Raw genomic sequence first — 288,358 nt, 5'->3', positions numbered from 1 at the left:
ATCCCTTTGATACAGCCTGAAGACACTTTGACGGAGTGTTATTGCTAATTAAATGGGCCTCAGTGTCTATAGTAAAGTTTATTGCTTTCATAAAAGCAGAAAGGGTACAAGCAAGGTGGAAACAACCCCGTTAATGAAGAATCAAACCGAAGAAGATGAAAAGACGGGAAATGTACAAATCCTTGTTTCTTGGGCATCATGGATCCCCCTCCCCCCCATACCTCAAAAGTAACTTTGAAAGGGAACTCATACCAATTGTAACACATATAAACCTTTGAATCAGCTTCATTGAAGATGCATAAGAAAGTATTGATCACTTTTTTGCTGGCAGAATCAACCGAAAAAATGCAGAACCCAGCTCTTCTCCCAACAACAAACGCACAAAGGATTTTATGTACCACTTGGGGCTTTGCATAAATGTTCCATGTTCATGAAGGATAGAGGGCCAATTTGCACAAAGTTTCTGCCTCATTAAATGAGAGACTGTAGTCCCATTCTGGCATTCAATTTCTGTGTTAAATCAACACAGGAGTGTAAGGGATGTTAGCACCCTCACTGCCATCTGCTCTGCTGCTCTTCATGAATTGGAGCAACCCAGAACTCTGGAAAATCAGGATTCTAAAATTTATGGGCAAATAGAAAAGGCTCCTCACTTTAGGAATTATTTCTCCCCCACCCACCCCTTTGCTTTCCTGATCTAACACAGAAGCAGAAACCATTTGCGTTACCTTCAGTAAGGTTTCAGACTATAAATTTAATTTCACCAAATTGGAATGGATGTGTCTCAGTTTGGATAGGTGTACAAAGGAAAAACAACAACAAACAAGTGATTCCATGTACAGTGGTGCCTTGGTTTACGAACTTAATCCGTTCTTAAACCAAAGCATTCTTAAACCAAGGTGTGCTTTCCCATAGCAGTGGGGGACTCAATTTACACTCAACAGTAAGCGGAACATGTTCTTCTTCCAAGGCAATGTTCACAAACCAAAACACCTACTTCCAAGCTTGCAGCATTCTTCATCCAAGTTGTCCATAAACTAAGCCGTTCTTAAACCAAGGTAAAGGTAAAGGGACCCCTGACTGTTAGGTCCAGTAGCGGACGACTCTGGGGTTCCAGCGCTCATGTCACTTTACTGGCCAAGGGAGCCGGCGTAGAGCTTCCGGGTCATGTGGCCAGCATGACTAAGCCGCTTCTGGTGAACCAGAGCAGCACACGGAAACACCATTTACCTTCCCGCCAGAGTGGTACCTATTTATCTACTTGCACTTTGACATGCTTTTGGACTGCTAGGTTGGCAGGAGCAGGGACCGAGCAACTGGAGCTCACCCCATCGTGGGGATTCAAATCGCTGACCTAGGCTCTGTGGTTTAACCCACAGTGCCACCCGCGTCCCTTAAACCAAGGTACCACTGTATAATTAAATCCTTGGGAAGAAGGATCATGCAGAAATTGAAATATATTTTCTGGAAATAACTGACAATTTATGAGGGAGGGAGATTATTTAAGTCAACTGGCAGATTTGAAAATGTGTTAGCTCGGGGGAAATGCCTACTCTGTAGATTTATTTTCGTTTGATATTTGATACCCCCAAAATCTAAACTGTATTTGTAGGTTGATGTAAGGCAATAAATGCTGGTAGGCATCATATATTTGGGATTTGCCCCAAAATAAGAACATTTGGACACTCATAAAAAGAGAAATGGGAATCACATCAGGATAGGAATTACCAGCAGTTCCATTAGCCGGGTTATGTAAAAGATTTAGTTTCATTGGAGGGCAAGGAAATGGTGACACATCTTTTAACAGCCGCTCACATAATGATTTGTGCAACTTAAAAAAAATGCAAGGACTCTGACATTAGAAAATTAGATCCTACAGGTCTGGGAAGTAAAGTGAACGCACATAATTAGATCAAGAGAAGGTAGACAACCTAATACTCTTTTTATTGAAAATTGAGTGTTTTTCATTATGTATTGGTGTAATAAAATACCAAAAAAATGCTGAGACGTATCAATTTTGGGGGGAAATGTAATTGTAACGCCATTACATATTAATGTAACTTGGAACAAATATTGTTATGAAGAGATATATATCTATAATGAAAAAGAAGTAGAAAGTCTGAATAGGGCTTGTGCAAATCAAATTTACGCACATCTGAACCTATGTATGGTGTTCCGGACTCACACAATGTCTTATACCGTATGGGGCCGAATATAAGCTGCACCCAAAAATTCGGGGGCGGGGAGGAGACGATGCCTGAATATAAGCCGCTCACTTAAAATTGTGTCTTATGCTGGTGCTGGTGGTCCTAGGAGCTACGTGCTGCCATGGCGCCCACCATCTTGCCTCACCAGAAGTCCCCAAAAAGCCAATTTTTGTAAGGTCGTGAATTTAAGCCACATTTTAACTTTTCACAGTTGGAATTTGGAAAAAAAAATGCAGCTTATATTCAGGCCGATACGGTATATATGGGAGAAAGGAGATTTCACATCCTTGCCATGCACCAGCTAAGCTGGATGAATGTGTGAATTGCCCCTTTAATTATCATTCATTATTTTTGTACCTCGAGGGGCAGGCCGGGTCTCCCTGTTATATACCTGCTGGGATTGACAAGGCATATGACCCTCAACTAAATCTCATAGCTCTCCTGACGAGTGATTTGGTCTGCAGCCACAGTGTGGAAATAAAGGAGGAGATTGCCCACCAGATACCAGGCACTATACTATTTAAATTAGGCTCCAGTATTTTTGTTACAATCCCCTTCTCAATTAAGTAATCAATTTTAATCTAGAATTTAAATTCTCAATACTTTCTTATTTGTTAATTCAATCAAGTAAACTACTGCTCTCACTTCATTACAAACAGTATTTCTACCTGCAACACACTTGAGCAAACCTTCTCCTCTTGCTTTCACAGATATTTTGTTGCCATTTACAACTGTAGCTGCCTCTGATTAGTTATCATTTAACTCTTGGGGGGGGGGAATTGGCATCAGACGTCATGTGCATGGAAGCTGCCAAATCAATTAAGCAACTAGAAGGGTTACTGTTAATAGAACCAGTTTTCCTATAACTTGATATCGCTGGATAGTTCTGATGAACTGCAAAAGCATTTTTAGTTTGCTTTCTGTTGCCACCCTGGAACTTTACTGTATTAGTGCCGCTTCATTTTGTACGATTCCTTGCAAATGAAGGAAAACAACTTTTCTGCTTGTATATGTTGATAATATAATTTTGGTTACTGAGAAAAACAAGATTGTACAAAAACAAGACTGGGTGCAGGCCTGTCCAGGACATAGGCGTCCTGTGACAAAGGTGACCTTTGTGCTTGCTTGCGTAATAGCTGTTGGGAACTTCAAGGTCTCTGCTCTCCCGTCTTATGGTCTTTATATTAGACCTGGAGACTCCAATAGAGAGCATTCCATGTCAAGAAGGAGGGCAAGTGGGCACCCTATCAAATGACAGCACAGGAGCTACACGGAGCAGGGCCTTTTCACAGGTGGTGCCCATTGTATGGCTCACTCTTTCCAGACCTGCTCTCTTTTGGCCTGTGTTTTGGAGCTTTATAATTTAGGAATACTTTGGAAGAACTGGTTGACAAGTCTTATCAGTCGCTGATGTATGAGCGGATTTTATTTGCTGCTCTTCTGTGCTTCTGGTGCACCAGGGTTTACACCAGCATAATAGAGTTGGCCAGGATGCCAGAAGGGATACAATTTACAAGCTTTCTCCATTATCTGCACAGCAGGGAGTGTTCGGTCAACAGTGCAAAGGCTGATCTGAAGCGTTTTCTGCTGGTTACCTGCTTTCAGCAATAGAGGTCGCTGTTTGGTAGTACCTGATTGGTTAGCTGTCAGATTCTAGAGCTCCCTATTGGTGGCTCTTAGGTAATTCACAAAATACAGAGTCCATTAATAAAACACAGTGTTCATTCATATAGCAGTAACATAAATTTCCATTGCTACATATTGAGTGTGTATTTCAGCAGTTGAACGTACAGGTTTATGGCCATGCTGTAGTGTAGTGCTTATGCAACTGTGAATAAAAGGTGGCTGGGCTCATTGTCTCAGAGTCTGTACTTTGAACAGTGACACCAGGGACCTAGAAGGCGCAGGGCATGTCAGTCCAACCCCTGCAACTGAAGCAATTTGGCCAAATTGGGCCCCGCAGGCCACTCCGAAAGGGGCCCCCCGCACCAGGGTAATCTAGATGGATTTTATTTATATCTATATGAAAGAAAGAAAGAAAGAAAGAAAGAAAGAAAGAAAGAAAGAAAGAAAGAAAGAATTATTTTGGTCACAGACCAGTTCCAGCTCACATACAGTATCAAGGAAATCATAAAACATGATAGGAATACATTTGAGTGTGCAATTTGGTATAACATGGACAATACAGATATAACAGCAGTTAAAAAGATAAAAGTTAAGTCTTAATCACTAAAATGTAACCAAAAATTGTCATTTAAAACTCTAAACATTATGGTAGCATGGCTTGTTCTCTAGGTTTTATGGCAATCTATAAGATTTTGCATACTTTGGCTGTGAACTGGGGCCTTACATTAAAAAAACCCAAAATTGGGCATCACTGGCTAGCCCTGAGTCTCATAGTCGCTGGGCCTGAGTTGCCCTGCCCTTGCATGAAGTTCTTGGGTTTGCAGTTTTGGGAGAGGGGAGACTGTGGCACTGGGGAGAATGCAGGCTGGCGAGGCCCCCTAGATTTAGAGGCCCAAGTTGTCCTGCCCTTGCATGAAGTATTGGGTTTGCAATTTTGGGAGAGGGGAGGTTGCCTGCTGGGAAGTGGGCCGACTGGCGAGGTCCCCTTGATTTAGAGACCCTAGGCTTCAGCCTACTTAAAGGTAAAGGTAAAGGGACCCCTGACCATTAGGTCCAGTTGTGGCTGACTCTGGGGTTGCGGCGCTCATCTTGCTTTACTGGCTGAGGGAGCTGGCGTACAGCTTCTGGGTCATGTGGACAGCATGACTAAGCCGCTTCTTGCAAACCAGAGCAGTGCACTGAAACACCATTTACCTTCCAGTCAGAGCGGTACCTATTTATCTACTTACACTTTGATGTGCTTTCGAACTGCTAGGTTGGCAGGAGCAGGGACCAAGCAACGGGAGCTCACCCCGTTGCGGGGATTCAAACCTCCGACCTTCTGATCAGCAAGTCCTAGGCTCTGTGGTTTAACCCACAGCGCCACCCGCGTCCCTTCAGCCTACTTAGCGTATACATAAATCTGGCACTGGGTACCGCTGTGACAGGAAAGTAAACAGCATTTCTTTGTGCTCTGGTTTCCATCACGGTGTTCTGTTGCACCAATAGCAGTTTAGTCATGCTGGCCACATGACCTGGAAAGCTGTCTGTGGACAAACACCAGCTCCCTTGGCCTCAAAGCAAGATGAGTGCCGCAACCCCATAGTTGCAGATAGATTGATAAATAGACAGACAGACAGACAGACAGACAGACAGATGATAGAGATAGATAGATGATAGATAGATGATAGATAGATGATAGATAGATAGATACATAGATAGATAGATGATAGATAGATAGATAGATAGATAGATAGATAGATAGATAGATGATAGATAGATAGATGATAGATAGATAGATAGATAGATAGATAGATAGATAGATGATAGATAGATAGATAGATGATAGATAGATAGATAGATAGATAGATAGATGATAGATAGATAGATGATAGATAGATAGATAGATAGATAGATAGATAGATAGATAGATAGATAGATGATAGATAGATAATAGATAGATAGATAGATAGATGATAGATAGATAGATGATAGATAGATAGATAGATGATAGATAGATAGATAGATAGATAGATGATAGATAGATCATAGATAGATAGATGATAGATAGATAGATATAGATAGATAGATAGATAGATAGATAGATATAGATAGATAGATAGATAGATAGATATAGATAGATATAGATAGATAGATAGATAGATAGATAGATAGATAGATAGATGATAGATAGATAGATATAGATAGATAGATAGATGACAGAGATATGAGCTGTTTCTTTAGAGATGCTTTGCAGCTTTTAAAAAGAGGGGAGGGGAGCTGGAGATAATGCACCAGTTTTTCAGCAAGCCATCTGATAATTTCACTCATATGGTCCACAGCTTTGCTGCTGGCTGCAAAACACATCTTGGAAGCATCACTTTCAGGCAGCAGTTGGCCAGCGTGGTGCTGGAGTGAGGAGGAAAAAACCCTCTCTTTTTTGCCACTAGTTAATTGAGCTACTCTGCTCTGGCTACACTTTCTGCTTCTCTCCCTGGCAAAATTATTAACGCTTCAAGGTCCTTGCAATGTTTCCAGGAGGAAGAGACGGGTATGGAAGGCAGAGAGTGTGCACTAAGAGCTGGGAATATATAAGTGAGCAAACGGGAGCTCTCAGAGCTGGCTCTGTGCACTCCACCTGGACAAATGTCACCTCTCCCTCCCTTTATTTTCATATTGTGGGTGTAATATTTAAGACCGGAGCTGCTGACAGGGTGTGACAGATTTGCCGCTGCAACCCTGTCCGCGGCTAAGGCCTTCTGAATTTATGGAGGCAATACGACTGAAAAATGCACTTGTAGCTTGATGTGGATTACTGTCTTATGAGGAGTGGGGCCATATATTTTGCCTATGACTCTGGAATATGATTGTAAACAAATTCTAGTTATAGATGGGTTTCCCTTGTCAGGGGATTTGTATTGCTTCTAGTACAGAGGCTGGTATCGATCAAGCTCTCTCTTGTCAGAAGTGGAAGGTCTGAGGGGTACAGGAAAACAGAGGAAGATAAATGGGGAACATGTCACAAGTCCTGAATTACAGCAACCAAAGTCTGATTGAACTTGCTTTCCTAAATGCTGAAGGCACCACTGTCAGAAGTCATTAGTCTTAGACCCCTGGCAATTCAGACCTATTTTGTAGAATATCAGAAACAGTAGCTTCCACAGACTTCAATATGTGGAGGGGAAATTCATACGTCTCTCCATGGAAAGGATGTGTGATTTCCCCTCTTTAACCCAGAAGGATCATTTGTGCTTCGACTTTTATTGTTCCTCATCAATTTATGTATGATTCTGAAGGCTGTTAAGCTATGGATTTCACATTGCTCTAGAAATGGACCCATCTGTCAATTCTCTCAGTTTATCAATTTTCCAATCTTAGGTGGAATCTACACACATATTTAAAAAACGCTGTGAAAATGCTTTTTTAAAAAAAGACGTTTTGAAAAATACAGTTACAGATGGGTAGCCGTGTTGGTCTGCCATAGTCAAAATAAAAAAAATTCCTTCCTGTAGCACCTTAAAGACCAACTAAGTTAGTTCTTGGTATAAGCTTTCGTGTGCATGCACACTTCTTCAGATACACAGTGTGTATCTGAAGAAGTGTGCATGCACACGAAAGCTTATACCAAGAACTAACTTAGTTGGTCTTTAAGGTGCTACAGGAAGGAATTTTTTTTATTTTGAAAAATACAATTAAATTTCCATAGCTCACCATCACCATCTAGTGTCACATTTGTATATTGCGCTTTGCAACACACTTAAAACGTTTTATTTGCATCAGTATAGCTGAGTCCTTAGTTTCAGATCACTGCATTTCCAGGTCTGTTTGTTTGCTTGCTTGCGAAAAAAGAAGGCTACATGAAAATCCAACTGCATTTTACTGTGCATTTGGATTGTGTGTTTGCATGTATGGGTGGATGCATTAGAGGTGCGGGGGTAGAATAGGACGGATGATATTGGCTGAGAAGTAAGTATTGTAACTGTAGATGTAAGAAAAATTGGGTGTGCTATATACGTTTTAGTGCATTGGGCAATGAATATTGTGAGTCAGGCTATGCCTCATCAGCAGGTTAGCTGAAGAGAGAAGGGATACAGGACTCTTAAGATGTTTTCAAAATGTGCTTTCAGGGGGCGTTATTGCTTTATATGGCATTGCATTTTATTTTTGCTACTGTTTGTTATAGAGACATATTTTATTTGTTCTTTTGTATACTGCTTAGTACAAAGGAGTATCTCAATATATGAAATAAACACATTTTTGTATGCAATTTACCCATCCTTGCAGGCTGTTTCTCCTAGCACAATGCGTTTCTGTATGTTAGGGTTGTCATATTTCAAAAAGTATTTCAAAAGAATATTTCAAAATGTTTTGTTTTTTTTGCAAAGTTGTTGAGCTGGGGGGGCAAAGTGGTTGCAAAATCCCCCCAAAAAATGAACTTCTTGAGCTATTTTAGGAAATTCACAAAAATAAAATAAAATCAACTCTTCTTAGATATTCTCCAAAACGCCCGGGATTTCCCAGACATTTTTACCAATTTCTGGAAATTACGCACAGAATTTCCTATGGACGAATCCCAGATATGTCCAGGAAGCATATGGCAGCCCTACTGTATGTTATTTACACTTTCTCCTCGTAAAGTGGTACCTCGGGTTACAGGTGCCAGTGAGACCCAGCATGGTGTATAGTGGTTAAGAGCGGTGGACTCGTAATCTGGTGAACCGGGTTCGCTTCCCTGCTCCCCCACATGCAGCTGCTGGGTGACCTTGGGCTAGTCACACTTCTCTGAAGTCTCTCAGCCCCACTCACCTCACAGAGTGTTTGTTGTGGGGGAGGAAGGGAAAGGAGAATGTTAGCCGCTTTGAGACTCCTGAAGGGGAGTGAAAGGCGGGATATCAAATCCAAACTCCTCCTCTTCCTCCTCCTCCTCTTCTTCTTCTTCTTCTTCTTCAGGTTACAGACGCTTCAGGTTACAGACTCCGCTAACCCAGAAATAGTACCTCGGCTTAGAACTTTGCTTCAGGATGAGAACAGAAATTGCATGGCAGCAGCAGCCTGGCAGCGGGAGGCCTCATCAGCTAAAGTGGTACCTCAGGTTAAGAACAGTTTCAGGTTAAGAACGGACCTCCAAAACGAATTAAGTTCTTGACCTGAGGTACCACTGTATATACAGTGGTACCTTGTGTTACATACGCTTCAGGTTACATACGCTTCAGGTTACAGACTCTCCTAACCCAGAAATAGTGCTTCAGGTTAAGAACATGCTTCAGGTTGAGAACAGAAATCGTGCTCCGGCAGCACGGCGGCAGTGGGAGGCCCCATTAGCTAAAGTGGTGCTTCAGGTTAAGTACAGATCTCCGGAACGAATTAAGTACTTAACCCGAGATACCACTGTACATGTTTCTAGCTTTTTTTGGCTGGACAACTGCATTGAAAAAGTTGGAGAAGCTCCAATTTTGAAGTATAGTTGTGAATAGGTCATGTATTGTTTCAGGATGTGCAAACTGGATCCATACATGCACCAAGCCTGGCCCATCCAAGCTCAGGCTGTGAGCTGGTGCTTCTCCTAAAGACCCCTTGAGAACATCCCTCCTTCTATTTAGATTCTACCCAATGCCATTTTTGCCCTAGTTGTGAAGATGCCCAACAATCACCTGACAACCCTGATCTACCACCGGCATCAGAGACAGTGTATCGCCTATGCTTAGGAACAACAGTGGGGATTGGCTGTTGCCCCCCAGCATTTCATAGACCAACCAAGGTGAAAACTGGATCCTGCGTTAGATAGGGCATTGGTGGTTAATATCAAGGACTATCAAAAAGACCGGCAGAAAGGAATTGAGAGACAATTAAGTGCCTCGGACTTGAGATCTCCAGGCTGATAATAAATTAAGACTGATGGATACAATTGGGGGCTGAAACTGGGAAGGGGGGTGGAATTTGGGAATCCAAAGGGTTTATAATCACAATATACTTCATTTCGATTTTGTTTGTTATTGATATGTAAATTGAGAAATCCGTGGAAGGGAATTTTGGTCGACCTTAGAGAAAAAATGCTTCAAGAATAGGAACCGATGAATAAGGAGGTTTAAAAGTCAAATGGTTTGCAGCAGTAATGTTTAAGTTAAAAGAAAAGAAAGGGCAAAAACTAAATGAAATTAAGGGAGAGGACTTGCTGAATAAATAATTGGAAATTGGAATACAGAAGGGGGAGGTAGGAGGAGGTCAGCGAACTAAGGTATAAGAAAATAAGGGATTGAAATTATACTTGTTTTCTGTTTGTGTTTTGTTTGTGTGTATATATAATCTTTGAAAATCTCAATAAATATCTATTTAAAAAAACAAACAGATAGGGCATTGGTCTGCGCAGCAGAGCTCGTCTTCTGCTCCTAAGGGACCGGAAATTTCAAAGTTGAAACTTCATTCCATTTTGGTACTTCTCCAAGTTGCCATATTCTAAGAAAGTAAGAAATGTAGTATCACACTTTCTGCCGAAGGGACTCTCCTAGGATAAAGTTCAGAGTAAATGTGTTACAGCAACAGATGAATTATAGAAAGCGAAGAATGCTTGCAAAATTTATACATTTGTGCCCAAAATAAATGCCTGCTTTCCATCTATATTGGTTTGTGGGGAATGTAAGAGAGAATTTTAATTCTCATCATTCAGCCTGCTTGGATCATAATTTAATAAGAGTATCAGCAGTCATGTTCTGTAAAAGACAGTTTCTGGAATCTCAGCACTGCGGCGGATATGGAATTGCTGAGTTAACTGTGTTTCCCGATAAAGGCAAAAACTCATTGACAAACAACAGGATTTGCGTAATTGTAGTACTGGCAGTGCTTTGTTATCATCAGCCTAAGCTCTTTTTAATTATTTGCATAATGTTTTTAATTGCCACTGTTGCCTTTGTGCATATTGGCTTTCATTATTAATGTCACACAACTGCATTTCGGGTTTTTTGCTGGGTGTTTTTGGTGCAGGGTAGCATTTTAATTTGGTCAAGAAGCTAGAAAAAAAAAGTTACTATTTTGCTATTTGAGGCGGGGCTCCGCAAAATTAATACAACCATCTTTACAGGGCTGTTCACACATTACATTCAATAGGTGTACGGTCTGCATACCCGTGTACACAATACTTGTACTCATGTCCAGTTACTCACATTCTACATGCGACAAGTGTATGGTCTGCCTCAGAGCTGTCAACCTTCCCTTTTTTTGCAGGAAATTCCCTTATTCCAGCACCGTTTCCCGCTGCTTCCCACTGCTATCCCGGATTGTCAGATATCCCGTAGACTGTCCCCAGGACAAGTGAGGCTGCTGATCCCTTATTTTCAGATCTGAAAGTTGACAGCTATGGTCTGCCTACCTGTGAACATAATAGTTAAATTGTACAAATCAACAAGCGTACACTTGTATATTAGTAGAGGCAGTCTTTACTTGCATGCCAAGGACCTGTGACCCACAGTTCCCTAGTGGATAAATAAACACAGAGACAAGTAGATTTTGGTTTATGGGTTCGAATAGACCACAACTTTATTGGTTACAGATGTGAGCCGTTTGGCTTAGGCATTGAGTGAAGCCAGACTATATCTCGACTCCCGCCCATCTGCAGGGAGTCCAACTAAGGGTAAACCACCAATAGGGAGAGCCCTATGACTTACATCAAATAGGGGCAGCCCCGAGGGGTCCCCATTGGGGTCATGGCATGGCCCTAGCCCACATCTGGGCATTGGATAGAATGCGCACCCCCGGTTCCCTTTAACAGGAAACCCTTAATGAAGAGGAGCAGGCGGAGGCTGCAAACTCCCCTCTATCCAAACAATGGCTTACCCAATGCCTAACTTCACAAAGTTGTGACGATTGCTACAAAGCAGGGGGAAACCAAATGGCTGGTGCCAATTTGCCAAGTGGAAAAATCCCTGCCCTGCCCCAAAATATGGCAGCCGACATTTGTCCATGGCAAGGTTGTGTCGTAGCAAAGCATAAAAAGAGGGCAGGTGGGTGGGAGATCATACGATGAGCGCGAGAGGACGGTCTCATGGCCACGCCACAGTTTAAATTTCCCATGGTTGTGCCACCCGCTGGCACTGGTTGGACAGCAGGGCCCGCCCCATGGCAAAGCCCTCTCCGGTGCCAGCAACACAACCTAACAGTGACAAGGAGGGCATCAGTCTCCGCCCCCAGCCAGATGACTGTGGGACCTGGGGTCTGGCCGCAATGTCACCCACCAAAAATGGTAAGCGGACTTCTGTTTAATGTAATGTGTCAGCAAGCCTTACAAGGGGGCATTGCCTGTGAGTAGTATTTGTTTATTGAAAGCACTGGCACATCACTTTTTAAACAATTGTTCACAAAGTGGTTTATAGGATGAAAGACAAGCAGCAATGCAATAAAAGCAACTTTCATCGGCATCAGAATGCCACCCTTGTTTTCTGACATTTTTCACGGTTTGTTGTGGGCGTATTATCCTGTTTAAGAAGCAATGCACATAGGTTTCATGTAACTTCAGATTTCTTAATTGGTTAGGGTTAGGGTCACATGATCAACCCCAAAAGCTTTGCAAACACTAAACAAGATCCACTCCTTGGCTGGATCTACACTGACCTGTTTAATATTATTTCCCCCATTAGAACAGTATTAGATATGTCATTCTAAAATTTCACAGGGCATACTTGTAAATTAAAACTTTTTCACCTTGGTTTTTTTCGACAAATGGACGGTATACCTGGCCACACTATTTTCCCAAGTGCTGTTTCTCTCCTTCCTGCTGGTCACTCGTTGCTCTTCTCCGCCCTCTGCTGTCACATTTCCCTCCCTCCGTGTCCTTTATTATCTGCCCCTCAAATACAATTGGAGGGGGGTCAGAGTTTGAATGCAGTTAAAAGAAGGTAAAACACTACATAGGGATATGAGCAGTGTTTCACTGATGTTGTTGTTGTTGTTTAGTAGTTTAGTCGTGTCCGACTCTTCGTGACCCCATGGACCAGAGCACGCCAGGCACTTCTGTCTTCCACTGCCTCCCGCAGTTTGGTCAAACTCATGCTGGTAGCTTCGAGAACACTGTCCAACCATCTCGTCCTCTCTCGTCCCCTTCTCCTTGTGCCCCCCATCTTTCCCAACATCAGGGTCTTTTCCAGGGAGTCTTCTCTTCTCATGAGGTGGCCAAAGTATTGGAGCCTCAGCTTCAGGATCTGTCCTTCCAGTGAGCACTCAGGGCTGATTTCCTTAAGAATGGATAGGTTTGATCTTCTTGCAGTCCATGGGACTCTCAAGAGTCTCCTCCAGCACCAGAATTCAAAAGCATCAATTCTTCAGCGATCAGCCTTCTTTATGGTCCAGCTCTCACTTCCATACATCACTACTGGGAAAACCATAGCTTTAACTATACGAACCTTTGTTGACAAGGTGATGTCTCTGCTTTTTAGGATGCTGTCTAGGTTTGTCATTGCTTTTCTCCCAAGAAGCAGGCGTCTTTTAATTTCATGACTGCTGTCACCATATAGCACCGATTTCACCAATATAGCAGCATAAAACAAAAACGAAGTGATAAAAAAGACAAGGTGATAACGCATTATGAACGTAAAAAGTAGTATGTCATAAGTCCATCTGTGTTATCAAATCCATTCCTTAACCCTTCCTTTACATTAAAAACCACGAGTGTAGATCCATCCCTTTGTCCAGCCTTGTTTTCTATAATCAGTGGCTTTCAAAATCAGTGGCTTTCAAAAATTGCATGGAGCGAAACTGGCTTTTCAGTTTTCAGAGGGCCATAAAAATTGGGGCACATCCTCTGTGCAGCCACAGCATCACTTTTGGAAACTTACACATGTAACATAATCTTCCCCTTAAGCATCACTGTGAAAGGTTATCGCTTATGCTGTTTCTTTTATGCTCTGCAAATAATTACTTAATGCTAGATGTTGCTGTGTGAGACTTGCTGGAGGAGAACGTGATAGAGATCGTTTATCACTCCCGCCAATAGCCCAAATATTTTCCCAGCAGACGATAAAACAGAAGTATATGGCTTGTAATGCAGGTAGTGGTTTATGCGAATAATTTAAAGAATGGCAGTGCCTTTCAAACCGCTGAGATCAATCACCTGGAACGGGAGGCATTTTTTTATGATTTTAATAATCCTCATTTGGAAGCAGCCTATAAAAAAAACCCAGAGGCGGACAAACACAGAATTTCATTGTCAATCTTTCTGCTGAATTTTAACACGGCCTGGCTCTGAGCTCATTTATTTTTAAGGCACTTCCCACAACCCAGCACATACCCATATGCTCTCCCAAGCATAGAGATGTCCGCTTGGACCAAGCTGGGAAAATCTTCTGCACAGGGAATGAAGATATCCTGAGAAAGCATCACTAGGTAGAAGATAGATGCTTTCAGTTCTGGCTCCAGCGATCGCCTCTTAGATGCAGTAAGCCAGAGGTGTGTCAAGACCCCGAGGCCTCCCCCTTATGTTGAATAATAACACCTGGACACAGTATTTTCGGTTAATGGGCAAATAAAGGCCGCAACTTTATTGGTTACAGAATGTGAGTGGTATTGGCTTAGGCACTGGAATTGAACCGACAATATCTGATTCCTGTCTGCCATGCAGGTAGTCCAGTAATGGTCAACCACCAATAGGGAGGAGCCCTGTTGATGTACATCAACAAAGAGCTACCCCAGGGTCTCTGTTGGGATCATGGCATGACCCTAGCCCCTACCCAGGCTTCAGACAAGATCCACACCCCCAGATCCCTTTAATGGAATACTCTTAAAGTGTAAGGGCAGATGATGGCCACAACCTCTCCTTCCCAGAACCAGGTTTTACCAATGCCTAACCGCCAAACCTTACAAAATTTGTGACGATTGCTACAAGGTAGGCGAAAACCAAATGGCCGGTGTCAATTTGCCAAGTGGAAAAATTCCAACCAGGCCTCTTCAACAGGCGACCAACTGAGGTCCATAGCAAGGTCAAGGTGTTGAACGCATGAAAAGAGGGCGGGAGGGCGGGAGATCCAATGAAGTGGGAACCAGAAGGGAGATCCCCCCCCCCGCTGCCGCACAGCTCCTTAAATGTGTCAAGCCATCACAACTGCAGCTAGAATTTTGTTAGCTAAGAATTGGAAAACACAAGAAGTCCCAACAGTGGAGGAATGGCAGATGAGGATGATGGACTTTTCGGAGCTAGCTGACCTGACTGGAAGAGTCCACGACCAGAAGGAGGAGGAGTACCAGGAAGAGTGGATGAAATTCAAAGACTATTTAGTTAAATATGCTAAGATAACTTAATTGGAAAACTCGCAAATACCAGATAGGCTTAGGATTTAAATATGTGATGTTAGAAAATAATATGTTTAAAGTTAAAATGAAAAGGAAGAAAGATGTTAAGTGAGTAAGTAAATTTTATGAGAAAATTGGTTTTGGAGAACTGTTACAATGATATACAATGAAACTCAGCCAGGGGGATTTGAGGAAGTCATTTAACAATGTCACTTAGATTGGATTAAGTACAGTTAAGATCTATGTTTGTTTGTTTGTTTAAAATTCTGGAAAATCAATAAAAAAAATTGGGGGGGATTAAATGTGCTAAGCCATGCTCCCCGGTCAGCCGGATTGGCTGGCTGGGGGCCATGATGCGGCTGGGGACTCCCCCATGATGCGGGGGCTTAGCCCCACCCACTCTGTGAGTGGGAGACCACATGGCCTGCCTGCAACACCGTCCCACAAGGAGGTGGAGTGACTTTAGCCAACAAGGTGCTCTCTAGGGATCAACATGGCCAGTGGACATGGATGGAGAAAGTTGGGAATCCAACAACATCTAGAAGGCCTCGCATTCTCCCCCAGACATCAACTGCACCTTTGAAATCCCGGTAATGTCCGGGAACATCCAGACGTATGGCAGCCTGTGTCGTTTGCCCTCCTAGGTGGGTCATAAGAAAAGGGTTAAATGAGTGTGAGGTGATTGGCCAGTGGGAACCCAAGGGGAGGAGTTAGAGTTAGAGTTGGAGTTGTGTGGAAGTCAGTTGGGAGTTGGAGAAGGAAGAGGGAGGATAAGTCTGTGGGTTGGTCGAGTTGTGTTGTGAGAGAGTGTGAGAAACTGATAGGAGGAGTCAGATAGACAGTCAGGATAATCAGTTAGCAGTTATTAGGAAGGTATAAGCCGGTATAGAAACTAAGATTAAGAAACTGACAAGAAAAATTATCTGAAACCATAAACATGTTAAAGCTATTAAAATAAACTTGCTTATTTGATTTAATGTTAACAGCTGTCTGGACTCTGTGTATACCCGAGAGAAATGGGTTGGTGGCAGCCGGAAAGCAATCACAGTGGTGGCACAGGGATCAATAGACCGTCAAACGTCTGGGGACCCTCTGTGATCGCTACACAGCCCTAACAAAACCAGGCTGCACGCTGTCTCAGGTGGCTGCCACAGTCTGCCTAATAGTAGAGCCACCCCTGGAGCAAATGAAAGTACATAAAGCACAATTGCACCGATACTCTTGGTGCTTCTAAATGTGGGTGCCACATTTAGCCACACCCCAAGCAACCCAAGCATCCAGACCTCTTGATTCCAAATAACATTCTGCAACCTGGTCAATGGATCTTCTTTCCCAAGCTCCAAATGACGAATGTGGTATTCTGGAAATGTCTGGGAAATTCTGGACATATGGCAACCCCATTGTGTTTTTTTTTGGGGGGGGGCATTGCATGGTTGGTTGTCTTTAATTGACTGCAGTGATAGTTGTTGCATGGGGTCAAGTGTTGGGTTAAGTTAGCCATATTGATGTGTGTGCTTTCGTGGGTTCATGTTGTTCTGTGCATTAGGTAGGGACCTGAGTTTAAAGTTAAGTATTTTCTGTCTGGGTGAGCAGAAGGGGTCTCTGGCTATCTAAGCCTGGTAGGTTCACCCCATTTGATCTGTGTCGTGGGGAGAACCATTTAATGCAGGATCAACGCCTAGGCTCGCAAAAGTATTGTGCCCTGTAACAAAATAAAATTTCATTTCAAAAGTACCTCAACCTTACTGAGATCCTCTGGATGAGCACAGAGTTGTCGCAGGTTCCCCTTCGCCTCTTGCTGCTGGTAAACAAAAATGCTACCACAAGCAGTTCATACAAGACCTCTGTTGGGATAATGGGACAGAATTAATAAATAACACCCCCCCCTAAATAGCGGCCATATTACTCGGCATCCTTCCTAAGTGAGGGTGTCAAAGGTGGAAACAGGAAGTATGAGGCAGTTGGGCTTCCTGTCTCCACCTCCTTGTCTCCAAATATCTGAAGCCACCACCAGGAAGGTCATTTTATTCAATCTGCCTCATTTGCTTTCAGACTTATGCCATCCATCTCTTTCCTTGCTTTGACACTTGTGATTTGATACATAACAAAGATATTCCTGCAGTCTTTTTAATGAACCAAGCTCTTTGAAATGGTATTGGGAAGGTTCGTAGCAATTATTCCATCTTGGTATGAATATGACCAGCAGTCACACTGACTAAATCATTCTTTAGCACTCTCATAAACTATTAAATTTTATTTGTACTGCCTGTTTGTATTAAGAATATCATGGAGTTGGAAACGAGGAGGAAGCAAAGGTTAAGTTTCATAATGTTTTCTTTCTGAAGTGGCAGAGCTTTCGTACAGCATGCAGCTTTCCTCGTGATAAAATGTTAATCGGAACAGTTGCCCAACATCTTCTAAATATCTGAACTGACAAAATATTGGGCACATTCTTGTGCAGGGCTTTCACTGACAATATTCCTTAGGTGAACCCCACCCAAGGACTCGCCATTAGGGATGAGTGAATCTGTCAATTACCGTTTATCTCAGTTTCTCATTTTCCCAATCTTAAATTCATTGTCTACATTTCCACATTTGTTTGTGTGTTTGTTTCTTTGTTTAATTTTCACTTTTCCCTCTCATTCAATTTAGGCTCTTAGTATCCTCCTCTTGCCTTCAACACAGTTGGGAACATCATTTGCCCCAACTGAGTCTAGTTTCATGTTCTGATTACGGTAATGCAATACAGATGGACTTGCCTTTGAGCTCAAGACTTGAGATACTTTGTGTCATCTTATAGGGATAGGGATGGGATCACTTTTGGTTCTCTCAGTTTTGTTTTGTTTTTAATAAAAAAAAATCTTAAATTCAGTTCTCCACATTTCCAGAATTGTTTGCAGGTTTTTTTCTAGTACCCATGATTTTTCATGAGTGTTTTAATGCTAATTTCTCCCAAAAGACATATGCCTTTTCGTATGCAGTTTTGTATGCAATTGCAATTTTGTATGCAATCTTGCCTAATATAGTCAAACCTCAGTTTCCGAACGTCTCAGGTGCTGAATGTTTCAGAAGCCGAACGCTGAAACCCCGGAAGTGAATGCTTCCATTTTTTAACATGCCTTGGAAGTCGAATGGCTTCCGAGGCCTATTTCTTAATTTTCCCCATTGAACTTGCTGACAACCCTTTGATCCTCGGTTTTTGAACTTTTTGGAAGTTGAATGGACTTCTGGAATGGATTACGTTAAAAAACCGAGGTTCCACTGTATACTTTTTTTTTTTACAAAGCAGTTTCTCCAGATGTAACACATTTTTGCGGGTTATTTTCACTAAAATGTGCTTTTCTAGACACACTTTACCCTAGTGTGTGCATTTTTGTATGCAATACTTGGCACCAGTGTTTTCCACTTCCTGCCATATGTATTACTGTCTCCCTGTTGGGCAGAAGTCATGGGTGGTGTCTAAGGTACAAGTCTTACTATTGGTCCTTTTAGCTCTCAGCTGTTAACCCTGACCATCAATGGCTCTCCAAGGTTTCAGGAGATGCCTGGGATTGTACCTGGCTCCTTTTTCCTGAAAAGCATGCACTCCTACTACTGAGCCACAGCCCTTCCCCAGTTCTTCTTTTATAACATAGTTGTGTGATCAGATCCCTTTTTCTCCCCGGCTGTTCACTTTCTCGCAGCCCTTATCTTTCCTTCAGAAGCTTTGTTGACGAGGGAATTGGCCTGACGTTCTTTACCTCTGGGTTATATTCCGAGGAAGAAGGGTCATTCCATTACTGCAATTCATCTTTCTATCTTTACTCACTACGGCCTGTGATAGCAGAAAGGGTGGGGAGCTTTGACAGAAGAGTCAGTTGTAATAAAAGCCACAAAGGTAGGATGCTTTCTGTACGCCACACAGAGAGACCCCCACAACAAGGTGCTGTTGATTCACACTCCCCTCGGGAAATAGGTGACTTGTAAACAGTTCCCCTCTCTCTTTTCAAGAGAGATAAATCAGGAGAGCGAGCAAAACGAGGAGCGCCGAATGAGGAAGAGCGGGATGTGATCAGAACTTCATTTCCGCTCAAATCGCTTTTCACGTAATGCAGCGACCTTGCCACATTTCGTTAGCTGTCCCGAGACCAGAACAAACCTTCTAGAAATGTACTTTGCTGGCAAAAGTTCTCAAGAGCCTTTCTGAAGAAGAAAGTTTCCTTTGAGTGAATTCTTTTTTCCTCTTGAAAATATTGTAGCAGTGCAACAATATGTTGCAGGGGGGAATCGTGCTATACCATATTTTTCGTTCTATAAGACACACCAGAACATAAGTGTGGTGTGGTGGAGTCTCCTTCTTTGGAGGTCTTTAAGCAGAGGCTTGACAACCATATGTCAGGAGTGCTCTGATGGTGTTTCCTGCTTGGCAGGGGGTTGGACTTGATGGCCCTTGTGGTCTCTTCCAACTCTATGATTCTATGATTTTATGATTCTATAAGACGCACCTAGTTTTTGGAGGAGGAAAACAAGAAAAAAAATATTCTGAATCCCAGAAGCCAGAACAGCAAGAGGGATCTGGCTTCTGGGATAGCAGGAAGGGGCTGCACGCGGCTAAGGCAGAAGCCAGGACAGCAAGCGGGATCTCTGCGCGGTGATCCCTCTTGCTGTCCTAGCTTATGGGATAGCCACGCGCAGCCTCTCCCGGGCAGCGGTAGGAAGGCTCCCCCAAGAGCCGTGCTCCCTTTAAAGAGCATACGGAGCGTGTGTGTGGTTCTTGGGGGCTTTTCCCCGAGGAGGTAAAAGGGAGCACTGAGCAGAGCCTCCCGCCTGCATTCGCTCCATAAGACGCACATACATTTCTTCTTACTTTTCAGGAGGGGGAAAGTGCATCTTATAGAGCGAAAAATACTGTACTTTCATAGCAGGGTGGGGAAACTTTTTCAGCCTGAGATGCCACTGGACATCTGTGGGTCACTTGCCAGAGGTAATATTGGACAGTGGAACAAATGTGAAATTTACCTTTGAACAGTAGGATACCTTATATCTCCCATGCAAGCAAGAGTTCAAGGATGTAGTCCGGGGGGGGGGGGGCTCCTGGAGGATGCAAAGCAAGGGAGTGAGGGATGTAGCCATGGGAAGAATCTTGAGGGGTGGATATAAGACTGAAGGGCTGGTTTAGAACTTGTTTGCCTTGCTTATCCAGAAACATAAACCTGAATGGGACCTCTATGATTGTTTCAGCCACCTCCATTGTTTCTGCCCTCCCATTGCACTTAGGCAAAATTCGCTACACATAAACCACTTTGCTAAATTATTTGTAGACTAGTGGAAACTGGTAAAACCTGCCAATCTTGATTCAAGAAGAGTCTTGGACTCTCTGAGAATTGTCGGAGGAAAACGTTGCAAAATATCGATAACAGCTAGTCATGCAGTTTCCCAGCAATGTCAGCATGAAACCCACAGCCATCTAGCTCTGGGTTTCCCAAACCTGGGTCCCCAGCTGTTTTTGAACTACGATTCCCATCCTCCCTGACCACTGGTCCTGCTAGCTACAGATGATGGGAGTTGTAGTCCCAAAACAACTAGAGACCCACGTTTGGGGGACCCTGGTCTAGATGATCAAGGCTGCAATCTTATGCACTTTTTATCCTGCTGACGTCAGTGGGGGTTTCCGATATGGAGAGTGGTTTTACTGTTGGAAGTAAACCTTTTTCATGAAGGTACAGTGGTACCTCGGGTTAAGAACTTAATTCATTCTGGAAGTCTGTTCTTAACCTGAAACTGTTCTTAACCTGAAGCACCACTTTAGCTAATGGGGCCTCCTGCTGCCGCTGCACTGCCGCTGCACGGTTTCTGTTCTCATCCTGAAGCAAAGTTCTTAAACTATTTCTGGGTTAGTGGAGTCTGTAACCTGAAGCGTATGTAACCTGAAGCGTATGTAACCACTGTAGTCACCAAAAGAGGCATAGGCCATATCTGTCTGCTGTTTAGTGTGATGCCTGCAAGGACTAGACATTCTAGGGCAGTGGTTTTCAAACAGTCTGCCTTGGCAGCCTGGGGTGCCTTGAATGATGGTCAGGGGTGCCGTGGGCAACCCTGGCCTCTGTCCCTCTTTCCTTCCCTCCTTCCTCTGATGCCCTCTTGCATCACTGCCTCCCAAAGGCTTGCACAGCTGTTTATTGCAGCAGCCCTGGCTATAAGCTCCATAGGTGAACGGTGTCTCTGGGGTTGACCAGGAGGTGCTTCCCAGGCTCCCATGGGGCAGTGTGGGGCACCTCTCTTTGGGGCAGGGGGGCAACTCAGATACCAGGGGTGGCAGCTGCAAATGCCCAGAGGACTCCCAAGGAGAGGGGAGAGGAAAGGAGGCTGAGGGAACCCTCCACAAAGGAGAGTGTTCAAAAAAGGGTGAGAGATTGCCAGCTCTGCAGGAAAGGGGTGACGTAACTGGGCTCCTGAGCCCCACAGTGGTGCTGCAGAAAGAATGCAGTTGGTCAAGGGAGCCATGGATTCGAAAAGGTTGAAAACCTCTGTTCTAGGGGAGAAAGTGGGAGAAGTCTTAGTGGGTCAAACTGCAGCTTGAGGTGAGGCCAATGTCACCCTGTTTTGTTTTAAATACAAGGCTATGACTGGATCAATCTGGTTTTGCACTGGTTTATAAAAACGAACACATGCCGGGATCCGCAGGACTACTTTAAGACTGCAGAAGGATTTGGGCATGCCCAGCAAATCTTTGGTCTTTTGCTGTGTGAATGCTATTCTCGCTATTCTCACAACATATTCTCACTTTTAATGGTCAAAGGCCTGGAAACGATGCCTTATGAGGAACAGCTAAGGGAACTGGGCATGTTTAGCCTGGAGAAGAGGAGGTTAAGGGGTGATATGATAGCCATGTTCAAATATATAAAAGGATGTCATATAGATGAGGGAGAAAGGTTGTTTTCTGCTGCTCCAGAGAAGCGGACACGGAGCAATGGATCCAAACTACAAGAAAGAAGATTCCACCTACCGGTAAACATTAGGAAGAACTTCCTGACAGTAAGAGCTGTTCGACAGTGGAATTTGCTGCCAAGGAGTGTGGTGGAGTCTCCTACTTTGGAGGTCTTTAAGCAGAGGCTTGACAACCATATGTCAGGAGTGCTCTGATGGTGTTTCCTGCTTGGCAGGGGGTTGGACTCGATGGCCCTTGTGGTCTCTTCCAACTCTATGATTCTATGATTCTATAATGGTGGCTTCCCATGGGATATTAGTAAGGGGCTGCTGTTTGAGAATTGCATTCTCATAGTCCCCCGCAAGAATGCAGAACTAGTTCCATAGATCTTTGGATTTCAGTTATAATACTTACTAGAAAAGTTTTATTGGTTTTATTGTAAAATCTGTTCAGCTGCAAACTTGTACTTGAGCTCCACCTTTAGGACATTTGAGAGAGAGAGTCAGTCAACCATTTACCTAATGTTTGATTGAAACAAGGGCATTTTAATGGAACTTTGAGCCTCTGGTTACAATTCTCATTTACCTGTTTGGATAACCTGGCTGTTTACCACAGAAATAATCCAATCTTCCTCTACATAGACTTGCCATAAGGCAGACTGGGCTACACACCAGTTGTGATAGGAACCCATTGAAATGCAGTTTCTAAATGGCTTTAAAGGTTGGCTAATGTATTTCTAAAATCTTAATGGTTTGGTTGTAAAATAACACTGGCATACAGAAATCATTCTGCAGATATGCCCCTGCTGTTCCTGAATGAATATGAAACTCTAAATCAAATTCATTCTCTCTCTCTCTCTCTCTCTCTCACACACACACACAGAGAGAGAGAGAGAGAGAGACAGACAGACAGACAGACAGACATATATGCACACTTCATTTAGAGTTTCCGGTGAAGATTGGAGTGCTCTATGTATTGAGAAACCCCAAAAGCAATTACTGCTGTATCATTTTTTTCCAGCAAAAAATATGAGATTTCCAACTGCTACAGTCTCGACTTCTAGCTGCTACAGTCTTTGAGAGATAATGGGTTCACTGCCTAAAGAACACTTTCTGTGAAAGTGAGGGGGAAAATAATTTGCAGGAATGCTTTTTTTGCTGAGAGTGATTGAAAAGTGTTTCCAAACTCCATTGTTGACTCGAACTGCCGTTTCCAAAGAACCATGTAAAATATTGAAACTTGAAATTATATTGGTTCAGATAAGAGACAACACCTGGAGAAGCGAAAATCTGCCCCCACCAAAGAAATGATCAAGTCATTTGCCTGAGGAAGAATACCTGTATATGCATAGAATTTCACTTTGCTGCCATTCCTCCACAGCTTTAAGAAATTTTGCTAGCTTTTCTCAAAACTCTTTTACCGTTCCCTCAGAATTCTTCAGATGAAAGCAGAAACTGCATCTGGCATCTGGCAGCAACTTCAGGTAATTTTGTTGTTGTTGCTTAGTCGTTTAGTCGTGTCCGACTCTTCGTGACCCCATGGACCAGAACACGCCAGGCACTCCTGTCTTCCACTGCCTCCCGCAGTTTGGTCAAACCCATGCTGGTAGCTTCAAGAACACTGTCCAACCGTCTCGTCCTCTGTCGTCCCCTTCTCCTTGTGCCCTCAATCTTTCCCAACATCAGGGTCTTTTCCAGGGAGTCTTCTCTTCTCATAAGGTGGCCAAAGTATTGGAGCCTCAGCTTCAGGATCTGTCCTTCCAGTGAGCACTCAGGGTTGATTTCCTTAAGAATGGATAGGTTTGATCTTCTTGCAGTCCATGGGACTCTCAAGAGTCTCCTCCAGCACCATAATTCAAAAGCATCAATTCTTCAGCCCTATATGGATGTAAGCACTCATACATCAAATCTGCATGTGAGTTGAGTGTGACCATTTTGTCTGTATAGGGCCTTCAACATGGGATTTTTCTAAGACCAATGGTTCTCATCATTGGCCAGCATGTGTCAAGCTGTATGCCTGCCTGCCTGCCTGCCTGAGGACAAAACTCCATATTACAGCAGGAGAAAAGGAGATGGTCTTTTCATTATGCTTTAGGTTTCAGCCAATGCAGCAGCATACCAAGTATGAAAGCCCCATAGGAATCTAGTTTCCCCAGCATCTAGAGCAGCCATATGTCCGGATTTTCCCAGACAAGGCAAGTCAACCAAAAAAATCACATTTTTGTAACAATTTTTGAGAAGAAGAAGAAGAAGAGTAGTTTGGATTTGATATCCCGCTTTATCACTACCCGAAGGTGTCTCAAAGCGGCTAATAACCTCCTTTCCCTTCCTCCCCCACAACAAACACTCTGTGAGGTGAGTGGAGCTGAGAGACTTCAGAGAAGTGTGATTGGCCCAAGGTCACCCAGCAGCTGCAAGCAGAGGATCCCAGAACCGTCCGTACGGCGCTGCAGCAGCGCCACTGGCAACCCGCTATGTACAGCGTGTGTGCGGTGTTGCTACGTACGGCACATGCGTCGTAATGACACCACACATGCGCCCTATGTAGCGACGCCCCAACCCGGGTGTCACAACGCCTTCGTTCACCCCTGGATGGCTGGGGTATTGTATTGTATTGTATTGTATCGTATCGTATCGTATTCTATTGAATAAGCCGTTCCTGTCTTCATCAGAGAAATGTTGGAGGGTATGCTATCCAAAACATAATGAGTCTCTGGCTAGGGGTTAAGGAAAGCATTGCTTTCTGCTCTGCCCTGTATCCCCTGCAGGGAACACACTGATAAGTCAGCACCCAGCAGGACTGAACCCATAGGGAAGACATTGCCAAAGCAGCACCCAGCAAGATTTAATCCACCAGCTGATGAGTGGAGAGTTCAGTCCTGCAAGCTAACAAGCTCTGCTTCATCCCAGATGGGGAACGCACGAATGAAGCAGACCCCAGCAGAATTGGATCCCGCCCATCACTTGACATGGGCAAGGTTTGGGGAAAACGGCCTAGTAAACTAACTTGGACTCCTTGGTGAGCTAAGCTTTCCCAGAGGACCATTATTGGCCTGTAGGCTGGAGGTCTCCCCTGCTTTTGAGCATGCATCTCATTTGAAAGCAATGCAATGAGCATGGGCGTGCCTACTGTCGCATATCCAGATGTGAAGGTCATGCTGGATGTACCTCGACGTTCTGACCCAACTCATCAACTGCATACAACTGGATTTTGCTAGCCCTGAAAATGGAAAGTGAGGGAGGTCCCTAGCGAGGAGGATCAGCAACTTGAGATGTTAGAATATGCAGAATTAGCGGGTCTCACAAGTAGAATAAGGGAGCAAGAAGAACAGGTATTTAAGGAAGAGTGGGATTTTTGTGGTTGTCCTTATCAAAAACAATTGTGTGCAGTTGAAAACTCTGGCAGTATTAAAGTGAATTCAACAGTATAATAAATACCAAAGTGATGTAAGATAGGAGAATAGAATTACCGTAGGTGCATATATCAAAATATGCAGGAATGGTTGGGAAAGTCCAATGAACCTTGGAAGGGGAGGGGGAATTTAATAAGTGTATGGTATAATGCAAGAGGTTTCACCTGTAACGTAAAATATGAAAATTTAATAAAAATTATAAATAAATGAATAAACAACTGGATCAGATAGGGAATTTAAGTCCAGTTGCTTCAGAAGTGGGTATACATTACTTTTCCTTTCCAACACTGCCCCCTGCCACATCCCCACTGCAAATTGCATCGCCAGGGATGCAAAAAATAATAATAACCAAAAAGGCTTCTTTTGCTAGAGGTGAAAACATGCTGTGAAATTCTTCCATCTCATTTTGTCTTGGCAGCTTGAAGAAGCTGAACACATCTCATATAAACAGATACGACTGTACACTTAGCATGCCTTTTTTCCTACCTTCTGTCAGATTTTTACTGTTTCATATATTGATCCCTGAAAACATCCACAATGCCTGTCTAGAGCAATTTGCGTCATACGCTTAATACAATTATACTGACTTGAGAGAGCTTCCGAGTTCTCTTTAAGCAGGACAGCAGAGGCCTCTGCTAGCTGTTCCAAGCCAAGCCAAGCCTGCCTGGTGGGTGGCTAAAATATTCAGATACTGCAAACCTTCACGTATACTGGGCCAAGGCTGTTTAGGGCTTTAAAGGTCAGCACCAACACTCTGAATTGTGCTTGGAAATGTACAAATAACCAGTGAAGATCCTTTAGGAGCTGTGTTATATGGTCCCAGCGTCCATTTAAGGGTGTCTTGGGGAGGAATGGTCAAAGTCGTGCATGTTTTGTACTTTCTTAAAAATCTCACAAAGCTACAAGTACATGGTTCCTTCATCCCACATGTGCAGCCATTTCAGTGCCCTCTCCACCCAACGAGATCTTCAAAATCAGCACAGCACAGTTCCCATAAGTGTAAGAGTCACAGCATTTAATTAGCAGGCACTGATGGAAGTAGTAGTAACAGCTTTTGTAACCTGTGCTTCCTTCTGTGTTACAAATGAAATCTATTTTTACCCATTCAGCAAGTGTTACAAGTTCTTAATGTCATTTGAGGGCTCATGAAACGAAGTTCAGCCAGGTCACTTCTTCATCACATCAGACTGTAATTGACTTCTGATTAGCATTTTGCCTGCCCTTTCAAGCTCCTGAGAATAAGATCAGGGTGGTGAAGTTTAATTGAGAGGTCTTTGTTGTTCAAAGTTTTGGACAATGAGAAGGTTGGCGCACATTTTGCAAAACGTGTCCCAGCGCAGATTTAGGATGGTGTTATCACTTGGTTCCATCATCCGCCGTTCTTTCAAGGTGATTTGGTGAAGTCAGTGGACTTTATATGAATGAAAAAAGGGAGCTGTGCTGGCACATAAGAAAAAATCCCAAATCCATATTAGGGTGATATCTTTATGAACATTATGGAGAGGAAACAAGGCAAAAAGATGCACCTCAGTGTATCTTATTATTAAGGTAAAAAAAAAGATAAAGGACCCCTGGACAGTTAAGTCCAGTCAAAGGTGACTATGGGGTTGCCGTGCTCATCTTGCTTTCAGGCCAAGGGAGCCAGCGTTTGACCACAGACAGCTTTCTGGGTCATGTGGCCAGCATGACTAAACCGCTTCTGGTGCAATGGAACACCATGACGGAAACAAGAGCGCACAGAAACACCATTTACCTTCCCTTTGCAGCCGTACCTATTTATCTACTTGCACTGGTGTGCTTTCGAACTGCTAGGTTGGCAGGAGCTGGGACAGAGCAACGGGAGTTCACTCCGGCACAGGGATTCGAACCGCCAACCTTCTGATCGGCAAGCCCAAGAGGCTCAGTGGTTTAGACCACGGCGCCACCCACGTCCCTCCCATCTTGTTATTAGCATAGGCTGACTCAGTAATGTGAAATACTACACCAAATCGCCCCAATTTATTCAGTGTATTGAGTTGTTGCATACCCTTAGCAAATAGGACAATGTTACTGTCTTCTGCTTCCATCTAGCTGGGTGACCTAAAGGCACTGCCCTAATACAAACGTTGGAATCTTTGCTTATATTATTAACCAAGCCTTCACTAAAAGGAAGAAAGATTTTGGCCAAAATGAGGGAGAGAAGGGGATTGTAAAGCCTTCCTGCCAGCCAATGACATGCTTTTACATTGACTGCAGGCTCCGTGTCATCTCTTTGCAGAAGGATACAGTCCCGATAAAACAGGCAGGCACAGCTGATGCAACGAGGCACATGGAAGAAATTCTTCCATCTAAGGTGAATTTTTTTTTTAAAATTTTAAAAACCTTTATTTTATTCCAACATCTAAGAGCACATATACATTATCAATAAAACAAAACAAAACAAGAAAAGAAGAGAAAAAGAAAAAAGAGTTATACAAAACCGAAATCAAACTCCAAACTATTTGAATACAAAATCATTGTACAAATCTGTTACATTATTTGACTTCCCACCACCACGACGTGAGCTATACCTCAGCAATATGTACAGCAGTGTCTTTTGCTAATCATCGTTTTTTACCTCGCGGTTTTTATATTATACCTACTGTGATTTTGGTGTTCCCTAATATCGTCTCCATGTATGAAAAGAATTTGTTCCAATCATTAATAAATTTGGTGTTTTTCTGATGCCTGATCTTCTTGTTGATATAGCAGAGTCCATTTGCACAACGGAATGATGAATAGTATGTGCCACATGCTTTAAGTCGCTTTATTTTCAGTTCATTGTAGAGAAATTACAAACATGCATCTTGCCTCTGCTGGAGCAGAGAAGCAACCGTCCTTCTCCTCGGACTAACGAAACACCGAGAGAACAGTGAAAAAACAGGAAACCAGTGTAACGTCACATCCAGCTTCCCATTCCCGTGGGAAAACCCAACAGTGCTCTGACTGTGGAATGTAAACATTGTCTTGTGACAAGCACTTTGCTGCACAGTGAAGAGAGCAGAAACCAACATCCTCCCCCTTTCTGTGAACATCACTGGGCAGCGTGTTCGTACAATATCAGTACAAACCCAACTTCTGTACATAGGTACAGTGTTGATCCCTTGATACAATCTTGGACAATACATCAGCAGGAATTTCATTACCTGGCATATAGGACACCGTTACGAGTCCCTTCTGAATATGTTCCCTAGCATGTTGCAACTTCAATTGCAAGTGCTTCGTGCTTTGCTTACAACCTTCCGAATTCAGCAAAGCCAAACATGCTTTGTTGTCCTGGTAAACCTGGATTGGACATTTGACAGGAATTTTCATGTCTTTGCACAATTGTAACAACCATTCACAATCCTTAAGTGAATAAGACAGTGCATTCAGTTCAGCTTCACAAGTACTTAAGCTAATTGTTGTTTGCTTCTTGCATAACCAATCAAATAGACCCTGATTGTACATGTAGCAAACTCCAGACGTACTTTTCCTGTCTGTAGTGTCACTTCCAAAACTTGCATCTGCAAAAATCTCAAGACCACCAGACTTCTGATTGTTAAATCTCAGTCTGTAATGCATAGTGCCTTTCAAATAGCGTGCTATGCGTTTCAGAGCTTTCCAATCCTTAACAGTAGGATTGTTAACTTGTCTGCTTAGCAAATTACAGCTAACAGCAATGTCAGGTCTTGAACATCTGGCAATGAAGTTTAGCTTGCCTAGCACACTTCTGTACAGTGTAGTGTCAGAAAATGCTTCTTCAGTGTCTTCTACCTGATAACCTGTTGTCATCGGTGTGTCTACAGGGTTAGCATCCATCAGGTTCAGTTTGCTTAACACATCAGCAATTTTCCGTGACTGGTGTACTAGAATGTTACCACTTTGATCTTTCTCTATTTCCAGAGATAGGTAGTTGTTTACCTCACCAAGATCTTTCATGTCAAAGTGCTCTTTCAGTTGAGCTAGGGCATTATTGTACATTGTGACATCTTTCCAAAAGAATAAAATATCATCAACATAAAACAAACAATACAGCTTCTTTTGCCCCTCCTCTTTGACAAACACACATGGATCAGCTTTCCCTTGCTTAAAACCTAGAGAAAACAATGCTTCAGTGAGTTTAGTGTGCCAACACCGTGCACTTTGTTTGAGACCATAAAGGGACTTTTTCAGAGCACAAACAAATCCCTGTTTTACCTGTACGCCATCAGGTGGAAGCATATAAAGTGATTCACCTAGAGATCCGTACAAAAATGCTGTATTCACATCATGGTGACTAATGTGTAGACTCTCCTCTGCAGCTAGCTTGAGCATAAGCCTTATGCTCTCATATCTCACCGTGGGTGAGTAGGTCTCGTGATAGTCTTCACCTGGTACCTGTGCAAAACCTCTGGCTACCAATCTGGCTTTGTGTCTGACTATCTTGCCATTCTGATCAGTCTTCGCTTTGAAGACCCATTTGCTTCCAAGCAGTTTCATTCCTGGAACTACTGGAACTAGCTCCCAAGTTTTGTTCTTTTCTAAGGAATCAAGCTCAGCCTTCATTGCATTTAACCAAGGCTCAGCTTCCTTAGAATCCAAATCCTGGATTTCTTGGAAACTTGAAGGTTCAAATACCTTCTTGGAGCTTTTAACAGCTGCTACTGCTGTCTTGGCATATTTATCAGCAAATCTCTTTGGAGGTCTGCCTTTTGTGGCTCTTTGTGACCTGCGAATTAGCCTTTGGTCTTCAACACTCTCCTCTTCCTTCTTGGGAGAAAATTGACCTATTGTGAACAATGGTTCCTCCAATTCCTGATCAGAGCTTTCAGAGGGTCGCATAGAGGCTTTCGCACTCTTGAAATCCTCTGACTTATCCGATTCAGTTTCAGACTCAGAATCAGAACCTTCATCAGTGGGTGTGGGTTGTTGTTGCTTATCCTCAGTCTCATCACTGTCATCAGGATAACATTGGAAAATTCCCACGTTCTCCCCCCACTTGGCATTGTACTCAACACTTCTTGTGAGCCTAATTGTCTTAGAGTCAGTCATCATTATTCTGTAAGAACCTTTCTGATAACCTAGAAAGATACCATGCAATCCACGTTTGCCTAATTTGGAGCTTTGTGGTGAGTGAATCCACATGTCAGAACCAAAAATTTTCATGTGTTTGATGTATGGTTTCTTGCCAAACATCTTCTCATAGGGGGTACAACCAATCGCTGAAGACAACCTGCGATTGTAACTGTAAAGGAAACATGAGAGAGCTTCAGCCCAATAACTCTCTGGAAGATTGGCATCATGCAGCAAGGTTTTTAACCCTTGAAGCAATGTTTGATTTGCCCTTTCGCAAAGTCCATTCTGCCATGGCGAGCGAGGACTGGACAAATCGTGTTGAATTCCTTTCTCAGTCAGAAAAGCTTCAAACTGCTGAGAAGTGAATTCCCCTCCGCGATCTGTGAAAAGAATTTTTATCTTCTTACCATGCACATTTTCCAACCAAGCACAGAATTCCTTGAACCTTGGAAAAGCCTCTGATTTCTGCTTGAGATTGTACACGTAAATATACCTGGAAAATGCATCAATGAGAACCATGAAGAACCTATTGCCACCCAAAGAGGGCGATAGTGGACCAACTAAATCAGCATGAACAATCTGGTATGGTTCTGTAGCTTGCCTACTAGACACCTTACCTTTCGCAGCCATTTTCATCTTGTTTGCTGCGCATGCCTTGCACTTCATGTGGTACCTGCAGGGTTTAATAGTCATACCTTCAACCAAAGTAGGCATTTTAGATACTGCCTCAAAATGCAAATGACCAAATTTCCTGTGAAAATCATGAATACATCCTGCATGCAAACTTTTGTTAGAACCTGCAATGCAACAAGTCTCATTCTGCACAACATCATCATAATACAAAACAAACAAACGATCAACACATTCAGCATGCAATACATAATCGTCTTTCTTTGTGATGGTGCATTTCTTGTTCTTGAAGGAAACGTCAATGTTCCGTTCATTCAGCTGCATCACACTGAGAAGATTGTGTGTGGCATCTGGAACGTAAAGTACATCATGTATCTCTAAGTCCAAACTGTGAAGAACAACAGTTCCGTAGCCTTGACTGGGGATCGTGTGGTCATCCGCCTGGTGAATCGCACCTTCCTGCGGTGTAAAAGACACGAACAGTCTCTTATCGTTGCACATGTGGTGGGTAGCTGCTGAATCAACAACGAAGAAAGATCTAGACGTCTTATGGACCTTTGCAACCTTTGGAGTGAAGCGTGAGACCATTGCCTTGTGCTGCGTTGTCCTGGAGACCGGACCTTTGCCTTTGCTTTGGCCTTTTCCACGCGATGAGCTTCCGCTGCGCTGCTCTGTCTTGGCCCTGGGATATTTGCATTCCCTCTTCATATGGCCTAGACGTCCACACGAGTAGCATTTCACTGCCTTCAAAGCTTTGGCGCCCTCTGGTGGTTCCACTGCACTCTGGGATGACGTCTGTGAAGACTCCCCCTTTCCCATGCAGCTAGCACCCCGGCGATCTGCTTCATTCTGGATCACGGCAGTAACATAGGCTACTGTGAGTTGAGCAGTTGGTTGAACAGCAATCTGAGTGGCAACGGACTCCCAACTTGGTCCCAAAGAATGTAGTATCATGAAGGAATACACAGCCTCTGGAAAGTTGAGTCCTCTCTGTTGTAACTCATGTCTCAGATTTTGCATCTCCATCAGATGTTTACGCACATCTCCACCTTCAGCAAGAGCCATATCATGCAGCTTTGCATAATAGTACATTGAGGAACCAGCCTCTGTCCTCAAGTGAGCCTCTCTTAAAGAGTTCCAAATTTCTCTGGCTGTGGTCTTTCCACGCAACAGACAGAGCTCTTCTGGGGATACTATCAACGTAAGCGTTCCCCGTGCTTTGGAATCCTTAGCATTCCATTCAGCTGTAATTGGAGCTGGGGGGTTGTCTGTAATAACATTAAACAGACCTTCTTTCCGCAGAATTGCCTCTGCATATAACACCCACTCTGTGTAATTATTCTTATTGAGCTTAGGAATCCCAAAATCATTAACCAGCTTTGCGTTTGCCATTTTCTGCTGCTTAAAACAAGCTGCGTCACAGTCCTGCAGCTTCAGCCAAAAGCACTTGTAAAAGTACTTTCGATTTCCCCAGCCATCCAAGCCTGTTAGCTTGTGCCTCTAGAGCCTTTATCGAGGCAAAACGGCTTTAAAAGTTCAAAGTCCAGCCATAAAACCATAAACTAGGAGCTGGCAGGCTGCTCCGGGAGCATGAGCACATACCTTCATCAATCAAACTTGACGCGCAGAGCAGATAACGCGATCCGTTCCTCTGTACCTCTGCCGGCATTCCGACTCGAACGCTGGAGTCTTTGATCCTCTGTTTGACTTACGTCTTTCTGGGCCCGGAACCAAAATGTTGATATAGCAGAGTCCATTTGCACAACGGAATGATGAATAGTATGTGCCACATGCTTTAAGTCGCTTTATTTTCAGTTCATTGTAGAGAAATTACAAACATGCATCTTGCCTCTGCTGGAGCAGAGAAGCAACCGTCCTTCTCCTCGGACTAACGAAACACCGAGAGAACAGTGAAAAAACAGGAAACCAGTGTAACGTCACATCCAGCTTCCCATTCCCGTGGGAAAACCCAACAGTGCTCTGACTGTGGAATGTAAACATTGTCTTGTGACAAGCACTTTGCTGCACAGTGAAGAGAGCAGAAACCAACACTTCTGTGTCATCATTGCTAAGTCAATATATTCAATTAACTTGGTTTGCCAATCCCTGATTGTTGGGATGTTGGGTTTTTTCCAATTCTGCGCTAGCAGTATCCTAGCGGCTACTGTTGCATACTGAAATAGAGTTTGGTCGTCCTTCTTGATCTCGTTCCCCACCATTCCCAAAAGGAATGCCTCAGGTTTTTTAGGGAAGGTGTACTTTAGAATCTTTTTTAGTTCATCATAAACGGAGCCCCAAAACTTCTTCACTTCGTCGCAGGACCACCACATATGGAGAAAATCTCCCTCTTTCTTTTTACATTTCCAACAGGTCTTATCTCCGGTTCTATACATTTTAGCTAATTTTGTTGGGGTGATGTACCAGCGGTACATCATCTTTTCCATGTTTTCTCGGAGTCCGACACACGCTGAAAATTTCATGTCCTTATTCCATAGTTTTTTTTCCATTTTTCATAGTCTAGGGGATGTCCTAAGTCTATGGCCCACTTGATCATAACCTCTTTGACCTCCTCATCCATGGTGTCCCAATCTAGTAGTTGGTTGTACATTTTGGTTAAGAGTTTAGACTTCCCTTCTATTATTTCTAACTGGAACTTAGACTTGTTCTTACTCATTCCGGCTTTTTTATGCTCATTCCATAAGGAATTAATTTGGTGGAATTGTATCCACCCCGTTAGTTTATCTTTTAGCTCTTCGTAGGGTCTGATTTCCCATTCTTTATCGGATCTTCTCAGAAGATCAGCATATGTCCACCTTTTACCTTCCATGTTTAATTTCTTGATTACTAGAATGTCAATGGGTGACAGCCACCATGGGGTGTCTTTTTCTACCAGATTCTTACATCTATTCCATACCTCCAATAACGCCCCTCTTATGATGTGATTGGAGAATCCTTTGTGCACTCTCCCCTTATCATGCCATAGGTATGCATGCCACCCAAACGTAGCATCAAAGCCCTCCAAGTCCAGTAGGTCGGTATTGTCCAAAACTATCCATTCCTTAACCCAGCAGAGGCATGAGGCCTCGTAGTATAGTTGCAGATTCGGAACTGCGAACCCACCTCTATCTCTTCTGTCAGTGAGCAGCTTGTATTTGATTCTGGCCCTTTTACCCTGCCAGATAAATCTGGATAGGGTCCTCTGCCAGTCCTTGAACATTGTTGTGCCCCTGATTACTGGAATGTTTTGGAATAAGATCTAAGATCTAAGGTGAAATTAAAATGATATGACTACTTAGCCAAGAGAGGCGATGAATAAGAGATAACCTGACAGAGTTACAGTATATGAAATAACTAATAGCAGAAAATGAAGGTCACCTGGGGGTATTTATCCTCTCGTGCAGCACCAGATGAAAGGAAGTGAAAACTGGCATGAAGTATGGTGTTAAAACAAGACTGTGGGATCAAATGCCAACCACGGTTCTCCTCTCCCCCCCCCCCAAGGCCAAATGAAATGGACTTCCGCACTGAACCATCAGGTGACTTTCTATCTCAAGGTTTGTATATTAGGAGTTGGCAAACCTCAGTGGGGAAGAGTGAGTTAGGTGGGGGCATTCACCACCCCCAAAAGGCTCGTACCCTCCAGAACTTACTTCTGTACACCTTACTCCTTAGCTCCTATCAATAGGGAACTCTCAGTCTTTTTCCCCAACATGCAAGATGGCTGCCAGAGCATAGCCAGCATTCATAACCATCAGAGGCTATTCCATGTTTTAGGGGACCCTGGGCAAAGGTTCCTCTGCCCCTGAATGCCACATCAATTTTTATCCCCCTGCTGAATAGTAAAGAGGAAGGGAAAATTCAAGAGCATTTGTTTACTAGTTTTGGTGAACATGGAACTACTTATGTGGTACCGAGTTATAATTACAGTGATACCTTGGGTTACAGATGCTTCAGGTTACATACGCTTCAGGTTACAGACTCCACTAACCCATAAATAGTACCTCAGGTTAAGAACTTTGCTTCAGGATGAGAACAGAAATCGTGCTCCAGCAGCGCAGCAGCCGTGGGAGGCCCCATTAGCTAAAGTGGTGCTTCAAGTTAAGAGCAGTTTCAGGTTAAGAACGGACCTCCAGAACAAATTAAGTCCTTAACCTGAGGTACCACTGTATATGTGACTTAGGGTTGCCATATTTCAAAAAGTAAAAACCAGGGCACCCCGAAAGTTGTTGAGCTTTTCTTGAGAAGACACCAAAATTTTTGAATTAGGAAACGGCTGTTTTTCATACAAAGGTGTTTTTTGTAATACAGTGGTGCCTTGCAAGACGAAATTAATCCATTCCGCGAGTCTCTTCGTCTTGCGGTTTTTTCGTCTTGCGAAGCACGGCTATTAGTGGCTTAGCGGCTATTAACGGCTTAGCGGCTTTAAGAAAAAGGAAACAAACTCGCAAGAACTCGCAAGACGTTTCGTCTTGCGAAGCAAGCCCATAGGGAAATTCGTCTTGCGGAACGACTCAAAAAACGGAAAACTCTTTCGTCTTGCGAGGCATTCGTCTTACGAGGTACCACTGTAGGACTTCTATTCTAAAAGAGGGGGGAGTGGCGTTCTCTTAGGGTTGCTGTAGAAAAACCAGAACACCTTGAGAGAAAAATTGGAGACCACCCAAACTGTTGAGCTTTGTTTAGACAAACCCCAAGATTGTTGAGCGCTTTTTTTTTTAATGAAAATGCCAAAGAAACACAGTTTTTTGGTTGACTTCTCTATGATCCGCCTTTCGTGACCATGTCACTTCTGCCTTTGAAATCCTGGTGATGGACCTACAGCAGCCCTACGCCACTGAAAGAAAGACACAAGGTCCATAGAGGTGCTCTACAGTGGACACAGGTGGAGAAGATTGCCTACAATTTTCTGAACATCTGAAGACAATTTGGCATAAAAGTAATCCCTTTGGCCGTTTCTGCATTCTTGAAACTACTTGCCCCCCCCCACCAAGGATGTTGTTCAAGTTTTTTTTTTTAGTGTGGTTTTTTTTTAGCTAGTGGAACAGGTGAGGAAATGGATGAAAGCAAAGAAGAGGTGGGGTGAGATCCTTGCAGGGCAGATCAATACTTGCTTCCCACCTAAGGAGGCAGGAAAAGAGATCAAAATTGGTTTTGTACGGTGGGTAGAATTTAATTTTGAAGAGAGGCATAAACTCATGGGGGGGGGAATGACTTGTTTGTGAGGAGAACAGCTGCCAGAAACCAAGAAAACAGAGCAGGCAGAAGGGTTCCCAATAATAGCACTGCCTAATTATTTTTAATCACACATTTAGGATGAAATGCTGTACCCATCCACCTGGGACAAAGCGTTTCACCTCATTTTTCAAACTCCTGAGCCATGTTTTTGCTCAGTTTGTTGGCCCTCATACGTCCCATATCGTATCTGTGCTCAATTGTTCATTTAGGGATTGAGTAGATGCCTCTGGATTTGATGGAAATAAAAAAAAAAAAAACAGAGCTGGTTGCTGTCAGTACATTGATTTAGGCTATAAATTGCTCCTTATAGGGTTTTTTAAAAATGGAACATTTATCTTAACCAAATCACCTACTCTCCATCCCTTATTCTTCACCAGCGAGAAACGCAAGTTGTTTTGTATGCAACCGAAAGAGCAACAAATCCATTCTCATTTGTTTTGTCTGTTACAATGACATCTCAGGTTTACTTCACCAGACCTTTTGTTAATGGATGGTGGGGGGGCACAGATAAGATGCCACGACACATTCCCTGACCTGTTTGGTTAACTCCAGATGAGCTATTTTAATTATCTAATGGGCTTTGCAAAATCTGCTTGAAGTTCTGGTTGCATTGCAACACTTTAACTGTTGAACCCGCTGCCATTTACACTCAGCAAGGAGTGTCTTTCCTCACATCTTTGCTGCAACTTAGAATACCAGCTCAGCCAGAAAAGCCCATATGCAACACCTCATCCCCCTAGTTTTCAAAAAGAGAGCTGAATCAACAGAGAAGATGGGAGGGAGGGGAGAGAAAGAACATACTAAATTAGCCTTCGGCTTAGTGAGTATACTTCTGAGGGTAGTTCGTGAGTCTGCTTTTTTTGGGGGGGGTAATCCACTTTGGAGAGATTTGTCTCCTCAAAAGTGGGGTGTAAACAAGTGTAATAAATACATTTTAGGAACCTGGGAAGCTGCCATATAAAGTGGTACCTCTGGATACGAACGGGATCTGTTCGCATCCTGAAGCGAACGCAACCTGCATCTGCGCAAGCGCGGGTCGCAATTTGCCGCTTCTGTGCATGCGTGTGATGTCATTTTGACCGTCTGCGCATGCATGAGCGGTGAAACCCGGAAGTATCATGTTGCGTTACTTCTGGGTCGCCACAGAGTGCAACCTGAAAGTGATCAATCTGAAGCAACTTCAACCCAAGGTATGACTGTACAGTCGTACCTCAGCTCTCGAACGCCTTGGGAGTCAAACATTCTGGCTCCCAAACAACTGAAAACCAGAAGTGAGAGTTCCGGTTTTCGAACGTACTTTGGAAGCCAAGCGTCCGACGGGGCTTCTGAGGCTTCCTGCAGCCAATCAGAAGCCGTGTTTTGGTTTCCGAACATTTCAGAAGTCGAATGGACTTCCAGAATGGATTCCGCTCGACTTCCAAGGTACGACTGTACTGAGTCAAAACATTGCTCCATCTAGCTCAGTCTTGTCTGCAGTAACTGACAGTAGCTCACCAGGGTTACAGTCTCTCCAAGCCCTGGCTGGAGATGGCAAAGGTTGAAAACTAGGACCTCGTGCGTGACAAGCACATGTTCTGTCAGTGAGGTGCAGCCCTTTCCCTGAATACATCAGTTATAAAGAGCCTGAGGGTAAGATGTCCTGAGGGAGACCCCTTCCATGATTAAGGGTGATCATGTGTCCTAGTTTACATTCTACAATCCTCTATTTTTCCTGTTCAGGTCTGGTAGTATCTCTGGTGGGGGACATGTCCTTAGAGTTGCCATATTCCCCAAACTGAAAATCCAGACAAAGCTGTTGAGCTCTTTAGGGGAACATCTCCCCTCCCCCCAAAATAAGTTTGCGGACTTTGGGGGATTTTTAAATTTGTTTCTTAAAAAAAAAAATACCCCCTTGCCATATGTCTGGGTTTTCCCAGACATTTTGCCAATTTGGCAAAAATCCCGCCCGGACGCCAAAATGCTGTCTGATCCCAGACGTATGGCAACCCTATGTGTCATGCTCCTTCTGAGGTAGTTTGTCCACTTTTTGTTCCCACCCTGCACTCAGCTTTCGCCTGTGGCCTCTAGAAGCTGTCAGCATGAGACAGTGGCCACCCCCTTGGCAACGGCATAGATTGGCCAGCTAAACCAGGTGAGGGTAGCCGATGGGTCTCAAATCCTCGGTGAGTTAAGGACTTCCCCTGCGTGCGAAGACAGGCTCTGGCAGATTGAGTGGATGAGACCAATAGTGGGCCCAATGGTCAAGAAGGCAGTTTCTTCTCATACCGTAGAGGGAAGTGAGGGGCATACGGGGCTTGTCAACCTGGGAAGGTAGCTCATCTGGGAGAAGAAAAACACGGATCCTGTTAGGAGCATCCTACTCTCATGTAGGACCCTGGCAGAGACATATCCCCTACTGCCATGTTCTTTCCCTCCTGGCCTGTCGTTCGGGAGCTTCAAAACCTTTCTTCAGTCCTAACATTACAGCGACTGATACCAAGAAGCATCAGCACGCTTAGGGATCCTGCAGAGTATTCACGGTTTGTGTAACAGAACCAGTAGCACAGCATTTTGGCTAATCTACTTTTATTTACATATAATACACTCGGAGCATTCTGTCTTAGCTCCTTCCTCTTTCTCATCAGACAGCAAAGAGAGAAAGGAGAAAGGACAATAGTCCTATATTCCAGAACACAGTAACACAAAACATCTTGTCTCCGTCACTTCCCACACTGTGGAATGAAAACATACACCGTCATGAGACAGACAACTATCTCATGACTGCAGACACGGAGCAAGAATCCTAACAGATCCTAACCTTGCGCTGCCTTGTGGGATATCTTCATGAGAAGAAAAGGCTAAGGAGTACACAAGTCCCCTAAGACGGTTAGATGGTGCCTTTGTACGTCTCCTTCTGGCAACACCTGCAGCCAAGCTGGTGCCAAACATATTGCTCTGCTTTCTTTGGGCCACATCAACGAGGCTGAGAGCTGGGCCTCCAGATGACCTCCAGACATGCTACCCAGGCTTGCACCTCGGGGAGGTCACGCTGATGTTGCTAACGCAGCAGTTTGACTTCACCCCTGGAGGTGCACTCCATTGTCTCTCAAGACAGACAGATGCCAACAAAGTTATAAACTGCCCCGTTGTCTTTCGGCGAAGCGCTGTATATAAATTTAATGAATGAATAAATGAAATAAACCCAGTACAGCATTGGATTAGAGAGAGAAAAATATTCAGCTCTCTTCCCAATTTGACTCTCATCAATACAGTGTATTATTAACAGCTTAAAAAAATATTCCTACAAATCAAATTTGCTTGGCCACTGATCGTTTATATGCATGCTTCTTATGGACTTTCATCCAACATTTTACCATATGTTTCACCAGTTTCAATTTATAACTTACTACAGGGCAATTAAAAAGTTTGAGAAATTAGCATAAACTGCTACAATTCTTTAATCTGAAATATGTTTACACTTAATTCTTCCAGCACCGTATCGCCATCCAACCAATTCAGGATCTGCTTTGATGTGATAAACATCTCGACTATAGATTAAGCAGTGAGCATTTTTGAGTCTGCAATGTAATTACTGTTACATTCCTATAATTTCCTGTCTGACTGAACTATCTATAAGCATCAGTCAATAGCTAGGCTGCAGATGTCCTCCAATTTCATCCAGATATCCTATCTTCAGGTTTAATAAGCCTGTATTCTGAACAGTTTTTATCTCGTGGCCAAAGCCCTGTTGCCTTTAATATTAATATGTTCCTCCTGGTTGCCATCTCCTGGAGAGATTTTGGTTATCTGTGGCATCACTTTCATATGTGTAGGCCTCCAGCCTTTCTTTCTGCTTTGATAACCTTCTCACATTTATATATTACCAAAAAAAGAATCCTCAATTTTTTTCAGTTGGCCTTCTCTGGGATCAATTCCCCTCAGACTCCAAAGTATTCCTCCTCCTCCACCACCTTTTACCCAACTGACTTACAGCATTCTTCCTTTACAGCAGAGGTTTTTAACCTTTTAGAGTCCATGGCTCCCTTGACCAACTACAGTGATACCTCAGGTTACAAACACTTCGGGTTACAGAACCCAATAACCCGGAAGTAGTAGAGAGCCAGTGTGGTGTAGTGGTTAAGAGCGGTAGATTCGTAATCTGGTGAACCAGGTTTGCGTCTCCGCTCCTCCACATGCAGCTGCTGGGTGACCTTGGGCTAGTCACATTTCTCTGAAGTCTCTCAGCCCCACTTGTTGTGGGGGAGGAAGGGAAAGGAGAATGTTAGCCGCTTTGAGACTCCTTCGGGTAGTGATAAAGTGGGGTATCAAATCCAAACTCTTCTTCTTCTTCTTCTTCTACCTCAGGTTAAGAACTTTACCTCAGGATAAGAACAGAAATCGCACAGTGGCAGTACAGCGGCAGCAGGAGGCCCCATTAGCTAAAGTGGTGCTTCAGGTTAAGAACAGTTTCAGGTTAAGAACAGGCCTCTGGAACGAATTAAGTTTGTAACCAGAGGTACCACTGTATATTCTTTCTGCAACACCCCTGTGGAGCCCAGTTCTGTCACCCTTTGATAAGCTTCGCCTATCTAACTGGCAGCCTCACCCTTTTTCAAACACCGTCCCTTGTGGGATGTTCTCTCAGTCGCTTCTCCTCTCCCCTCTCCTTGGGAGTCCTCTGGGCAGCTGCTGCTGTGCCCCTGGTCTCTGAGCTGCCCCACCCCTGCCCCAAAGAGAGGTGCCAAAGAGACACTGCCCCATAGGGGCCTGGAAGGAAGCTGCCCCCAGCCTTAGCGGCCCAATGGAAACTGGCCAAAGGTGAATATGAGACAAACATATGTTGGAAATGTAAAGAAAAAGAAGGGACTTTTTACCATATGTGGTGGGAATGTAGAGAATTTCTTTATTTATTTTTTTAAAAGGAAATGATATATAATGAATTGAAAAGAATGTTTAAAATGACATTTGTAAAAAAAAAAAAAAAGCATTTTTGTTAGGGATTGTAGGACAAGACCTGCCAAGGAAAATAAAGAATTTATTCATGTATGCTACAACAGCGGCAAGAGTCTTGCTAGCACAAGGATGGAAGAATGAGGAAATCCCAACAAAAGAACAGTGGCAAGAAAAATTGATGAGTTATGCAGAGTTGGCTAAATAGACGTATAAACTGCGGGACAAGGATAAATGTGGCTTTAAGGAAGAATGGGAACTTTTTACAAATTATTTAAAAGGGCAACAAAATGAATTGGACTCCTTGGCAGGTTTTGACTAAACATACACAAATTTATTTGTTGATTATTTGATAGATAAGGTAAGGATATGTATAATTTTATAAGTTGCAGAGAACAATATGTGCAGAGAAATCAGAGAGAGGAGCTGAGGGAAGTCCTTGGTGGGGGGGAGGGAGGGATGAAGAGGGGGAGAAGGGGGGGAGAATGTATGTGATTACAGTGGTGCCCCGCAAGACGAATGCCTCGCAAGACGGAAAAACTCGCTAGACGAAAGAGTTTTCCGTTTTGGAGGTGCTTCGCAAAACAAATTTCCTATGGGCTTGCTTCGCAAGACGACAATGTCTTGCGAGTTCCTGCTGGTTTTTTTTCCTCCCCCCCTTTTTCTAAGCCGCTAAGCCACTTATCAGCTGATCCGATCAGCAGATAAGCTGCTAAAAGCCGCTAAAAGCCGTTAATAGCGCTAATCCGCTAATCCTTCAATGGGCTTTCTTCGCAAGACGAAAAAACCGCTAGACGAAGAGAATCACAGAACGGATTCTTTTCGTCTTGCGAGGCACCACTGTATATGGTTTGATAATTTGCCATGCCTGCATGGGGAAAGGCTCCCCTTCACCACCAGGCACTCAGCTCCCAGATGGGCCTTGCACACAGCATGCACAAGAAAGGCCAGGACAGTGCCTGCCTGCCTGCCTGCCTGCCTGCCTGCCTGCCTGCCTGCCTGGTCTCCCGTTTGTCTATCCATTCCCAACAGCAAGGGCTGGCGGACTGGCTGGCTGGGCTCCCACAGCCACTTGCTTGCTTCCTCCAAGGCCACCTCAGCCCCTAGAAGCCAGCATCCCCTGGCCAGTCCCAGAGGCACCAAAGAAAAAAACAAGCCTCTGAGAGGCAGAGATGCAAGAAAGCATCAGAGGAGGGAGGGAAGGAAAGAAAGACGGAAAGAGACCTGTGTTGCTGATGTTTGATCGCCTACAGTGTTCACAGCTTAAAGTGGCAGGGGGCATTTTGCAGGTGTTTGGCACAATTTTTGAGTGAATCGGAGGATGTCAGAATTTGGGCGAAAACCGCGGGTAAGGGCACCAAGGGCTCAGTTTTTGGCCTACCTGGAAACGGGGCGTATGCAGCGCAAAACATCACACCGTGCAATTTGCAGGTGTTTGGCGCTGTTCTCAAGTGACTTTGACAACGTCAGAATTTTGGTGAAAAACGTGACCCGTGAGTAATGCTGAGAAGGGGACGACAGAGGACGAGATGGTTGGACAGTGTTCTCGAAGCTACCAGCATGAGTTTGACCAAACTGCGGGAGGCAGTGGAAGACAGGAGTGCCTGGCGTGCTCTGGTCCATGGGGTCACGAAGAGTCGGACACGACTAAACAACTAAACAACAACAACAGTCTACCAGAATTGCACATAGGATTCTGTATCATACGAAATAATGCATCTTGTTTCGTTCTGTCGTTACATTACTTGTGGCATTCTAACACTTCCGGTGAAGCCTCCTCTCCCCTTTCCCTTATAAAATGAGGTTCTGTGCTTTACACTCAGCATGAAGGTCCATTTAAAATGGAATAGGTAGTTTTACTGCTGCTTTTTTGTGTTCTCAGGTGTCAAAGTTAGCCCCCCAGCTCTGCCCCACAGCAACATTCCCCTCCACGAATCCCTGCTTGGGCTTTCATTGACCATAAGCAATATCCCATGGAGCTAGGTGGAGAGAAATTGCATTCAAGGGCTCTAGCCTCTGTGCATGTACAGAGTTCATGATTCAGCGAATCTATTAGACCATTTAAAGAGTTGCATCCCCTGATTAAATTACCAAAGGGGAAAAAGCCATGATTAGCTTTTCTAACCAGGGACACAAGGAAGGGAAAGCTGTAGATTTAAGAAATTATTCTATTGCTGCGAATTGTCTTGGAGGCTCTTCAAAGAGCTAAGGCAGGATGGAAAAGTCTTAGAAATAAATAAAGCCTTATTCTCAATTAAAAAACCAAAAACCTCTTTTATTTGCAGCTGTGTAGCTGAGTCCTTATAAGGTGACTCTTTGCACCCTGACAGGCATAGAATCACCAGTATCACTCAGCAGCAGAAAAGGGGAGAATCTTAAATATCTTTAAATGAACTTTTTTTTAAGCCCTTGTAATTTTGAAAGCTGGCAGCAGAGGGCCATATAAGATAACTAATGTCATTGCCTATTAAACCACAGAACCATGCTGGACGTTAGAAGCAAACTATTCTGTATAGCACAATTATATGTAACAAAACCTTAATGGCACAAGAGGGAAGGGGGTAATTGACCCCTGCAAGGAATGGGCAAGCTTGTCCGTTCTGGTTTCTCTCAGTCTCTTATTTTTACAATCTTAAATTCAGGCCCCCACATTTCTGCAGCAGTTTGTGGTTTTGAGGTGTTTGCTTGTGAAAATAAAACAGCATTTTCGAGGTTGGTATTTTAGCATGCAGCTAAGTAACCATCATACCCATTTTATTAGGATCAGCTGACAGTCTGTGATAGTAAGCTGGCAAAGGTAAAAGGTAAAGGGACCCCTGACCATTAGGTCCAGTCATGGCCGACTCTGGGGTTGCGGCGCTCATCTCGCTTTATTGGCCGAGGCAGCTGGCGTACAACTTCCAGGTCATGTGGCCAGCATGACTAAGCTGCTTCTGGAGAACCAGAGCAGCGCACGGAAACGCCGTTTACCTTCCCGCCGAAGCGGTACCTACTTATCTACTTGCACTTTGACGTGCTTTCGAACTGCTAGGTTGGCAGGAGCTGGGACCGAGCAATGGGAGCTCACCCCGTCGTGGGGATTCGAACTGCCAACATTCTGATCGGCAAGTCCTAGGCTCTGTGGTTTAACCCACAGCACCACTCGCGTCCCCGTAAAAGGTTATCTATATGCTGGCCTTTGGCCGAGGAGACCTTTTCTCAGAAGGTCAAGCCAGCTCACTCAGTGGTCAGGGATGATGGCAGCAACCTATTTAACAGAAGAAGGAACACATTATTAGCTTTTGATTTTGGCAGATTAGGACTGCCACACATCCGGATTTCCCCAGACATTACTGGGATTTCAAAAGTGGAAGTCCAGGGGGAATTTTAGAAAGGCGACACTTTGTCCTAGATCTTAGGCAAGTCAATTGAAAAATCAGAAATATTGGGAAGGTGTTTTTTTGGCGTTTTTTTTTTTTTTAAGGTGAACAACTTTGGGGTTTGTTTGTTTTTAAAAGTGCATCAATTTTGGGGGTTTCCTAAAAGATGCTCAACCATTTTCAGGCGTTCCTAAATGAAGCTCGACAACTTTCTTTTGGGGTGTCCTGGTTTTCACTTTTTGAAATATGGCAACCCTAAGCTAGATGCCTCTGCTAAGGGAAGGAGAGGCTGAGCTTTGCTAATTACTTCTACGTGCTAAAGGCACCTTGCCGACCCCTGGAAATTTGTTCCAGAGTTTTGGGGACCCTCCTTTACAGCAGGGGGGATGCTGAGAGAAGCGGGGAGTGGTGACAATATCCTTCCTCTCCCTTACAGTAGCAGAGGCATCTTGCTGAATCAACAACTGTCCCTTAGAGGAGGAACGGAGACACTGGATTCCTCCCTGTGCTTCTACATAAGCAAACTGTAGAGAGGGCTCTGGCCCAAGCAGCCTACAGTCTGCAACTGATAAAAGGGAAGACAATGGATGAGGAGGAAGAAGTGTGATGCAAGGATAGCAAGGCCTAAATGCGAGCAAATGCAGTTACTCCTTACTAGGGTGGAATCTGCACACATATAAGAAACGCCGTGAAAAATGCTTTTTTAAAAAATGTTTTGAAAAATACATTGAATTTTGCGTAGCTCACTGTCGCCCTCTAGTGTCACATTTGTATATTGCACTTTACAACATATTTTGTTCTGTGACCTCCCGGTATAAGACAGTTTATAAATTAAAAACAAAAAAACGTTTTATTTGCAGCTGTATAGCTGAGTTTTTGGTTAGCGCTGTGATATGCTGGCAATTTAACAAATGTCAAAGGAAAGGTCACGTTTTCAGTAATATTACTTTCCTCTTCACTCCCATTTATCAACAGTAGAAGTACAAAATGTCAGCATGAATGAGCAAGGTTAGGGGTTGTGACCAACTAAGGCCTCCTCAGAGTAGACCCATTGAAATTAGGGGCTCTAAATTAGTTCTAAATTAATTGAAATCTATCCATTTCAATAAGGGACGGGGGTGGCCTAGGACCACAGAGCCTAGGACTTGCGGATCTGAAGGTCGGTGGTTCGAATCCCCGTGACGGGGTGAGCTCCCGTTGCTCGGTCCCTGCTCCTGCCAACCTAGCAGTTCAAAGGAACGTCAAAGTGCAAGTAGATAAATAGGTACCCCTCCGGCGGGAAGGTAAACGGCGTTTTCGTGCGCTGCTCTGGTTCGCCAGAAGCGGCTTAGTCATGCTGGCCACGTGACCCGGAAGCTCCCTTGGCTCCCTTGGCCAATAAAGCAAGATGAGCGCCGCAACCCCAGAGTCGGCCATGACTGGACCTAATGGTCAGGGGTCCCTTTACCTTTACCCATTTCAATGGCTTTATTCTTTTTTCTTTCTTTTTTTTTTAGCTTCTCTTTCAAATATAGCAATAAAGGAGAAACATTCCATCCAAAGTTTACATCCAGTTCTAATCTTTCCACTTTCAGACTTCCCTCAGTCTATCTGGAAATTTTCCTTATTATCACAATTATTCACATTTCTTCCATCTATATTGTTATTTTTTTAACATATTAGTCTTAACAATTATTATAATACAATATTTCTTTCCATTATTATCACAGAGCTTCTTGAAAACCTACAAACGTTAATTGTTCTTCACATATATTTTTAATATACTCTGTAAATGTATTCCAGTCCTCGGTAAATCTTTGGTCTCGCCGGTTCCGAATTCTCCCCGTTAGCTTATCTAATTCTGCGTACTCCATCAACTTCATTCTCCATTCTTCTTTCGTCTGGATTTCTTCCTGTTTCCATTTTTGTGCCACCAGAATTCTTGCTGCTGTTACTGCATATAAAAACAACTTCTCATCCTTCTTTTTTATATCATTTCTTAGTATTCCTAACAGAAAAGTTTCTGGTTTCTTAACAAAAGTATATTTCAACATTTTTTTCAGCGCATTATAAATCATTTCCCAGAAACCTTTCATTTTTTTACATTCCCACCACATATGATAGAATGTTCCTTCTTTCTCATGACATTTCCAACATTTATTACTAACTTTATGCATCTTTCCAAGTTTTACTGCTGTTACATACCATCTATATAACATTTTCATAACATCAATGGCTTTATTCTGTGTAGGACTAACATTGTACACAACGCAAGTTATTGTATTCAAGAACATTTGCAAGAGGAACTCTTCCACGAATGCCTTGCAAACACCCTCCCCCCCACCCAAAAAAAGGTGGTGGAATTGTGTGCATTCAGCTGAGGAATGAAAAAGGAAAACTGCAAGAAATACATTTTAAATGGACAAAACCTGAACAAGCAGAAAAGCCCTGTGATCTTGAGATATTTTCAGGCTCTCGTCATTTCAGCTAGGCATCTGGATCTTACACACAAACATACACAGAGAGTAAAATGTTTATTTTGATGATATATATTCTGGTCTCCAGCGGTCGTGCATTCCTGACAGATGAAAGAAAAGTATCGGGTAAATTCCTTTGCGTGAACATGCTGGGCAGAGTGAAGGGCAAAGGTACCATTTCAGATCTCAGCAGGGTTGGACGAGAGTCAATGGTTTGCTGTTGGATACAGTTCAAGATTCTATTTCTTTTCAAAGGAAGGACTGCTTCTTAGAAGCATTTGTTAACAAAGCTAATGCACAGGTCAAAAGGCCGCATGCGCTCTGCCCTTTTTAAAGCGAAGGAGTAGCTGCGTTTGTCACGCATCTCTAGCATACAGGCCATTTAAGAAGCTCCACTGGAGTGGAAGACATCCTTCTTGCAGAGAAGAAGGGATGTGGCGCAATGGCAAAGCACCTGGTAGTTTAGACCACAGCACCACCCGTGTCCCCTAGTCCTGTAATAAGGAGACTCATTTGCACTGCAACCCTACATATACCTAGCAGTAGGCCCCATAGTTAAAGCTATGGTTGTCCCAGTAGTGATGTATGGAAGTGAGAGCTGGACCATAAAGAAGGCTGATTGCTGAAGAATTGATGCTTTTGAATTATGGTGCTGGAGGAGATTCTTGAGAGTCCCATGGACTGCAAGAAGATCAAACCTATCCATTCTGAAGGAAATCAGCCCTGAGTGCTCACTGGAAGGACAGATCCTGAAGCTGAGGCTCCAATACTTTGGCCACCTTATGCAAAGAGAAGAATCCCTGGAAAAGACCCTGATGTTGGGAAAGATGGAGGGCACAAGGAGAAGGGGACAACAGAGGATGAGATGGTTGGATAGTGTTCTCGAAGCTACCAGCATGAGTTTGACCAAACTGCGGGAGGCAGTAGAAGACAGGAGTGCCTGGCGTGCTGTGGTCCATGGGGTCATGAAGAGTCGGACACGACTAAACAACTAAACAACAACTGGTCCCATAGAGCTCAGGAGGATTTATGTCCAAATAGACATGTTGAGGATTCCACTAAAAGTGATGCTACATATCTTTTTTTCTTTTTAAAAAATGTATTTAATTTTTTCAATACAAACAACCACCACAAAAAACACATGCAACAAAAACAACAATAACACTAATAACACAATTTAACAATTCAGATTTGAGTACTGATATACCTATAACTACACCTTTTTAACAATATTTCCCCACCTCTCCTCCCCCTACTTCCCACCACTGTCCGCCTTATCGCTTAAGTATTCTCTCCAGAGTTCCTCCTATTTATCCAATCTTAGTTTGCGTCGACATGCAATTCGTTCGTATGTAGCTGGTCTGTCCATATTGTCAATCCATGTGCTCAATGGAATCTTTTTGCGGCTCTTCCAATTCATCAAAACAAGTTTTTTTGCTTCCAATATGGCACGGTACATCCATTTTTTTGAACCCTTGTAATCTCCCACGTTTCCGGTATATAATTCAGAATTAAATTCAATTCCCCTAAATAACTTTTTTTAAATTATTACTCTTGATATATATATATATCCTCACCTCGCACCAAAATGATGCTACCTATCTTAGGAAAATCCAAATTTCAGTTTCTTGGGGGAAGGACATTCAGCACAAATGACTTGTTACTTTTCAACTTGCCTGTTTGGTTCTAAAACACCATGGCCCTGCTGTGTCACCTCTGTGTCACCACAGCCATCCAGTGCTTCAGTGGCACTGCAGGTTTATGCAGCTGGATGCCCCAAGTTACTTCATTTATCTTAGGGAAATCCACATAGGGAGCAAAGGGCCAGAACCAGAATAACCCCAGCTGGGTCCATCTGTGTGCTTTGCCTTTGTTTTCACCAAAGCCAGACTAAACGTCTTTCCTTCTGCAGTGTTGGATGGCAGGTTGAGAGGAGGTCCCTACCAGGACAGACTTTGCTCGTGTGCTCAATACATCGATTCCATAAAACATATTTTTTTGCACTGTGCAAAATATGAGCAAGCCAGTACCTTTCCCGGGAAAATCAGAGGCTCACTATGTCAGGTTCCTACTGGAAGACCGGACAAATGCTAGAACATTAGCAGTGGCAAAGTTTTTATCGGTGGTTGCAAGAACCAATGATCCCTACATTCTGAACAAAATGCTTGTTTCACCTGGAGGTAGGCTGTATGAATTGTGCATTGCTTTTGTAACGATTTGTTGGGTCTCTGAACCGTAATAAAGATTGTTGTTGTTGCCTTTGTTTTCAAAGACGTCTCCAGCATCCTTCCAAAAGCCTAAAACAGAGACACTGTTTTACCACTGAAAACTTCAGGCAAACACAAACGGTCTCTGGTAAACAGGGGCAGCCGGAATTCGGGGAATCTGGTAGCGGCAAGCAGCCCAAGTCTGAACATGTCTGCAGACACCGTGTTTCATGTGGGGTTGGACCGAGAGCCATTAACTCTTTGGGGAACCAAAGAGGGCATTTGTGAACCGAGCCTGAACTTAGTCAGACAGTCTGCGTTCAGTCTGTTTCTCATACGTTGGGAAGCGTCTTGTAGAGATAGCGTATTTGCGGGGGAGGGTTATCCTAAACGCAGCCGGTGGTCACTGTACTCTGAACAGGAAGCTCTGCTATTGCTTCATTGCAGCTGATCCTCTGGAATCCCAACGCCTCTGCGCTCCGGAGTCAAGAGGGGCAACCTCAGAGCACAGCAGTCACATCAGGCTGTTGCAGCTGTGCTAACAGCTCCAGCAGCGAGATCAGATTACATTTCTCCCCTTGTCTCTCTCTTTCTCTTTCTTTCTCTCTTTGCTTCCCCTCTGCCCCCAAGGCCTTACCTTCTGAAGCGGGAAGGGGAAGGAGCAGGCTGCAAAACTCACTCAGGAATTCTCCCTCTGAGGAAGCGTTTGGCATTGTGAGCTGCTTGGTGAGTAGCTGGTGAGATTCTGTCTATTTGAAGCTGTTTATTTCGCTAGATAAAGACCACCACCCTCCCAGGTGGGTTTCACATAGCTGGGGGTTGTTGTGAGGCATGTATCGGGTATGGAAATTGAAGACTGACAGCCTATTTGTGTTTACTTATGTCCATTGAACTCAGTGGGACTCAGTGGCGTAGCGTGGGTTGTCAGCACCCGGGGCAAGGCAAGTAATTTGCACCCCCTAACCCGTGGATTTTAGCACTCGAGCCAGGTAGGGGCAGAGAGCTGTGAGTGCGAGCGCCCCCCCCCCGATGTTGCGCCCGGTGTGGCCGGCCCCCCCTGCACCCCCCACGCTACACCACTGGTGGGACTTGCTTCTAAGTAGACATCTGCAGCTTTGTCGTGCATGTAAAAGGTAAAGGGTAAAGGGACCCCTGACCATTAGGTCTAGTCGTGGCCGACTCTGGGGTTGCGGCGCTCATCTCGCTTTACTGGCCGAGGGAGCCGGCGTTTGTCCGCAGACAGCTTCCAGGTCACGTGGCCAGCATGACTAAGCCGCTTCTGGCAAACCAGAGCAGCGCACGGAAATGCCGTTTACCTTCCTGCCTAAGTAGTACCTATTTATCTACTTGCACTTTGAGGTGCTTTCGAACTGCTAGGTTGGCAGGAGGTGGGACTGAGCAATGGGAGCTCACCCTCTCATGGGGATTTGAACCGCCGACCTTTTGATCGGCAAGTCCTAGGCTCTGTGGTTTAACCCACAGCGCCACCCTCATCCCGTCGTGCATGTACACCACAACAAAAAGACAGACTTAGCACTTGAGGAAAAGAAATTTTCCCATGATTTATACTTGGGCTCTTCATTTCCTTGGCTTGGCACAATCCAAAGCATATTCTACTTGGAAACAAGGCTTTCTGATTCATGTAAGTGTTCATCAGATTCCAGCCTTAATAAAAACCCAGCGCTATTATGAACCCCAGGAAAAGCAGCTGAAACATAATCAGGGGAGTTACTCTGCAACTACTTGCACACTTTAAAACAGGGGCAGCCAATGTGGGGTCCTCTAGATAAGTGTTTCCCAAACTTAGCCGTTTTTTGGACTACAACTCCCGTCATCCCAAGTTAGCAGGACCAGTTGTGAGGGATGATAGGAATTGTAGTCCAAAAGCAGCTGGAGTCCCAAGTCTGGGAAACCCTGCTCTAATTGATCCTGGACTGCACCTCCAATTTTCCCTGACCATTCTGGCTGGAGCTGATGGAAGTTGTAGTTAAACTACAACACATTGACTACTTGTACCTGAAAGCAATATGTACCAGAAAGGACTTGCCTGGGCTTCAAGAGAGGGAGCAGCCATGTATTATAATACCTTTTATGGACAACTTTATAAAGGCAAACTTTTAGAGCAGTGTTTCCCAACCTTAGATCTCCAGCTGTTTTGGGACTACAACTCCCATCATCATCCCTTGCTAGCAAGACCAATGGTCAGGGATGATGGGAATTGTAGTACAACAACAGCTGGAGACCCAAGCTTGGGAAACACTGTTTTAGAGCAAGAATGGGAATCTCTGGCTCTGCAGATGTACTTGTCCCATCAGTCCCAGTCAACTTAGTCAGAGATCAGGGATGATGGCATCTGTAGTCCCACAATGCCTGAATAGCCACACGGTCCGCATCCCTGATTTAGAGAGCAATGAGAATTGCTTGACATGCCCATTATATGCCTATGTAGGTCGACGGAGAAGTAAGTCCCACTGAGTTCAATGGGACTTACTCCCATGTAAACTTTCCATAGGTTTGTAGCCTTAGCTGGAGAGGCATTAGTGCATTTTAGCCTGTAAGCTTATATGTGCTTACTTGGGAGTAAATCACATTGAACTCTGGGAAGCTTTCTTCTGAGCAGACGTGCACATACACGATTGTACTGTTAGTACAGTCATCTATCAATGTCTATTCGATTTATACAACCAATGTCTTTCTTATAATGCTGTAAGTTTAGTTAGCAAAGAAACAGACGGTGCCTGATCTCTGAATGCTGCAACTCAGGAAACAAGATGCATTTCCCCCCCTTCATTATCTGAAAGCCACAAAGTGGCCTTGAACTGCCTTATTTCTCGGGAGGGAATTTAATGTACAGAACCACTCTCGCAAATACAGGCAAAGGTTAAAATCTGAAAACACCTTGTCCTGGGAAATTAGATTGTGATTCACCCTTCAATACGTTTCAATCGGACATGCCAGAGAATTTTCTCTCTCTTACACACACACACACACACACACACACACACACACACACAGCTTTTTTTCTGGGGCTACGCAGGGGTACACATACCCTTAAACATTTTGTGAATCTTTGTACTTTTGTCCATTTACTGAATTTATTTTTCTTGATTTGAACTATACAATGGTGATTTTCTTGAGTCAAAATGAGAGTACCCCTAAACATCTTTTTTAGGGGGGAAAGCTGTGTGTGTGTGTGTGTTTCTGTTTTACATTTCAAAATATTCATTTAGACAACCTTAAATCAATGACTTCCCTTCCTCTCTTTCTGTGGTTCATTTTGCACACCATGTTGTTGTTTAGTTGTTTAGCCATGTCCAACTCTTCGTGACCACATGGACCAGAGCACGCCAGGCACTCCTGTCTTCCACTGCCTCCCACAGTTTGGTCAAACTCATGCTGGTAGCTTCGAGAACACTATCCAACCATCTCGTCCTCTGTCATCCCCTTCTCCTTGTGCCCTCCATCTTTCCCAACATCAGGGTCTTTTCCAGGGAGTCTTCTCTTCTCATGAGGTGGCCAAAGTATTGGAGCCTCAGCTTCAGGATCTGTCCTTCCAGTGAGCACTCAGGGCTGATTTCCTTCAGAAGGGATAGGTTTGATCTTCTTGCAGTCCATGGGACTCTCAAGAGTCTCCTCCAGCACCATAATTCAAAAGCATCAATTCTTTGGTGATCAGCCTTCTTTAAGGTCCATTGCATACGATACATCCCTGCATATTTTACATGAACTAAACGATTCAGTATTCCGTTGTTACTTCCATCAAAACTTATTCACACTGCTGAATTTATCTTAATGTTACCAGTGTTTTTAAATGTACACAATTTTCACCCGTATATTCAGTAAATATTTTCCAGTCTTCTTTAAACGCACATTCTTCTTGTTCTCTTATTCTATATGTTCAATCTGCAAGTTGCGCCTATTGAGAACTTTCATGCAACTAAATACATCACACTAAAATGCGCGTGCAGAGAAATAGCAAACCCAGGATGACTTTGTGTAGCTCAGCATAAAAATTCGACCATGTGACATGTTCTTCTCAGTGTTATCTTAGGGCAAACCTAGACGAGACGGTGGAGGTCTGTAATCAGATTTCCCATCTCTAAATTTTGGAACAAAGGAAGCTGCCTTAGTTTGAGTCAGACTGTTGGTCCAACTAGCTGAATGCTGTCTACAGTGCAGATGTGTACCAGGGTTCCCTTGCACCCTTGGCCAAGGAGGTGCATTGGTGTCTCCAAAGCTGGGAGAGACTATAAACCAGAAATTCTAAAAGTTTGCTTTTGCTGGGGAGAGGCTGTGGCGGGCTGCTCTGATGGCCCCCTCCAGTGACCGGATTTCTTTTTTTATATATAAATTTATTTATTTGGTTTTTCACATTGAAATTTTACAGATATACCGGTAGATCAAACATAAATCGTTAAAACAAGATTCCAAGGAATCTCCTGGATTTCCATCCTCCCCTTTGTGTGTCCTAATTTAATCATTTCCTCCCCCATCTTTTTATGATAATCCAAACCCTTTACCTCTTCCATTATGTGCAGAATCAACCTTAAACTACAAGTGATATTCCAATCCTACTAACGATTTTAACTGTTTACAATGGTCTTTAAGAAAAGTTACAATTCCCCCCCCCCCATTCCTTATTAAAATTTTGGTCTTCCTGATTTCTGATTCTTCCGGTCATTTTAGCCATTTCGGCATAGTCCATCAACTTGATCTGGCATTCTTCTCTGGTAGGGCCAATAACATCTGGGCAGCCGTGGTCGCATACATAAATAGTCTTTTCTGCTCCCTTGGGATTTCGGCACCTAAAATTCCTTAAAAGAAGGCTTCAGGTTTTTTTTAGCAAAGGTTATTTTAAGCATTCCCCCCCAACTCATTATATATCATTTCCCAAAATCCTTTTACTACCTTACAATTCCACCACATATGATCAAATGTGCCTTCTTTTTCCTTACAATTCCAGCATATATTTGAGCATGTTTTATACATTTTTGTTAATTTACTAGGAATTAAGTACCATCGGTACATGATTTTCATATAATTTTCTTTCAACCTATAACATGCCGTGAAATTGAAATCCCAATTCCATAACTTCTCCCAACCAGTGACCAGATTTCTGCACCCAATGGAGCCTTTCCACCTTGCCCAGCCACGCAGAGCAGCGTCAGATCGGCCCAGGGATTGTGCAGGCTCCTAGCCACGTCAAGCTAGAGTGGAGAGATGTGATTTTTTGTGCCCCCCGTGGGCCTGCGCCCTTGGCGGGGGGCCAACCCGGACAACCCCTAGAAATTCATTCATTCATCATTCATCATTTTATTTGTATGCTGATTTCCATAGTTAAAACAATGATCAAGGCGGCTTACAACATGGCAAGATTTACATAATTACCAACATAACAAAAGTCATAAACAATACAGTGGTACCTCTGGTTGCGAAAGGGATCCGTTCTGGAGCCTCGTTCGCAACCTGAAAGGAACGCAACCCACGTCTGTGCATGCGCCGGTCGCAATTCGCCACTTCTGTGCATGCACGTGACATCATTTTGTGCATCTGCGCATGCGCGAACGGCGAAACCCAGAAGTAACCCTTTCCGGTACTTTCGGGTCGCCGCAGGACGCAACCTGAAAAGACGTAACCTGAACCGAGCGTAACATGAGGTATGACTGTAAATAAAACACATCAAAAAGTACCCAACCAAACGATTTCCACATAAATAATAATAATAATAATAATTATTATTATTATTATTATTATTATTATTATTATTATTATTATTTATACCCCGCCCTCCCCAGCCAAGGCCAGGCTCAGGGTGGCTAACAAGCAATAATAAAAAGAAGTTGAATGAATACAACTTAAAAACAAGATTAAAATACAACGTTAAAATATTGAAACAGTAAAATTTTAAAATGCAGCCTCATCACAGGAGAAAGGAAAAAAGAGAAAGAGGGGGAAGGAGTTAAATTGGCTCCAAGCCAAAGGCCAGGCAGAACAAATCTGTCTTACAGGCCCTGCAGAAAGAAATCAGATCCTGCAGGGCCCTGGTCTCATGAGGCAGAGCGCTCCACCAGGCCGGAGCCAGTGTTGAAAAGGCCCTGGCTCTGGTTGAGGCTAATCTAACTTCCTTAGGGTCCGGGACCTCTAGGGTGTTGCTATTTATGGACCTTAAGGTCCTCCATGGGGCATACCGGGAGAGGCAGTCCCGTAGATATGAGGGTCCTAGGCCATGAAGGGCTTTAAAGGTCAAAGCCAGCACCTTAAATCTGACCCTGTACTCCACCGGGAGCCAATGCAGCTGGAAAAGCACTGGGTGAATATGCTCCCATGGCAGAAACCCTGTGAAGAGCCTCGCTGCTGCATTCTGCACCCGCTGGGAGTTTCTGGGACAGCTTCAAGGGCAGCCCCGTGTAGAGCGAATTACAGTAGTCAAGCCTGGAGGTGACGGTCGCATGGATCACTGTGGCCAGGTCGGGGCGGGAAAGTCTAAAACTAAGAATACAGCATTAATATCAATCACAATTTAAAATGACATAGATAAAAAATAAAAGCATTTTTTTTTTAAATTGCCCAGCAGCAGCAGCAGCAGCACTCCTTTATGGAGCCTGTCAGGCCCTGCCCCAAGCCAGGTGGAGAGAAGCAGGGCAGGGCCTATCAGGCTCCCAGCAAGTCAGATATGACCCTGACCCTGAGTGGCAGCAGCTCTCTGGGTTTTCACTGCAATGAAAATGAAGGTGTTCAATATGATCTGGAAGGACAATAGAAATGATGTCGGCTAGATGTGTAATGGGAAGGTAGCACCTCCCGGACGGCACAGATTCCTACATCTCCTTCAGAAAGCAGTAATAGAATGGCGAGCTGGGTTTTGGTTAGTCTGGAATAATACGAAGACGTGCCTAAATCTAAATGACAAATGGCTGGCCTTGCTCTGTACCGGAAATAATTCATTACCGGGATGCATGACAATAACGATGCCAATAAGCATGACGGACCAGGGATTACGAAAAGGAAATAAGCCATAAGGAGCGGTCACACAATATGATTCAGTGCTCTGGTCATAAACCTAAAACAGAGCAAAAAGGTGAAGATAGGAGCTCTTTCCCCAACTATTTTCCCCAGCTACGAATATGCGAGACGTTCGTTTTAACGTGCGTGTGCAATGGGAGACAGAGGCTCTCCCATATCCCTTGCAAACCAGTTCTGTTTTTTAGAATCAGGGACTCGAATCCAGATAAAGTTTGGCTTGCTTACAAACCCTTGAAACACACAGCTTAATTGTAATCCAAAAGCTCTGAAAAGGGGAAACCATGGGACAGAAAGGGGAAGGTAACTTGGGTACTTCCCAATCCTGTCAGGCTGAGAATGTAGTTTGAGTGACTGGTTTCGTAGCTGGTCCCAGATGCCATGACCCTTCTGGCAGTTGCATTCAAAGTTCAAGTAGGTAATCTCTGGGTCTTCAGGACATAAGGCTGACTGTAGCAGCCTTCATAGCCAAAAACAACTCTCTCTTTTTCCCAGAATCTTTGTATACCTTCATATCAACCTCCAGTTTATCCATAATGTGATTGCCACATATTCCTTGTGGCCAGATCCTGTACTACAAAGGTGATGGTGACTATGGTAATTTATGGATTGTTGTTTTTACCTGCCTTTCACCACAAGGTCCCAGGGTGAGGGACATGGGTGGTGTGGCGGTCTAAACCACTGAGCCTCTTGGGCTTGCCGATCAGAAGGTCGGTGGTTCGAATCCCTGCAACGGGGTGAGCTCCCGTTGCTCTGTCCCAGCTCCTGGCAACCTAGCAGTTCGAAAGCACGCCAGTGCAAGTAGATAAATCAGTACCGCTGCGGCGGGAAGGTAAACAGCATTTCTGTGCGCTCTGGTTTCTGTCACGGTGTTCGGTTGTGCCAAAAGCGATTTAGTCATGCTAGCCACATGACCCAGAAAGCTGTCTGCAGAGAAACACCAGCTCACTCAACCTGAAGCAAGATGAGCGCCACACCCCATAGTCGCCTTTGACTGAACTTAACCACCCAGGGGTCCTTTACCCTTTTTTCACAACAATAAACCATATAATAATAACATATTAAATTCAGCATACCCTCCAACATCTCTCTGATTAAAATAGGGACGTCCTATTCCATAATAATAATAAGATCAATGATTTTCTTATTTATACCCTGCATATCTGACTGGTTTGCCCCAGCCACTCTGGGTAGCTTCCAACATATACGAAAACATAATAAGACTTTTTTTAAAAAAAAAAAAACTTCCTTGTACAGGGCTGTCTTCTAAAGTTACTTATCTCCTTGGCTTCGGTGTGTGTGTGTATGTCAAATAACTCGATACCCTCCAACAAATTAGGGTGTCCTAAGTAAAAGTGGGACATTCTGAGTTCAGATCAGAAACTGGGATGGTTTTTGCAAATCTGGGACTGTCCCTGGAAAATAGGGACACTTGGAGGGTCTGAATCAGTTAGAACAACTTTCCGTCGGAAGAGTAGGGTAGGATATATATATATATATTCTGCATTTGATGAAAACTATACAAGGAGGGTGCTGGATTCACTTCTGTGAGGAAGAAATTCGATAGCTTAAACCACACTGGAGTGCCACTGCCAGTCAGTGTTGGCAATATTGAACTAGATGGACGAGTGGACTAAATCGGTATAAGACAGCTTCATATGGGCATTTCTAGAGAGTATATGGAGCTTTAGGGCAGCAATATCTAAAGCCACTTCCAGCTCCAGGGCTTTCTTTGTTAAATTGGAACAATGTTCCCTGATGTAATTGCCAGCAGTATCCTCCTGCCAAGTATTTATTATTACACCATCTGTATGTGTTTTCCCTAACTCCTTTAGACTGGCCTTGTTTGTTTAAAAATTAATCTCTGGAGAGCAAAGAAATGCGCCAACACTTGTTTTCAGAATTCAGATATTAATTCTAAGTAGAAGCGGAAATCCCCCCCCTTCCAGTATGCTGCTAAACTTTTAAAGTCAATCTAAGTTCAGTATAATATTTAACCAGGGATGAACAACGCGGTCTGTTTCAAAACAAAGGCCTTATTCTCCCCTTGGTTACTCGCTCATGACTGTTTCAGACCTCAAGATGAAGGGAGACTTGTCTGGGTCATCACGGAAAAGCCCCACAGATTAACAGTCCCTTTAAACCACATCAAACATGATCGCTGTTTGCTCAAATCAGTTCACGCACCTTGAGCCCCATCATTTGTCAAGCGTATTGTACTCAGATGTAGAGTAGGATGCTGTGGTATAAACCACCAAGCCTCTTGGCATAGCTGTCAACCGTCCCTTATTTGGCGGGAAACTCCCTTATCGCAGCACCGTGTCCCGCTGCTTTCCCGGATTGATGATGTCCCTTAAATTTCCCGGGTTTCATGCTCGCCCGGCTCGGGAGGGAAGCAGTGGCTCGGGGTTCTCCACCTTGAGACAGCGAGAGAGCAAGAACGCATGAGCTGCCGCGCCTCCGTCTCTCCCTTTTCCCCCTCAGGGGCACGTTGTGAAAGATGGGTGGAGGCGGGCAGGAAGGCAGCCCCTCTCTTGCGAGGCTTCCCTCGCGCTGCCAGGGGAAGCCGGAGGCGGCAGTGGCGGTGGTGGCTGAGGGGGCAGCCTGAGGGAGGAGGAAGATGAGGGGATGGGGAGGGATGCAGAAGGGCGGCGCTTTAGTGGCTGCCGCAGCGCCGCAACCGCCTCATACTGGGCTCGCAGTCAGCGTGGGCAAGAGTCTCTCTCCCTCCCTCTCGGGTGGGGAACTCGTAAGCTAAGCAAAATCCCTTATTTTGGCTGCTGATCCCTTATTTTCGAGGCTGCTGGTCCCTTAATTTCAAATCTGTAAGTTGACAGCTATGCCTCTTGGGCTTGCCGATCAGAAGGTCGGTGGTTCGAATCCCCGTGACGGGGTGAGCTCCTGTTGCTCTGTCCCAGCTCCTGCCAACCTAGCAGTTCGAAAGCACGCCAGTGCAAGTAGATCAATAGCTACCGCTGTGGCAGGAAGGCAAACAGCATTTCCGTGCGCTCTGGTTTCCGCCACGGTGCCAGAAGCTGTTTAGTCATGCTGGCCACATGACCCGGAAAGCTGTCTGAGGTCAAACGAAGACTCCCTCGGCCTAAAAGTGAGATGAGCGCGGCAACTCCATAGTCACCTTGGACTGGTCGCCATCCAGGGGTCCTTTACCTTTTTACCTTTACTCAGATGTAGAGAAATAAAGCAACATAAATGCATGAGTGAAACTTTGCCACCTGTGAATTTAAGCCACCAGTGAATTTAAGACTCAACATTGTGCCCTGAATGCTGCTGGTCACTCGTGATGTTACCAAAAGTCATAAGTCAGGCATGTCCAAAGTCCATTTTGGGGGCCTAATCCAGGGCCTAATCCTTTCCTGGGTTAAAATCCTAAAAAAAAAACCTCAACAACTTCAACCCTAATAAAAGCTCAACAACTTTGGTCAGCCCTTTGATCAGCCCTCACGGCCCTTCACTTCATCAAATCTGGCCCTCTTTGAAAAAAGTTTGGACAGCACTGTCATAAGTGATCAGTTCAAAAGGTCAAATTTGCTTGGTTAAAAAACAATTGGATGTGTACCAAGCATTGATCCCTCTTTAACGAACTGCCATAATCTCCTAATTCAAAGCAAGACTGATGATGTTTTCATTTGTGGGCATGTGCATGACGATGTGGAAACCACTGACATCTCTGCATATACTCAGATGCTGATTCCTGTAACCCTTTCCTTGCTGAAGGTACAGTCACCATCCCAATTTCAGTGCCCAATCTGCCAACACTTAAGTGCACAAGTGGTTCTTTTCTTGCATTGCCCGTTGCTGCTGCCAGCAGTCACGGCTGTTTCCTTTGGCTCCTTTCCATCACAGTTAAAATAAAATAAAATGATTTCAGGATATAAACACAAGTAAATGTGAAGCCAGCCAATCAAAGCAAGGAGCACAGAGATGCATGACACTCTGACATGTGACACAGTGGCAGGATACCGATGGCATGCTCTGAAGTTGCACTTTTTAATATACATGCACGGAACTCAAATACACAGTGGTACCTCGGGTTAAGAACTTAATTCGTTCTGGAGGTCCATTCTTAACCTGAAACTGTTCTTAACCTGAGGTACCACTTTAGCTAATGGGGCCTCCTGCTGCCGCCACACAATTTCTATTCTCATCCTGAAGCAAAGTTCTTAACCCGAGGTACTATTTCTGGGTTAGTGGAGTCTGTAACCTGAAGCGTCTGTAACCCGAGGTACCACTGTAGTTCTGGGATGCAGGGGAAATGGCGAATCTTTGGCCAAGAGGATACTGTGGGTTTCCGTAAATAGCAAGGCAATTGCGATTTCTCGCGGGGAAAGTTCATCCATCCTTGCTTCTCAACGCATCTTCCACAGAGCTGGAAACAGGTATCTCTCCCACTAGGGAAACTGGAAATGGAGAAGCAGCAAGAGAATCCCAACGAAAAAAGAAGTGGAAGTTGGAATTGCAGGTGTTTGCTTCTCCAGGCCACGTCTGGAATGGAAATCATTCTGGGGAATAAGATTAGTATTCACTGTTATTGTTGCTTTCAGTCCTCCCGCAATATGCAACACATTATTTTTATTCTCCCATTTGCGTTGTGTTTCCTTTGCATTGAAACGAATGGAGTGGAATAGCACAATGACAACATGACTTACACAATTTAGATAATATGTAAATTATGTAGGGTACATAATTTCACTGTACCAGACAGTGAGGCACATAATGTAACTTTCGATAGCACAGTATTTATGGGCGTAGCCAGGATTTTTGTTGGGGGGCAGGCCTTTTGTTGGGGGGCAGTTTACTATGTATTTTTATTGATTTTTATGATGGGGGAGACGCTGCCCCTCCCTGCCCCCCCCTTGGCTATGCCCATGAGAGTATTGGTTTTTCATTATTTTCTTGAATTTATAGCCTGCCCTCCCTCCCTAAGGAGCCCAGGACAACAGACAGATACACGATTTAAAAACAAGAAGCATGCAAACACATTAATAAAGCAGCTAAAAGATTCTAAAACCAATAACAATGGGAAAACAGTTATACAGTGGTACCTCTGGATATGAAAGGGATCCATTCCGGAACCACGTTTGCATCCTGAAGTGAACGCAACCCACGTTTGCGCATGTGCGGGTCATGATTCGCCGCTTCTGCGCATGCGTGTGACGTCATTTTGACCATCTGCGCATGTGCGAGCAGCAAAACCCAGAAGTATATCATTACTTCTGGGTCGCCGCGGAGCGCAACCCGAAAGCACTCAACCTGAAGGAACTTCAACCCGAGGTATGACTGTACAGTGGTACCTAGGGTTACATATGCTTCAGGTTACAGACGCTTCAGGTTACAGACTCCGCTAACCCAGAATTAGTACCTCGGGTTAAGAACTTTACCTCAAGATGGGCACAGAAATCGCACAGCGGTGGCAGCGGGAGGCCCCATTAGCTAAAGTGGTACCTCAGGTTAAGAACAGTTTCAGGTTAAGTACGGACCTCCAGAACAAATTAAGTACTTAACCCGAGGTACCACTGTAATTAAAAACGTTCTTCCATCCTGGTTGAACTGCAGAGGAGCGGAAACGGCGCTGCGTGCGATGAATAAAGTGTGAAAAGCTGCCTTCCTACATCCCTAGGCAACAGATCACAGCAATACAGATACTACCTTGAAACACAAGCGCTATTATTCAAGACTTCCCCATTGTACTTTACAGAACTGAAGTAAGTGCAAAGGAGTGGTCAAAAGTGCATCCTTTGTGCTCTGATTCAAGAAGAAGAAGAAGATCCGCTGTTCTTTTAAGAGCTATTATCCCACCCTATTACAAAACATTGGGAGAAAAGCAATGACAAACCTAGACAGCATCTTAAAAAGCAGAGACATCACCTTGCCAACAAAGGTCTGTATAGTTAAAGCCATGGTTTTCCCAGTAGTGATGTATGGAAGTGAGAGCTGGACCATAAAGAAGGCTGATCGCCGAAGAATTGATGCTTTTGAATTATGGTGCTGGAGGAGACTCTTGAGAGTCCCATGGACTGCAAGAAGATCAAACCTCTCCATTCTGAAGGAAATCAGCCCTGAGTGCCCACTGGAAGGACAGATCCTGAAGCTGAGGCTCCAATACTTTGGCCACCTCATGAGAAGAGAAGACTCCCTGGAAAAGACCCTGATGTTGGGAAAGATGGAGGGCACAAGGAGAAGGGGACGACAGAGGACAAGATGGTTGGATAGCGTTCTTGAAGCTACGAACATGAATTTGACCAAACTGCAGGAGGCAGTGGAAGACAGGAGTGCCTGGCGTGCTCTGGTCCATGGGGTCACGAAGAGTCGGACATGACTAAACGACTAAACAACAACATTACAAAACAGGCTTGGTAGGGATGACACTGTTCACGATGCCAGCTGGTAATGTCTCAGCTCAGCATTCTGAGCTGCAATTTGTGTCCACTGACTCAAAAAAATGAAATAAAATAAATAAATCTGAACTAAAAGCAGAAGAACACTTTCGGCGTCTGTGTGGTGTATAGCTGTCCAACGAAAAGTTCTTCCTGAAGGAACTCATTGTACTGATGGCTTTTATTCTGATATTTGCTATGCTTATTGAGGCATTTTACAGCTTACCCTTCATCTCAAAGGATCCCAGGGTTGGAGACCAAAAAAAAAAAAAAAAAAAAAAGCCCCACAACACATAAAACACAGTAAAAAAAATCTAAAACCCTTTTAAACAGTAGGAACAACTAAAACCACAATGCAGGCTGTCTGCCAGCAACTGACTAATCTCCTCCTTCTTCTTTGGTGATCACTCGTAGCCAAGTAAAACAGTTTTAGCAGTAGATCCTTAAGTGACTGTGGAGGCCAATTCTGGATCCACACATCCTTCCACAGTGGGGACATAGGTTTGGTCTTGGTGAAGGTTTGCCAAGCGTGCCTTCCTCTTAGCATGCTTCTCCCTTTCATCCTAAGTTCAAGCATCTTCAAAGCCCATGACACCTTTGGTAAGCTGACTAATAAACCCCTCAAAATCTGTGGGGGGAAATGAGTAAGTCTTCACTTAAGTCAATTGCAGGAGGGCCGAGTGTTCTTTGAAGAGGAGGGCATTCCACATATGGAGTGCCATTACAGAGGCAACTCTGTCTTGGACAACCACATAATACACTTCCTCAACAGTAGGGTTGCCGTATTTCAAAAAGTAAAAACCAGGACATCCCGTTGTTGTTGAGCTTTTTTTTCAGAAAACCCCCAAAGTGCCACCTTTCAGAAATTCCCCAAGGATGTCAATTCTGCCTTTGAAATCCCAGGAAAATCTGAACGTATGGCAGCCCTATTCAACAGCAGTACGCTGAGGAGAGCTTTCTCAAAATATCTTGAGGCATGGATAGGATCAAATAGGAGTCTCCCTGCATTGACCTACTTCCATGCCACGTTCTACCTTGTTCTGAAGTATTCCCCCACTTTCTGTAGTATTTTTGTTTTTGGAGGAGATGGTTGCCTCCTTTCTTCTTCAACTAGTTCAGAATGCAGCAGCTAGACTGGTGACTGGGAGTGGCCACCAAGACCACATAACACCGGTCCTGGAAGACCTGCATTGGCTCCCAGTATGTTTCCGAGCACAATTCAAAGTGTTGGTGCTGACCTTTAAAGCCCAAAATGGCCTCAGCCCATTATACCGGAAGGAGCGTCTCCACCCCAATCGTTCTGCCTGGACACTGAGGTCCAGCACCGAGGGCCTTCTGGCAGTTCCCTCACTGTGAGAAGTGAGGTTACAGGGAACCATGCAGAGGGCCTTCTCGGTAGTGGCACCTGCCCTGTGGAATGCTCTCCTGTCAGATGTCAAGGAAATAAAGAACAATCTGGCTGTTAGAAAACATCTGAAGGCAGCCCTGTTTAGGGAAGTTTTTAATGTTTGATGTTTTATCATGTTTTTAATATTCTGTTGGGAGCCGCCCAGAGTGGCTGGGGAAACCCAGAGAGTTGGGTGGGGCATAATAAATAAATAAAATAAAATAATTGAGTCCCCAAAGAGTCAAAGGTGCTTATATGAAGGTAAGGCCAATGTAGGTAGTTTATATTAGAGGATTGGAGGGATGTTCATGCACAGGGCCTATAGGTACTAACCAGCCCCCTCCCCATTCCAAATATGCATTCATTCATCATACTTAGGTTGTTTCAGCCGGGCTTAGCTTTTCTTGTGATTGTGGACACAGGTTCTCCTACGTAAACTTTGCAAAAGCACAGTAATGACATTTTTTAGGATGATACACAATGACTACCCAAGCTATGTTTTTATTGCTTTTTTTCAAAAGAGGTGTGAAGGCAGAACAGGTCTAGCAAGGCTCTCTAAAAATGTAAGCTGTGTTTGCAGTAGCTTCAGCCTTTGCATGTGCAATTTCACCCTTTATCTCCCTTCTGTTTGCCCTTTCCCCGTATCCTTTGTGCCGCAGCCGCAGAAGTGACTCACTCAAAGTGACAGCGCAGGAAATGGAGCGGAGAGGGTTTGGGAGAGCGCGACTCAGTATCACCCTGTGACATTTGCTAAGGCTGTCCGTGGTTGGCTCATAATCCACAGGCTGCCTTCTCTTTTGCTTGCCATTCTGCCCAATAGGAAGCCCACAAAAAGCTAAAGAGGGGGTTAGGAAATGGCTTTAAAAGTCTAATTACTATGGAAATCAAACCCAAACAAAGTTGTCTGAAAGGAAAAAGTGCAGCACACCAGAGAAATGCTCCCTTTGCATGTAGCTAAGGAGACATCTAGATGCTGTTATGTATTTTTTTAAAAAGAAAACACTCCTGTGTTTCTTTTTTTGTACATCTTTTATACAAACAGAGATGCAAGAGCAATGCTATAAGAGTGCCAATCCGAACACAAAATTTGTTGACCTTTTTTTTTTTTTTTGCAAAGTTTCCGGCGGCCGAATCCCATATGTCTGGACATATGGCAACATTTCCTTTTTTATATAACAACAAATAACAATTCCACATCCAGATGAGATTATTCTGAATCTCCTGACCCCATCACTTCCATGGGTCGTAATGATAATATTTACAACTGCATATCAATATTTATCCGAATTTTTATCCTTCATAATTTCCGTTACTTTACAAGTGATCCTTCCATAATTTCCGTTACTTTACAAGTGGTTAAAATCCTGCTAATGTTTTGACCTGCTTGCAGTGGTCTCGTAAATAAATTATAAACCTTTCCCATTTGTTCTTTCCTTCTTGATTTCTGAGCTTCCCAGTTAGTTTTGGCATTTCGGCATAGTTCATCATCTGGGTTTGCCATACTTCTCTGGTCGGAGTTGATTCTTCCTTCCATCTTTGGGCTAATAGTATCCGTGCTGCTGTTGTCGCCTACATAAACAGTCTTTCCTGGTCCTTTGGGATCTCGGTACCTGTAATTCCCAGTAAGAAAGTTTCTGGTTGTGATTCAAGGACCCACCACCCGCTTGAGGATAAGAAAGACACATGGACACGGTATATTAGGTTAATGGGCTAAAAAAGGCCACAACTTTATTGATTACAGCATGTGAGAGGTATTGGCTTAGGCACTGGATAAAACAACAAAGCGTGACTCCACCCCTCAGAGAGGGGTGATACTATCAAGGTTTAACCACCAGTGGGAGGAGCCTGTTGATGCAAATACAACTGAAAGCTCCCCCTGATGTCACCGGGGGTCATGCCATGGCCCTAGCCACCAGCAAGGGCGTCAGACAGGATCCACGACCGCCGGATTCCTTTACCGGAATACCCATAAAATGGAGGGGCAGGCGATGGCCACCCCCTGCCCTCCAGCACACAACCATATTCCAATGCCTAACCTCCAATGCCCAAAAGTTGTGATGATTTGCTACAAGATAGGCAAAAAACCAAGTAGCCAGTGCCAATTTGCCAGTTGGATAAAAAATCCTACCAGGCCCCTTGGACAACCAAGGCGACCAACCACAGGTCCATAGCAATGTCAAGAACCAAGCAATGAACCAAGGGAGGGTGGGTGGGTGATTCGACTGGTTTTTAAACAAAAGTTACTTTAAACATTTTTTTCATTTCATTATATATCATCTCCCAGAATTTTTTAACTACAGTGGTACCTCGGGTTAAGAACTTAATTCGTTCCAGAGGTCTGTTCTTAACCTGAAACTGTTCTTAACCTGAAGCACCACTTTAGCTAATGGGGCCTCCTGCTGCCACCTCCCAATTTCTGTTCTTATCCTGAAGCAAAGTTCTTAACCTGAAGCACTATTTCTGGGTTAGCGGCGTGTGTAACTGTAGCACCCTGCTTGTGGTTAACGCTTAGCTGGAATGAAATATTCAACGCAGCAATAGAGAAATTAAAATAATAATTTATTTGTCAGACAAATAAATGAGAGGCACAGTGGTATATGGTTACCAAGCTCTGGCCCGGGCTCCTGCCATTATGGCCAGCACTTATATTCCCTCAGCCCAGGCCCCTTGCTCCTCCTTTGGCTGCCTCTGTCCAATCAGCCTGGTTGAATTTCCTATTGGCTGATTGCTATAACCAATCCTAAAAGATACACCCATATCCTCCTGTCCTTATATGGAACACAAAGAGCTATATATTGTTACATCTATAAATGACAAATAAGTAGTAATATATCTTACATGTGTCTCAACAAGGAATCTTAATTACCAGCTCACCTCTTGCCCTCCTTGCCCTATTGCCTTCTAAAACAAATGGTTAATCTTAAATTTTTATCTTAAACATATGTCAAGGATCTTAAGTTTCACATCAACATTGAAAGATCTCCTTCATTTGAAGGTTTCTAAACAAATGTCTGACAACTAATATATCAGGACTGCTTGGATGGCGTCTCTTGTCCGGCAGGGGGGCTAGACTGGTGGCTGACTTAATTTCAAAATACAACTCTTACAACTATATGAAATAAGAATCTAGCATTTCTTAAATCCTTTGCATAATTACATTTAAGCCAGCATATTTCATACATTATAGATAGCTTTTTAGAAGGATAAACTTCCTCAAAGTAAAAAGGAAGGAACAGTTTACAGCCTCAAAATAAAATAGGGGAAAAAAAGCCTCTTCCCCTGTTTACATTCCCCCCCCTTCTCCAGCCAGTTGCTTTTCCCATTAGCTCTTCCCAACATTTATTGCCCTCTAACTTTCTTAGTTTAAGAAAGAAACAGCTTTAAAAAGACTTCCCAAAAAATGCTTTCTTTCTGCCAGCTAGATGCTTCTCCATTTGGTCTTGGCCTTTTAACCTTAGAAAGAAGATCTGGCTCATTTTACTGGGAGGCACATTGGTATTATTTTACTATTTACCAACTATTAATTATGTTTATCTCTGCCTTTTTTTATCTTCTGTAACATGTAGGGTCAGTGTCCGTTCTCAGCCTGTAATTTCAGCTTTTACGACTTTGAGAATTGTTTTCTGCTATAAATCAAGGGGCCCCTTGTCTAGCAGGAAAACATTGCCATGGTTCTGTAAGCTGCTGGTCTTCTGCCTGGCATGAAACTTTTGAAAATCTTTAAGCTCTCTTTAATATACAAGCCCTGATCAAACATTAATAAAATGCAGGCTTATGCCTGATGCCTCATAACCTGACGCGTATGTAACCTGAAGCATATGTAACCCGAGGTATCACTGTACTTTATACGTCCACCACATATGATAAAAGGTACCTTCTTTTTCTTTACATTTCCAACGTATGGCAACATTTCCTCAGCATATCACCCCAAATGGGAATGAATGATAGCTGGGATTGACATTTGGCCAACCTAGAATTTACCTAGGTAAGCAGCAATTCTAGTGAAATACTATAGGGAGTTGCTTTATACTGAGTCAAGCCATCAGGCCATCTTGCTCAATATTACCTACTCAGACTGTCTGGCAGTTCCTGGCAGCCATGTTTTTTAAAGGGGACATGAGAACATCTCAACGCTCCATTACTAAGCATGTTTGTTTGCAAATTGCAATAGGGTGTGCTTCTGGGAAGAGGTGTTTGGGATTAAAGTTTATGACCATTCAGTCAACACACTAAATATTCCAGAAAGAGACTGCAGCTGCTTCAGAAACTGCAACTATTCTGCCTCAAGATAGACAGTTCGATTCCTTTCTACTTTTTGGACGTTTGACAGTATCAAATCCAGCTGGGAGGGGGGGGCGTGTCTAGAAATAAATGTTCCGGATCTGCCCCCTAACTACCCCCATGCCTCCCTCCCTTGCCCTCCTCTGCGCATCCCACGAGCCCTTTCCATTGTGTATATCTTTATTGTTTTAAAATAGATACATTCGTGTCAGGAAGGCAAACAAACCAACAAGCAAACATACAATCAAATAAACCAACCATAAATTGACAAACAGACAGTAGCAATATATGAAACAACACAATTCTTATAACTAACATTCTTTGTACTCCCAATGATGTGAATGATTGTAAAACAAGAAATTAAAAATGACTTCCAATTAGTCTCTCTGTACTTTATCTGTTGGGACGCGGATGGCACTGTGGGTTAAACTACAGAGCCTAGGACTTGCCGATCAGAAGGTCGGCGGTTCGAATCCCCGTGACGTGGTGAGCTCCTGTTGCTTGGTCCCTGCTCCTGCCAACCTTGCAGTTCGAAAGCACATCAAAGTGCAAGTAGATAAATAGATACTGTTCCAGCGGGAAGGTAAACGGCGTTTCTGTGCGCTGCTCTGGTTCACCGGAAGCGGCTTAGTCATGCTGGCCACATGACCCGGAAGCTGTATGCCAGCTCCCTCAGCCAATAAAGCGAGATGAGCACTGCAACCCCAGAGTCGGTCATGACTGGACCTAATGGTCAGGGGTCCCTTTACCTTTACTTTATCTGTTGGTTATCTTATACAGTGTTACCTCTGGTTACGTACTTAATTCGTTCTGGACGTTCGTTCTTAACCTGAAACTGTTCTTAACCTGAAGCACCACTTTAGCTAATGGGGCCTCCTGCTGCCGCTGTGCCACAGCTGCACGATTTCTGTTCTCATCCTGAAGCAAAGTTCTTAACCCAAGGTAATATTTCTGGGTTAGCGGAGTCTGTAACCTGAAGCGTATGTAATCTGAAGTGTATGTAACCCGAGGTACCACTGTATTCTTCTACACATTTCCATTCCTGTTTGAGATTTTGATTAGATTGCATTCTAATTGTTGTTGTCATTTTTGCTAATTCAATCATTTCAAAAAAATTATGTTGCCAGTCTTTCAATGTTGGTACTTCTTCTGATTTCCATTTTTTTGCAATCAGTAACCTTGCAGCGGCTGTTGCATATAAAAAGATTCTCTTCATGTCTTTGGGGGATGTCATTTGTTATAATTCCTAAAAGGAATGTTTCTAGCTTCTCACCAATTGTTGTTTTAAACATTTTTTTTCAGTCCTTCATGTATATTTACAAATAATAATAATAATTTTATCACATCCCCACCAGACATGATATAAGAATCCCTCTGATACCTTACATCTCCAACACAAATTCGATGTTAGTTTATAAATTTTAGCCAGTTTTACAGGAGAGGTCTGGGGTTGGGTCTCTGTGTCTGGAAACTTCTCACTTTTGTGTGGCTGGGATGTACTTCCGTCTTCAAAGGTAACATTCATATCCATTGCTCCTTCTACTTTCCCCTCTGAGCCCACCCACCAAAGGAAGGTTGTCCATGAGAGCCTGAAAAAAATGTTCTCCACCTTTGGCTCTACCAGATTCAGAACTACAGTAAGGGCAAGCTCTGCTTTTAAACCCAATTTTTGCAGAAATGTCTATATATTTTCAGGGGGAGAAATGCTTTGTTTTCATGCTTACTGGTGCTAATACAATTCCATGCACACACAAATAAGAGCCAATCAGATTCAGATTATGAGCAACAGCATTGCTGGTAATCACAATTTTAAAATGATCTGGCAAATTTTATTTTTTCAGTGCACAAAAAATAGTGTCACAAAGCCAGAAAGAACATTAACTATTCTTTTAATTGCAAGTGCAATAATGTTGAAATCCTAGGGACGAAGCACCATTGAACACAGTGGGATTTACATCAGAGTAAACATACATAGGATCTTTTTCCATGTCAGCAAAAGTTATTTGGAGAGATCAGAGCACCAAGTACATACTCAAAGCTTTCCACACAGAAGAATTGTAAGCACAGTTCAGTGAAAATGAAGAGACATTTTCTTTCAAGTTGGAGGTAATGTTTGTTATTGGAAAATTGAAAGTTTCATCAGATGTATTGAACGCAGATTGTAGCCCGAGCAGTCCTGTATTGCATAAGGGAAGAAGAAAAGTGAGAGCAATGTGTCTCTGGCATCCTCATCTCTCTGCCCCTGTGATGTAACAGTTTAGGAATCTGAGATACGGAAGGAGGGGGAAATGGAAGTTCTGTACCAACTTGTGTAATGTGAGGAGTTATAGACAGTAATTTCAGTGGAAACACTTCCTTCTCCCACTCACCTCCCTTCAAGGCATGCTTTTCAAGGGAACAAAAATATTGGGCAATTTCTTTGTGAAATCCTGTTCCCTGTAATTAGTGTTGGATCTATTCCATTAATATTGCACAAGTCATTCACTTTTTAAAAAAATTGTTGCTGCTTGCAAATGTTATTTCATTATACGTTTCTGTTTCTTAAGCTGTACGAGTAATGCTCTCTTCAATTATTCTGCTGGTTATTATCCAAAATCTCCTAGGGAGCAGTTTGGGTTTAACATATGCACTGCTAATATTAAAGAGTTGTTAATATTAACGGTGTTCCATTGGTGGAGAGTTTAATTCTGCTGCTAATTAGATACTTAGGAATACTTGCTCCCAGAATATTTCTTTTGAAACCAGAGCTGACTTAGTGAGATCCTGAAACTATAGAATAATAGAAGATAATGTTACATTCTAGGAGCTCAGTATGATTGGTGTCAAATGCTTCGACTGTAGCAATGTGGTCTAGATCAGTGTTTCCCAACCGGTGTTCCGCGGCACACAAGTGTGCCGTGAGCCGATGCCTGGTGTGCCGTGGGAGGGAGGCGGGCGACAAGAGGCGGGGCGGCGGCGAGGAGAGAGCTGGTCGCCCGCTCCTCTCGGCGGCGGGAAGTGGTGCCGCTGGGAGCTCCGGGAGGCGGCGGAGGGGGCGCCGTGGGCCGGGAAGCCCCTCTCCGTCGGGGCCGGCAGGCGGCTGCTGCTGCTGCTGCGGGTGCTGTACAGCCTGGTGCTGGCGATGCCTTCGGAGCCGCCTCCGCCTCCGCTGCTGCGCGGGAACTCCTTGAGCGAGCGGCTCAGCTGCTTGCCTTTGCTGCGGAAAACCTCGCGCTTGTAGGTGCCGCTGGCTTGCGGCGTCGGCGCCGCGCTCTTGGGCAGCGGCTGCAGCGTGCGCTCCGTCCTGCCGGGCTCGTTGGTGAAGTGGACGGGCCTCAGGAAGCAGATGTCGATGCTGGACTTGGACGAGGCCGGCGAGCACGCTTCAAAGGCGGGCAGGTTCCGCAGTGGCTCCACCTCCTCGTAAGGGGCGCCCCGGTACTCGAAGCCCTCGTAGTCCGGCGCGAAGCCGGAGCTGTCCTGCAGGAGGTCCGCCGCCGAGGCCCGCCGCCGGGGCCGCTCGCGGTTGCCGTCGGGGCCCGTCGAAGGAGGCGCGCTGCTGCTGCCGTACTCCAGGTCCGGGAGGGCGTGCAGGGAGGTGGCCACAGCTTTCAGGTCGTGCTCGCTGAGCTGAGAGGGCGCCAGGTCGTGCTCGGGCCGCCGCCCATCCGTTTCCCACTCGCAAGGGGAAGCGCCTTGCAGGCCGTCGAGGCCTTGCTGGGGGCTCGCTTTCATGTGGGACCTCGAGTGCCTTGGAAGGGAGACCAATCAGTGTCAGATTTAGGTATAAGCTAAACAAGCTATAGCTTACCATTACCTTCTATGCTGTTACTTTTTTTTTTTTTTTTACATAGGTAAATAGTGACCTTTCCCCATCTGGCATGGTGGTGTGCCTCGAGATTTTTTTCATGAAAAAAGTGTGCCTTTGCCCAAAAAAGGTTGGGAAACACTGGTCTAGATATTTGATCAAGTCATTTACTTTGTGATCAAGTCATTTACTTTATGACTAAAACCTCTTTGGAGAAATCGTGAGCAAATGAAAGTATGCAATAAAAGACATAGGTTTGCAGGAAGGCAGCCTAGTGTTGGACTTACTGTCAGACTTCCTCTCCCATCAACCATTGGCCATGTTGGCTCAGGCTGATGTGAGTTGGTGCTCAACTATCTGGGGAACCACATGTTAACCATGCCACCGACCTAGGACATTCATTGTATATCCATGTCCATGGCCTCCCACAAGGAGGTACTGGGGGCATGCATGTGCCAGACCCCATGTCAACAGGAACCCCAGATTCTTTCTTAAAATAAAAAAGGTAAGCTAAGCGGACATTTCTGAAGAAAGTTAGAGCACAAAAGTGAAGGCAACTTTACTGATTCAGCACTCTTAAAACCATAATAATAGAATCTTAGAATTGGAAGGGACCCTGAGGATCATCTAGTCCAACCCTGAGACAAACCATCTTGTAAAAAGCAAAAATAGCATTTGCTCTCTCAGAATACTTGTTGAAGAGTAACGGATACAGCAGCTTTGTTCAGGCAGGCTTAACGTAATAATCCAGTTACAAAGACATAGTTGGCTAGTTTAAAATGAAGTCTGATCTGTGGCTCAGACTTAGCATATGTTCTACATTGCTGGAATGAGATGAAAGAGCAAAAAGGGAAAAGGAAGAGCCCAGGCATTGGGTGAAGAAGCAATGGAGGAGGATTGGAAAAAATTTAAAGACTATTTGCAAAAGTTTTATAAATTATATGAACTATAAGAATTCGCACGAATTGGAAAGATTAGCTCCAGCAAAGAGGGCAGAAGACATTGAAATTAAATAAATAAATTAATGAAAGGATTAATGTTTAAAGGTTGGAAAAGCTATTATATTGGTTGTTTAAAGTAAATTGGCAATAAGTAATTTAAACTAAAACGTAAGTTTTGAAGGTAAAAAGAAATGCATGAAACAAGGTTATAATTTGCTGAAATTTTTATTGTTAAGAATGCATTGCGAGGGAGATGTGGGGAAGTCCGATAAATAGACTGGAACAAGCATGAAATAACCAATTTTTCTTTTCTTTTTTTTTTCTCTTCTTTCTGTAACTGATACTTTTCTGTATAAATTGATGAAAAATTTCTTATCTGGAAAAAAAACAATAAAAATATTTATATAAAAAAAGGAAGAGCCCAGGCAGGTGATTATATATTAGGGTTCCCCAAAGTGAAAATCCAGTCATTTCAGGAACCATTTTATTATATAGGGCTATGACCTCCCATTTCAGGAGGAGTGGGTGTCAGAGTTCTCTCTAGCAAACTTACAGGAAAACTCTGTGAGCTTCAACTCCTATCATGTGCCTATCTAGCAAACGTGCGTTGTTGGTTTGACTGCATTGTAAATACCCCACAAGTTCAATGTTGGTGGTGGGGGAGGTCCTCCATTGCAACTGAGGGCTAGGACAGGCTGGCTGTCACACACAGTTCTGCCCTCCAGCACCTCGTGCCTTCTGCCTGAGGCCTCGCTCTCCTCATTCTTAGGGCCAGCCAATCCGCACTTTGATCCAGCCATCTCCAAAGTAGCCAGATCTATAGCTCTTCTCTTGGAAGTCAAGAACAGGGCTGCTGTTTGAAGTGAATGGGCTCGCTGTCTGAGGTTGGGTTTTTTTGCATGTGTGTGCCTTGGGCTCGATTCAGAGAGTGAAATAGATGCTTTCCTTCTTGGCTGGAAGCTGTCTGAGTCCTTTACTGAACAACGAGGGAAGGCCTGCCAAGGAAGTGTGTGCTCTTGGCAATGTCAACACGTGCCCTAGTTTAAGAAATTGGATGGAAGGCAGCTACACTCACTTCAGCCGTGACTTCAGGATGGATGAGAGGGCAGTTGCTCAGGACACATGCCTCACTTGAGATTTAAATTTAAATCTTTGTAGCACGAGCTCAGCGGACCGGATGTGTTTGCATTTTTTCAGCACTCCCCGTGGCTTCTCAACAAACTGTGTGGTGACAATACCTGGAAAGGAGGGCAAGAAATAACCTCTGTATTGTTTTTGCCCCTTCCTCTCTTTAAGATAAAAATAAACACAGGGGAAGTGCCATTCCGATGACTTTGCATTGGCATCATTTCAGAGGCTCAGGCCTCGCTACTCACAGGGGTTTCTCCTGGGAAGGGTGCAGGAGGATAAAGGAAACAGCCCTGAAGTTCTGGCCACATGTACAACTATCACCCTGTTGGACAGAAGCCCTGGGTCTGTTGAAGGTGCCACGAGCTCCTGGTTCTCTGGGAACAAGTTACAGTGGTACCTCGGGTTACATACGCTTCAGGTTACATACGCTTCAGGTTACACACTCCGCTAACCCAGAAATAGTGCTTCAGGTTAAGAACTTTGCTTCAGGATAAGAATAGAAATCGAGCTCCGGTGGCGCAGCAGCAGCAGGAGGCCCCATTAGCTAAAGTGGTGCTTCAGGTTAAGAACAGTTTCAGGTTAAGTACGGACCTCCGGAATGAATTAAGTACTTAACCCGAGGTACCACTGTAGTTCCCCTGAGGCTAAGGTGGCAGACATGGAAAAAGTAAGGGAGGCAGAGACAGCGATGGATGAGGCCTTCAGGGACATTATAGCTGTGCCCCATTCCCACGATGACAACTCTCCTGATGTCAGAGAGAAGGCAGGTTTCAGGGAAGGAGAGTATCATTTTGAGGAAGGATGAAATTTAGAAAGCACTCATTCCTTGGAGGACATAGAGCTATCCTCTTACGCCTTTCTTTGATGAGAGCCAGTGTGGTGTAGTGGTTAAGAGCGGTAGACTCGTAATCTGGTGAACCGGGTTCGCTTCCCCGCTCCTCCAAATGCAGCTGCTGGGTGACCTTGGGCTAGTCACACTTCTCTGAAGTCTCTCAGCCCCACTCACCTCACAGAGTGTTTGTTGTGGGGGAGGAAGGGAAAGGAGAATGTTAGCCGCTTTGAGATTCCTTAAGGGGAGTGAAAGGTGGGATATCAAATCCAAACTCCTCCTCCTCCTCCTCCTCCTCCTCTTCTTCTTCTTCTTCTTCTTCTTCTTCTTCTTCTTCTTCTTCTTCTTCTTCTTTATCCTGGGGGGTGGGTCCAGGTTCCTCACCCCCGATTTGTCCTCATTGCTATACAGTGGTACCTCGGGTTACATACACTTCAGGTGACATACGCTTCAGGTTACAGACTCCGCTAACCCAGAAATAGCACCTCGGGTTAAGAATTTTGCTTCAGGATGCTTCAGAAATTGTGGTCAGGCGGCGCAGCGGCAGCAGGAGGCCCCATTAGCTAAAGTGGGGCTTCAGGTTAAGAACAGTTTCAGGTTAAGAACGGACCTCCGGAACGAATTAAGTACTTAACCCGAGGTACCACTGTACTAGGAGATAACTCTGGCTAAGCTGAGAGTCGATGGCTTGTCCAAGGCCATTAAAACAAAATGTGGTATTTCAAATCAAATTTGGGTTGCTATTGCATCACATTCTCCGGCATCATGTTTTCTTTTGCTTTATTCAGGAGAGGCGAGCAGAATGAGAGCAGATGTATTTCTAGCTGCCATCTTGTATCTTCTGTCCAGCAATGGGCCATGTCATGGGACTGCACCTTCAGTGGAGGAGGAAGAGGAATATGGAGAGGCTGTCGGTAAGAGATCTGACTACAGCGCATTGAAACAAAGCGCCCCTGTTTAGCTGAATAACATGGCACCGCGTTGGGCCAAGTTGCACATAAACTTTGTGGCTTTCTTCCATTTTCCCTCATATTTGAGCAGTCTGTTTGCAAGAGCAATTCTTTGCCCAGTGAGCATGTGAATAACTTGAAATAAAGACATACCTTGGTTTTCGAACAGCTTAGCTCTCAAACGTTTTGGCTCCCGAACGCCGCAAACCCGAAAGTGAATGTTCCAGTTTGCGAACTATTTTTGGAAGCCGGGTGTCCAAAGGGCTAACACAGCAGGAGCTTCCTGCAGCCAATTGGAAGCCATGCTTTGGTTTCCAAATGTTTTGGAAGTCAGACTTCTGGAACAAATTCCGTTTGACTTCTGACGTTTGACTGTACAAAAACCCATAACCTTGTTAATTTGAGCTAGGGACAGAGGAGAATTTTGCTTGGTCCACGTTTTCAAGTCAACTGACTAAATGCACACATCTTGGACTAATACACAGATCAGAACATCATTTGGATTGTGCACTTCTCTGAATTTTGCGATGGAACTATTGGCTCGTTAAAAAATGCACCCAAATGCTTAAACATATATTTAGAAATATGTAAAATGAGATACACACAGATCTTGCTATCCGGACACAATGCGTTCTCCAAGAATCATTTTTCTGGCAAGTATTCACATAGCGAGTTGATGATTTCCATTGATTCCTATGGGAACATTTCCAATGTATGGAATTCCAATGTCATGGAATTCGGACCCCAAAATGACCAAAACAAAAAAGCTCAGGAAAACCCTCTGAAATTTGCAAAAGGCAAACGGGGAAAGAAAAAATGCTCTCTTATTGTGTGATCTCTCCCCCTCCCTCCACCTTCCCATCAAAACACCCCAAAGTAGGACTTGTTAAAAGCTGCTTATTTGTTTACAGTACTACGCATAGGTCTGGCTGTTGGGATATCTGAATCTGCAGTGTGCGTAGCGAGGTTTGGGTGCTAATTCCTCGTGTTTGGATAAGTGAATTTTCATACAACAAGCGTTTGGATAGCAAGACCTGTGTGTGCATATTTTCTGTTAAAATTTAACAACATATATAAGTGTGAAATTTCTTACAGATTTTTTTAAAAAAGCACAAATTAACATAAAAATAAGATGGAACAGATTTTTGAATAAGCACATGTGAAGTTGACATGGAATGGCAATAGGTTGATTCCTCTGTCCCTAATCTGGACCAAATGAAAAAACAGCAAAAGATAGACAATTACTATGGGACGGCACTGAGGATAAAGCCCAAAGCCACAAAATATGCATGATGTGGTTTTTTTTCAAAAATTCCTGGGCGCACGTTATTTTGTGTGTTGCAAAGAGAGCACTGAGGTGCTAGATCATGTCCAGAAACCTTTGTCCCACCCCACCCCCGGCTGCATTTCCCAAAGGGAATGAGTCACAGCAGTCAAAATGCCTTTTTCTTGTAAATAGGAAGGCCTGTGAAGTATTAGCATCGCAGTTTGACAATTGGGCTCATCTAACAGGAAAAGCTTTCAGCAAAATATGCCTGGGTGGCTGGCAAGTTGTCACATCAAGCTGATGGAGGGGACAAAGAAGAAGGTCATCTTCTCTCTGTGTGACAAGCTGTTTTCCCTTGATAAAGTTCATCAGCAAAATGTATTTGGAAAAAGCCTCGCAATTACAGCTGTGCAGAATGCATATACATGGGAATAGCCCTTCCTATAAAAGAAGCAGCTCGCCGACAGAAGAACAGACCACAAAAAGACGTAGCAACTCGTACCCATTTGAAATCAATTGTTCCAATCTAAAGCCCATTGTACACAAATGGATGTGCAGAATTAAATTGCTGCCGCATTCTGGAAAGAGATTTGCTTTGGCTGGGTAGTTTTGCTTTATTAGACATTCTCAAAAGAGAGGGGTAGAGGAGATGCGAGGCTGCTTTTCTTGTGATAGCCACGTGTAAAGTCTACTTTTCAGCATTCTGTCATAAGCTCCAGTACAATGGACCCTCTATATTATATTTCATGAACTGTGCTGTGTATAGTCAGTGGACACGGGTGGCGCTGTGGTCTAAACCACTGCCGACCCAGTTCAGCTACTGATTGATTGAATGTGTGACTGCAGTACATTGTTTATTGCTTTCATTTTGTGGATCAATGGTCTCGTTAGATAGTAAAATTCATGTTAAATTGCTGTTTTGGGGGTTGTTTTTAAAAGACTGGAACAGATTAATCCATTTTGCATTACTTTCTATGGGAAAGTGTGCCTTGGTTTTGGAAAGCTTTGGTTTTGGAATGGACTTCCAGAATGGAGTAAGTTTGAGACCAAGGTACCACTGTAAATAAAAGAAGCAAAGGGCTCTATAAGCCTTCCAGAACTTGCAGCCCAAGAGGACCTCGTTTTGAGATGCAGCAACGTATCTTCATCTCTTATGTAGCAATCGCTATTTCTTCCATGCTTGCATTATTTCCAGTGTACTCGGTGTCATTCTAGGATGCAGTGAGCATGCTGAAAAGATAGCTCAACCCCCCCCCAAAAAAAGTCTGAGATTGCTTTTGCAATTCAGTGGAGGCTAAACCGCTGGTGGAATAGTTTATTTATAACATTCGTCTTTGTCAATTTGCACCCCTGGCGTAAGGCATGGTCTCTGTGGGACTTATTAGGACCAGCATCCTAGCTCTGCCTTATTTCCGCCAACATACATGCGTGATTTTCAGTTTCCATTCCTCAAAATTTACACACTTTCTGCCTAACTTCTCCCTGTGGATTCCAACAAATCTGAACCCACACATGCATAGCAGCCAACACTTCCATAGAAATAAAAGCCACGCGGGGCCATGAGAAACCGGCAAGAAACTGGGTGGCTCTCTAAATGTTGTTGTTGCTTTAAAAAATCTGTCCTGCCCCCCTGAGGACTGAGCTTAAAATGCTGTCTCATGAAGTCATCTGGGAATAAGTTTGCAGAACTTATTCTGCTTCTGTTAGTCATGGGGAAGCTCCCAGAGAAATAAGCTGCAAAGAGGAACAAAACATGGGCCATTTCAGGAATCACTGTGGACTCACTCACAGTGACCCCGGCCCCAGGGAACAAAGGCCTGGACAATTGCTTTCGTACAACTTAAAAATGAAGTAGATTGGTAATTTAGCCTTGAGAGTAGATGACATCAGCTGCCAATTATCCTATAATATTATACAATTCATTGGAAACAAGGCGGTGCAGCGGTCAATTTTAAAGTGCAAGAGTTCATGGTGACGACCTCCACAGACACGTCGCCAAGGATAGTCTACAGTCACGTCCCAAAGAGCAATCCAAAAATGCTATATACACACACCAGGCAAAGGGTCTTCTCGGCAGTGGTGCCCTCCCATCAGATGTCAGGGAGATAAAGAATCACTGGCGGAGGAAGAGGAATGTGGGGGGAGCGCACTGCCCCCAGCAGCGCGATCCCGGTGGGATGCCATAGCGGTTGTTCCCCTGCCTGCACTGGGCGCCACGCCCCTGCAGGCGGCATGCCACGCCCCCAGGACACACACCATGCCCCTGTGGGCGGCGTGGTGCCACACCCCCGGGACGCACGCCAGCCCTGACCCCACCTGCTCTCCTCCCCCTGGTGCCTGAGCATGAAACTCCGCCACTGTAAAGAATTACACAACGTTTAGAAAACATCCGAAGGCAGCCCTGTTTAGGGAAGTTTTTAGTGTCAGGCATTTTATTATTTTTTATATTTTGCTGGAAGCTGTCCAGATGGGCAGGGTATAAACAATAAAATTATGGTGATGAGTATGATGATTTATTGGGTTCCACACAGTCACAAAAACAAAAGAGCCGCAAAAACGCAAAATAAATAGGAATAACAGACAGATCTTAGCGCAACACTCAAAACAGAATTGTGGCACTTAAATCAGAAGTATGGTACTCAAATCGGAAGTGTAACACTCAAAACGGAGCACGTTCGACTTCCGAAAAAAGTTCGCAAACCGGAACACTTACTTCCGGGTTTGCAGTGTTTGGGTTCCATGTTGTTTGAGAACCAAGGCACCACTGTATTTATATTTGGTGGAATATTCTAATCAATGCGGTTGGCGTGTTAGTTTTTAAAAGAAAAGAAAGAAAATTGGCATCCATATCTAGTTTTTAAAAGAAAAGAAAGAAAATTGGCATCCATATCTAGCACCAGCTCAAAGGTATGTGAGGCTGGGTCTATGGCTTAGGGATAGGGCCATGAAGCTATTTACTGAGTAGTGGACAGCCTAGTTGGGTGGACGCCCTTAACCAGGCATAGGCAAACTCAGCCCTCCAGATGTTTTGGGACTACAACTCCCATCATCCCTGACCACTGGTCCTGCTAGCTAGGGAAGATGGGAGTTGTAGTCCCAGAACATCTGGAGGGCTGAGTTTGCCTGTGCCTGCACTTGCCTGACCTCCCAGCAAGGGTGTCACTGTTGTTTACTAGGAATGCAAGGGGAAGACAGCAGCCTGGTCAGTGTGGTGCAGACCCACCAGCAGAGCCAATGCAGTGCTCCTACAGGTATGTGTTTGCACCACACAACACACCCCACCATCTCAACTAGCTCCCCACCACCACTCCTGGTACCATACCCTCCATGTGTCCCTATTTCCCAGGGACAGTCCTGGAATTACAGAAGGCATGCGGTTTCTGATTTGATCCCGGAACGTCCCGGTTTGGCTTTTTCCTCCCTCCACATCTTAGAGAACAATTAAAAGGTTCGAGAGGCTCAGAGGGTGGCAACACGAGAACGGGGCCTTCTCTGCAGTGGCTCCCCGCCTGTGGAATACTCTCCCCAGGGAGGCTTGCCTGGTGCTATGGTTATAGATATTTAGATACTAGGCAAGAACTTTCCTTTGCAAGCAGGCCTTTGACTGAGTGACATCCAAGGCCCTTTTAAAATGTGCTGGGGAGGGGGGATTATTAAGTTGTTCTTGTTTTTATTTGTGTTATGTACAGTATTTTGTGTTTTTATGGTGTGATCTTACCTTGCGAACTGCCATAAGACCTGCGGGTATAGGGCAGTATAAAAAATTAAATATAATAATAATAATATGCAGTTTTGTAAAGTTCTTGCAGATTTTTTATTCGAAGGGTGCACTCACAGAACTCCGCCTTCACAAAACTGCAAAGGAACACACCACCCTGGGAAAAATTTGTAAGGTCTAAGAGCAGCTGCTTCCTTTGAAACTGCACCTAATCCCCAAATTCACGGGTGGTGCTGTGGGTTAAACCACAGAGCCTAGGACTTGCCGATCAGAAAGTCAGCGGTTCGAATCCGAGTGATGGGGTGAGCTCCCATTGTTTGGTCCCTGCTCCTGCCAACCTAGCAGTTCGAAAGGACGTCAAAGTGCAAGCAGATAAATAGGTACTGCTCCGGCGGGAAGGTAAACGGTGTTTCCGTGCGCTGCTCTGGTTCGCCAGAAGCGGCTTAGTCATGCTGGCCACATGACCCAGAAGCTGTACGCCGGCTCCCTCGGCCAATAAAGCGAGATGAGTCCCACAACCCCAGAGTCGGCCACGACTGGACCTAATGGTCAGGGGTGCCTTTACCCTTTACATTTAATCTCCAAATTGGCTTTTTAAAAACTTGGGCATGTATTAATTTGTGGCCTGTGGAACGCACTCCCACCAGATGTCAAAGAGAACAACAACTACCAGACTTTTAGAAGACATCTGAAGGCAGCCCTGTTTAGGGAAGCTTTTAATGTTTGATGTATCACAGTATTTTAATATTCTTTTGGAAGCCGCCCAGAGTGGCTGGGGAAACCCAGCCAGATGGGTGGGGTATAAATAATAAATTATTATTATTATTCTTACTAGGAAACTGCAAAAACTGTGGGTGGGTGTTGGCTTTAGATCTGCATGTTCCAGTGAGTCCGTTGAATTTATGACTCCCTTGTGTGTTATTTTCTGGGGGCGATGCTGCCCTCTGGAGAACATTTGGTGCTCATCGGCATTCAGGTACGACGTGGCACATTTAACATATTCGTAGTTCCCTGCAAGAAAAACAGGCATGCATTTAGAGCCCAAGCTGCCATTTGTATAATTTTTTATTTGTTAGATTTCTTACCTACCCTTAACCAGAAGGCTCCAGGGCAGGTTACGTCAATGAAATGGGCAATCTTGAAACAAAGAAAACGGTCGCAACTATACAACAGGGAAAGTGTAAAAACAAGTAAAAACAGGCTCAATATATAAAACAATTAGGTTTTTTTAAAAATTAAAAATTCAGTGTATAAAAACAATGCAAATGTTGAAAAACAATTCCACATATAAAAACAGTTAAAAATACTGGAATTGGTGTCACACTGTCTAATGCAGGGGTTGGCAACCTAAGGCCCATGGGCCACAAGCAGCCCATGGGGGTCATTTAACCGGCCCACGAGCCGCCCCCGAACCAAGCCGCCCACTCAGCAAGTCCCCACGCACTGCACTAAACCAGTGCAGCGCAGCTTGGAGACTTGCTTTTGCAGTACCGGAAATCGCATCTGCACATGCGCAGACGCCAGAAATCGCGGGCATGCATGCTCATGTGCACTTGCGATCTGGCCCACGGAGGGATCTCCACTGGAGTGAGCCGGCCCAGGCAAGGTAAACCTTGCCGACCCCTGATCTAATGTAATCCACAAATGCTGATCTATATTGCACTGTTTTGTGTAGCATGGCTTGAACACCCAGGTCTCTCTCTTACGTATCAGGTAAGGTAAAGGTAAAGGACCCCTGACCTTAGGTCTAGCCGTGACCGACTCTGGGGTTGCGGCGCTCATCTCGCTTTATTGGCTGAGGGAGCTGGCGTACAGCTTCCGGGTCATGTGGCCAGCATGACTAAGCCGCTTCTGGCGAACCAGAGCAGCGCACGGAAACGCCGTTTACCTTCCCGCCGGAGTGGTACCTATTTATCTACTTGCACTTTGACGTGCTTTCGAGCTGCTAGGTTGGCAGGAGCTGGGACCAAGCAACGGGAGCTCACCCCCTCACGGGGATTCGAACCGCCGACCTTCTGATCGGCAAGTCCTAGGTTCTGTGGTTTAACCCACAGCGCCACCCGCATCCCAATTCAAGAGATAGCCATGAATAAAAAGGCATGGCCAACCGGTACCAGATGCAGGGAAACACTTGCAGCCATGTCTGTAAAACATGTTTCCCAGTTGTCGGTGTTTATACTACATTTTTAAAGATTTGCCTTGAGAAAGTCTTTAAATCTATTTTGTTGACCACCAGCATTACGCTTTCCATTTTTAAGTTCTTAATAGAGTAGTTGCTTTGGAAGATGATCATCAGGCATCCGCACAACATGACCAGTCCAGCGAAGTTGATGTTGAAGAATCATTGCTTCGACACTGGTGATCTTTGCTTCTTCCAGTATGCTGGCATTAGTTTGCCTGCCTTCTCAAGTGATGTGTAAATTTTTTCAGAAACACCGTTGATGGAATCTTTTGAGGAGTTGGAAATGGTGTTTATAAGTGGATTGTGATATGCTGAGCTTTCCTTCACCTTCCTCCAGGTCCTGCTTGGCCCCCACTGAAACTGGGCATGTCCATCTGTGCCTTCAAAGCGGATGGCGGGCCCTGCAAAGCATTGCATGTCCGGTATCACTTTGACATCCAAACCCGCCAGTGTGAAATCTTTAACTATGGTGGATGCGAAGGCAATGAAAACAACTTTCTGACTGTAGAGGAGTGCCAGCTAAAGTGCATAGTACCAGGTCAGTACATCTCTTCCTCCATTTCTCTCTTTCTTTAGGTTAAATGCAGCACATTTTCCTCCCATCGGATCCTTATAGGAAATGTTAATTCACTTTATGAATTGGTGCCTGAGTTTGCTATTCTCCCTCTTCCCTCCCCTCTTCCTTTCCCCCCTAGATTTTAAGACGGTCTTTCTAAAACCGATTGCATGTTAGTGCTTCCAGGAGCCTTTTTGCTGAAGTGCAAATACTTTATATAAGTAAACAAATAACTGATACATCACTTCATGTCTGGGATGCGGGTGGCACTGTGGTCTAAACCACAGAGCCTAGGGCTTGCTGATCAGAAGGTTGGCGGTTCGAATCCCCGTGACAGGGTGAGCTCCCGTTGCTCGGTCCCTGCTCCTGCCCACCTAGCAGTTCGAAAGCATGTCAAGGTGCAAGTAGATAAATAGGTACCGCTCCGGTGGGAAGGTAAACGGCATTTCTGTGTGCTGCTCTGGTTCGCCAGAAGCGGCTTAGTCATGCTGGCCACATGACCTGGAAGCTTTCTGCAGACAAACGCCGGCTCCCTCGGCCTATAGCGCGAGATGAGCAGCACAACCCCAGAGTCGTCCGCGACTGGACCTAACGGTCAGGGGTACCTTTACACTTCATGTCTAGTATTGGAGGCAGCCAATGGGAGCAGCAGGTTTTCAAATGGCAGGACTGACTACCATGTTGTTTGCATCAGAGGGCATCAGAGGAGGGAGGGAAGGAAAGAGGGACAGAGGCCAGTGTCGTCCACGGCATCCCTGACCATCATTCAAGGCACGCTAGTGTTCCATGGCACAGTGGTTGAAAACCATTGGTCTAGACTCTAGAGGGTGACAACTGGATGTCAGCTTCCTCTTTAGAACTCAGCAGGGAAGCAAAATTAGTGACTCTGCCTCTTGCTGGCTCTGGCATAGCTAGCCATGTCCTCTGTCGCCACCTACTGTGGGCCTCCCTGCCTTTCACCCTACCAGTTCTAATGAGCACACTCATTAGACTCTTACATGCGTAGTTTTTAAACTTAATACTTTATCACTTGATGACTGAAAAAGTGAACTGCTCCCACTGAAATTGGTTCCCTTGGAAGTGACAACAGATTACCCTGAAGCCCTTACCCTGGTGTGGAATGGGACCATTTCACAAGTGTCGGTCATCACTGTGACAAGCATGTGGTGTGTGAACCAAACCCAGACATTGCAGTGCTCACACAAGTGAATCATTTCAAAGGCAAAACGTCAGCTGTGTTTGGAGCATCCTCTTAGCAAAAGAGGAAACGAGCAAAGCGAATGTGGTTATTATCAGGCCAACGGAAAGCTACGAGCTGCTTAAAGCATTTGGCTCAATTCTTGGATATGAAGAAAAGCGTGGGAAAGCCCATTAAAACATAGCATTATAGCACACTGTTTCTTAAACTGATGGATGGGACTGACAACTTGCCCCCTAATGTTCCACGAATGGGTACCATATTTGGTTCGTGAAGCATCCCACCCACTTTGACTAGCGCCATTATAGCAGGTTGCCCTTTTTGCCATCCATGTGTTCATGAAAGCTGCAACAAAGCAAATACACACATAAACACAAACACACACAGTACTGGTAACACTTGTAGGCAGGCAAATTCAAATTGTAGATTAGCTTTTGACAATCAGCCAGGAATTCATTGTGCATGGGTTAGGCTTGTGTGTTGGAACACTCCAGCTGGTCTCTGGATTCAGGTTTCAGCTGAAATATCACATCCCGTTACTGCTCTCATTCACTCCTCTTCTTGCATTAATCCCGACATGCCTAGTTGTCAACAGCTGTTGGTACTTCACGTGAGCCTTACTCCTGATCAAATGTCACCTCTGAAAAAATTAAGATGAAATGGCTGCACATAAGACAATATTCATGCTGGGGCAGATTTGATCGAATCTACTGTTAAATCAGTTAGATTGTTGTTGCAATCCTATGCCTAAAAAAAGGTAAAAGTAAAGGACCCTTGGATGGTTAAGTCCAGTCAAAGGCAATTGTGGGGTTGCAGCACTCATCTTGCTTCAAGGCGAGGGAGCCAGCATTTGTTCACAGACAGCTTTCCAGATCATGTGGCCAACATGACTAAACCGCTTCTGGTGCAGCGGGATACTGTGATGGAAACCAGACCACATGGAAACATCGTTTTCCTTCCCGCCGCAGCGATACCTATTTATGTACTTGCACAGGTGTGCTTTCGAACTGCTAGGTTGGCAGGAGCTGGGACAGAGAATGGGATCATGTGCAGCATTTCTAAAATAAAATATGGAATTTTGGTTAGATAAACACTCTGGAACCATGAGAAATGATTCAGTGCTATGGGGTATATCATTATGGGCAAAAATATATACTTTTCTTTAGTAAATGCTATTTTTCCCCCCCACGTCTACACTAAAACATTTTCTTTTGATTTCAGATGTGCCTGAGAAGAAAAAGAGATCAAAATCTCAGACAGGTAACTGAAAGAAATGTGTTCTATGTGTGTTACCTGTGTTTTGTTTCTTTTTAGCTACTGCTGATTTTAATCATCTTTTTGATACTTTAAAATACATCTTAGCTGTTTTTTTAATTGATGTTTTAGTTTTGTGATCCTCAGCAGCAGAAAATACATTGCCTGCTTGCTTTGCCCCTATTTGTCTCCCATGCCTTGCCAAAATGCTTAAATTGAGTTAGATCGTGCCCACTTTTGGTAAACTGCAGTAAGTCCTTCATTAATGGCTATATTGGATTATCTGACACTTTCTCCCCTCAAACAATCTCCATTCGCAGGAAAGCCTCCTTACTGCCTTCTGGAGAATGACCCCGGTATCTGCCGTGGATTAATTACTCGGTATTTCTTCAACAAAGAATCGATGAAGTGTGAGAAGTTCCAGTATGGTGGTTGCCTAGGAAACCAAAACAACTTTCATACTTTGAAAGAATGCCAAGATACCTGTGAGGACAACCGTAAGTGGCCTTGTCTTCTGGTACTGTATCTTATTATATCCCTTGGTGCCCATAGTAGATGGTATGATGGTTATACCATGTCAAGAAGGTCCAATCTCTACCTGAAACCGTGATGTCTGCCGTGCCTCTTTTCCCTTGAAGATGGATTTTGTTGTACTTACATCACACATTGTCCATCAGTTATCCTTTTCCTAAAGACTTCCCAGTCTATCTCTCTGTGGCATTCTATGCAAACACTGATCAGTTGCATATCCTGATCTTCCACCCAATTTTGTCTCAAGTCTTCCCATATTTGATATTATCTGCTGCTCATAGGTTTATTCTCACTTGATTTGATCGAATATTATACCTTCTAAAATATTCTCCCAAGCATTTCCACTCTTCTTTTAGCCTCATCTTTATTACTTCTTATTTTCATGGTCATAGATGCTAGTTCTGTATATTCTATCAATTTATTCTGCCATATTTATTTTGTAGGTACCTCTTTTGCTTTCCATTTTTTGGGGCGTCTCTTTTATGCCAACAGGCTTTTGCAATTGTTTAAAATATCTCTCAGAGTAGCCTGTGGCTTTAATGATCGCTCTGTATTGCTTTTAAACATTTGTATGTCACTGAGGTTGTGCAAGAGGGTGGCATACAAATACAGTTGTATCTTGGAAGTCAAACAGAATCCGTTCCGGAAGTCTATTCGACTTCCACAACATTTGGAAACCAAAGGGCGGCTTCTGATTGGCTGCAGGAGCCTCCTGCAGCCAATCGGAAGACGCGGAGGACATTCAGCTTCCGAAAATCATTCGAAAACGGAAAACTCACTTCCAGGCTTCGATCGTTCAGGGGCCAATTTGTCCAGGAACCAAGGCGTTTGAGATCCAAGGTACGACTGTACTTTATAAGTAAATAAATAAATAAATAAATAGGATTGCACTGCATTCAAATCAGTGGGACTTAAGTCACAACTAACTTGGCCAATTGATTTTAATGGTACCTAAGCTCAACAATAGTGATGTATGGAAGTGAGAGCTGGACCATAAAGAAGGCTGATCGCCGAAGAATTGATGCTTTTGAATTATGGTGCTGGAGGAGACTCTTGAGAGTCCCATGGACTGCAAGAAGATCAAACCTATCCACTCTTAAGGGAATCAGCCCTAAGTGCTCACTGGAAGGACAGATCCTGAAGCTGAGGCTCCAATACTTTGGCCACCTCATGAGAAGAGATTCCCTGGAAAAGACCCTGATGTTGGGAAAGATGGAGGGCACAAGGAGAAGGGGACGATAGAGGACGAGATGGTTGGACAGTGTTTTCGAAGCTAGCAACATGAGTTTGAGCAAACTGCGGGAGGCAGTGGAAGACAGGAGTGCCTGGCATGCTCTGGTCCATGGGGTCACGAAGAGTTGGACACGACTAAATGACTAAACAACAACAGCTATAACAAGCTCAACAAATTGGGGCTGCAATCCTTCCCCCGTTTACCTAAGAGTAAGCTCTTTCAACTCTGTGGCACTACCTTCCAAATAAACATGGTTAGAATTGCACTGTTACTCTGGATCCAGCCCATTGTTTCCTCTTAGTCTCAGGGCAAGTCGAAGAGGAAGAGGAAGTGATTTAATCCTCAATGAAGAAGTTGGGGGAAGAACTATAAGGTATCAGAATTCTGCACTGCTGGATTTCAAACAGGAATAAATCTTTTGTAAAATGTAACTGAAACATAAATCAGCCTAAAAGAGCAACTTGTGCTTAAATAAAATAGTGGGAAGATGGTTCCGAGTAATGCACTCTTATTATATGAGTTATATGTCAATCATTGTTCTCTCTACTAATTATGCACACTTCTTAAAAGCTTCTTTTATAATTGTTTCATCCCTTTTAGTTCGTTCTGCCAATTCATTGCAAATAACCGACATGCTGGTTAGCACAAGGAATAATACTACTCCAGTTGTAAAACAAGGTATGTATTCAAAGTTTAGCATTAAGTATGAATTATAGGGTTCTCTCATCAGTGTGAGATGAGATTCAAAGAGAATTCTCTATTGTTGTATTTGTCAGTTATGAGCATGGAAATGGGAATAAACTACCACTTTTGTCAAGTGTAAGTAAATGAACCTAAAATAGCAACTCATTTCCATGATACCTTTCTCTCCTGTACGGCACTGATATGCAAATATGTTTTGGTAAAACATACCGAAAAAGCTCAGGCTTGATGCGAATATATATGGTTGCATTAAGATTCTTTTTGGTGGAAGATGGTCAATGTGCAGGAGTACATGTGCATTTAAAAAAAATATTTTTTCTGTTTTTTAAAGATATTTTAACAAGAATACAAATCCAGTGTTACAATAAACATGAATATTTTGACTTCCTTCTGCTCCTTTTGAGGTTTCTTATATTACATATTTTAGCTTCTGACACTGCATTTTCTTCATTATTCCAATTATTAGTTAATCCTTGATTTCTCCTTGAATTTCGTTTTAACTGTTTGGTTTAAGTTAACCCTGCTAATCAACTTCTATGTGTACAATAACCTTTCAGATAATCCACACATTTCCCCCAGTCTCTGATAAAGTCTTTCTCCTCTTGGTTCCTTATAGCTCCTGTTAAGCTTTGCCATTTCAGCATAATTCAATAATTTAAGCATAATTCAATAATTTAAACTGCCACTCCTCCTTTGTTGATACACAATCTTCTTTCCATCTCTGAGCGTTAAGCATCCTGGTCTCTGTTGTAGCATAAAGGTAAAGGGACCCTTGACCATTAGGTCCAGTCGCGGCCGACTCTGGGGTTGCAGCGCTCATCTCGTTTTACTGGCCGAGGGAGCCGCCGTACAGCTTCCGGGTCATATGGCCAGCATGACTAAGCCGCTTCTGGCGAACCAGAGCAGTGCACGGAAATGCCGTTTACCTTCCCGCCAGAGTGTTACCTATTTATCTACTTGCACTTTGACATGCTTTTGAACTGCTAGGTGGGCAGGAGCTGGGACTGAACACTGGGAGCTCACCCCGTTCTGGGGATTCAAACCGCCGACCTTCTGATCGGCAAGTCCTAGGCTCTGTGATTGAACCCACAGCACCACCCGCGTCCCTGTTATCTGGGAGTAACCCCTGTAAATTCAGTAAGACTTAATTTGGAGTAGACATATATAAGTCTATTTTTAGTGTTGTTGTCATTTTGCTGTGGATTGCTGTGGATCTGCGCTGTCTGCCTCCCGGAATCGCAAGCAAGGAGAGTGCTTTTGCGCTGAGGTCCTGCTTGCTGCAACGGTGGCAGAGAGGGACCAGTGACAAAGGTCTACAGAAAGCCTCTCCCCTTGCCAAGCCCTGCTTTGCTGCGAGTCAGGAAGGAAGTTCCCCCATCCCAGGCTGGCACAGTGGCGAGGCTTGGCAAGCCCTCACAAAGCCCTATCTCCGCACTGGGCTGGCAGGGGGCAAGCTTTGGAAAGGGCTTCTCCTTAAGAAGTGCTTTCCAAAGCTCCCCCGCTTAGGGATACGCCCTCGTGGAGCCTCATGACACCCCCCTCCACCTCATTACAGTAGTGCAGACACACCAAGTCTATGGGGCTGAGGCCTCTACAGCCTTCTGATGTTCCCTGAAAGGGGGTTCAGGCCCCCCAATCATGAGGGGGTAGAGGAGGCCTGGTGGGATGTTGCCCCAATGCTGTGCGGCCCGACGGGATGTTGACCTGGGCCAAGCAGCATGGCATGGTGTCTGGTTGGCCTCTGCCATGCGCGCGCACAGCTCTGCAGTGTTGAGCGCAACTCGGCTCCCGAGCAGTGGCAGCAGGGAGCATTTTGATGCGAGCACTGAAACATCTCAGACCACCCCTGATCTTGGGTTTGGATTGCTCCCTCAGTAAGTACCGTATTTTTCGCTCTATAAGACACACCAGACCACAAGACGCACCTAGTTTTTGGAGGAGGTAAACAAGGAAAAAAATATTCTGAATCTCAGAAGCCAGAACAGCAAGAGGGATCACTGCGCAGTGAAAGCAGTGATCCCTCTTGCTGTTCTGGCTTCTGGGATAGCTCCGCAGCCTTCATTCACTCCATAAGACGCACACACATTTCCCCTTACTTTTTAAGAGGGAAAAAGTGAGTCTTATAGAGCAAAAAATACGGTACCTTGGCTCAATTCCTTTTTATCTTAGACCTTTGCTAGTTTCTCTTCTAAAAGCCATATTTTAAGGAGCAAGTACTCCTCCGTGAGTCTTCACTGTACTGGAGATTGAGGCTTGTCGTTTTTGTGATCCACAGTGGTGCGGAAGGCAGAAAGCAACAGCTGGGGAAAGACGAATCCCTTTCGCCATGTTTTCCTGCTGGCGGTGTGCACTTGCGCTCACATGTACTTCTGGGGACCGGCATGTAATGTGTGGATAGTGGTTAGAAAACAAGGAATGAACATGCAAGCCACACAATAAGATATCCTTGAAACATTTCGAGTGTGTACATGGAAACCGTTGCACTAGTTTATAAAAAAAATTTGCACCGTGGCTCCATTTGCCATAAACTCTGGAAACCACTCGAGCTGCAGTCAAACATCCCAATAACTGGAAGAAAGCCATTTGTGTTGGAAATAATTGAGTAGCATTATGATAGGGTTGCCATATTTCAAACAGTGAAAATCTGGACGGAAAAGTTGTTGAGCTGCTGCCAACGGCAGTATTCTGGACGTATGGCAACCCTACATTATGACAAATCAGTACTTTATTCTTTTATTTCCTTTTTTAAATAGAAAAGGAGCAATTTCTACCTCCGGTGTGTGGTTCAATGCCTCAACCTTAATTGTCTGCTTTACGATAGACATGTTTCGCTTCATCCTGTCTTTTGAAACACACATTCAAGAGGTAAAGGTAAAGGGACTCCTGACTAATAGGTCCAGTCGCGGCCGACTCTGGGGTTGCGGTGCTCATCTCGCTTTATTGGCCAAGGGAGCTTCCGGGTCATGTGGCCAGCATGACTAAGCCGCTTCTGGTGAACCGGAGCAGCACACAGAAATTCCGTTTACCTTCCCGCCGGAGCGGTACCTATTTATCTACTTGCACTTGACGTGCTTTCGAACTGCTATGTTGGCAGGAGCAGGGACCGAGCAATGGGAGCTCACCCCATCGTGGGGATTCGAACCGCTGACCTTCTGATCGGGAAGCCCTAGGCTCTGTGGTTTAACCCACAGCACCACCCGCGTCCCAATTCAAGAGATAGCCATGAGTAAAAAGGCATGGCCAACCGGTACCAGATGCAGGGAAACACTTGCAGCCATGTCTGTAAAACATGCTCATTCATATCCACAGTGAAAAACAGGTGGAAATCTGCATTTTATTTTATTTTTGCAAAAACCCTGGTAAAGGATTGTACATAATCAGAGTGCCCAGATCTCAGGAAAGAGTCGTTCCACTCTGGTCTGAATACTGCTTTTACAGCTTTATTAAGACTTTTTCATGATGCAATAAAAAGAAACAAACTATTCTAAAGAAAAAAGAGTTTAGAAAAAGAGAAGAAAAATAGCTGGAAGAAAGCAAAGTCTGCTCTCACGATATGTCCTAACTATTACCCCATGCGGACAAAGATGCAAATTCTCAGCTCTCACCTGGAAGTGCCCCTTTCTCCTCCCAGCCTCCAACCCTGGGAGATCTCCTCTTCCCTGCCTCTCACAAATGTCTTCTGCTAACTATCTGTCATCTCCATCGCAGGCAGCGTACTGCAGGCAGAGATGCAGGTGGCACTGTGGTCTAAACCACGGAGCCTCTTGGACCTGTCAATCGGAAGATCAGCGGTTCAAATCCCCGCGACAGAGTGAGCTCCCATTGCTCTATCCCAGCTCCTGCCAACCTAGCAGATCGAAAGCAAACCAGTGCAAGTAGATAAATAGGTGGCGGGAAGCTAAACGGCGTTTCTGTGTGCTCTGGCAATCGTCAAGGTGTTGCGTTGCGCCAGTAGCGGTTTAGTCCTGCTGGCCACATGACCCGGAAAGCTGTCTGTGGAGAAACGCTGGCTCCCTTGGCCTGAAAAGCGAGATGAGTGCTGCAACCCCATAGTCGCCTTTGACTGGACTTTACCATCTAGGAGTCCTTCACCTTTACTGCAGGCAGAGACATACCAGAATAGGAGGGCAACCAGGATCAATTGCAGCACATGAGTCAGCACACTACGCCACCCTCCTGGCTGCAGGGGTGCCAGGACAGAGCGGGCAGAGTGGCACCGAGTTTGCAGGAAGCCCCGGATTGGGGGTGGCAAGTGCAGATCTGTGTGAATGTGCGCCCCCTACTGCCAGGACTGTGCTTTGCTAGCCAATGGCCTGCCCCACCCCAGTATTATTTTTTTGCTGCGTTATGAACATGTGACAACAGATGGTGCTATAGGGCAGTCATACGGGTGGGGTACAAATTATAAAGTTGTTGTTGTTGTTGTTGTTGTTGTTGTTATTCTCAGTGCTTTTTTCTGGGGGGACACAGAGGGACACATATCCCTAAACATTTTGTGAATCTTAAGTTTGACCTCATTGAGGGCCAGTAGTTCAATATGAGTAGGAAAATGAGAGTATCCCCACTGATGATGATTATTTTTTATCTTATCTATCCCCAATGGGATTTTGCATTGAGAGCTCTTACAGTGTTTCTTTTTATTGCACAAAATGGAGGCCTGTAAGTAACACATGAGGCATGATGCTTATGGATATTGTCATGGCAACTGCACATTGTATAGTTATATGCACTCTTTCTGAGTTTGTCAAAGTCTGTAATAATAATAATAATAATAATAATAATAATAATAATAATAATAATAATAATAAATTTATTTATACCCCACCCATCTGGCTGGGCTTCCCCAACCACTCTGGGCGGCTTCCAAAAATATATTAAAACACTGTAATACATCAAACATTAAAAGCTTCCCGAAACAGGGCTGCCTTCAGATGTCTTCTAAAAGCCTGGTAGTTGTTGTTCTCTTTGACATCTGGTGGGAGGGCGTTCCACAGGGCGGGTGCCACTACCGAGAAGGCCCTCTGCCTGGTTCCCTGTAACTTGGCTTCTCGCAGTGAGGGAACCGCCAGAAGGCCCTTGGCGCTGGACCTCAGTGTCCGGGTAGAACGATGGGGGTGGAGACGCTCCTTCAGATATACTGGACCGAGGCCGTTCTTTTACACGAGACTGTGTAATTCTTTTATATCATATGAGATATAAAAATTCACAGCATATTATTCTTTGAAGGAGAACTACTTGCTAATGATTTACAACTGGTATTTAACTCCGAGTAGGCTTGCTAAGATGTATAAGGCTGAATCAGATAAGTGCTGGAGGTGCAATGAGGTTGAGGGAATGATTTTTCATATGTGGTGGGCCCTTGAAAGGGTAAAAGAGTATTAGGAAATAATCCATAATGAATTGAAAATAATAAATGTACTTTTCCAAAAAAAAAAAAAAAACCAGAGTCCTTTTTGTTGGGGATAATTCAGACAGAAATTCCCAGGTTTCAAAAAAATGTTATTTATGCATGCCACTGCAGTAGCCCATGTTTCGTTAGCCCCAGAATGGAAAACAAGTGAGGTCACAACGAAAGAAGAATGGCAACTTAAATTGATGGAATATGTGCAGCTTGCAGACTTAACATATACAATAAGAGAGCAATAAGAACATACGTTTAGAGAAGATTGGAAAATGTTTATTGAATATATGGGGTGAAATTGTGTACACTTGAAAACGTTGGCAGCATTAAGACAAATTCAACAGTGTAAATAAGTTTTGATGGATGTAATAATGGAATACTGAAGGGTTTAGTTTATTTAAAATATACAGGGATTTATGATATGTAAAACGAACCATGGAAAGAGAATAAGAGAAGTCATTGATATCTTACAATTGCTTAAATGAGTATTCAAAATTGCAAACACAAAATTTAATAAAAATTATATATACAGCGGTACTCCAGTTGCGGATGGGATCTGTTCCGGAGCTCCGGTCGGATCCTGAGGTTTCCACAACCAGAGGGACCACTTCTGTGCCTTCATGCAGCGCGGTAGAGCACTTCTGCGCATGCGCACATGGTGAAACACTTCCGGGTTTGCTGCTTTTGCAACCCGAAGTTTATGCCACCCAAGGTTAACGTAAGCCGAGGTGCTACTGTATATAAAAAGAAGAAGAATTGACCAAAGCACAGGACTGTTAGAATTCGTGTGTCAAATTTAATTTAATGAACCCCATTTGTTGTGACTTGTTTGTTAGTGCAAAACATTGCCTTGGTTTTTATCTACTTCCTTCAATTCAGTTTCTTACGTGATTTTTAAAATATTTACCTCCATATAAGTATGCATGCTTTGTTTCTCTGCATTTTAATTTTTATAAATAGCAAATGTTAAAGGTCCTAGGCTTTTAATCATATGATATAAATATGGTTTCTCATATTGTATAATCCAAAGCCTATGACTTTTAACATTTTGCAGTGTTGTGGCACCTTGTAGACCCCTAAAGTATTGGCATTTAAGCAGCTGCTTAACACTCACCTGTTTACCCAGAGGCGATCTAGCAATGTTGATATATCAGTCCGATCTACTGATCTGTGATGTCTTTTGTACTTCTTTTATGAATGCAATGCCATTGTTGATTTCATGCTCTTTGCAGTGTGTGTGTGTGTGTGTGTGTGTGTGTGTGTGTGTGTATACACACACACACACATTTCTTTGAAATAATTTTTAATTTGATTTTCAAGAATATAAACATACAACAAAACCAATTCTGAATTCAAATATCAAGATCACTTTGAATCTCCTGACTCCCCACCCTCATCCCTTCCATGGTCCTATTAAGACTTTTTCAAATACGCGTCTTCTTTCCAAATAACCTGCTGAGAACTTAAACGGAACAAGCAGAGGAGCGCATCTTTTTAAGAGGTGCCCAAACGCAATGGGGGCATTAACGATTTGGCAGATCCTTAATGAGCTTCTCCTTCCTCCTGTGCTAGAATCAGTCCTGCTCCCTTCCCTCTGTGTGATGCGCAGGGACAGAGGCCTTTGCAAAGCCAACGAGAAAAGGTTCTTCTACAATCTCACTACCGGCAAATGTCATCCGTTCAATTACAGTGGCTGTGGTGGGAACGAAAACAACTTTACCTCTAGAAAGTCCTGCCTGCAGATGTGTAAGAAAGGTATAAACACAACAGTCTGAGGTATAAGGGTTAATATTTTTTCCTCCACTGGGTGAAAAAGGTAACTATCTGATACACAATTCAAGCAAATTTAGACCTTTAAAAAATATTTATAGAAATTTGAAAAATAAACGATAATTCAGCAACATTTAAAATTTAAAATTCCATTCATCAACCTAGGACTTTCCCTTCCACCGCTCCATTGTTTTCCCCTAGTTCCAATTCTTGCTGCATATTATAATTATTCCTTAATAGGGACTTCCGGTTTGCTGCGGAGGCAATGGTGGCACGCTCTGTGTCTTCTGTCTAAAAGACGACACAGTTCAGGCTGAAAGAGCTTTGGGGGTGTGCCCCAGGGCTAGGTGCCCCCGAAAAACTCCCCACTGAAGAGTGGGGACTCTAGGGGTCCAGCAGAGCATGCAAACTCGCCACTCATAATCCCCCGACTGCCGTTTTTGCACGGGGGAAAGGAAAAGGCTTGAGTCCGCTCACGGCTCCACCACGCTCTACAGCCGAAGCCACACACCGCCACCATAAGCAGTGGATTTTCCAATTAGAGATAAAAACCAAATAAGGAATTAAGAGAAGAAATTAGGTTTAAATTGATTGATATGGTGAAACAGAAGCCAAAAAGGAGGTCAGCTTCCGATTTCTGCGGACAGGCTTTGCAAGGGGACTTTTTGTGAATGGGAGCAGAGCATAGTACTTGCAGCTATGGAGACTTTGTAACAGTTTGACTTTGGACATTTGAGAGCCTCTCTTTCTCATGGATACATATTGGCTACAGCTGTGTTAAGTTGTCCTCTGGATAAAGGTAGGATATAAATTGACAGCTGGGCAGAATTTGACAGATTGATACTTGGGCAGAGTAGAAAGCAAAAAGACTTACATAAAAGTACTGTGGAAATAACTTTAAACCCTGGAACTTGGTGGCACAAAACTGAAGCTAAGCAGGAAAACTCTCCATCATACAGTGGTACCTCAGGTTAAGGACTTAATTTGTTCTGGGGGTCCGTACTTAACCTGAAACTGTTCTTAACCTGAAGCACCACTTTAGCTAATGGGGCCTCCTGCTGCCGCTGCGCCACCGGAGCACGATTTCTGTTCTCATCCTGAAGCAAAGTTCTTAACCTGAAGCACTATTTCTGGGTTAGCAGAGTTTGTAACCTGAAGTGTATGTAACCTGAGGTTCCCTTTGTATTGGGGGAGAAATTCCACAAGAAGGAAGGAGAACCTGGAATAGCTGGAGTTGGATTTGATATTTAGTGCTTACTGAAGACCAGGGAAATTTATGCAATACTACCTGCCAATAAGCAATTAATTAATATCTTTGGACAACCTGGATGCATATATTTCAAGCCTAAAAATTGGAAGATTTGGATCACAATATATTGCAGAACTGTACATTTGGATAAATTTCGGATTTAATTCTGGATTAAAATTACAAAGCTGGACTAACTCTCATTTGCCGCCACTTTTCTGGAAAAGGAAAAGAACTATTGAAGAGAAGTACATAACCTTATATTAACTTTATATCAACAGTCTGTGTCGGTTTTTGTTTAATTTCTGGTTTTAGTTTGGGGGAGAATTGTCCTGTTTGATACAGTGGTGCCCCGCAAGATGAATGCCTCGCAAGATGAAAAACTCGCTAGACGAAAGGGTTTCCCGTTTTTTGAGTCGCTTCACAAGACGAATTTCCCTATGGGCTTGCTTTGCAAGACGAAACGTCTTGCGAGTTCTTGCGAGTTTGTTTCCTTTTTCTTAAAGCCGCTAAGCCGTTAATAGCCACTAAGCCGCTAATAGCCGTGCTTCGCAAGATGAAAAAACCGCAAGACGAAGAGACTCGCGGAACGGATTAATTTCGTCTTGTGAGGCACCACTGTATAAGACATGCAATTTTGAATAAGTAAGATTTGATTGGGGGTTAGGGGGCCTGAGAGTGATAACAGTCATTTTCTGTTTTTTACAGGTTTTATTGGGTATTTTATGCTCTTCCTTTTGTCTGGTTTTTTTTACTGTTTTACAAGGACTGGGGGAGGGAGGGAACGCTTTAAGGGTAAAGGGAAATTTTTATGGTTCAGCTTAGGAGTGGGGAAATACTTTCACTTCTGGGCTGAACTAAGAAACGCAGGTGTGACCTTGAATAGATCGAAACAAAGGCATTCAATTGTGGGAAAACTTTCTAGCTTAGATATGGCAGGCCAACAAGATACAGGAGCTGTCACAAGGAATCTTCTGACTCCCCACCCCCATCCCTACCATGTGTCCCACTGAGCCTATTTTCAACTACATATCAATACTTCTCCACTTATGTTTATCTTTCTAAGTTATCCATGCACTCTGTTATATTACAAGTGTGTTTAAAATCCTGCCAATGTTTTAACTCGCTGACAACAATCTTGTATATGAGTTATAAACTTTCCCCATTCTTTTTTAAATAAAATATACATTTTCTTAATGTTGGCAGAACACAAATCTTTTCACACAAATAAATAAATGAAAAGACTGAATAGTAATCAGCCATTTGACCATCTCTTCTGAATGTGGACCATTCTGTCTGTTTCCAGATGATGTCACTGGTTTTTTCCTTCCATCCCTCATTCTGTCCACGTTAATCTGCACTTTAAAAGAATACTTTTTCAGATACCCGTCTTCTTTCCAAATAACCTGCTGAGAACTTAAATGCTGCACAGCTGACGAAGCCCGGTTGGGCGAAACAAGGGATTATTCTGGAATCCTTGTCTTATTTTCTGCATGTGTCATTCTTATTTTCTGCATGTGTCATTCTTCCAAGTTTTTCGTCTGACACCTGCCTACAAGGAACGCTAGAATTCTGAAAAGCATTTTCATGTGGAGCACTAATAATAATAATAATAATAATAATAAATTTTATTTATATCCCGCCCTCCCCAGCCGAAGCCGGGCTCAGGGCGGCTAACAACAATAAAACAGTACAAAAGTACAACATAAACAACATTCTAAAATCATTCATTATAAAAATTAATTAATTCAAGCCACTAGCAACCATTGGGCCAGAGCTCTGCGAAGATTGCCGAGGGAGGGAGTCAGGCTGTGCCCTGGCCAAAGGCCTGGTGGAACAGCTCTGTCTTGCAGGCCCTGCGGAAGGATGTCAAGTCCCGCAGGGCCCTGGTCTCTTGTGACAGAGTGACTACAAGATTGATATAAGAATTCCACACCGTGGATATTGCCAATATAAGAACTGAATAGACTGTATTTCCTGTTCAATCTGCTGGACTTTAATTTCTCATAATATGTTTTGTTTATATGATACGTTTGTCTATAGAACCATATATTTTGATATGATATGTTGAATCGCATTTTAAAAGAATGTATATAGTTACATGCAGCCTGTTACGTCGTTGTGTTGTTATCAGTTTTGGAATTTACGTGACAAAGGGTTTGGTAGTGTTTTGAGAACTTAAATGCAGCAAGCAGAGGAGCGCATCTTTTTAAGAGGTGCCCAAATGCAATGGGGGCATTAACGATTTGGCGGATCCTTAATGAGCTTCTCCTTCCTCTGTGCCTAGAATCAGTCCTGCTCCCTTCCCTCTGTGTGATGCGCAGGGACAGAGGCCTTTGCAAAGCCAACGAGAAAAGGTTCTTCTACAATCTCACTACCGGCAAATGTCATCCGTTCAGTTACAGTGGCTGTGGCGGGAACGAAAACAACTTTACCTCTAGAAAGTCCTGCCTGCAGATGTGTAAGAAAGGTATAAACACAACAGTCTGAGGTATAAGGGTTAATAATTTTTTTTCCTCCACAGGGGGGAAAAGTAACTATCTGATACACAAGTCAAGCAAATTTAGACTTTAAAGAAAATATTTATAGAAATTTGAAAAATAAATGATAATTCAACAACATTTAAAATTTAAAATTCAGTTCACCAACCTAGGACATCCCTCCACCCCTCTGTGGTTTTCCCCAAATCCCAATTCTTGCTTCATATTCTAATTATTCTGTAATAAGGTTACCAGATGTTTTTTCAAAGAATCCAGGGGGGAGTTATTTTTAAAAAGTTATTTAAAAAATAAGAAGTAATATCTTCTCTTCTGTGGTCTCCTCTGTGCAAATCGAAATCCTTGCGCTGACGGAACAAGCTAGTTGGGTACCAGCCAACATGGGAACAGGTCCTTGTTCCGAGGTGGGGTTGCAACCTAGGATTAAACAGAAGAGAATGAGAATTCAGAGCCAGGTTTAGTACATCACATCCATGGGTAGGCAAACTAAGGCCTGGGGGCTGGATCTGGCCCAATTATCTTCTAAATCTGGGCTACAGGCAGTCTGGGAATCAGCGTGTTTTTACATGAGTAGAATGTGTGCTTTTATTTAAAATGCACCTCTGGGTTATTTGTGGGGCATAGGAATTCGTTCATCCCCCCCCCCGAAAAAAAAAGAGTCTGGCCCCCCACAGGGTCGGAGGGATGGTGACTGGCCCCCTGCTGAAAAAGTTTGCTGACCCCTGATAATTTTTCACATCTATGTTTCTTGTTCCCTCCAGGTTTCCAAGGCAGAATGAAAATTCGCCGGAAGAGAAAGAAACAAGTGAAGCTGATAAATGGGGAAATTGTCATTGAAAGGATATAGCTTCCCTTCTACCATTTCTGCCTATCATTTGCATTTCCTGCCTTATTCACAGATATTATTTATCGAGATTTTATGCTGCTGCTTTTGTGTTTCTTCTTTCTCCTGTACATTTTGTAGACGGTACAAACTGAAGCTTTCGCTGTTAAAACTAACGCTGTGAGCCTGTCCTATACTGGATGCATAGAAATCAGAGAGACTCCCCCTACCCCACATTTAAATGTTGTCTGGTTTCCATGGTTATAAGGCTCTGATCCTGAATTTTTGTATCCTTGGTATTCCCCATTTTTGTCTTTTGATAACCCATGTTAATCTGCAGTCATGACTAATCTACCATAATAATTGCCGTGAAGGCTATAAGTTATATTATATGGGCTTTGATAAAGAAGTGGCTTTGAAATTGCAGGTGTACAAAGTAAACCTATGCCTGTCTGCTCAGAAGTAAGTAAGTCCTACTGAGGACTCAAGGAAGCTTGCTTGCAAGTACAGAGGTACCTCGGTTTACGAACTTAATTCGTTCTTAAACCAAAGCATTCTTAAACTGATGTACCCTTTCCTAGTGAGGCCTCCTGTCGCCAGTGCCCTTCCACCGTTCAACTTCTGTTCAGCTTCACTAAATTGAACACCTACTTCCGGTTTTGCGGAGTTCGTTCACCGAATAGTTCGATAACTGGGCTGTTCGTAGACCAAGGTACCACTGTAAGTATATACCGTATTGGACTGTAGCCTTGCTCCTTATTATTTACACTATAGTGGTGACAGTTTGTGGTCAACAGATCCAAAGACTAGAATTCACATCATCCCTGGCCATTGGCCGTTGACTGTGTGATCTGGAGCAGATTTTCTGTCACTATTTTAGAAAAAAGGTCAACAGGCAGGGGGATTGGTGTTTGTTAGGTTATGGAGTATAAAATTATATCTCATGTGCTTTTATAAAATAATGGCATTGCTATTGTCCAGTTTCACTTTTCTATACACTTTTGATAACTGTGTGGTTCTGGAGCATTTGAATGCTATTTAGCAAAGGGAACTGGTGTCAATAGCTTTACTAGACACTCAGGAATCTGAGCTTTCTCGTGATTCGTGAATCCTTTCAACGGCTGACTGCAAAAACAGAAAAAGCTCCGAAACAAGGAGGTTTGCTAGAAGAAACAATCGTGAGAGCTCCCCACCTCATAAAACTCGATATATCCCCCCTTTTTTTTGCTTGTAAATACTTGGTTCCATTTCTGTTTATTATGAAACTGAGTCATTAAAAAAATCACCATAACAAAGTTCTGTTTTTAGTATAATGCCCTTTGAAGATGGTTTGGAAATTGCTTCTAGTGTAAAACATGGAACGAGAACTTTGAGCAGAGCAGCAAGTTGGGCTTGAGTTACACTGACCCCTTGGAAGCTATCCTGACTGCCTGTTTGCCAACTAGGCCCAATTCAAGGTATTGGTTCTGACAGCCAGCTGAGGCCTGTAGGGGAGGTTCTTTGCACGATCCTGCCAAAGGTTTTGGCCTATATGCAATGACCTGGCAGAGAGCCATTTCTCTGTAATGGTCCCTCAATAAGGTAAAGATAAAGGACCCCTGGACAGTTAGGTCCAGCCAAAGGCAACTATGTGGTTGCTGCGCTCATCTCGCTTTCAGGCCGAGGGAGCCGACGTTTTGTGTACAGACAGCTTTCCAGGTCATGTGGCCAGCAGGACTAAACTGCTTCTGGTGCAACGGGACACAGTGACAGAAACCAGAGCACACGGAAACACTGTTTACCCTCCCACCACAGCAGTACTTATTTATCTACTTGCACTGGCATGCTTTCAAACTGCTAGGTTGGCAGGATCTGGGACAGAGCAACAGGAGCTCACTCTGTTGCGGCGATTCGAACTGCCAACCTTCTGACCAGCAAGCCCAAGAGGCTCTGTGGTTTAGACACAATCCCCGAATAACTCTCTCTTGCCATAGAAATATGGCTATTTCTTTGGCTGATGTGGTGCAGCAATAAACCTGTGAGCACATTTGCAAAGCTAAGCAGGGTCTGGTGTGGTTTCAGATTGGATGGGGGACCATGTGTTGAGATGGTCTGCATTGCAGGGGCTTGGAATAGATGACCTTCACAGTCCCTTTTCCAACCCTATGATTCTATGACCTTCCACCAACAGTTCAAGACATATCTCTACATAGGCATTTGCAAGGTGAGGGTAGGCTTCAATCTGCATTCAGGGGTTTTCGGATTTGATGATGTGGTCTGTTTTGTTTACCTAGTTGTTGAACATGTGGCTGTATGAAAGAACAAAGTGGGTCAGGGATGGAGAAGACGAGCTCCTGATGAGGCAACTGCAAAAAACTATGGGTGCATGTGGTCCTATAGATCTCAGCCAATGTTGAATAATTAACGATTGCTCCCTTAAAGGTAAAGGGACCCCTGACCATAGGTCCAGTCGCGACTGACTCTGGGGTTGCAGTGCTCATCTCGCTTTATTGGCTGAGGGAGCCGCCATACAGCTTCCGCGTCATGTGGCCAGCATGACTAAGCTGCTTCTGGTGAACCAGAGCAGCACACAGAAATGCTGTTTACCTTCCCGCCGGAGTGGTACCTATTTATCTACTTGCACTTTGACGTCCTTTCGAACTGCTAGGTTGGCAGGAGCAGGGACCGAGCAACAGGACCTCACCCCGTCGCAGGGTTCGAACCGCCGACCTTCTGATCAGCAAGTCTTAGGCTCTGTGGTTTAACCCACAGCACCACCCGCGTCCGATTGCTCCCTTACTATCCAATTAATCAGAGGCTATAAAACACAAGAAAACTTGCTTGTATTAAGGTGTTGAATTAGATTGACTAGACAGAGAAGTTCAATCTAGGTTTCATGCAGACTACATAAATGAAAAGTTGTCTGTATGTTCCAAATAAGTTTGTTTCTACGTTATTTGATAGGGTGATGCTGCCCTCTGGTGGGCATTTGTGCTCATCAGAATTCAAGGCTGATACGTGCTGATAGTAAATCAGTTCTGCGCAAGACAAACATGTATATGAAAATCAAGGCTGATAGTAAATCAGTTCTGCGCAAGACAAACATGTATATGAAAATATAGGAATCTGCCTCCTACTGAGTCAGAGCCTGGTGCATCTAATTCAATGTTGTATACATTGACTGGTAGCAGTTTCTCCCAGCCCTATCGGGAGATCTCGAGGACTGAACAAGGGACTTTATGCATGAAAAGCACATGCTCCCCAACTGAGCTACTGCCCTTTCATATGTTTTGAGCACAAGGCATAATTATAATATAAAAATCGTCTGGCCCACAGACACAACCACAGCTACAGACCCACCTTGCTGTTGGGTTGGCATAGACACAGAGGCAATCTGATTCTAAGCATTTTTTCTTCCCAGTAAGTCTCAGTGAATCCAATAAGCATGATTTCCAGATATGTATGGATAGGATCCAGGCACGGTGTTAACGTATCATTTTGCAACTGAAATATACTTGGAGTTGAGAGTGGATTTCATGCTCTCTATTCAGTTCATAGTGGTGAGGAAGAATGGAAGTTCCCCCACAATATCTGCTTTATATACATTATTCACACAATGGGCTGCACGTGATTGGCTAATTCCGGGATTCTCCTGTAGGCCAATCAGGTTGTGGATTCACTTCCACCTGGAGCTGGATTGGGTGGCTCCTGCGGACCAATCATACTGCTGCATTGTTCTAGGACCAATCAGACTGCTGCATTTTGGATCCTATTCAACTCAGTACATAACAGCAACTCAGTGACTTGATGGCTTTCAGACCAACTGCTTATATTTCCAGATTATACTAGAACTTGGTCTCTGTTCAGGGATGGCGTTGTTGTTATCCAGGACCGGCAGGGTACCTGGCACTTTGCAGGTAACAAGAAGACAGGTCCATGTCTAAAATCTGAAAAGTCTGAGGAAGTGAATAGTTGTCAGGCGGCAGAGGATCCGACCCCCACAGGAGGTTGCCAGGAATGGATAAGACAAGGAAAAGTCCTTACCATCTGCTTTTTATTCAGTAGTCACAGAGAGAGGCTTGGAAACACAGCCTCTTGGAATAATGGCATTGTCCCAAGTGAGTCTCCACCTCCTCTGTCTCTCCCACTTCCTCATGCGTCATCGCTACTGGAGCTGAAAAGTGCCCTTTGAGATATTTGCTCTCCTACTTTCAAGGCCCGCCAGTTTCTGGGAGGGGTTTGTGTCTGGAATGCTTTCTAAAGACACTGTGTCCGTCAGCTCTTGCCTTCTTCTTCCTCTCCCATTATTTCCCAGCTTTCCCCCTCATCTACCTCTGAGTTGTGACCTCCCTCAAACCCCTGTTGTAATTCTGAACTGTCTCCTTCTTCCTGGAAGGGTCAGGCTGGGGAGGCGGTCTCCACCATTCCTCCTCTGCCCTGTCCCTGACAATAGTGAGGAAATTGCTGCTGGAAGGTGGTGTCCAGTCCCTGCCCCCTTGTAAGATCCGAAAGTTATTAAGGATTCAGTGTTTCAGTCAAGAGTGGTCTCAGCAAGAGCAGGGTGTTTGCTGTGCCATCAGCTACCTTGCCCCCACTGCAGTGCCTGGTTTAGGTATAAGCTAAACAACCTAAAGCTTAGGGCCCCACTCTTTTCGGGGGGCCCAAAAAAATTAAAGGAAAAAAACTGGATGTACATTTCCAAAATATAAGATAAAAAACAAATAAAATAAACCTACATACAGCAACAGTGTTTTGTGTTGTGTAGGCTCCTATGGTGTAGGTAATGGCCTGCTAGCCTGCTCCCTAAAATATCACTGGTTTGCTCATTTCTATATATAGGGTGCCTACATTCTGCATTTTCAAATGGCTTTAGATACCTATTAGGTCCATAAATTACCATACAGTGGTACCGCGGGTTACATACGCTTCAGATTACATACGCTTCAGGTTACAGACTCCGCTGACCCAGAAATAGTACCTTGGTTAAGAACTTTGCTTCAGGATGAGAACAGAAATCGTGCTCCGGTGGCGCGGCAGGAGGCCCCATTAGCTAAAGTGGTGCTTCAGGTTAAGAACAGTTTCAGATTAAGAATGGACCTCAAATTAATTACGTAACCAGAGGTACCACTGTACTGTGTAGCATATATTCAACCCAAAAAACAGTGACAATGACAATTTGTTGTTGACAAAGGACAGCTGGACATATAAAGGGCCCCATCATGTTCAGTAGCTTAGGGCCTCATCAAACCTAAATCCAGCCCTGCCCCCATTGGTTTGCAAGTGGCAGAGGCAAAGCCCTCACTTTGACATGAGGTAGAAAGGTGGAAAGTGTCAGAGATCAAAGACATGGTAACAAAGTTGGATAATACCGGGCAGTGACGTAGAATGGGAGGGCCACAGGGGTGTTTGGCCCGGGTACAAAATTGTTTGGGCACAAAATTACAACGCCTAGTGCTGCCTCAATACAGCTGCATGCTTCCGTCACGGGGCTCTGCTGAAAACGGCTTCTCCATTATGCAAGCCAGGAAGTGACCTCTCCAGACAATGAAACTGTTGGATCAATCCATCAACCTCGGATGGATGATTCAGTCCAGATTTAGTCCGGCCTCGATCCAGTATACCTGAAGGAGTGTCTCCACCCCCATTGTTCTGCCCAGACTTCTGGCAGTTCCCCTGCTGAGAGAAGCCAAGTTACAGGGAACCAGGCAGAGGGCCTTCTTGGTAGTGGCACCCGCCCTGTGGAACGCCCTCCCACCAGATGTCAAAGAGAAAAATAACTACCAGACTTTCAGAAGACATCTGACGGCAGCCCTGTTTAGGGAAGCTTTTAATGTTTAATAGATTATTGTATTTTAATATTCTGTTGGACGCTGCCCAGCATGGCTGAGGAAACCCAGCCAGATGGGTGGGGTATAAATAAATTATTATTATTATTATTATTATTATTATTATTATTATTATTATTACTACTACTACTATTACTTTTGCTGCATGTGTGTGCCAGTATCCGTACTCAGCAGAGTTACATCTCAACACATTCCCCTCCTTGGAAACGTCTTTGGGGTACACACAGTAGACAATAAACACTCAGGGCTCCATAAAGATTCGGTCAAGTGTAGAGGTTTACTTGACAGGCATAAAAGCATATTGGTAGCAAATATATGCAGATGTTCACCACTGCCATGTCAAGGCATGCTTAGAGTCCAACAAGAGTCCAAGACTCTCTCTCTACTTCTCTCACTGAAATATGGAAGGAAGAGACTCAGAACAAGTTACAACAAGTCACACAGAACCATTGTTTATCAGTACTTCCTGTCACGGAACGCGGGTGGTGCTGGGGGTTAAACCACAGAGCCTAGGACTTGCCGATCAGAAGGTCGGCGGTTCGAATCCCTGCGATGGGGTGAGCTCCCGTTGCTTGGTCTCTGCTCCTGCCAACCTAGCATTTCAAAAGCACGTCAAAGTGCAAGCAGTTAAATAGGTACCGCTCCAGCGGGAAGGTAAATGGCGTTTCCGTGCGCTGCTCTGGTTCGCCAGAAGCGGCTTAGTCATGCTGGCCACATGACCCGGAAGCTGTATGCCGGCTCCCTCGGCCAATAAAGCAAGATGAGCGCCGCAACCCCAGAGTCGGTCACGAATGGACCTAATGGTCAGGGGTCCCTTTACCTTTAGCTTTACCTCCTGTCACACTGCACTTGTCCAAAGAACAGTTGCCACAGAAAACGTCCTTGCATAGACAAACGTGTGTGTGTGTGTGTGTGTGTGTGTGTGTGTGTGTAAGAGAGAGAGAGAGAGAGAGAGAGAGAGAGAGAGAGAGAGAAGCTTTAAAAAGCCCTTTAAAACATATTTAGTTATAGCAGCTTACTTCTTTTGTCATTTGTATGATCACCATAATAGCGAGGAGAAATAAACATTACATTGGAAACCGTCGGGGGACAGACTCCATTTCTTGTTTAGTCAAGAATTCTTAGCATGTAGGGCCGGCTGGTGTTCTGTAAACTTCAGCTGGTCTCTGGATTCAGGTTTCAGCTGAAATACCAAATCCTGCTCTCCCTTCTCATTCACTCCTCTTCTCAAAGTAGGCTCAAAGGGCCTGGTTAAATTGCAGCTGTTGGCACATCATATGAGCGCTTTGCCTTAAACCCGATCAGATGTGAACTCTGGAAGAATTAAAACGAACATTTCAAAGAGGATGCTTGCATACAGAGAAGCAAATATTTGTCCTAGGTGTGGTTGGGGGAATTTGACTGAATCCTTTGTGAAATGATGGCTTTCAATCCTATACATGTTTCCCTGGGAGCAGGGATGGGTGATTCTGCTCATTTCAGTTTCTCCCCGTTTCTCATTTTTGCAGTCTTCACTTCCCCGCATTTCCACATCCTTTTGCGGTTAAATGTCATCTTGAAAATTCCCCCCAGCATTTTTGTGTGAATTTCTCCTAATATAATATGATTTCTGTTTGCATTTTCCCCTACCGCAATGCATTTTGGAGATTTTAGTTTCATCAACATATTACTTGGCTAGAGAACTGCGAAATTCAGAGAACTGTGAATTTTGAAGGATGGGTGTATTTGGGTTCACAAGTTTCAGAAAGTGTGAATAAGGTATGTTTGCCTTTAAATGAAAACTGAACTGAATTTCTCCCCCATTGCTACCTGGGGGCAAGTCCCACTGAACTCAATCGTATTATTATTATTATTATTATTATTATTATTAATCACTCCATCTTGCCCCTGGGGCAACTCAAAGTGGCTTTCAACCAAACGACATAACTTCTGAGAAGACATTTATAAGATAGCACTGTGAATTATTTTTTAAAAAAACCAATCTGGATATCTTAATTCGGAAGTGAAAATGTGGACTATGTGTGTTATGTACTGAAGTTCTCACCCTGGGCCAGCAGGGGGATACTGTAGATAGTTATGCAAATGAAGGGTCGAAAGTGACGTTCAGTGATTGGATAGTTTGTATGCAAATGAAGGATCGAAAGTGACGTTCAGTGATTGGATAGTTTTAGAAAATGGCAACAGCTACATTGTTCTGGAGCTCTATATAAGCAGGCTGACTGAGCTCCTCAGTTCAGTTCTGTTGCAGCTTACAAATAAAGAGCTGCTTTGGAAGAATCGCTGTGTGGTCTGATATGTTCGCCCACAACTTAACAATGTGGATCTACACAAGGTTTGGCTACATGCTAAAGCATTTGTGTGGCTGCATCAGTGGTGTTGCATGAGCAGAAGATTGCAGAACATCTGGAGAACCACAGGTTTCTCACCCCTCTTCTAATGTCTCTTGACCCTGGACTTCTCTTAAGGAAGTGCCGACTGCTGTGTATGTTAAGGTTCAGATTTGTTTGATTCCACAGGGAAAGGTTAGGCAGAAACTGTTGGACTCCACCATCTGGAAGCCACGAACCACGTTGGCTACCCTTGTATTAGACTAACATGTCCTTATAATTTATCTTCAGCAACTGGGGGGGGGGGAAGCAACATGAAAAAGCCAGCCTGCATCTTCAATAGGAATAGACTCAACCTCTCAATGAGTTATCCCTGGTCAGTATCCCACAGATATCTCATCGGCTCATTTTCCACAGATGTTGCACCTGTTTGATGGTCTTCCTGTGGAGGCCTGACCTTCTGCTCCTTGGTTTCCATGATGGTAATGCCAGTCGTTCTGCTAAGCTCAGCTGTTACGCCTAATCACCCACAGTGTGCAATGTTTGCTAGTTTTAGAATAGCAGAGATGTGAATATTGCCTCTCCAGAGCAGGAGAGCAGGAGTAACGCTATGGAGTGTAAGCTCATTTGCTCAAAGCCAGCATGACTTCAGGCTGCCCAGGTTCAAATGTAGACAATAGACAGAATTGGCACAAGGCAACTTTCTATGTTCCATGTGCGTTCCTGGGGATTGGACCCTTGGGGTTTCTTCGAACTCTACAATTCTATTATTCTAAGGTGGAATCTACACACATATTTAAAAAACGCTGTGAAATGCTTTTTGAAAAAAGTTTCAAAAAATACATTTAATTTGGCATAGCTCACTATCACCATCTAGTGTCACATTTGTATATTGCGCTTTGCAACACATTGAAAATGTTTTGTTTGCAGCTGTATAAAGTAAAGGTAAAGGGATCCCTGACCATTAGGTCCAGTCGTGCCCGACTCTGGGGTTGCGGCACTCATCTCGCTTTATTGGCTGAGGGAGCCAGCGTACAGCTTCCAGGTCACATGGCCAGCATGACTAAGCCACTTCTGGCGAACCAGAGCAGCACACGGAAACGCCGTTTACCTTCCTGCCAGAGTGGTACCTATTTATCTACTTGCACTTTGACATGCTTTCGAACTGCTAGGTTGGCAGGAGCTGAGACTGAGCAATGGGAGCTCACCCTGTTGCGGGGAATCGAACCGCCGACCTTCTGATCAGCAAGTCCTAGGCTCTGTGGTTTAACCCAGAGCGCCACCCATGTCCCGCACAGCTGTATAAAGGTAAAGGTAAATAGCTGACTCCTAAGTCAGGCCACAGAGCAGTTTCAGATGCTGATCTTAATGCTCAGGTAAGCTCCTCAGGGTACAACTGGCAAAACACAGGGCAACAGCAGCCATTAACCCCTCATTCAAGAAGCTGCATGAAAGATATAGAAGCTGCGAAACAGCCTGCTGGATATGCAGGGCAGATGAACTACTGCAAATGTAGGAGGTGATATATGGAAAATAACACATTTTGTTGAAATGGTATAGTGCAACTGGGGTTCCACCGTTAATTATATGTCAATCACTGCTTTCTCTCCATCTTTCTTTTTTGTAATGAAAGGCTGTGAACATCATTTATTTCCTTTCAGTTCCGTCAGCCAATATGCTGGAAATAGATGGTGACAGAACATTCCTTAGCCTGGGGAATAATTGCTGTAAGATGGGGTTTACTTTGAAAGCTTTTTTTTTTGCTAAGAATCGACTGTCTCAAGCTCACACTTGGTGACATGAGCGATGATGACACATGCTTTTAAAGCTGTTGGGTGACGGAAACGCTCTATTTCTATAACATGCAGTACAAAAGCATGGTGGGCTGTAAAGAAAAGAAAAGAAAAAGTCCCGTTCCCGCCCCCCCCCCCCGTTTGTGGTGGTGTCTTAAGAATGTTCTTCTGCCTAGCTTTTTGCTTGACATATACGAAAACATGTGGGGCTTCCTTTGGTTTAGGATGCCTTTGGGGACCAAGTAAATAAAAGGAGCGCAGGCGGGCAAAATGTGCTTGCTTCCTAGTAATTAGCTTGTGGGATTTGAAAAGAAAAGTCTGCAGCAAATCTCTAGCCAGGCACAATCCACTGTGAGCACATTTGGGGCCTGCAACTTGTCTTGGTCGTCGTCCAGTTATTCCCCATCATTCTTGGTCTCATTGCTTTCAAACTCTGCTCTATTTTCATGCCCAGCTGAAAGTTGGGGGCTGAAAGTTGTGAGAAGATTCCTAGTCCTGTCACAGAGCTACAATGCTCAGGGTTCCCTGTGAAGAGCAATTGATTGTTAAACCACTCTGGGAATGGTAGTTCCACAAGGAGAATAGAGGTTTCCAAGCAACTTTCAGTACCCTTAACAAACTACACTTCCCAGAATTCTTTGAGAGGAGCCAAATCTGCTTGTCTTGAGATGATTGAAGAAATGAACCTATGCTGCCAATTCTATATTCTCAGAAATTATATAATGAATGTTTAAAGGTTAATCAGGTTTTGGTTTATATCACCAATGAATGTATGTAAATACACCAAAATCTTGAAGGAGAATTTACTGAAGAAAGAAATTAAATATTGTAGCTTAAGCCAAGAAGAAATATAACATATAGACTGTAAGTACAGTGGTGCCCCGCAAGACGAATGCCTCGCAAGACGAAAAACTCGCTAGACGAAAGGGTTTTGCATTTTTTGAGTCGCTTCGCAAGACGAATTTCCCTATGGGCTTGCTTTGCAAGACGAAACGTCTTGCGAGTTCTTGCGAGTTTGTTTCCTTTTTCTTAAAGCCGCTAAGCCGTTAATAGTCGCTAAGCCGCTAATAGCTGTGCTTCGCAAGACGAAAAAACCGCAAGACAAAGAGACTCGCGGAACGGATTAATTTCATCTTGCGAGGCACCACTGTATAGACTTTTGCACTTCTCTGTTCAGATATTATTTAGAAATTTTGTTTAAACACTAACAAGTTTTGGTTTATACCACCAGTGAATGTTTATAAATATATCAAAATCGTGAGAGAGAATTTACTGAAGAAGCCCGAGACTCTTCATGGGCGAACCAGGTGACAAACGCTGGCACCCTGTCTAACTCTTGTGCGTAACATCACTGACACTTTGTTTGATCAAACTTATCTTTGTTGATATCTACAGGAGCCTGGCTAAAGGAACTTTAAAGACTGAATCTTCCTTTTGGACACAATTTGAATGAGTTTTCTGTTTGTGGCTTCTGTAGTAGATCTTGTACATTGTTCTCTCAGGTTTTAGATTATCAATATAACTGTCAGAGGTCTTTACCTTTTTTATAAAAATATATTACGACACTCCTCCCACCCTCCAAATTGTTAAGCTTTCCGATTGACTTGTCTAAGATCCAGGACAAAGAGCAGCTTTTAGGAAATTCCCCTCAGACGTCAATTCTACCTTTGAAATCCCGGTAATGTGTGTGAAAATCTGGATGTATAGCAGTGCTGTGTATCGAAAGCTGGCTGGTTGGTACTTAAACACTAGAGGTCAGCATCATACAACAGACCAATTCTTTTTCTGTGTTGATTTAACCTTGATCCAAACCAAACCATACTTTCAAGCCCCTTCTCTGATCCCTTTATTCCTGGTTTCATGATATGAAAAATCCAAGTCTTATAGGGTGCATATTATTTTTATTTTACCTTATATTCGTTTTTCATCTGATTCAGGTTTTTTAAACTCTCTGATTTGTAACTGGTTTTAACGATTGGATTTGCAATGCTGTTGTCTGATCATTTTCTTCTATATTATCAGTGCTGGGTTTACGTATGAACTAAAGAAGCTATAGCTTAGGGCCCTACTCTCTTGGGCCCCCCCCAAAAAAATTTAAAGGGAAAAAACCTGGATGTACATTTCCAAACTATAAGATAAAAAACAAATAAAATAAAACCTACATACAGCAACAGTGTTTTGTGTTGTGTAGGCTCCTATGATGTAAGTCATGGGCCCTGCCTGCTAGCCTGCTCCCTAAAATTTGCTCATTTCTATATATAGGATGCCTACATAAAGTATGTATTTTATGATAAAATACATATTTTGTTATGTGCAAATGGCTTTAGATACCTATTAGGTCCATAAATTACCATATAGCATACATTCAACACAAAAAACAGCGACAATTTGTTGTTGACAAACGACAGCTGGGCATATAACGGGCCCCATTATCTTCAGTAGCTTCGGGCCTCATCAAACCTAAATCCAGCCCTGTATATTATTATAAACATCTTCCATTTTAAAAAAAAGAAAAGAAAGAAATGTGGCATAAAATGACTATTCATATTTCCCAGTCCATTGCTTTGCAGAGCTGATAGTCCTGTGAAGAGAGACAGGGCTTGCTCATCAGAGCACTGGGTCTCTTTAAGCTCATCCTGAAGGAATCTGCTGATGTTTGCTGGCCTCTGTCTAGCTTTAAGCACCTCTGAGTTCCAGAACGTTGGAGTCACCACCACCAGGTTTCTAAAACCAGAGGGCAAAGACATGACAGGGAGGGGAGAGGTTAGGTAGGGGAGAGGTTAGGTAGAACAGGGGAGAGGTTAGATAGAACGACAGCAGCATTGAAGCTGTGTCCCTGCGGCAACTAGTTGCAGAAAGCTGGAGGTTGCCAAGAGATTTGCACAGATTGGATTGCTCTGGCATTCTCAGATGCCATGGGTCTGCCTCCTTGGCCAAGAATTTTGCACATTTCCAAAGAGGTGCTTCAGGGCTGCAACTGAACTATGGGGGGGGGGCGCTCCCACCGAAAGGTCTTTCCGTGCGTGGTAAAAATAGGTGTGATATGGTATGGGGATTCCCTGCACAGCTGAGACATCTTCTGTGTGAGGCAAATCTGCAGGCAGGCTGAGATCCACCCTGGGCTTGCGAGGGCTTATGTGCATTTGATACAATGGCAGACTGATCCTATGTGTGTTTATGGGGTGGGGGGAATCCCAAATAGGTAAAGGAACCCCTGACTATTAGGTCCAGTCATGGCCGACTCTGGGGTTGCGGTGCTCATCTCACTTTACTGGCCGAGGGAGCTGGCGTACAGCTTCCGGGTCATGTGGCCAGCATGCCTAAGCTGCTTCTGGCGAACCAGAGCAGCGCACAGAAACGCCGTTTACCTTCCTGCCTAAGCAGTACCTATTTATCTACTTGCACTTTGAGGTGCTTTTGAACTGCTAGGTGGGCAGGAGCAGGGACCGAGCAATGGGAGCTCACCCCGTCGCGGGGATTTGAACTGCCGACCTTCTGATCAGCAAGTCCTAGGCGCTGTGGTTTAACCCACAGCACCACCCGCATCCCTATACCCAAATAGGTATACTAGGAACTAAATCTCACTAGCTTCCATGAAGGTGACTCACGCAGCCTAAAAGACCAAAGCAGATCTGAGGACAGACACATCTTTCTTTGCTGCTCAGTTCCTTGTAAATTTTCAACCATTTCAGCAAAGCATGTGTGTGAGTATTTAGGGATTTGAGGGATTAAAATTTCTCTTTAGGGAGAGAGTGGTCAGTTAGTACTCAATCTATTTTATCGTATATCGCCAAAGGCCTTTACAATGGACAGTAGAGAATAAAAGGAAACTTTAATCTAAAACCCTATAATGTAACCTGTAGCAGATAACATAAAAAGAAATTTACAACATTAAAACTTAAGACTGGAGTGCATTCACATAGCTGGAATGGGGCTTCTTGGCTGCCGGTGCAAATTTGGCTACCTGGTGTATAGTATATAGGTGTTTATCTGCTAGGAGTTGAACTCTCACTTCCAGTGCGGATTGACCTGGAAGGCAATGAAAAACTGGCAATATAGATTTCCCTCTGGGCGATGCATACAAAGGGGAAATCAGCAAATAGCTTGTGATGTCCTCCACCTGATTGCATCCATATATACATTTGCGATCCATATGGGCAGCGCCGGATTTGCATATAAGCTGAACAAGCTATAGTTTAGAGCCCCACTTTCTTGGGGCCCCAAAAAAATTCAAATGGAAAAAACCTGGATGTACATTTCCAAAATATAAGATAAAAAAATAAAATAAAATCTACATACAGTTAGAGCTTAATAATTGTTGTTGTTTAGTCATTTAGTTATGTCTGACTCTTTGTGACCCCATGGACCAGAGCACGCCAGGCACTCCTGTCTTCCACTGCCTCCAGCAGTTTGGTCAAACTCATGCTGGTAGCTTTGAGAACACTGTCCAACCATCTCGTCCTCTGTCGTCCCCTTCTCCTTGGGCCCTCCATCTTTCCCAACATCAGGGTCTTTTCCAGGGAGTCTTCTCTTCTCATGAGGTGGCCAAAGTATTGGAGCCTCAGCTTCAGGATCTGTCCTTCCAGCATCAATTCTTCAGCGATCAGCCTTCTTTATGGTCCAGCTCTCACTTCCATACATCACTATTGAGAAAACTACTGCTTTAACTATACGGACCTTTGTTGGCAAGGTGGTGTTTACTTTACTTCTTCTTAATTGTATTTCACTATTAATATACTTCTTCTTAATTGTATTTCAGTTCAACAATTACAACAATTGCTTTGATAAAATACATATTTTGTTATGTGCAAATGGCTTTAGATACCTATTACGTCCATAAATTACCATGTAGTAAGTAGGGCTGTCCAACAGGTGGATCGTGGAATGCCTCTGGTCGATCCTGGGATCCTCTCTCCCCCCCCCCCCCAAGCTTTTCAACACAAAAAACAGCAATAATTTGTTGTTGACAAAGGACAGCTGGACATATAAAGGGCCCCATTACCGTCAGTAGCTTAGGGCAGGCATAGGCAAACTCTGCCCTCCAGATGTTTTGAGACTACAACTCCCATCATCCCTGACTACTGGTCCTGTTAGCTAGGGATCATGGGAGTTGTAGTCCCAAAACAGCTGGAGGGCCGAGTTTGCCTATGCCTGGCTTAGGGCCTCATCAAATCTAAATCTGGCCCTGCATAGAGGCCATTCTCCAGTATCTCCCCTCTAAATATGCTGAGGGCATCTGTTGAAACCTTAGTTCTAGAAAGGCCCTGCAGTGTCGTGAGGGCAGAATTTCAAGGTAATGGGGCTTTGAGTGATTGGTCTCAATCACTGAAGAGTACTAATTACAGATAGGTAGCCGTGTTGGTCTGCCATAGTCAAAATAAAAAAAATCCTTCCAGTAGCACCTTAAAGACCAACTAAGTTAGTTCTTGGTATGAGCTTTTGTGTGCATGCACACTTCTTCAGAAGAACTAACTTAGTTGGTCTTTAAGGTGCTACTGGAAGGAATTTTTTTTATTTTGAAGAGTACTAAGCGTAGCTTTGGGACGCGGGTGGCGCTGTGGGCTAAAGCCTCAACGCCTAGGGCTTGCCGATCGAAAGGTCGGCGGTTCGAATCCCCGCGGCGGGGTGCGCTCCCGCTGCTCGGTCCCAGCGCCTGCCCACCTAGCAGTTCGAAAGCACCCCCGGGGGCAAGTAGATAAATAGGTACCGCTTACCAGCGGGAAGGTAAACGGCGTTCCGTGTGCGGCTCTGGCTCGCCAGAGCAGCGTTGTCACGCTGGCCACGTGACCCGGAAGTGTCCCCGGACAGCGCTGGCCCCCGGCCAATAGATGTGAGATGGGCGCACAAACCCCAGAGTCTGTCAAGACTGGCCCGCTCGGGCAGGGGTACCTTTACCTTTACCTAAGCGTAGCTTTATCCAGCAATTGGATAAAAGCAAGTGCTGCTTAATGATGATGATACGTTTATTCCATCACAGCACGCTCAAGCATAGTCATTCAAGCACATACCCAATCTCATGATGACTTTGTCTTCACATCACCCCTGCGAGAGAGGTTAGGCTGAGTGCCTCAAAGTCACTCCGCGCGTTTCATGGCATGTATAAGCAGCACTGTGGGGCAAATGGTAGCTTGGGCATAGCCACATCCACACCAGGCATTTTAAGACTTCCTGGCAACCATAGTTGGTTAAGGGAGCTGGGAATTGTAGTTCTGGCTGTGAGAGGCAAATTGCAGCTCCTGTGATTCTTGGTGGAGGGAATCCATGTGCTGTAAATGTGCGATGTGGCTGGGAAAACACTGTACAGTGGTACCTCGGGTTAAGTCCTTAATTCATTCCAGAGGTCTGTTCTTAAACTGAAACTGTTCTTAACCTGAAGCACCACTTTAGTTAATGGGGCCTCCTGCTACTGCCGCGCCACTGGAGCACGATTTCTGTTCTCATCCTGAAGCAAAGTTCTTAACCCGAGGTACTATTTCTGGGTTAGCGGAGTCTGTAACCTGAAGTGTATGTAACCTGAAGCATCTGTAACCCGAGGTACCACTGTAAAGAAATGAGTAACCTGCCCAGTACAGACTTCCAGCATCTGCTTTTACTTTTGAGGCAGGGTGGGGAATCACAGGCAATTCAACCAGAGGCCTCTCCACATCATATTCTGAACCTCAGCAGTAATCCAGCACTCCAGCCACTACACCACACTGCCTCTCCTCTGTTGCACCTCCATGCCCCACTTAAACCAGAGCAATGCAGTAGTTTAGACTGAGCATCAGGCAAGAGCCAAGGAGTCTCCCGGTTCCAATTCTCCCCTGAAGTTTGCTGGATGACCTTGGGTCATGCACAATCGCTGTGCCTAAGCAGCCTACCTCCTGGGGTCGTTGTGAGGATCTGCATGTTGCCTTGAGCTCCTTCAAAGAAAGGCAGGATGCAATGGAGAAAGGTAGGCTGCAAGGGGATTTATGACAGCTTTCCGCTTTCGTTGCCTTGAGAGCCTGTGTGATCTAACAGTTAAGAGGGATCCTGAGGGTCATCTAGCCCAACCCCACCTCCACACAAGGTTTCCCATCCAATCTGAAACCACACCGGACCCTGCTTAGCTTTGCAAACGTTCCAGCGGCTTTATTGCTGCGCCACTCCCGTTTTCTATGCCTCTTAGGTGGAGAGCTTTCGCTGTCCCGCGCCTCACTTCAGTTCCTGGGTGCGCGCAGGCAAGTTTCAGGACGGTCGGTTAAAGAAGGTGGAAAAAGCAGCAACAAGCAGCAGCCCTGCGCTCGTACCGGGAGCGCGTCTCCGGGAAGAGAAAGAGAGCAGCGCTCGGCTTGCCAAGAAAGTAACCCAATCCTCCCGGCGGGCGGGGTCTGGGACTGATGTAACAGGAAACGGGGATGTTTCCTTTGCGCTGCGGATCGCTTACAACCGGACCACGCTCGCCAGTCCCTCCTCAGACCCAGCCGCCTCCTCCGGAGGGCAGAGCGCAGCAGAGCCGCCTCCCTTCGCCCCATCTCCCAACTTGGATTGTACCTGCCTCTCCTGATCGACTCCTTTGTTGTGCGCTTCGACTCCGCTTCGCATTTGCCTTTTTGGAGTGTTGTGTGTGTGTGGAAGGGGGCAAAGCTGCCTCCGAAACGAAGAACCCACCGAGAGTTGGACGCACATCCGATCGCCTTGCCTACGGTGCCGCTGGGAGGAAGAGCTTTGGGTGAGGACCGATCCTAATAGAGATCACTCTTTCCCCACGCGCGCTTGAGGCAATCGCTCCTGCTGGCGAAGTTGGGGGCTCCCCGCGCGCGTGTGGTTTGCACAAGCCGTGGAGAGGAACTTTATTTGGAGGGAGGGAGAGGGGAAACCCCTTTGTTCGAAAGCGCGCCTCCGTGTTGGGGTGAGAGAGGTGGGACCACACGCAACTCGGGGCTTCGCTGGCTGCGCGTAAAGAGACAGACCCCAAGTTGGCAGCAAGCTACACCCGGGCGCACCCGGTTTCGACTTGGGGAAGTGCAGGAAATCCACCGGGCGCCTGCGGAGTTTTCAGAATCCCTCTGGAGCAAAGCCCGGCGTGGAAAGCAGGGGGCTTTGGGCAAAGCAGGGGCGAACGGAAGAAGAGGACGAGGGCGATGCCGGCGCTGCAGCCGCGCTCGCCTCGGTGCCGTTTCGGTGGCTGAATCGGCGCGAGGGTTTGTGCGCATTGAGAGTTCCTTCGCTTGTGGGAAAGGGTGGCGTGGAGAGAGAGGAGCGCGCGAAAAGGCACCCCCGGTAGCCCTTTGCTGTTCGTGTCAGATCAGACTCAGGGCTCTAAACCTGCGCGTCCTCACTTGGGAATAAGTCTCGTTGCTCTCAGTCGGGGCTTCCTTCAAGTAAACGGAGGAAAGCTTGTTCTGGAAGTCCCACAGAGATCAGTGGGGCTCTTTCCTACATAAGGAGACACAGTTGAGGCCATGCACTATGGCACTTGTGCCTGAATAGGCTTAGCATCGTTATTAGCATTCAGGGAAGTTTTTAGTGTGTGATGTTGTATTGCGCTTTTATTGTTTTTTTGTTGGGAGCTGCCCAGAGTGGCTGGGGCAACACAGTCAGATGGGGGTCATATTTATAAATTGTTGCTGTTTTTGTTGTTTGTATACCACCCTTCACCTGTAGATAAAGTTCAATACCTGGTACTAATCACATTTGCATCTAGATGTTGCTATTTCTGATTTTATGTATGAATAGCCTAGGTCCCAAATCCAGCCGGCTTTGCTATTTCCAGGAAATATGCTTTAAGATCCATAGCCTTGTTTGCTGCTGCCAGTCCTTTAGGTGCCAATGTGCCTAGAATTTCTGCCCAGGGCTGCAATTCTGCGCACACTTATCTGGGAGCGTGCCGGATTCAATTTGGTCACTCTTCTGAGTAGGCATACATTGTTTGGATTGGACTACATGGTCGCAATCCCAAGCAATTGGCAATCCCACACTGAGTGAGAGGACTTCTGAGTAAGCCTGATTAGGACTGGCGTATTAGCGGGTCATGTGTTCACCACAAACACTGTCACTTTTTCTCCTTCAGCCTCAAAGCCATTGGAGCCGTGAAAATGTGGAAGCGTGTGGACTTGTAGGGTTACATTTTCTCCCCATCCTCGTGTGGTTTGACTTCTCTTGATTTGGATGTAGCAAAGTGGCAGCCGCACATGAACAAAGGGCAGTTTTTCATGTTTGGTGTTTTATTGTGTTTTTAATATTCGGCTAGGAACTGCCGAACCCAGTCAGATGGCCAGCCTATAAATAAAATATTATTATTATTATTATTATTATTATTATTATTATTATTATTATTATTATTATTATCATTATTATTTCCATGAGGTTCAGCTTTGGTGATTGACTTTCTGTGTGTAAGGAAGAAATAGTTTAAGGAGGATTGGCTCCTGTGTGATGAGTTGCCAATGATAAAAATTCTACTGAGGTGTATAGAGGGAAAGAAATGCCTTTGGTTGGCAGCCCTACATTTAAACTCTATGGACAATTTGTGAGCGCAGAATGGATGTGCGGTCCAAGCCTCCACTGCTATTTTGGCCATTTGAAATTAACCCTTCTTAGCACTGGGGAGCAGGACTCCACTTACCTGGAAGGTCAAGGGTTGTTGAGGAAACCCCCGATAGAAATAACAGAGAGTGCTGAAATGCTTCGGAAAGACTTGTTTGGGGCTTTTCTTTTGCCGGAGATAAGTGCAAGTAAACCCCCTTCATACAAGAGTAGCTGCTAAAGGATTGGAGTTGTTCTTCCCTTCTGGAGTTAAGAGTTACACCTGGCTTTATCATATTTTTAAGTACTGCTGTTGTTCGTTCGGAACTCAAATGGCACGGGGTTAACTTTCATCCATGAACCCTATGAGGTAATTCAGGCTGGTACCTTGTCTCCATTCCCCCAGGAGGAGAAATCCCTATAGCTCAGAAGTGCATGAATTGCTTCACAGGTCTCACATTTCTTGACTGCGCCTGCAAAGGTCTGTCCATTGCAATGGTTAGAAATTGTGTCATGTGTTGTGTCCCTTGCTGCTTGTAACCCATAATGGGCTATTGCTCTACATTTCAACGTTTCCTTTTGTCTGCTGGATACCAGTTGTCTGCTTGTATTACTACTTTTGACCTTTTTTAAAAAAAGAAAAGGAAAAGGAACGAGACGCTTTGCAAACGGTCAAATAAAATCCTGCTCTTTGTTGCCATGATCCAGCTAAGTGCTGACCGGTGTATTTCTGCCAGTTCATTCAGAGGGTGGACTAGGGGATTTGGGACCTGTTCTCAAAAACATTCACAGATCTAAAACATCAGATCTGAATATCTTTCTTTGGATTATAAAGAAACCGGCCATTGAGTAGTGCTTAGCTGTGCTGCAAAACTAGAGTTCAGGACACAGGTGGCGCTGTGGTCTAAACCACTAAGTCTCTTGGGCTTGCCAATCAGAAGGTTGTTGGTTCGAATCGCCGTGATGGAGTGAGCTCCTGTTGCTCTGTCCCAGCTCCTGCCAACCTAGCAGTTCAAAAGCACACCACTGCAAGTAGATAAATAGGTACCACTGCTGTGGGAAGGTAAATGGCGTTTCTGTGCGCTCTGGTTTCTATCACGGTGTCCCGTTGCACCAGAAGTGGTTTTGTCATGCTGGCCAGATGACCAAGAAAGCTGTCTGTCGACAAACGTCAGCTCCCTCAGCCTGAAAGCAAGATGAGCACCACAAACCCATAGTCGCCTTTGACTGGACTTAACTGTCCAGGGGTCCTTTGCCTTTAACTTCTACCTTTTACCTTTACTATAGTTCACATTACCATCTTAGAGGATGGTGAAGTTGTGTGTTTCTTTTCAGTGTGTTCCTCAGCTCATCCTCCAACCCCTTCCTCAAATGTTCAAATCAACATGGCTTCATTAGTGTCATATTTGTGTCTGTTTGTATACAGGGGGCATTGATGGGCAGGGATCCTCACACCTTTGCTAGGAATGGCCAAAGGACTCTCGCCGGTGTGAATAGTTTTCTTATGACAGTAGTACAGGATGCAACTATATTTTGGATGATGTTGAGCTGTGTGAACACAGGTTCAAAACCCAGCACTGCAAATGCAGCGAGTTCACTGTAAAGGGGAGTGTGAATTTATTTAATTTTTATTTATTTTATATCCCGCCCATTTGGCTGGGTTTCCCCAGCCATTCTGCGCAGCTCACAACATATATAAAAACACAACAAAACATCAAACATTAAAAAACCATATATCCTATACAAGCAACCAACAAACCAATAAATCAATAGAAACCAACAACAATAACAAACAGTTTACAGTTTCTTCAAATTAAAATAACCTCCAACCCCAACTAAACATTTAACTAACACCAACTTGACAAAAATGAAACAGAGGAACCAGAATTGGAACCGTTTAAAGCATTTTGAAACAGTTTAGCCAGTTGCCCCAAGCCAAGAGTTGTTCCAGCAATGTCCCAGTAGCCTCCCAGAAGCCCCTTTTAGCTGTCAAGGTGAGTCTGGGCTCCATCCCCTAGGGCAGGTGAAAATGGGCCTTGAGGCAGGGAGCAGTTTTCCTTCCAGCACTCACGGCGGCAGCCGTGAACACCGCAGCGGTTAACCTCCCTGCCCCCCCACTCCAAGGTCACGATCCCTTGGAAACGTGGTGGTGAGGGCTACATAACAGTGAGGCTAGAAGCAAAGATGGTCATGGCCACCTGCTTCCCCACTTCTCTCTCTCTCTCTCTCTCTCTCTCTCTCTCCTTCCTTCCCCCCCTCCCTCCCTCTTTCTCTTCCTCCCTGCCCATAGAACTGCCAGGAAAGGACAGTTTGCTGTTGCCAGAGGTCTCAACTGATTGCTCCCAGAGGGATTTCCATCCATCCATCCATCCATCCATCCATCCTCCTCCTTCCTCCACCCATTTTGGCTTTGTGTGTGTTTTGCTTCCCTGCGCTCCTTCTCTTCCTTCCAGCGCCCCCCAACTGCATGAAATCCATGGGAGGCCCACAGGTTCCTCACCGCTGATCTCAAGAATCATTACCACAGTCCTGTAAGGCAGGCAAATACGATTCTCCCCGTGTCGCAAAGGGATTCACATGCACCATGCATTTAAAGCACTACTCGGGGGGGGGGGGAGCAGGAAGAATCCTGGGAGCTGTAGTTTGTTAAGGGTGCTGGGAACGGTAGCAGTGTGCAGTTTCCAGGGGCCTTAGCCTCAAGGTTTTCTCACCTCATGTCACTCTATGTAGCGTTTTGAGGCAGGGGAATTCTGACCACGACACCACGACAATGCAGCCCATTTTGCACCATGGAAGAAGAGCAGGAGAGAGAATAAGACACAGGGCTCCTATTTTCAGTGGCCACCAGGCACCTGCAGCATCCTTTAATTTGGACCCAAGGTGCTTAGAAAGCCACTTCATCCGCAAAACCAAATCCTATCACAGTCAGTGAATAAGCTATCCAGATTAGAGCTAGATCAAACACCTTTTGTGACTCTCTGTGTGTGCTTTGAATGTATGGCGGTTAGGCAGCCTGTAAAATCCAAATCCAACATCATAAATTTGTCAAACAAGTTTGTTTGCGGACTGAAATCCACGGTAGTTGTCATGTCTAAGGCTTAAATCACCCTTTGCTTTGAACATCCTCTAAAATGTGAATAGGAAACTTCATTAATAAAAAAATCTACATTCGATTCCCCCCCCCCCTGCGTTTGGTCTGGCATTAACCACTTTAGGAATGTAAGAAGCCCTCTTCTAGATCAAACCAAAGATCCATCTATAATTCACACATGGCACAAGAAAGGCTGAAAGGGGCTTCTGAGCCTATATTTTTTGCAGTTGAATCCCCAAAGGAAAGAAAGTATAAACTGAAAGCAATGGCGGGTTCAAATGCAAGTGTTTTTGCTTTCTGGGATATAAATGTTTTATTTTAGTTTGCTTAAAATGGTATATATAAGAAGATGGATTGTTCTGTTGTTTATCGATACGTTGTTTGTTTGTTTTTGTTTGGTTTTTTATTTTTTTTAAAAAAATAGTATTAAGTACAAATTAGAAAACATACATATTCACAGCAAAAGAAAATACAAAAGAAAAAGAAAATACATCTAACCAAGGGGGGGAAATTAGAGAATATTTTGTCTCTTTTCATATTTACAGTTATTTATACCTCTATAAAATGCTATTCACAAAAAAGCAGTGAAATGAAAGATAATATATCAGAAAAGAGAAAAAAGAACAAAGAATAAAGAAGTAAAAGAAAAAGATCATAGGTGAAAAATTTTAAAAGTAGATAAGTACTCACAATACATAGCCGTTTCCCATCTATATTTATATTCAATTGTATAATTTCATCTTGTCCTTATCTACTTTAAATAAAATGTGTGGTGTGTTTTTTTTTTTTAAAAAAAGACTTCCACCGTTTACCTCACGCGTTTTTAATAATCCATTCGTCAGAACCTCTGTTCTTCATATTTTCCCTTTGGATTTCCTTAATGTCTCACTTTGTATTTTTTATATTATATTTATGTTGCTTGTTAACACTCTCAGTACTGATGTGGTATAGGCAGTTGTGCTCCTGTAGCTAGGAAAATGAAAGAGAGTACCACCGGGATTCGATTCAAGCAGCTCATTCACTTTGAGAAGGACGTGCAAGAGGACATTTTGTAGCTCTTCAGTGGTTAGTTATTAGTCCTACAATACTTATGTTTCAATGGTGGTGATGCTGGCTAATTTTGGTTACTTTTGAAGTCAGTAAAACAATTGTTTGAAACCTCAGCCTGATCTTTCATAAGTCAAAATTTAGAGCGAATCTTCTGGTGTCTTTGGTTTTATGTTTAATAGAATCTGAGGACATGGGCAAGTGGAAAGTTAGGGGGATAACTTTAACAGTGTTACACACGAGTTGCCAAAGCTGAGGTCGTTTTAAAATGGTACGTGCACAGTTCAGCAAAGCCACTATTTTGGAACAAATAAGATTCACAAGGTGAAGCAGTTTTCACTTCTTTCGTAATTTCCAGCAGGCCATTGATCTCTGCGTCTCCCTCTAAGTGGCAGGTCTATACTTACTCTTTTTGAAGATCTGCAAATGTGTTGAACAGAAGCTCACCGAAATATTTCAGTCCTTTTCAGTGAAGCCAGCTGAACCGTCACCAGTGCACACCTCCACAGGGTTGTGGAGGTGTGGTGAGCGACAGAGGCTGGCTCATCCTGGCATGGCAAAATTGGCCAAATGCTAGGGTTAAAATAATAATAATTAAGCATCCTTTAACCTTTAGCTGTATTGTTCAAATATCCCATGTTGATCAGGAAGGGGAAGCAGGAATGTCAACTTTCCCACATCCAAACCCAACCAACAAGCCATTGCATCACAACTGCTTTTATTCTCACTGACTGGAAGTTTTTTTTGGGGGGGGGCTGAACACTCTAAATTCCCAATGCAGTTTTGTCAAACGGTGTTTTAAAAAGTTTTGTCGCTGCTTCAGGTCAGCATTATAGTTTCAACGCGAAGTATACTTGTACCTCGCAGTCACACTTTTGCAAACATAAGCTCCTTCCTTCTATTCACCTTCTGCCCATGTTTGTAGTTTCTGAGTGAATCGTGCAGAAATAAGTTCACATTTACAGGCCTCGGGAAGATTAGATTGAATAGATGTGGATATTGTTGCTTGGATGAAGAGGGATTTTCAGGGGATATTTGTGGCAGGCTGCAAATCTCCTGGCCCATTCCTCCTTTCGAAAACTTAATTAAATAAAAATAAGAATCAGGGTGACTGGGTGTGCTACATGTTGGAGTACCCAAAAGGAAGCCCCAGCCACTTGCTGTTTCAATTTACGCCGAGGACTTTTTAAAATGTTCAAGTACATATGCACAATTCTTGCACACAGAGACAAAAGTTATTGAAATATTTCATACAGTAGCACAGTGAGTGCTGATGTACAAATTGCAACCTGAGCAGGGTAGAGGATCCAGTGCACACATAAAAAAAGGTAAAAGGTAAAGGACCCCTGGATGGTTAAGTCCAGTCAAAGGTGACTATTGGGTTGCGTCACTCATCTCGCTTTCAGGCCGAGGGAGCCGGCGTTTGTCCACAGACAGCTTTCTGGGTCATGTGGCCAGCATGACTAAGCTGCTTCTGGCACAACGGAACACCGTGATGGAAACCAGAGTGCACGGAAACGCTGTTAACCTTTCTGCCACAGTGGTACCTATTTATCTACTTGCACTGGTGTGCTTTCGAACTGCTAGGTTGGCAGGAGCTGGAGCAGAGCAACAGGCACTCACTCCATCACGGGGATTCGAACTGCCGACCTTCTGATCAGCAAGCCCAAGAGGATCAGTGGTTTAGACCACAGCGCCACCCACATCCCTTTACCAGTGCACACGTACAATGTTGTGGATCTAGGAAATACTTTAAGCACCTCAGAGCTCAGCTTAAGTCCTGACATGCAGAAGTTGTTTTGCCCTATGACATCCAGAGCTTTCCCCCCCCCGCCCCCGACAACCAGCGTTACCCCCCTAAAAGCCAGCCTCAGTGTGCATCTACATATAAATTAGCAGGTGCTAGCTTGTGTCATGAGCCTGTGCCCCAAGTCTTTCAAGTACCTATCCCCTTTCCCTTTGCTTCTATGGCTTTTGCACAGATTTACCAAAAGGGCCCTGGCATTTGAAAGCTTCTGCCCTGTTTCTGGCGCTTCTATAGAGCAAACCTGCAATGTGACTTAAGTCAATTTATGGTTTTATTGACGGCTTTGAAACTGCGTTCGTGCCGATAAAGGAGGAGAAGACGGGGCTTGCTGTTTGGCACATCTTGTGTTTTGAAAAGTTTGAAGAACCCAGGGAGCACTTCTGTCCAAGAATTTGAAAGCAGCTTGTTCAAAGCTCCTCACCGTCTTCACAGCAGATGTGACATTTAAAAGTAAGGACTTCCTGCTTTGCCGCTCGGCCTCTTTACATAAGGTGCAATTCCCCTTATATATACATATATATATATTTAATTTTTAACCTGGTAACCACAACATTCGCTGAGCTTTATTATTTTGCAGTCAGCTGCATATGTGTACATTACATAAACTTTCTGGAAGGAAGCCCAGATCTAGCCCACTCTGTATCTTATCTCTGTGTAGGCAACACACAGCATTGTGGCATGGCAAAACAAAGTGGTTTTCCTCTGTCGTGAAGTGCGGGGGTGGACCTCAGACCTGGGAGCCAAATACTCCAGCACTCTCACTCTGGTCCTCAGGAACTCTCTTTGCACTCCTGACTGGCCCTGCTTCACCTTCTCCTTGAGTGATTTACCTGGCCAGAACTCCTTAAACCAGGGGTCAGCAAACGTTTTCAGCAGGGGGCCAGTCCACTGTCCCTCAGACCTTGTGGGGGACCGGACTATATTTTTTTGGGGGGGAGGGGGAATGAACACATTCCTATGCCCCACAAATAACCCAGAGATGCATTTTAAATAAAAGCACGCATTCTACTCATGTAAAAACACCAGGGTATGAATTTATTATGTGTGTGTGATAAAGACTTCAAATCTTGCAGCCCAGATTCAGATTATTAACATTTCCAGGCAAAGAAAGAGGCCAAAATCGTTCTGCGTAATCCACTCGGAAAACATAATTTTGATTACTTTAAATTCAAGTGGCAGAGCTTACTGAATTTTAAATGCAAGGGTTTTGAACAAAGGAAAGTACAATCACATAGCTGTTAAGAACATTTAATAATAATTCCGCCATTGAGCACAGTTTTTAAAATTCAGATGATCCGTTTCTGCCTACATATGTAGTCATTGGATTTGTGGCCATTATGCTCATTTGCCTTCAATAGGAATAAAGCTCTGTTGGATGTAATATTAATTGCCTCTGGTCTATTTTTTGGGAATCCTGCAATGAGATTTAAGTTTTTACTCTGCTAACTCTTTCTTGGGCTCCATGATCACTGCAGATGGTGACAGCAGTCACAAAATTAAAAGACGCCTGCTTCTTGGGAGAAAAGCAATGACAAACCTAGACAGCATCTTAAAAAGCAGAGACATCACCTTGCCAACAAAGGTCCGTATAGTTAAAGCTATGGTTTTCCCAGTAGTGATGTAGTAAGAGCTGGACCATAAAGAAGGCTGATCACCGAAGAATTGATGCTTTTGAATTATGGTGCTGGAGGAGACTCTTGAGAGTCCCATGGACTGCAAGAAGATCAAACCATTCCATTCTGAAGGAAATCAGCCCTGGGTGCTCACTGGAAGGACAGATCCTGAAGCTGAGGCTCCAGTACTTTGGCCACCTCATGAGAGGAGAAGACTCCCTGGAAAAGACCCTGATGTTGGGAAACAAGGAGAAGGGGACGACAGAGGACGAGATGGTTGGACAGTGTTCTCGAAGCTACCAAAATGAGTTTGACCAAACTGCAGGAGGCAGTGGAAGACAGGAGTGCCGGGCGTGCTCTGGTCCATGGGATCACAAAGAGTCGGACACGACTAAACAACAACAAACTATATATTGTAGTTCTGTTCTGGATCAATATTGAGTAGAATTCCGTGACAGTGTCTACATATGTAGTGTGTCTGTTGACTGCAGCAAATATGGTCCTGAAACATTTTCTTTGAAGCCATTCAACTGGAGTTAGGGTTGCCATACATCCGGAATTTCCTGGACATATCCGGAATACTGGAGCCGCAAGCAGTGTCTGGATAGAACTCGGTGGAATGTCTGGGAAAATTCGGATATACAAAAGCCTATGTCGGTAGTGTTGTTTTCCTCAGAAACAGCTCAAAAATGTCCAACCTCCTTGCGACTTTGCCCGAGAAAAAGCTCAACAGCTTTTCTGTCTGGGTTTTCACTTTTTGAAATATGGCAACCCTAGCTGGAGTACTTCTTTGAAGTAAATAGGTTGTTTATTGGGCAGCGTGGGAAAGAAGTTAAGTAGTTATACAAATAGTAAATAGAGCAGCTTGTTGTATAATTAGTAACACCAGAAAAAAGAACGCTCGTTTCCTCTATATCTAAAACGAAGTCTTTGGTTTAAAGCAGCTGTGTTTCTTGTCTGCCTGAAGGTTAGTGACAGTAAGACAGTTTCTTGTTTACTAAACACAGAGTGTTGGGTAGGTTTTAATAATAGCACTAAGTAAAGTAGTCCAGTTCCAAATTACTATACGCTTTTTTTTTAATCTTGTCAAATAAAAGCTCAACAACTAATGTTATATGGCAACTCTACATTTAAAGCACTATCGTAGGGATTTAAACTGCCATGGCTCCCCAACTGTCATTTGTTAAGGGTGCTGAGAGTTGTTAGGAGACGCCTGTTGCCCTCACAGAACTACAATTCCCAGAATTTATTGGAAGACGGGTTGATTCTGAAGCCATTGTTGGGAAAGATGCAGGCCCAACAATGACTAGGATGCAAATGGATGTGCTAGGTTCTTTGAGGATAAAATTGCTCATCGCCACAACAACTCAGATGCCATGGCTAATAAAGGTCCGATGTGCCAGGATGTAATGCGATTTTATGGGATCAACAACAGTTTTCCAGGTCTGAGGAAACAGGCAAAGAGCTTGTAGTGGCTCAGTCAACAACATGTATTGTTCCTTGTGTACTGCTCTGAGATGGGCTGCCGGGGGGCGGGGGATACAGTCAAGTGGAATAAATATGGTAAATAAAAGCTGAAAACTGCTGAACGCTACCAACAAATTTAACTTTAACACAAAGGACCTTCTTCATGATGTAACTCCCTTTCCTGCCTTATTTCTTCCATTTCTGCTCTTAAAGGAGTCTAACTCTCACACCATGCCCTCTTTGCCAACCACAAAAGCAATTGCTTCCCACTTCAACTTACCTGCCACTGACCCGACAGCTGCCATTTTAAAAATTCAGAATTGTGATTTTAGAGTGTCTTTGTTTTGGAGCTGTTATGTACTGAAGTTCTCACCCTGGGCCAGCAGGGGGATACTGTAGATAGTTTTCACTCAGGTCCACATATGCAAATAAGGGATTGAAAGTGACATTCAGTGATTGGATAGTTACAGAAAGTTGTTACAGTTATGTTGTACTGGAGCTCTATATAAGCAGGCTGGCTGAACCCTTCAGTTCAGTTCAGTTCTGTTCTGGCCTGTGAATAAACAAGAGCTGTTTGAAGAATCGTTGTGTCATCTGATATGTTCACCCACAACTTAACAGGAGCACTGTCTCGTTATTACATGCAGAAACCCCAGGGTCCCTCTGAAACCAATGGGACATGTTAGTCTTGACTTACACCCTTGTGCAAATTAATTGAAACAAACAATGTAGTTTATTGTACAAAACTCACATATATATGTACAAAACTCACATATATGTACATTAGTGATGGATATGACCTCCGCTATTTTTAAGCAGCATTTGAACATGGTTTGGCATGGAATCTGCTAGTTTCGAACAGTCACTGTTGATTTTCGGATCCCTGTACCACCCTTGAATCAGCGCCTGAATGAGCTTCTCCATAGTTGTACAGTCTGCAGCACGGAGGCGACTTTTGCATAAAGCCCACAAATTCTCAATGGGATTTACGTCCGGGGAATTCCCTGGCCAATCAAGTACCTGTATTTGCTGCTCTGTCATGACTTTCTTCACCACTTTCGATGTGTGACGGGGGGCAATATCCCAGTACTGTCAGGATACCATTTTTCCAGCTCTGGAATAACTCTTTCGTAGAACCTCAATATATTGTGGGGAGCGCATCATTCCTTGTATTGGCTGCAGGCTTCCAACACCATAATGATCAACTGACATTTCGTGTTTGTTTTGAGTACAGGATTATGAGTAAGATAGAAAACATGCTTTGTTTCAATTAATTTGCACAAGGGTGTAAGCCCTGTTGAGTTCCGTAGAAATGAAGTGCAACTAAGTTAGCTTGGACCCCGCAAACAGAAAATAAACTTTTTAAAAAGAATGTATTCTCCCGAGTGTAGTAGATCAGTTCTTGATATGCAGGGAAAATAGTCCTAAGCAAACAGCCTTTATCATAGACACTGAGATCCTCCAAATGGAAATGTACTTGTGAGTTTATTATGGGAATATCTTAACTCTTGTGGTGGGTTTTGTCAATGGAGTCCAGCAGGTGTCACTCTGGGGACTAAACATGAAGGAGATGTTAGAATGATGTTTTTTTCTGAAGATAGGATGTGCTGAAGAAATATATTTTCTTCATAACCCATAAGAAGTCCTTTTACTGCAGTTCTATCTCACTCTCTTTTAAGCTGGCATTAAGCTGCTTCTCAAGACCTTCCTCCTCCTCTGTTACAAACTGTTGTAACTTTGATGCGTGATCTACTTGAAGAATGGCACACACATGGCCCTGGATATGGTGCTTGCATTCATTGACTATAATCAGCTGCTTCAACTAAGCAAACATACACAATGTTGCTGCGGATAACTGTGATTATGACCCGTGTTTGAAACTCCCCTTGTTCCAGGCACATTTTGAGACAGGGCATTAGTGCAAGCAGCTTCTGAGCTCTAGGCGCAGCGTTGCACCTGAGATTTTGGATTAAAACTGCACAGTGGAAGGAAAGGAGGACCTTTTTCTGCCTCCCCACTTCCAGCTGCTCTCTGAAGACTGGAGAAGAGACCCTCTTAAGAATATCAGGGGGTGGGCAGGGGAAGGACAAGACCATGTGAAAAAGGAACCTACCATTTTGGCTTCATTCATTTTCAGCTTTGTATTCTTCTTATAAAAAAACACACACCTAGACATTCCATTGTGTTTAAGGTGCCATTTAGCTTCTAGCTGTCATATCTCAGTTTCTAACACTGATGGCTACAGCGTGAGCCTATGGTCTGTCTCACTAGGCAAAATGATATTGCCGCGGAATATTCTCACGGTAAGAGGAGTGCATGTGTTCTGAGATGCTAAATCCACAAAGAAGTGTACAGAGTCAAGAAGGAAGCCAGAACATTTCCCATGTCTGATAGCAATAACATAGAGAACTTTATTGGTTTGTCAACAAAAAGGTCATGCATTTATGAAAAAAGGTTACAGCGGGTGTGTGTTTTTATGAAAGGGTGTGGGTCCCTCTTTGTAGAAATATGTCTTGAAATTATCTTTGGGCTCAGCGGGGAACTGATTTGCTGTATTGTTCCTGTTGGGAAGCTGGATGTTTTGTTGAGACAAATGATTTGTTTGTACGTGCTGTGAATTGTTGGTCTTGGCTACTTGATTCATTCATTTCAAATATTAATAAGTCAATATTATTTATAAGTACATTGCCCTCGCAAAACAATCTACAAAAAAGGGGGAGCTTTGAGATAGAAAATATCAGAATGATGTGTGCATTATATGTAAGAAAGCTCAAACTGAAGCATACAGACTGTTTGTGAATTGAATTGAATTTTATTATTATGGTCACAGACCAGTTCCGGCTCACTTACAATATCAGGAAAATCATAAAACACAAAAGGAATACACTGAATTGCAATTGGGTATAACAGAGACAATTCAGATATAGCGGCAGTTAAAAATACACAGTGGTACCTCGGGTTACATACGCTTCAGGTTACAGACTCTGCTAACCCAGAAATAGTACCTCAGGTTAAGAACTTTGCTTCAGGATAAGAACAGAAATCACACGGCAGCGGGAGGCCCCGTTAGCTAAAGTGGTGCTTCAGGTTAAGAACAGTTTCAGGTTAAGAACGGACCTCCAGAACGAATTAAGTACATAACCAGAAGTACCACTGTATATTAAATCTTGATCACTAAAATATAACCTAAAATTGTCATTTAAAACCTTAATCATTTTGGTGGTACAGCTTGTTCCCTAAGTTTTATGGTAGAAGGGCTTGTTCCCTAAGTTTTTTATGACTGTGTGTGATTTTCGGCAGAGGTAGAGAGAAAAATATTCAAGCTTTGCTTAAGCCGCTGAACTGAAGTGGCAGGGTGTAAATCAGTTGGAAGGGAGTTCCACTGCTGTGGAATCACCGCTACAATGGCCCTGTTTCCTGAGGACACTAATCTGAACCTATCCAAAAGCACCAAGCCTGTTAGCATAGGTTATTCTTGGAAAACTACTGTGCGAACCACTATCAAAACTTGGCTTAATAATGGGCAAGCCTTAGTCATGCATGCAGCCCCTAGAATTGGCTCCACATTCCATTGAACTCCAGTGAAATGCATTTCCAAGGGTACATGCAGGGCCAGATTGAGGTTTGATGAGGCCCGAAGCTACTGGAGGTAACGGGGCCCTTTATATGTCCAGCTGTCCTTTGTCAACAACAAATTGTCACTGTTTTTTTTGTGTTGAATATATGCTATATGGTAGTTTATGAACCTAATAGGTATCTAAAGCCATTTGCATATGTTGCTATGCAACTAGTCCATGCAGAATGTAGGCACCCTCTCTCTCTATATTTTTTTCAAATTTTTTATTGATTTCCCAAAAATTTTAAACTAACATACATCTTAACTGTACTTAATCCAATCTTAGTAACATTGTTAAGTGACTTAACCTCAAATCCCCCGGCTGAATTTCAGTATATATCATTGTAACAGTTTTCCAAAGCAAGTTTCTCATAAAATTTACTTAATCACTCAACAGCTTTCTTTCTTTTCATCTTTACTTTAAACATATTTGTAATGGTTCTAGGGGTTGCTTGTGCGTAAGCCGGTGCTTATCTCCCCGGCTGGGTGCAAACACCTGGCTGGCTTGCCTAAGTGAATCTTTTCTATCCGGACAGCCACTCACCCATGGCTGTCTCAATCGCTGGCAGAATCCATCAGTGGGCTTTTCTTAAACTTCTTCCAGCAAAGAAGCTCTTTGACGCCTAGTCTCCTCCTACTCTCTCTGCGTGAAAGCCTTCTGCGCAAGGAGGGCGTAGGCAGCGGAGGACCTCTACTCTCTCCGCTGGTCCCCAGCAAGGAGTCATGGGACCGCCTCGCCGCTTCCCCCATCTGCCCCCCTTCTCCACTGGTGCTACGCTGATTCTCTTCCCCAGAAGATGGGCTGCTTCTCCTGATCCCTGGACGCTCTCTGGAATCCCTCTGGCTTTTGCTCTCTCCCTTTTTTTTCCTTTAAAATTTATAGAGACTCCCAAGAGAGTGGGGCCCTAAGCTACAGCTTATTTAGCTTATACGTCAATCCAGCACTGAATACATGCATGCTATCTGGCTTTAAGAGCAGTTTATGCTCCTTGTCTTCCAGGGAACGAAATGTGCCAAGAGCTAAGCAAAAACTTCTACAATGTACGATTACAATCAAGTTGTTACATTGAATACAACCACTGCTAGAACCACAGCTAGGCTATCTCTGAACCTCTTCCTATGAATTTAAGGTATTATTAGAATTTCTAACCGCTTTGTAACTGAGCTAGAGAGAAATAGTAAATACAATTAATCACATCCGTGTGCAACCTCAGACCACATAAAGCATCTCTGTTTCCTTTTTTTCCTCTCTAGATCCATCCTGTTCCTTTCTTATTTTGTTCTATTTCCTCTCCAGCGATGGTGTTGAGTGAGATGTTTTGGCAAGCCATAAAAACCAGCCACGTTTTCCCCAAATCTGTATCACTACTGGTTTCGGGTACAGTGGTACCTCTGGTTAAGAACTTAATTCGTTCTGGAGGTCTGTTCTTAACCTGAAACTGTTCTTAACCTGAGGTACCACTTTAGCTAATGGGGTCTTCCGCTGCCGCTGTGCCACCAGTGCGCGGTTTATGTTCTCATCCTGAGGTAAATTTCTCAACCCGAGGTACTATTTCTGGGTTAGAAATAACCTGAAGCGTTTGTAACCTGAAGCGTTTGTAACCTGAAGCGTTTGTAACCTCAGGTACCACTGTATATGGCATTAAGCACTGCTTCAAACTTATTTTAATGTGTGCCTGTAATATTAGATTTTTCAGGCAGCCTTTTCCACATTCAGAATACCCCTGAGAAAGTAAGATGCTGGATAAATATCCTCCCTGGAAGGTTGCTCTTTGTGTGATGACAAAGAAGGAGCTCTGTGTAGTTATATATTACAAAAAGGCCTAGTTCATACATATAGATCAAACCAAGATATACACAAACTTCTGTCTTCTCTTCTCCCATGTCACAATGATCCTGGGAATTATTTGGTTAACCATAGTTTCTCATTAGAACCAAACCATGAAACCATACCCTCCAACATTTCTCCGATGAAAATCAGGACATCCCATTCCATAATGATAATTTTACTATTTATACCCCACACCTCTTAGTGGGTTGCCCGGTCACTCTGGGCAGCTTCCAACATGTATACAAACATAATAAAACATTAAACATTAAAAAAACCCCTTCCCTATACAGGGATACCTTCAGACAGCTCAGGGGTCAGATAACTCCATACCCTCCAACATTTCTCCAATGAAAATAGGGACATCCTAAGGAAAAGTGGGACATTCCAGGAACAGATCAGAAACTGGGACAACTTCTCTAAATCAGGGACATCCTTGGAAAATAGGGACACTTGGAGGGTCTGTGAAACTGTGGTATTACCAGGTTAAGAGTCAGGATCTTCAGCCATGGCTTCAAATTTATTTAATATCTTTGTGCGATCCAAACCTGGTAATGATAATTTCCCATTTTGGAAGCAACAGAAAGCAATGGTTAGCTGAAATGGGTTGATTTCATTGTGCTGAGAAGGGACGAGGGAAATGGCTGCGTCCAGAAGACACAAGACTCATTCATGTCTTGGTTTCTTAAGCCAAGATTTGTACATCCGAACTGGGCTGATAATGAGTGCAATCCCATCAAAATTACTCAGTAAAGATTAAAGGTGGTTGGTTGGATGAACAGACTGTCTAATCTACTTTCCATTTGTTACAACTTCTTCGGGTTTGCGAAATCCCATGGGTACGCTTTAGGAATCACACGTTTTTCAAATGTTCAGATTATCCACAAACCTGTAATGGTTGATTAATTACCATATTGACGCCTTTGTTAATCTATACCTCCTGCAGACAACTCTAAGAATGCAAAGGTGATATGCACAGGGTTTTTTTTAATAGTACCTGAATTACAGAAGGGGGTAGCCTCTGTACCTTTCATGACATCACCCTAAGCTAGTATTTTGTGTGTTGTGATTTTGCTAAGATTGAGAGGAGTTGGGGTGGTGCCCCTATATTTGATTCCTTAATTCAAGCACTGGTTTTTTTTTAAGATTTGTAAGATTAGGGTGGCCATAAGCCCTATTTTACAGAGGGCAGTCTTCTATTTAAAGGGCTGTCCGGTTTAAACAGGCCACCTATTCAGTCTTCTCCCGTACAGAGAGACATGTTGAACTTCCATTTCAGTTGTAGTTATTGTATCCAAGTGATCTCTTTGTGTTCTTTTTCGGAGATGTGCTTCCTTTTTCCCTTTTCCTTTTGGGAAATGTGTTAAGTGGCCATGTTACCTGCGGCAATTTATTATTTCTCACATTTTTATCCTTCTCTTCCTCTGAGGAGCTCCGGGTAGCACCCATGGGGATTGTCCCATATTTCCTCTGAAACCTTGAAAAGTGGTTTTAGACTGAGAGAGAGAGCAATTGACAAAAGATCACCCAGTGAACTTCACGTCTGAGTTGACATTCAAACCCAGATTCCCCTGGTCCAATCACTGTCATTAGCTCTTTAATTAGCTCTTTAATTAAACCGTTTCTGAAAAAGGATTGTGGATGCGTGACCTTTTTTCTTCTTCTTTTAACAGCAGGAAGAATAATGATTTTTGTAAAAAAAAAGGTTGTCTAAGGAATAGGCAGAGCCTCCACAAACCGTGAAACGCAGAAATTAAAACATTATGAAAGTCATCCTATTGGATCAAGGGAGGAACTGAGTGAAGAATATAAAGCATTTCTCTGAATAAAGATAGCTGTAATTTATAAAGAGGACCTGCGCTGAGGTTTTCAGCCTGGTTTCCCCTGGCTTTGCAGTGTGCATGTTAGACACACATGCAAACAAACTGAACATTGGTTCAAGTCATCAGTCTTGCACCCCTATATTTTTAAGAGCCAGTGTGGTGTAGTGGTTAAGAGCGGTAGTCTCGTAATCTGGGGAACCGGGTTCGCGTCTCCGCTCCTCCACATGCAGCTGCTGGGTGACCTTGGTCCAGTCACACTTCTCTGAAGTCTCTCAGCCCCACTCACCTCACAGGGTGTTTGTTGTGGGGGAGGAAGGGAAAGGAGAACGCTAGCCGCTTTGAGACTCCTTAAAAGGAGTGAAAGGCGGGATATCAAATCCAAACTCTTCTTCTTCTTCTTCTTAAGTGAATTGCCTGCCTTATGTATATAAAAAAATCATATAGCCGTCTGTTAACATTATTTTTTAAGTGTGGGTGGGTGTTGTTTTTTAAGTTGCAAAACTACTCCAGATATTTGAGGCCAGAGACAAGTGTATTTATGATGTCATGGGCTTCTGTCAATCAGTGTTACCCATGTGAGGTTCTGCAGAATAATTGTGGGGTTGTTTGTCTTACATCTCAAGCAAGGAGAGAACAAGGCACATTTTGAACATGCCAGAGATGTTTCGAAACTGACTCCAACCCTCTGCAAATGAAACATCCCTGTCTTTTAAGATCCTGTCTCCTTTCTCTTCCTCTGAGGCCTGGCCACAACTGGAGAAGCAATATTGGGTGAGGTTAGGTTCTCGTTACCTGTGGACCGTTTGATGGATTGGCTTGGCTTTGATGCTCAAGTACAAGGTTGAGTTTTAGCATGGCATGTATCATCAAGTAAAATCTCCTTGTCATTCTCCCATGGATGCTTGTTATAAACGCTTGCCCTTTCCCAGGACAGATAAATGATTAATTTCCAGCTAACGCCTCTCCTTTAGTCATATACAAACTCTGTTGATCTATGGAAGATATATCTCTATACTGATTGCATTCTTTCAGACATTGTGTAAAGGTGAAACTCATTCTGCACCTGCAGAGCTGCACTTGCCCTGTTTTATTTAGAGGCGGAAAGATAAGGCCAGGAATCTGCTGACACACTGAGCTTCTCCTGGAGTCGCATTACAGCACGTTGACAGACACGGATGTAGCGAGATGGACTCCGTTATATGAGGAGTAAAATATCTGTATAGCACATTCTTTACCTTTGGCAGGGAACTGGTGTGCGTGCCTCTGGCAGGGGACCTGACTCTGGGAATAGCTGGTGCTTCTAAACCAATTCTGGAATTTCAGAAGCTGTAAGAAGACCCTGGTTTTAGGCCCCACTGGCCATTACGTCCTTGGCTGAAGAAACAAGTTATTACCAACGATCACAAGCAAAGGATGCTGCACAGCAAGATGGAAAAGTGTGAAAAGCACCTTGTTGGTGGATTAGCTTTTCTTTCATAATTTTGCTTCCTCGGGACAAATCATCCAAGTTAACAGAATCAGTTCAGGCCGCTGAAAGACCAGACTGATGCAGATATGGCTATTACAGTGGTGCCCTGCAAGACGAATGCCTCGCAAGACGGAAAACTCGCTAGACGAAAGAGTTTTCCGTTTTGGAGGTGCTTCGCAAAACGAATTTCCTATGGGCTTGCTTCGCAAGACAACAATGTCTTGCGAGTTCCTGCTGGGTTTTTTTCCTTTCCCCCTCCCCTTTTTCTAAGCCACTAAACCGCTTATCAGCTGATCCGATCAGCAGATAAGCCGATAAAAGCCGCTAAAAGCGCTAATAGCGCTAATCCCTTAATCCATCAATGGGATTGCTTCGCAAGACGAAAAAACCGCTAGACGAAGAGAATCACAGAACAGATTCTTTTCGTCTTGCGAGGCACCACTGTATCTTTGTTTGCTTAAGAAAGCTCTGTGGGCGGGGGGGACACACACATCTGTGTGTGTGAGCCTGCCTGCCTGAGAATAGCAGCTACCGTGTTTTTCGCTCTATAAGACGCACCAGACCACAAGACACATCTAGTTTTTGGAGGAGGAAAACAAGAAAAAAAATATTCTGAATCTCAGAAGCCAGAATAGCAAAAGGGATCGCTGCGCAGTGAAAATAGCAATCCTTCTTGCTGTTCTGGCTTCTGGGATAGCTGTGCAGCCTGCATTTGCTCCATAAAATGCACACACATTTCCCCTTACTTTTTAGGAGGGAAAAAGTGAGTCTTATAGAGCAAAAAATATGGTACGTTGGGGCACCGTGGGTGAACCCCGTAGTGGCTCATTGCTGCAGTCATATAGGCCAGTGTGGGGCCAGAGGTCTGCAGCTGATGGCAAAGAGCAGACCAAGGAACAAAAGAAAAGATATCTGAGGATGACCTGTTTCTTCATCCTGATTAATTTGCAGGGAGATTAGATAAATAACAATCATTTATTCTTTTTTTTGGGGGGGGAACACATCTGATGTTAAGCCAAAGCTCGTGTCACAGTACATTCTCCAGTATATTTCCCCATCACTTTCCTTCCTGCAAGAAGTCCAGTCCTTTGAAGTAATGGGTTTGCTGAGTTCCTCACCAGCTATAATTGTGTGGCCTGAATTTGCTGGTATGTGGTTGGATCCCTCCAAGAAATAGTGGCAGTCTGGATAAGGCCTGAGAGACAAGGCCAATGTGACCTAGGGAATGTTTGTACTACTCTTCACCCAACCAGATGAATGGGCTGGAAACTTTGTAGGACTTAAAAAATCCTTGAGGTAACAAGGGCGACCAGAATCGTTCTGAAGAAGAAGAAGAGGAGGAGTTTGGATTTGATATCCCACTATATCACTACCCGAAGGAGTCTCAAAGTGGCTAATATTCTCCTTTCCCTTCCTCCCCCTCAACAAACACTCTGTGAGGTGAGTGGGGCTGAGAGACTTCAAAGAAGTGTGACTGGCCCAAGGTCACCCAGCAGCTGCATGTGGAGGAGCGGGGAAGCAAACCCGGTTCCCCAGATTACGAGTCTACCGCTCTTAACCACTACACCACACTGGCTCTCTACACACACAGGTTCTGCCGCTATCCAGGCGACAAACAGCCTTGTTTTCCTTTTCCTCTGTTCCTGTTTGTTCAGGAACTAGCATTCAGGGGGCAGTTTGCCGGAGGCGAAGGTAGACAGGAGCAAGCGAATCTTTAAATTCAGTCACGGGAATCAATCTTTGAAAAGCCTGTCTCCTGCTGGGCTCCTCCTGAGTCAGCTGCACTTAGCAGCACATGGAAGTACCCTGAAAGCTTCCTTTCTGAAAGGAAAAGGAGCCTAATGACTTCTAAGGACGTGGTAGGCAAATGGAGTTATAGAAATCGAGCACCTGGAGCTCCTCTGCTTAGTAAATTTCTTTTGGACAGCTTGTCAGGTATTCATTTATATAGTACAGCTGACAGCTCACTCAAACCGTTAATACTTATCAAGGACTCCCACATGCTAATATTCATATATTAAAAGTCAATCTTTTCTTCTTCTTCTTTTTAAAAGTACACAGATCGGCTTAAGTTTGGGATTGTGTGTGTGTGTGTGTGTGTGTGTGTGTGTATTGTTATGTACTGAAGTTCTCACCCTGAACACCAGGAGTATTGTGTATGTAGTTTTCACTCAGGTCCACGTCAGTTATTTTAGGCAGGAAACCCTGGGTTGTTGTTGCTACAATGTTGACAGTCGGCTGCCTATAAAAGCAGGCCGGCTGAGCTGTTTGCAGTTCAGTTCTGTTCCAGCTTACAAATAAAGAGCTGCTTTGGAAGAATCGCTGTGTCGTCTGATATGTTCGCCCACAACTTAACATATATATATAATTTTTGTTAAATGCTTTTTTTCCATCCTTGAGAGAAGACTTCGCTTCTTCTCTTTCCATGGTTCATTTTACATATCATAAATCCCTGCATATTTTACAAAAACTATACCAATTCGTATTCCATTATTGCATCCATCAAAACTTATTTACTGTTGAATTTATCTTAATGCTTCCAGCATTTTTCAGCTGAGCACAGTAATTTCCCATATATTCAATAAACGTTTTCCAGTCTTCTTTAAATGCATGTTCTTCCTGCTCTCTTATTCTATATGTTAAGTCTGCAAGTTGTGCATATTCTGTCAACTTAAGTTGCCATTCTTCTTTGGTTGGGACCTCGCTCATTTTCCATTTCTGGGCTAACAAAACATGGGCCGCAGTGGTACCATACATAAATAAACATTTTTGACACCTGGGAATTTCAATTTGAATTATCCCCAACAAAAGGACTCAGGGTTTTTTGGGAAAGTACTTTTAAACATTTTTTCCCCAATTCATTATGGATAATTTCCTAATACTCTTTTACCCTTTTACAAGTCCACCGCATATAAAAGAACGTTCCCTCCGCTCTTTGTCTTTTTAATTCGGTTGCATATTACCTCCTTCTAGTTACGCTTCAGATGCTTCCTTTCAGACAAAAGCACACACTTTCTTCCTAATTACTTTCTAGCACTAAACGGGTGGCTGAAATTAGTCTAATTGAACACCCGGAGCTGTCTCTTGGTTAAAGCGCTCTCAGCCAGGTTGTCCGTAATGTGGAGAAACAGTACTGGGCCAGGAAAGCCCATCATGGGAGGTGTGGGTAGAAAGGGAGGTGATAACCACAATCCTAAAATTGCTTTGTTACAGGGAGCATTTTCAGATACAGGCAGGATTTTCTGGGATAATGCTGCATTATCAATCCTGGAATCAGAGCCAATGTTGAGGGTACATGAAACAGCAGGATCTCTTGTGCTGACCCACTAGCAAAACTTCACAGGTAAAGGGATCATAACAAGGAAGGGAAGCCCTGGTCTTGCAAGTCCAAGGGTTGCACAACTGACTGGGTCATAGTATCATAGTATTGTAGTGTTGAAAGGGAAGGGAAGGCTAGCCCAAGAGTCTTTCTCCCAGTGTGGGGCTCAAACCTATGAGATTAAGAGTCTCATGCTCCAGCAACTGAGGTGACATTGGGCTTCAGTTCCCAGTGGTGCTGCTGAATTCTGTGGCCCATGTGACATTGGCCGCAGCTTAAGTCCTATTTGGGGAGAAGGGGAAGCAAAAAACACACACACACACGCTATCCTTGTCCTGACAGTGGTTACTGCAATGCTCAGGCCTTCTTTCCTGCTTGTCATTTTTGAGCATTTTTGCCAGTGCCTTAAAAAAATAAATGATTCTGAACTCCTTGAACCTGTGAGGATTTAGCTGTTCTGTTCCCTTTCTTGGGTCAACGTCTGCAAAGGCACGACTCCCTGATTAGGCAACCATTTGGAGGGTTCCTGATGTCTGCTAGTTTTGTGTGGGGGTGTTCGGAGCGGGACTCACGTCATGGTTTTTTATTGGGTGGAGATGAAACTGGAATTAAAGCTTCCCCCATCTGCTGATAAACAGAGAACTGGAAAAATGCAAGTTTCGAGTTGCTTATATATCAAATGTTCCCTCCCCTGTGTACTTCCTACTCTCGGGCCACAAATGGAAACGGAAGTACTAAAATGCCTCGGGTGGGGAAGGCAAATGCCCCCTCTCTGCTGCGTTATTTATAGCTTGATGATGATTATAACATATAAAGTATCTACGGTCTTACCAGAAAACCCGTTTTAATGAGATTCCCATCCTGGATTTCTGGCCAAAGAAATCTGGAATAGCTTCTTCAACAACGTGGCCTCTACTTATATCTGAATAGGATCAGACCACTGAATTACTCTTAATTGCTACCTGCTCCCCTCCCTCCATTCCCAACCTTCGTCTTCATTTTCTGCGCATTTGAGAGGAAACATCTTTGCACTTCCTTAGCTCTCGAGCTTTTGCCCATCAACAAAACAGTTGTGTACATCAGTTTCCTTTTCCGTTCCCAGACCCCGGTGTCATTAGATGACTAATATTTTCCGTAAAGTTAAAGGAAAAATGAAGCAGGGACAATTAGGTTGTAGGGTTTACATCTGTTTGGTAGGGACCAACTTCTAATTGTGAAGGGAGCATGAAGAGTTACCTTCTTCCAAATGCCCTTCTCCAGCCTGCAGATGGACACTGTCTTACAGTAGGGTTCCATATTTCAAAAAGGGAAAATCTGAAAGTTGTTTGGGGGGGCAGGAAGTTCGGCAAAAATGACACTGCTGACGTGGGCTCCTGCTTCCGACAGCACCCCGTCTTATGGATAGAATCTGATCTGATAAAATACCCTATTTTGGTCAAGCTCTTCAGACTGCTTTGCACTTGAAGTTAATTAGGTTGAGGGAGTGAATTGCTCAGAGAAGAAGAAGAAGAAAAAGAAGAAGAAGAAGAAGAGTTTGGATTTTATATCCCGCTTTATCACTACCCAAAGGAGTCTCAAAGCGGCTAACATTCTCCTTTCCCTTCCTCCCCCACAACAAACACTCTGTGAGGTGAGTGGGGCTGAGAGATTTCAGAGAAGTGTGACTGGCCCAAGGTCACCCAGCAGCTGCATGTGGAGGAGCGGAGACACGAACCCAGTTCACCAGGTTACAAGTCCACTGCTCTTAACCACTGCACCACACCAGCACAAGAAGAGACCCTGCAGAGTCAGACCAAAGGGCCATCACATAGGGGCAAACCAGAGGCCATGTGGGACATGGGGATAACTTCCCTCGCCATGGCTGCTCCACAGCATACTGCCTCTGATCCTGGAGGCAGCATATAGCCATCATGCTCAGGGCCAGTCCAAGAAATTTTGGCACCTGAGATGAACCACAAATGATGCTTCTCATCACCGCCAGGGATGAAGGGATGTGTGAAGATCTACATCAGGACCAAACGGGGAATAAGATCTACAATGGGAACAAGGGTGGGAGGTGCCTCCTGTTCACCAAGGGGTCAACTGTAGAGGTGGCATTGAAGGGGGCGGCTGCCAAGGAGGCACCGCAGCAGTGGGTGGTGCAGATCAGCTGCCCCTATGGATCCCAAAGCTCAAGGTGGTTTCCTCACTTTGTCTCACAGGTGGGCTGGCCCTGCTAGTCAACCTTGATAGCCTCTATGAATTTGACCCATCTCCTTTGACAGCAATCTGTCAAACACCACATCTTCTGCTGCTGAATTCCATTCTTGCGCTCCATTTCGTGGCTGTTAGAGAGGTCAGCTTGAAGATACGATGGCAGAGGTTTCTAATGAAACATTTCAAAGCTTAGCCATTGTTGCTCTACAATCACAAACCATACCGACACACCAATATATATGACAAAGCAGAGTTCCTTTCGTGTATTCTAGAAAGAATTTCTTCAGCACATCATGAAAGGGCAACTAACAGCCATGCCACATTCTTAATTTCAACTTGTGTTTCCGTGTGGATGCTCCAGTTATAATTAGTGGCCATTGCCAGCTCCCGAGGGACTGGAGTTTGACAGCTATGTGTCCATTTGAAGATACAGGTAGTCCTCTTCTTCTTCTGTGGATTTCCCACACACAATCGCAGCCTTACATGGATCACCAAAAAATAATAGGCAGGCAGAAGGGATGGCCAGCAAATCCATCGGGCATTGGGAGAGTGTCTGGGTGTGGTTGGAAAGTGGCGTGTGAGTTAAGAGCAGAGAGTTTTGGAAGCAGTTGGAGAGAGATCAGAGGAGGCCGGAGAAAGTTGTGGAGGAGGTTGGTGAGTCATCAGTGGATTTGTGCCTTTTTTGCGGTCTTCTAGGGGTTGTTATGAAGGCGGTGAATGTCCTGTGTGAGTGTCTGGAGGCGGCTGGAGGATGGAGGGCGGCTAACAGATTGAGGTTGAATCCTGACAAGACAGAAGTACTGTTTTGGGGAAACAAGGGCCGGGCAGGTCAGGGGACTCCCTGGTCCTAAATGGGGTAACTGTGCCCCTAAAAGACCAGGTACACAGCCTGGGAGTCATTTTGGTGCACAGCCTGGGAGTCATTTTGGACTCACAGCTGTCCATGGAGGTGCAGGTCATTTCTGTGCCCGGGACAGCTGTCTTCCAGCTCCATTTGGTACGCCAGCTGAGACCCTACCTGCCCGCAGACTGTCTCGCCAGAGTAGTGCATGCTCTGGTTATCTCCTGCTTGGACTACTGCAATGTGCTCTATGTGGGGCTACCTTTGAAGGTTGACCTGGAAACTACAACTAATGCAGAATGCATCAGCTAGATTGATGACTGGGAGTGGCCGCCAAGACCACATAACACCGGTCCTGAAAGACCTACATTGGCTCCCAGTACATTTCTGAGAACAATTCAAAGTGTTGGTGCTGACCTTTAAAGCCCTAAACGACCTTGGCCCAGTATACCTGAAGGAGTGTCTCCACCCCCAGATGGGTGGGGTATGTATGTCTGTATGTGTAAACAAACAAACAAACAAACAAACAAATAATGTGGTGGTGGTGGTTTTACACAATTTGGCTTATACACCTCGTGGCCAGGAATGTAACTCCCACCTAGGGACTGGCTGAGGTGACTGGCAGAATCCGAGACCAGGGGAAGGAGACGGCGGAAGAAGATTGGAAGAAATTTAAAATCTATCTTAAGAAATATTGTAAAATTAATGAATGTTAAAATGTTGCGGTTATATAAAGTAAGGGATTACAGCTGTTAAAGATTAAGTAAAAGAAAAGAAAAGGAAAAATTGGATAAAATTAAGGGGAAGGATTTCCTGAAATAAATTTGGGAATTGGAATGCAGAAAGGGGAGGTATGGGGAAGTCGATGAAGTAAGTTTAAGGAAAAAAAGGAGTTGAAATTATATGTGTTTGTTTGTTTTTGTATGTATATCTGTGTAATGTGTTTTGTGTGTATTGTATGTGTTTTTAAAATTTGTGAAAATTTAATAAATATTAAAAAAAAGGAATGTAACTCCCACCTAAGTGGTCAGAACCGAAGGAAGTTCTGGAGCATTTACATCTCTCCATGTTACTTAGAGGGTTTTCCCTGGCTATAATTGGCTTCTTGCCCAGCCCCCTCCAATATAAGCTGTCCATTAGACCCAGCCCTGAACGGTCTTCTGGCTTGGTGCAAATAAGGAGCAGTTTGTACAGACAATAGAATCAGGTGGCAAAGCCCAGACAAGTCCACTTTCCTGGACATGGCCTCTCCAGACTGTAGGTTGGGAACTGTATATTTTGAATGCTTCCCAATAAAAAAGTAATGATAATATTGTATGTAGAATTATAGCAACACAGGGTGAAAGCCAGGACAAATGTCTATATTGGGCTTAGAGTATAAGCACACCCCCACGTAAGTATGCTCATTCCACTGATTCATGATACTGAGTTCTCTTACGTTTTTAAGCAAGGGAGAGAGGGGGGAACTTGACATTTTCAAGTACTTTCGCTTCCCAAAAGTCTTATATTTGGTTCCCCTTATTATGACCTGCATAGCTACAAATGCCATTAATAGCAACGATATTAATCAGAACTGCTCCGCAGCAAGCTACGGAGAACAGCTCAGTTCAGATGTAGAATTCTAGTCTTCCTCGTCATGGGCTTTGTGCTCTTCTTCCTCCTCGGACTCACAGGCTCCTTGCCCCAACTTTTCTTAGATTGTGATAACCAGACATTCAAATTGTAGCGTCCGAATTAGCGCTAACTTGCAAGCTTGGATTTTAGTCTCAACATTAGTTGTTCAGTGTGGATATTGCATAGCAGACTAATGCACTAGGATTTTTAAGAGTCAAGACCCACTTTTATTGTTAGATTATGGCAACATGTTATACCTCTGAAGACAGTTCAGGAACATCAGCGGGTGCAGAATTCAGCAGCCAGGGTGCTCACCGGTGGGGAAGATGGTGTGAGCATATTACACCAATCCTGGGCCAACTGCACTGGCTGCCAGTTAGATTCCGGGGCCAATTCAAAGTGCTGGTTTTGACCTATAAAGCCTTAAATGGCTCAGGACCACAATACCTCAAGGGCCATCTCTCCCAATAAGAACCAAACTGGACCCTGCAATCTTCATCTGCGCCCCTTTTTCATACATCTCTTTAAACGCCAGATAAAAACTTTCCTCTTTTCCCAGGCCTTTGGCTAATTAAACCATCTACGGCCTTCTAAACCATTTTTTTGGGGGGTGGGGTGTTTTGTTTGTTAAAGTGTTGTGTATTTTTGTGTTTTTACACCATAAACCACCCTGTGATCCTTGGGTGAAAGCTGGTATATAAATTTAATAAATAAATAACCCAAGCACGCATTTGAGGATCCATTTCTTAATCTTCTGCCATATATTCATGTGGTGGTTTTGCTCCTGTTACAACCAAGGTTAGATCAATATCTAACCGGTCAAAGACCAGTAGGCTACAGTAAGAGCAAACTGGAAATGGAGAAGGAAATCTACGTGTGAAAGAGTAGGAGGAGCCCACAAACCCATATTCCTGATTGTCTGCATTGACACATTGATTGTACGATATGTTACCCAAAGGTAGTACATTTAAATTCACCAGACATAAATTCCGATGTGTTTCTCCTTGTTCTCAAGCCTTAACACAAAAGAAGGATATGCTGAGATTTTGTTTTATCATGAGCTACCTTTGAAAAGTTGTTTTGTTTTTGTTCCATCGAGCTTTTGATTTTTCCGTTGCTTAGATTTTCTTTTGGATCCTCTTCAGGTTTTCTGTGCTGCTTATTAGTTGTGACTTTGCTTTGATCCCCACCACACATGGTCCTCATAGGATTGTTGTTTTGCTGTTTGCTGATTGTTTTAACCAACGTTATCCTTCTAGGATATCTGTTAGCAAAAAGAGGCAGCGAACAAATATTATTACAGATAACGAAATATATCAAACGCATCACCTCCAGCATTTCTCACTAAAATAATTCCATGTCTTTAGCTTCCAAATCCTGTTTGAAAAAAAGGATGCAGACCACATGTTTTGTCACAGGATGGTACAAGTGGCAAGCGGACCCAAATTGAGTTTTCTGCCACAGTAGGTGACTTTGACAATGCTAGCCATTCAGGTTGGTGTCTTCAACAATCCTATCTTGATTCGTTGCTAAATTGGCCAGATATAAAAGAAAGAGGTTTTCCCAGTAGTGATGTATGGAAGTGAGAACTGGACCATAAAGAAGGGTGATCGCCGAAGAATTGATGCTTTTGAATTATGGTGCTGGAGGAGACTCTTGAGAGTCCCATCGACTGCAAGAAGATCAAACCAATCCATTCTGAAGGAAATCGGCCCTGAATGTTCACTAGAAGGACAGATCCTGAAGCTGAGGCTCCAAGACTTTGGCCACCTCATGAGAAGAGAAGACTCCCTGGAAAAGACTCTGATGTTGGGAAAGATGGGGGGCACAAGGAGAAGGGGACGACAGAGGACGAGATGGTTGGACAGTGTTCTCAAAGCTACCAGCATGAGTTTGACCAAACTGCTGGAGGCAGTGGAAGACAGGAGTGCTTGGCGTGCTCTGGTCCATGGGGTCACAAAGAGTCAGACATAACTAAATGACTAAACAACAACAACAACAACAATTATTAAGCTCTAACTGTATGTAGATTTTATTTTATTTGTTTTTTATCTTATATTTTGGAAATGTACATCCAAGTTTTTTCCATTTGAATTTTTTTGGGGCCCCAAGAGAGTGGGGCCCTAAACTATAGCTTGTTCAGCTTATATGTAAATCCGGCGCTGCCCATATGGATCGCAAATGTATATATGGATGCAGTGGAAGACAGGAGTGCTTGGCGTGCTCTGGTCCATGGGGTCATGAAGAGTCGGACACGACTAAATGACTAAACAATAACAACAAAAGAAAGAGGACTGTTGATTGGGAGAAAGGAATGTTTTCATCCTGCTACAGTTAAATAGACAGACCACTTTGCAAGTGGTCGCCTTATATCAGGGATGGAAGAACTGTAGACCTCTAGATGTTGTTTGACTCATATCAGTGTGGCCATTGGTGTGGGTTAAGAGACGTTGTAGTCAGGCAGCAAGGGGTTCAGATTTGCCCTACCTGCCATATTTATTTCTTATTGGGTGGTGACGGGATCTGGCATACCATGTTCATGGGGTAATATCACCAAATAAGTTGTCTGCCTCCATTGGTCTGATATGAAGTCCAGCAATGTACCCTGAACATAGAATTCTGTGAAATGTGGATAGCACTGGTGATGATGATGATGATGATTTTATACCCCAGCCAGATGGGTGGGTTTCCCCAGCCACTCTGGGCAGCTCCCAACAGAATATTAAAAACATGATAAAACATAAAACATTAAAAACTTCCCTAAACTTCCCTTCAGAGCTCTCCTAAAAGTCAGCTGTTTATTTCCTTGACATCTGATGGGAGGGTGTAACACAGGGCTGGTACCACTACCGAGAAGGCCCTGTGCCTGGTTCCCTGTAAATTCACTTCTCGCAGTGAGGGAACCACCAGAAGGCCCTTGGCGCTGGATCTCAGATTCTGGGCTGAACGATGGTGGTGGAGACACTCCATTAGGTATACAGTAGTACCTCGGGTTACATACATTCAGGTTACAGACGCTTCAGGTTACAGACTCTGCTAACCCAGAAATAGTACCTCGGGTTAAGAACTTTGCTTCAGGATGAGAACAGAAATCGCGCAGTAGCGGTGCAGTGGCAGTGGGAGGCCCCATTAGCTAACGTGGTGCTTCAGGTTAAGAACAGTTTCAGGTTAAGAACGGACCTCCAGAACGAATTAAGTTCTTAACCCGAGGTACCACTGTATATGCAAAAAAAACCAACCCAACTATTACATTGCCCGCCCCTGGCCCTTCTATTTTTGATGCCAATGCAAAGGTTTGGGAGGGGCTACCAGTCCTGGTGGCTCCAGAACACTCTCCAGATTCCTACATTTTGATATGGAATCGCTCCTGCCCATTTACGCAAGTCAAAGAGCAACCATGTTAAAAAGCTGTGGACGGTGGTGATCGAAATTCTGCTTTCTTATCTCATCTTCCCTTCTCCCTCTACAGTGGTACCTCAGGTTAAGAACTTAATTCATTCCGGAGGTCCGTACTTAACCTGAAACTGTTCTTAACCTGAAGCACCACTTTAGCTAATGGGGCCTCCCACTGCTGCTGCCCCGCCTGAGCACGATTTCTGTTCTCATCCTGAAGCAAAGTTCTTAACCTGAAGCACTATTTCTGCGTTAGCGGAGGCTGTAACCTGAAGCATATGTAACCTGAAGCATATGTAACCTGAGGTACCACTGTATGTCTGTCTAGCATCTCTGTCTGTCTGTCTCGTCTTTTTGTCTCTTTCTCTCTCTCATAAGTCAGTTGGCAACAGTAGCAAGGAGAAGCAGCGGGCGATGCCAGCTAGGCGGAGGCCTGCTGAAGAAAGAGACCCCCGCTGAGACCAGCTTTCCCCAGGGCATCTCAAATCCTGGATGCAGCACAGCTGACAGAGGAATATCCTCAGTTTCCTTCTTTTGGCTGCAAACTAGCTTTGTTGATGTGTTGCTACAAAGAGACGCTATCTAGATGGGACGAAACTGAGCGGACTTGGCAGTACTTCTCTGCCCTAACAATTGTTTTAATAGCTTAGGTTCGATTGCCAATTCGTCTCCAGATGTCTTCTGAGTTCTGACATCCCTCCCAGTCATGTAACTCCAGCCGAAAACTTTCATAACACTATTTCTGTCTATTCCCGTCTGCTTTGCTTACATTTTGCAATTCTTTGTGTACATTGACCCCTTTCAGGGATTTCTTTTATTTTTATTTTTATTATTGTTTCTTTTGTTCTCCTCCCCACCCCACCCCTGTCCGCCTTCCATGTTTACACTTCAGCGTAGATGGGCACAGATGGAGGCTTCTGTACTTTTTATATTTGAAAACGAAAGAGTTGCTTTTAATGCAGATAGCATGCAGAGTGCTTCCATTGAGCAAAGCGCGCAGAAACAGAAGCATGGGATCTTTCATATGCAAGAGTTCACTTCCACTAGCGGCATCGTGCCTGAACTTTGAGATCTGTGGCAGAGCCTCTTCTGGTGTGCCCATCATCTAAGTCACCTAAGGTCATGGAGGAGAAGCTCTTTTCTTAAAATGGTAAAAAGGTAAAGGACCCCTGTGTGGCGATCACCCAGGGTCCCCGGACATTTCACCGTCTATTGATCCCTGTGCCACCACTTTATTTCTCGCTGCCACCACCCAGGCCCTACCTGGGTAAAATACTGAGTCCAGTCAGGGTTAAATTGGAACATAAATATCATGGGAATTGGGGTTGCTTGTGTGTAAACCTCCAGCCGTTCCCAACTGCTTGGGGTGGTTGCGTCTTTCCCCGGCTGAGCAGCCCTTCTGCGCTGCTGCTCAGTCGCTGGCAGAATCTGTCAGTGGGTGTCTCCTAAATTTCCTCCAGCATAAGAGTTCCTTAACGGACAACCTTCGCCTCGCCTCCCTGCGCGGAAGCCTTCTGCGCAGAGTGGGTGTGCCAAGCGGTGGTCCCCCACTCTCCTCACTGACTTCACTGGAAGAGTCTCGGAGCCTCCCCTCCGAAGTGCTCTCTGCCTCTCCCTTCTTCCTGGTGTCACCGGGACTTCTTTCCCCAGAGGACGTTCATTCTCTTCCCAGACTAGTTCCCTCTCCTGCAGAATCTGGGAGCCTAGCCTCTCCACTCTGCTCCGATGTCAGTTCCCTGACAATAAACTTCTGTTTATTTATTGCAGTTTAACAAGCGTGTGGTTCCATAAACAGTCTCAGTCAATTACAATCATGTGGTGCCTTATCCAGACCTATAACTTCTGCTACCTGCTCTCACTCATTAAACCACCTCTCAGATATTTACTTGTCTTCCTAGCTCCTGACTCAGCTTATTTCACTACACTAACTCAACCTACCCACAGACTCTATCCCAATTCGCTCCCACTCCAACCAACCACCCAACTTCCAATGAACTCCTCCTTCGCCCCTCCCAGAGCTGGTTTTATAGTCCCTCTGACTCCACCCCCCTGGGTTCTGATTGGGTAACTTGTTTAACTATTTCACGTCCAGCACTCTCATATGTTAATGTCACACCCTGGATGGCTAAGTCCAGTCAAAGGGGAATATGGGCTTGCGGTGCTCATCTCGCTTTCAGGCCGAGGGCGTTTGTCCACAGACAGCTTTCCGGGTCATGTTGCCAGCATGACTAAACCGTTTCTGGTGCAACGGAACACCGTGACGGAAACCAGAGCTCACGGAAACATTGTTTACCTTCGCTCCACAGTGGTACCTATTTATCTACTCATACTGGTGTGCTTTCGAACTGTTAGGTTGGCAGGAGCTGGGACAGAGCAACGGAAGCTCACCCTGTCACACGGATTCGAACCACCAACCTTCTGATCATCAGGCCCAAGAGGCTCAGGGGTTTAGTCCACAGCACTACCCGCTCTTCTCTATGGTAGCCTCACAGCTATGGCATTCCCTTCCTTTAGACCAGGGGTCAGCAAACTTTTTCAGCAGGGGGGCTGGTCCACTGTCCCTCAGACCTTGTGGGGGGCCAGACTATATTTTTTAGGGGGGGATATGAACGAATTCCTATGCCCCACAAATAACCCAGAGATGCATTTTAAATAAAAGGACACATTCTACTCATGTAAAAACACGCTGATTCCCAGACTGTCCGTGGGCCGGATTTAGAAGGCATTTGGGCTGGATCCGGCCCCTTACCCTTTGCCTACCCTTGCTTTAGACCTACCCCCATTTTTTTTACAGCACAGCAGTCCCTGATAAGGATGAGTCTCACTGTTTTAAACCTGTTTGCCTTTTCAGCCCATTATCTGAACTCAAATTCAGTCAGTTGCAGTTTGCGTTTTGTTAACGTTCTATGCTCTGGTGCTTTGCAAAAAGAACATTATTCTTATCGATTCTCCTGACAAGGTCGCGAACGTTGCTCACGTAATGGCTATCGCTGTTCACAGTATACTTCTGCTGCTTTTCAATGCCTGTCATTCAGTAGCACCCATCTATATTCCCCCCAGGAGTATTGTAATTTGTCTGTCTTGTGGTACTACTTTAGTTTTGACATTCCCCTTTCTTCTTTCTACACTTTTAAGGAATTTAATGAGGCTTGCACATGCAGCGGAACAAAGTGCTTTCTTTTGCTGTTTTACTGTTTTTACTCGGTCGTCTATCCTCAACTGTGTTGTGGACCCTAACTTGTTGCGGATCCTTCTCAGGAGGTCCGGAGGGTGGCAATACAAGAACGGGGCCTTCTCTGCAGTGGCTCCCCATCTGTGGAATGCTCTCCCCAAGGAAATTTGCCTGGCACCTTCATTATACACCTTTAGGTGCCAGGCAAAAACATTCCTTTTCAACCAGGCCTTTGGTTGATCTGATTGACATCCTATGCCCTTTTAAAATGTGGCTCTTTTTGAGGGGGTGTCATTGGGTTGCTTTTATTTTGATTACAGTGGTACCTCGGGTTACAGACGCTTCAGGTTACAGACACTCCAGGTTACAGACTGTACTAACCCAGAAATAGTACCTCGGGTTAAGAACTTTGCTTCAGGATGAGAACAGAAATCATGCGGTGGCGGCACGGTGGTAGCGGAAGGCCCCATTAGCTAAAGTGGTGCTTCAGGTTAAGAACAGTTTCAGGTTAAGAACAGACCTCCAGAACGAATTAAGTTCTTAACCCGAGTTACCACTGTATATATACAGTGGTAACTCAGGTTACATACGCTTCAGGTTACATACGCTTCAGGTTACAGACTCCGCTAACCCAGGAATAGTACCTCGGGTTAAGAACTTTGCTTCAGGATAAGAACAGAAATTGTGCTCTGGTGTTGCGGCAGCAGCAGGAGGCTCCATTAGCTAAAGTGGTGCTTCAGGTTAAGAACAGTTTCAGGTTAAGAACGGACCTCTGGAACGAATTAAGTACTTAACCTGAGGTACCACTGTATTGTGGTTTTTATGTTGATCTTTTCTGTGAACTGCCCTGAGACCTCCAGGTATAGGGCAGTATATAAATTCTAATAATTCTAATCATCATCATCAACTTAAAAATAATCTTTACCATGAGTGTCCACTTGTTAGTGTTTGAGTCTTGTTTTAAATTATTGCTGCCTTTGTGTTTTCAATTGTTTTTCAATTGTGTTATGCAGAAATCACCTTGAGATGGTGGTTTAGAATGTGATCAATAAATTGATTGTAGTAATAATTAAGCAATAATTACTATTATTGTAGTAATAATTAAGAGCCCACTCCATCACATGCATGGAGTGCAACCTTCAGTTTCAGGGGTGTGTCCTTGCATGTTCACAAACACACACAAGAAGCATATATAGAATTGTGGGGAGTGGACTGTAAGCAATGAAGTCAGAGGGAAATGAAATACAAAATGGGCAGATAGTGACTATTCAATTAGAGCTGGAATGTAGGAACTGAACAAGTTACTTAGGGTGTAGACGAACGTAAGTTTGTGAGTAATATTGGTATTATTTATTGTGTCTCCAGTTGGCTTGTCTTACAATTCCAGCAGAATTCTCTCAGTTAGTCCTTGGTTGGCCTTTGCACTCTATATAACATGCCAAGAAGTAGCACATCTACGTGGAAGTAAATCACTCATTAGTATGTGCATTTCAGATTGCAGCTGTAGTCAACTGTGACTCTGCTGTCCTTAAATATGTAACACTGAATTTGGGTTGCAGACCGTTCTTCCGAATTTTCTGAATTATTGCTCTGAAACTTTTGACAGCCTTTCGGAGATTAAATGTTTGTGTGTGTGGTTTTTGTGTGTGTGTTCTTGTCTGTCAAGTGTGCCACCATTTATTGGCCCGTAAAAGTGAAAGAGGTTTTCATTTCTTAAAAACACCAGGGTACGGGATAACCTTTATGTATAGTTACAGATAGGTAGCCGTGTTGGTCTGCCATAGTCAAAATAAAAAATTCCTTCCAGTAGCACCTTAAAGACCAACTAAGTTAGTTCTTGGTATGAGCTTTCGTGTGCTTGCATGTGTATAATTGTGCATGCACGTGTGTATCTGAAGAAGTGTGCATGCACACGAAAGCTCATACCAAGAACTAACTTAGTTGGTCTTTAAGGTGCTACTGGAAGGACTTTATGTATAGGTTTGCCATATTTCAAAAAGTGAAAACCAGAACACCCCAAAAGTTGTTGAACATCTTTTGGACAAAAACATAATTTTCCGATTGACTTCCCTAAGATCTGCCACTTTTCAGAAATTCCCCCTGGACATCAATTTCACCTTTGAAATCCTGATAATGTCCACAAAAATCCGGATGTATGGCAGCCCTATTTATGTAACAATTTGCCTCTTATGATCTGGATCATTTTTAAAACACTGAAGTATTCTGTGCTGCGGTATGTGAACATAGACCTGCATAATCAATACAGATTGGCAGATTTACATTCTTAAAATGCTATGGCCCTGATCCACGTCCAGTTACAAGCATATTGTCTTACATATTAGTCAACTTTGCATGGGGATAGAAATTCCCATCCATATCAAGAGACACATCCAGGTTCTTCATAACCAATGGGGCCCATATGAGTATGGCAATGTGGACGCAAATGGAAACACAGATGTTTACACAGATCTGGCATTGGTTTTTCAGCATCATTGGCTCCCACTGTCCACATCTGGCTCTTCCTTTGCTCGATAAGGACATCATATTGCTAACATGCAGTCACAACTAAGTGGACCTGCCAAATCCCAGTGTGCTTTTGGGAACCGCAGAGATCTTTTTCTTAGTTCTAGATCAGGGGTGGGGAACCTATTGCCCTCCAGATGTTGTTTGACTCCTCCAGATGTTCTTTGACTCCAAGTCCCATCAGCCCTAATCCTTTATCTTTGTCCAGCAACAAGTCCTCCACCCTGGTCTAGTCTGTAAAGAGAACACAGAAATACTCTATGGAAGGATGTTGTAATGGGAAGACAGTTCTGCACAATTCAAGTTTCTGTTCAGCACTTGCCCAACACAACATGCTACTGCGTAGGGCTGCCATACATCCAAATTTTCCCAGACGTTACCGGGATTTCCAAGGCGGAATTGACATTCCGAGGGGAATTTCTGAAAGGTGGCGCTTTGTCAATCAAAAAACAATCAAAGTCAATCAAAAATTGTTGTTGTTGAATCCTCATTTTTTTGAAACCTCATTTTTTTGAAGGGCAAGAGTACAGTACAGTGGTACTTCGGGTTAAGTACTTAACTTGTTCTGGAGGTCTGTTCTTAACCTGAAACTGTTCTTAACCTGAAGCACCACTTTCTCTAATGGGGCCTCCTGCTGCCGCTGCGCCGCTGCTGCCCGATTTCTGTTCTCATGCAAAGTTCTTAACCCGAGGTACTATTTCTGGGTTAGCGGAGTCTGTAACCTGAAGCGTATTTAACCTGAAGCGTATGTAACCTGAGGTACCACTGTACAGTTGTACCTTGGTTCTCAGAAAGAATCCATTCAGGAAATCCATTCAACTTTGGAAAACATTCAAAAACCAAAGCGCAGCTTCCGATTGACTGCGGGAGCTTCTTGTACTCAATCGGAAGCTGCGGATGCCACGTCGAACATTCAGCTTCCAAAAAATGTTCACAACCCAGAACACTCACTTCCTGGTTTGCGGCATTCGGGAGCCAAAACGTTCGAGTCCCAAGGGGTTTGAGAACCAAGGTACGACTGTAGTAGGGTTGCCATGTTTCAAAAAGTAAAAACCAGGACACACCAAAAACTGTTGAGCTTTTTTTTACAGGTTCCCAGGCGAGGGAGGGAAGTGGTGCATAGAGTGATTTGGCAAACCAATCTGTGAAGCTCCCCACACTCTGCCAGCCCTCTTTAACAGTGGCTGCAGCAAGCTTTAACAGAGGTGGGGAGGTACGTGGGGAAACAGCTCTTTGCGGTGCCTCCTCCCTTCTTTAAAAGGGTTGCAGGTTGGGATGAGCTGTGCAAGGAGGGGTTTGGGGTGATCTGGGAAAGGGAATAGGTGAGGGGTGGGGCGAAGTGTGCAGGGCGTGGGTTCAGTGAGCTTTCAGTGGTGGAGGGGTTGGACAGGTGTGGGGGAAGTTAGGTTTGGGAAGGGGTTGGGTGGGGAGGTGGTGTTGGCAAGCAAATGTCCGTCTTCATCCAAACACACTTGAGCCCTTTCCAGGCATTTGACCTGATTTCAAAAAGTTTCAAAACTGTTGAGCTTTCTTTTAGAAACCTAGGAACCCACCAAACCCATAATAACTTGGGAAGGGAGGTGGAATGTTCTCAGTGCTTTCTTTCCCCCATTGCATAAACTGAGTAAAATTCTATTTCCATACCCTCCCGGTGTCCCAATTTTCCAGGAAGAGTCCTGGAATTACGAAAGCCATCTGGGCTTCTGATTTGATCCTGGAGCATCCCTATTTCCCCCACCAGGTCTTGGGGAGGAGGGGGAACTGGAGCTTGCCCTGAGGAGAGGTGGCGGCACAAGGCTGCGAGAGAGCATCTTCTTGCCCTTCCATGGCCACCGCTTTTGGGTTCCTCCCTTGGGCAGCTCATAGGGGTTGTTGGAAAGGGGGCGAGGAGGAGGAGGAGAGGCTGCCACCTCTGATGACCAGCTTTGTATGACACGTTGGCAGACTGGTGCAAACTGAGGGCAGGGCCACCCTGGGTGCAAGGAGCAGGGAAGCAGAGCGCAAGTAATATGGAATTTATATCTGTCTGTCTGTCTATCATCTATCTATACCTATCATCTATCTATCTATCTAATCTATATATCATCATCTATCTATACCTATCATCTATCTATCTATCTAATCTATATATCATCCTCTATCTATCTATCATCATCTATCATCTATCATTTATCTATCATCATCTATAGATCATCATCTATCATCTATCATCTCTCTATCATCTATCGATCTATTGATCTATCAATCATCTCTATCATCTATCTATCGATCATCATCTATAAATGCTTTGTGTGTCCGCTTCTAACCTTCCCCTTTCTGAACTTGATTTATTGGTGTGTGGGTGTGGGTGTTTTGTAAATCTACCAAAGAATTAAATCAAATCAGGATTAAGGAGTTTTCTCAGGAGGGCGTGTGAGCTGTGCCCCAGTGGCGTTGTGCTGGTGACACTCAACCTTCTGGTAGGAAATGCTCTGTGGGGTGGGGGGACACAAAAAATAGGGGGTGGGATCAAGGAGGGTCAGTTGCGAGGAGTGAGAAATGTGCCTATTTTCATCTGAGGAATTTTAATGGGTATGCACTTCTGGATGTGCTGTGTAGCCTCGTCTGGTGTCAGGCTTTGGGGAATCGCCTTCCTCCCCCCGTGGCAGATAAGAAGATCAAAGAAAGGAACGTCTTACCAGTTAGAAACTTTTATAATCGCAGAGAGAGAACAGAGAACACATCTCCTAGAAATGGCGGTGCTCCCAATTAAGGCTTACACCCCCTCCGTCCCTATTAAACTACATCACTCCTACATCTTGTAATCTGAGCTTGTACCCTCTGCACTAACACTTTCTGAGCTCTCTGTGTCTCTGGGGAAGGTGGGGTGAATGCTGTCCAGAGACTGTGAATCTGTTAACTCTTTCTCTCTTAGTGTTTCTTCTGCTAGTTGTTCCCCATCCAGTATTTCCCAGCTTCTGCCTTCGGAACTATGCCCTTCTGCAAACCACTGTTCCAAATCTATACTGTCCTCCTGCTTCTGAGAAGATTCAGGATCATGATCAGGGGGAGGGGGTGGCTCCCACCATTCTTCCTCGGTGCAGCCTTCCTCAGCACAGACTCTGACATCTGGAGACCAAGCCCTCCTTCAGTTTCACGTGTGGCATGCAGCATCCCAGGGATGGTTGTAGCCGCAGGTAAACCGGTCTTCCGTTATTGGAAAGATACATCTCCGAGTGAGTTTTAGAATAGCTCTTTCATCACATGGCAGCTTGACGCAGAATACCGTCTCATTTTCTGTGCTGATGGATCCAGAAGCACTCGGACTGCCGGCTGCATCTGTGAATATCCCACTCCATCATCACTGGGAGGAAGCTGAGGATAAATGATAGGTCGTTACCTTTAAATAAATAAAAAATTGGCTCACACTATCCCGGAGGAAGTCAATGTAGGAGAGCTTTTAGTGTTCTCGTCACATGGGAAGAACGTTGGGCGCTTTTTCTTTTTCAAGGCCATCAAGGCCGTTGATGATGAAAGCTTTGTTGTAATGTTTCCACCACAGTCTGGAAAATTTTCTCAATTTCAGAAGGCTGCCAAGTTAGCAGCTGCGAGCAAATGTGCTGGCAAGTGGAATTTTATGTTGCTGCTGGATAACAGGAAGCACAAATGCAGCTCTTAGCAGAAGTGAGGCTGAGCTGGGACAATTCAGAGCTTGTAAGGTTGCCGTATTTCAAAAAGTAAAAACCAGGATACCCCAGAAGCCTTTTCCAGGAAGACCCCAAAATTGTTGTGTTTTGGGTTTTGGGTTTTCCGAAAACCCACAATTTTTCTATTGACTTGCCTAAGATCCAGGACTAAGCGCTGCCTTTCGGAAATTCCCACTGGACGTCAATTCTGCCTTTGAAACTGGGGCACATAGTTGAGTAAATCGTAGTTTCAGCTGGTCATCTCAAAGCCAGCCCAGTGACTTAACTATGATTTATTAACCACAAACAAACCACACTCATAAGCCAAGACTGGTTTGTTGTTGGTTTATAACATTACTTAGCCTTCACCATAGCTCAGTATTACACACAAATGAGGCCAGAATCTGGGATTTCTTTCCTAGTTTTATTTACCACCAGCTAGTCTAACCCAAAGGTAAAATCTCCTTATTCCTCATGGCATAGTCATGAAATGTAGGAAAACAAAGCTATTTCTATTGTAAAGGTGAACACAGACTTATCCAACCTTTAACAGTCAATTCATTTTTCTCCTGCTGAGGGTGTGCTCTGTGTTACATCCACTTGGCTACTATTTTTAGATGACTATCGGAGGGTATGGGTTTCAAAATAAATAAATGAGGGATGTCTTGGGTTTGGGCTGGTGCATTTGATGAAGTCCTCTCCATAATTCAAACCCTGGCTTTCCTCACCTTTGCTCCACTAGTCACAAGCATATCTTTCTCTGAATCCGGTGCTGACCCATACAAGCTTCCAGCTTTTAAAACAATTAATCAGACACCTAGCATGCTTAGGCATTCAAATGTTTTTTCAGCACCTCTTTTTGCAAGCCAGTCAGTCCCATCTCCCATACCTGCCCAGTAAGCATACTGGAAATGCTGCTTCAGGGTGGAGGAATAACTATGTGATTGTTTGCATACCTTGCTGGAAAGGAGAGGTGTGGCAGGAGATCCAACTTGGGCCCCAGGTTATGGGTGCCCAGTGTGCGTGATGTCATAACATGATGTCATGATGTTGTGCCCCCTGCCAAGACCTCGGAACCTGACTTTCAGTGGCACCGGAAGTCAGGTTCCAAGGTCTAGGAAGGCCTCAGAAAGCATCTCCAAGGCCTCAGAAATGCTATCCGAGGCCTTGCGAGACCTCGGAAGTTGGGGGGGCCTGCGGTGTGGCTGCTGAGCACACACAATGAATTTTTTGTGGGTGCTCAGGAACCCAGAGCCCCCTATACTTGGTGCCCCTGAATTGTGGTTGGCTGACCCATGTGGCAGTTGGCACTCTGCACAGTTAGCTTTAGCTGGAAAGAGGAAGAACTTACTTCCGCTGAGCTCAGTTCTCTGAGGATTGTGCATTCAGCCAAAAAATGGTGCCTGAGGGCTTACCGCTCAAAATATGTATACACCCACTGAATATAACAGGTGCTATGTAGAGCCTCCTAGATTGCGGGATCTTGAGCTCAGTCTCCAGTCAGTTGATTCCATCCATATTGTTGCTGCGCCAACGTCCCATCCGATGTCTCGTTTGCTCCTATTTGACTTTCCCACAGATGGAGTTCTCCGCCTAAATCTCAGGAGAGATTGGCAACTCGCATAGATTTCTTGGATGAAATATGTGTCTGCTGTTGATTTTCGGCTTCACACACTTCAATATTCAGGAGAAATGTTGTTACTTTGCGTTGTCAGGTAGAGCCACAGGGTGGAGTAACGCTAAAGGATGTGTGTGTGTGTGTGTGTGTGTGTGTGTGTGTGTGTGTGGAAATCTGCTTGTACTTAAGAAGAATGCTAATTGGACTTCAGGGGCCAAGTCTAAGAAGCAGCAGACTTTCTCACGGCCACGCCTTAAGCATCTGAGCCCAGCTCAAATTCACCCCAGCGTTGTGCCTGCTTTTCAGAGACTGATGCTGGCATTCGTCGTCACATGTCGTGTAGTGAAGAAAATACTCTGTGTGCTGTGCACACATGCCTGTATTCATTGGTCAATTTGCTATTCCCCCCCCCCTCCATGGACTGTACCAATTTAGACTGCAGGATGGAGAAAGCATGTTTGAATTCACTCTTCCAATGGGGACTCATTGCCTGTGGAACAGCAGCACATCGTGGGGTGTGTTTTAACCGAGTCTTCCTTGTTGCGTTTGTAGTCTGGTAGCATTCAAATATACAGCCTTCCACCTGCAGTTAGTACAGTCTGGGGACTGCTTGATCCTGCCTGTTGCAGAAATGGGACCCAATGCAGAAAGACAGTGCAAACAGTGTCCTCCATAATTCACCAGAGTGCGAGCAGCCAAAGCACAGCTGAGACCATCTGGGCATCTGTCCTGTAATTATTCTGCAATTAGTGCCACAAAATGTCCTTTTTCTATAACATCTTTTTCCTCAAATGGGGAACCTGTGGCCTGCTAGGTGTTGCCAGACTGCAACTCCAATCTTCCCTGACTGATTGGGATGCAGGTGGCCAGCTCCCAAGAGACTCAATCTACTTACAGAATTTTTTTAAAAAACCCTGTTTTGGGGGGTTTCATGTCAAAGTTGTTACCTTTTTGGGGAAGGAAGGCCCTGTTTTGGGGGGGTTCAGGTCAAAGTTAGGAGGAAAGCCCCATTTTTATTAGTTTGGGGAGAAAAAGAGGAACAGCAACCAAAGCTGTCAACCTTCCCTTTTTTTGCGGGAAATTCCCTTATTTCAGCACCGTTTCCTGCTGCTATCCTGGATTGTTAGATATTCCGTAGACTGTTCCTGGGACAGGTGAGGCTGCTGATCCCTTATTTTTGAGGCTGCTGCTCCCTTATTTTCAAATCTGAAAGTTGACAGCTATGACAGCCACTCACCAGCAGATCGCAGGGGAAACAAACAGCCTCACTGAGTAAACTCCATCTTCCATTCTGCAGATCATGAAACAATGGAGAGGAGGGCAAGGGGGCGGGGCCAGATTCTATTTTACCAACTCTAAGGAAAGGGACACAGTGATTGACCGTGATCTACCAAAACCTCTACCAGCAGATTGCGATTGACCTGTTGGACATCCCTGGTATAAACCACTGAGCCACTTGGGCTTGCTGATCAGAAGGTGGCCGGTTCGAATCCCCACGATGAAGTGAGCTCCCATTGCTCTGTCCCAGCTCCTGCCAACCTAGCAGTTCGAAAGCACACCAGTTTGAAAGATAGGGACTGCTACGGCAGGAAGGTAAAGGGTGTTTCCATGTGCTCTGGTTTCCATCATGGTGTCCTGCTGCGCCAGAAGCGGTTTAGTCCTGCTGGCCACATGACCCGGAAAGCTGTCTGTGGACAAACGCCAGCTCCCTCGGCCTGAAAAGCGAGATGAGTGCCGCAACCCCATAGTCGCCTTTGACTGGACTTGAGGTCCTTTACCTTATCTTTACCTTACCTGACCATTAGCCAATGCTGGCCACGTCTCTGAAGCAGCTTGCCTGGTGGGTCAGAGTGCTAGCTTCCAAGCTTCCAAGTTCTAGCTTCCAAGCGGTCGTGTTGTTACTGCTTGCTGGGAAGGGGATGGGAATAGTGTGTGGTCGGGGCTGTGTGGATGCCCAAGCAGGAACACCAGATTGGTTCCACCAAGGCACCCGCACCTCGCCAGCCATTCTGCCTCCTCAGCTGAGTGCCACCTCTGTTCAGCGGCAGCAACGCGACTGCCAGGAAGCTCATATTGTGGCTCTGTTCTGTTATGATGGCATGGAATCTGCTTCCACTTCCAGGAGGTAGCAATAGGGTCCAGAAGCAGTTCTGGAGACAAACAGACATGCCATGTTGCAATGTCAGTCACCAGTTAGTAGGAATGAAGAAAAGCTGGCATTTCTCCAGGAGAATGACCGGATTGTTCAGTTCCTCTCACAAATAAACGGCAGATCCCTGCAGGTAACGTAATCCTTTAATCCCTCACTTAAGGTTGTTAATCCTTTGTAACATTTGCTCTTGCTTTGGGTTAAGTGGAGAGGCTTTCCTTTAACATGGGAAGAGTCACGGAAGATAAAAGGGAGCTGGTTGCATTCGTTGTACTTACATGTTTATGGAAGCCGCCTCAAGGTGTGAACTTAGGTGGTGGTCTTGCTAAACCAGGGGGAGGAAACCTAAGGCCCAGGGGCTGGATGCGGCCCAATCGCCTTTTCAATCCGGCCTGCAGACGGTCCAGAAATCAGCGTGTTTTTACATGAGTAGAATGTGTCCTTTTATTTACAATGCATCTCTGGGGCATAGGAATTCGTTCATCCCCCGCCCCCCAAAAAATATAGTCCAGCCCACCACATGGTCTGAGGGATGGTGGACCAGCCCATGGCTGAAAAAGGTTGCTGACCCCTGTGCTAAAGAGAGGCCAGGGTTGCTCAGAGCTGGATGGGGTACCTGCTTCTCCAGAGGTTGCTGGATTATATCTCTTTCTTTCACACCATAGGGAGTAAAGAGTCATGACAGTATTTGGAGAGCCAGGAGAAACGATTGCATAAGCCGCAATGTATTTAAGGTTGTTACATTTAGGAGAACCAGGTTGCAGTGAGTCTGTGGTCTCATTCCATCAAGCCCAGATCTTTACAACTTTTAGAAAACTATCAGATGTTTTCGGTATTAGTTTTCTTCCAAAAACATTCTCCTTTGTCTTTGTCAGGTTTGATGACAGCGCAGTGCATCATATTCATCTATGACTAATGCTAATTCTCATAATTCCATTATTGAAGATGTAGGTGGGGAATTAAATTGAAGGCAGATAGCAAAAAATAAATAAAAATAGTAGAAGGTTATTTTCAACAAACGCGGAGGTCTGTAAGGGGGAAGCTTTGATCCCTGCCATCTTCAGGTAAGGCTGGGATATGCCGTGAAACCTTAGAGAAAGCTTTCTGAGCTAGATGGACCAACAGTCTCACTCAGTCATTGTGGACCAGTTCTTAACTGGTGGATCTCACAAGTACAGAGATTATAATAATAAATACAAATGTTGCACTGCATGAAGTAGAATTGGAATGTTAGAGGTAATGAGAGGAGTCCCGTTCCCCCCAGTAACTGCCTCTCGTTTCACTAAGAGCTAGTTTACTAGAGCATCAAGTGATAAATAAATGAGTTGTCCATGAGTTGTTAAGAGATCAGATGTCTCCAATAGCCTGTAGTATTCATACAAAAAAAAGTAGAGATATCATCTTGCCAACAAAGGTCCGTATAGTAAATGCTATGGTTTTCCCAGTAGTGATGTATGGAAGTGAGAGCTGGACCATAAAGAAGGCTGATCGCTGAAGAATTGATGCTTTTGAATTATGGTGCTGGAGGAGACTCTTGAGAGTCCCATGGACTGCAAGAAGATCAAACCTATCCATTCTGAAGGAAATCAGCCCTGAGTGCTCACTGGAAGGACAGATCGTGAAGCTGAGGCTCCAATACTTTGGCCACCTCATGAGAAGAGAAGACTCCCTGGAAAAGACCCTGATGTTAGGAAAGATGGAGGGCACAAGGAGAAGGGGACAACAGAGGACGAGATGGCTGGACAGTGTTCTCGAAGCTACCAGCATGAGTTTGACCAAACTGCGGGAGGCAGTGGAAGACAGGAGTGCCTGGCGTGCTCTGGTCCATGGGGTCACAAAGAGTCGGACACGACTAAACGACTAAACAACAACAACAACATTCATACACTGTTTTGCAGTGGATTCATAAACTCTCACAACATAGTGCAAGCCATCAGGTCACTTGTGTTATTTCATTGGGCATGAATCCTGCGACTGAACCTTGAAACATTCTTGTCTACAGGGGCCATTTGGTGAAAGTCTGGAAAACCAGTGCATTTGCTGCCTTTTTTCCCACTTGCGGTGTGTTTGTTTGCAGAGTGGCTGCTCTAATCTATGGTTTATGAGGACACCACATTAATTTCATTGCACTGCACATTACGCTTGAGTACTTTCAGGGCAAACCAACAACACAACGATGCTTTTATCCTTGCTTAGGTTTATTTGAGAGCAGGGCAGTTAAATCATGATCAGCAGATATGACAGTATGTATCCATAATTCAAGCTGAGTTCTACTGCTCCCTTAGTCACATTCAACCGTTTGCTATCTGATTGGATTAGTATCATTGGCATTATGGGTGGCAAAGAACACTATTTTGATATGACTGGTGCAGCAGAAAAATAACATAAAAAAGCCATATAAAAGCCATCAATTTCAGTGAATTCGGAATTTATGATATTTCACTGTTTCTCAAACATGCAGTGCTATTTTTCCAGAAAAAGAGGTGCCGAAACTCACCATGAATGCTCCCGTCATTCTCCTAGAATGGCAATGGCGCCCACCTGAGAGGTGCGAGCAAGTTCTGGCCCTGCTCACCCATGATTTCTTTATCTTAAGAACAAGAAAATCTAATTTGCACTTTCAAGGGCCCTGAGAGTGTTTCTAATAAGCATGTAGTCAGTACCACTCAATTTCATTTTGGCTCTGAAATCCTAAAGACAGCAGATCAGCTCTTCCGTCAAATTACTGAGGGAGCACATCTCAAATAGAAACGAGTGTAGGCATGTATTGCCCTTTCCCTTTCTAATTACAGAGTTAGTTACAACAGACAAGCAAGCAAAGTTGGGGAAAGTGGTAGAGCTAATGGCAACTCCAGGCAGTGCTGCAAAAGACTCCGGGCTGAACCCCCAGGGAGCCACTGCAAGTCTGTACAGACACTGCAGGTGTACCCTTTGTCAGACTCTGTACAGTGGTACCTTGGTTTAAGAACAGCTTACTGTATTTTTCGCTCCATAAGACGCACCTGACCATAAGATGCGCCTAGTTTTTAGAGGAGGAAAAGGGCAAAGCCCCGTTTTTTTGGAATCAGCTCACAGTTGTGCAGCTTCTTTTGCAAACAAGAAAAGCCCCATTTTTTGAAGATCACCTCACAGTTGTTGAGCTTCTTTTGCAAAGGGGGAAAGCCCCTTTTCTGAGGACCAGCTTAAAGTTGTTGAGCTTACTTTGCAAAGGGGAAAAATCCTGTTCTTATGGGGTCCAACTCACAGTTCTGCAGCTTCTTTAGGAAAGGAAAGGGAGCCATTTCTACAGTTTCCAGACAGATAATCTCATCAGCCAGTCACATGTCACTGGGGAAACAGCCTCCATCTGCAGAACATTCAACAATGGAGGCCTGGGCAAGGGGGCGGGGCCAGAAAGGGAGCCAGCGATCGACCACACATTCACTCCATAAGACACACTGACATTTCCCCTTACTTTTTAGGAGGGAAAAAGTGTGTCTTGTGGAGTGAAAAATACGGTAGTTTATGAAGAACTTGGATTAAGAATGCTGCAAACCCAGAAGTAGGTGTTTTGGTTTGTGAACTTTGCCTTGGAAACAGAACATGTTCTGCTTCCTGTTGAGTGTGTTCCATTTGTAAATTGAGTCCCCCGCTGCTATGGGAAAGCACACCTTGGTTTAAGAATGCTTTGGTTTAAGAATGGACTTTCGGAACTGATTAAGTTCGTAAACCAAGGTACCACTGTACAGTCATACCTCGTGTTGCATCCGCTTCATGTTGCATCTTTTCGCGGCACATCCCGCAGCAACCCGGAAGTACCAGAATGTGTTACTTCTGGGTTTCGCCACTCTCACATGCACAGAAGCACTAAATCACGCTTTGTGCATGCGCAGAAGCGCCAAAGCACGCCACATGCCTGCGCATACTCACCGCTCCGAGTTGCGGGCATTTCACATTATGGATGGGCCTCCAGAACAGATCCTGTTTCTAGCACGAGGTACCACTATATTAGGCAGATTGCTATGTTCCTAAACTAGTGACATTTGAAGAGGGACGCAGGTGGTGCTGTGGTCTAAACCACTGATCCTCTTGGGCTTGCCGATCAGAAGGTCAGCGGTTCAAATCCGTGGTACAGAGTGAGCTCCCATTGCTCTGTCCCAGCTCCTGCCGACCTAGCAGTTCGAAAGCTTGCCAGTGTGAGTAGATAAATAGGTAGCGCTGCGGCGGAAAGGTAAACTTGTTTCCATGTGCTCTGGTTTCCGTTACGGTGTCCCGTTGCGCCAGAAGCGGTTTAGTCCTGCTGGCCACATGACCCGGAAAGCTGTCTGTGGACAAACACCGGCTCCCTCGGCCTGAAAGCGAGATGAGCGCTGCAACCCCATAGTCGCCTTTGACTGGACTTAACCGTCCAGGAGTCCTTTATCTTTACTTTTTTTTTTTACGTATGAAGATGTACCCATAGAGACATCTATTCCTTATAAAAAATGCATTTAATTGAGAAAAAAAGAAAAAAGAAAAAGCACTGAATTAAGGGTCCTTTCCAGTCAAGCTGGAACGGCATTTGCCCACTTTTGATGTCAGCCCTTGCAGAGAGCATCCCTTGACTTTATACAGACATCTGATTCCCCTTTGATATTTGCAGATGCATGTCTGAATCGAAAAACCCATCACATTTCTATCTGTACAGATGTTTGCTTATTCCTCTTTCCTTGGTCCTGCTTTTAACTGTGCTTGTGTTGTGATCAGTTTCAACTTGAGCGAAGTTCTCTCATTTCTTATTAAGGCTGTCCAGGTTTTGGCATCAGTGCAAAGCATTTTACTACAGAGCGAGCGCATTTCTGCTTTGCTAAGTGCACTTTGCAAGGCACATTTCCTTTGATGCAGCAAGCTTGATTATCGAGCATAAAGCAAGCTTTGCAGAATCTAGGCTAGTGCTGTGTACTCCATTTTCTAGAAAGTAGTCTTCTCTTAGGAAAGAGGCTTATTTTTTTTCTGCCTCCTCGTGACACTTTTTTTAAAAAAATAGAATTTTGGTGGTTCCAGAGTTCTTGTTTATTAATTTAATGGTGTATATAACACTTGCAGACCCTGCAAGTGTGCCTGTTTTCCAGGGACAGTCCTAGATTTACAGGAACCATCCTGGTATCTGAGTTGATCTTGGAATGTCCGACTTTTCCTTAGGACGTCCCTATTTTCATTGGGGAAATGTTGAAAGGTATGGAGTTAAAGGTAAAGGTAAAGGTACCCCTGCCCGTACGGGCCAGTCTTGACAGACTCTGGGGTTTGTGCGCCCATCTCACATCTATTGGCCGGGGGCCAGCGCTGTCCGCAGACACTTCCGGGTCACGTGGCCAGCGTGACAAGCTGCATCTGGCGAGCCAGTGCAGCACACGGAATGCTGTTTACCTTCCCGCTGGTAAGCGGTACCTATTTATCTACTTGCACCCGGGGGTGCTTTCGAACTGCTAGGTTGGCAGGCGCTGGGACCGAGCAGCGGGAGCGCACCCCGCCGTGGGGATTCGAACCGCCGACCTTTCGATCGGCAAGTCCTAGGCGCTGAGGCTTTAACCCACAGCGCCACCCGCGTCCCATAGGTATGGAGTTATTGGACCCCTAATCCAAAGAGATAAGTAACTACACAACCTTTAGAAGACATCTGAAGGCAGCCCTGTATAGGGGAGTTTTTTGTTTTATTATGTTTTTATATATGTTGGAAGCCGTCCCTCATTTCATCGGTGAATTGTTGGAGGTTATGCACTTGCATGGTAAAATAGCTTCTAAGGAGTTTACAAGTATAAAATACGACGTAACTAAAATGCATAAGTAAATGCACAAGTGCGTAATTAAAATACAATAAAAGAATTCCATCAAAGGAATGAAAGCATCTGCAATTGAAAAATGCAATAAAGCAAATCAATTTAATGATGATGATGATAACAACAACAACAATAGTACTATTTACAACACATAAAAAATTGTAAAGCATTAGACATTCTTCTTCTTCATCATCATTCGTAGCTGAGTAAGATTGTCTTCCATAAACACGGTTTTAACAGTGAGTCCGCAAGTGACTGTGGAGGCCAGTTGTGAATCCACATGTCCTTCCACAGTGGGGACACAGGTTTCTAGGAAGGAGTTGATCACGGTGTGGATTTGCTAGGTGTGCCTTCCTCTTAGCATGTTTCTCCCCTTCGTCCTGCGTTCGAGCACCTTCAAAGCCCATGACACCTTTGGTAAAGGCTGTTCTCCAATTGGAGCGTTCGCAGGCCAGTGTTTCCCAATTGTTGGTGTTTATACTACATTTTTTTAGATTTGCCTTGAGAGAGTCTTTAAACCCCTTTTGTTGACCACCAGCATTACACTTTCTATTTTTAAGTTCAGAATAGAGTAGTTGCTTTGGAAGATAATAAATTTACCAATACAGGGTTGCCTAACAATTAATAAAAACAAGTAGGGCACAAGTTCAGGGGAATGCTTGCTTCTAAACAGGTGGATCTACAAGAGCTGGAGTGTTAATACCAATTGTTGTTGTTGTTCAGTCGTGTCCGACTCCTCGTGACCCCTTGGACCAGAGCACGCCAGGCACTCCTGTCTTCCACTGCCTCCCGCAGTTTGGTCAAACTCATGCTGGTAGGTTCGAGAACACTGTCCAACCATCTCATCCTCCATCGTCCCCTTCTCCTTGTGCCCTCCACCTTTCCCAACATCAGGGTCTTTTCCAGGGAGTCTTCTCTTCTCATGAGGTGGCCAAAGTATTGGAGCCTCAGCTTCATGATCTGTCCTTCCAGTGAGCACTCAGGGCTGATTTCCTTCAGAATGGATAGGTCTGATTTTCTTGCAGTCCATGGGACTACCGATAGGAAGTGCTAAAATTCCGCAATATTGGTTCACCAGAAAGAAAGGCTTGCCGTCTTCAGGTGTTTTCGGCCATTCTGCTTGAATGCAGAAGCCAACATGGGTGCAGGGAAACTGTGATGAGCTCCACCCCCTAGCTCTCCCCCCCCCCCGCATTGACCCCCAACGCATGGAGGAGGCAGAGATGGGTGTTTGTGTTTGGACTCATGTCCTCTTCTCCCCGCTCCCCGCTTGCATCTTGACTTTGCACGCAAGTAAAATGCCCAAAGAGAACTTTTTGGTCTGATGATGAGATGCTATCTCTTAAGAAACGAGCTTCTTTGGTTTCCCAGATTATTTTGCCCAGTAATGAACGTGTGTTGCCTTTAGGAAGAGTGAGCGTTTTCAAAATGTGTTCTTTCAAGCATGACAACGCATTTCTTTTCTAGCAGGGCTTTGTTTGAAATAGGGTGTTGCTTTCTTGCTTCTTCTTTTTTGGCACTAGGTTGCTCAGGAAAGAAAGTTATTTTAAATGTCCATTGAGGACATGTTTTTAAAACAGGAAAAAACACGGCGCTGGGTTGATAATAGTTTGCCGCAAAAGGTTAACCCAGTTTAAATGGGTTTGCCATCTCTAGGAGATGGAAAATGATGTTCTAAGCCAGTTCTCAGTTCAGAGCCTCATAGCGCAAAGGAGAGGGCTTCTTTGTGGAATTCTGGACCTGTTTTGGAGCACATCTTTGTTCATTTTCCACCTGTGTGAAATAAATCTAAAAGTAAAGGGACGCGGGTGGCACTGTGGGTTAAACCACAGAGCCTAGGGCTTGCTGTTCGGAAGGTTGACAGTTTGAATCCCCGTGACGGGGTGAGCTCCCGTTGCTCAGTCCCAGCTCCGGCAACCTACCAGTTCAAAAGCATGTCAAAGTGCAAGTAGATAAATAGGTACCGCTCCAGCGGGAAGGTAAACGGCGTTTCCGTGTGCTGCTCTGGTTCACCAGAAGCAGCTTAGTCATGCTGGCCACATGACCCGGAAGCTGTACGCCGGCTCCCTCAGCCAATAAAGCGAGATGAGCGCCGCAACCCCAGAGTCGGTCACGACTGGACCTAATGGTCAGGGGTCCCTTTACCTTTTACCTAAAGGGACACAGGTAGTGCTGTGGGTTAAACCACAGAGCCTAGGGCTTGCCAATCAGAAGGTCGGCAGTTCGAATCCCCGCGACAGGGTGAGCTCCCGTTGCTTGGTCCCTGCTCCTGCCAACCTAGCAGTTCGAAAGCACGAAGTGCAAGTAGACAAATAGGTACCACTCCAGCGGGAAGGTAAATGGCGTTTCCATGCGCTGCTCTGGTTTCGCCAGAAGCGGCTTAGTCATGCTGGGCACATGACCCAGAAAAACTGTCTGCGGACAAACGTCGGCTCCCTCGGCCAGTAAAGCGAGATGAGCTCCAGAACCGCAGAGTCAAAGGGTCCTTTACCTTTATGTTGGAGGTTTTTAAACAGAGCTCGGATGGCCATCTGTCACAGAACAGAAATCGTGCTCCGGCAGCGCGGCGGCAGTGGGAGGCCCCGTTAGCTAAAGTGGTGCTTCAGGTTAAGAACAGTTTCAGGTTAAGAGCGGACATCCGGAACGAATTAAGTACTTAACCCAAGGTACCACTGTATATAAATATAAAAATAAAGTCATATTGTCTGCCTAGCTTTTGCAATAGTAATGAAGCAACAGAAGCTGCTTCACAGAGTCTTCCTTGCTGCAGTGAAATCGTATGTCAAAAATGCATTTATCACACGTCAAATCTATCCTAGAAGCATGCTTTTATTCCCTTATACTCAATATTTTTGTTACGCCTTCACTCCCTTCTTACCTCTTGCCATTAGTGTCACTATGCAGTGAAGAAATCGAATGAGGGTAATTGAGCTTTTTCATTTTCTTATTACATTTATATCCAGGTGGCATGGTTAGGCTGAGAGTCCACACATTTTACATGATCGTTTTTTCAGTAAGTGTTAAGCATTTGGCAGATTTCCTACATTTGCCTGCATTTGACAGATTTCTTACATCTTTGTTAACCAATATACACTTGTTTTTTTGGTAGAGGATGCCACCACAATTAAGTTAAATCAGGATATATATATATATTTTAAAAAAATCTTTTGACGTACATTATATGTAGGTTTTTGTGAAAGACACCACATCAGGTTATGAAATCATGCTATGCACTTACTTGGAAGTAAAACCCATTCAGATTAATGCCACATACGTCTAATAAACATGCCTAGAACTGAGTAAATATGCTTCATATCCCAGTCCTAGCTTGAGAAGAATTTTATCATACCTATTTAAAAGAGTTGTATTTGTCCAAAATAGTATCCATGGAGTCAACTGTTTGTTTACTGTCATAAATCTATCTTGTAGGTCATGACTGTTGGAGAAAATAAGTCTGAAGATTAGAGAGAGAGGAGTGTATGGGAAAATGCTGCTTGAGTCTAGACAGAGCTGTGCATGTAGGAATTTAAATTTCCATAGTACAAAACAGAGTTGCTTAAACAACGCAAAGCCATGGAGCAAGATCTAGCTATTGGCATAAAACCCACTCAAGGCCATTGATTTCTGTGGGTTTTCGCTTAACACAGTGGTACCTTGGTTCTCAAACACCTTGGTTCTCAAACAACTTGGAACCCAAATACTGCAAACCTCGAAGTAAGTGTTCCGGTTTGTGAACTTTTTTTGGAAGCTGAACGTGCTCCGTTTTGAGACTTACGCTTCCAAGTTTAGTGCCACACTTCTGTTTGGAGTGTTACACTGAAGTCTGTCTCTTTTTGCTACTTATTTTGCATTTTTGTGGCTCTTTTTTTGTGTGTGTGACTGTGTGGAACCCAGTTCAGCTACTGATTGATTGTGTGACTGCAGTACAGTGGTACCTCGGGTTACAGACGCTTCAAGTTACATATGCTTCAGGTTACAGACTCCGCTAATCCAGAAATAGTACCCCGGGTTAAGAACTTTGCTTCAGGATGAGAACAGAAATCGTGCTCTGGCAGCGTGGCGGCAGCGGGAGGCTCCATTAGCTAAAATGGTGCTTCAGGTTAAGAACAGTTTCAGGTTAAGAATGGACCTCCGGAACAAATTAAGTACTTAACCTGAGGTACCACTGTACACCAGGCACATCCAACTCCCAAGAAACTGTATAAAAAGACTGGCTGTGATCTACCCATTGTCATTGCCAAGAGTTGTTGAGATTTTTTTAGGGGAGGGTTGGCCAAAGTTGTTAAGCTATTTTTTATTATTATTATTATTTTGTGGAGAGTAGACTACAAAGTTTTTGAGCTTTTTGGGGGGGGCAGGGTTGGCCAAAGTTGTTGAGCTATTTGGGGGGGGGGATCTACAAAGAACACTAAGGCGGTCAATTACAGTGTTACCTCAGGTTACATACGCTTCAGGTTAAATACGCTTCGGGTTACACACTCCACTAACCCAGAAATAGTACCTCAGGTTAAGAACTTTGCTTCAGAATAAGAACAGAAATCCGGCTCCGGCGGCAGCAGGAGGCCCCATTAGCTAAAGTGGTATCTCAGGTTAAGAACAGTTTCAGGTTAAGAATGGACCTCCAGAACGAATTACGTTCTTAACCCGAGGTACCACTGAACATTGTTTATTCCTTTCATTTTATGGATCAATGGTCTCATTAGATAGTAAAATTCATGTTAAATTGCTGTTTTGGGGATTGTTATTAAAAGTCTGAAATGGATTAATCCATTTTCTATGGGAAAGCACGCCTTGGTTTTGGAACGCTTTTGTTTTGGAACGGAGATTAAGTTTGAGAAACAAGGTAACACTGTATGGCTATCACCCATTGGCCACAAAAGCAATGGAGGGTGGATGAGCAGTGCTCAATGTTGTTGAGGATATTTCTTCTTCCTTTCGATGATCAAATTAAGAACATATGATAGGGGCTTCCGGATCAGAGATCCGTCTTTCCCAGAAAATCTATTTCTATCAGTGGTGACCCAGATGTTTTTGGGATGCAAACAAGCTGGGTGTGTGGGGGGGGGGAATGCCTCTACAGTTTCTCCTTCAGTCTAACAGCTGACAGTCTTTGTTTTTATTTCAAAAAACAAAGGCAAAGGGCAAATGAATGCTCCCCCGTTCATTTTCATTTTCACTTGTATTTGTGAGCATGCAAATTGCCTGAAAATTGACAGGCGCGAGCCACCGAGGTAGCAGTTCAACGTGTGACTATTTCATTCCTTTTGTCTGGAAAACGCCTAAGGTACAATCTGGAGAAGAGTATGGGTCTCCTCTAAAAGGAAGCTTATCGGGTGTCCTGTCCTTTTTCATCACCTCTAAAACAAGGAGAGCCAGTGTGGTGTAGTGGTTAAGAGCAGTGGACTCGTAATCTGGTGAACGGGGTTCGCTTCCCCGCTCCTCCACATGCAGCTGCTGGGTGACCTTGGGCTAGTCACACTTCTCTGAAGTCTCTCAGCCCCACTCACCTCACAGAGTGTTTGTTGTGGGAGAGGAAGGGTAAGGAGATTCTTAGCCGCTTTGAGACTCCTTAGGGTAGTGATAAAGCGAGATATCAAATCCCAAGGACCTTTTGCCCAGTCTGTCTGAAATTTTCAAGTTTGGTGTCCTGAGAGAATCGTAGAATTCTGCACATTTGGTGCCGTTTGAACAGAAAACACCAAAGTTATGGGCATCGGAATGCAGCGGGGTCTCTGCTGAAACCAGCGAGGGAGCAATTAAAGTAAAATGAAGCTGATTAAAACGAAGGCATTTTTGTTTTTTTAAAAAAGTTTTGTTTTGTTTTCCTTCACCTTTACATCACACACACTTAGTATTCAGTGACATTCTGGAAACTGCATGTAGCTACTATGGTTAATTTTGACCAAACTGCGGGAGGCAGTGGAGGACAGGAGTGCCTGGTGTGCTCTGGTCCAGGGGGTCACGAAGAGTCAGACACGACTAAATGACTAAACAACAACAACACTATGGTTAATTGTGGTTGGTAGAGACTTGTCCTCTGAAATTGTCTGATCTCCTTCAAGAACAGCCTCAGGCCATCATCCAATAATTCAGTCTTTCTTCACAAAGAATAAGCCAAAGTACCTGGTCCATGCAATGTCTGCTAGACTCAGCACAACATGTGTAATGACTTCACTTGTGCCATTATGAAATGCAGAGTTTGGGAAGGGAAGCAGGAAGAATGGTTTCAGAAGGGTAAGCGGAACCAAGTAGAAAAATAGGATTGGTGGCAGTTGATGTGGAAGGGGAAGCAATCTTATTCAGCACCATTTCGGTCCTTTTTTAAAAAAAGAAGTTTATTTATGATTTTCATTTATAACAAATAAACATTTCAAGAAAGAAATTAAAACAATTCTCACATATCGAACTTTGACTTCCCTCCCCCTCTTTCAGCGGTTCCATGAATTTACCCTCTTTTTTTACGCCCTTCTGCATATCCCAATAAACACTATCAATTCTTTTCTTCATCCATTTCATGCATGTTTTAGAAACTGCAAGTTTTTACAGCAATCCTGCTAATGTTTTACTTTGTTTATGATTTGTTTGTAAAGATCCAATAAGCGATTTCCATTCCTTGATAAAAAGTCTGTTGTCTTGATTTCTTTTCCTTCCGGTAAGTTTCGCCATTTCTGCATAGTCCATGAATTTCTGTAACCATTCTTCTTTCGTCAGGACTTCTTCTTCTTCCCATTTTGGGGCAAATATTATTCTTGCAGCAGTGATTGCACACATAAATGAATATCTATATTGTTTAGGTAACTCTGATCCCATCATTCCCAAGAGAAAAGCTTCTGGGTTTGGGGTTGTTGCTTTTTAAAAAATTGCACAATTTCAGTCCTGGCATGTGTACCATTCCATCTTTCGTCTTGCAGGCTCTTCCCTTGCCTCCAGATTGGTACTAGAGTCCATGGCAGGAGCAAATAGGAAGATGGAGGGGAAGAAGGGTAATTTCCACTTGTGGAAACAAAAGTCTGTTGTGCATAGGTAAAGGGACCCCTGACCATTAGGTCCAGTCGTGGCCGACTCTGGGGTTGAGGCGCTCATCTCGCTTTATTGGCCGAGGGAGCCAGCGTACAGCTTCCAGGTCATGTGGCCAGCATAACTAAGCCGCTTCTGGCGAACCAGAGCAGTGCACGGAAACGCCATTTACCTTCCCACCATAGTGGTACCTATTTATCTACTTGCACTTTGATGTGCTTTTGAACTGCTAGGTTGGCAGGAGCTGGGACCAAGCAACGGGAGCTCACCCCGTTGCAGGGATTCGAACCGCCGACCTTCTGATTGGCAAGTCCTAGGATCTGTGGCTTAGACCACAGTGCCACCTGCATCCCTTCCTAAATATTTAGTACACAGTTAAACCATTTGTCACTTTTAAGTTGACTACAATGGGAGCAATTAACCATATATTTTAATTTCTCCCTTTCGGTGAAAAAGAATAGAAATGAAAGTGATTAACTTTGGCTGGTTATTGTTCTTCCAGTGAAATATTATGAGTGTCTATTTGGTTTAAGGTTGCTTTTTATTTTATTTTTTAAAATGTGTTTGTCTTAATTTCAGCCACACTTCTTTTCTGAACTACGGTGCAACAACTACACTAGCTATATTGAGTGATGGAGACAAATTGGATCATGCAGATGGTGTTCCTCTTAGCTCAGACCTTGGTGAGTTGCTTTCTTTCCCTGAAGTTACTCATACAGTATAATAAAGGTGTTTTTCTTCTTCTTTTTCAACATGCACATGCAAAGCACGCATATTATGTTACCGACACCATCAAAATCAGGTCAAGCCTCAGATTTTCATGCTTTTCACTCCAATAGCATATCCATCCCTCAAAAAAAAATATATCAAAAAATAATAATCTGAAGACTGGCATTTCTCCTCTGGATCAAGCCAATGAATTTATAAATTTCTGCTAGCTTTAAACATTTCAGCAATGAAACAATGTGTTGTGTCTAATGCACCTGGTTTCACTGCTGCAATGGGATTTTTATTTCCTCCCCCTGTGTGCCCCCCAACCCTCTGGAGCTGATTTTGAGGGTGCATGAAGTGGCTGGAGGCAACAGGAGAGGAAGAGGAAGCTCTGTGCATGCACAAGATCTGTAGTGGCAGTGGAACAGCCCCATCTCAGAGAACCCACTATTCTTTCTGTTCCTTAAAAAGTGAATTCCCAGTTGCAAACTGCAGTGGAAAGTCATTATCTCACAAGGAAATCAGTCTTGTTAAGTCTTAGTTAATTGTGGGAATTTGATCAATGAATAGATCTCATTTGCATAAATTTGCATACGGACAAAAAGTGTTTCCGCCACCTGCTTATTTTAAACTGGCACAGGCATATGACTACATTTAAAGAGTCATGCCTGCTGCGCAAGAGAAATGGTGGAAGGGTAGAGCCTTGTAAGTTGTGACCAATGGTTTTTACAGGTACACGTATAAGCCTCTTTTAAAAAATTTTAAAATCTCCTGCCTGGTTTCTTGGAAGAGGCCTCTTTAATCGCTCGGAATATTTCGCCCCACTTATTCTAACTAATTAATCGATGAAATACTGCATCCCTCCTGAGAACGGTGGCAATTTCTTTCTCCCTTTTCTATTCAGATTTTTGTCACGGCGGTTCCCGACGAGAATGCAACCAAAGAAGGCTATATAAAAGGGGATACGAACGCAACCGAAGATATCTATGGATTAAGCGTAACTGTGAATAAAATTATGACAGCACAGTTTGAATGTTACCAGAAAATTATGCAAACACCTTCTCAAAAGAATGAAGGTAAAAAAAAAAAAGAAACCTGAAATGCTATTTAAAAAAAACAAAAACCTGAACAAACCCATATATTCTGAATGAAAGCATTGTATCTGTTGTTACTTAAAATTACATTCTGAAAAACAAAGGCAATCCCCATGCAAGCATAATATCTCATTCAGACCACTGCAGGAAACCGACTCGTACAGTCTTCCGGGTAGGATGCCATCCAGCCTTCGCTTAAAAAGCACTCTTGATGCCTTATGTACCGTACTTTTCCGTGTATAAGACGAGGGTTTTTTACTGTAAAACAATGTTCAAAATCGGGGCTAGTGCGGAAGGGGGATTGGCGTTTGGTTGCCAGCGGCGATTGGGTGGGTAATTGGTGCCTGCGGCAAGGGCTGCTTTGGATTGGCTGCTGCTGTGTCCATTGGGTTGGTGATTGGTGCCTGAGGCAAGGGCTGCTGTGGATTGGCTTCTGCTGCAGCAATTGTAGGTGCGCTTGCCAGCTGCTGGTGGCGAGCGGGCAGACGCTCTGTGGCTTTCGTGACATGTGCGATCGGCAGCGTTTGTCAGTCCAGTGAGTGATTTTTGGCATCCCCCCCCAAAAAAAAGCTCAACAACTATGGGCAAGCCTCCCCAAAATTGGAGTCCCCCAAAATACATAGGGGCGTCTTATACACGGAAAAATATAGTATTAAGGATCCCTTGCAAACAGTTCAGAGGAGGAGAGGAAGAACATGAAGCAAACAAACTCAGGGAGTTGAAAGCTGCAGCACACAGTTCATGGGATTACATATTTTTAGAAATTATCCTAATTAAATCAGGGTTTTGAAAGTGTGGAGTGCAGGTCTCAGCAAATCAGTGAGACCTAAAAGAAATGGGACCATGTAGACCTTCCACGCCTAATTTTGACCAGCTGCATCGGAGGCCCTGGCAGAGCAAACCAGTTTGTCACGTAGCTTCACTCTAGCATTCTGCTTCATGTGTATATTTAAATTTTCCGTTTTACAATTCAGAATACTCATTTTACATCCTTAAGATAGCAATGACTTCCCTTCTTCTCTTTCCATGGTTCATTTTACCTATCACAATATCCCTGCATATTTTACAAAAACTATACCAACTCAGTATTCCATTATTGTACCCATCAAAACTTGTTTATGCCGTTGAATTTATCTTAATGCTGCCAGCGTTTCCAACTGTATACAGTTATTTCCCAATGTATTCAACCAACGATTTCCAGTCTTCTTTAAATGCATGTTCTTCTTGTTCTCTTATGCTGTGTGCGAATTGTGCATTTTCTGTCAAATTAAGTTGCCATTTTACTTTAGTTGGGACCTTGCTCGTTTTCCATTTTGGGGCCAGTGCTTTTTTTCTTTAAAAAATGTTTAGAGGTACTCTCGTTATCCTACTCATATTGAAATACTGCCCCTCAATGAGGCCAAACTTAGATGCACAAAATGTTTAGGGGGTATGTGTACCCAGGAAAAAACACTTTTTGGAGCTAATAGCATTCTGCTTCTTGGTCATGCTAGCGTCACACTTCTGCCTTCTGGAAGAAGGTACAGGGTTATAAAGACTAGGACTAGCCGCCTGATAAACAGTTTCTGTCCAAAAGCGATTTTGGTTTTAAATGCAATGTAAGGTGGCGCTGTGGGTTAAACCACAGAGCCTAGGACGTGCCAATCAGAAGGTTGGCAGTTCGAATCCCCGTGATGGGGTGAGCTCCCGTTGCTCAGTCCCTGCTCCTGCCAACCTAGCAGTTCACAAGCACGTCAAAGTGCAAGTAGATAAATAGGTACCGCCCTGGCGGGAAGGTAAACGGTGTTTCTGTGCACTGCTCTGGTTCGCCAGAAGCGGCTTAGTCATGCTGGCCACATGACCCAGAAGCTGTACGCCAACTCCCTCGGTCAATAAAGTGAGAGGAGCGCCGCAACCATAGAGTCTGTCACGACTGGACCTAATGGTCAGGGGTCCCTTTACCTTTACCTTTATGGGAGTATATTGTATTTTAAAATGGCGTATCAGAGTTTTTAGGGGGCTAAACAGGTTGTGATAGCAGGCTGGTTGTTTTTTGAATGTCTTATGTAGATTTTTCAATTTCGTTGTTCTGTATGGGACAATGACAATAAAGATTATCATATCGTATCTGTCAGGGGCTCTGGAACAGAGGTACAGGGGAGAGAGGGGATGGAGAGCGAAGGGGAAGAATCTGAGGGCAGCGTAGGGGAGTATGACAGTGACCCAAGAAATTCCATGAGCTTCTCCAGCAAATCAGAAGATTCACAGAAGGAGGCGCCGATGGTCAGGGCAAGGGGGGTCCCAGGAGGGACACACCAGAAACAAGGGGCCAGCGGGGACTCCCAAAGCAGCAGCGGGAGATCAGGACCAGCTTCCCCACCAGAGCGTAGTGGGGGGGAAGAGTCCCATGGGTCAGGGCCAGCGTCTTCTCCAGCAGGGAGAGAAGATGAGTCAGGGCTGACCACACCTCCATTGGAGAGTGAGGGAAGGTCAGGTCCAGCTAGCCTCCCCGCAGGGGGAAGCAGTGACAGGAGCAGTGTAACAGTCAGGAGGGAGGTTGCCGGCTGGGCGCGCGCGCCAAGTTCGAATGTACAGGCGCGTGGGACAGCAGAAAACCCGGATTGGGAACCAGGTCTTAAAGCCCGCCGGAGGCAGGGGGAAGACTCAGGGGACTCAGCGTCAGAAGAGTCTAGGAAGGGTGAGACCCCAGCTGACAGGCGGAGCCAGAGGAGGAAAGAGCAAAGGAAGAGGTGGAGCAAGGCTAGAGTCTTAAACTGGTGTCTGGGGGGAGGAGATTCAGATGGAGCTTCGGCAGTCTAGAGTTTCAGACGTAGAGCTGAACGCCGCGGCTGTGAAAGCGAAACTGAACTTCAATAAAGACTTTTGTATATAACAAAGAACTGGCGTTGGTCCTTTGTGAGCTGGGACCTCGGGCAGCTCTGACAGTATCGTATCATATCGTATCGTATTGTAGGGTGACAGAGCCTCAAGAGCTCCCAATAATCTATAGATACTCAAGATGATATGGTAGTGATGTTTGAAAGCCCAGATGAAACAGATGTAGTGGTCATGGGGGAAGGTTCTTTGTTTACCTCGAAAGCAGATATGTAGCCATTGCACATCCACTGGACTTGATCCAAAGGTCAGCTTCCTGGAACGGAAGGAGTCCTTCTGTCAAAGGAAGTCTCCTTCTGCAGGAGGACATTCTTCACGGGGACTTAGGATCAAACACTTCATAACTTCTTCTCTCGTCTTTTGCTTAGGTCCTTATTGCAATAGGACATGGGATGGCTGGTTGTGCTGGGATGATACTGCTTTGGGGAAAACAGTCGTCCAGAACTGCCCTGATTACTATCAGGACTTTGACCCCTCAGGTAAATCTCTCTGCCAGGGAGGAAATGTATTAAAATGTGAACGAGTCTCACCAATACCACGAGGAAGATGCTGTTTGTGGTGTTGCTCTTGTGCCTTTCTAAAAGCCACTCTTTGGCCCATTTAAGACCAGCCTTAGACCAACATTGGTTCCTTCACATTGTACCAGGCAGAGGGCCTTCTTGGTAGTGGCGCCCGCCCTGTGGAACGCCCTGCCATCAGATGTCAAGGAAATAAACAACTGCCTGACTTTTAGAAAACATCTGAAGGCAGCCCTGTTTAGGGAAGTTTTTAAAGTTTGATGTTTTATCGTGTTTTTAATATTCTGTTGGGAGCCACCAAGAGTGGCTGGGGAAACCCAGCCAGATGAATGGAGTATAAATAATAAATTATTATTATTATTATTATTATTATTATTATTATTATTATTATTATTATTATTATGGTCCCTAACTACAGATGGGCAAATGGGTCAATTTCAGTTTCCCCCACTTTCTCATTTTTCGAGTCTTAGGTCTGGTTCTTTGCATTCCCACATCACTTTGCATTTTTAAAAAAGATTTTTTAAAGCGCCTTGCTTGGCTACCAAGCTGTCTTTAGCTTGAAAGGATTTAAGTTCTGTAGGCCGGAATATATTGTGCACTTTTTCTCTTGATGCTGAAATGCCAAACCAGGGCAGAATTGTTATTCACCCAGAGGTGAGACAACCAAGGTTAGGACTGCCAAGCGGTTTGTTCGAAGCCTCCTAAACTGCACTGGAGCCCAAGGGTGAGAGTGGGTCCCGCAAGACCATCTTGCGCCTTAATAATGTCATTTGAACTTTGTGCTTCAATTCAACAGTTAATTGGACATTTATGCCATTTAATTTGTAATATACTATAGGGCAGTGAGTGTTTCATTTACCGTATTTTTCGCCCTATAGGACGCACCGTCCCATAAGGCGCACCTAGTTTTTTTGGGGGGAAATAAAGGAAAAAAGATTATTTCCCCCCCAGGCGCAGGGCTGGGGCGGCCCGAGCTTCCCTTGACCCCAGCCCCCAAACAGGCAGCTCTCTGCAAGCTGTGGGAGCCCAGCGCTGGCTCCTGCTGCTTGCGGAGAGGTCCGCGAAGCCTGGACGCGCTGAGATCAGCACGCGCAGGCTTTGGGATGCCGGCAACTCTCCCCAAGCAGCGGGAGCGTTTGCGCTGCTTGCGGAGAGGTCCGCGAAGCCTGGACGTGCTGATCTCAGTGCGCACAGGCTTCGGCATGCAGGCAACTCTCCGCAAGCAGCGGGAGCGCTCCCGCTGCTTGCGGAGAGGTCCGCAAAACCTGGAGAGCGAGAGGGGTCGGTGCGCACCGACCGCTCTCGCTCTCCAGGCTTTAGCGAAAGCCTGCATTCGCCCCATAGGATGCACACACATTTCCCCTTCATTTTTGGAGGGGAAAAAGTGTGTCCTATAGGGCGAAAAATACGGTATCTGAAAAAGTGTCATGATTATAATCCACAATGCAATTATGTATGTTTACAACCCACTTTAATGCATGTTTCTCTATTTCAATGTGAGTGCACAGAACCTTTGTGCTGCGTTATTGCATTAATGCAACCTTAAGTAATATATTCGCATTTACTTCCCAAGTCAAATAATGAGATAGATCAGGTTTGTTTGTTTTTCAATTTCTCTGAAATTTTGACATCTTCTTTTATTTTTCTACATCTACTTGTTAAATACAGAGGAGAAACAGGAGTAATGACTATGTGTGTGTTTCCCCCCTCCTTAATTTTCCATAACAAGAAAAAGTTTTTAAGACCTGCGAAGAAAATGGGCAATGGTTTGTACATCCCGAAAGCAACAGAACATGGACAAACTACACGCGCTGTAGTTTAGGAGTAAATGATAAAGTACAGGTAGGCTGAAAATATTATCGGGGGATGGGATCCATTTCAAAAGCACATGGAACTGATGTTATTATGGCATCATGCGCTTTTTGATATACAACCTTTGTTTTTCACTGTATTTCAGGGAAGTTTGAAATGCATGTAGTATTTTACCAAATGGTTACTATTGGTTTTACTCATGGGTAGGCAAACTAAGACCCGGGGGCCGGATCCGGCCCAATCGCCTTCTAAATCCAGTCCGTGGACGGTCTGGGAATCAGCATGTTTTTACATGAGTAGAATGTGTCCTTTTATTTAAAATGCATCTCTGGGTTATTTGTGGGACACAGGAATCCGTTCATTTATTTATTTTTCAAAATCTAGTCCGGCCCCCCACAAGGTCTGAGAGACAGTGGACCGGCCCTCTGCTGAAAAAGTTTGCTGACCCCTGGCTCTTTTATTGCCCCTTCCAATTGGGCAGATAGTAATGCATCCTATAGAGAGAGGGGCTCACAAATTAGTGAGGGCAGGATCATAAACAGTTGTTGTTTTTAAGGAACTGCTGCATGTTGGATGGGAGACATTAGCAGTTTCCATGAGTTTTTATTTGATAAAGGAACATTAGAAACGTGACAGAAACTTACCAATCCTTGAAGCAGTCTCTTTTTTGTTATATTTACCAAAATACAGTGGTACCTCAGGTTACAGACGCTTCAGGTTACAGACTCTTCAGGTTACACACTCCGCTAAGCCAGAAATAGTACCTCAGGTTAAGAACTTTGCTTCAGGATGAGAACAGAAATTGTGTGGCGGCAGCGGGAGGCCCCATTAGCTAAAGTGGTGCTTCAGGTAAAGTTCTTAACCCGAAGTACTATTTCTGGGTTAGTGGAGCCTGTAACCCGAAGTGTTTGTAACCCAAGGTGTTTGTAACCCGAGGTACCACTGTATGCTGATGATAGCTTCGCAACTGAGAGTCGGCAGGGAGGTGCCTAGCCTGACCCCATCCCACTGGTGTGGACAGGCAATGGGTGGCTTAGAAGCACATTGGACCTTACTGATGTGCACCACATCGTGCAAATGTGACTTGAAAGACAATAGAGGGGAAAACAAATTTGCTGGTTTTAAGCCAGTAATGTGTACATAGCCTAAGGATGACAGGTAATGCCACCCACAGGCAGGGAAGGCAGGCAGGGGGTGGCTAGCTGACCATTTACTAAGCTGGGTGGCGCTGTGGTCTAAACCACTGAGCTTCTTGGGCTTGCCGATCAGAAGATCGACGGTTCGAATCCCTGTGATGGAGTGAGCTCCCGTTGCTCTGTCCCAGCTCCTGCCAACCTAGCAGTTCGAAAGCACACCAGTGCAAGCAGATAAATAGGTACCGCTGCGGTGGGAAGGTAAATGGCGTTTCCATGCGCTCTGACTTCCGTCACAGTGTTCCGTTGTTCCAGAAGTGGTTTAGTCATGCTGGCCACATGACCCAGAAAGCTGTCTGTGGACAAACGCCAGCTCCCTCGGCCTGAAATCAAGATGAGCACCGCAACCCCAGAGTCGCCTTTGACTGATCTTAACTGTCCAGGGGTCCTTTACCTTTACCTTCTACCTACTGAGCTTGGTAGACCAGTGCCCCATTCACTATAATGGACCAACAGCCTAGGAGCAGTGATTGTGAAAGAGTGCTGGGCCATTCTGCCCACTGGTTCCATGGAATAGGCAAGACGACAAATCCTACCAATGAGCATTTAAGAGTGAAGCTCCCCTCACCCTGCCCCGGCATCCTAATCTTCAAGCTGTTCTGCTGAATGGAGCATAGCCAACTATAAAAGGTGTTTGATGTTTGGGAAGCACATTTCGTTGAATGACAGCTTGAGACCCATGAAGTTCCTATTGGGTTACAGTGCAGTTGGTCTCATGGATTTTGCAAGGTCTATTAATATAGGCCTTGATCACCCTGTGGCTTCCTTGCAAGCTGGGCTGTGTGTGTGTGTGTGATTTAACCTGCTAAGTGCTCATGATCTCAAAGTTACATGAGAGCCTCTTGTAAAATAAAAGATGGAGAAGCAGGCATGCAGCAATCTCTGTTTGGAACCAGCCTGCACCTTTTGTGGTCCTCAGAATTGAGCATAGCTTCACATACCCTAACCCAGGGATCAGCAAACATTTTCAGCAGGGGGCCAGTCCACTGTCCTTCGGACCTTGTGGGGGGCCAGACTATGTGGGGAGGGGGGAATGAACGAATTCCTGTGCCCCACAAATAACCCAGAGATGCATTTTAAATAAAAGCACATGTTCTACTCATGTAAAAACACGCTGATTCCTGGACCGTCCATGGGCCGGATTTAGAAGGCGGTTGGTCTGGATCCGGCCCCGAGCCTTAGTTTGCCTACCCATGCCCTAACCCATGTTTGTGCAACCTGCAAAGATTTTGATGGTGATTCCCTTTGTGCTTAGAAGTCCCAGCAAGCAGCAATAACCAGAGGCAGACTCCAGTTCATCGTAACGGGTCACAAGCTACTCAGGCCAGATTTTAAAGTGAATACATAAATTCGTTCCGCAAGTTTTGTCATCTAGCGAATTTTTCGTCTTGCGAATCACGAAATCCCATAGGAATTCATTGAAAATCAATTAATGCGTTCCTATGGTCAAAAAAAGTCCAAGCAAAGCCAAATTTGGTACAACAACAGTTTATTAACTGCTCTTTAAAGTCACACATACTGTAAAGAGCAGTTCAAAAATTGAAGGGAAAATAAATTAACTTTATAAACAAAACATGTCTTTGTTTTTAGACAAAGGAAACAAAGTCGCGAGACGTTTTCATCTTGCGAAGCAAGCCCATAGGGAAATTCGTCTTGCGAGGCAAATCGCAAACGGAAAAACCTTTCGTCTAGCGAGTTTTTTGTCTTGCGAGGCATTCGTCTTGTGAGGTACCACTGTACATTTTTTGGACCTGTGTTGATCATGGAGGCCAGCTCTGCTTTCTGGCACGAGGGGCAGAAGCAGCCATGAGCAGAACTGGGCTAGTCCTAGAATGCCTCACCAACACAGAACCTGGGAATCTCCCAAAGAAAGTTTTAGGGACCGAGAAGAGATATGGGATCTCCCAGTCAATGTCCTAAGTGGTTTATGCTGAGAACCACAGCGTAGTCCCTTAACCGCTATTTGCCAGTCGGTGAATGCCGGCAAACAGATGCAAGAGATGCTACTCCAAGCTTGATACAGATGTGATTAATTCAGAAATATATATTCCGCCAGTTACGATGAGTATCAGATTATCTCATCTGCATTTGCACCAACTTCCATTTATTTCTCCTTCTCTCTTATTTTATTTTTTTTAAAAAAAAGACTGATGGAAAAGTTTTAGTTCAGTATGTCAATCACAGTTTATTTAGGTGTCTTTCATTTGCTGTTTTAAGATCCTCTTGCGGTACACATGGATTTCATCGAAGCACTTTAGAAGCACGTTCATTTGCAGAACATTTGTAATGGGCTCAATATGAGATGGATCAAGTTTAATGCATAGCTGTACTCAATAAAGTAAACTCAAGTTATGCAACAGCAGACGAGTATTGTTTTTTAAAAAAAAGATTGCAGTATGAAATAATGGCTGCTGTTCTCAAAATGCAGTGTGTCCACCCCCCCACCCCCCAGCTTCAAAGAAGCTACTCTGCAAATAAGCAAAGTTAAACAAAGCTAAACATGATTCCTGTTACAGCTTTTATTGGCGTGGAGGTGGGAGGGGAGGGGGGCCTCAGGGGTCTTTGGATCTGAAGGAGCTTATCATTTAGCCCTATAGCTCGGTGTCCAATGTGCCTGACAGCAAAAAAATAATAACAATATAGCAAAACCATGTAATAAACTACTGAAAGCGGTAGCGGAAGAAAACGGATTAAAAAAACAAACACCTGGCAAATCAACAAGAAGCTCAGCGAAACGGAAAACTATCGCTGGCTTGAGCTGGGACGTAGCTTGGGTTGCTGGCACCCAGGGGTGGGGCAGCGGTCAGTCCCTTCGCTGGTCAGTGTCTAATCCACGGAGTCTTTTCTCTAAAACCAGCCCCAACCTGGCAGCAGAGATAAGGCAGAGAAACACAAAGCTAGGAGTGCTGCTATGTCACCTCACCTTCCTGTGCTTGCAGTGAGGTGCTCTAGGCAATGCACATGTCTCTGGCAGTGCTTTCTTGCCTTGCTCTTCCTCCCTCCCTCTCGGCCCAGGGGCGGGGCGCATGCAGGCATCCCTTCTCCAGCCATGAAGAGAAGCCAGGCCCTGCTGCTGCCCAGCCCCAAAGTCCTGGCCAATTGCTCCGGCCTTGATGAGGAAGCCTGTTGTAAGGGCACCTGTTGCGCCCCCTCAGAAATTTGCACCCCGGGTCACTGCCCACCACGCTACACCACTGGGCTTAAGGCTACTGAAATATACTCGGAGTCAAGAGTGGATTTCATGCTCTTTATTCAGCTCATAGTGGTGAGGAGGAATGGAAGTTCACCCAGAATGTCTGCTTTATATACATTATTTACACAAGGAGCCCCACGTGATTGGCTAATTCCGGGATTCACCTGTAGGCCAATCAGGTTGCGGATTCACTTCCACCTGGAGCTGGATTGGGTGGCTCCTGTGGACTAATCAGACTGCTGCATTCTGGATCCTATTGTTCTAGGACAGGGGTCTGCAACCTTTAAGACAAAAAGAGCCACTTGGACCAGTTTCCGAAGGGAAAAAAACTGGGAGCCGCAAAACTCATCATTATAAAAATAACTTTTTTGTCACTTTTATTATTATTTCTTTGTTTGACCCCTCAGAATTACTCCTCTTCATAGAAATAAACATAAAATTAACAAGTTACCTTTGTGTGTGTGTGTGTGTTCTTCACTCCCCTTCAAAACAGTGACCAGCGTACATGCCCCCTTTCAATGCAGTGACCAGCGTACATGCCCCTTACAATGTGGCGGGCGGGCGGGCAGGAAGGTGACGTCGGGACGGTGCGTGACTAACGCACGCACCGCCCCCATGCGACGTCACAGCCAGTACAGCGCCCGCCGCAGTGGGGAGCGTCGGGGCGCACAATGCGCCTCCTCCCCTCGCTAGTATCCGCCCCGGAGCCGCAGCAAAGGTGTAAAAGAGCCACATGCGGCTCCGGAGCCGTGGGTTGCAGACCCCTGTTCTAGGACCAATCAGGCTGCTGCATTCTGAATCCTATTGTTCTAGGACCAATCAGACTGCAGCATTCTGAATCCTATTGTTCTAAGACCAATCAGACTGCTGCATTTTGGATCCTGTTCAACTCAGTACATAACAGCTACCATTCTTATTTGTGAGTAAGCAACTCAGAATTCAGTGGACCTTCTGAATAGGCATATGTAGGGGTGCTCCCTGAAACGAGGGGGCAAATGAGGTGCTTGGAGGGGGATATCTAAAGACACGAGGCCACCCCTGAACCTTCCCTGCCTTCATGCCCACCAGCCTGATGGTTCTTAATGGTGACTCAGATAGCCCAACCATGGAAGCTGGTTTTAGGACTCTAAACATGTAGGCCAGGAATGGGAAAACTGTGACCTCTGGATATTGCTGGAAACCAGCCAGTCTGGTCGGGGATGATGGGAATTGTAATCCTACAACTCCTGAGGGACCACAGATTCCCTGTCCCTGGTGTAGACACTCACAGTAGTGAGATGAACTGTTGCTAATATCCTATTTTGTACTAGTCGTGTTACTTTGGAATGCTTTGTACCTATTTAGTTCATGGGATTTGTGGTTTCATCTTCTTCTCTGTGTTTTATTGCAGACAGCTTTGAATTTGTATTATCTCACTATCATTGGTCATAGCCTTTCAATAGTTTCACTTTTGATTTCCCTTGGCATATTCGCCTATTTTAAGTAAGTATAATTCTGTTTATATTTTGCTCTTCCCTGACTTTGTATAGTTTTGTTATTATGGAAACAAACACTAATAAATCACCATGACCTATAAATCATTCCATTTCTCACATCTAAAATTATTTTGAACAACTATTGGCAATGGCAACTGTCATTTTTTAATTTTTACTGATGCATTCACATTTAACGGTAATTTACATTGACCATGTTTGAACATTCATTTCTCAGCTCAGTAAGCCGAAATATGAATGAATCTCTTCCCTGCCCATATGGCTTGATAGCTCCTCCCTTCATAGCCTAAGCAACGAAACCTGGAAACCATAGTTTTGTATTTTATCCTAGCCAGGAAACTATGGTTATCAGTATCAAAACAAACCAGGAACTTAAACCATGGTCTGAAGTTGTTTTAATGCCATGGCTTGTGGTGAAGTGAAGTAGCCATAGTTTCCCGACTTGGATGAAACAGGAAACTTCCTGTTTGGAAGCTTCTTAGTTTGATTGCTTGTACTACATTTTGCACAGGCAAAATGCTTGCTCCTTTCTTGGTTTACTGTATTCCCGCATATAACTGCATTGCTACTGTTGCAAATCTCTTGACCAGCCACATTAATTTCTTCTTGTCTATGTTTCCTTTCAGGAGCCTGAGTTGCCAGAGGATCACTTTGCATAAAAATCTCTTTTTCTCTTTTGTTTTCAACTCCATCGTTACAGTCATTTCTCTCACAGGAGTTGCCAACAACCAACAGCTGGTTAAAGCTAATCCAGTAAGTGGGCAGGCCTTTGGTTGTTTTACTGTTTCATAAGTAGCAGCCTTCCAGTCTCAAAAGTCTGATAGGCAGTGCAAGTGAGTCTTTTTCCATCAGAAGTTATTAGATTGCAAATTTGATACGTACAGATTAGATGGAGGGCAAGGTAGGGCTATTCTGCTTTACCTTTTTATTCTGTCGTTCTGCCCGGACACTGAGGTCCAGCGCCGAGGGCCTTCTGGTGGTTCCCTTGCTGCGAGAAGTGAAGCTACAGGGAACCAGGCAGAGGGCCTTCTCGGTAGTGGCGCCCGCCCTGTGGAACGCCCTCCCACCAGATGTCAAAGAGAACAACAACTACCAGGCTTTTAGAGGACATCTGAAGGCAGCCCTGTTTAGGGAAGCTTTTAATGTTTAATAGGTTATTGTATTTTAGTCTTTTGTTGGAAGCCACCCAGAGTGGCTGGGGGGACCCAGCCAGATGGGTGGGGTATAAATAATAAATTATATTATTATTATTATTATTATTATTATTATTATTATTATTATACCTGACCTCGCTCCAACTGGGTCACTGCTGCATACCAGGATGGAGACTAGAAATGGCCAGGTTGGTGCAGTGCTAAAGCACCAGCAGAATCAATCCAGTGCTCATGCCAGCGCGTTTCCACCATGCCAACCTCATTGCCACCTCGTCCCTGCCCCTATCCTTCCTGGGGCCTCCTGCCCTTTCAAACCGTTGTAGAGCATAGATGGCTGCTTGGCAACAGGACACAATAGGAAACGTTCCTTTTGCAAGTTTATTTTAGCTATTTTAGCACCCAAGCCTATAGCATTGACACTTGGAAGTTACAAATGTATCTATTTCAAAACATGGCAGTTCGGAGAATTAAAATCTTTTTCTTCACATTAAAATTAATGCCCAAAACAATTCTTATTTGGTTGTTTCTACTTTCCAAATGATTTGACATCATTCCGGTGGTGTTTTTTCCCCGTAGATCACATGCAAAGTGGCTCAGTTCTTCCATCTTTATTTAATGATCTGCAATTACTTCTGGATGCTCTGCGAAGGCATTTACCTGCACACGCTCATTGTGGTGGCTGTATTTGCAGAAAAGCAGCACCTACTGTGGTATTACCTTCTCGGATGGGGTATGCTATTTTCCTTCTTCTTTTTCTTCTTAAATCCCAAAGATGTGCCAATATCCATTGGAGAGCACAAGCATAATGGTGCTTTCATTTAAGAGATTTGCAATACCATGGTTGAAGCAAACCTGTCCCGAAGCACATGGTTCAGGCAACGGATTGAGACAGGTGACAGATTGTGTGCCCAACACCCTCCCATCCACCAAACACGAGGCCCAGGGCAGTCTTAAGCATATCCGGCGCTGTTGTGCAAAGATCCCTCCAGCTCACCCCCTTTCCCACAGTTGTCGACCTTTTTTTAGGGCTGGAGGAGGCGGGCAGCGGCTGGAGGGTAGTACCTCTGGCGGGGAAGAGGCAGAGGCTGGACGCAGCGCCTCCCGGCTCAGCTAGCTGCTTCTTGCCACAGTGGCCACGGCAGACAGCACACCAAGCGAGCGGGCCTGTGCCGAGGGAGCATGCAGTGGCGTGGCGTGGGGGGTGCAGGGGGGCCGGCCGCACCGGGCGCAACATCTGGGGGGGACGCTCGCACTCGCAGCTCTCTGCCCCTACCTGGCTCACTCAGGTTAGGGGGCACAAATTACTTGCCTTGCCCCAGGTGCTGACAACCCACGCTACGCCACTGGGAGCATGTGCCACTCCCGCTGAGCGAGGGCTCGGTATTTTTCCCTTTTAGCCTTCTGGCACCCCACAGAATTCGACGCCTGCAGGCTAAAGTGGGAAAAACTGAGCTGACGCTCAGCGGGAGCTGTACACACACCTTCGCTCACTCAGCACGCTCCTTCCGTGTTCCCTGGACGCTCGCCTGGCGCCCTCCAGAACCTGGCGCCCTCCCGCACCACTAGCCTCTATGGGTAAGACAGCCCTGACGAGGCCACCTCCAAATGGCTGGCTGGCTGGCCTTTTGCAGCTCCTGCCATCTACTATTTGGTTGTCCCGTCTAATACCATCTGTTCCAGCTCCTCCCAACCCCTTAACTGTCAGGGACTGGGCAGTATGCTGCCTTTCCATAGTTGCAATTATGCTCAAGGTGGCTCACAACATGACAAGATTTACACAATTACAAACATAACAGGAGTCATAAAGGGGCTAGTTTAACCTCCGGTTTGCTAGCAAAACTGAATCGCTGTGTTACGAAATTATGCCTGTCTAAAAAGTTTGGGAAAGCTCTTCTCTAAGTGAATTGAGGTCACCTTAGCCTGTACCACAACCACTCGGTGACTGCTGCAAATTTTAGTTTAATTTTGACATCTTTTTCCCCCATATATTCCTCATTTTAAAATGGCAAGTCATAATAAAAATAAATGTGTGGTCCATTGGAGGCCACAATAAATCAGTAAGGAACGAATCCTAAAAGCAATGTAAAAAAAAACCAAAACCCAGAGGAAATCCCCCAGGGGAGGGATTTATTAAATGCAAATTATATAATCACATAAGGGACTCAATCCCAATGCTGTTGCCATTCACCTTTGAACAGTTTTGTCACTTTACATTGTAATTTGCGGGTGTCGCAGCAAAGCAGTGGAGGTTCCCTAAGGGTAAACTTGTACATAATTCCTCTCTCTGAGGAGGGATCTCTAATTCAGAGGGTTTGCATGGAGGGCACAGTGGGTGGGGGAGAATGGGAGCAGGAGTTGGAAGAGGTGTTCAGCCTGGGAGTCATTTTGGACTCACAGCTGTCCATGGAGGCACAGGTTAATTCTGTGTCCAGGGCGGCTGTCTACCAGCTCCATCTGCTACGCAGGCTGAGACCCTACCTGCCCGCAGACTGTCTCGCCAGAGTGGTGCATGCTCTAGTTATCTCCCGCTTGGACTACTGCAATGCTCTCTACATGGGGCTACCTTTGAGGGTGACCCGGAAACTGCAATTAATCCAGAATGCAGAAGCTAGACTGGTGACTGGGAGTGGCCGCCGGGACCACATAACACTGGTCCTGAGAGATCTGCATTGGCTCCCAGTATGTGTCTGAGCACAATTCAAAGTGTTGGTGCTGACCTTTAAAGCCCTAAACGGCCTCAGCCCTGTATACCTGAAGGAGAGTCTCCACCCCCATCGTTCAGCCCAGACACTGAGATCCAGCACCGAAGGCCTTCTGGCAGTTCCCTCACCGCAAGAAGTGAGGTTAGAGGGAACCTGACAGAGGGCCTTCTCGGTAGTGGCGCCCGCCCTGTGGAACGCCCTCCCTTCAGATGTGAAGGAAATAAGCAGCTATCCTATCTTTAAAAGACATCTGAAGGGACATCAGGGAAGTTTTTAATATTTAATGCTGTACTGTTTTTAACACTTGATTGGGAGCCGCCCAGAGTGGCTGGGGAAACTCAGCCAGATGGGCGGAGTAGAAATAATAAATTATTATTATTATGGGAGAAATATCAGTAATGGATCGGGAAGAAGTGTTTGGCAGAGGAAGGGACAGTGGCAACAACTCTCTCATCCAGGACATGGCTGAGATTTCAAAGGTGGAATTGAAGTCCAGGGGGAATTCCCGAAAGGTGGCGCTTTGTCCTGGATCTTAGGCAAGTCAAACTTTCAGGGTGTCCTGGTTTTTACTTTTTGAAATATGGCAATCTGTGCACCAGCTCTGTGTTCAAAGAGAGAAAGTCGGAAGTTGGTAGCCTTTCTGCTTTGCTCTCATAGCTAAGAAATAAAACCAGAGTCAACTTAGAATGTCAATCTTCTTTGCCCCTTTGTTTTAGTCTGGCGAAGAAACCTTTGCCGTGGCATTTAGGCAGCCATCTTTATCTTGGCTAAAAAAGACAGTGCACATTTAGCCTAATCAGGAAACAGCTCCTCTTTTGTGAAGAGAAAATAGTCTTCTATTGTGAAAAGGCATTCAGGGGTAATTATTCATTGTTTCTGATCTCCGAGGTGTTTATACAGGAATGAGTGTTTGTTTTCAAAGAAGTCTCGCCATTCCTATGGTAGGAGGTCGAACCAATTTCTATTTTTCCAGCAGTTCCTTTTGACCTGCTTTGTTCTCAGAGGAAAGCAAAAAAAAATATTGAGATGAAAAACCTGTTGCGGAGAACAGTATTGAAGACTGTAGGCTGAAATTTCTGAAGTTAATCCAGTTAGCTTTTTGGACTTTTCTGTTTAAAGAAAAATTAGACCCATGTGAACTGCCTTATCCCCGTGAGCATAAACACTGGGGAACTTGATCCACAAAAAGAGTCAAATTCAACTTGGATTTAAGATGGCTCCTGGTCCTATCACATGAGCTCTTTCGGTGACTCAGTGGCCTGTAGTGTACTAGTTGCTTATGCCCCTCCCTCTTTGAATTTTAGTTTATTTTTATTTTTTCTTATGGACCAAAACAGCTTCCTTTGCTTTTTACTCTCCCAGGCTGTTCCACCTTTTATCTGCTGTTCACACAGACAAACTAAGCAAACACCTCCTGCTCAAAACTGCATCATTGCAGCACTCTAGCAGGGAGTTGGCAGAAAGTATATCAGAAGCCCAGGGGCGTGGGTGGCGCTGTGGGTTAAACCACAGAGCCTAGGACTTGCCGATCAGAAGGTCGGCGGTTCGAATCCCCACGATGGGGTGAGCTCCCGTTGCTCAGTCCCTGCTCCTGCCAACCTAGCAGTTCGAAAGCACATCAAAGTGCAAGTAGATAAATAGGTACCGCTCCGGCAGGAAGGTAAACGGTGTTTCCATGCGCTGCTCTGGTTCACCAGAAGCGGCTTAGTCATGCTGGCCACTTGACCTGGAAGCTGTACGCCGGCTCCCTCGGCCAATAAAGTGAGATGAGCGCCGCAACCCCTGAGATGGTCACAACTGGACCTAATGGTCAGAGGTCCCTTTACCTTTACCTATACAGTATCAGAAGCCCAGCCTTTAAGGGACTTAGCAGGTTTGGTTATTCTTTACTTGGGATCTGGCTTTTAGTGTGTCAGGCTCTGACCTGTGGAACTCCCTGCCTCTGGAGAGATTCAACAGGAACTATCCGCTTTGGGGGGGGATGTTTAGACAAGCCTTTACAACAGAGCTTTCCAAACTTTTCATGTTGGCTACACGTTTTTTGTGACACAGCAATTCAATTTGACTAGCATACCGGAGGTTAAACTAACCCCTTTCCAGCCTCGGGAGGAGCACGGGGAGTGTTCATGCAACTCACCTTCACAGTGGAGCTGTGATGAGAATTTTAAGGTCTTAGATATGTTATAAATGTTCATAAATGTACCAAGCAAATATGTACATAAATATATAAACCACAAGTCTGAAACCCCCACAGAAAAAAGTATTGAACAAATTGACCTCAATCATTTCTCTGCAAGGTCAAAGTGGGAAACCTCCCCATTGTCTCTTTCCTCACAAATCCTGTCTTAAGGGCACATTTAAGATATGAATAGGGTGTGAGCCTGTGACCTGGCTCAGGAACTAAGTATTTATCATTACAAAAGACTGGCCAGGCTCCCCAGGCAATCCAATCAAGTGACCATTAAACAGGTAACCTGGCAGACAAAGCACTCAGATTTCTGCTGTAGACCGCCCTTTCTGTGATGTAGGTATGATGTTTCTGGGGGTGGTCTTGGACTCCAGGGAGGCAATTTAAATTGTCTATATAAGGGCAGGCGCACACTTGTTCTGAGTTCCTCCTCCTTTCCTGCGTGTGAGGGCAGCACCCTGTTGCAACAGATCAATAAAAATCAGGCTTACTTGGTGCTTTGCTCCTCAATATTCTCTGGTTGGCCTCTGTTATTTTCTCCTACCAATAGGGAACCTACATAAGGACTCTATGACTCTATATGGGCTCTTGGATACCCCATAAGGGGGGAAAGGGCAGCTTTTTGTTTACAATAAGAGCCAACACACTATGACAGGTTTGGAAAGTTCTGCTTTACGACATGCTTTTCCCCCTTTTAACTATTCAGTATTTATTGATATTTATTTCTGTTTCTATGGATCGTTCGTTGATTTTATCCTTACGTGCTGTACTCTACCTTGCTATATATTTTTTAATTATAAGTTTGTGAGTTAATAAAAACACAGCTCCTTCGGAAGCCATTTCCAGATCAGGAGATTTAATAGCAGTGACGGCTGGGAACGGCTAAGGGAGCTGGGCATGTTTAGCCTGGAGAAGAGGAGGTTAAGGGGTGATATGATAGCCATGTTCAAATATATAAAAGGATGTCATATAGAGGAGGGAGAAAGGTTGTTTTCTGCTGCTCCAGAGAAGCAGACACGGAGCAATGGATCCAAACTACAAGAAAGAAGATTCCACCTAAACATTAGGAAGAACATCCTGACAGTAAGAGCTGTTTGACAGTGGAATTTGCTGCCAAGGAGTGTGGTGGAGTCTCCTACTTTGGAGGTCTTTAAGCAGAGGCTTGACAACCATATGTCAGGAGTGCTCTGATGGTGTTTCCTGCTTGGCAGGGGGTTGGACTCGATGGCCCTTGTGGTCTCTTCCAACTCTATGATTCTATGATTCTATGATCTCTGGATTGAGCAGAACTATCTGACACCCTCGCTCCTGCCCCAGAGCGAGAACGTGGCTTGCTCTAAGCTGGATATTTTGGTCTTCATTCTTAAATGACTCTCTCCACCTTTAAGGCCCGAGGCTGCGAGGAATCGGATGAGGGTTCCATTATGTACCATCATAGCCCTTCAGAAAGAGTATCAGAGTATCCTCTGAGATTATCATACAATCCTCCTGGGACCCTTTTCCCCATGGACAAAAATGTCACCTTGGTCAAAGGAACAAACTCAAGGTCCTACCCCAGGCCAAATGCTAAAGATAATCTGAATATGATAAATGATGGTTTGGAGCCTCTGTTTTAAAGTACGTGGCACAGCATGGTGGGTAGCTTCCGAAAATCTATTTTTGTGCTCTTCGGAACCATGTGCCTTATTTTAATTTTAAAGCTTTTAATAACTAACATAGACATCCCTGGCAGCTTTGACTGATGCAAGCTCAGATACACAGACATTATAATGAGTCACTTTTAATTAGACTCCACAGGGATCAATCAGAGTTTGATTTATCGTCTAGAAGGTGTCAGTGTTAACATAAACAGTTTAATTTTAAATCATTCTTCATTTATAAACATGTATCTCACCTTACATTGGCATTATAGATTCGTTTTACTGATTAGAAGGGAACTGCAAGCTAAGTCTAAATAGCTAGTTCAGAATTTGGGGACTCAGCTGCACAGCTGCAAATAAAAGGTTTTAAGTGTGTTGTATAGTGCAATATACAAATGTGATACTAGATGGCGAAAGTGAGCTATGGAAATTCAATGTATTTTTTAAAACATTTTTTTTAAAAAAAAAAGCATTTTCACAGGTGGTTTTTATATCTGTGTAAGGATGCTTCAAGGGACGCAGGTAGCGCTGTGGGTTAAACCACAGAGCCTAGGACTTGCCGATCAGAAGGTCAGCGGTTCGAATCCCCGCAACGGAGTGAGCTCCTGTTGCTCGGTCCCTGCTCCTGCCCACCTAGCAGTTTGAAAGCACGTCAAAGTGCAAGTAGATAAATAGGTACCGCTCCGGCGGGAAGGTAAACGGTGTTTCCGTGCGCTGCTCTGGTTCGCCAGAAGTGGCTTAGTCATGCTGGCCACATGACCCGGAAGCTGTACACTAGCTCCCTCGCCCAATAAAGCGAGATGAGCGCCACAACCTCAGAGTCGGCCACCACCAGACCTAATGGTCAGGGGTCCCTTTACCTTTACCTTTAAGGATGCTTCATTGATGGAGCACTTACAATTCACCCTTTCCATCATTGCAGGGGTAGCAAAACTTGGTGCCAGCCCATTTGTAATTAGTTATCTTTTGTTTTGGGTAAACAAAACAAAACAAATCCATAAACACTGAGGAAGAAAGTTTGTCCGTGCTTTTCTTTCATGGGCTTCACTCCAGCAAAGCACTTAAAAGTTTGCCTAACTGCATGTGAAATCTGGGAAAATTCATGGGCTTAGCAATTGAATTTTCAATCTATCCTTCTGGCCATATTCAGGCTAAGATCACCAAGTAACTTAAACAGGCTTATTCAATCAAGTGAGGTTTATTAAATAAAAGAATCGGTTGTGCCAAAACTGGAGCTTGAACAAACAACATCTTTTCATTTCCCAAACAGAAATTGCTCTGCGGTTCTCTTGAAGAATTCCAGACGGGCAACTGCGGAGCAAAAGTAACAAAGAGTCCTATGACACCTTAAAGATTAACAGATTTATTGGGGGATGTGTTTTCATGGGATAGAGGCTGCTTTTGCCAGATGGTCACATATCCAGATTTCTTCCTGCATCTGATCAAGTGGGCACTAATCTACAGAATCTTGTCTCACAATAAATTTGTTTTTAGGGTGTTTTGGGACATTTTGTTCAAGGAAGTGCAAGTTTCTACGTGATCTTTTTTTTTTAATGTTGATTCCGCTGGCACGGAATAACATCAAGGTGAATTACGGTGTGGCATCGCTTGACTCGGCTCCTATCTGCCAAACAGACTTCCGTCTTGTTTTGAGGATAACACACTATTATCCTCACGGTAAAGATCTGGGAATGGAAGATCAGGTGGTCTTCAGGTTATAGCCAGAGCCCTTAGTTGAGCTGGAATTCAAAATAGGGACAGGTAATTTGCCCGCACACAGTTTGGTGCTCCCTCCAGTGTTTCTGTTTGCGTACGGCTTCAGAGAGTTCAGATTTGGTAGGCTCACCTTTAAATGTGAACGGAATCCTCGATCCCCAGTTGCTAAGAAGTCATTCATTTTCATGCAGAGCTAGGGTGCATAGCTGTCAACCGTCCTTTATTTGGCGGGAAACTCCCTTATCCCAGCGCTGTGTCCCACTGCTGTCCCTTATTGATGATGTCCCTTAAATTTCCCAGGTTTCAAAGGAAGCAGCTCCTCTCCCTCCCTCCCTGCTGGCCAGGGAGGAGGGAGGCTCCAATTGTGTTGCTTGGCTGCGTTGCTCACCCAATAAGGAGTCTAAGAACGACTGGGGGGTGGAGCTTGTATTCCTTGTGCTGAACAAATCAGCCGCGTTGCCTGGGGACTAGCCTTTGCTCAGCGCTTCCCAGCGGAGAGGAGACGGTGGTTTTCCTTGCTGCATCCCCTTTGCCGGGTTGCTGCGCTGGGCTTTCTGCCTTTGGCTCGGAGGGCTCAGAAGTTGAACCTACCTGTGCTATGAAAATCCCTTATTTTCAAGGCTGCTGGTCCCTTATTTTCAAATCTGCAAATTGACAGGTATGCTAGGGTGATCCAGGGCTTTTTTTCAGCCAGATCTCGGTTCCGGCACCTCTCAGGTGGTCATTCTAAGAGGACGAGGGAGGTGTTCATGGCAAGTTCTAGCACCTCTTTTCCCAGGCAAATAGCACTGGGATGATTTCCCCATTTTTGTGCACTTGCTTTGGATGGAAGTTCTATACTAACCCAGCCGCTCTTGTTCCTGTTGTCTTTCCTCTGGCCAACGTCTGCTTCCTCTCAGTTTTGCTGTCTGGCAGCTAAAGCTGAGGTCTTTTTGACAAGAAGGGAAATGAGGATGATCTCATTCTCTGGCCAATGGCTTGGGCCAGCCTGGACTTCCGTTGACCACAACCTTCTTCAGGGGAGAAGGTGACCTCTCAGCGGCCCTTATTCCTGTGGCAGCAGAGGAATCCTTGCTGCTTCTTTTTCCTAGTAACGAAGATCCCATTTTCTCTTCGCAGGATTCCCGCTCATTCCGGCCTGCATCCATGCTGTAGCAAGGACCCTATATTACAACGACAAGTAAGTCAAAACGCAATTCATCCTTCTATCTTTGGAACAAATCTCAAGAGCGCCTCTTATGAGAGAGAAGACAGATTCTTCTTCTTCCCTAATTCTGATTTCTTCTCTGCTCCCTTTCAGCTGCTGGATCAGTTCAGAGACTAATCTGTTGTACATCGTCCATGGTCCTATTTGCGCTGCTCTATTGGTATGAATTTTTAAAATATTGTATTTATTTTTTATTTTTAAAAAAATCCTGGTTTTATGTCTTGGCTTTCATGAGGACCAGTATGATTTCCTACTTAAAAGGGAGAAGGCCTTCAAGCAGGTGTTGGCAGCCTCAGTCCCAGGTGCTGAATTTGTCCTTCATCTGTCCCTTGGGACACATAAATCTGGCAAGATGAACCTGTTTAGATAGATGGAGACAATATTCCTTCTTCCCATGGGTTTACAGTCCAACTTCTTGCCTGAGTTTGGGATTTTTGGTTGTGATGATCCACACGCACCGTGTGTGTGTTTTTGTGTGTGTGTGTGTGTGTTGTTGTTGTTGTTGTTGTTGTTATTGTTGTTGTTGTATTTCTGCTAACTAGCTTCTCTGTAAGAATACTTGCTGAAAAGTTTCAGTGTTCTGGACAGTGGATGCAAAATGGCCTGCTTTTATATTTCATCAAATAATTTATTTTGATATTCACTGCAATTTTAATTGCCAAATAATTTTTATTTTTTAAAAAAAAATACTTATTAGACTGCAATTCTGCAGCTGCTTTGAGGCTGGCTGTCAGCACAAGTGCAAGAGGGGAAGATCAACAGTGGAACAGAGGCACCCTTGGGAAGTGGTGGACTCTCCTTCCATGGAGGTTCTTAAGCAGAGGTTGGATAGCCATCTGTCATGGATGCTTTCGCTGAGAGTCCTGCATTTCAGGGGGTTGGACTAGATGACCCTTGGGGTCCCTTCCAGCTCTGCAGCCCTATGATTCTATGATTCTATCATCCTCAGGCAGAATTATACTTATGCCACCAGAGGCCCATGTGTACCCAGAAATCTCCATCAACATAGATGTTCTGCTGTGTTCCACCAAACGCCAAAATGAGCTTGTGTGTGTGTGTCTACTACAGTAGCCAATAATCTTCCAATGCCCCTGAAATGCCCCCCCAAAATTGGCCCACAGTTATGGAAAATTCCCTACCACTACCGCCAGCATCCTGCCCTTGCTTCCATAAACTGGCAGAGCTGTGCATGCTGCGATTGTTCTGCCATGGAATTGCCTGCAATCCAATAGGATTTTCACAATGAGTTATGGAACCTCACCCCAGTGGCGTAGCGTGGGTTGTCAGCACCCGGGGCAAGGCAAGTAATTTGCGCCCCCTAACCCATGGATTTGTGCCCCCTAACCCGTGGATTTGCGCCCGGTGCGGCCGGCCCCCCCTGCACCCCCCACGCTACGCCACTGCCTCACCCAAAACAAGTGCATCGATACTGTATGACAAAATTTATCCATGTTAACACTGTCCTTCTCCTTCCCTTGTAGGTGAATCTTTTTTTCCTCTTGAACATTGTGCGTGTGTTGATCACCAAGCTAAAAGTCACCCACCAAGCGGAATCCAATCTCTACATGAAGGCTGTCAGAGCCACCCTCATTTTAGTGCCACTTCTGGGCATCGAATTTGTACTGTTTCCCTGGCGGCCCGTGGGCCCTATCGCCGAAGAGATTTATGACTATGTGATGCATATCCTTATACACTATCAGGTATCAAATCTGCATGTGGAGTTTGCGCTTGGGGGTACAGGAATGTCAAAAAAGAAAAGAAAAAAGGAGTGATGATCAATAACTGATCCAAATGCCCCTTGCGAGCCTTGTCAGATGCATTCCAATTTTTTGTTTTGTTTAAGCACTGTGGATAAGGTGGCGCTGTGGTGTAAACCACTGAGCCTAGGGCTTCCTGGTTGGAAGGTCGGCGGTTCGAATCCCAGTGATGGGGTGAGCTCCCGTTGCTCGGCCCCAGCTCCTGCCAATTTAGCAGTTCGAAAGCACGTCAAAGTGCAAGTAGATAAATAGGTACCACTCCAGCAGGAAGGTAAACGGTGTTTCCGTGTGCTGCTCTGGTTTTGCCATGCTGGCCACATGACCCGGAAAAACTGTCTGAGGACAAACGTCGGCTCCCTCAGCCAATAAAGCGAGATGAGCGCCGCAACCCCAGAGTCGTAAGCGACTGGACTTAACTGTCAGGGGTCCTTTACCCTTACTTTTAAGCACTGTTGATATATGCAGTATATAACGCGGGTAGTGCTGTGATCTAAACCACTGAGCCTCTTGGGCTTGCCGATCAGAAGGTCAGCAGTTCGAATCCCCATGACGGGGTGAGCTCCCGCTGCTCTGTCCCAGCTTCTGCTAACCCAAGCAGTTCAAAAGCACACCAGTGCAAGTAGATAAATAGGTACCGCTTTGGCAGGAAGGTAAATGGTGTTCCCATGCGCTCTGGCTTCCGTCACGGTACCCCATTGAGCCAGAAGCAGTTTGGTCATGCTGGCCACATGACCCGGAAAGCTGCCTGTGGACAAACGCCCTTGGCCTGAAAGCAAGGTGAGCGCCAGAACCCCATAGTCGCCTTTGACTGGACTTAACTGTCCAGGGGTCCTTTACATTTTTAACCTTTACTTTATACAAAGCTGATTCACAAGGATTGGGGAGGGGAGCAGACAGTTGTTCCAACATTTTCTTCCTCTAAGAAATGTGTCCTCCACTTTTCACAGTTTTGCAAGGCAGAAGAAATTGAGCGGCTGTGTTTGTATAGCCTCGAGACATACCGTAAATTTTGCTCTATAACACGCAGGTTTTTTCTCCTAAAAAGTAAGGGGAAATGTCTGTGCGTGTTATTGAGTGAATGTGTGGTCCCTGGAGCTGACTCGCCGGAGCGCAGGGGCAAAAATAGGCAAAAATCAGGCAAAAATAAGATCGGGCGGGCGGAGGGAAGGCAGAAGCTGCTGCTTTCCTGCATTCTGCCTCAGGGTCTTACTGCCCACACGCTTCTGTTGCTGCGTTTGCTCAAACTCAACAAAGAGCAGGGAATCCCCTGCCCTCCTGGCAAGCAAAGGGTTAAGGAAAGGATCGAGTCCTTCCTTCTAATTCTTTCCTAGTCACACTGCATGCAGGCTCCAGCCCACCACCTCCTCCTCTCCGTGCTCTAGGGACTCGCAGGCAGCCGAAAAACATGCAGGTGGGAGAGAGAGAGAGAGAGAGGGCTGGCTTGGGGGGGGACTTTTGCCTTCCTTTCCTCCCCCCACCCCACCCCGTTAAACCCCTCCCCTGCATTCTTAGCCAGCTGCTTCTCCACACACCCCTCTTGTGCTCCTTGTCCCTTCTGTGTTTTTCCTTCCCTCCCCATTTAAAATGTGGTGACAAAGCACAGATCCACATGGATCCTCAGGATTTTTGATTGGGTCACCCCAAATTCACCATCAGATCACATAGCATGTCCATGGCTACATCTTGCTCCAAAAAAATCACGCACCCACTGTTGCCTAGGGTCGCAGTGGTGCAAAAATGTGGTTACAAAGCATGGATCCACATGGATCCTCAGGATTTTTGCATTGGGCTACTCCAAACTCACTGTCAGATCACATGTCTGTGGCCACAGCATGAACCACAAAAATCATACATCCACTGTTCCATTTAGAATATTTTTTTTCTTGTTTTCCTCCTCTAAAAACTACGTGCGTGTTATGGTCTGGTGCGTGTTATAGAGTGAAAAATACGGTACTTCCCTCTACCCTGCATTTAGGCCCTGACGTTCCTGAAAATTAGCTCTTTTCAGCTCTTTACCAGTTGCTGCGTTGGCACCTTTTTCTTTTTTTAAAGGACCTCCTTCTTCATAACCAGATTTGTCTGTTTGATGGTGTTTCCAGCATTCGCCAACTGGGTGAGCTCCAGATGTTTAGGACTACAACTCCACTCAGCCCAAGTCAGAATGAAGTTAGCAAAGGCTGGTGTTGGCAAGAGAAAAATATTCAGAGTGAGGACCTCACTAGAAAAAAGAAGAGCAATCCCCCCTTTTTAAAAAATAAAATAAAATACACATTTATTCAAAAGTTACAATACAGCTTTTTCCACTGTCATAATATCACAGAATGATCACTCCAAACTTCAATCCCTCATCACTGTCATGTTGGCTTACCAAATACCCTCAGTAGGAACCCAACTACCGATCTGGTTTGCTAGACGTTTCCACTTAATATATTCCCTGCACAGACACCTCTGGTGGCATTAAAATAGTCTGTTCTTCAGTAAAAGAGAATGGCACCAACATTGCAGAAAATCAGAGCTCAAAGCAGCCGAGAACCAGTGCAAGAAAATGTGTGCCTCTGAGTTTCTGAATCACCCTTACTTGCATCTGAATTTTATTAAGTGCATTTGTCTCATCAGATTTACAGCTTCTTGTTTTGTTCCACAGGGCTTGTTGGTGGCAACCATTTTCTGCTTTTTTAATGGCGAGGTACAGTAACTGATTTCTTTACTTTTACGAATGAAGGTTCTTTCATATCATGATACATTTGTGTGAAATGCTCGTTGGTCCTTGCTTCCATTTTCCACCACAAAGCTGAGGAGAAACATTTCTTCTAGCCCTGTGAACTCTCTGTACATGGTTTTTTCCCATACTATTTGGTACCATTGGTCCGTGCTTACTCCTGACAGGTCTCTCCAGTGTCTGGTTATGGTGTTTCTGGCTGCTGAAAGTAGGTGGGTTATGAGTTATTTGTGGTGTAAATGGGCATTATTGTCTTGGAAGATGTTTAGTAGGGCCAATTCTGGGGTGATTTCTAATACTTGTAACCAATAAACTGAAACTGACACAGGGACAAATAGAAGAAGACGCCTTCAGCCAGGTATGGCTCCCTTTTATCACATACACAGCCGAACAAGACAATGACAATAATCCACCAACAGCATACAAATCAATATGGCTAACCTGATCCAAAACACCCACCCACCCCACTCACACACGAAAACAAAGATCACCACAGCCAACCACAAACAGACAACCACACCCTGGGCCAACCCCAACCTCTCTCACCACCACAAGTGAACAGCACAAGCAACTCTGACACCAAACCCTACATATATTAAGTATACAGTGGTACATTGGGTTAAGTACTTAATTTGTTCCAGAGGTCCGTTCTTAATCTGAAACTGTTCTTAACTTGAAGCACCACTTTAGCTAATGGGGCCTCCTGCTGCCGCCGCACCACCGGACCACAATTTCTGTTCTCACACTGAAGCAAAGTTCTTAACCTGAAGCACTATTTCTGGGTTAGCGGAGTGTGTAACCTGAAGCGTATGTAACCTGAAGCGTATGTAACCTGAGGTACCACTGTAATAGAAACACCGCCACCCAACCCCACCCATCTCCCCCCTTCCCCCTTCTTCTTCCTAATGTCTCAACAAATGAAATGGATCTGTAAAAAATGGAGGAAAAAAGAGAGATAGAGACATTTCACATACCGTACCTTTTGTAAACTAAGAAAATCTTTAATAAAAATACATTTTTTAAAAAAACACTCTGTGTACATGGTGAGCTGCTATGCACAAAAGACTCAAAATGTGGGACAGCTTCCACATAGCTGGGTTTTGATCAGCTCCCACAGTGGCCATTTCTTCATGTAACTCACAAACTACCGTATTTTTTGCTCTATAAGACTCACTTTTTCCCTCCTAAAAAGTAAAGGGAAATGTGTGTGCGTCTTATGGAGCGAATGTAGGCTGCACAGCTATCACAGAAGCTAGGACAGCAAGAGGGAGTGCTGCTTTCACTCCGCAGTGATCCCTCTTGCTGTTCTGGCTTCTGAGATTCAGAATATTTTTTTTCTTGTTTTCCTCCTCCAAAAACTAGGTGTGTCTTGTGGTCTGGTGCGTCTTATAGAGCAAAAAATACGGTACTTTGTCCTCCTGTGCAAGCTAGGGTTATCGGTCTCCTTTAGTCATTTGCTACAGAAAACGGATGTTGGGATGAGATGGAAAATCCCTCTTGAAGAAGGAAATACACTTCCGTACCATTCAGTACTGGATTGACAGAGGAGTGGTAATACCACTGAGAATCTGTTACCAATAAATGGATTCCTGGAATTATGTGGCTCAAATTCTAAGTTAATTTAAGGACGTTTGTGGAAGGAAAGTTTCCCTTCCTCTGAGACCAGCAGCTACTTACCCACACCCCCAAAAAAACCCTTTCTAGTGGGGGGGAGTGTCAGGGGCCCATTTGGGATGGGATGCAGGGAACGGAAGGGGTGGGAAAGTGATGGGAAACTTTCCTCCCATGGACTTCCTTAAATTATATTGAAACCCCAGTTTATATAAGCGGCTGTGGAAACACACGGATATTTCTGTTTCCTCCCGTATGATGAATGTGCAGCAATGCACCGCTTCTGCCTCACCGAGAACGGGGGGGGGGGGAGGATAGCAACTGAAGCATCTCCCCATAAAAAAGAGAAGCCAAAAGAGGACACGGTTGTGCGTACAATTTGCACGTGCAATTTGCATGATGTGCAAATTTAGACATCACAACGATCTTTTAAACAGAATTCCAGTACATCCCACCATAGTAGGGAAGACCATGAGCAAGCTGACTGGTGTGACAAGTGAATCTGCTTCTCACAACAGCTTCAAGCTCCCTCCTGTGTGGTGTAGTGGCTAAGAGCGGCAGTCTCGTAATCTGGTGAACCGGGTTCGCGTCTCTGCTCCTCCACATGCAGCTGCTGGGTGACCTTGGGCCAGTCACACTTCTTTGAAGTCTCTCAGCCCCACTCACTTCACAGAGTGTTTGTTGTGGGGGAGGAAGGGAAAGGAGAATGTTAGCCGCTTTGAGACTCCTTCGGGTAGTGATAAAGTGGGATATCAAATCCAAACTCTTCTTCTTCTTCTTCCTGCTCCTCCTTACTATGGTTGTTTATCTTTAAACCCAACTCAGACAGCAAAACCCTTCAAACAGAGGGCAACTCTAAACAGAAGACTGACAGCCTTTCAAATAGATGGTGGCCCTCTATGAAGTGGGGTACAAGGCCACTCTAAATGGGGATGGTATTATAATACTAGGGTAGGGTTGCCATATTTCAAAAAGTAAAAACCAGGGCACCCCGAAAGCTGTTGGGTTTTTTCCTTTTTTTAATAAAAATGCCAAAAAAACCCACAATTTTTCGATCAACTTGCCTAAATACAGGACGAAGCGCCACCTTTGAAATCCCAGTAATGTCTGGGGAAATCCAGACTTATGGCATTGTTCGGAAGCTGATTACTTTTTAGCATCATTCTGCACACATAGCACAACATGATGACATTCAATCTTTCTCTTTTTTTAGTGGGTATTTATTTATGGTTAATGAGTTTTCCAAAAATTGCACATAAAATTCCAATACACATTATAATAAAATTTATTTTTTCTTTTTAACTTCCCAACCCATTTTCTGTGATGTTATTCTTATCCCCTCTTTGCTGCACCTCATCTTCCCTTTTTTTTCATCATTATCATGACACAATAATCTCACATTCTTTCTGTTGCTCGTAGCTCGAAGCCTGGTCGCGGGTTCTTCATATTGTAATATTTCTTCAAATAATCCGAAAAGGGATTCCATTCTCCCCACACACAAACACCTCCCAAAAAACCCAGCCATCATTAAATTACAGTGGTGCCTCGCAAGACGAAAAGAATCCGTTCTGTGATTCTCTTCGTCTAGCGGTTTTTTCGTCTTGCGAAGCAAGCCCATTGACGGATTAGCGGATTAGCGCTATTAGCGGCTTTTAGCGGCTTTTAGTGGCTTATCGGCCTATCGGATCAGCTGATAAGCGGCTTAGCGGCTTAGAAAAAGGGGGGAAGGGGAAAAAACCCGCAGGAACTCGCAAGACATTGTCATCTTGCGAAGCAAGCCCATAGGAGATTCGTTTTGCGAAGCACCTCCAAAACGGAAAACTCTTTCGTCTAGCGAGTTTTCCGTCTTGCGAGGCATTCGTCTTGCGGGGCACCACTGTATTTTATTTTAGCTTTGCTGATTCAACATAGCCCTTTACTTTCCTTATCCGTTCTTATTTAGTGGGAACTTCTTCATCTTTCCATTTCTGAGCATAAGGTATCCTAGCTGCTATCGCGTCCAATATTTGACAAAGCAGATTCAGTAACCTTCCACTCCCGATGTCAATGGTTCTTTGAGGGGATGGGTTCTGCATACCTTTTGCCAAGGCTGCTGGTAAACTCCGCTTCCTGTTGCACAGGTGGCCTCCCATATTGTATAAACGGAAACTATTGTAAAACAGAACATCCTTCCATAGTCCTTCTACAAACAAACGCAAGCCTCGTGTGCCTTCATCTGTTTTATCCCATGTATTTTTAAACAAGGTAGGAAAGCAGACAGAGCTCTATTCAGGAAGCGGCGTTTCCATCAACGCCACAAAAATGTGAATCACGTTTGCTGATTGAAAACTCTTGCCAGATTATGCAGATGCATAACGTTTAGGATGCTACAGTGCTTTAAACCATGCTGAACATCTCACGTTGGTCAACGTGTTTGGGGGATATTTATTGTTTCCAATTGTACAGAGGCCACCAGGCAATCTCCCACCCAGGGGTCACCAGGTCCATGCCTACTTAATTTCAGAAACTAAACCAGAGGGTTTCAAACTTTTCGAGTCCACGGCTCCCTTGACCAACAGCATTCTTCGTGTGGCTCCCCTTGAATCAGTTCATGAGGAAGGATTCCACCATTGTGTCTGTTGCTGTTCACACTGAGGTGGAGGAATAAATAAAAAATTGTCCAGTAGCACCTTAGAGACCAATTTAAGGTCCTACTGGACAAATTTTTATTTATTTTGACTGTGTCAGACCAACACGGTTACCTACCTGAATTGAGGAGGTGGGAGAGCCAGTCCATGGAATCAGTGCCTCCAGTCCTTGAGCCCCTGTGTAATTCGAATATATAACCTATTCAAAATTAGGAGCATAAGGTGAAGACAGTGCCAGATTATTTGCTGGGGGAGGGGGCTCCATGGGGCGAGGAAAGCAAATGTGTGCCATTTTCTATGTTTCGATTTCTGGGAATGGAGTTGAGAGATGACCTAACCTGGGGAGAAAACAGCAAAGACCTGATGAAGAGAGCACAGCAGAGGTTATATTTTCTGAGAATCCTCCAGAAAAATAAAGGACTCAAAGGACTGTTAATGGCATTTTACCATTGTACTGTTGAGAGTACAATGGTCTCAAAGGACTGTTAATGGCATTTTACCATTGTACTGTTGAGAGTGTATTAACTTATGTGTGGTTTGGGAGCTGAACGGTCAGGGGAAAAACAATGCTGTCCAGGGTTGTCAAGACTGCAGAGAGAATAAGTGGGTGCTCTCTTCCCACCTTGGATCAAATCTATGCTGCCAGGTGCCATAAGAAAGCTGCAGAGATAGCACAGGTTAGTGCACACCCCGGAAATGATCTCTTTCAGCTTCTGCCTTCTGGAAGAAGGTGCAGGGTTATAAAGACTAGGACTAGCCGCCTGAGAAACAGTTTCTATTCAAATGCGATTTTGGTTTTAAATGCAGTGTCTCTATGGGAGTATATTGTATTTAATTATGGGGTATCAGAGTTTTTAGGGGGCTAACTAGGCTGGGATAGCAGGCTTGTTGGTTTCTGAATGTCTGATGTAGATTTTCAATTTCGTTGTTCCGTATGGGACAATGACAATAAAGATTATCGTATCGTATTTCTGATATGGCACCTGAGGCAGCCATCTTTGTCAACCTGTTCTCTGCCCCCTTCTTCCCTGAAATAGGTCCAGTCTGTTCTGAGGAGACACTGGAAGCAACACAGGATCCAGCTTGGGCACAGCTTTTCTCACTCAGATGCCCTTCGCTCGGCTTCCTACACAGCCTCCTCCATCGTCGATGGTCAAAGCTTCAGCTACAATCGTGAGTGCTTCCTACACAACCCACCTTCCTACACAGCCTCCACGATGGTCGATAGTCAAAGCTACAATAGCGAGTGCAACTGGGAACATACGAACGGGAAAAGCATTTACGACACGGAAAACGTTGTTTTTAAAGCCGAAAAGCTGTACGGCTGATTAGCAAGGACTCTTTATTCCCACCCTCACGATATTTTGAGTGGATGACTCCAGGAGCCAACAAGACAGTCCCACCCACCCACCCACCCACACTTTTTTGGTCAGTCTTTGAACTCGGTTACTCTTGAAGGATGTGACGGATTTTAATTTCTTTCTCACATGTGCTCATGCCTTGGCATATCTCAGCATGTGAGTGCTTGCTCTTTGTTTGTACACTGGAGCTGGTCTTGCCCACCAACTGAAGTTTCATGCTCTGACCTCTGGATGCCCAACCTTCGGAGAAATACTGGCTGAAGTTTTCATGGGGATCAATCAAGCTCTAGATCGACATATGTGTTTTGTACATATAGATATGTGTCGGGATAGATATGTGTTGCCTCTTCAGCTTCTACCGTGTAGACAAAGTGGGCAATTCTTTTGTATGACGGGAATCAAGGGAAGTTTCGGTTTATTTTCAGCGGTTTTGTATCATGACTGGGGGTTGTCCAAGAGAGGTCGTTTTGTATGCTCAGAAGAACTTGTAAATGCTGTATTTATCATGTCGTTTCGTCTTAAGTGCAGCCAACAGAGCAACCTAATTAAGTATTGGAAAGGATGCGATGATTGTAAAGTATTCTACGTGTTGTCTGTGCAACATTTAACTCTGACAAAGATAGGTATAAATCTGCAGTATAGACAATGGCTCTGATTTGATTGGCGTTAATCAGTGACTAATCTGCTCCATTGGCTTCAATGGGACATGCTACCCTTACTTGAGATTGAGGCCCATGGAATGAGATGTGCACAGCTCCTGGGTATATATGAACAGGATTGGGCCATTAGTCACAACTTGCTTTCTCTGACCCAATGATTTATCTTGTATTGATCACTATTTTAAATGGAGGGAGTCGCAAAGGCATGAGGAATCTTTGAGCCTGAATGCTATGCTATGCTTCTTTATCTTTTCATTCAGCTCTTCTGAGGAATTTCTCCATGGAGCTTCCCTTTCCTTTTTGCAGAAGGATCTGTTTTTGAATGTGCACAAAGTGAAATGAATGCTTGGACCGTAGTTCCGTGTGCTCCTTGGTGCACATTGTCAAATGGCATACCTGAAGTTTGCACTAGAGACAGTAGCAGGTTTGTATTTCGTAAGAAGAAGAATATCAGGCACTTAAACTCACATCCTGTGATGCACAATGCAATGCAATGCAATGCAACGCAATACAACGAATCGTTTCCAGCTGGTTTGTCTCCTGGGTCCTAGATGTTTCAGCCAAAGCAGATTTGTATGTACTGCAGCTGCTCACTCTTCTTGTGGTACAGAAACCCGGCTGACTATATACTGATGGGAAAGGCAATGATCAGAGAATGAGTTGGCCATAGCTAAGTTGGCTCTTCAGAATGCAATAGTGGAGATGGGTACAGGAGCCCTGACCCCATTCATGAGTTGACTCAGGTATCATCTTTGCTAAGCTTATGGACCCATGAATCTGCACTGGCAGTAGCGCTGACAGCAATTTGATATAGAAGGCATAGGACAGGGATTAGAGCTGGGCAATATCTGTTTTTCAGCATCATGGTATATTGCCAGTCAAACGTTGCGATAGACCAAGCTATCACAATGTTTGAAATAAGGATGGAACCACCCGTATTTTTCGCTCTATAGGACGCACTTTTTTCCCTCCAAAAATGAAGGGGAAATGTGTGCGTGTCCTATGGAGCGAATGCAGGCTCCTTGGCTTCAGCGATAGCAACATGAAGCCTCCAAAGCATTCTGGGGACTTCGCGTTGCTTTCGCTGAAGCCTGGAGAGTGAGAGGGATCGGCGCGCACCGACCCCTCTCGCTCTCCAGGCTTCAGGAATAGCCGCCTGAAGCCTTCGGAGCGCAGCGCAAGTTCCCACTGCGCTCCGCAGGCTTCAGGTTCCTTTTGCTGAAGCCGGGAGAGCAAGACTCTCCCGGCTTCAGCAGAGAGGGAGAGCTGCGCAGCGCCCCTTCAGCCAAGCGGGAGGAGAAATGGAAGGGGCTCCGTTTCGCCTGCCGCTTCACTGAAGGACCGCTGAGCAGAGAGGGGGAGAATTTTTTTCCCTTGTTCTCCCCCTCTAAAACAAGGTGTGTCCTATGGTCAGGTGTGTCCTATAGAGCGAAAAATACGGTGTATAGAGGTGAACCATAGAGCTGGGCAGTATTTGGTTTTCAGCTTCGTGATACATCACCCCCTAAACATTGTGATAAACTGATCTATCGCAATGTCTGAAATGAAGATGGAGCTGTTTTTTAAACGTGGTGATGTATCACCAGCGAAACATCGCGATGTACTGATATATCACGATGTCTAGGTATGCAGAGGTGTTGACCGGCCTCACGGTTCTCCCTACATTGTGATCTTTTGCGTAGCGTGTACACATCATGATTTGCAATGTATTGCCAGGTCAAAAACTATGAAGACGATCTCGTGATATGGACTTTGAACTGGACTTCAAATTGCTATATTGCCCAGCCCTAATGGGGATGAGCAGGGATAGTTTTCTAGAACAAGAGGTGCTGGAAAGCCTCCCTTGTTCTCTTATAATGGCAATGGCACCCACCTGAGAGGTGTCGGAATCGAGTTCCGGTGAGTTCCGGCTGGAAAAAAAGCCCTGGGGATGAGGAACCTGCGGCCCCTCAGACGTTGCTGGACTGCAACTCCTCTCATTCCATGTATACCCCCTAAAGTACTTAAATCCAGCAGAAGTCAGTGGGGTGCAATGTAGCTTAACTGCATGCAGGAAAACCTTCTGGGAGACTTAGCCTCTTGAGGTCTGCAAGTAAGTGCGATATTCTTGTTTCTCACGCCTTTCCCAAACTTTATTCTGCTGTCTCCACTTACACTGAGAAGGGCTTTACTCTGTGGATAATACCACTGGTGCATTTTAAAATGATGAGGTATTTTTATTTTTATTTTAAATCGTGTATATTGACTAGCCGGAAAAAGCTACGAGAGCACATGGACGCAGGTGAAATAAATTCCCCAAAAGACTTAGGAACAAAGAAAATGGGCATGCGGGGGGGGGGGACACAACAGTTTCTTTAAAATAAATAAATAATATATGGCTTATTTAATGTGGGGAAAAAATGATAACTGTCTAGTCACTGCTACTGGTGATGGAACAGTCTCATACCAATGTGGTTCTGACTTCTTATGAAAGGACTGGCAAGGAGGGAAATGAAGCCCCTTTGTCTTTCTCAGAACAACATCTGCCTATAAATGCCACGGTGCAATGTGAAGTGTTCAATTTCCTCATTTTTTTTTCAAGGCTGCACATTAATTGTCATTTAACCGGCTTCAGTAGGCAGCTAATTTTGTGAGACGTTACTATGCTTTTGAGGCTTGAAAAAGCTTTGAATGGTTGTCGTCACAGTCGCATAATCATATTCAGATGCTTTAGGGAAAGCTCGGCGAATTCTTGTTATTTTGTTATTTAGGATGGCATTTGACGGAGTGATGAAATGTATTGAAGCGGCTGTGTGGTGTTACAAAATTAAAGTCGTTGGGTTCTTGGAGCCATTCCTGTCATTTGAAAAAACATGGATTTATTCAGGATTGTGTGTTGCCTGTGATTCCATGGCAGTAAAGTCTACAGCAGCCTTTCTCAACCTGTGGGTCCCCAGATGTTGTTGGACTACAACTCCCATCACCCCTAGCTAGCAAGGCCAGAGCTCAGGGATGATGGGAGTTGTAGTCCAACAACGTCTGGGGACCCACAGGTTGTGAGCGCTGGTCTACAGGATTCATGTTCCTAAGAATATCTTCTTTTTAGAGTTATAAAAAAATGGTTAAAAATGTGTGTTCCGGTCTCAGAATCCAGAGGTCGGAGGGAAATCTTCCACAGAAAGATCCTTCCGGTCCCTTTGGGTACCTCCTCCTCTCCGTGACTAAATTATGCAAATATATTCTGTTTTATATAGGTCACAGCATTCAGATTTTGGGTGTCAAGGAGTTTTTAAATCTAATTAGCTGACAGTGCTGTACTTACAGTGTGTCATCTGGAAACACATCTGGGCCTAAAGTTGCACAATAAACATGTTTTAATTCTATTAGACGCATCTTTCTTGGAGAGATGACACACAGATTTGCCCTACCCACGGTGTCACTGAAGGACACATGTTTATTTTACAATTTTCTTTTCTGTGGAGCTTGTTCATGGGTGTGGTACCTCAGGGTCCAACCCTTCCTTTTCAAAAGCCATGCAAGGAGAGCTTTGAAATGTCATTTTGTCTGTAGATTTTAATCTAGCAGGCTGCTGCATTGGCCCAAATCTGAGGAAAAGCCAGAATCGTTTCATTGCATCCAAGGCCAAGCTGAGGGTCTGGGGACATGCTGTGATTTTCTTTTGTAAGCAGGGCAAGAAGGCTCTGTATATGCAGTGTGGAATCGGGAATTCTTCCAAAGAAGACAATGGAAAGCCCCGGAAACACAGAACTTTGGATTGTGGCCATACTTGCCATGATGTACCTCAATAACAGCCATTCCTTTCTTTATTTATAAGTAACTCCACCTCTGCTCCCCTCCCCCCTAAGAAAGAATTCTAAATTTCTTTGAGACCCACATATCATTTCCGTACACTGGCCTGGATGTTAGGTCATTGTAACTTGAGTGCTACGACGCTATCAGCTGAGGCCTTTATCAAACCTGCGTGGACATTACGTGATCCAGCCATCACTTGTGGATTCTCAGGTGACTACAGTCGTACCTTGGAAGTCGAATGGAATCTGTTCCGGAAGTCCGTTCGACTTCCAAAACATTCAGAAACCAAAGCATGGCTTCTGGTTGGCTGAAGGAAGCTCCTGCAGCCAATCAGAAGCCACGGAAGCCCCGTCGGACGTTCAGGTTCCATAAGAACATTTGCAAACCGGAACAATCACTTCTGGGTTCTTCGGCGTTCGGGAGCCAAAATGTCCGAGTTCCAGGATGTTCGGGATCCAAGGTACGACTGTATATGAGCTCTCTGTTTGGAAATATATTGCAACTGAGTAGATATTGGGTGATAAGAAAGTTCTCTCTGTGGCGATTAATCGGTGATAGTTCATTGAGACATGCAGATTGTTGTTTGATGTTCCAGCCATGGGACAACCATGCCTGTAGGAGCCAGCCCTTAGTGGCTTGAACCCAGGGTTATTCCTCACCTGCAGGGCGTTCTTGCATGGATGGTGTATCCTCTTATAAATGTGGTTAGTAAACTAGCATCTTGGAATAATGGCACTTTTTGAAGGTGGTTCAACATTCTTTGACAGTCATCATTTTAGTAACTAAGAAGTCAAGAAAGGAAATTTTAAAAAAAGTATTTCGCCTTACATCTGGTATCTAATAACAACGGATGTCTAAATTTTAGTGTTACTAGATATTTCTTCAAATGAATGAATATCCGTTTTATTTTTTCCTTCTGCTGCTGACGCGTTCAGTTAATAAAATGTCAGAAACTACTATTTGCGTGTGATCCTTAAAAGATTCTTAGTTGCTCTCCTTCAACACCAAGGTGAACACACACTTCAATCTCTCCCTGCCCTTCAGGGACTTTCATTGCATTTCTGGTCTCTTGGAGTTTGCACATTTTTTCCAATGCATGGTCAATCAGCAACATCCAAGACTGAGTCATGTTAATAGATAATTTACAAGGGCAGGGTTAGCCCCAGATTTAGGATGGAGCACCTGCATCGGTGCCTCTGCAGCAGGGAGAAACCATGGACCAGAAACTCAAAAAGGTTGCTTTTTGTCACCTTTCGCACTCTGCCAGTGACTTCCTCCGTGACCACTGGGGTTGGGTTGCTCTGTTCCCTCCTCTGTCGGTCCATCTGCCTGCTTGCTTGCCTGCCTGCCTTCCTCCCTCCACTCGCGGCTTTCCCTTCTGACTCCTTTCTCCCTCCCTTCCTTTTTCCTCCTTCTGCAACTCTTGCCCAATATCTCCACCTTCCTTCCCTCTAAGAAGAAGAGTTTGGATTTGATATCCCGCTTTATCACTACCCCGAAGGAGTCTCAAAGCGGCTAACATTCTCCTTTTCCCTTCCTCCCCCACAACAAACACTCTATGAGGTGAGTGAGGCTGAGAGACTTCAGAGAAGTGTGACAGGCCCAAGGTCACCCAGCAGCTGCATGTGGAGGAGCGGGGAAGCGAACCCGGTTCACCAGATTACGAGTCCACTGCTCTTAACCACTACACCACACTGGCTCTCTAAGACCCACTGGGTGCTTCGCTCACACTTCTAATAGTGCTGACGGCCAACTAGGGATGGGAGTCGGGAGGGTTACTGCAACGGCCCACACCAGGGACCAGATTCCTCCACCCAGGGGGGTAGGAAGTGCAGTGCGGGAGGAGCGGTTCACCCTGGGTATCACCCTGACAGGGGGTGACAAAATGGCGGGCGGCACTCACTGCGGGGCCTGCAGCATGCCCAAGTCATGCCTTTTAGCACCCGCAGGCTCCACACTGTCCGCCTGCTGCCTCCCCCCAGCTGTAGGACAGCTGAGGCACCGTGCGCCCCATCCCTTCCCTCTCTAAGGGCACTGCGCCCATCCCGTCCCATCCCTATGGGCTCCAAGTGCCCCATTCTGTCCCTATGGGCGGTTCGCCCCGCGTGCCGGAGAGGCTATCTCCACCACTGCCTCCATCGAGATGCCCAGAAAAGCCTGCGTGCCTCACCCAGTAATAATAATAATAATAATAATAATAATAATTTATTTATACCCTGCCCATCTGGCTGGGCTTCCCTAGCCACTCTGGGCGGCTTCCAACAAAATATTAAAATACCGTAATACATCAAACGTTAAAAGCTTCCCTAAACAGGGCTGCCTTCAGATGCCTTCTAAAAGTCTGCTAGTTGTTGTTCTCTTTGACATCTGGTGGGAGGGTGTTCCACAGGGCAGGTGCCACTACTGAGAAGGCCCTCTGCCTGGTTCCTTGGCTTCTCGCAGTGAGGGAACTGCCAGAAGGCCCTCGGTGCTGGACTTCAGTGTCCAGGTAGAATGATGGGGGTGGAGATGCTCCTTCAGATATACTGGACCGAGGCTGTTTAGGGCTTTAAAGGTCAGCACCAACAACCCATTTTTTTGCGCTGTTCCACCCTATCCTCCAATTCCCTCTGCCGCCTCATCCCTCCCTCCATGGCATCCCATCTCTGTGTCATGAAATGAGCATGGAGCCCAAAGGCTGCAAAAAGTCCCCAGATTTATACCCTTGCGCTCATTCATCTAGACGCCGGGATAATTTCTGCCCGGCCATTTATTTGAGAAATTAAACAGCGCTGCTTCATCGTTCCATATCTTGGATACTTCACGGCCCATCCTGAAGAGTCCTCCTGACTTCTCCTCCTTTGGCAAAGTGCACCAACGTTATCCGGGAATACAATAACTCATCGAAGAACATCACAGGATGGAACCACTCATAGGTGCCAACTCCCTGGGGCCCTGGGTGCCCGAGCACCCACAAAATTCCCCATGAAGGGACAGGGCACCCACAAATTTTGGTGCCAGGGCCAGGCACGCCGCATGGCACCCACAACCCTGGGCACCCACAGTTGTGGGGCCGACTCTGGGGTTGTGACTGACTCTGGGGTTGCGTTGCTCATCTTGCTTTAGTGGCCGAGGGAGTCGATGTACATGTGGCCAGCATGCTCTGGCGAACCAGAGCAGCACACGGAAACACCGTTTACCTTCCCACCGGAGCGGTACCTATTTATCTACTTGCACTGGCATGCTTTCGAACTGCTAGGTTGGCAGGAGCAGGGACCCCGCCGCGGGGATTCGCACCGCCAACCTTCTGATCGGCAAGTCCTAGGCTCTGTGGTTTAACCCACAGCGCCACCTGCGTTCATTAATTAATTGTCTGCAAATTACTTTGGGGTGTTCTAATAAATGTAGGTGTGGTTGTTCAAATTTTAGCCCTTAAGAAGCAGAAAATAGAAAATAAGCAAAGCCTGCAATGCAGAGAAATTTAAAATGCTTTGTTGTGTCTTCATAAAAGCCTGGTTTATTTACAGATGCTCCAGATAAGAGATTTATGGGGTTGCGTCCTACAAGAACAGGCAGTGTCCGTTCCAAAATAACATCACTCCCAGATGTGAAAGTTAACAGGCTCTGAGGATATAAAGCCAAAAAAATCTGCTTCTCATGAGTTTTTTTCCCCCTCCCCCAGCTGCTAAAGCTGCCACAATAAAACAAGCTTCTACAACCCCTAGGGTTGCCATACTTCAAAACGTAAAATCCAGGACACCCTGAAAGTTGTTCAGTTTGGGGGAGGGGGTTGTTTTTGGGAATCCAAAAGTTTTTGAGCATTTTTTAGACACACACCAAAAAATGTGATTGACTTGGCTAAGATCCAGGACTAAGTGCCGCCTTTCAGAATTTCCCCCAGACGTCAGTTCTGCCTTTGAAATCCCTGTAATGTCCAGGAAAATCCAGACATACGGTAGCCCGAACCAACCCCTACTCCTCCCTGGTTACTGAAAAAACCACATGAGTTCAATATGGCAGCCAGCCTCAAAAAAAGGAGCAATATGGATTGCTTTTGCCTGTTAGTTACTATTGATACATTTGCATTGGCGAACCTTACCTTCTCTGGTGACCTGGGCTCAAGCTTTTCTTGAAAGTTAAAATAAGGAAGACTTGTTCCATCCCTTAACTGAAGTCACTTTCTGATGAACAGCCAAACAACAATAATAATATAACAACAAAAAAATCAAACTCAAATACATAAGAGAGCTTGGATAACCCAGTCTTTTTGGCAGGTCACAGGGATGTGCTGTTTTGGCATGAGGAAATTATTTGTTGTTTCCTTCAACACAACAGTCCAGATAAAAACTGATGAACGTTACAGTTCTGTTTTACAATTTTTGCAAAGAGAAAATGTTAGTCGATTCAATGCCTTCTCTCTCATACAACAAATGAATGTTGAGAAAGTAAGTTGAACAAGCTAACATCCTCAAATATTCAGTTTTTCATTCTTTTTGTTGGAAATGGAAACAAATTAGTTTTTCTCCTTTCTTTAATCTTTTTTTTTCATGTGTAGTAATACAGAAGGTTTGACCCCAAAAATTCCAGCAGTGGTGGATACAATATATCCTGGAGGGGATAATAAATAAGAACACACAGGAGAGAAAAAATATTGCAAATGTGGTACATATATTTATTAATAAATATGAATAAAAAAGACTCTGAAATCTCTCACACAACAATTATTACCTTCGTATGGACACTGAGACATCGTTCAATTCCAGTAATTGTATGAAAGGCGTCTCCTCCCTTCCATTAAGGGCTTACTGTTTATTTCCATGGAAGTGATTTTAAAATGTGAAACTTTATACACTCAGGGAATTTTCATTTTGCTCACCGAGGTTGACAAATGCTGAAAGGAGTAATGGTGGTTGTGCATGTGTTTTGCTAAGAGTTGTGAAACTGCACATGCTCAGAATACTTTTTTTCTGGTCCACGGAAGCTTATTCCATAATAAATGTGTTGGTCTTTAACATCCAAAAAAAAATTATTTTATTTTATTTTATTTTATTTCCCTTTTGGGAAAGGGGGTCCTATTTGGAGAACTGCACCAGAAACCCTCACCCATCTTAATTTGGCCTCAGCCACAGTGCAAGCTAAGATGGGAATTACCGTATTTTTTGCACCATAACACTCACTTTTTTCCTCCTAGAAAGTAAGGGGAAATGTCTGTGCGTGTTATGGAGAGAATGCCTGCGGGTGGCGGGGGAGATCTGCTGCAGTCGTGAGCAGAGGATCCATGGTTCCCCTTCCTACCCTCCTCCGTGGTTACAAAGCATGGATCCACATGGATCCTCAGGATTTTTGCACTGGGCTACTCCAAACTCATTGTCAGATCACATGTCTGTGGCCACAGCATGAACCATAAAAATCATATATCCACTATTTCGTTTAGAATATTTTTTTTCTTGTTTTCCTCCTCTAAAAACTACGTGCGTGTTATGGTCTGGTGCGTGTTATAGAGCGAAAAATACGGTAAACTTTTCCCCTGCCATTGTGCCCCATCAGTTACACATACTCAAAGCAGTCTCCAACTAATCCAGGGGTCAGCAAACTTTTTCAGCAGGGGGCTGGTCCACTGTTCCTCAGACCTTGGGGGTGGGGGCGGACTATATTGGGGGGGGACGAATTCCTATGCCCCACAAATAACCCAGAGATGCATTTTAAATAAAAGGACACATTCTACTCAAGTAAAAACACACTGATTACCAGACAGTTCATGGGCGGGATTTAGAAGGCAATTGGGCCGGACCCGGCCTCCGGGTCTTAGTTTGCCTACCCATGAACTACCGTATTTTTTGCTCTATAAGACGCACTTTTCCCCTCCTAAAAAGGAAGGGGAAATGTGTGTGCGCCTTATGGAGCGAATGCAGGCTGTGCAGCTTTCGTTGAAGCCGGGAGAGCAAGAGGGATCCAGCTTTGTTGGAGAGGCGCTGAGCAGAGAGGGAGAGAATTTTTTCTTCTTCTTGTTCTCCTCCTATAAAACTAGGTGTGTCTTATGGCCGGGTGTGTCCTATAGAGCGAAGAATATGGTGATGCACAGTGACATAGCGTGGGGGGTGCAGTGGGGGCCGGCCGCACCGGGCGCAGCATCTGGGGGTTAGGGTTAGGGGGCGCAAATCCACGGGTTAGGGGGCGCAAATTACTTGCCTTGCCCCGGGTGCTGACAACCCACGCTACGCCACTGGTGATGCATCCTTATCAGTGCAATAATTTCCACTTCTGCATTGGGATTTTCCTCCCCCTGCATGTGCCCTGAGCCCACCCTAAATCTCCAGGGAACATATTTAGGGGCAGGAGAAGTCCCAGTGTGCAAGAGAGACATGTTACTCAGTGCTACTTTGGATGCAACCCACAGTTGATCTTTTCCCTGTGAAGAAAATGGACATCTTTTATTCTGAGGCAAATGCAGGCTCGTTGGGGGAAGGATCCAGAACAGGAGCACAGAATGGACACACACAAACAAAATGTCCTCACCCAGACACTATCTTTTAAGTCTGCTCGCCTTTTTACCGGTGGGCGGCATTGCAGCCAGGCAGCCAGGCCTCAATAGTTTTCCACATGGGTAGGCAAACTAAGACCCGGGGGCCGGATCTGGCCCAATTGCCTTCTCAATCTGGCCCACGGACAGTTCGGGAATCAGTCATGTAATGAGTAGAATGCGTCCTTTTATTTAAAATGCACCTCTGGGTTATTTGTGGGGCCTGACTGGTGTTTTTACATGAGTAGGATGTGTGCTTTTATTTAAAATGCATCTCTGGGTTATTTGTGGGGCAAAGGAATTAATTCACCCCTCCCCCCAAAAAAAAATTGTCCACACACCCCCTCAAGGTCTGAGGGAGAGTGGATCAGCCCCCTGCTGAAAAAGTTTGCTGACCCCTGGTTTTCCAGCTTAGGGGGGAGGTATGCTACTTCCTCCTACATCAAGAGCCAGTGTGGTGTAGTGGTTAAGAGCGATATATTCGTAATCTGGGGAACCGGGTTCGCGTCTCCGCTCCTCCACATGCAGCTGCTGGGTGACCTTGGGCCAGTCACACTTCTCTGAAGTCTCTCAGCCCCACTCACCTCACAGAGTGTTTGTTGTGGGGGAGGAAGGGAAAGGAGATTGTTAGCCGCTTTGAGACTCCTTCGGGTAGTGATAAAGCGGGGTATCAAATCCAAACTCTTCTTCTTCTTCTCTTCATCATAGCCAGCCGCGTCATTTGTGTTGGGCAACAGCTCCAGCCAATCAGCCAGCAAGGTGGGAGTAGCCATGAGTAATTTAATCACTGCAGAGCTGGCCAGCTCCCTCTTCCTTGCCTCTCCATCAGATCACCCTACACACCTACCCTCTTTTCATGCTTTGCACCTTGCTGTGGCAATTGTCGGTCGCCATGTTGTTGGGACCGGGTAGGAATTTTTTCCTCTTGGCAAATTGGCATCAGCCATTTGGCTTTCACCTACCTAGTAACAATCATCACAACTTTTGTAAGGTTAGGCATTGGGTAAGCCTTTGTTTGGTTGGAGGGGAGGTTGTTGCCTTCGCCTGCCTCTCCTCAGTAAGGGTATCCCGTTAAAGGGATTTGGGGTGTGAATATTGTTTGAAGTCTGTGTGTGGGCTAGGGCCATGTCACAGCCCCTGTTGGGACCCCACGGGGTGCCGCTATCTGATGTGAGTCACAGGGCACCCCCTATGGGTGGTTTACGCTTCCGTGGACTCCCTGCAGATGGGCAGGAGTCTGGATATAGCCTGGCTTCATCCCAATGCCTAAGCCAAACTGCTCACATCTGTAACCAATAAAGTTGTGGCCTATTTGAACCCATAAACCAAAATACTCCGTGTCAGTGTGATTTATTATTAAGTCATCTGAAGGCAGCCCTCTTTAGGGAAATTGTTAATGTTTGAAGCTGTACTGTTTTTAATATTCAGTTGGAAGCCGCCCAGAGTGGCTGGGAAAACCCAGCCAGATGGGCGGGGTATAAATAATAAATTATTATTATTATTATTTATTGTTTTCCTGGGAACTTTGTGGCTCAGGTGCCTTGGTATGCAAATGCAGCTGTGGGTAGGTGGGTTGTACACACAGAATCACAAATGCTGTGCAGGACAGAAATGGTATACAGTTGTACCTCAGGTTACAGACGCTTCAGGTTACAGACGCTTCAGGTTACAAACTCCGCTAACCCAGAAATAGTACCTCAGGTTAAGAACTTTGCTTCAGGATGAGAACAGAAATTGTGCAGCGGCAGCAGGAGGCCCCATTAGCTAAAGTGGTGCTTCAGGTTAAGGACAGTTTCAGGTTAAGAACGGACCTCCGGAACGAATTGAGTTCTTAACCCGAGGTACCACTGTAATATATCTGAACCTTAATCTAAGGAAGCACAGAACAGTTCCTGCTTCGTTTTTTTATTCCTTTAGGCACCTGGCTTTGTGCACAGAAATAACTTTGCAGCAGAGCAGGGTGTCACTCTCACAAGATTTGAACTGGGCCAAATGCAGGATTTGTAAAGAAGGCTAAATCCCTCATGAATCATTAAAACTTCTCCATGCATCCACTGTCGAAACCTGACAGAGACCTTGAAAAGCAACAAAGTAGTTATTTTGTGCCTTTTCTAACTTGAGTTGCATCGCCCTCAGGCAGCGCTGCCTTTGCCTCTTTGTTGTTGGTGGTGCGGATATGCTGTTCCTGTCAGCGTGCAGAATGTTACCATCTGCAGCGTTGAGGTGGGGGAAATATGTCCCTAGGCAGATGAACGTGCCTTAAGCCAGCCTTCCCCAACCTAGTGCCCACCAGATAATAATGATTTAATAATAATTTTATTATTTATACCCCACCCATCTGGCCGGGTCGCCCCAGCCACTCTGGGCGGCTTCCAGCACATACAAAAACTTAACGTCAAACATTAATAACTTCCCAATACAGGGCTGCCTTCAGGTGTCTTCTAAAAGTTGTGTAGTTCTTTATCTCTCTGACGTCTGATGGGAGGGCGTTCCGCTGCCGAGAAGGCCCTCTACCTGACTCCCTGTAACTTCGCTTCTCGGAGTGAGGTAACCTGCAGAAGACCCTCGGAGGTGGACCACATTCTGAGCGATGGAGGTGGAGACATTCCTTCAGTTATACTGGAGGAGATACTGCGGACGACAACTTCCTAGCTGCGGCTGATGGAAATTGTCATTAAACCAGCTTCAGTCTGCAGTATAGGATACAGCCTTCACATTTCCCATGGATTGTTATGTTTGAAAGATGCCCTGGCTTCTTTCTTCTGATCCCCACAGGAAGACAAATGTGCAGCATCTTCCAATATTTCAGCTATTGTTCCATGTGTCTGTTGGAAACGAACGGGTGATTCCGTTCCAGGAACTGGCAATAGAGCTAGTGACATATGTACGACAAAGTCTTGACACAGCAGAAATGCCTCCCGTTAACGGTGGTGCTTTCAGTATCAGAACTGTTAACTAGACAGAAACTGCTCATGCAATGCCATAAAGCAGGAGCTCACTCCCACAATTCTTCATTCCTCTGTCTTGCTCGCTCAGCAAACTTTGGTGATTATCATAGCTGTCAACTTACAGATTTGAAAATAAGGGACCAGCAGCCTTGAAAATAAGGGACCAGCAGCCCAAATAAGGGACTTGCAGCCTCACCTGTTCCAGGCACTCCAGTCTTCCTGTCCTCCTGCAGTCTGGTCAAACTCATGCTGGTAGCGTTGAGAACACTGTCCAACCAACTTTGTAACCGGAGGTTCAGCTGAATAGAATCTGAATCACATGCACCACAAGGCCTATGCAGCCTCAACTTAAGATGGCTCCCTGGCCTGGCTTTGCACTGCAAAGTTTGCAGCAGCACGTGCAACAAAATGGCGTCTAGCATTCAAAAAACTCCTCAGCTTGCATTAACTAGCCACACACAAGGCATGCAAGCTCCCCCCCCCCCCAGTCGTTCTTAGACTTCTTATTGGGTGAGCAACACAGCCAAGCAACACAGTTGGAGCCTCCCTCCTCCCTGGCCGGCAGGGAGGGAGCGAGAGGAGCTGCTTCCTTTGAAATTTAAGGGACATCATCAATAAGGGACAGCAGCGGGACACGGCGCTGGAATAAGCGACTGTCCCTTCAAATAAGGGACACTTGACAGCTATGGTGATTATGTTTTGATGTCTACCCACGCCAATGGTCCTATACACAACAGATGTTGTCCAAGCAAACCCTGCTGCTATCACCAATTTCTGGATATCCTCAGAGTTTTATCTGTCATGCCCCATGGGCCGCATTTGTGCAATGCCTGGAAGAATTAAAACAGCGGAGTTCAGCGGAGAGCTTTTGGTCCCTTAAAAAATGACTGAGTGGTGCTGTTACTAGTTTTGGCACTTCCAGATGGTCTGAGTAATGAATCTCGGCTAACGTTGAGTAACAGTGTTATGAAAAACTGTGCAAGATATTAAGACAATATGTTTCGAACAATCGCTTTTGGGAAGCATTTCAATTTTTTAATAATAAATGGAATGACAAGGCAAAGCGTACTATTTCTTAATTTTTTTTAAGTGAGTGAGGCAGCTTCCTTCTTACAAACTAGAACAGGTGTAAAAAAAAAATTATGGAAAAATGGTAACAGAATAATTCTGCCAGCACTTATGTAATGCCTTAAGGTTTCCTCAGTAATTTTGAAAATAGGTTAGGTATTACTGAAGGCCACCAACATCTCGAGTTCCCAAACCAGGATGCAAATCTTCCTGACAGTGTGAATCATATGACCTGTGAGAGATCACCTAAAAACGTGCTTTTTCAAGGCTGTGCTCGCATGGTGCCCAAAAATGAATGCTTTGGGGTACTGTGTGAGATTGTGGCCCCCAAGAAAGCATTTTTCGGGGGGGAGTTTCGGCATGAGATCACAATGTGAAATCACGCGAGATTGCAGTACTCAAAATGGCCGCCGTGCTCTTCCATGAGAAAACAGTATGTCCCATTTTTCCAGGACACTTGTGGGGTATGTGAGTACCTGTGTTAGAAGCAAAAGAACCAACAGTGGAAGATTGGCAGATGAAGATGGTGGATTTTTCGGAGCTAGCCGACCTGACTGGAAGAGTCTGCGACCAGAAGGAGGAGGAGTACCAGGAAGAATGGATAAAATTTAAAGACTATTTAGCTAAATATGTTAAGATAATTTAATTGGAAAAGCTTGCAAATATTAGATAGGCTTAGGATTTAAATATGTAAGGATAGGAATTAAGATGATTAAAATTAGATTTGAAAGAATGAAAGATGCTAAGTGGTCAAGTTAATTTTTTGAGAAGATTGATTTTGGAAAACTGCTAAAATGATATACAATGAAATTCAACCAGGGGGATTTGAGGAAGTCACTTAACAATGTTATTAAGATTGGTTTAACCACTGTTAGGATGTATGTTTGTCTGTTTGTTTGTCTAAAAAAAATTCTGGAAAATTAATTTTTAAAAAATGGGGGTGGGGGGAAATAGAAGCAAAAGATCCCATGTTCAGTCTCAGACATCTCCCAGTAGGATTGGGAAAGACTCCTTTTTGAAAGCTGCCATGGACCCAATATGTGTGATTTGTATTGCTGGGGGAGCAAGGGGAGGCAGTGAAGCAAGCTGGATGGTTTTTTTGAATGCAAATTGTTGACTTTGGGGACGGCACAGCAGGAACAAAGGTTAAAGTCCTCCAAACCCCCATTCTATCTGGATTGTGAGCCCCACAGCAGCAATTTTTGTGTGCTTAAACTGCACTTATAGGCCCAGCTACTCATCTAGGATAACCTGTATAATTTATCCCTGGGAGACTGAAAGAGACTAATAAACTCAGAAAGAGACCTGTGATTTTTCTACCTTCCCATGCCATTTGTTCTGGACATAGAAGAGCAGTGATTTCATTTATTTATTGTAAAAAGAAAGTGTATATGCCCCTTGAGTGTGGCAAAACCCGTAAGCCGTTTGCGAGAAACATTTAAATGATCAAAATGAAACAGATTAAAATGGTTTGAAATAATTTACTTGATCCACATTCCCACATCTGTGATATTTTGACCAAAATGCAAGGCAAACTCATAGAGGTGTCATTTGCCTCAGCAAGCACATTTTGTGGGCTTTGGGTGTGCATGTCTGTCTGCTTTTCCTTGTGATCAAGGTGGCTTGTTCTTCTTTGAACTTATGTGACCTCTCTTTCCTGCCCTACAGGAAATAAATTTCTCAGTACCCAATGCAGAGGGTTCCCCCCCCCCATTTGATTGTGGGCTGTGAGGTTCTGCAGATACCTTTTACAATTCCTTTCATGCTCCCTGAATACTTTCCCCCATGATCCTTTTGTGATTGGGACTGAACACAAATCTATATCTAATCATATCCTCAGGATTTGCAAATGCATACCTTCTAGCTTTTTTTCTTAGTGCTGTTACATAATAGTCTGTTTACTATTAATCTTAACAGCTCAGTTCAGAACGGATAGCACTGCAAATGCAAAACTTCTTCTTTCTCTCATTGCACCGTGTTTTGAGTTGGTACACACTCCTTGGATAGAAGCTATGAGTGTGCATCAGATTCGGGTGAATAATAAATCGCAAGCCCTTGTTAGCTGCTTTGGGTAGTGTCAGGAATTTTACTTTTTGAAATATGGCAACCCTAAAGATGCCTCACCTACTAGTATTCACAATCAACTCACGTCTTTTCTTCCTTACTTCTGCAAGTATTATTTACGCAATATCACAGGGGACAGCATCAAAATCTAAAGACTTATAAAGCTTGTTAAGAAACCAACCATTCACAAAACACACAGTTATTTACAAAGATTGCAAAATGTAGCTTTCAAAAAAAAAAGTTCTCTTTTAGTTTGTTGTAAATATTGCAAAAACATTGTAACACTGTGTCGTGTTTTGTATCATTTATATATTTGAGGGGAGGAAACTGTATGTTTAGTCATGGCATGATGAATATGTGATATGCAATTTGTATTTTTCTGTTTGTTCATATTTGTTTAAGGTCTGCAGCATAACATATCTGAAGTTCAGCAACATCTGAATTTATTGTTTTTATTCTGTTCTCATAGCCAGTTATAATGTGCTAATAATCCATTATTTCACTGTGTTGTACTGATGCATAGGTGAGACTGTGTTGCTACTAGACACTCTGTGTTTTCCTTAGGAAGGAGGGAGGAATATAAGTATGAGGAAATAAATTAATAAGTAAGTACTGTATGGCAAATGAAATATTTTATTTCTGTCTAACAGAGCACAAAAAGATCTGAACTACGTGTTTGCGTTTTCTTGATTTACTGTTCATAATTCTACGCATGCATGCTAAAAATATTCCTAGAACTATTTTGGGTGATCTCTCTCCTTAACTATCTCATTTTCTAAGAACAAAAGTTCACAAAAAGCAGGAGTATTCCGTCTGCTCGCAACTTGCCTGTAAACCAGTCTCCCTTTAGTTTACATAGTTTTAGCAGCAAATAAATTCCCGGGAGAACGCAGGAACAGGACATGACAGACAACTGAATATTTGCAAACCCAAACTAAATCTGGCATGGTGCTTGCATCCTTGCGGTAGAGATCAGAATGGCTTAAATGGCATTAACAACCACTTAGGTTAGTACGCTAACTCACAAAGTCAGGTGGTCTAGGCCGTGCCATGCAGTAACAAGGTGCTGGGTGACTCCACAAGTAAGGTAAAGGTAAAGGTACCCCTGCCCGTACGGGCCAGTCTTGACAGACTCTAGGGTTGTGCGCTCATCTCACTCTAGAGGCCGGGAGCCAGCGCTGTCTGCAGACACTTCCGGGTCACGTGGCCAGCGTGACAAAGCTGCTCCGGCGAACTGGCACCAGAGCAGCACACGGAAACGCCGTTTACCTTCCCACTATAAAGCGGTACCTATTTATCTAACAAGACCTGGAGCTGACTGTGGCTCAGATCATCAGCTCCTTATAGCAAAATTCAAGCTTAAACTGAAGAAAGTAGGAAAAACCACTGGACAGGTAAGATACAATCTAAACCAAATCCCTTATGAATACACAGTGGAAGTGAGGAACAGCTTTAAGGATTTAGATTTGCTGGACAGAGTGCCTGAAGAACTATGGATGGAGGCTCGCAACATTATACAGGAGGCAGCAACTAAAACCATCCCAATGAAAAAGAAATGCAAGAAAGCAAAGTGGCTGTCCAACGAGGCCTTACAAATAGCGGGGAAGAGAAGGCAAGCAAAATGTGAGGGAGATAGTGAAAGATACAGGAAATTGAATGCAGATTTCCAAAGAACAGCAAGGAGAGACAAGAAGGCCTTCTTAAACGAGCAATGCAAAGAAATAGAGGAAAGCAACAGAACGGGAAGAACCAGAGATCTGTTCAAGAAAATCGGAAATATGAAAGGAACATTTCGTACAAAGATTACCATAATAAAGGACAAAAGTGGTAAAGATCTAACTGAAGCAGAAGACATCAAGAAGAGGTGGCAAGAATACACAGAGGAATTATACCAGAAAGATATGGATGTCTCGTACACCCCAGGTAGTGTGGTTGCTGACCTTGAGCCAGACATCCTGGAGAGTGAAGTCAAATGGGCCTTAGAAAGCACCGCAAATAACAAGGCCAGTGGAAGTGATGGTATTCCAGCGGAACTGTTTACAATTTTAAAAGATGATGCTGTTAAGGTGCTACACTCAATATGCCAGCAAGTTTGGAAAACTCAGCAGTGGCCAGAGGATTGGAGAAGATCAGTCTACATCCCAATCCCAAAGAAAGGCAGTGCCAAAGAATGCTCCAACTACCGCACAATTTCACTCATTTCACATGCTAGCAAGGTTATGCTTAAAATTCTACAAGGAAGGCTCAAGCAGTATGTGGACCGAGAACTCCCAGAAGTGCAAGCTGGATTTAGAAGAGGCAGAGGAACCAGAGACCAAATTGCAAACATGCGCTGGATTACGGAGAAAGCTAGAGAGTTCCAGAAAGACATCTACTTCTGCTTCATTGACTATGCAAAAGCCTTTGACTGTGTTGACCACAGCAAACTATGGCAAGTTCTTAAAGAAATGGGAGTGCCTGATCACCTCATCTGTCTCCTGCGAAATCTCTATGTGGGACAAGAAGCTACAGTTAGAACTGGATATGGAACAACTGATTGGTTCCAAATTGGGAAAGGAGTACGGCAAGGCTGTATATTGTCTCCCTGCTTATTTAACTTATATGCAGAATTCATCATGCGAAAGGCTGGGCTGGATGAATCCCAAGCCGGAATTAAGATTGCCGGAAGAAATATCAACAACCTCAGATATGCAGATGACACAACCTTGATGGCAGAAAGTGAAGAGGAATTAAAGAACCTTTTAATGAGGGTGAAAGAGGAGAGCGCAAAATATGGTCTGAAGCTCAACATCAAAAAAACGAAGATCATGGCCACTGGGCCCATCACCTCCTGGCAAATAGATGGGGAAGAAATGGAGGCAGTGAGAGATTTTACTTTCTTGGGCTCCATGATCAGTGCAGATGGTGACAGCAGTCACGAAATTAAAAGACGCCTGCTCCTTGGGAGAAAGGCGATGGCAAACCTAGACAACATCTTAAAAAGCAGAGACATCACCTTGCCAACAAAGGTCCGTATAGTAAAAGCCATGGTTTTCCCAGTAGTGATGTATGGAAGTGAGAGCTGGACCATAAAGAAGGCTGATCGCCGAAGAATTGATGCTTTCGAATTATGGTGCTGGAGGAGACTCTTGAGAGTCCCATGGACTGCAAGAAGATCAAACCTCTCCATTCTGAAGGAAATCAGCCCTGAGTGCTCACTGGAAGGACAGATCGTGAAGCTGAGGCTCCAATACTTTGGCCACCTCATGAGAAGAGAGGACTCCCTGGAAAAGACCCTGATGTTGGGAAAGATGGAGGGCACAAGGAGAAGGGGACGACAGAGAATGAGATGGTTGGATGGTGTTCTTGAAGCTACTAGCATGAGTTTGATCAAACTGCGGGAGGCAGTGGAGGACAGAAGTGCCTGGCGTGCTCTGGTCCATGGGGTCACGAAGAGTCGGACACGACTAAACGACTAAACAACAACAATTTATCTACTTGCACTTAAGGGTGCTTTCGAACTGCTAGGTGGGCAGCAGCTGGGACCGAACGATGGGAGCTCACCCCACCACAGGGATTCGAACCGCCGACCATACGATCGGCAAGCATTAGGTGCTAAGGTTTTACCCACAGCGCCACCCGTGTCCCACAAGTAGTCATTGTTAAATACTGGTGCTCTTAGCATCTCTCACCTTGAAATGAAGCACAGCAGGAGACTATTATACATGGTCAATAGGAGGGGGGATTTGATCCATTTGAATCTCTCTGCAGTTGTTCTACATTCATTAAGTATCTCTGTGCATGAACTATGCAGGCGGGCAGGTACAATGGGTGGCTTGTGGGTGCCATCTTTGGACACATATCACTTAGAGGGAAGTGGGTGGTGCTGTGGTCCAAACCACTGAGCTTCTTGGGTTTGCTGATCAGAAGGTCATTACACTATCTAAAACAGGGACCCGGGTGGCGCTGCGGTCTAAACCACTGAGCCTCTTGGGCTTGCCAATCGGAAGTTCAGCGGTTTGAATCCCCACGACAGGGTGAGCTCCCATTGCTCGGTCCCAGCTCCTGCCAACCTAGCAGTTTGAAAGCATGCCAGTGCAAGTAGATAAATAGGTACCGCTTCGGTGGGAAGGTAAACAGCGTTTCCATGTGCTCTGGCACTTGCCACAGTCCTCCGTGCACCAGTAGCGGTTTAGTCATGCTGGCCACATGACCCGGAAAACTGTCTGTGGACAAACGCTGGCTCCCTTGGCCTGAAAGCGAGATGAGCGCCACAACCCCATAGTCGCCTTTGACTGCACTTAACCATCCAGGGGTCCTTTATCTTTTACCTTTTTACATATCACTTGGGAAGACAAGCGAACTAATGCCAGTGTACTGGAGGAAGCAAAAATCACCAGTGTCAAAGCAGTGAATCTTCAACATCAACTTCGTTGGACTGGCTATGTTGTTTGGATGCCTGATTATCGTCTTCCAAAGCAACTACTCTATTCTTAATTTAAGAATGGAAAGTACAATGCTCGTGGTCAACAAAAGAGGTTTAAAGACTCTCTCAAAGCAAATCTTTTAAAAAAATGTAGTATAAACACCGGCAACTGGGAATCAGTGGCCTGCGAGCGCTCCAATTGGAAAACAGCCTTTACCAAAGGTGTCGTGGGCTTTGAAGACGCTTGAACTCAGGACAAAAGGGAGAAACATGCTAAGAGGAAGGCACGCTTGGCAAACCCTCACCATGATCAACTCCCGTCTGGAAACCTATGTCCCCACTGTGGAAGGACATGTGGATCCAGAATTGGCCTCCACAGTCATTTACGGACTCACTGTTAAAACGGTGTTCATGGAAAACAATCCTACTCAGCTATGAGTGATCGCCATAGAAGAAAAAGCCGTTGAGCTAGATTTTACTCAGAGCAGACCCTATGAAATGAATAAAGATGACTGAGTTGGGGCTAGTAATATAAAGGGATCTACTCCCAGTAAAACTGTCTTCTCACACAGGAGAAAGCCCTCCCCGAACCTCAGTGCCTTTGTGACATTAGATGCCACTACACCAATCCCCAACTACTTCCTGTATTCATTTGCATCATTACAAACTCCACGCAGCTAAATCCAAAGGTTACATTTAAAAAGAAAAACGACCTTATTAAATTTTTCTCCCACTCTTCCTCCCAAAGGAACCCAGCACCAGGTCAAAGGTCAAAGCATATAAAATAGAATAAAAGCCTATTTTAAAAATCAAAACCATCTAAAGACATTTAAAAGCTATTATTTATTTATTTATTTATTTATTTATTTATTTATTTATTTATTTATTCCCCGCTCATCTGGCTGAGTTTCCCCAGCCACTCTGGGCGGCTCCCAATCAAGTGTTAAAAACAGTACAGCGTTAAATATTAAAAACTTCCCTAAACAGGGCTGCCTTCAGATGTCTTTTATAGATAGGATAGCTGCTTATTTCCTTTCACATCTGAAGGGAAGGTGTTCCACAGGGTGGGCACCACTACTGAAAAGGCCCTCTGCCTGGCTCCCTGTAACCTCACTTCTCACAGTGAGGGAACCGCCAGAAGGCCCTCGGTGCTGGACCTCAGTGTCCGGGCTGAACGATGGGGGTGGAGACGCTCCTTCAGATAAACAGGGCCAAGGCCATTTAGGGCTTTAAAGGTCAGCACCAACACTTTGAATTGTGCTCGGAAACGTACTGGGAGCCAATGCAATTACATACTACCACCGTTTCTAATTTCAAAGTGACTGTGTCCAGTATCTTTCAGCCATCAAATGCTGAAAGATACGTTTTTAGATTGCTCCTGTGAGTCAATGGGAGAGGCAGATGTGCTTCTCCAGTAGGGGTGTTCCAAAACCGGGAAGCCACCACCAAGAAGGTCCTGCCATGGGACAATGCCAACCCGGCAGGAGCCACCTACAGGACCTGCCTTTTCATGGACCAAGATGATTGATATTGAAGGAGTTCCTCCTCCAGGGACTTGGGTCCCAAGCAGTTGAGCTTGAATTGGTCTTGGTAGCACATTGGCAGCCAGAGCAGAGCTTTCAGGACTGGGGACGCATACTGGGCTGCAATTGGGCTACCATTGCAGACTAGGGCTCACTGGGCGAAGCCCCGGTTTCTATTGCTTCTTAAGTACAGCAGCATTTTCCCCCTCTGCATGGTTGCCATAGACTACTTCCACTTGTGATATTGAAAGACCAAATGTGCAGAAACATCAGCCTTATTTGTGCAATCTGGACATGTGGCGATGGTTGTGTAAGGCAGAAAAGGTGGATCATCCTTGCTTGGTCTCACTGTCACATCCCATGCTGCCCATAATAATAATAATAATAATAATAATAATAATAATAATAATAATAATAAACTTAAAAATATATTTATACCCTGCCCATCTGGCTGAGTTTCCCCAGCCACTCTGGGCAGCTCCCAACAGAATATTAAAAACACAATAAAACATCAAACATTAAACAGGTACCATATTTTTCGCTCTACAAGACACACCAAGACACACCTAGTTTTTGGAGGAGGAAAACAAGAAAAAAAATATTCTGAATCTCAGAAGCCAGAACAGCAAGAGGGATCACTGCGCAGTGAAAACAGCAATCCATCTTGCTGTTCTGGCTTCTGGGATAGCTGTGTAGCCTGCATTCGCTCCATAAGACGCACACACATTTCCCCTTACTTTTTAGGAGGGAAAAAGTGAGTCTTATAGAGCAAAAAATATGGTAGCATAGGTACAGTGAGCCGGCCTAGGCAGTTGGTATGAGTGCACAGAGGAATTGCTGTGTTTAGTATTGCCTCGTGTTTCCTTTGCATCATAACAAATCCTCTTTGCTCTGAAATGAATGGCAAGGAGTAATGCAATGACAGTGTAATTCATTTGGTAAAAATCTTCCACGGCAGACAGCGAGGCCAATAATGAAGTTTTGTCAGAAGCCGAACTGCAGTAGAATGGAAACAGTGCAGCATGCGTTAAACAAAGGTCGGAGCAGAAACTGATGCCTTCTTGCATTTCTAACCGAGAAGGATCACTTCTACCTCCACCAGCCCTTGCCTCTTCAGGAAAAGCCCATTTTGCAATATGCAAAACAACCAAGGCTTTAAACAATGGCTTTGAGCTCTTGAATTTTTCTTCGTGAATTATTGTGCAGCACAAAACTGTTCTGTATGAAATGTGTGTCTCTCATGGCGCCAGTGAATTGAGGATGAACATGAATGCAAAAAAAGATAGCTTCAAATTCATTTTCTGATAGGGTAGTATTTGCAGTGGTTCTGAACTATGAAAAATATATGCTTCTTTGAAGTCTAAAGGCTTACCTCTGGGGCTCACTATTTTTCGCTTTGTAAGCTCTCCCTGTTCTCATTGGGTAAAAATAATAATAATAATCCCTTTTCAGCATTATATATTCACTTCAAAAAGATAAGGAGAGAAAGAGAGGATATTAGAAGTGGACAATTTTTGTGATGGAACAGCGTGATTTGTTCAGTACGATTAATCAGCATGCAGGAGACTTGCTGCTGGTACTTTTACTACATTTTTGAACACAACAAGAGTTACATAAATGCAATTAATGGCATTACGATAATGTCATAGTGAATGTTTAATTGCTCCCTTGTTGATTCCGGGACTATTTGAACTGGAAAAACATTCAAGGCAGACATTGTGTAAGCCTTATTTTGAAAACAGACCAAGGGAATTCTGCCTTTAGAAGACTATATGAAATCACAAGTATGTAATATTGATCCTGTTGGCTCCTCAGTGAAGAGAGCGTTCTGAAAATAAGAGCGACAGAATTGCTGTTCAAAGTGCTGTACTAGAAGAAAATGTTTTGCATTTGGCCCAGCTTGGGAAGCTGGAACTAGATGTTATGACACATGCATGGTTAACTGTTCTCTATTTTTATTAGCTTCTTACATTTATATCTTAACTGTTTTCCGCCATGGAACCCAAGGCAATGTACACATGGTTTCCTGAGAGTCTCTCATCCAGACCCTGACAGTATGTGGAGGGCCACAGATTCCCCATCTCTGCTCTTGCATAAGCAACCCTGTCGACATCCTGTTCTGTTCTTTGGTGGAATCTACACACATATTTTTTTTTTAAAATGCTATGAAAATGCTTTTTAAAAAAACGTTTTGAAAAATACATTGAATTTTGCATAGCTCCCTGTGGCCACCTAGTGTCACATTTCTACACTGCACTTTACAGCACATTTAAAACGTTTTATTTGCAGCCGTGTAGATGAGTCCTTGGTCTCAAAAGAAGCAAACGAATCAAAATTCCCGATAAAAAATGAAATTGTTACCACCGAAAGCTGGCATCTTAAGATCAATATCAGCTTCACATTTAGAGACAGCGAGGAAGTCTGCCTCTTATTTCAATAATAATATTTATGTAAGGAAACAGGAACAGGGATATGCCTAGTGAGTGGTATGAATTGACAAAGGAATCCACTAAAAGGAGGAGGAAACCTGATATGAAGGATGTTGTGGATGTTTCTGATATTCACCAAGGCATGGTTTCATTGTCCTTTGTTGTGCTTATGAACACATGAATATCAAAGGGCTGGAAGACGGGGCAAGTGGACATGGAAGGGCACTTAAGAGAGCAAAATGAGGTTTCAGAGCACCATGGAAACACGTATACGCAGATACCGTTCCTCTCATGGAGCGAGTTCTTCAGCGTGGCTGGGACCCTCAAGCCCGTGAAACAAGCAGGCATCAGTAAAAATCCTACAGAACAGGAGACATAACAAAAGAGGAGGGCGATATTTCTGAATCTTCAGCCTAGCTTACATCTCCATGCCATGTACACTGCTCAATTTGCAGGTAGCAAAGCAAGTTCAGGAGGTGTTTAAAAATATATGAGCTGTCTCAGATTATAAAGCGCATATACAGGGCCGGATTTAGGTTTGATGAGGCCCTAAGCTACTGAAGGTAATGGGGCCCTTTCTATGTCCAGCTGTCCTTTGTCAACAACAAATTGTCGCTGTTTTTTGGGTTGAATATATGCTATATGGTAATTTATGAACCTAATAGGTATCTAAAGCCATTTGCACATGCAGACTGTAGGCACCCTATATATAGAAATGAGCAAACCAGTGATATTTTAGGGAGCAGGCGGCGCCCATTACTTACATCATAGGAGCCTACACAACACAAACCACTGTTGCTGTATGTAGGTTTTATTATGTTTGTTTTTTATCTTATATTTTGGAAATGTACATTTTTCCCCTTTAATTTTTTTTGGGGCCCCCAAGAGAGTGGGGCCCTAAGCTATAGCTTGTTTAGCTTATATGGAAATCTGGCACTGCATTTCTCCTTTAGAGGTTGCAGCAGTAATTTAGGGATCGGTACAGAGGGTGTATTTAAACTAAATTACCAGCTTTTTAGTAGAGAGTGTCGATGAAGATCTAAGTACTGCAAATGGTCCATATTTGGTTGATTTTGTGGCCACTGTGGATAGCCTCTACAAAAATAAACAGCTCGCCTAGATTTCTTTTCCTTTTTGAAAATGTTCCTGTGAACATTTTGGGAAGTGGTCTGACAAGTTGGCAGAACATGTTGCCGAGGTTTAATTGTGAAAATAAAATGGCAAGGGTAAGCACTTCAGGAAAGCCCCGTAAAAAGAGGGTTGGGTTGGAATATGAATCCTAACCTCATTTTTTTATGCAGTTATGTTAAAATCCATTGTTACTGGGAAATAATAAAGAAGAAATTCCATGGCTGAAATTAAAGTCTCCTTTTGGCAACTTGTTTTCTGGTCAAACAGGCAATAAGATCTAACACTGTTAGGTCTGCAGTCCTTTACCGATTTAAACTGGGACTGAAAATACATGTGTAGGGCTGCTTCGAAAGAAATTCAACTCATTTATTGAGACTGTGCTGGCAGTTTGAGAGAGGGGGCAAAAGGTACCCAAGGCTGCTTTTCCACTTGCGCAGCCATCAGAATTCCACTTCTGCAAGAAAACCTCCCCCTCCTCCCCCAGGCAGCCTCCCCATTCACCCTCAAAATCTGCTCCAGGGGGTTGTGGGGCCTTGTGGAGCAGATGTTCATAGGCGCTGACTCCATGGGGCCTGAGGGGGCCCGAGCCCCCTCAAAAATTCATTTCGGGGGGCTCCACCCCCCCAATAATCTCGGGCGCCCCTCCAGCAGAGCGCCGCCGCCGTCCCCCGCCTCCTCCCCACCTGCTCCCTCGCCAGCCAGCCAGCCAGCCAGCCGCGCACCCTAGCCGGAGAGCCCCGGCCGTCCCCGTCGTGCAATCGGCTGGATCTCCCTTCAGCAGGCCATGCTCACAACTCGGCCCAGGGACCCCCCAGCAGCGGATATAACAAGAATGCCCTGGTGTTGGGGACAGGATATATGTTTATATGCTGTGTTTTCCCCTTATTAACCTTTCCCACTGAAACACATAGCCTAAGGCCGGAAAAGAAAGAAAGAGAGAGGTTCTGCCCCTCGTAAAATGTTTGTGAATAGGTTCACTTTCTTCTTAATTCTTATTCTGGCTCATCTGAAGTATACAGGCTATGAATCAACATTAAGCCCTAAAGTGGAGTGTAGATGCACTCTTATCTCCCAATGAAACTGAAATATACTCGGAGCCCTGTAGTGATTTCATACTCTTTATTGCAGCTTGCAAAACAGTGACTGAATTGCCCCCAAACCTCAGGCTTTTATATACATTATTTGCACAATGAGTCCCGTCTGATTGGCTGATTCTGCTTCCCTCCTGGAGCCTGATTGGTCTTTTCCTGCAGGCCAATCAGTTGTTGCATTCTACAATCCTACCAGCCTAATAGGCTGATTAACTTCTTCCTGGAGCATGACTGGTCTTCTCCTGCAAGCCAATCAGTTGTTGCATTCTAGGATCCTACTTGCCTATTGTTCTAGGATCCAAGCTTAGTACATAACAAAGTGCTGTGCAGCACATTAGACCGAAGCATAATAAGATTATTCTTATGAGTTTGGTGGGGGTAGACTGGATGCCTGAGCCTCCTTCTAATTCCTGGATCTGACACAGATTCAATTCCTGGGATAGCCAGGCTAGCTTCCTGGTGAGGTAATGGCCATCTTTGTATGGGCCATTAAGGCATACATAAGCCCAGAGTGCCTTCCATCAGCTTTGGCTGGTGGCCCAGCTAACCCCCCCCCCATCTGGACAGGGATAATAATAATAATTTTTTATTTATACCCCGCCCTTACTGGTTCATAAACCCAGGCTCAGGGCGGCTAACAACAAATTTAATTGTAATGCAACATAAAAGTAGCATAAAATATACTATAAAAGCATGAATAACAATAAAATTGAAAGTTCAAAAATCAATTGGGGGGGGGGGAATCCATCCAATAAACATTAGATAGTCACCAGGGCTAGCTGGCTAAATTAGCCCTACTTGGGCCAGCGAGGAGGCCAGGGGAGAATTAGTTGTGGGGTCCCGGAGCAGCTAACTACTGTTGTCTATGCTCTGGTAACCTCAAGGTTAGATTACTGCAATGAGTTATATGTAGGGCTGCCTCTGAAGATGGTTCGGAAATCTCAGCCACAGCAGAATTCAGCGGCCAGGTTGCTCACCGGAGCCAGACAGTTTGAGCATATTACACTGATCCTGGTCTGACTGCACTGGCTACCAATTAGTTTCCGGGCCCAATTCAAAGTGCTGGTTTTGACCTATAAAGCCTTAAATGGCTCAGGGCCACAATACCTCAAGAACTGCCTCTTTCCATATGAACCTAAACGGACCCTGAAATCACCTTCTGAGCCCCTCCTTTGTGCACCTCCTCCTCCAGAGGTCTGGAGGGTGGCAACACGAGAACAGGCCTTCTCTGCTGTGGCTCCCCGTCTGTGGAATGCTCTCGCCAGGGAAGTTCACCTGGCGCCTTCATTATACACCTTTAGGCACCAGGCAAAAACGTTCCTTTTTAACCAGGCCTTTCGTTGATCTGATTGACATCCTATGCCCTTTTAAAATGTGGGGGGCTATTGGATTGATGTTTTATTTTTTATTATGTATTTTGTGGTTTTATATCTTGATTTTATTCTGGGAACCGTCCTGAGACCCCCAGGTATAGGGTGGTATATAAATGCAAAAAATAAATAAGGCATACCCTCCAAAATCCTAGGGACCAAAATTGGGACACTCCTTTTTTTGGTCTCGAGTCTCATGAGATTTTTAAAAAAAGTGAGCGGCTTTCATTCTAGTGCTCTGGCACGACCCACCTATCTCATGCCAGAACGCCACACCAAAAAAATAGAAGAACAGTGGTACCTCAGGTTAAGAACTTAATTCATTCTAGAGGTCCGTTCTTAACCTGAAACTGTTTTTAACCTGAGGTTCCACTTTAGCTAATGGGGCCTCCCACTGCCGCCGCACAATTTCTGTTCTCATCCTGAAGCAAAGTTCTTAACCTGAGGTACTATTTCTTGGATAGCGGAGTCTGTAACCTGAAGCGTCTGTAACCCGAGGTACCACTGTACCTTCCGGACTTTCAGGAGAAGGAGCATCGTGGCAGATTGATTTTTCTCTCATCGGCAGCAGGCTGATAAGAGATAACCGTGTGAAGCACCGGCCAGACACGTTTCTGGCTACAGACTCACTTCATTTAAGAAAATGAGTCAATGGATGTGCCTCTCATGCTTCACTTATAGCTCTTTTCCCCCCTTGGAACAGACAGAGGGGACTATCGGAGAACTGTCTTCTCAGGCTCGGGAGGACTGAAGGATCAGAAGGCGAGGATTTGAACCATGCCAATACCATGAAGCACTTGACCCGGTTGTCACACGCCGGACTCCAAATACTGGACATTCCAGAATCTATTCGGAAGTAATTCTGGGATGTCCCGCTTAAAATGGGGCAGTCGAGTGGCATGTCAAGGTAGCAAAGGCAACAGACCCTCCCTCAATTCACTGGTAGTTAGAAAGACAGAGGCGAGGGAGTTGAAAGAGATGGGAATTAGAAGCAAGGCTGCAGGCTGGCCGGATGGCAGAAACAACTCTGCCTGATTTCTGTTGGAATCCAAGGCTGTGGCTATTGGAGAAGCAGGACTCTCCTGAATTGAGGACACTTCTGTTACACTGAGCTCCTCCTTCAGAGCTTCTCAGAGGCACCTGTTTGGCTACTGCGATAAGAGCAGTAGTTCGTAGTAGTTCGGATTTGATATCCTGCTTTATCACTACCCAAAGGAGTCTCAAAGCGGCTAACAATCTCCTTTCCCTTCCTCCCCCACAACAAACACTCTGTGAGGTGAGTGGGGCTGAGAAACTTCAGAGAAGTATGACTGGCCCAAGGTCACCCAGCAGCTGCATGTGGAGGAGCAGGGACGCGAACCCGGTTCCCCAGATTACGAGTCCTCCGCTCTTAACCACTACATCACACTGGCTCTCAGTGTGGATTTGGACTAGGATTTTGAACCAGGTGGGCCACTGGCCTGATCCATTAGGACTCTCCTTACGACTTACATTTTATTGAAAGTTAAACATTGGGGGGGGGCATGTTGGATTATCTCAAAGGTGGCAAGCACTAATGATCACGCGCCTATAGTTGCACCATCTAATTTCCGAGCCCAGTTAGTGGAAGTGTGGCAAAAGCAGCCGGGTGAATGCGCAGCAATAATAATAATAATAAAATAATAATAATAATAATAATAATAATAATAATAATAATAATAATAATAATAATAATTTATTTGTACCCTGCCCATCTGGCTGGGTTTCCTCAGCCACTCTGGGCGGCTTCCAACAAAGACCAAAAATATACTAAAATGTCACACATTAAAAACTTCCCTGAACAAGGCTGCCTCCAGCTATTTAACATAAAAACATATTTGGCAGGAGAGAGATCATCTCAGCATTCTCAATACACTTTTCAAATTCTTTCTTTTGAAATCATCTCTTCGACTGTCTGCAGTGATTAAAAAAAAAAGTCAAAGTCACAGCAAAACCGCTTCCTTTGTTGATGTTAAAGGATTTAAAGTGTTCTCCATGGACCAAAGAAAGTTTTATTTTAAGTACCGTTTAGAAGAAGATGACAAGGCAGACTGGGCTGAAAGGATCTGCGTGACAGCAAAATTGAATTCAATAAAAGAATACATTAGCCGAGAGATAAATTATCAGCTCCCAGTGCCAGTTATATTGGGGGGAAAGAGAATTATCTAAATTACCTTTGCATTTTAGAATTAAGAATGATCTAATTGACATTAGATAGTCTAAAGGTAAAGTAAAGATAAAGGACCCCTGGATGGCTAAGTTCTGTCAAAGGCGACTATTGGGTTGCGGCACTCATCTTGCTTTCAGGCTGAGGGAGCCAGTGTTTGTCCACAGACAGCTTTCTGGGTCATGTGGCCAGCATGACTAAACTGCTTCTGGTGCAACAGAACACCGTGACAGAAACCAGAGGGCACAGAAACGCTGTTTACCTTCCCACCTCAGTGATACCTATTTATCTACTCGTCTGCCAAGCTTTCAAACTGCTAGGTTGGCAGGAGCTGAGACAGAGCAACAGGAGCTCACTCCATTGTGTGCATACGAACCGCTGACCTTCTGATCGGCAAGCCCAAGAGGCTCAGTGGTTTAGACCACAGCGCCACCCGTGTCCCTGTTTTAGTGTAATGACCTAGGAAAAAGAGAATTATCTAAATCACATTCACATTTTTAAAAGTGAATGGAAATTGTTGGTCTCTGAACAAAATACTGTGGGGAATCCAGTTGGTGGCCTTGAGCTGTCATAAGGTTTTTGATCCAGTGGCAACATCTGCAAATGGGCAGTCCTTAACATATGCAATGAATAATCCTCCCTATTTATCCCAACGTAAAGGTAGTGCAATGTTCCAGCTAATCTCTACCTATTCTGCTCTGTATTCTGTCCTCGTGCTAAGTGAAAAACGGCAGCACTGACATGCCATTATCTATCCTTGTATGAGGCAGCTCTCACATGTACGAGCTTCATAACATGTCACAACAACTGAACAATAATTCCCAGAGGGGAGTGCAATCATATGCTTGGGCAAAAAGAAGAGTTTGGATTTGATATCCCACTTTATCACTACCTGAAGGAGTCTCAAAGCGGCTAACATTCTCTTTTCCCTTCCTCACCCACAACAAACACTCTGTGAGGTGAGTGAGGCTGAGAGACTTCAGAGAAGTGTGACTGGCCCAAGGTCACCCAGCAGCTGCATGTGGAGGAGCGGAGACGCGAACCCGGTTTCCCAGATTACAAGTCCACCGCTCTTAACCACTACACCACACTGGCTCTCAAGACACCACCAGCAGCTATGCCAACCATGAAAGATCCTTTGGGAAACGGTCAGGCTTTCACTGGGAAGGCACAGGAAGACCAAACCAGTTACAGACTGGCGTGGAGGGAGGGATCTTGCTGCCATTAGCTTAGATTAACTAATAATAATAATAATAATAATAATAATAATAATAATAATAATAATAATAATTTATTATTTATACCTCGCTCATCTGGCTAGGTTTCCCCAGCCATTCTGGGCAGCTTCCAACCGAATATTAAAAACAATACAGCATCAGACATTAAAAACTTCCCTAAACAGGGCCGTCTTCAGTTGTCTTTTAAAAGTAAAATTGTTGTTTATTGCCTTGACATCTGCTGGGAGGGCGTTCCACAGGGCAGGAGCCACTACCGAGAAGGCCCTCTGCCTGGTTCCCTGTAACCTCATTCTCACAGCGAGGGAACCGCCAGAAGGCCCTCGGCGCTGGACCTCAGTGTCCGGGCTGGATGATGTCCCGCTTTAGCATGGAAAAGTAACATAAATGAAGATGAAGAACCTTCCCAGCTGCCTCCAAAACCCAGCAGTTTCAGCCCTTTGATGCCTCTGATATTTTTGTTGCGTCCACCAAAAATGTTCTGTGCACCACTGTGTGTTGCTCACCTAATGTTAAACTTAAGCCAGAAGATCCTTAAAGCCAAGGGGGCGGGTTGATGGACAGTTGATGCCACCCACGACATTTTGCCTCCCAAAGCAGAGACCTAATCGCGTGCGCCCTGCTAGGGTGAGCTATTTAGGGAAGTGTTCCTGCGCCGTTCTTCCCTAGGGAACGGCACTGCCTGAAGCAAACCTCTTCGCCCGACAGCAGGACCAGACGGCCCCACCAAGAGCTGACTGGCAGCTTACCCAGAAAAGGATGTGGAGCATTCAAAAATGGTTTATATAAGAATGCCAGTCACCAAATACCTGATATCCTGCTCCATTAAGAAAGTGGGCGTTCAGCTGGAGTTATTCAACAAAGGAATGGGGTTGTTTATCTGATCTTTTGCCCCAGCTCACTCTGCATTGTTTCGTATCGGGCTCCTTTTGTTTCTCGTGGAAATGATGTTTGAATTAAATGTGCCCAGCTCTGAAGGAGGTGACCTCACGCTCCTTGAGATTGTTGTGTGCGTTACAACTGCTATCGCGGTGTGGTAGCCAAAAGGAAAATTACTCGGGACGTGGACTCAGGCCAAGTGCGTGTGGGCAAAGCACTTGACTTGCCTTAAGAATGATTAGCTATCCCTTTATAAATTATATGAACTATAAGAATTCGCACGAATTGGAAAGATTAGCTCCAGCAAAGAAGGTAGTAGACATTGAAATTAAATAAATAAATTAATGAAAGGATTAATGTTTAAAGGTTGGAAATGTTATTATATTGGTTGTTTAAAGCAAATTGGCAATAAGTAATTTAAACTAAACGTAAGTTTTGAAGGTAAAAAGAAACGTATGAAACAAGGTTATAATTTGCTGAAATGTTTATTGTTAAGAATGCTTTGCGAGGGAGATGTGGGGAAGTCTGATAAGACTGGAACAAGCATGAAATAACCAATTTTTCTTTTCTCTTTGTTTATCTTCTTTCTGTAACTGATATTCTTCTGTATAAACTGATGAATAATTTTTTATCTGGAAAAAAAACAATAAAAATATTTATTAAAAAAAAAAAAAGAATGATTAGCTATCCCACTAACTGGCTGCCTTAGGGCCAGTGTCACAAGAAGGTCAGACCTCTCTCAATTCCCTGCTGCCAGGAAACAGCTAAGTAGGCTGGTGTGGGGAAGAAGAAGAAGAAGAAGAAGAAGAAGAAGAAGAAGAAGAAGAAGAAGAAGAAGAAGGAGAAGAAGAAGGAGAAGGAGAGGAGGAGGAGGAGGAGGAGGAGGAGGAGTTTGGATTTGATATCCCGCTTTACCACTACCCGAAGGAGTCTCAAAGCGGCTATCAATCTCCTTTCCCTTCCTCCCCCACAACAAACACTCTGTGAGGTGAGTGGGGCTGAGAGACTTCAAAGAAGTGCGACTAGCCCAAGGTCACCCAGCAGATGCATGTGGAGGAGCAGGGAAGCGAACCCAGTTCCCCAGATTATGAGTCTATCGCTCTTAACCACTACACCACACTGGCTCTCAGAGCAGCAACGAGAGGGAAATGGAGCAACAACTAGAGGAACGCAGGGGTGGGGCAGAGAGGAGAAGAAGCCCTGTGTGGCCAAAACCCTCTCGAGTGTTGGCATTGAGCAGTTTTTCCAAGTAGCCACCATTGCTGTGAAAGCAAGCACGCCATCCCAAACAGCGTTCTAGTTCAGTCCCGTCCCCACCGTGGAAAAACCAGCCCCCTCAGTTTACTCCATGTGCGTCGGCGAGTCGAGGGCGCCTCTCTTCTGTGGCATAGCGTGGGGAGGGGCCTACGGGGCGGTTGCCTCAGGCATAAAATTGTTAGGGGTGCAAAATTTCAACGCTAGGTGCTGCCTCAATACAGCTACACGTTTCCATCGCTGGGCTCCATTGAAAATGGATTCTCCATGCGAACCAGGAAGTGAACTCTCCAGAAAATGGAATTACTCTTTTTTTCTTATCTCTGTGGCTGCCATCTCCTGTGAGACGCAGGTGCTGTTAGGCAGTTGAATGCACATGCGTACTCTGGCCCCAAGCTCTGGCAACCCGTGCTACACCACTGTGTCTATTTACTGGGGGGAAATGAGGCCAAGACTTTCTTCCATTCAAATCATTGGGATTCAGCCTTTCTTTAACCAATTTTTTTTAGTGTTAGCATTCTTCCTTTGAAATCAATGGGATTTAGTCATTCTTTACCCATTATTTTTTTTTTAGAGTCTAGCTTTTTCCATTAAAATCAATGGGATCCAAATTTTTATCTTTCTTCCATTGGAATCAGTGGATCCCACCCTTACTTTACTGGAAAAAAATAAGAGTCTTGCTTTCTTCCACTGAAATCAAAGGGATTCAAATGTGCTTCGTTTTTGTTAGACTCTCTCTAGGGATGGGTAGATCCATCAGTTTTAGTTCCTGTCCATTTTTCTTGTTTTCCCCTAATCTGGATTTCATTTCTGCACACTTCTACATCAGCTTCAGGGGGATTTAAGGCCTCTCGAAAATTTCCCACAACACACATATTTTTGTATGATATTTCCCTGAATAGGCATGGTTTTGCAAGCAATTCCTCCCAAATTAATGCATATCTGCATGCCGTTTTCACGATTATATGCATTTTCTAGGCACACCTTTCGTTCTGCCCATTCTTGGGAGCATTTTTTGGGTCGAAGAACTGCATGGCGATATTTGGAGAGGTGTGGATTTCAAGGGATATATGCATCGTGGTTTGTGTATTGTTTTGGGAAGTGCAAGCTTCTTGCCCACCCCCAGTAAATTGTATTCAAACTGGCACCCAAATATCTACAGGAACAACATTCCTCAGTTCCTGTGCTCTTAGATCAGCAGGTGAGGCTATCCTGGTGCTCCCTGTTCAGTATGAAGTACACAGTGTGTGGCCCCGGAAAAGGGCCTTTTCGGTGGCAGCTCCTCAAATGTGAAACACCCTCTGTACTGAGGTGTATCGAGACCCACCTTTTTATAGTTTTAAGCAGTTAAGGCACAACGTTTTCAACCAGCATTGGGCAGAGGAAGAACTGGTGGCTTTTGCTGCTTTCAGTAACTGTTCTGAGTGATTGTTTTCACTTTTTAAAGGTTTGTGTTATTTTATGGGAGGGGGGTGTTACATGGAAACTGCCCTGGGGCTTGTGCAAGGGAAGTATGTAGATCTACATAATCAGTAAAATAAATTCCCATGCTTCTAATGTGGCAAAATTCATTGCAAGCTCATTTGTTTCAGGAGGTGAAATGAGGAGCATTCCATCCTTGTGGACAGGGACGGATTTAGGTTGGATGAGGCCCTAAGCTACTGAAGGTATTGGGGCCCTTTATATGCCCAGCTGCCCTTTGTCAGCCAGAAACCAGTGATATTTTAGGGAGCAGGCTAGCAGGCGGGGCCCATGACTTACATCATAGGAGCCTACACAATACAAAGCACTGTCGCTGTATGTAGGTTTTATTTTATTTATCTTATATTTTGGAAATGTACCTCCAGTTTTCTTTTCCTTTAATTTTTTTTTTGGGGGGGGCCAAGAGAGTGGAGCCCTAAGCTATAGCTTGTTTGGCTTATACGTCAATCCGGCACTGCTTGTGGACAGCTGGTAATTAACATGCCAAGATAAAAACTCGAAAAGAGAAGGTTCTCTGACATACAAAGAAGCATCTGTCACCAGCAGCAGCTGCATTCATAAGAAACTTGCAGCACTGAGAATGCAAAAGAAAAAAAATCATAATGACAATAGGGAGCACCTAGAACTCATTGATCAACAACAACAACAACAGTGTGATATATTTCCAGTGTGATATATAACACGGGTGGCGCTGTGGGTTAAACCACAGAGCCTAGGACTTGCCGATCAGAAGGTCGGCGGTTCGAATCCCCGCAACGGGGTGAGCTCCCATAGCCAGGTCCCAGCTCCTGCCCACCTAGCAGTTCGAAAGCACGTCAAAGTGCGAGTAGATAAATAGGTACCACTCCGGAGGGAAGGTAAACAGCGTTTCCGTGCGCTGCTCTGGTTTGCTAGAAGCAGCTTAGTCATGCTGGCCACATGACCCGGAAGCTGTACGCCGGCTCACTCGGCCAATAAAGCGAGATGAGCACCACAACCCCAGAGTCGGTCATGACTGGACCTAATGGTCAGGGGTCCCTTTACCTTTTTATACAACAGTGTTATATAATTCCACTCCTATTATTCTGTTTTATAAGTAAGCTCAATGTGTTCAGTGGGACTTACTCTCGGGTAAGTGTGAGTAGGATTGTAGACTTAAGGTCTGTCCAGTTGTATTAGCAGGATCAGAATGAGTGGAGTTCATACGATAGTGCTAAACGCAGGTGTAGATGTGTCACTGGTTGGCTGTAACTGTCTCCTTGTATCATCCTCCTGGGTGCTACAATGACTCTGTCTCCCAAGAAATGCTGGTTGGGCATGACGCAAGCTGTTGGACGCGAGACACAAAGAGGAGAGTTCTGCCAGCATTTGTTGGACTTGTTCTTCAGCAGGCCTAAGTCAATTAGCAGGGAGCGTTTTGCAATGTGTCCGAACTGCAGGCCAAGACCACATTTGATTTGTTATCATACACACTGAAATTTCAAGTCAGTCGCTTGGCTTCACGCCACCGTAGTAAAGTTTAATTTATGGCTGTCAGTAGAACAACAAAAGAAGACTCAGTTGTAATAACATGTCTACTCGAGAGAGACGAAACGATCCTTGAGTACAGAAAGAAGAAGCGGGGACATTTCTGTGAACACCCGAACCTTCGTACCACGTCAAATACAATTTTGTTGTTGTTGTTGAAGGTATGTTACTGCTTAAAGGTAAAGGGACCATTAGGTCCAGTCGTGGCCGACTCTGGGGTTGCGACGCTCATCTCGCTTTATTGGCCGAGGGAGCTGGCGTACAGTTTTCGGGTCACGTGGCCACCATGACTAAGCCGCTTATGGAGAACCAGAGCAGTGCACGGAAACGCCGTTTACCTTTCCACCGGATCGGTACCTATTTATCTACTTGCACTTTGATGTGATTTCGAACTGCTAGGTTGGCAGGAGCAGGGACTGAGCAACGGGAGCTCACCCCGTTGTGGGGATTTGAACTGCCGACCTTCTGATCGGCAAGTCCTAGGCTCTGTGGTTTAACCCACAGCACCACCCAAGTCCCTTATGTTCCTGCTTACAGCCTATGTAAACTTAATGTACTGAGTTGGGCTCAGTGCCCTTTTCTCTCCCCTGTTTAAAAATTAGTAATTAGTAATACTTTTTGTAATCTTGTTACACACATACAGCAGTGGCGGGAACAGTAGGGGAACAGTTAGGGCCAGAGGTGCCATCTTGTGAACATGCTGGAGCCCTCCTGCCTCCTATCCAAAGCCAGACGAGCTTTGGGAAGGTTGCGGAAGGGCTATTGGACCCTTTGGAGCATCATGCCTCCCTCCCTAAGCCGGGCAAAATCTTCCTGGGCTTTGGGAAGGAGGCACCAGGGGACATTCAGGAGACCAGACTAGCGTCCCTAGTCCATTGACTGCACACTACTGACATACAGCCAGATTTAATTTGAGATTGTATGTTGCTTGAGCAGCTTTCTTTGCACAGATCCCTATCTAGATGAGGAATGGGGAAGAGCCACAGAGCAATAGCAAATCATTTGCTTTGCATGCAAATGCAATCCCTGCCATCTCCAGGTAGGGTTAGGAATGTCTCTGAAACCCTGCAGAGCTGCTGCCAGTCCCTGATGCTGGTAAAGATGGAGGGCACAAGGAGAAGGGGATGACAGAGGACGAGATGGTGGGACAGTGTTCTCGAAGCTACCAGCATGAGTTTGACCAAACTGCGGGAGGCAGTGGAGGACAGGAGTGCCTGGCGTGCTCTGGTCCATGGGGTCTCGAAGAATCGAACACGACTAAATGACTAAACAACAACAAGCAAGAAGAGAGGAATTTCCTTGTGTTTGGGACCAGAGGACATAATCATATTTGGGACATGCCATTGCGAGATTTTTTTATTTTTTAGGGTCTAAAGTGGCAAACTAAAATTCCCAGGGGGTGGGGGGTGTATGCCACTACTGAGGGCCATTTTGTTAGCCCAAAAATGGAAAACGAGCGAGGTCCCAACCAAAGAAGAATGGCGACTTAAATTGACAGAATATGTGCAGCTTGCATACTTAACATATAGAACAAGAGAAAAAGAAGAACATGTGTTTAGAGAAGATTGGAAAATGTTCATTGAATATATGGGCAATAATTGTGTGCAGCTGAAAACGCTGGCAGCATTAAGATAAATTCAACAGTGTAAATAAGTTTTGATGGATGCAATAATGGAATACTGAATGGTATCGTTTTTGTAAAATATGCAGGGATTTATATGTAAAATGAACCATGGAAAGAGAAGAAAGGAAGTCATTGATAGCTTAAAAATGTAAAAATGAGTATTTTAAATTGTAAAACAGAACATTTAGTAATATATATATATATATATATATATATATATATATATATGCTTTCGTAGATTTTCACGGGTGCAGGAATGCAGGTTTTGGTGTCTTCGGGTGTCTTCCCGTGTAAGAGTCGGGGTGTCTGGGCGACGTTTATATATATATATATATATATATATATATATATATATATATGCTTTCGTAGATTTTCACGGGTACAGGAATGCAGGTTTTGGTGTCTTCGGGTGTCTTCCCGTGTAAGAGTCGGGGTGTCTGTGCGACGTATCGACGAGGTCTCACTCGTCATCTTCAGGCTGGTGCTTTCGGCTTCTTGTTACTGGAACAGAGCAGAGTCTGGTGTTTGAGTTCCTATAAATACTGTGGAGGGGTGTGGTGTATAGCCTCCAACGTTCTGGGCAGAGAGGAAGTTCCTAGAAGCCGAAAGCACCAGCCTGAAGATGACGAGTGAGACCTCGTCGAAACGTCGCACAGACACCCCGACTCTTACACGGGAAGACACCCGAAGACACCAAAACCTGCATTCCTGTACCCGTGAAAATCTACGAAAGCATATATATATATATATATATATATATATATATATATATATATATATAAATGAAGTGTAGCAATATCCAGACCCCAACAGCAGTATTGTCCTCAGACAATGCTTATCATTATAGCAACATCTTGCTCCTCTCAGTTTGTTGTTACAATGATAAGGATTTATCTTCAAAGAATGCTTATCATTATAACAACATGTTGTTCCCCTCATGAAGTCAGAACAATTTATATTGTGCTTACGGTGTGTACTGACTTCATTTTTTGTGTTTCCTAATAACTAGCCAGGGGTAAACATAAAGGATGTTTGAAAAATATTGCACCTTCAATTAATCTTTCTGATATTTTCTCCCAGATCTAACTACTAATTATTATTATTATTATTATTATTATTATTATTATTATTATTATTATTATTATTAATTTGTTTTTACCCAACCTTTTCCCCCGACAGGACTCAAGGCAGCATACAGATTAAAACAAGAACAGTTAAAACCGGGGGGGGGGGATATCAATAATTAGAAGATCAATCAAACTTTGATAGAATTGAACTGTATACATATCCAAGATCTATTTAAAACATACAAATAATTGCAATAATTGCAAGAAAAGCAGCACGGTACCAGCCATTAAAAGCAGTCAATTCCTCAAAGCTGTCGGAACAAGGAAGTCTCCATCTGCCAGTAGAAGGACAGCAAAGAGGAGGCCGGTTTAGCTTCTCTAGGTAGGAAGTTCCAAAGTCTGGAAACAGCCACCAAGGAGGCCCTTTCTTGCGTCCCCACTAAGCAGGACTGTGAGGGTGGTGGAACCAACTGAAGGGCCTCCCCCCAATATCTCAAAACCTGGGCATGTTTGTGTGAGGGAATGTGGTCTTTCAGATAGCTTGGATCCAAGCCTAAGCCAACCAGGAAGCCCCACCAGGAGCCTCACGAACTTATGCTGTCGCGTTTATAACTTTATTCTAATAAGACTCCCATCCCGGGCCTCAGACTAGCCTGATTGGACGTAAGCCATCAACCCAGGACTGGATTATCCATTAAGCAAAAGGAGCCCATGATTAGGGCATCAAGGGAAGTGGGGCACCACAGAAATTTTCCATTGCCAGATTTACCATGAATATCATGAATGAATTTATTATTTCAGCCACAGACCAGTTCCAGCTCACATACAAAATCAGGTAAGTCATCCATGGACTCTGTGGTGCAGCTAAACTAGGTTCCATCACAAGTTCAGTGCAACAAAAGAATGTAAAAACAAGATTCAGGCTGAACTTTACAGAATACACTGGTACCCCGGGTTACGGACGCTTCAGGTTACAGACTCCGCTAACCCAGAAATAGTACCTCAGGTTAAGAACTTTGATTTAGAATGAGAACAGAAATCGTGTGGCAGCAGCGGGAGGCCCCATTAGCTAAAGTGGTACCTCAGGTTAAGAACAGTTTCAGGTTAAGAACGGACCTCCAGAACGAATTAAGTTCTTAACCCGAGGTACCACTGTAATTGTAGAAGACAGTATTTTATGGTTTCATCATCATCATCATTTATTCTCCACCCATATGGCTGGGTTTCTCCAGCCACTGTGGGCAGCTCCCAACAGAATATTAAAAACACGATAAAAAAACCAGGCAGAGGGCCTTCTCAGTAGTGGTGCCCGCCCTGTGGAACGCCCTCCCATCAGATGTCAAAGAAATAAACAACTATCTGACTTTTAGAAAACATTTGAAGGCAGCCCTATTTAGGGAAGTTTTTAATGTTTGATGTTTTATCACGTTTTTAATATTCTGTTGGGAGCCGCTCAGAATGGCTGGGGAAACCCAGCCAGATGGACAGGGTATAAATAATAAATCATCATAATAATGAATTTGTCTAATCCTTTTTAAAGCCATCCAAGTTGGTGCCCATCACTACAGCTTGTGGTAGCCAATTTCATATGCACTGTGTGAAGCAGTAACTTCCTCTTGTCTGTCCTGAATCTCCCAATACTTAAGTTCATGCTCCCTTGCAATGGATGGAGCCATGTGTAGTATGAAGCAATATCACTGAAAACTGATGGGACTGCTAAGATGATGTGGGTCCACCTGGACCTTCGTTGATGATGGGGGTTTCTCTCCATGTCTGTTGGAGGCTTTCCCAACCTAGAATCATAAGTTTTGTGGAAGCAAATCTCCTTGAACTTTAGCTGTGCTGTTCGGTAAATATATTTGTCCATGCTTTGTTAGTTCAGCTCTGTTTCTATCAAAGCTCAGGGAAAGGGTATTTGATCATCCTCGGTGAGTCAGGAAACATAGTATGATCCATACATCTGACATTTCCCTCTCTCCTCCACGGCAACGAGATTCTGAGAATTGTTGACAATAAAAAGGGTTGCTTTTCTTTATTTTGCATTGTCACGGCGAGCCAAAACAAGCAGAGGGAAGACACCACTTCCAGGAATGAGAGAATATTTCTTTCTTTCTTCTCTTTGTGCAATACCTCTGAGGATACTGGCTGATGCTTATAGGCCTCCCAGGTAACAGTTCTTTATTGCTTAGCTGTGTTGTGGACACTTGGAAGCTCCATTACAGCTGTTCAAAAATCATTTAAGTGGTTTGCATAACATTTGTGATGAAATATGAGGGGAAATCGGGACGTGGGTGGCGCTATGGGTCAAACCACAGAGCCTAGGATTTGCTGATCAAAAGGTCGGCAGTTCGAATCCCCGCGATGGAGTGAGCTCCCGTTGCTCAGTCCCTGCTCCTGCCAACCTAGCAGTTCGAAAGCACATCAAAGTACAAGTAGATAAATAGGAACCGCTCCAGCGGGAAGGTAAACGGCATTTCCGTGCACTGCTCTGGTTCACTAGAAGCAGCTTAGTCATGCTGGCCACATGACCCGGAAGCTGTACGCCGGCTCCCTTGGCCAATAAAGCGAGATGAGCGCCGCAACCCCAGAGTCGGTCATGACCGGACCTAATGGTCAGGGGTCCCTTTACCTTTATGAGGCGAAATGCCGATTCTCAAAATAGCCTGCATTTTAATTATTTGTTAAGTAAGGGTTCTAAGGCACGGCTCGTCTGATGAAATTGTGTGCGAGTTTCATGAAACAGAATTCAACAAAACAAAACAAAAAAGAGCTGCTTTCCTTTTGGGAATTATAGGCACAGAACTACCCAAACTGTATAGAAATTTATTCATATTATGTGACTACAGCGGCAAGAATGTTATTTGCCCCAAAACAGAAAGAAGAAGAATGGATACAAAAATTTATGGAATACGCAGAAAAGGCGAAACTTACCAGAAAAATAAGAAATCAAGATAGCAAACTTTTTATAAAAGAATGGAAATGGTTTACTGAATATTTACCAAAAAAAAAACCACCTGTAAACAGATAAGAACATTGGCAGGCTTATTGCAATAACCTGCAGTTTTATAATAGACATTAAAAGTAGATGAATAATGGATTAAGTTAAGTTGATTTGGAATATGCAGAAAAATATAAAAAATAAATTGAAGGAACAGTAGAAAGAGGGGGAAGGAAGTCAAGTTTCAAAATGTTAAAATGATTGTAATGTTATTGAAATGTATAAAAATATAATGGAAAGAAAGAAAGAAAGAAGGAAAGAAAGAAAGAAAGAAAGAAAGAAAGAAAGAAAGAAAGAGCTGCATAAGGTGTCCCACATCGTCATGTCGAAAGCTTCCTTGTTTCCCCATTTTGGTAACCTTTAGTAACCAAAAGAAATAGCAGTTTGAAAAGGGTGTTGTGCTAGGAAGGAGAATACAGCAGGAATGAGAACATGACCTTTCAGCTGGGCAGCATTAAAAACATTAAAATATTAAAAACATACAGGATGGGAAGGCGCCAAGCTGCAGGTTTACCTATCTAATCAGCTGCGTCTGTGATAAAGGAGGAAGTGAGCTGCAGGGAGGAACCTTTGGATACTTGTAATAGTCCCCAAGACTCCAACTTTATGACAGCTTCGTTGTGTCTTTAGGATTCAGGCCAAGCTCAAGCTTAAGGAGGAAGCTTAAGTAAATCATTACTTACAAGCTTACTTATTCATTACTGGACAGTACAGTGGTGCCTCTGGTTACGTACTTAATTCGTTCTGGAGGTCCGTTCTTAACCTGAAACTGTTCTTAACCTGAAGCACCACTTTAGCTAATGGGGCCTCCCACTGCCGCCGCGCAATTTCTGTTCTCATCCTGAAGCAAAGTCCTTAACCCGAGGTACTATTTCTGGGTTAGCGGAGTCTGTAACCTGAAGCGTATGTAACCTGAAGCGTATGTAACCCGAGGTACCACTGTATATAGGTTCTAAGACAAATACACACATGTGTTTCTCACGTATGTTTTCAAAACGTATCTGGTAACATTTCACTGGGTGCCATAGGGGCTGAGGTCCCTTCCCCCCCCCCCATAAAATATTGGAAGAGCCCGGCCACCGCCCCCAAAAAAACTTGATGGGCACTGCCATTCAAACAGTATGTGTATGTTGCATCATGTGATTGATTCTGTGGGGTGGGGCTTTCCGGCCTCTCCCTCCCCCATACACAATATTTTATTCAAGTTGGCACCCCTGCTGGACGCTGTCTGTCATCGACACCCACTACTTCTGCCCAAAGAAAAGGATACAACCTTCTTGGTTGTTCATTTGTTTGTTTGAAGGAGTGTCTCCGCACCCATCGTTCTGCCCGGACACTGAGATCCAGCACCGAGGGCCTTCTGACAGTTCCCTCACCGCAAGAAGTGAGGTTACAGGGAACCAGGCAGAGGGCCTTCTCGGTAGTGGCACCCACCCTGTGGAACGCCCTCCCATCAGATGTCAAGGAAATAAACAACTACAGTGGTGCCCCGCAAGACGAATGCCTCGCAAGACGGAAAACCCGCTAGACAAAAGGGTTTTCCGTTTTTGAGCTGCTTCGCAAGACGATTTTCCCTATGGGCTTGCTTTGCAAGACGAAAACGTCTTGCAAGTGTTCCGATTTTTTTCCGCTTCCCCCTCCCCTTTTTGTAAGCCGCTAAGCCGCTAATAGCCTTTTAGCCGCTAAGCCGCTAAGCCTTTAATAGCCGCTAATAGCCTTTTAGCCGCTAAGCCGCTAAGCCTTTAATAGCCGCTAATAGCCTTTTAGCCGCTAAACCACTAATAGCGCTAATCCGCTAAGCCGCTAATAGGGTTGCTTTGCAAGAAGAAAAAACCGCTAGACGAAGAGGCTCGCAGAACGGATTAATTTCGTCTTGCGAGGCACCACTGTATCTGACTTTTAGAAGACATCTGAAGGCAGCCCTGTTTAGGGAAGTTTTTAATGACTGATGTTTTAATGTATTTTTAATCTTTTTTGGAAGCCGCCCAGAGTGGCTGGGGAAACCCAGTCAGATGGGCGGGGTATAAATAATAAATTGTTGTTGTTGTCTGAAAAACAGCTAAGAGCTGCCTTAGTGCAAAGCAGCTGTATTAAAAATCAAAACTAAAATTGCCTTTGCAGGTACAGGAGGAAGGGAACGGGAGGAAAAGAAGGACATGAAAGCTTTCCTGAGACAACGCAGGGACCCCCATTTTCTCTCTCGCTTTGGAAGCGGGAACAGCAGCCTTTTGTGTGAGCGGCATGCGTCCTTTGCTTCCATTTATTTTACCTGGAGGTTTTTTCTTTAGTTGACCATCAATGGCACCCCTGCTCCTGCCTCTGTGGCCGTTCTTGCCCTTGCAAGGTGCCCCTCGGGGGATTGCTGGCGCGACCAGGCACAAAAGACACGTTTGTGTTGTTTAACTTGCTTTTCGGGACACATTTGGTAGTTCGAAACACTGTTGTTGGTTGTTGTTGTTGCTGCTGCTGCTGTTGTTAAATGGCTGTTTTACTCACAGGAAGCCATTCATGAAACCTTGACTTTGGTGGACGCTTGTTGTGCAAATCCATAGACAACCTTTATAATTATTATTATTATTATTATTATTATTATTATTACCCCGCCCTCCACAGCTCAGGGCGTCTAACAAGCAATAATAAAAACAAGTTGAATGAAAACAACTTGAAAACAAGATTAAAACACAACATACTGAAACATTAAAATGTTAAAATGCAGCCTCATCACAGGAGGAGAAAGGAAAAAGAAAAAAGAAAAAAGAAAAAAAGGAGGGTGTCAAATTGGCTCCAAGCCAAAGGCCAGGCGGAACAACTCTGTCTTACAGGCCCTGCGGAAACAAATCAGATCCTGCCGTGCCCTGGGCTCACGAGGCAGAGCTTTCCACCAGGCCGGAGCCAGTGTTGAAAAGGCCCTGGCTCTGGTTGAAGCTAATCTAACTTCCTTAGGGCCCGGGACCACTAGGGTGTTGCTATATATGGACCTTGAGGCTCTCCGTGGGGCATACCGGGAGAGGCGGTCCCGTAGGTTCATGGGGTTGGGAAAGTATTAATAGAGGGGATGGGGCAACAACACATAGTGCAAGCACATCCCACCAAGCACTAGGGTGGCCAGGAAACATCAAGTTGGATTCCAGAAGTATAAAATTGAAAGAACCTATACAGGGATGACAAATGAGCACATGAAAAAAACGACCCACATACGCATTCGTACCCTGGCATGGACACAGCCTTGGAGAAAAAGGAGCTGTGTGAGCAGGAGAAGTTTCAGAGAAGGAGGGTGGGATCTACATACATATAAAAAACCTTTTGAAAATGCTTTTTTAAAAAGCGATTTTAAAAATACATTGAATTTTCTGTAAGACTTGCCATCGCCATCTAGTGTCACACACTTAAAATGTTTTATTTGCAGCCATGTAGCTGAGTCCGAGGTCATAAATTAGAATCGAGTAATAAGAACAAATCTTCCTGTGAAATTTCACGGGCTTCTACTTATACAAATATATCCCTATCATTAATATTAACTGCCCACCGCTGTCAATATGGGGCACTCATCATAGGTACGTGTGAAAACCGCTCACATTGGCTTTAATTGAATAATTGTTTTTCTCATTAAAGCATGTCTGGTATTTATATAGGCTTGCTTAAACAAGCAAGCTGATCCACCATGAAAGGAAATCATTAGTCATAATTAGAACGGCAGCTCAATAAATCTGAGGTGTCTGTTTAGCAGAGCCTGTGCAATTTTCAACAGGTCTAAATGAAAGTGCCCTCATTTATGTACAAGCAAAGGACACTTAATTCGTAAGAGGGGAAGTGACTGATTAGGGTTGATGGAGATTATGTTTCTTGCACAAAAGCACTTTTGCCTGCCTCCCTGCAATCATAGCAAAGGAAGGTGACAATTAAGAAGAAATTGTAGATGGCAATGATGAGAGAATGAAGTTGACTGAATCTCACGCATAAATACAAACTTTGAGATGCAGCTGTTTGACCAGCGTGAGCAAAAACGCATATCTTGGGGGAAAGTGTGTATAAACTGCACATATTATGCAAATAACACACAAAAATGCATTATGTTAGAGTAAAAATGTAAAGGGACGTCTGTCAATTAAGTCCAGTCGCGAATGACTCTGGGGTTGCGGTGCTCACCTCACTTTAAAGACCAAGGGAGCCGGCGTTTGTCCGCTTCTGCATACAGTTTTTCTGGGTCATGTAGCCAGCATGACTAAGCCGCTTCTGGTGAAACCAGAGTAGTGCACGGAAACGCCGTTTGCCTTCCCTCCAGAGCGGTACCTATTTATCTACTTGCACTGTGTGCTTTCAAACTGCTAGGTTGGCAGGAGCTGGGACAGAGCAACGGGAGCTCACTTTAAAATGTGCATACTAGTCAAAACTTGCATACAAAAACGTGTTGATTTGAACAAATTGAAATGAAAATGCTCCTAAGTTGTTGTGAAGATTTTTTTAAAAAAAAAATCATGAACTGCTACAGAAATGTGGGTTTGAAATGACTGAAAAGCAGAAACTGAGAGAACTGAGACGGACACATTCATCCAACCCTACTCTCCACAGGTCAGAGAAGTGTGGGTCCAACGATTCTTCTAGATTAGAAGTTGCAGGGATGTCAGGTTTCCGGGAATCAGATCCCTCCCAGGGTGATAGCCAAGAAGAAGATAAACCAGAAGAGTTCTTACCAGTCTTTTATTCAAAATTCACACACAGAGAGAGAGATGTAGAAATGCGGTCTCTCTTGATAATGGCCTTCCTCCAAGTAAAGTCCCACCCCCTCCGTCTCTCCTATTGTATGTCATCCCTGAGCCAGCTGATCTGTGCTTTCTGCCTCTGAGGTTTCTGTTCTGCTACTCTCAATGCATACCGGGTCCTAGGAGAAGGGGGGGGTCAAGAATACTTTCTAAAGACATTGAGTCTGTCAGCTGTCTCCCCCCTGGTGCTTCTTCTCCCAGTTGCTCCTCTCTCAATATTTCCCAGCTTCTCCCCTCTGCAGACTCTGAACCTTCTGCAAACCACCGTTGTAAATCTATACTGTCTCCTTCTTCTCTGGGAAGTGCAGGAGAAGACGGACAGACTCCGCCATTCCTCCTCAAACCAGCCCCTGACAAGGATGAAGCTTTCCCATTCAGTTCTATGGATGAGCTGCTCTGCACATACAAAGAGATGATTATATGGGGCTACCTTGACAATGGGACGCGGGTGGCGCTGTGGTTTAAACCACAGAGCCTAGGACTTGCTGATCAGAAGGTCGACAGTTCGAATCCCCGTAACGGGGTGAGCTCCCGTTGCTCGGTCCCTGCTCCTGCCAACCTAGCAGTTCGGAAGCACGTCAAAGTGCAAGTAGATAAATAGGTACCCCTGCGGTGGGAAGGTAAACAGCATTTCCGTGCACTGCTCTGTTTCACCAGAAGAGGCTTAGTCATGCTGGCCATATGACCCGGAAGCTGTATGCCAGCTCCATTGGCCAATAAAACAAGATGAGCGCCGCAACCCCAGAGTCAGTCATGACTGGACCTAAGGGTCAGGGGTCCTTTTACCTTTACCTTTACCTTGACAATGATGTGACTGGCAGACCCCATAGAACTAAATGTGCCCCCTCACCATGTATATGAAGTTCCAAGGCCAGAGCTATTGATTTGATGTAAATCCTGCCTTTTCCACATGTCGTGTTTCAGTTTCAGATAGGGCTTGAGGACGAAACATGCTGCATCAACTTATATTTGCATTTCATTGTTTTATGTCTTTTTCCCCTCTCCTGTTCATTTTCTGCGACTTGCTATATTTGAAGGAAACCGGAATCATCTTCGATGATCATCCTGTGCACCTGACTTAAGTCATTCTACTCTTTGGCTTCGAAAATAGGTTGCTATGTGCATAACTTTAAAATAAAAAAATATATATTTATACACATGATATTGGGAGGGGAATAGCAATGGGGCCAGATGAGCTATTTACAAACAAAAATGTCATTTCCATGAAAATGGGAAAACTAGAAGCCAATGGAAAATGGGTGCCAGATTTGGCTGACACTTCTGTGATGTCACTCACTGGTTTTCTTTTCAGCTTGGCAGAACTGAAAGCTCAAATTAACTCAGAAAACCTTTTGCCATTTTGTCCAAAACAGATTTTTCAAGCCGCCCCTTCCAAGCTTCTCTGGATTTAGATGGCCAAAAGTGCAACTCTATACATATCTACGCAGAGGTAAGCTCCGTTGAATTCAATTGGACTAGGTACAATCCTAACTACATCTATTCAGAAGTGAATCCTGTTTAGTTCAGTGGCAGTTGGGGTTAGGATTACACCCATACTCCCCGTAAATTGTTGAATTTTCAGCCAGAAATAGAAAGAAAAGCTATTCTGTAACATGAGTAAACCATTGTGTGTCATTGAGCAACCTTTAAAGGAACAAGATTTTTTATTCTGCAACTACAGATATAAAAAGCAGACAGTGGGGACTGGGATGCAGCGTTTAGAAACAGAATTACCCCAATCAGTTTAAAAAATAGAATCTCTTTAAATAAAGAAACAAATTCAAGCTTGCAACTTTCCAAACGTTTATAACATCTGTCTGATTAGCTTCTTATTAATCCTGTGCAGAACTTTATTATTCTGCATTGGGGAATATCCAAACACACTCACCACTTCCTTGAGCAGTGAGACACCAAGGAGCCAAACTCAAAGATTTAGCTACTTTTGAATGGAGCACATGGAGCACAATGGAAGTGGTTATTTCCTTAAAATACACATCAGATCGATTGACCTTCCATTCGGCTCCCAGCAGTGTGGATTTCTGCCCCATTTCCTTTCTCCTAACCATTTTCATTCCTCATCACTTTACGGTCTTCAAACAAAAACGTCTTGGAGGCCCCGGGCCACAGGGAGGTTAGGCTGACCTCAGCCAGAGCCAGGGCTTTTTCGGCTGTGGCCCCGACTTGGTGGAACGCTCTGTCACAAGAGACCAGGGCTCTGCGGGACTTGACATCTTTCTGCAGGGCCTGCAAGACAGAGCTGTTCCACAAGGCCTTTGGTCAGGGCACAGCCTGACTCCCTCCTTTGGTAATCCTCACAGAACTCTAGCCCAATGGTTGCCATTAATTTAATTTGATTTTGAATTAACTTTAAAAGGAATTGATTTTAGAATGCTGTGCTACTTTTATTGTTGTTAAATAAATGTTGTTGTTGTTGTTGTTGTTGTTGTTGTTGTTGTTGTTGTTGTCAGGGGTTGAGAAAACTCTTTCTGGCATCATCTCTAGGCAAACCCGGTGGATACTATCACAGGCAAAAGTGTGCAAAAAAAATAAGGTATGGTAAGTTTTACATTTGACTGGTTTCTACTGCACACATTCCCTTCTGTAACAAATGCATGGGAAGAGAAGTACCTGCAGGTATTTGTTTTTTCCATGTATTTTGGGTTAAGCCTTTTGTGGAAAGTCATCAGTTGTTGTTGACATCTGTCTGTCTCGAGAGACAATGGAGTGCACTTCTGGGGATGGAGCCAAGCCACTGCGTTAGCAACACCAAAGTAACCTCTCTGGAGCGCAAGTCAAGGCAGTGTTTATGGAGATCCTGGGCTGCTCAGAAGACAAGACTCCTCTCCCTGGTCTCGCTGATGTGGTCCAAAGGAAGTCAGCAATGTCTAGGCAACACGATGACCATGTACATATGCAATAGACAATCTTTATAGAATTCCTTCAAACCATAACAAGTACGAAATGAAATCTTTAGTCTCAAAGTCTCTGAAAATCTTTAAATGAAGTGAGGTACCAGACTTTGTACGATGAAAGACAAGCTGTGAAGCTTCGTGTATTCAGCAAATATGATGGACAACACTGAACAGCGATTCCGGATACTGACTACTGTTTCGTAAAATTCTACGTCAGCGTGGTGGGAGGATATAGAATTGCTTCATAAACTGAAAATAAAAATTTGCAGACCTGCATGCACATATCACTTTACAAAAATTATAAACTATAATACAAAACAGTAATGAAAAAGAGTACATACCCCATCTTATTTCGAATGAATGTATGTAAATGAAATATCAAAGGCTGCGGAACAGTGCTCATGTAATAATGGAGTCACTGCTACATCCTAGACATTGCTGACATTCTCTTTGCAACACAGGGGTTTGTGAGGTCCAAAGGAAAGCAGAGCAATGCGTTTGGCACCAGATTGCCTGCAGGAGTTGCCACCGGAAGGAGGGGTACAAGGCCATCTTAGTCCAACCATCTTAGAGACTCCAATCTGGATTTGTGTAGGGTTTACTCCTTGGCCTTTTCTTATCCCAAATGAAAGGTTTAGGGTTAGAGTTTTCCTTCTCCTAGATAGGCTACCTTTACAGGCTGACGGGCCCCACCTGCCCCTCACTTCCCTCTACAGCACACGCAGAAACCGCCTTCCTGACCAATGGGCCCACTATTTGTCTCGTCCTCTCAATCCACCAGAGCCTGTCTTGTCCTGCAGGGGAAGTCCCTAACTCACTGAGGGTAGGAGACTCATTGGCCACCCTTACCTGGTTTAACCAGCCAGTCTATGCCATTTCCCGGGGTGTGGCCACTGTCGCATGCCGACATCTTCTAGAACAGTGTTTCTCAACCTGTGGGTCCCCAGATGTTGTTGGACTACAACTCCCATCATCCCTGACCACTGGTCATGCTGGTTAGGCATGATGGGAGTTGTAGTCCAACAACATCTGGGGGCCCCAGGTTGAGAAACACAGTTCTAGAATGTAAATGTGGCTCATAGAATGTTAACAACAACAACAACAACAACAACAACAACAACAACAACAACAACAACAACAACAACAACACAATGAAACAGAGTTTGGTTCCTATACAGTAAGAATTTTACTTTGTACCGTTTACTATTACAGTGGTACCTCAGGTTAAGTACTTAATTCGTTCCGGAGGTCCGTTCTTAACCTGAAACTGTTCTTAACCTGAAGCACCACTTTAACTAATGAGACCTCCTGCTGCCGCCGCGCCGCCGGAGCACGATTTCTGTTCTCATCCTGAAGCAATGTTCTTAACCTGAGGTACTATTTCTGGGTTAGCGGAGTCTGTAACCCGAAGCGTATGTAACCTGAAGCGTATGTAACCCGAGGTACCACTGTATTTTCTAATGGATTGAATTTTGCTTTATTTGATATAAGTTGTTTATTTTAAAGTTATTATGACTTTTTTTTTGTATGACGTTTTATTATGTTGTTATATGTGTTGGAAGCCGCCCAGAGTGGCTGGAGGAACGCAGCCAGATGGGTGGGGTATAAATAATAAAATTATTGTTGTTGTCATTATTATTAGTCAAATTCCTGGCTTGTGAAAATATTGTGCCCGCATTGTTATGGTGCAGGTGCTGCCTCTAACTTGAAGAGACATTTTGTCTCACTGCGTTGGCTATCTGTCTTTTCCAGCTGTGCCCCTAGACTTGAGGGATAAATTTGCATCCCGATTGTCACTAGTGAGCTAGAAAATGTAGTCAAATGAGATCATTCCATCAAAGACGAGAGGTGTCACAGCTCAGGCTCTTACTGAAGCTGAAAGAAATTTAATTAATCGAATGTTAGGAATCTAAGAGCTAAAGCAGACATCACACAGCAGAGGCATTCAACCTTCTCCCAAAGGGACTGGGATTCGTTCCGTTTTTTAATGAAAAGGAGCCAATGGGTGGCTCCCGGCTTGGAAAGCGGAGCAGCAGGGAAACGAGGCTGCTTAACTATTTCTTCTTCAGACATAAATCACTTACAAGCACAACTTCTTTTCCATGCATGGGAAAATATACAGGGTGTGCGATTTAAACAGTCTCAGTCTCCTTCTCCTCTTACCATCACACACTCTGTTAACACACCAAAACAGTTGGTTTTTATTTTATTTTATTTAAGTCGAGTGATGGTTAGATACAGGCTGCTAATTAGTCAGCACTGTCTAGGCAACACGACGACCATGTACATACGCAATAAACAACCTTTTATAGAATTCCTTCAAACCATAACAAGTAAGAAATGAAATCTTTACTCTCAAAGTCTCTGAAAATCTTTAAATGAAGCAAGGTACCAGACTTCGTACGATGAAAGACAAGCTGTGAAGCTTTGTGTATTCAGCAAATATGATGTCCAACACTGAACAGTGATTCCGGATATTGACTACTGTTTTGTAGAATTCTTCGTCAGCATGGTGGGAGAATATAGAATTGCTTCATAAACCCATCTTATGTCAAATGAATGTATGTACAGTGGTACCTCTGGTTACGTACTTAATTCGTTCCGGAGGTCCGTTCTTAACCTGAAACTGTTCTTAACCTGAAGCACCACTTTAGCTAATGGGGCCTCCCGCTGCCGCTGTGCAATTTATGTTCTTATCCTGAAGCAAAGTTCTTAATCCGAGGTACTATTTCTGGGTTAGCGGAGTCTGTAACCTGAAGCGTATGTAACCCAAGGTACCACTGTAAATGAAAATATCAAATGCTGTGGAACAGTGCTAATGGACATCATATTTGCTGAACACACAAAGCTTCACAGCTTGTCTTTCATTGTACAAAGTCTGGTACCTCGCTTCATTTAAAGATTTTCTGAGACTTTGAGACTAAAGATTTCATTTTGTACTTGTTATGGTTTGAAGGAATTCTATAAAAGATTGTTTATTGCGTATGTACATGGTCATCGTGTTGCCTAGACATTGCTGACGTTCTCTTTGCAACACAGGGGTTTCTTTGGTTACTTAAGGCTGCTAATTAGGACATATGAGTAGGATCAACTCCTCCAGCTGCTGATTCATTTCTAAGGACAATTCAGTCCAAGGACAAGAGCTGGTCCTTGCCTTCAAAGCCCTCAATAGTTTGAGACTGGGACACCTGAATAGTTTGGGACTGGGATACCTGCAGCAGGCAAGCACACTCTCTTTGATGAACCTGTCTGAATACTACGGAAGGGGGAGGAATTTGCTTCACAAGGCGGCCCTCTCTAACTCACACCTCCTGGGACACAAACCAAAATGCAGGTATGCTTCATGCTCCTTCTGAATTTTGCGATGCAGTCTTCTCCCCCCCCCCAAAAAAAAGGTGCACAGAGAAATGTATATATTACAGGAAAGTGTGCATAAAAAATATGTGTATTAGCGAATTTTGCGATGCAGCCCTCCACCCAAAAAAGTGAGAAATGCATATATTAGGGGAAATTGTGCATTAAAAAATACATGTATTAGCTACAATAACATACAACTTGTATGTTGCCCACAACTTGAAGAAGAAGAAGAAGAAGAAGAAGAAGAAGAAGAAGAAGAAGAAGAGTGCATATTGGGAGAAAATGCTGGTGAATTTTCATGAGGAGGTTTTTTTTTTTAATGCAAACTTCTAGCTAAATTAACGGGGTGCCTACATTGCTAATGTACTCCTTATGCATTCACTGTAGTTTCTGCAGCTTTAAGTAATATAAATGTACAAAAAAATGTTTTTATACTGCTTTAAAGTTTTATAGATCTGTTCTGTACTCGTTTTTTTTGTTTAAACTATAGGTATAATCCAATCAGGGACACGGGTGGCGCTGTGGGTTAAACCACAGAGCCTAGGACTTGCCGATCAGAAGGTCAGCAGTTCGAATCCCCGCGACGGGATGAGCTCCCGTTGCTCGGTCCCTGCTCCTGACAACCTAGCAGTTCGAAAGCACGTCAAAGTGCAAGTAGATAAATAGGTACCGCTCTGGCGGGAAGGTAAACTACGTTTCCGTGCGCTGCTCTGGTTCGCCAGAAGTGGCTTAGTCATGCTGGCCACATGACCTGGAAGTTGTATGCCGGCTCCCTCAGCCAATAAAGCGAGATGAGCGCTGCAACCCCAGAGTCAGCCACAACTGGACCTAATGGTCAGGGGTCCCTTTACCTTTACCTTTATAATCCAATCACCCTGAAAGGTCCTGTTAGGCTCACTAGAGCCTTGATTTACACACACCCCAAACAAGCAAAAGGCAAGAAGGAGACCTTGTAAGCATGTACTGTATATGGACTTTCCATTCACCCTAATGGCCTTGTGCGGTTCCTCTACACAAGTACACGAAAAAGAAAGCATGTCTCTATTTGGCCAATGAGAATTATTTGTGCAGGGGTGGACTGGACTCTGCCATGGATGTATGCTATACCCTCCAACATTTCTCCTGTGAAAATAGGGACATCCCATTCCATAATGATAATTTTAGTGATGTATGAAGTGAGAGCTGGACCATAAAGAAGGCTGATCGCCGAAAAATTGATGCTTTTGAATTAAGGTGCTGGAGGAGACTCTTGAGAGTCCCATGAACTGCAAGAAGATCAAAGCTATCCATTCTGAAGGAAATCAGCCCTGAGTGCTCACTGGAAGGACAGATCCTGAAGCTGAGGCTCCAATACTTTGGCCACCTCACGAGAAGAGAAGACTCCCTGGAAAAGACCCTGATGTTGGGAAAGATGGAGGGCACAAGGAGAAAGGGATGACAGAAGACAAGATGGCTGGATAGTGTTCTCGAAGCTACCAGCATGAGTTTGACCAAACTGTGGGAGGCAGTGGAAGACAGGAGTGCCTGGCGTGCTCTGGTCCATGGGGTCACAAAGAGTCAGACACAACTAAACGACTAAACAACAACAACCTTAAGACATAAGGCAGGCAGCAAATGCAGAAGAGGATTTCTCAGCGGTGGCATCCCATCTTTAGAATGCCCTCGCAGAGAAGCTCACCTGACTTCCCCTTTTGCCTTTCTGGCACCAGGTAAAGGCTTTCTCGTTTTCCCAGGCTCTTTCAACTTTAGTAGGTCCACTAGGTTTTATTCTGCTGTTGTGATTTCATGGGTGTTTGTTTTTCCCTGGCCTACTGTTCCCATCCCACCCCAATTCAGTTTTATTTGTGCATTTTGTGAGTGCTTCACGTTTTACTGACTTGTTAACTTCCTTGGGAGTAGCAATGCAGATGGACATCATATGAATAAACCCACTAAATAAATAAATACATCTGCCATCTATCATCTACTTTGGCCCTAAAGAGTCCTAGAAAGATATTGGAAATTCAAGAGCAATAAGTGATGTACGATTGAAAAGCATTGCTGATTCCCTTTGGTAGATTAACCTACCCATAAAAAAGAAAAGAAAATGAGCATTTTTACCGTTCATATGGAGCACATGTTTCCTAGGTAAAATATGTTCCTATAAATTATCATCTTTCCCCCTTGACAGATACTCTTCAACGCCCCAAATCTAATCCAACAGTTCAGCATCTGTTTCTGCCATTATATAGCCTTGTATAACTCTGTGTAATTTGTGTCCTTAGCAAGGTGACATGAATCTGCCCCACCATTACTTTTATCAGTGCAAGAAGTTGAAAACATCCCTACGATTGAGATTGGAAGAGGATACAGTATACAGTCATACCTCGGGTTACAGACACTTCAAGTTGCGTTTTTTCAGGTTATGGATGCGCCGAAACCCAAAAGTACCAGAACGGGTTACTTCTGGGTTTCGGCGGTCGCGCATGCGCAGAAGCTCTAAACTGCGCTTCGCACATGCACAGAAGCACTGGATTGCAACCCGCGCACACGCAGTGCTGCAAGTTGCGAACGTGCTTCCCACACAAATCACATCCGCAACCCGAGCATCCACTGTATTGCCCCAGTCGAGCAAAGAAGAGGGTACACTTCCTGGTGTTAAGTAATCCTCACCGAATTTGATGGATGCTTTTGACATCCAGACAGAGGGGGTTTTGGGGGGGTGGGGGGTTGGCCTGATTTTGAGCAGGCGGCTCCCACCGCCCTGGATTGAGCTACTGAGCTACGGAGTCTGGGAAGTGGAGAAAAGGAGAGGCGAGAGGCAAAGGACTAAAAAAGCCACGCAATGGCGAGAGGGAGCCCAGCGAGATGCAGCTAAAGGGGGGGGGGTTAAATCAATAAGTTCCCATTGGTGGAAAGAAGGGTCTCCCTGAGCCAAATACAGTGGTACCTCGGGTTACATACACTTCAGGTTACAGACTCCGCTAACCCAGAAATAGTGCTTCAGGTTAAGAACTTTGCTTCAGGATAATAACAGAAATCGTGCTCCGGTGGCGTGGTGGCAACAGGAGGCCCCATTAGCTAAAGTGGTGCTTCAGGTTAAGAACAGTTTCAGGTTATGTACGGATGAATTAAGTACATAACCCCAGGTACCACTGTATATCCTTGTTTTCTGGAAGGAGCCCCCCAAAAGAAGGGTTGTGGGGAGGGAGGGATCGTTCGATGGAAAATGAGAAAGGAGGAGGGATGCAGAGGACGCAAGTGGGGGGAGGAAGGGGAGGGAGCCAGAGGAGGCTGCGACTGATTTTGTTCTGGGGGGCTTGGATCGAGCAGTAATGATAGTTGGGTGCCAAGAGGTGGCCTCGGTCCCCCCTCCCTTTTGCTTTTTCTCTCTCTCCCTCTCCTACACTTGCACACTCACATGCACACACACAAACAGCACAAAAACACACAGGCTAGCACGCACAAGGCGACCCCTTGGCCGGATCCCGCACAACCAGGATCCTAGGACTGACAGGACCTGGACTCCTATAACAAGTTTCCTACAGGTTTCTTATCTCTCACTTCTAAGTCCGATAAATTCCTGATGGTTAGATTTCATTGAAAGTCACCTTGGCATTGTTGCCAATCACGACGGTCATGGCCCAAAGCAAACTAACATGAATATGCAGAATGATGTTCTGAATTTGATCATTTAAATCAGGTTTTCTTAGAGCACAAGCCTAACCTCCCCGTTGGAAGGGCTTTGGGGGTCCCTCACTGCATCCACACCCTTACACCAGCGTGGTGTAGTGGTTAAGAGCGGTGGACTCATAATCTGGTGAACCGGGTTTGCTTCCCCGCTCCTCCACATGCAGCTGCTGGGTGACCTTGGGCTAGTCACACTTCTCTGAAGTCTGTCAGCCTCACTCACCTCACAGAGTGTTTGTTTTGGGGGAGGAAGGGAAAGGAGAATGTTAGCCGCTTTGAGACTCCTTCAGGGAGTGATAAAGCGGGATATCAAGTCCAAACTCCTCCTCTATTTACCATAATGATGGCCGCGGCAGAAAAGAGGGTGAAATATACTCTGAGTCGAGAGTGGATTTCATGCTTTTTATTCAGCTCATAGTGGTGAGGAGGAATGGAAGTTCCCCCACAATATCTGCTTTATATACATTATTTACACAATGGGCCCCACGTGATTGGCTAATTCCAGGATTCACCTGTAGGCCAATCAGGTTGCGGATTCACTTCCACCTGCAGCTGGATTGGGTGGCTCCTGTGGACCAATCAGACTGTTGCATTCTGGATCCTATTGTTCTAGGACCAATCAGACTGCTGCATTCTGGATCCTATTGTTCTAGGACCAATCAGACTGTTGCATTTTGGATCCTATTGTTCTAGGACCAATCAGACTGTTGCATTCTGGATCCTATTGTTCTAGGACCAATCAGACTGCTGCATTCTGAATCCTATTGTTCTAGGACCAATCAGACTGTTGCATTTTGGATCCTATTCAACTCAGTACATAACAGAGGGGGTAGGATGGCCGACACGACTGAACAGCGACCAGCGACTCAGGATTCAGGGATCTTGGGCTGGCTCAGCCCCATCCTATCCCTTCCCTTCCAATACCCCATTTGGGGGCTTCCCAGTGGCTTTGACCAGCAGATTTCCTGCCTGCCCATATGTTTGGCAGCTGGGGAGAGTTGAGCAGAGAGACACCTTGGCCTATTCCAACCCCCCTCCCCCAGCGTGGCCAAAGGGGTTTTCTTTTTATTGCTCTGTTAGTCATTGAATGTTGAACAATGGGACAAACAAAAAGTATGCAAACATCTGGAGAGACCAAGGGGAAGAGCAGGAGACAATTATGCTAATGATCCTAGAACAGACAAATGTTTTACACATAGGATGAGAAAGGATGCTGGCTTCCAGCAGGGTCTATGTTTTGGCAAAGGGTACACACAGCGGAAGCAGATGTTAGCGCTGTCATTAGCCGTCCTTCAAACTTACGTACGGGCTGTAGTTTGGGGAATGGGAATGCGCCTTGATAGGGCTTTTCTTCCTGTCCACATGTTTTGCTTTATAGAGGAAAAGGTGAAAGGGGAAGACTCTTCCGTAATTGCTTTCTACACCGTGAGGTTTTTCAGGAGTACTGTTTCCACTCTATGTGTAGTCTCACGGCAAAGGGCAGCAACATTTAATCAATTGAATGTAATTACAACTTTATTGATGGTTGGACAGTGTTCTCGAAGCTACCAGCATGAGTTTGACCAAACTGCGGGAGGCAATGGAAGACAGGAGTGCCTGGCGTGCTCTGGTCCACGGGGTCACGACTAAACAACTAAACAACAACAACAACTTTATTAACAGCTGCATGGATTATGATAGCTAGGAAGTGGAAGGGGGAAGCAGAATATAAAATGGAAGAATGATATAAAGAGGTTTAGGATATACAGTGGTACCTTGGGTTAAGTACTTAATTCGTTCCGGAGGTCCGTACTTAACCTGAAACTGTTCTTAACCTGAAGCAGCACTTTAGCTAATGGGGGCTCCTGATGCTGCTGTTATGCCGCCGGAGCACGATTTCTGTTCTCATCCTGAAGCAAAGTTCTTAACCCGAGGTACTATTTCTGGGTTAGCAGAGTCTGTAACCTGAAGCATATGTAACCTGAAGCGTATGTAACCCGAGGTACCACAGTAGTTATTAATGCTAAATTAACATGTGCCATTAGGGTAAGATGGGGAATATGCAGGAGAAATGATTCTAGGGGAATATGGAGGGTGTTTGTAGAATTTGTACTGTTAAAATGGAAAGGGGTCAAACTATTGCAAGAGGTGTTGACATTTTGGGAGGTTGGATAGTTACAGTGGAATGGTCTTGGGGGGTGGGGTGCACATTTTTTAGTCTTATCTATTTATTATTATTACTTTGTAAAATAAAAGGAATAAACTCTACTGAATTCAGTGGGACTTCTGAATAAGCACATAAGATTGTTCCACCAGTGCTTTTTCCGTGAATTGAAAGTAGAATTGAAACATTTTCCTGACTCTGATCTCTCTCTTGCATACCCTCCAACATTTTCCCAATGAAAATAGGGCTATCCTGTTCTATTATTATTACAGTGGTGCCCCGCAAGGATGCCTTGCAAGACGGATGCCTCACAAGACGGAAAACTCGCTTCGTGCTTCGCAAAACGAATTTCCTATGGGCTTGTTTCGCAAGATGACAATGTCTTGCGAGTTCCTCTGGTTTTTTCCCCTTTCCCCCCCTTTTTCTAAGCCGCTAAGCTGCTTATAAGCTGATCCAATCAGCAGATAAGCCGCTAAAAGCCGCTAATAGCGCTAATCCGCTAATCCTTCAATGGGCTTGCTTCGCAAGACGAAAAAACCGCTAGACGAAGAGAATCACAGAACGGATTCTTTTCGTCTTGCAAGGCACCACTGTATTATTATTATTATTATTATTATTATTATTATTATTATTATACTCTGCCCATCTAACTGGGTTGTCCCAGTCACTCTAGGCAGCTTTCAGCATATGTAAAAACATAACAAAACATTAAACATTAAAAACTTCCCTATATAGGGCTGCCTTCAGGTGTCTTCTAAAGGTTGTATAGTTACTTATCTCCTTGGCTTGGGGGTCAGATAACTCCATACCCTCCAATATGTCTCCAATGAAAATAAAGACAACCTACAATAATAATAATAATAATAATAATAATAATAATAATAATAATAATAACAACAACAACAACAACAACAACAACAATAATTTTTATTTATATCCCATCCTTCCCAGCCGAAGCCAGGCTCAGAGCGGCTAACAACAATAAAAGTAACAGAGTTTACATAAAATCACAATCAATTAATTGAAATACATTCTAAAATCAATTCAGAATCAAATCAATTCAGAATCAAATTAATGGCAACCATTGGGCTAGAGTTCTATGAGGATTACCAAAGGAGGGGGTCAGACTGTACCTTGGCCAAAGGCCTGATGGAACAGCTCTGTCTTGCAGGCCCCACGGAAAGATGTCAAGTCCTGCAGGGCCCTCCATACCCTCCAACATTTCTCTGGTGAAAATAGGGACGTCCTAAAGAAAAGCAGGACATTCTGGGGTCAAATCAGAAACTGGAACAGATTCTGTAAATCTAGGACTGTCCTTGGAAAATAGGGACAATTTGACGGTCTGATCTTGGTGCTTCTATGTATGTGCAGGCAAGTTATTTCTATGGAGCAGCTCCGGTGACTTCTTCCTTGCCACAACTACGACTAGAAGACAGGTGGCAACCTTTTGTATGCAAAATGACCCAAGTTCCAATCCTGGTTTCTCTGGGCAGGAATGAGAAAGACCCCCGCTGAGTCTCCATCAGTCAATACAGACAACACTGAGCTCAATGAAAACCTGGGGTCTGGTTTGAGAGAAGCCAGCTTCCTATCTTCTGAGTGAGACAAGCAGTTCTACAGAAATACCCTTGATAAGCATTTCATTTTTTTTTTTTTTTACTTCCTGATCTTATTGTGAGTGACTTGGAAGTATACAGGCACTTTTTTTTTCCTTACAGGATACTTTAAAAATAAATCTAGGAAAATCTGTTTCCTCTTATGTATCTAATTTTAGCACTTGGCTTGACACGACCTTCAATTTCCCATGATATAATCATCAGATATACATTATTTTTAACTTTTCTTGGAGATAGCACTGATCAAGAAGAAAGGGGGGAAGCGTTCGCTGTGCTTTCTGCGGTGCTTTTGAACACATACGAGCCCCTAAATCCCTGCACTTGTTCCGTCCTGTGTAGATTAAGTGCAACCTCACAGTAAGCTAACTTGCAAGGGAAAGAGAGGCTCCTTCTTGACCCCCCCCCCCTTGTGTGGATTCTGTGACTGAAAACAAAGATCCACTAAGCACACAGGGATCACTCTGCTGCATAGTTGTTTTCAGTGTCCCAGAGCTGAGCCGAGCTTACAGAACCTTGGGCTTGTCGATCAGAAGTCGGCGGTTCGAATCCCCACGACGGGGTGAGCTCCCATTGCTCGGTCCCTGCTCCTGCCAACCTAGCAGTTCAAAAGCACATCAGAGTTCAAATAGATAAATAGGTACCACTCCAGCAGGAAGGTAAACAACGTTTCCGTGCACTGCTCTGGTTAGCCAGAAGTGGCTTAGTCATGCTGGCCACATGACCCGGAAGCTGTACACCAGCTCCCTCGGCCAGTAAAGTGAGATGGGCGCTGCAACCCCAGAGTCGTCCGCGACTGGACCTAATGGTCAGGGGTCCCTTTACCTTTACTGACCAACAGCTACAGCAGACTGTATCTCCCCACTATAGCAGATATCTACTGCATGGTCATCTGTTTTCACACTGACAGCAAGGATCTGCACATGAATTGAATGCATTTAGGTGGGGCAACATCATAGCTCCTGGCCAATCAGGGATCCTATTAGGGTTGGAAAGTCTAATGTTGGAGGGTCCCGTAATCGCTTCCGCCAAGACAAGGGGCATCATAAGCAAATGTGCCAGCATTGGGAGGGCAGGACTCGCATGAAGACCCTTCATCCCTCAATTGCATAAAGTGCAACACCTTAGGGCAGAGGTTTTCAACCAGTGTGCTGTGCCACTGATGGGCTTGCCAATTGGAAGGTCAGCTGTTCGAATCCACACAACGGGGTGAGCTCCCGTTGCCCTGTCCCAGTTTCTGCCAACCTAGCAGCTTGAAAGCACACCAGTGCAAGTAGATAAATAGGTACTGCTGTGGCGGGAAGGGAAACAGTATTTCCATGTACTCTGGTTTCCATCACGGTGTCCCGTTGTGACAGAAACCGTTTAGTCATGCTGGCCACATGACCCGGAAAGCTGTCTGTGGACAAATGCCGGCTCCCTCGGCCTGAATAGCGAGACGTAAAAAATGGCTACCTGGATTATAGTTGCTATGTTTGCTGTTTATGGATTCATAAATCAGTTACAGTTTTGAAGCATATATAAAAACAAATGCCTATTAGCATTCATCTTTCCTTACCTACATCCTCGCCATGTGGATTATTAGTTGAACTTAAGCGTACTATTCAAAGGAATTTTCCATTCCATCACTCTGGCTTATATTTGACCTCCAGCTCCAGGGGTGAAAGCTCAAGCAAATGAAGCAATGCCTTAATCCATTCCCCACCCAAAAGCACTAATTATGCAGGTTCAAAAGATTTCCTCTGCAGACCTTGTTCCACCCATTTAACAAGCAAGTCCCAAACACTTGAGATGACACAACCATTTCCTGCGTTTATGGGAAGAGCAGCTATGAGCCTCATCTAATCCCAGATGATATGATTTGCTTGAAAAGAGACCTCACCTCCTCACAAACCCTTGCTAACAATTTCATAAGTCATTATAACACGACAGCCTGAGATTGCTTAGGCTGCTGAGAATTGGTTATAAATCCCCCTTGGTTTAACAGGGGGTTTTATCTACCTTTACTTTTGTTATGGTAGTCTAGAAAAGCACTGAATTTTCAGCCTCTGAAGGGGAATGTATTGTATTTGCAGAACCTGCCCATATCTTTGATATATAAATAGCCCATTGCCTTCTTTCAGTACACCAAAAGCAAAAACAAACAAACAGGGGTTCAGGCCAACATACGAAGACAGGAAAGCATAGGACAATGAATGTACGCTGGTACTTCAGGTTAAGAACTTAATTCGTTCTGGAGGCCCGTTCTTAACCTGGGGTACCACTTAACTAATGGGGCCTCCCGCTCTTGCTGCGCCGCCGCTGCGCGATTTCTGTTCTCATCCTGAAGCAAAGTTCTTAACCCGAGGTACTATTTCTGGGTTAGCAGAGTCTGTAACCTGAAGCGTCTGTAACCTGAAGCGTCTGTAACCCGAGATACCACTGTACTGGTATTCATCACAATGTACCTGCTATTACAAGACATACAGTAAACAGAAGCAGTACTCCAGAATCATCAAAATAGGTACAATAAGTGATAGGTTTTCGTTATCTCCGACGCGAGGGAATTCTTGGAAGCGGCAGAGCAGCTGTAGCAAACAGGACTGGAGCCTGGTGACCCCAGTTTCGAAGAGAAACTCCTTCTTCAGCTGACATCAACATCAACAGGAGCTGAAAGCGAGATGAACTCCACAACCTCATAGTCTCCTTTGACTGGACTTAACCGTCTAGGGGTCCTTTACCTTTTACCTATCAAACCTATGAAAAATTAAAATGAGAGGGAAACTTTCATCTTCAAATTTCAAATCATTGTGAGACATTGGGCTGGAGATTCAGTTCTCAGTCTAATGGAGCCGCTTCATATCTCACCTTTTTGCCTTAAACATTTGAAGAAGAAGAAATGTGTGCATGTCACAAACATGTGTACAACACGGATGTGTCAGACTCCCTGTTTAGATGCCAGATTACTCTAATCACCTGAAGGGGTGCTATGCAGACAGGCATGCTAGCGCTGCCCGGTGTCCTTCTTTCTGCTATCCTCCACAAGTTGCGGGGCTACTCTGGTGAAGTGGGGAGCCTTCTGCGCTCATAGGGATTCCCCCACAGGCAGTGCTTTTTTTCTGGGGGTACGCATACCCCTAAACATTTTGTGAATCTAAGTTTGGCCTCATTGAGGGGCAGTATTTCAATATGAGTAGGAAAATGAGAACAATTTTTTTAACAAGGACATAAAGCACTGCCCACAGGGTTTAAAACGCAGAATTATGAAATGTGCTGGGAGCTTTAGCTACAGGAGTCTCCCTGCTTTACACAGTCGTCTTCTAACTCATCAACAAGGACAACAGTGACTGAGCTGTTCTGTTTTCACTTAACTTGCACTGTGTTTTGTCATATTTGCACTGAATTTAAAGATGGTGTTGCTGTTTTTATTAACGTGTCATTACCCATCCAGAGACCATGGTTGATCTTATGGCAATGGCTCTAACCAGCATTGGAATATTTAATGCAGGGAAGAGAGAGAAGATTGTGTGCAGGATCCTTCTATTCCAAGCCTGCAACTTGCATGGGTGTTACATTCGGGGAATCATGCCTAAAACCAAAATTATGTTTAGTCAAAACCCATTGGTTTCAATGGTGGGAGGCTGGAAATCTGCCCAAAAACCTGCTCCGACCATAATGCTGTAAAGATGGAGATGAAGCTAACACCAACTGGTTCCTTCAGATGGAGGATGAATGACACCTTATTCAGAGATGAAGAAGTGTATAAAAAGGCCCAAAAAACCTTGAGAGATTATTTTGAGATAAATATGAACACCAATGTGGAAAAAAGAGTAATCTGGGACGCCAGCAAAGCTGTTATGAGAGGGTTCTTGATACAACAGAATGCATTAAAGAAGAGAATTCAAAATGAGAAGGAGAAAATTTTGGAGAAAATAAAAGAAGGTGAAAAGAAATTGAGAGCAAAACCTAAGTCGCAAGAGATTTTGAGAGAAATAAAATTATATCAAGTACAATATATGAAAATGATCAATCAGGAGATAGAATGGAAAATTAAACAAATGACACAAAAACCATTTGAGTCGGCTAATAAATGCGGGAAATTGTTGGCTTGGCAAATGAAAAAAAGACAAAAATTAAACACAGTTACAAATTTAGAAGTGGAAGGAAGGAATATACAGAACCCAGCCGAGATTAGAAATTGTTTCCAGAGGTACTCTAAACAACTATATACACAAGGACCACAGAAAGAAATTGATCTAGATCGATTTTTGAAAACAAATGGATTACAAAAAATCTCTCAGGAGATTTACTTTCTCAGGAAAGTAAATCAATGTTGAACTATAAAATAACTGAACAGGAGATAGAAGGTGCTATTCAGAATATGCAACTAGGCAAATCTCCGGGACCGGATGGACTGACCTCTAAATATTACAGATCCTTAAAAGAATGGTTGGTACAACCTTTGAAGGAAGTCTGTAATGAAATAATGGACGGGAAAAGGGCACCAGAGTCGTGGAAAGAAGCGTATATTACACTCGTACTGAAAACAGAGACTGAAAAGACACAATTTAAGAACTACCACCCCATCTCATTGCTTAATGTGGATTACAAAATTTTTGCAGACATTTTGGCTAAAAGATTTAAAAAAGTGTTAGTGGAAGAGATTCATAAAGACCAAGCAGGCTTTCTCCCAGGTAGACACTTATCGGATAATGTGAGAAACATAATTAATATCTTAGAAAAATTACAAGTGAACATAAATACTAAAGCAGTTTTGATATTTGTGGACACGGAGAAAGCTTTTGACAATATTTCTTGGAGCTTTATGAAGAAGAACCTACAGGGGATGGGGGTAGGCCAAGGCTTTGAAAACGGTATAAGTGCAATTTATTCAGAACAAAAGGCTAAACTAATTGTAAATAATCTGGTGACGGAAGAATTTAAGATAGAAAAAGGGACATGACAAGGTTGCCCAATCTCTCCATTGCTCTTTACATCGGTCCTGGAGGTTTTGCTAAATATGATTAGAAAGGACCAACTGGTTAAAGGTATACAAGTCGGAGCTAAACAGTACAAATTGAGAGCATTTGCAGATGACTTAGTATTGACGTTACAGGAGCCAGAATCTAGTACCAAAAGGGTTTTAGAACTGATTCAATAATTTGGTCAGGTTGCAGGATTTAAACTGAATAAGTTAAAAACCAAGGTTTTAGAGAAAAATTTAACACCAATTGAGAGAGAGAGGTTTCAGAATGAGACAGGTTTAACAGTGGTTAAGAAAGTGAAATACCTGGGGATTAACATGACAGCAAAAAATGGGAATTTATTTAAAGACAACTACGAAAAATGCTGGGCTGAAGTGAAAAAAGATTTAGAAATTTGGTCAAATTTGAAGCTTTCACTGCTGGGCCGTATTGCTGCGATAAAAATGAATGTATTGCCTAGAATGTTGTTTTTGTTTCAAACATTGCAAATTGTGGACAAAATGGATAGTTTCAAGAAGTGGCAGAGAGAGATTTCTAGATTTGTCTGGCAGGGCAAGAAGCCTAGAATAAAATTTAAAATACTAACAGATGCAAAGGAAAGAGGTGGATTTGCCCTGCCAGACTTTAAACTTTACTATGAATCAGCAGCTTTTTGCTGGTTGAAAGATTGGCTGCTTCTTGAAAACGCAAACATTTTGGATTTAGAAGGTTTTAACAATGTATTTGGATGGCATGCATATCTGTGGTATGATAAGGTCAAAGCACACAAAGCATTTAAAAACCATATTGTCAGGAAAGCATTGTTCAATGTTTGGATAAGATATAAGGATTTATTGCAAAAAAAAACCCCAAGGTGGCTGTCACCAATGGAAGCGAAAGCTCAGAAAAAGCTCAATATGGAGGTCAAATGGCCGAAATATTGGGAAATTTTGGAAAAAGATGGAGATAGACTGAAACTGCAGAGTTTTTGAGAAATTAAAAAACAAAGTGCAAGACTGGCTTCATTATTATCAGATAATGGAGGCATATAATTTGGACAAGAAAATTGGTTTCCAGGTGGAAAAATCAAAATTAGAAACAGAACTGTTAGAACCCAAAACTAAGATTTTGTCAAAGATGTATAACTTGCTGTTGAAATGGAATACTCAGGATGAAACGGTGAAATCTGCTATGATTAAATGGGCACAAGATGTTGGACATAACATAATGATGGCTGACTGGGAACAGTTATGGACCACAGGTATGAAGTTTACAGCATGTAATGCCTTAAGAGAGAATATTATGAAAATGATATACAGGTGGTACATGACCCCAGTCAAGCTTGCAAAAATCTATCATCTGCCCGATAATAAATGTTGGAAATGTAAAGAAACTGAAGGTACATTCTTTCACCTTTGGTGGACGTGCCCAAGGATTAAGGCTTTCTGGGAGATGATCTATAATGAATTGAAAAAGGTATTTAAATATACCTTCTTGAAGAAACCAGAGGCCTTTCTCCTGGGCATAGTCGGCCAATTGGTGCTAAAGAAGGATAGAACTTTCTTTATGTATGCCACAACAGCAGCAAGAATACTTATTGCAAAGTATTGGAAGACACAAGACCTACCCACTCTGGAAGAATGGCAGATGAAGGTGATGGACTACATGGAATTGGTGGAAATGACTGGCAGAATCCGAGAGCAGGGAGAAGAGTTGGTGAAAGAAGATTGGAAGAAATTTAAAGATTATCTACAGAAATATTGTAAAATTAATGAATGTTAGAATGATGTTAGAATGAAGTTAAGTGGTTTAAGCAGTAATGCTATAAAGGTGTATGTAAAAATGGATTGATAACAGGTGAAAATTTAAAGTTATACTATATTAAGTTAAAGGAATAGGAGAAAATAAAGAGGGAAAGAAATTGCTGAATTAACTAATTGAATTGGAATACAAAAAAGGGAGGTATGAGGAGGTCAGGGAAACAAGGATATGAATGTAAGGCATGGAAAGATTGACTCTTTTTTTCTTTTTTCTTTTCCTTTGTAAGTGTTTTTATTTTTCTATTCTGTATTTTGTATTTTATATTTTTCTTGTATTTTTATTTTTGTTTTTTATTCTTGTATTTCTTGTTTTTATGTAATTCTTTTCTCTGAAATTTTAATAAATATCATTTTTTAAAAAAATCAGTGGTGGGAGGGATTGCCAAAGTCACTTCCCTTGGAACGTCACCCCCTTTCTGCTCTATTTTTATTTTATTTTAGTTTCCACGCATGTAAAGCTGAATGTGCACAAGTTAAATGTGTGTATCATGTAAAAAAAAGGTGTGTGGGTGTAGGTGTGGGTGTGGTGCACTCAGGACTGCAGAACTGGTGGATGATGTGAACCTCCACTGCCTGAATTATATTTTCACAAGCAATTAAACTTTAAGAAGACTGCAAAGTAATTCTTCTATTTCTTAGAGGCGTGCTCTCTCTCTCTCTCTCTCTCTCTCGCACAAACATTGCTCTTATTTCTTGAGGAGAAGCAGATGAATAGCTTCTTTTCGAGTTCCTAAATGTCTCAGGTCTTCCTTTTCCTGTAAATGGCTTCCCTTCTGGAGCCTCACCCTTCACCTCTCCAGTCCGTTCCAAACAAAGGCCACTGCCCAAGGGTGTCCCTGGGCTCGCCTGCCACTGAGACAGTATCCAGGCCCACATGGGATCAGCTCACAGTATCTCTCGCCAGTCATGTCCTGATATTTAAAAGCACTGCCCCACCCCAATTCCGCCATGCTGCTGGTGCCCTTTCTCCTTGATCTTCCTCTCGGGTTCCCCATCCCTTGGTGCACTTATCCTGGCGTCTTTTGCGCTTAGCGTTTGTCCTTGGTCTGAGCGAGATCCTTTCCTTGCTTGCTGCCTCCGCATTATACAACCCCTCTTGTCGTTTCTCTCCTGCCAAGCTTCCAAATGCTTATTTGGGATGTCAAAGATGCACCTGGAACACTGAGCAAAAGTGTCGGGAGGTAAAGTAGCAGGAGAGAGTAAGAATCAACCCACAACAGCAACGTTGTACAGTGGTACTTCTGGTTGCGAATGGGATCTGTTCCAGAGCCCCGTTCGCAACCTGAGAGGAACGCAACCCACGACTGCGCATCTGCACATGCGCAGGTCGCGATACGTCACTTCTGCGGATGCATGTGACATCATTTTGCACATCTGCGCATGCGTGAGCGGCGAAACCTGGAAGTATCCCTTTATGATACTTCCAGGTTGCAGCAGGACAGAACCTGAAAAGATGTAACCTGCAGCGAACATAACAAGAGGTATGACTGTATCGGAGGAGGAGGAGGAGGAGGAGGAGGAGGAGGAGGAGGAGGAGAAGAAGAAGAAGAAGAAGAAGAAGAAGAAGAAGAAGAAGAAGAAGAAGAAGAAGAAGAAGAAGAAGAAGAAACATCTGTTCTAAGATACATGTTAGCTGCTGAGGTCTTCTTTCGTCCTATGGCTACTGTGCTAAAATCTCTTCACAGTTTCTTAAATTGTTATTCCCCTGCCCCATTCTCAGGGCACGTTAGAATTCCAGTAAACATTTTTGCAGTGTTCTCCCACCTCCCTAGCTGCTTACTCTTCCCAAACATCCCCCGGGTTGGGCGCTCATGAAAGCTTCAGAGAACAGACCACTGGTCAGATACTGTACTTTGCAGAATGAAAGGAAGGATACTCACAAACACCCCTTGGGTGTCTCAAAAATATGGGAAGCATGGGGGGGACCCAAACCTTCACCCCACACCCATGAAGATTTCACTGCATGTTTTTCCTCTCCTTTGATGACTTTTCAATGGAAACGTTCTTCTAATTCATTGATGGAGAATGGTCAGGGTTGAAACGCTGCAGAAATTTTCATCCCAGCACCAAAGGCTACCATAACCGAGGAACAAAGCTGGACTTACTTCTTAGCATGCAACATACACAGAATCAAGTTTTACACTGTCAAGGCGCACTCCTAACCTCGCTTTCAGCAGTCTAATTTTATTCCACATTCCGCAGTTAAAATAAATACAACTTGCAAGACAGGATCGTTTTGATTGGTTCCATACGGGGCTCCGGGAACCAGGGTGTATATTTTTTTAAAAACCATCCTTATTGTTGTGTTGTGCTTACACACCAGCAAGTTGTTCTGAGGGCCACTTCTTGGGGGATGAGTGAATCAACCCCACATTTTAAACACATGGCTGCCTGCTTGGCAAACAGCCCAGGCAAGGCCCAATTGATTTCAGTATAAACAAATGGGTGGGATGTTTTTTAACTTGTGACATTTTCAATTACAGCACTGATTCATTACCGCTTGCCAAGAAACTGCAGCCCAGGCAGTCTGGCCAAGATTATATAGAATTTTTTTCCCCTTTCCCCACTGGTAGATAAGCTACCCTCACTGTTGGTTATTGAAAACTGTGACAGATGAAAACAGGAGGAAGGAAATGATAAAATGAGAGAGGAAGCCATGTCAGAGATGAATGGCTCTTTACAAATCATTAAAACGGCTTGTTAACATTGCGAGGGAACAAGTCCGCTAGCTACCTTATGTGTGGGTTTCACAGTTTATTGCAAACCTGTGTGTTGGGACACGGCGTGAAATGGCTTTATAACCATTTTGCTGCCTCTGTAGGGAGCAGGGAAAGAAACGTGGGAATGGAATAAAAGAATAGCCATAAACGCTTGGGAAGCAACTGGTATCAAAGAGAATCCCTCCCCTTTCCGCGCCACCCCTGTTTCTGCTGTGTTTGCAGAAATCCGAGAGCAGCCCCAGTTCAGAGGGCACTTCCTGCCATTGTTCCAAATTGCAGCCTGGACCCTTTCCCCTCGAAGAGCTCTTTTCGCAGATTGATTGCAGAGCTATGTTTGTTTAGGAGTGCGTGACAAGCAGAGCGCCAGCAGAATTTGCTTCGGAAAGTTGAGAAAGTTTTTGGTGGTCAGGGTGGGGAGAATCACAAAGGCTCCAGCCCTCCGCACAGTTGGAAGTGCATAAATCAGTTCCAGTGGGGTTTAAACCCTATACCCTCGGAGCAGGATTTCTGCCAAAGAGACTTAGGGTGCCTTGGTTCAAAACACTCGGTTCAAAACCAAGCTGCCTCCTGTCTATCGCTACCTTGGAGTCAGCCGCTACAGTGCTGTGCCCCTGGGTTTTAACACTAGCAAAATACCTGCCATAAAAACATGTAGCCTCCAACCTTGAAAATAGGGACATCCTATTCCCTAATAGGACGTGGGTGGCGCTGTGGGTTAAACCACAGAGCCTAGGGCTTGCCAATCAGAAGGTCAGCGGTTTGAATCCCTGCGACGGGGTGAGTTCCCATTGCTCGGTCCCTGCTCCTGCCCACCTAGCAGTTCAAAAGCACGTCAAAGTGCAAGTAGATAAATAGGTACCTCTCTGGCGGGAAGGTAAACGGCGTTTCCGTGCGCTGCTCTGGTTCACCAGAAGCGGCTTAGTCATGCTGGCCACATGACCCGGAAGCTGTACACCGGCTCCCTCGGCCAATAAAGCGAGATGAGCGCTGCAGCCCCAGAGTCAGTCACGACTGGACCTAATGGTCAGGGGTCCTTTTACCTTACCTTTATTCCCTAATAATCATCATCATAATTTTATAATTATACCCCACCCATCTGACTGGGTTGCCCCAGCCACTCTGAGCAGCTTCCAACATATGTATAAACATAATAAAACATTAAACATCAAAGTGTTGGTGCTGACCTTTAAAGCCTTAAACGGCCTCGGCCCAGTATACCTGAAGGAGCGTCTCCATCCCCATCGTTCTACCCGGACACTGAGGTCCAGCTCCGAGGGCCTTCTGGCGGTTCCCTCACTGCGAGAAGCAAAGCTACAGGGAACCAGGCAGAGGGCCTTCTCGGTAGTGGCGCCCGCCCTGTGGAACGCCCTCCCATCAGATGTCAGTGAAATAAACAACTATCTGACTTTTAGAAGACATCTGAAGCCAGCCCTGTTTAGGGAGGTTTTAAATGTTAGATGTTTTATTGTGCTTTTAATATTCTCTTGGAAACCGCCCAGAGTGGCTGGGGAAATTATTATTATTATTACTACTATTACTATTATTATTATTATTATACTGCCCTATACCCATAAGTCTCAGAGCAGTTCACAAGATAAAATCACAAGATAAAAACAAAATACATAATCAAAATAAAATGAAATGCAACCCAATAACACGCCCCCCCCCCAGCACATTTTAAAAGGGCTTTGGATATCAATCAGCCAAATGCCTGGTTAAAGAGGAACTTTTTTTGCCTGGCGCCTAAAGGTGTATAATGAAGGCGCCAGGCGAGCCGCCCTGGGGAGAGCATTCCACAGATGGGGAGCCACTGCAGAAAAGGCCCCGTTCTTGTGTTGCCAACTTCCATACCTCCCGGGGAGGGGGCACAGGAAGAAGGGTCTCAAAGACTTCTCTCCTTGGCCGGGGGGGCGCATAATTCCATACCCGCCAACATTTCTCCGATGAAAATAGGGATGTCCTAAGGAAAACTAAGATCATGGCCACTGGGCCCATCACCTCCTGGCAAACAGAAGGGGAAGAGATGGAGGCAGTGAGAGATTTTACTTTCTTGGGCTCCATGATCACTGCAGATGGTGACAGCAGTCGTGAAATTAAAAGACGCCTGCTCCTTGGGAGAAAAGCAATTACAAACCTAGGCAGCATCTTAAAAAGCAGAGACATCACCTTGCCAACAAAGGTCCGTATAGTTAAAGCTATGGTTTTCCCAGTAGTGATGTATGGAAGTGAGAGCTGGACCATAAAGAAGGCTGGTTGTCAAAGAATTGGTGCTTTTGAATTATGGTGCTGGAGGAGACTCTTGAGAGTCCCATAGACTGCAAGAAGATCAAACGTATCCATTCTGAAGGAAATCAGCCCTGAGTGCTCACTGGAAGGACAGATCCTGAAGCTGAGGCTCCAATACTTTGGCCACCTCATGAGAAGAGAAGACTCCCTGGAAAAGACCCTGATGTTGGGAAAGATTGAGGGCACAAGGAGAAGGGGACGACAGAGGACGAGTTGGTTGGACAGTGTTCTCGAAGCTACCAGCATGAGTTTGACTAAACTGCGGGAGGCACCGAACATAACAAGAGGTACGACTGTATCGGAGGAGGAGGAGGAGGAGGAGGAGGAGGGGGAGGAGGAGGAGAAGGAGAAGGAGAAGGAGAAGGAGAAGAAGAAGAAGAAGAAGAAGAAGAAGAAGAAGAAGAAGAAGAAGAAGAAGAAGAAGAAGAAGAAACATCTGTTCTAAGATGCATGTTAGCTGCTGAGGTCTTCTTTTGTCCTATGACTACTGTGCTGAAATCTCTTCACAGTTTCTCAAAAGTGTTATTCCCCTGCCCCATTCTCAGGGCACATTAGAATTCCAGTACACATTTTTGCAAGAAGATCAAACCTCTCCATTCTGAAGGAAATCAGCCCTGAGTGCTCACTGGAAAGACAGATCCTGAAGCTGAGGCTCCAATACTTTGGCCACCTCATGAGAAAAGACCCTGATGTTGAGAAAGATTGAGGGCACAAGGAGAAGGGGACGACAGAGGACGAGTTGGTTGGACAGTGTTCTCGAAGCTACCAGCATGAGTTTGACTAAACTGCGGGAGGCAGTGGAAGACAGGAGTGCCTGGTGTGCGTGGCCGTGGGGTCACAAAGAGTCGGACACAACTAAACAACAACAAGGAAAAGTGGGACATTCTGGGATCAAATCAGAAACCGGGATGGCTTGTGTAAATCCGGGACTGTCCCTGGAAAATAGGGACACGTGGAGGGGCTGAGAACAAGAAGAGTCCTTTTGGATCAGACCCGGCCAAAGGCCTATCTAGTCTAATATTCTGTTCCCAAATATTTTGAACTAACCATATGATGAACAAAATTATTATAACTACTGTAATTACTTTTGGATTAATTAACCTAAGGTGTCTAATTAATTTTCTCTCTGAATGACTTATAAAGGGGGGAATAGTTTAGAAATTAATTGATATAATTAACGGAAGTACTATGGACCTTGCTCTTGAGTATAAATTTTATAATTAGTCTCTTAAGATTTGTTATTATTTTTATATAGTATTAGCTGATAATATTCTACTGTAGAGGACTTTGCTGTTAACGAATTGGAATTTGAGACATTGAGACTGACTTGCATTGAAATGAAATGTAAGATAAATTAATTATCAAACAACACATTCTTTTGAAATTTGGTATAAGAGCAGTTGTTCTAAGTAATTAAGGATAGCTAATGTGAGTTTATATTTATATTATTGAAATGGAATTAGAAATTTTCCGATAGATTCACATAAAACAGCTTTTTTCCTAAAGCATGGGTCTAAATTCTCTAAATGAATAGAGAAGCATACAAAGAAATCAGGAGGAAAATAATTTAGATTGGGAGAAAAAGAGTGAGGGTTCACTAGATCACTTGAAAGCATTGTTCACAAAAGAACATAAGAATTCAGAATTACAGAAAGGAAGTGAAAGTGTTGAAGGGAAAGGCATTTTGAGGAAAAGATGGAAGACAAAGAAAAGAGTGTTTGAGTGAAAAGTTATTAGAAGCAAAACAAAACAAAATACTTGGAAATATGTAATTGCTTGATAAATGAGCTATAGAGTATGAGAAGCAATTGGAACAAATCAAACCCATCCAGTCAAAACAGGATGCATAAATAAAAGAGAATGAGGAAGTAATTGCACCATATCAAAACCAGTTTGAAAGAACAGGACAATGACTTAGAAAAAAAATAATTGTTTGGAGGAAGTTCAAAACGGGAACAGAAAATATAATTTACAATTTAGGGACCTGTCAGAGCAAGTGGCTAGTTTCAAACATGTAGCCTTTCAGCAACAAGCATTATATTTTCACAAGTTGGAAACTGAGGCAATTAAATGGTTTAACTATTGAAGAAGCAATTCCTGCTGGGAATAGGAAAATATATTTGGTTGCATAAATGTTAAATGTTGTCCAGTCGCAAAAACAATAGCAGATTTGGATTCCGCACGCCCCAAAAAAACCTATTTTTAAGTCCCCTTCCTGAATAAGTTTGCAAAAATTCAGTTTCACCCCCTAAAATGGCACACTCTAGGTGTCCACCCAGGTATCTGCATAGCTTCAGCCTCCCCACTTCATCATCCCTCACCTTCTCACTAAATGGCAGCTCTTCTGTGGATGGGAGACAATCTGCTGCCACCAGCCACTTCTGCAGTGCAAATCTCCTAGGGCATAAAGCCCAATAAACACATTGGGACTTATTTGTGAGTAGGCAGGAATGTAATTGTGCTGTTATTCCCTCAGGAACAGTAAAACGAAGTATGATTTTCAAACTCCTACAAGCCCACAGGCTGTCTTGGTATCAAAAATGACGTGTCAAAACAAGTTACAATTCCCCAGATGGTTGTGTGCATTTTAACAAAACCAAAAACGTGATATTTTTTTTCACGTCACCTCTCTGAAACATCTCTGTGATCATGATTTACCTTATTCTAATTCTTTCCTGCCAGAGAGTTTGATGAGAACGTACAACGTAGCTTTTCGCTTTTGAGGAGAAACAAAAATGGGAAAACAAGGAATCGAAACAGGCAGAGCTCGGAAGTTCAGAGAGGGTTTCTTCGGCCAACGACAATGAAAGCAAAGTGTTCAAAATTAGGGCAGGAGGTGAGGGATTTCCTGGCTGGCACAAAGCAGGAGAGGCAATATGTTGCTAGTCCCACTCGAGGGCCTGAGCAGAGGTGCCAACTGGAATAAAAAAACAAACGCTGTGAAAATGCTTTTATAAAAAGGTTTTGAAAATATACATAGAATTTTGCATAGCTCGCCATCGCCATCTAGTGTTGCATTTGTATATTGCACTTTGCGACGCATTTAAAATGTTTTATTTGCAGCTGTGTGGCTGAGTCCTATGTGTGACCAACACACAATTACACATGCTGCTTCCAGTTTCCTGAGCCCCAATATCGCCTACGAACGGTGCCACACCATAATTTTGGATTTTCTGGATTTTCAGGGCTCTGTCTGAAGGCAGCCCTGTTTAGGGAAGTTTTTAATGACTGGTGTTTTAATGTATTTTAAATCTTTTGTTGGAAACCGCCCAGAGTGGCTGGGGAAACCCAGCCAGATGGGCGGGGTAGTAACAACAACAACAACAACAACAACAACAACAACAACAACAACAACAAATTGTTCTTCTTCTTGTTGTTGTTATTTCAGTCCACTTTGGCTAGCCAGATTCAGCCTGCAGGTTCAACCACCTCTGAACAAACATATTATCACAAGTATGACTCTGAAGCCAGGTTTCTTTCAGTTTGTATCCAGATTTTTAAAAAATACTCTATTCTAATGTTAGGGACCACCGAGCTGCCCCACCCCCCGCCGCCACGACAGTCCATACAGTTGTGGCTTGCTGGAAACTAAGGCAAGTCTTCTCAGAGCTTAATTTTCCTCATTCCCGCGAATCGTTTTCCTCGACAACTGAACCAACACGGGGACAATTCTACTCATATTTAAGGAGGCATTCCTTCCTAAGCACAGTGGACAGAACTGTTTGGCGTGTGCGTCTAAAATGTTTCATCCGGAGGCAGAAAAAGGTAGCATCTGAAACACAATCAAAATTATTTGCGTCCTTTTTCTCCTTTCCATTCATCGCCCTGCCGCCAGTGGGACATTCCAAACCATTCACTGGCCTGTAAATCAAGTGCATCTTCTAGCATCTTCAATAAATAAAGCGCAGCTGCAATAATTCTCTGAATGAAAGGTTTAGCATTTTCGTTTTTTCAAACACCTGAAGTCATTAACGCTCACAATGTCACTCCTACTTTGCCGGGCACACGTAGGCAACTCCAAAGAATATATTGGGCTGTAAAATATGAGCATTATACAGTTTAATTTTAGACTGGCAGGAGATAAGTCGGGTGACCCCAGCCCCAGGTCAGCTAGCAGATTTTTTCAGCGTACAATGTGATTTAAAGTGGCAGTACTGTTGAAGCTCAAATAAGGAAGCTGCGGAGGCAAAAAAAGGAAATGAGTTTACACATGAGACCCCGGGAGCAAATTGAATGCAATCAATCACTGGCACAGGCAGCCGAAATGTGCAAACATTTTCACATAAGCTGGTGACAGAAGGATGTTTGTCTCAGGCTTTCTTAAACCACAGTCAGCATTTATTTTTGCACGGCCATTTTACTTTAGCATGGCGCACCATTCTACCCTCAGCCCTTCCAATAAAGACTCCTTTTTGGATCAACCAAACCCCATTAGAATAAGACATAAAGAACTGAAAGGTTAACTGAAATAGATATAAATAGATGATAGATAGATGATAGATAGATAGATAGATAGATAGATAGATAGATAGATAGATGATAGATCAGGGCCAGATTTAGGTGTGGTGAAGCCCTCAGCTACTGAAGGTAATGGGGCTCTTTCTATGTCCAGCTGTCCTTTGTCAACAACAAATTGTCACTGTTTTTCATGTTGAATATATGCTATATGGTAATTTATGGACCTAATAGGTATCTAAAGCCATTTGCACATAACAAAATATGTATTTTGTCAAAGTAATTGTTGAACTGAAATACAGTTAAGAAGAAGTATATTAATAGTGAAATTATGTATATAGGTAGGTTTTATTTTATTTGTTTTTTATCTTATATTTTGGAAGTGTACATCCAGTTGTTTTTTTCCTTTAAATTTTTTTTGGGCACCAAGAGAGTGGGGCCCTAAGCTATAGCTTGCTTAGCTTATACGTAAATCCGGCACTGAGAGATAGAGATAGAGATAGATAGAGATAGAGATAGAGATAGAGATAGAGATAGAGATAGAGATAGAGATAGAGATAGAGATAGAGATAGAGATAGATGATAGAGATCCTCATGATTTTGTTTTTTTCATTTTCTTACTTCCTTAGAGAAAAGCAAAAGATCTTGTTCAGTTCAACAGACCGTGAAATTCAGTCCAGTAGTTCCTTTTTCTCTTCATTGTTTTATTAAGTTTCAACATTTTAAACATATACAATCGATTTTGTCTTTTATCTTATTCCTATCAACTCCCCCCCACCCCCGTTTGCCATGGAGTTGTTGTTTCTCCCTTTCTGCTGCACCCTATCTATTAAATCCTAACCACAATATTATAATCTAATTACTTCTGTTGCTCATAGGTTACAGGGAACCAGGCAGAGGGCCTTCTTGGTACTGGCGCCTGCTCTGTGAAATGTCGAGGAAATAAACAACTATCTGACTTATAGAAGACATCTGAAGGCAGCCCTGTTTAGGGAAGTTTTTAATGTTTGGTGTTTTATCGCTTTATTATTAATAATATTATTAATATTCTGTTGGGAGCTGCCCAGAGTGGCTGGGGAAACCCAGCCAGATCAGCAGGGTATAAATAAATTGTTGTTGTTGTTGTTCAAATCCTGCTCATGAGTTCATCATACTATAATATTTCTTCAAATAGCCCGAGAAAGGCATCCATTCTTCCATAAAACACTCATCATTAGATCCTCTTATTTTTGCTGTTAATTTTGCCAGTTCTGCAGTAGTTTCATTACAAGATATATTTTCTGAGACAGAAGGAGGACAGTTATAAATTGATCTCAGTTGTTGTTGTTGTTATCATCAAGTTAAGGCTGCAATGATATTTGACTTTGACCCTTGCAGTCTAAGCATGGAGTTGCATATTATTATTTCAGCTTAAACAAATGAAAACTTGCTCTGGAAGGAGAAAATATCCTGTCTCCCTTTAAGTGGCTTGGATGCTATTCCAATTCAGCTGGTAAGCACTTCATTAATTATCCCTGAACACCAATGCTCTCAAACAAAGCGAGAACCTGTTTCACTTGCTCACCAGGACAGAGAGAAACTATCTTTCTATTTGTTTTAAAGCCAAAAAGAAAAAAGGGGAAAAAACGGGTCAGTAAATGGTTATGTGTTCTGAAGTAAAACTTAACGGCTCTTTTATTCACAGGCAAATAGGCTCGTTTGGGAATTGCGTCGTTGTTTTTGCAAATGAGGAGAATTTCAGGACAACGTTCAAACGGAAGGTTTCCTTGAATGTGAGAAACTGGTGGTATCTGTATAGGAAGCTTTGTTTCTCTGTAAGTAGGGATGGAGGGGGAAATCCCTACTAAAGGGCAAATCCATCCCATTTAATCATAGAATTGTAGAGTTGGAAGGTACCATAGGGTCATCTAGTCGAACCCTAGCCTTCGCCCTGGCCACAAGGCTCTTGGATGTCTATCTCCCACACGCCTCCGTCAGCTGCCTTGATTGCTCCCCCACTATTCTTTCCAGTCTGCTTATCTGCACCCT

At 44.2% G+C, this 288,358-nt stretch overlaps 2 protein-coding genes across 4 annotated transcripts; both read left to right on the top strand.

The window, feature by feature from the left end:
• Positions 1–49,506: 49,506 nt before the first annotated feature.
• TFPI (tissue factor pathway inhibitor) lies at positions 49,507–101,669 on the top strand. 2 transcript variants are annotated; one of them, XM_082209193.1, is made up of 9 exons: positions 49,507–50,010; positions 75,833–75,958; positions 83,499–83,699; positions 86,137–86,175; positions 86,490–86,666; positions 88,535–88,612; positions 95,610–95,792; positions 99,341–99,523; positions 100,313–101,669. In XM_082209193.1, the coding sequence occupies exons 2-9, from the start codon at positions 75,847–75,849 to the stop codon at positions 100,396–100,398; spliced, it is 1,059 nt and encodes a 352-aa protein (XP_082065319.1). In that variant the 5' UTR covers positions 49,507–50,010; positions 75,833–75,846; the 3' UTR covers positions 100,399–101,669. The 2 variants fall into 2 exon arrangements, with proteins under 2 accessions (XP_082065319.1, XP_082065318.1); XM_082209192.1 differs by having other exon boundaries at positions 49,509–49,999.
• Positions 101,670–117,673: 16,004 nt separating this feature from the next.
• CALCRL (calcitonin receptor like receptor) lies at positions 117,674–213,850 on the top strand. Of its 2 annotated transcripts, none has more exons than XM_082196763.1 (13): positions 117,674–118,012; positions 175,450–175,553; positions 176,486–176,657; positions 179,918–180,028; positions 181,800–181,912; positions 187,659–187,750; positions 188,388–188,514; positions 189,492–189,645; positions 198,281–198,341; positions 198,462–198,528; positions 199,850–200,068; positions 202,770–202,811; positions 208,120–213,850. In XM_082196763.1, exons 2-13 carry the CDS (start codon positions 175,503–175,505, stop codon positions 208,408–208,410), a joined length of 1,500 nt encoding a protein of 499 aa, XP_082052889.1. In that variant the 5' UTR covers positions 117,674–118,012; positions 175,450–175,502; the 3' UTR covers positions 208,411–213,850. The 2 variants fall into 2 exon arrangements, with proteins under 2 accessions (XP_082052889.1, XP_082052890.1); XM_082196764.1 differs by lacking the exon at positions 117,674–118,012 and adding an exon at positions 163,098–163,122.
• The last annotated feature ends 74,508 nt before the right edge of the window (positions 213,851–288,358 follow it).

This window comes from Podarcis vaucheri (assembly GCF_965113315.1).
Source record: "Podarcis vaucheri genome assembly, chromosome: 1".
In the NCBI taxonomy this organism is placed as follows: Eukaryota; Metazoa; Chordata; class Lepidosauria; order Squamata; family Lacertidae; genus Podarcis; species Podarcis vaucheri.
Note: the sequence above shows the minus strand (reverse complement) of the source record. Positions and strands in the feature narration are given on the sequence as shown.

Coding starts and splice junctions, on each gene's coding strand:
- TFPI (XM_082209193.1), top strand. CDS start 75,847: ATGAGAGCAGATGTATTTCTAGCTGCCATCTTGTATCTTCTGTCCAGC. Junction 83,700..86,136: donor GCTAAAGTGCATAGTACCAG/GTCAGTACATCT, acceptor TTTTGATTTCAG/ATGTGCCTGAGAAGAAAAAG. Junction 88,613..95,609: donor TACTCCAGTTGTAAAACAAG/GTATGTATTCAA, acceptor CTCCTGTGCTAG/AATCAGTCCTGCTCCCTTCC.
- CALCRL (XM_082196763.1), top strand. CDS start 175,503: ATGGAGACAAATTGGATCATGCAGATGGTGTTCCTCTTAGCTCAGACC. Junction 176,658..179,917: donor ACCTTCTCAAAAGAATGAAG/GTAAAAAAAAAA, acceptor TCTTTTGCTTAG/GTCCTTATTGCAATAGGACA. Junction 187,751..188,387: donor GGCATATTCGCCTATTTTAA/GTAAGTATAATT, acceptor GTTTCCTTTCAG/GAGCCTGAGTTGCCAGAGGA.